General features: G+C 38.3%; 10 protein-coding genes, 5 long non-coding RNA genes and 1 other non-coding gene across 22 annotated transcripts; 9 read left to right on the top strand and 7 right to left on the bottom strand.

The window, feature by feature from the left end:
- Positions 1-20,814: 20,814 nt before the first annotated feature.
- Positions 20,815-22,484, bottom strand: LOC143873600 ((-)-kolavenyl diphosphate synthase TPS14, chloroplastic-like). Its single transcript, XM_077376824.1, has 3 exons — positions 22,379-22,484; positions 22,099-22,293; positions 20,815-21,397 (listed from the first exon to the last, which is right to left on the bottom strand). The coding sequence occupies exons 2-3, from the start codon at positions 22,270-22,272 to the stop codon at positions 21,164-21,166; spliced, it is 408 nt and encodes a 135-aa protein (XP_077232939.1). The 5' UTR covers positions 22,273-22,293; positions 22,379-22,484; the 3' UTR covers positions 20,815-21,163.
- A 26,299-nt stretch (positions 22,485-48,783) lies between these two features.
- Positions 48,784-54,070, top strand: LOC143873616 (uncharacterized). Its single transcript, XR_013248324.1, has 3 exons — positions 48,784-48,934; positions 53,394-53,653; positions 53,773-54,070. It is a non-coding gene; the product is annotated as an uncharacterized LOC143873616 (long non-coding RNA).
- Positions 53,199-82,321, bottom strand: LOC143873584 (ent-copalyl diphosphate synthase 1-like). Its single transcript, XM_077376823.1, has 15 exons — positions 82,215-82,321; positions 70,755-70,847; positions 69,411-69,493; positions 69,009-69,312; positions 67,965-68,148; positions 66,737-66,951; positions 66,516-66,636; positions 66,030-66,142; positions 65,722-65,948; positions 65,504-65,619; positions 59,560-59,658; positions 59,255-59,479; positions 54,688-54,808; positions 54,399-54,593; positions 53,199-53,628 (listed from the first exon to the last, which is right to left on the bottom strand). Exons 1-15 carry the CDS (start codon positions 82,306-82,308, stop codon positions 53,395-53,397), a joined length of 2,424 nt encoding a protein of 807 aa, XP_077232938.1. The 5' UTR covers positions 82,309-82,321; the 3' UTR covers positions 53,199-53,394.
- A 22,037-nt stretch (positions 82,322-104,358) lies between these two features.
- LOC143885148 (uncharacterized) lies at positions 104,359-108,669 on the top strand. The gene is made up of 4 exons (XR_013253157.1): positions 104,359-104,523; positions 104,846-104,888; positions 105,534-105,590; positions 107,465-108,669. It is a non-coding gene; the product is annotated as an uncharacterized LOC143885148 (long non-coding RNA).
- A 905-nt stretch (positions 108,670-109,574) lies between these two features.
- On the top strand, positions 109,575-114,385 carry LOC143885143 (uncharacterized). Its single transcript, XR_013253156.1, has 3 exons — positions 109,575-109,973; positions 110,647-110,740; positions 113,705-114,385. It is a non-coding gene; the product is annotated as an uncharacterized LOC143885143 (long non-coding RNA).
- Positions 114,386-121,724: 7,339 nt separating this feature from the next.
- Positions 121,725-127,692, top strand: LOC143873573 (uncharacterized). The gene is made up of 3 exons (XR_013248283.1): positions 121,725-127,205; positions 127,305-127,375; positions 127,472-127,692. It is a non-coding gene; the product is annotated as an uncharacterized LOC143873573 (long non-coding RNA).
- A 5,508-nt stretch (positions 127,693-133,200) lies between these two features.
- Positions 133,201-140,963, top strand: LOC143885137 (uncharacterized). Its single transcript, XM_077389151.1, has 4 exons — positions 133,201-133,333; positions 136,199-136,374; positions 140,303-140,500; positions 140,766-140,963. Exons 1-4 carry the CDS (start codon positions 133,258-133,260, stop codon positions 140,826-140,828), a joined length of 513 nt encoding a protein of 170 aa, XP_077245266.1. The 5' UTR covers positions 133,201-133,257; the 3' UTR covers positions 140,829-140,963.
- A 1,715-nt stretch (positions 140,964-142,678) lies between these two features.
- Positions 142,679-150,231, bottom strand: LOC143885128 (uncharacterized). Its single transcript, XM_077389139.1, has 3 exons — positions 150,018-150,231; positions 145,344-145,635; positions 142,679-143,121 (listed from the first exon to the last, which is right to left on the bottom strand). Exons 2-3 carry the CDS (start codon positions 145,624-145,626, stop codon positions 142,868-142,870), a joined length of 537 nt encoding a protein of 178 aa, XP_077245254.1. The 5' UTR covers positions 145,627-145,635; positions 150,018-150,231; the 3' UTR covers positions 142,679-142,867.
- Positions 150,232-154,595: 4,364 nt separating this feature from the next.
- On the top strand, positions 154,596-155,183 carry LOC143885121 (histone H4). The gene has a single exon (XM_077389127.1). It carries the CDS (start codon positions 154,686-154,688, stop codon positions 154,995-154,997), a length of 312 nt encoding a protein of 103 aa, XP_077245242.1. The 5' UTR covers positions 154,596-154,685; the 3' UTR covers positions 154,998-155,183.
- An 11,940-nt stretch (positions 155,184-167,123) lies between these two features.
- Positions 167,124-177,139, top strand: LOC143873547 (uncharacterized). Of its 2 annotated transcripts, XM_077376822.1 has the most exons (5): positions 167,124-167,287; positions 167,379-167,586; positions 171,015-171,320; positions 171,414-173,986; positions 174,103-177,139. In XM_077376822.1, the coding sequence occupies exons 3-5, from the start codon at positions 171,297-171,299 to the stop codon at positions 175,460-175,462; spliced, it is 3,957 nt and encodes a 1,318-aa protein (XP_077232937.1). In that variant the 5' UTR covers positions 167,124-167,287; positions 167,379-167,586; positions 171,015-171,296; the 3' UTR covers positions 175,463-177,139. The 2 variants fall into 2 exon arrangements, with proteins under 2 accessions (XP_077232937.1, XP_077232936.1); XM_077376821.1 differs by lacking the exon at positions 167,379-167,586.
- Positions 177,140-179,968: 2,829 nt separating this feature from the next.
- On the bottom strand, positions 179,969-180,068 carry LOC143845788 (small nucleolar RNA snoR69Y). The gene has a single exon (XR_013234528.1). It is a non-coding gene; the product is annotated as a small nucleolar RNA snoR69Y (small nucleolar RNA).
- An 8,134-nt stretch (positions 180,069-188,202) lies between these two features.
- On the bottom strand, positions 188,203-196,721 carry LOC143873531 (mediator of RNA polymerase II transcription subunit 10b-like). The gene is made up of 7 exons (XM_077376820.1): positions 195,992-196,721; positions 195,509-195,682; positions 195,272-195,352; positions 195,038-195,140; positions 190,314-190,403; positions 188,619-188,697; positions 188,203-188,460 (listed from the first exon to the last, which is right to left on the bottom strand). Exons 2-6 carry the CDS (start codon positions 195,673-195,675, stop codon positions 188,626-188,628), a joined length of 513 nt encoding a protein of 170 aa, XP_077232935.1. The 5' UTR covers positions 195,676-195,682; positions 195,992-196,721; the 3' UTR covers positions 188,203-188,460; positions 188,619-188,625.
- Positions 196,722-209,585: 12,864 nt separating this feature from the next.
- On the bottom strand, positions 209,586-213,061 carry LOC143873515 (ubiquitin-ribosomal protein eL40 fusion protein). The gene is made up of 5 exons (XM_077376818.1): positions 212,878-213,061; positions 212,139-212,225; positions 211,896-211,998; positions 210,066-210,132; positions 209,586-209,951 (listed from the first exon to the last, which is right to left on the bottom strand). The coding sequence occupies exons 1-5, from the start codon at positions 212,978-212,980 to the stop codon at positions 209,925-209,927; spliced, it is 387 nt and encodes a 128-aa protein (XP_077232933.1). The 5' UTR covers positions 212,981-213,061; the 3' UTR covers positions 209,586-209,924.
- Positions 213,062-215,581: 2,520 nt separating this feature from the next.
- Positions 215,582-283,475, top strand: SAC3A (SAC3/GANP/Nin1/mts3/eIF-3 p25 family). 5 transcript variants are annotated; one of them, XM_077376814.1, is made up of 15 exons: positions 215,582-215,897; positions 216,081-216,161; positions 227,766-228,677; positions 238,819-238,926; positions 250,451-250,954; positions 251,601-251,702; positions 256,041-256,138; positions 257,072-257,252; positions 257,575-258,006; positions 258,533-258,673; positions 259,101-259,160; positions 260,864-260,994; positions 281,622-281,758; positions 281,840-282,072; positions 283,004-283,475. In XM_077376814.1, exons 2-15 carry the CDS (start codon positions 216,111-216,113, stop codon positions 283,100-283,102), a joined length of 3,189 nt encoding a protein of 1,062 aa, XP_077232929.1. In that variant the 5' UTR covers positions 215,582-215,897; positions 216,081-216,110; the 3' UTR covers positions 283,103-283,475. The 5 variants fall into 5 exon arrangements, with proteins under 5 accessions (XP_077232929.1, XP_077232931.1, XP_077232928.1 ...); XM_077376816.1 differs by having other exon boundaries at positions 215,583-215,897; positions 216,121-216,161; positions 257,509-258,006; XM_077376813.1 differs by having other exon boundaries at positions 215,583-215,897; positions 257,509-258,006.
- LOC143885114 (uncharacterized) lies at positions 266,599-268,472 on the top strand. Of its 2 annotated transcripts, XR_013253146.1 has the most exons (4): positions 266,599-267,597; positions 267,671-267,803; positions 267,891-267,966; positions 268,039-268,472. It is a non-coding gene; the product is annotated as an uncharacterized LOC143885114 (long non-coding RNA). The 2 variants fall into 2 exon arrangements; XR_013253144.1 differs by having other exon boundaries at positions 266,599-267,803.
- Positions 283,476-284,855: 1,380 nt separating the features above from the next.
- On the bottom strand, positions 284,856-285,697 carry LOC143885107 (FKBP-type peptidyl-prolyl cis-trans isomerase). Its single transcript, XM_077389102.1, has one exon. It carries the CDS (start codon positions 285,566-285,568, stop codon positions 284,978-284,980), a length of 591 nt encoding a protein of 196 aa, XP_077245217.1. The 5' UTR covers positions 285,569-285,697; the 3' UTR covers positions 284,856-284,977.
- Positions 285,698-288,358: the final 2,661 nt, after the last annotated feature.

The following is a 288,358-nucleotide window of genomic DNA, read 5'->3' as shown; positions in this document are numbered from 1 at the left end:
AATAAATCTGATCTTCATGGCGAGAACTCAACCACTCAGCCCAATCGCCTTTATGATTGAAAGAAACATCATGACGCCATTCACTGAAGGTGTATAACGTATGATCAAAATGCACAGGAGCTGCAATTTTTAGCTTGTGGCATAACCACACGTGAAGTAATGCAGGACATCCTGAGAAGGACCCAACAAAAGATCGAACATAAGAGCCTGGACCTGAGCTGGCACGAAGACGAGCCATCTCATCCAATCCATTGAAGGTTTCTGCAAGCATAGTAGGAATTGGATTGGCGCCACGATCCATCTGATCAACGAGGTCCAAGAGAACAGCTGACGCACAGCGAGAAGGCTGGACAGTGAGGAACCTAGCAAAGGAGCAGAATCTCAGAGCGCGACCTCGGGCTTTTTGAATATCAACAGCACCAATATGCCCAACAGGAGGGTAAATGTCAATCAGTTGTTGCATGGACACTTCCTGGTCTTTGATGAAAGAGTTCATGGATTCATCTGGATTATTCATCAAGCGAAGGAACAAAGGACGATAATCCGACACGTAAGATGGCTTCACCAGAGGGCCATCTACAGGATATTCCAATAAGGCACACCATTCTTCAAAGGTGGGACACATTTCTTGGTTGCCAAAACGGAAGACATGATGATCGGGATCCCAACACTCTGATGCAGCATAGAGTAATCCCCAATCGAGCTTGATGGTGGCCACGTAACCGAAGAGATTTTTCTCTTGCTCACTTATGGCATAGATATGGGATTCTCTTAATGTACCACGGATCCAATCAAGAATTGTACGAGTAGACATGGTGTCTGTAAGCCAGGAGAAAGGATACAGGGATAATCAGGATTACATGAACATGAGATTAGGATGAGTTCCTACCAATATAAAGGAAGTATGGATACTCGATCGAATCAGATAATATAAGATTAAAAATCGTACGATCGAGATGAGATGAGATAGCATAAGATTGCTTTCAGTGGATGGATCATGAATGACTAATCCTATGAGATCTTTGGAAATGAATGGGATTTAAATCCTAACCCCAAAGGGAAAGTTTTTTAATCTTTGCACATTTTATCAGTGTTACCTGAAGGCATCAACCCTAATCCTAATCTAGCGGAGTGGAGAGAGGATCTCGACTCATGACTTTGTTTGTGTACCTAGGACCGATCGTAGCCATTAGAAGATGGTCTACGGCCTAATCTAGACACAAATAGGTAGGATATCCTAAACTAGGCTCACACACGTGATGCACATGTGTTCGTATACTACATGCATGTGTGGGTTAATCTAGGGGTAAGGCCAAGAGTTCCCTTAGCGCGAATCCCTGTTCGATATACTGTACCAGTGTCCGGCGTATCAGTACGTGAACAAGAGATCCGTTTACGTACCATAAAGGTACTAGGCTAAGGGTGGAATGCTTCTCTAGCACAGAGGCACCAGGTGATGAAATCCCAGTCAACCATGCTAGATAACACTCCGGGTTCCTAAAATAGGACGTGTGTGCATGTGAGATGCAGGGGTTTAGATGAGAGTGATGTAAGTGTGTGCAATAAGTTCGCGCAATCTATGATGCCTTCAGGTTTTGTTAGATTAAGTTTGAGTATATGTGATGAGAAAATAAAGCATACAAACTAATCTAACAAGCATAAAAGAGATAGAGTTTTCATGAGCCAGTTAAAATAGATTCAAATGAGTTATCCTTTGGAATTGTAATGAAGTTAGGTGGTCCCCAGCAGAGTCGCCAGACTGTGGGACACGATCCCGCGAGAGGGGTGGGGCGCGAGCCGCCATGCACTCTCTTGGTCTCTCGTACCCACGCGATTGGCGTGTGCTTCTTAGTGTTGATTTAGATTCGTCTTTTATGTGAACTTGGGATCACTAAGGCAATCCGAATTCCACATAAAAGAGACTGACAGAGTCGCCACCTAGATATGGGATCTAGGACCCGTAATTAACCAGAAATCTAGACTCGCTGCCTGGTTACAAGAATGGAAGGTATGGGGATTTATCCACCACATGCACCATTCCTGCCCGATAATCGGTCTTCGATTCCAAAAGCTAACTCTTTTAAATTTATTTTAAATGGCTCATTCAACTCTATGTTAATATGTTATCTACGGGACATGCATCCTATGATTTAATTTCAATGTGAATCCTAAATGTGTATTTTGATTTCTTGATTTGTCTGGATTCAATCTAAGTGCAAGTTCTCCTAAGATTCTAATCTCATAGAAGATCCTAAGTGATTTAATTAAGAATTTACAATAAAATTAAAATACAAAACACCACAATTTGTTGTGGTGCCGACTCGCGGTTGGTATGCCATCTGACATCCAAGCTGCCTACGTACCCAAGCCTCACTGGGATCAGAGTCGACGTAGTTCGGTGCACCTAAGCTAAACTACTTATGCCTAACTCAACTAGGACACCGACTTAAACAGATTTGACTGTTTCAACAGTTTTAAAAGTAGTTATTTAATTCAAGTTGAGGATTTTATTATCTTAGGATTTCATCTAAGATGCTGTATGATTCTTATCTAAATGCAAGTTGTTCCTTAGACTAATGCAGGTTTGCCTACATCCTAGTTTACTAGGCTTGTCTTAAGGAAAGATTGGGTGACTAGTGTAACTAGACCTATGGTACGGTTGCTATTCATAGCAAGCGTCCGTGATGAGGCTGGACTCCTAACTCTAGGACTCCCTAAAACCTAGGACACGGCACGACACCAGTGTTCCTAAATTGGGCTCTAATGGTTCTTTAGATTGGAAACCATAATCCAATGGTTCCGAAAGACACAAGATAAATCGATTTAAGTTCTCGAGGTTAATGAGTTTCAGATTTCGAAGATTTTCAGTTTCTAGACATTTAAGGATTACCAATGGTTCTAGGGTTCACCAATTTCGGCCTTGAATGGCATCCAAAGGAGGGAATCGTGCGCTCTTTCCTTGTGCAATTTAATACTTAGGTTATAGCATCTTATTGCCTGGCAGAATCTCAGGATTTCCGTGGACAATAACCTCGGAGCCAACAACATGCTATAACTTAAATATTCAAATTGTCAAAGATCAAGTTGCAATTGGGATACGATTATGGATGCACTGGCCATTTTTCCAGGAAAATCTAAAGATCCTAAAATTTCTGTTTTAATGGATTAAGGAGTGAACATGTGACAGAATTTTAAAGTTCTTTAGGAATTTTTATATGATTTCCAATTAATTTCGAATTTTCCATGGATTTTATCAATTTTAAGCATACGAGCGGTTTTACAAGTGAAATTGTTGCAAATAAATTCGAAATGATTTGAAATTTCTACAGCAGCAAGATGAAAATGTATGTAGCTTACAGGATGAGTTTTGCATATTTTTACATTAAATTCACATTTAATCTTGATTAATCCATTAAATGTCCAGATTGCACAATTAACACATAAACTAGTAGAAATACAACTCTAAATTCTATGAAATTTCAACAGAAATACTATATGAATCAAAATAGCATGCAGTGAGATTTTCATGAATTTTAGAAATTATTTACTACCAATTTCGGATTTTACAATTTCCAGACCAGATTATAAATTAACACTACATCCCATATTAATACAGATCCAAATAACACGAAAAGTTTACAGTAACAAGTAATATGGAAGATAAGACTACTGTAAAAATTTTATGAATTTTAATGATGATCTGATGTTAGTAAAAATTCTCCTAAAATCTGATAAGTTTCAAAGAAAATATTAAATAATATACCAAATAAACTCCAAAAATCTTTATAAATTCATGGTAAAATGAATCAGTAACATATTATTTTCCCACGAAATTTCATTAATTTTAGAATCTGTTTGGTATATAATTTAATTTTTCTTCGTCAAAAGATGTTTTTTGAAGAGTTTTCCATTTTTAAAACACAATTTGCGGAAAAAATCAGAAAAATTCGGAAAAATACAGAAATATTTTGAGAACAATGCACCTACCTGTGGTGAAGATCTCCGCCCAATCCAAAAAAATATAAAAAATCCTGCCGCCGCCGATCCGCTCCGCCGTCTTTCGCTTTCTCTGGAGTGTTTAGAGGGAGTGATTGAGGGAGTGAAGAGATAATGGAAGAAGAATATTAGGGAGATGGATGGAAGAATATATTGAGGAAAGGGATTGGAGGGAGTGATTAGAAGAGATAATGGAAGAGAAAGAGATAATGGAAGATAAATTTCCCTTTTTTTCTTTTTCTTTTATGGATGGGAAGGAAGATATATATAGGGAGAGAAAGAGAGAGAGAGAGATATGTTGGTGGAGAGCTCATCATGTTGTCCCTCTTAGTGGAGAATCCATCATTATTGTTCTTAGTGGAGGGCCCATCATGTTTCTTAGTGGAGAATCCATCATTATTGTTCTTAGTGGAGGGCCCATCATGTTTCTTAGTGGAGAATCCATCATTATTGTTCTTAGTGGAGAGCCCATCATGTTTCTTAGTGGAGAATCCATCATTATTGTTCTTAGTGGAGGGCCCATCATGTTGTCTTAGTGGAGAGCTACCATCATTGCTCTTCATAAGAGGCCTCACAAGAGGCCCCATTGAGGCCCCACAACGCGGGCCCCACAACGCGGGCCCCACAACGTGGGCCCCACAACGCGGGCCCCACAACGTGGGCCCCACAATGTGGGCCCCCGGTTGATTCAATTTTAAACAAATGTTCAATGCGGGCCCACCAAACGGGTACAAATTCTCCCTTGCTCAGATTCTCACGAATAACCCTTCTCCGCACTTTAGCGGAAAAAATCAGAACAATGCAGAAATGACCAGAAAGATTTGAGAAAGCGTAAGGGACGAACACCGGAATAGAAAACATTGAAAAATTGACAGCGAAACCCTAATTTCTTTTTTAATCAAAGCAGAGCAAAATGGGGTGTCTACACAACCCCAACGATAGATGAGATCGAACCGAACAAAGAAACAAAGCAAAACCCATACAAGAAGGAAAAATCAATCAAGGACTAGGGAGAAAGTCGGAAACTTCCAATTCGGCCCTACAGACCCCCTCCCACTTTTAGCAAATCTTCTTACATGATAAAATGCAATAGTGGATCCTGCCACATGATGAAATGCAATGGAGCATTGCTTTTTCTGTCCATTTGGGGCGAAAATATAACTTTGTTACTACTATTTTTTCTTATTTGGATTATTTCTATATTGTATTTTTGCCTATTCTCCCATCAGTCTTTGTACTTAGTGGTGGATGAACTACTTGATGAGCTCGAAGGTGCCCAATATTTTTCAAAATTAGATCTGCGTGCGTAGGAAAACTTACTACAATATAGGAATAATCCAAATACGGAAAAACAATAATAACAAACTTTTAAAAAAAAGATTCGTTAAGCGAATATATCGGAAAATAGACAACAGTAGCTCAGGTATTCCAGTCAAGAAGACGCCTTTTGCTTTGCATGAACATCATGTTAAATCAAGCAAGGATTGCTTGAAGCATTACACCCTAGGTATCTAATTTGGAATACCTAGTTTGTTGCCTCCAGCCCCTATATATAGAGATACACTAGGGACTGGTTGATGGACTCTAGCCCATGTAGGCCCACTACACCGGTCCATTATCTTATTGGGCTTATATTAGAACATATATATAGGGTTATGCTATATACCCAACAATCTCCTCCTATGTTCTACATATAGCACAATCCAATAGATAGATAATGTAATGTCCAAACAAAATATTGAATCATTCATATCACTATATCAAAAAAGATCCGTAATTTAACTGAAAACAAGAATACTTTTATTAATAACCAAGAGTTTTAGAAATAATCTAAAACTCAAACAAAAGCAGTTTCACATGTAAGTGAACTATTTATTCAACTGAAAAGAAAATAATAGTCCCCACTGCTCTATAAGGATTTACTCATCAAGTCATCATCATCAAAATCCAAGTCTAGCTAGGCAAGCTCCTCAATTTTCTCCAATTTCTATAAATTACCAAATATGAATTTCATGAAAATGGATCCAATCATTTGTGTAAAACACTAAAGTATCTAGTTCTACTAGAAGAACTTAGTACAATTTCATAAAGACTGAAAAACACAAATCAATAAGCATCATTGTCAAGTTTCAATACAAGAACAATACCTAAATAGTTTCTTTTACAAAGAACTATTCCATGTTTCCATTTGAAATGTTACAGTCATCTTATCCAAATTCGAGTTAAGCTGTACCATCAAGTTTGGAATGAAACAAGTTTTCCAAGAAAATGACATGTCATCAAATGTGGAATGACACAAAACAACTGTAAACATCATTGAAACATATCAAGTGCTTATCTTGAGCAAAAGAGGAAGATTCAAAAATTCAAAATAACATAGATGTAGGTTAATACCTGTCTATACAGTCTTTAATCCCATCTCCCCCACAGTTTTGAATATTCGATCTTTATCCAGTCCCTTTGTGAGAGCATCAGCCATATTATCCTTCGTTCGCACATCGACCAAAGTGATAATACCTTGTTCTATAAGATAATTCAGCGTGGCATGTTTCAGCCTGGCATGTCTCATCTTACCATTAAAGAGTGAGTTCTTTACAATCGTAATTGTAGCTTGATTATCACAGAACAACTTACAGAGTTAATCTTTAAAGGGGTCAGTGGAATGTCCATGATCAAATCTCTTACCCACTCTGCTTCATCTCCTGGAGAAGGTAGAGCATAAAGTTCAGATTCCATAGATGAAAGAGCAATGCAAGTCTATCTCTTTGACTTTCACGCAACAGTTGCTTCACCCTGTTTAAATATATGACCACTGGTAGATTTATTAGTCTCCTAATTCTGAGCCCCACGATACATCAGGATATCCTTCCAGGATAGGAGGATGGCCACTATAACATAGAACATAATGTAGAGTACCCTTAAGGTATCTCATCAGCCTCATAAGGGCATTCTAGTGCTCAAGGCTAGGATTACTAGTGAAACGACTCGACATGCCTACCGTTTACATACATGAGACCATCAATCAGTTTAGTGCTAAAGGCTATGTCTGGTCTAGTGCAACTCATCGCATACATGAGACCATCAATCAGTTTAGAATAATCCAACTAATTAACGTTGTCTCCTTCATTAGGTTTCAGCTTTTTGGTATAATCAAATGATGTCTCAGTTGATTTACACTCACTGTATCGCCATGTAGAAAGTAGTTTCTCAATGTAATGAGCTTGGCTAAGAGTGATCCATTGCCTATAAAAACTTACTTTCATACCAAGAATGGTGTCTACCACACCAAGATCTTTCATATCGAATTCTTTAGCCAACATTGATTTCACGTCACTCACTACAGAGAGATCGGAATCAAGAATTAACATGTCGTTTACATACAAGTAAATAATTGCAACCTTATTCGACACAGAACGAAAGTAAAGGCATATATTGGAGTAACTAGTCTGAAAACCAAAGCTCTTTACTGCCTTGTCGAATTTTTGATGCCACATTTTAGGTGCTTGTTTAAGACCATATAAAGATTTGTTTAACTTACAAACTTTGTTCTCCAAACCTTCCATGACAAACCCTTTAGGTTGGGTCATGAAGATTTCCTCTGTGGGGTCTCCATTAAGGAAAGCCATCTTTACATCCATTTGATGCACAACATACTGTTCAATAGATGCCAAATCAAGAAGAATTCTTATCGTAGTCAAATGACAGACCGGTGAGTAAACATCAAAGTAGTCTATCCCACTAACTTGAGTATATCCATTAGCTACTCAACGTGCTTTATACCGAGCTATGGATCCGTCAGGATTAAGTTTATTCTTTAAAATACACTTAAAGCCCACAGTGTTAGCCCCTTTTGGCAAATCGACTAGCTACCAAGTTTGATTTTGTAACAGAGAGCTCATTTCATCATCAATGGCTTCTGCCCACAACAAAGAGTCCCTATATCTCATCGCTTCCTTAGAGGTTGATGGATCATTCTATAAATGGTAGGTCACCAAAGTTCTCGGGTACTCTATCTCTTGTAAATATTCTTAAAGGTTCTTATTCAGAAATCAGTGTTGGACTGGTGTCAAAAATATTATGTTTAGACTCTACAAGCGATTCTGTAACCATCTATGTATCGCCTGATATGGTCAAACCATGATCTCTGAGAAATTTATTCTCAAAGAATACTGCATCTTTAGATTCTAGATGGATCCAAAAACCGATCAGCAGCACTGTTTTCTGCACCACCTAGATACACACAAGTGTTAGTTCTAGTCCCCACCTTAGGTCTCCTAGGGTCTTGTATCCGCGCATAAGCAATACAGCCCCAAGTCTTAAGAGTGTCATATCTACAAGGATGTTTATGCCATAATTCATAAGGAGTTGAGGTCAATTTAGTGTGTGGAACTCTATTCAAGATGTGATTGCAGTCAAAGCTGCCTCTCCCCAATAACAAGTAGGCATGCCAGCTGTCAATAACACAGAGTTTAACATTTCTGTTAACATTCTGTTCTTACGTTCAGCTATGCCATTACATTGAGGCGAGCAAGGAGTAGTAGTTTCAAGTATTATGCCCTGAGAGGTACAGAATTCCTTAAAATAGTGTATTCTCCTCCTCTATCACTCCTAAATCTCTTAATTTTCAAGTTCAATTTATTTTCAACACGATTCTTGAAAATTTTAAATTTATCAAAAGCGTCATCTTTCGACTTTAACAGATAATATGACAACATCTTGAAAAATCGTCTATAAAAGTAATTAAATACTTCCGACCACCTCTATTAGTGAAAATTTTAAAATCACAGAGGTCAGAATGAATTAATTCAAGAAGTTGTGTGCTTCTAGAATCCCAACGAAAAGGTTTTCTAGTGATCTTGGTTTGTACACATACTTCACATCGGTTTTAGCAATGTGTACCATTTTCTTATAGTTCACATGTCTCAATCTATTGTATAACAACTTAGGATCAATAAGAGTTAAATTAACCTGACTAACGGTTTCATTTGCTAAACTCAATTGATACATAACATCGATCAAGAATGCACAACCAAAATAAAAAGAGTTAACAGATAAAGTTACTCTACCACCCAAAAAATAAGTACACATGCCAGCATTGTCCTAAAAGACTAATGAAAATTAAATTCTTTTGAAGAGAAGGAACTACTTTAACATTTTTCAAAGTTAGTATTTTACCTGAAGAAAGAACCAAGTCTGCAGTACCAGTGTGAGTCACCTCCGCCTCTGCTCCACTAGCCACTGTAACAATCTCTTTTGCTTCAGCAACATCAGTAAGTAGAATCTTGGAGTTGCAAACATGGCACGTGGCCCATGTATCTAACCACCAGTCTGAAGAGGTGCTGGCCTTACCATTGCCCAACATGGCAACAAAACTATTAGGCTCAGCCTTGCTCACCAGCATATGAGCTTCTTTCTGTGGTGTGTTAGAGTTAGGCTTCTTAGGTAGCCTACAATCTACTACAAAGTGTTCCCATTTCCTACAGTTGTGACACTTGCCCTTCTTTTTCTTAAAGATGGTCTTTTTGGCTTCCAAATTGGGTTCACATTTAGGTGACTTGGATTTCCGAGAAAATTTCTTGGAATTTGTTACCTTGTTAGCAGCTGATTCTTGCTGTCTAACCATCTCCAAGTTATTCCTGGCTCGATTCTCATCTTTGATTCGAATAAATCGTTTGAGATAATCAGTTGCACTTGCACCTTTATTCGATATATTTCAGTTTTAAAAGAGTGTCAAGCATATGGTAACTTATATAAGATTGCACCCACAAGAAAAGGATTGCATACAACAATTTGGTCATTGGTCAATTTAGATCTCAAATTCTCAAGATCAATTACTTGAGGAGTGATTTCCTTATCTTCTTGAAACTTGAAATCCATGAATTTGTCTACAAGATGAGTCTTGGATAATTCCTCCTCCTTTTTGAATTGAGCATCTAAATTATTCTAAATTTCTTTAGCAGTGTTAAATTTGCTATAGGTTTCTACAAGACAGTCGAAAAGATAATTTAACAAGTACTCTTTGCAAAAATCCTCATTCCTAAGCCATTGAGATTCATCAACATCTTCAATCGTGTCAGCAAAGGTACTAAAAAAGGTGTAGAAATAATTCAAATATTTAAAACTGAATTGAGTCTTTCGCTTCCATGAATTAAATTTAGATCCTCAAACGATTGAAGTTTGATCATCTCAAACGGAATAGTATTCTTGTCCATTGTATAATTTAGATGAGAAAGCAAATATTGGAGAGAGGGCACCTGATCGGAGAGACTTCGACCAACGAGAATTTGTCCACTAAATTTCGCTCCACAAGAATTTGGCTACAATAATTTGCACCAAAAAAGATTCGGCACCAAGTATTTGGACTCCAAGAGTCGGCAAAACTACAAGAGTGCTGGCCACAAGGATCCTCAAGGATCCCACCAACAAGAGTACTCGGCCACAACTTTTACCCAAAAAAGAGTTCGTCCAAACAAGGTTTGGAACTCACTGTTGGTGGGATCTGTTGCTGATGGAGATTTAAAACAAAAAAGTAGTGCGTGTAATCGCTTTCCTTAAGACAATATTCGCCCCCACCAGTAGTGTGCAACAGGGATCCGCGAATTGCCTCCAAGATAAATGAAGCCTTGTAGGAATGTCCTACAAATGTCTGACGATGCTTTGCACAAGCGGAATCAAACCTAAAACGCCCTTTAAGAATTACAAGCCTTGGAGAAATTCACTAAAACTGTTTCTGCAGTAAAACAGTTTTTAGTGTCCAGTTTTGTATAAAACTCAATCTTCTAAAACAAGAGATTTAAACAAGAAAATAGGGGAATATCATGAGAGAAAAGTCCAGCAATAACTTACTTTAAAAAGACAGATTTTTTGCTCTTTTTATTGAGTCACGGATGTCTTTTCATTAAGGGAAACATCCCATCAACATCTCTTGGATTGGTTTGAATAATAACCATTCGATCGCACCTCTTTGCGATTTAAAAGTTTTGGATCATCCACAAGGTGAACCTTGTGTTTGAAAATCATCCATGACTGTTGGGAATCAAAAGACATGAAGAAAGGTTGAAAACATAAGTGAAAAGCCATGTCTATTTTCTCCCAACGGATAGATTTTCGAACAGCCGTCCGCCGGCATGCTTCTGTTCCTTTTATTTTTTACGATCCAATGAACCACGGTCGACCGGTCCTACTGCGGTCGAACGGCCATATCTTTCTGGAAATCACATACATTTCCATATTCCAATCCGCGGTAGCCCAGAAACCCCCGGTCGACCAACCTGGTCTGAAAATCTGTTTTAATTCTCTTTTTATTTTGATAAAACACTTTCAAATTTTTTACTTAACCCAAAACATTTTGAAAATTACAACACTCACAACCTCCAAAAGATTGTATCAAAGTAGCTTTTATCCAACAAGGCAATTCAGATGGTTCTTGATCCAACAGAGCAAGAGGGTCGTTCGAGCCCAAATATAAGGCAAGGTCTCGGCCTCCACTACCATTGAAATTAGGTGTGCTTTGTTTTTAATACCAAGAACAAACAAGTCAAATGGGTTTCAGTCAACACGGAGAGTAGATGGAACGTGTCCTCCTTTTTATGGGTTAATAGAATCCCTTTTATATAAACAATGAATAAAAGCCTTATTAGAATTTTGTGGGTGAACAAACCCACAACCAAAACGAATCTTGAGGGACGTTGGTGGAATTCTGTAGGGGAGAGATATGAACCAATCTGACGAGAGCGAGAGTCAGACCTCTCTTGGGATTACGTGGTGGGGAGGGGAAAAAATCCATGGTAAAAAATTATTGCTTTGAGAGAGAGAGAGAGACTTCCACTAGAACAAAATTCCGTCTCTTTCTTATACGATCCAAGAGAAACAACGATCTTGGATTCTCCAACAGGAGAGTTGAAATCGTCCCCTTCCTTCGAATCCAACGAGTAGAAAAAAAAAATTAGGTTAATGCTTCAAGATTGTTAGATCAAGCAAGGATTGCTTGAAGCATTACACCCTAGGTATCTAGTTTAGAATACCTAATTTGCTACCTCAAGCCCCTATATATTTATTGACTGGTTAATAGACTATATGCCATGTGCCCACTACACCGGTCCATTATCTTATTGGACTTATATTAGAATATATATATAGGGTTATAGTATATACCCAACACATCAGGTATCAGAGAGCAGATATTTCGAGCTAAAAACTCCGATGATTTTTAATTAACTAGCTATTTCTAGAGAATTCGAGTTCCTTTTTTTCTTTATACTAAGAAAAACTTACCATTGAAAGCCATTGGAAGGCCGGTAGAAGCTAGTTTCGGTGCGATGGGAGCAGTCGGAGAAGATGGACGGACGAAATTCAATGGAAAAGTCATTTTCCATTGATCTACTAGGTGAAATGGCACGCTGATGCATCCATTTGCCAAATCTATCTTAACTACCTCTCCTCTCATTTGATGCCTAGTGATCCAACGGTCAGATGTCATCAAATCTGATTTACTCCAATATTCCATGCATAGCTAAATAAGATAATTTAGAGTTGAGTTTACATTTTAATATTTAGGTTGCCTTTAATACGAAGGTGCTAATTTTAGAAGTTTTCTTTTGATTGTATGAAATTCTATAAAATGGGTGAATGAGACATGTAATGGGACTTCTGATTTTGATTATGAAATTAACGAATTGAAGAGAAACATCCGTTCTTGGAGTTTTCTTCCTTTTTTTTAATCTATTTTGCTATCGTAGGATTATAATTTCTAATTCTTGTGATTTATTTTCGTACTTCCGTTGTACGCTACTACATCACATGCCACGAGTCTATGGAAGAAAAAAAAAATTGGAAAGAGCATTTGGATAACTCCTTTTTTCTTGTTTTCTAAGAAAATTTCATTCGTTCTAGAATTTTTCTTTTCATGGAATTTTTTTCCGTTACGAATTTTTTTTCTAATATGTTTCCCTTTCTCCAAATATCTCTTACAAGTCTTTTTTTCATTATTGCGGGGATCAGGATTAGAGTGACAACCATATCATAAGACTCGAATGATGTTACCCACAAGATAAATGCACCGAAATATCCTTTACAATTGTGTCCTTTTGGTATGGTAATAATTTATTAATGAAAAAGACTCACAACCAAGGGGTTGAGAGCAATTTATTAATGAAAAATAATATTATTTACAAATAAGGATTTGCTAGGGACATCGCATAAGGCATTTCACATAAGCTCTTATTCATTTAATTCATCTGAGTTGGCTGCTCTCTCTCGTGCCTTCTGCGATGGTCTATAGCAAATTCCGCATGTGAGTAGTAGGAGTGACTCTCTCTCTCTCTCTCTCTCTCTCTCTCTCTCTCTCTCTCTCTCTCGTGTATTTAATTATGGGAAATGTTATCAGCACTACTGTATTTTGATGAGGGCACTCTTCACTTTATTAAAAGTACGGTATGGCCTGCACCATAGGATGATACAAACCGTCCATTAGATGGGCCACAGCCTAAATAGGTTGTGCCCCAAAAATCATTTCCATAGGTTGATTCTAACCCTCCGATCTATTGACGGTTAGGATCAACCCTCTAACATTCAGATCGGAGGGTTAGGATCAACCTATGGAAATGATTTTTTGGGGCACAACCTATTTAGGCAGTGGCCCATCTAATGGACGGTTTGGATCATCCTATGGTGCTGGCCATACTGTACTTCTAATAAAGTGAGGAGTGCCCTCATTAAAATACAGTAGTACTGATAACATTTCCCTTAATCCTATATATCTATACTTATATATAAAGCTGAATGTGGTACGCTGTGGTTGTGCCACGTGGCACCCCCTCTGCATATGGTATTAATAATTTCTCATGAACTGATTATGTTATTCCAAGAGAATGATTACTTCTTGTCTTTGCTTTAAGGAACTCTAATGTTAAAAATAATCTACTTAATTACTGTTGTTGTTTTACAATTTTTTACTTACTTACTTTTATTCTGTTTTGATAATTCTGTCTTTTCTTCCTTTTATTTTTTAATTACAAATTTGTTATTACAATTAGGTCTTATATTTTGACACAAAGTAGAAGGAGAATAAGATTTCAGAGTGACACCCCAAAGCCTTCCATATAAGATTTGGAACAAATTTATATACACATCTATAATTATATTGTGTATTTAACATCACCTTTATACTTGATTAAAAAATCGCAACTATTCTCCTTTAATATGCTCATATAAACTATGTTTTCCTTTGTTTGGAATTAAGCTGCTATATGTCCTTATATTTTTTTCTCACTTACTTTAAACCAGATTCAATTTATTTTTTCATCTCTAAAGAGGCATTAATATAGGCGAATTTTATAATCATAAATTGTATAATCCAGGATTTTCTGCTTCTTGGGCTTCTTTGGTAATTCCTTCCTGCTTATCTAAGTTTTTAGTATTTTTTAGTTTCAATATCCATTTTTTAAGGATACGAATAGTTTTAATCCTACTGCGATTTCTCCACTACCCTATAATTTTAACCATGCTATAATTTTGGAGTTATCAATTATAGTATAATAGAGATAATTCTAAAAACATAGTAAGGAGGAAAAAAAAGAATAAACAGAATTAAACAGCAAAAACAAAAAAAAACAAATAATTAAAAAGTGAATCCTATAACCATAGTGCTGCCACGTGTCACCCCCTCTATAACCGGATTTTTTTAGAATTTTTTTTGTAACCGTAGTGCTGCCACGTGGCACCCCCTCTATAACCGGTTTTTTTAAGAAATAATTTTTTTTTGTAGGAATTTGCTAGCCACCGGTGCCGAGGCTACAACTCGCCGGTGCTTACTTCGAGGTGCAAAGATTGGCCCAAGTACTATTTGTGCTGTGCAAAGGTGGCTAGCAATAAATCTAGCAAAAAAGATCGGCCGAATACTAAGTTTAAAATGAAAAATTACGGACAAATGGACGCAAAGTTTAAAAATTACGGAAAAAATACCAAAACAATGTAGTAAAATATGACAATTACGAAAAAAACTACAAATAAAATCTACACGCATTCCAATCACCATTCATCTTTTTTTTTTATTTCTTTCCTATTATTTTCTTATAAACCGCATGCATACATCTCTATCAAGGATTTTTTTTGGATTAGCATTAATCGTCCGTGTTGATTTTGCGTATGCTAACGAAAAAACATTCACTCTTGCAGGGATTCAAAAGAATGACTAGACTGCGAAGTTCAAACAAAGTCAGAATTGGATTCATGTCATCAAAATGATTACTTCTTTTTTGGGTTTAAGAAACTATGGTGTTAATAATTTCTCATGAACTGATTATGTTATTCCAAGAGAATGATTACTTATTTTCTTTGCTTTAAGGAACTCTAATGTTAAAAATAATCTACTTAATTACTGTTGTTGTTTTACAATTTTTTACTTATTTACTTTTATTCTGTTTTGATAATTCTGTCTTTTCTTCCTTTTATTTTTTAATTACAAATTTGTTATTACAATTAGGTCTTATATTTTGACAAAAAGTAGAAGGAGAATAAGCTTTCAGAGTGACACCCCAAAGCCTTCCATATAAGATTTGGAACAGATTTATATACACATCTATAATTATATTGTGTATTTAACATCACCTTTATACTTGATTAAAAGATGGCAACTATTCTCCTTTAATACGCTCATATAAACTATGTTTTCCTTTGTTTGGAATTAAGCTGCTACAATTATGTCCTTATATTTTTTCTCACTTACTTTAAACCAGATTCAATTTATTTTTTCATCTCTAAAGAGGCGTTAATATGGGCGAATTTTATAATCATAAATTGTATAATCCAGGATTTTCTGCTTCTTGGGCTTCTTTGGTAATTCCTTCCTGCTTATCTAAGTTTTTAGTATTTTTTAGTTTCAATATCCATTTTTTAAAGATACGAATAGTTTTAATCCTACTGCGATTTCTCCACTACCCTATAATTTTAACCATGCTATAATCTTGGAGTTATCTATTATAGTATAATAGAGATAATTCTAAAAACATAGTAAGGAGGAAAAAAAGAATAAACAGAATTAAACAGCAAAAATATAAAAAAACAAATAATTAAAAAGTGAATCCTATAACCGTAGTGCTGCCATGTGTCACCCCCTCTATAACCGGATTTTTTTAGAATTTTTTTTTGTAACCGTAGTGCTGCCACGTGGCACCCCTTCTATAACCGGATTTTTTAAGCAATATTTTTTTTTTGTAGGAATTTGCTAGCCACCAGTGCCGAGGCTACAACTCGCTGGTGCTTACTTCGAGGTGCAAAGATTGGCCCAAGTACTATTTGTGCTGTGCAAAGGTGGCTAGCAATAAATCTAGCAAAAAAGATCGGCCGAATACTAAGTTTAAAATGAAAAATTACGGACAAATGGACGCAAAGTTTAAAAATTACGGAAAAAATACCAAAACAATGTAGTAAAATATGGCAATTACGAAAAAAACTACAAATAAAATCTACACGCATTCCAATTTCCAATCACCATTCGTCTGTTTTTTTTTTTATTTCTATCCTATTATTTTCTTATAAACCGCATGCATACATCTCTATCAAGGATTTTTTTTGGATTAGCATTAATCAAGTTTTCGTCCGTGTTGATTTTGCGCGAGAATTTTCCCCACGGCGAGTTATTTGGCATTTCAGTTAGATCAAACCCCTCAACTCACAAACTTTCGAAAGGTAATTTCCCCTATAACAATTTCCGTTACGATTTTTTGATATGCTTTTGTATCCGTAGCAAGGGTTTCATAATTTTGCAGTTCCTTGAAGAACTAGATTTTTTTAAAAATGTTTGTTTACTCTTCCTCTTTCCAAAAAGGTAAATTGAACCACCCCAGTTCAAGTTTTATTTAAAGGGACCTTCAATTTATAATGAAATCCCATTAAATAAGGCATAACCATGTCATTTCCTAATAAATTGTTGAAATGAAAAACTGATTGTCTTTCATGGGGCGATTGATCTTTTAGATGTTTCTCTATCATTTTCATTTATTTTCCCTCCCAAACATGGCATCGTAGCTCTCTTTTACCACTACTTTGCATTTTTGCAAACCATGTGCTTGAAGAAATGTCTCTATGAGATTTCCTTCTATTCCAATGAAATGACCCTTTTACTTTTCAATGCTTCTTATCCGCATCATTTCATCTCAATTCAGCTGGAGAAGAAGTGTATTCATGAATTTGAAGCCTTTACTGGATTTTGGTCAATTTCATGTTTTTTTTTTTTTCCATTCCTTTTAAAATGTTTTCCCCCATCTTTTTTTTTTTAAAAGCAAAGTGATTGAATGCTTATTTCCTCAATCTTAGATATTGCCTTCATTCTATATTATAGGTGGATCATATACATATTTAAATATTTATTTGATTGATTGAATATACCTTCTATGATTGTTAGAGCAGCTTGGTTGGATTCTGGATGCATTTGTTTAAATATTCTACCCAAAGAGCATTTGGTCTATTTTTTATGGTTGCATGTATGATGAAAAAATATTTTAGATAATCCAAACATTCACTAACTTATTTTAGAAAAAAACTATTTTTCATAAGGAAGATATATTTGAAAATATAGAGATCAGAAATCAATATTACACAGTTGAGTAGAAGATAACGCCCAAATTAGGAAGAAATCAACAATTAAAAAAATATTATCCTTTATGCGTTGCTTGTTTTAGTGGGATTGTAGGAGTTTCAAATGCATGAGATCTCCCAGAGATCTCCCCAAAGCATGTTTGGTTGTCATTTACACATTTGACCACTAGACAACTTCTAGACATCATGATTGGTTTTTATCCTAGGTGGCACCTACGTGGCTGAGATGTTCCCCCCATAATCTTCTCCCCTTTTTTGACCAAAATGGAGAAATTTGTTGGGGGAATTAGGAGAAATTCTTGTCTTATTCTTTTTCTCTCTTTCTCTCTCTTACTTTTCTCGCTCTTCCACCTATATTTTGATAATGACACCCTACATCTTCCGCTAATTTCCTCGCGCAACCAAACACTACTCGCAAATCTCCCTCCTAATATTCTCCCCATCTTCCATTCTCTTCCATTCTTGTCTAATTCTCTTTGACTTATTTTTCTCCTATTCTCCCAGCCATCTACAAGCAACCAAACAGAGCGATAGCATTTTTTCGTAGAGGCAGGAAGTCAAGAAAAACTATCAACAAAAGAGAACAATCATAGTCAAGGAGGAAGGAAGTCAAAGATCTTTAAGCCAGAAATCTTGAAAAAAGGACACAGTAATTGTGTCCTTTAGCATTTTTCCGTAATGAAAAACGATATGAAGACATGTTATCCTATAGCACTTTTTCGTAGAGGCGGGAAGTCAAAGATCTTTAAGCCAGAGATCTTGAAAAAAGGACACAATAATTGTGTCCTTCAGCATTTTTCCGTAACGAAAAACGATATGAAAACATGTTTTGGTTTATGATTGCCTAGTCATTGACCCTAATATTGTCACGTCCTGATTAGTCACTACATAATTCCACCTAAATATCCTTTACAATAAGAGAAAACGGTTTCTACACACAAGTGTAGATAAGTTATCTACACACTAACGGAAAATGACAGGAAGACATGTTTGTTTTAGGATTGTCCCAAACATACTTGTACCAAATTATAAAAAATTTTGTTGCTTTTTTGAAAAAAAAAACTAAGGACTTTCTTGTCATAAAAATGGTTATTTATGCGTGTCACACGCCTTAGGCGTGCTGTCAAGTACAGATTTTTTCCATTAGGTTTGGACCCAATTAAATCCTGGATAGGTTTATTGTAACAAGACATCTTGCTTGCATTTTTTGTCGGGGGATCGGTAATTCAAAATTATTCAAGAACAACTATACCAAGAACTCCCTTGCTTTAATGTCACTCCTCCGCTGACAGTAGTCATTCAACCTTGTTTGTCTTCTCTTTTTAGCTTTACACCTAGCTCAGGTGTTGCTATCCTTCTCCACTTTTCCGCCATCATTACCTCATCAATCTCAATTATAGAAAAAGGTATGTTTCTCATCCAAACAACATAAATAAAAATTTTAGGAAAATAAAAGATATCATTCAAGCAGCATAAAACTATATCATTATAAAAGTAGGAGGCCATCCAATAAAAAGGTAAAACCATTTTAGGGAAAACTTCAGCTATTTTAAGCTTTTAATGAACTTAAAATTTTCAGCGAAAGCAAAAGCAACGCTTCTAAACACCCCCCCTTAGAATTTCATACAAGGAAGTAGTCAAGTTAATGCAAAGAATATCTTGTATTGCTGCATCCTCCTCAAATGTAGGACTGCTGATTCTTCCATAAGGTTGCATTTGATTACCATTCTCAGGCAAGTGATCTTAAAACAGCTCGAAACAATAAGAAGTCTGTCTCGAGGAAATATTTGATGGGATCTTCATTTACAATTTGTAACAGTTGGAGAGAGAGAGTATGAATGTATGTGTGATGCCACATTTTTTGGTGCAAAGAGTCTTATTCAAAAAAATAAAGGCGAAAAGGATTCATAGGAAACCTTACTATTTGAAAGATTATCTTTTATAATTACCGTACTTTTTTTTAGCAAATAAAACTCTCATGTTTGGAAAGTTTTGAAAGTCTATAAGAAAACCTACTTTTACAAGGAGTCTAAAGCCGGTATCTTTCTATATGTGTGTGTGCCAGTGAAGTCCTTATTTTTTAAAAAGTACAGTGGAGCCCACTTCATAGGATGATAATTCTTATTTAAAAAAATGGTGTATGGGACTTTTTTATGAATGAATTGCAATTCTCAAAATTTAGTTTTGACGCAACTTTACTTCTCCCCTTCTTCCATTACAGCTTTGCAAAACCGTAAATTGGTTAATTGGTTGAAGGTATTATGGGTTTGGGTTTGGTAATCTTCTTTCTTCCTATCCACTAGAGAGAGAGAGAGAGAGAGAGCAAACTTTGGAAAAGACTTCTAAAACATATTCCCCCTCGATTAAAAAGGAATGAAAAATGGTGAAAATATCCCTATTTAAAGATTAAGTTTTCAAACAAGCTAACATTTGTTGCATCCGATCTACGGTATTTGCAAGCTTAAAAATTTACTCTCATGGTATTTTATTCATTTCCTTAAAATCCAGATTAGGCCCAGACATATATACGGATCTCTTTCTATAAAAATCAATGGTTTAGCTTTTGATCAATGTGTAAATAAGGCTTAATGGAATCCATGATAATTTGATCAATGTGTACTCAACAACATTTGGCGAGATTTATAGTTGCCTTTTGGATAAACATATCTAATTACAAGTGGGGCTCTTTTGTGCTAGTGCCTTGTATTTTACTAGTGATTGATCATCAGATATGGACTGTGCACTTTCTAATAGAAAGGAGCGGGGCCCTTTTATGCTAGTGACTTGTAAATTATGTTTTACGCTATATAAGTAGAAGAGAGAGACGAACAGCAAGTAGTAGAGAATTGAGAAAACGATTCACACTGTGACGTGAGTGTAATAGTTTTGAATAAATTATTCAAGAAGAAAATATTCTCTCTCTCTCTCTTCCTTTGTGTGGCTTGGTTTTGTGGGTGTTGCTTCTTGCTTTAATTCTTTTGAGTGAGCAAGGGAATCAAAGCTTGGTTCTTTGATCTCTTGATTTTCTACAAGATAATGACGTAAGAGGAGGAATGATCTGCTATGGTCTCCCACCCAAAATTTCGATGCAAGAAGCTTGCGGAAACTATATTATCTTGATCTAATGATTAGATATGCTAACATTGGACATCTGAAATATCTGGTCATCTGCACGGCCAATGTTGTGAGCAACTAAAGGGATTATTCCTTTATTTGGGTTCTTTTGGATTTACCATTGTTGTTCACATTCAGATGCGCAAATCTAACAGCTCTTACAATGATTCTCATGTTCTTCTGGGTTCTTGTCTGCCATATTCAGATATGAGGAAAGCAATATCTCTGGATTTCCAAAAGAAATCCAACATTCCCCTCAAAAGATATGATACCCCTCATGAACTCGAATATGACTGAAGTGCTTTATCAGTTTGTTCTACTAAATTGGTGGAAACGCCTTTACATGCTTATGAGGGCTACAGTAATTATATATTACAACCATTTAAGCTCTGTAACATTTTCTTTAACTTATTAACGTCTTCTATGCATTTTGTGATATTGAAACTACAAAATAAGATTAAGCTACTCTTTCAAAGAGTACCTCTGCGATATGAAGATCAAAGGCTGCAGGGGAACAGTAGGCAGAGTAGTAGAAGCTCTTGGCAACGGCGAGGAATGTCTGCTTAGTTTCACAATCAAATCCTTCGGAGTCCTGCAGTACACATTGCATGATCTCTTGCATTTCAGGCTCTATTGGGTGGGCTCCTGCGCTTGCCCAGTTGTTTCCATTGTCCATATCCTTTGTTTGGGCCTGATCATGTGCAGTAAAAGTCTTGGTAAAAAATTTCCTTCTATTTATGTATTTTTCTAGCTAAGTTTGAGAAACAGATTTCGAATCTAACAATATATAACAATGCATTTCTCTTGCATTTCTGACTGTATTTGAGGTTATCAGTACGTGCATTAAAGAGCAATGATAATATCACACCTGGTCTGGGTAAGACATGGCGAACGATATTTTGAATGTTTTATCAACAACAAAAAAAAGTGAAGAAAATGAGCTGGGAATGTTCCCCACAGGTCATAAGAGATCTAAAGCAAGCCATGCTGATCAATTGAAAGTATGAGCAATCCATAGAAACACTCCAACACGGCAACACTCCACCTCTGTCATATATTCCATATATCACACTAGATAGATATCATATTTATGGATATATAACCTTATATGCTCTTATTTCCATATAATCTTATGTGGCCTGCTAAGGCGTAGTGGGCCCTACATTTACTTGATCCAAATCCATCATTTGAGAGGCCTATCAAGTGAATGTCTAAATATCAATCAATGAACGGACAGGATCAATCATGGGTGGGACCCATTACGCACTTGTGGCTCACCAGTGGTTGCAACCCCTACCGAATCTTCCTTTATAAGGGGAGGGTCATTTCTCTTTTCCAAAGACTTAATAAGCCACAAAAGAGTAATTAATTCTAAAAGTTCCTTTTACTAACCTTGAGCTTTTGAATGCCACGAAGCTTGTGACATAGGCTGTTGGATAAGGAAGCGAGCCGGGAGTAGACCGGATGGGACAAGAAATCTTCTGAACCGGACCGGCCGGCGCACAGGGTTATCGTGCGCACCAGGAGCTCTGCACCCACGTCCTTGCCTGGGGTCCCCTCGTACATTATATTCAGCCAAGAAGCCCACTGCAGAGAGAGAGAAAGAGATAAAAAATCCCTAGTTGGTTGTTTGTGAGTACGGAAAGAGAATGAAAATAATGACATTACTTACGGTTTGCCGTAAGTGGTAACGGACGTCTCTACCATGCGCCACGAGGGATTCCCAAGAGAGGTGGCCTAGTGTCTCCAGGAGGGCCCACACCAGTCCCTTTCCTGTCTTCTTCCTACCCGACCTGTAATAAACAACTTTTAATTACTTAATAGGGAAAAATACACTTAGACCCCCTGTGGCCTGTGGTTTCTGACACATTCAACTTAACCCCTAATGTTTAAAAAGTTACAAATGAACGCTTTGGATCATCCAAACAATGTGGGCCCATCCCGAATCCAAACACTACCAAAGACACAGTGGGCCCACATTGTTTGGATGATCCAAAGCGTTCATTTGATGGGCCCTGACATAGATAGGGTTCAACCCAGAAAAAACTTGGGTAGTCTCAAGCCGGGATGAGTAAATGGTTACTCAGGTCGAGATCAGGTTCGGACTGAGAGCTTGGGCAACCCGACCCGAGTTCAACCCGAAATTTTTAATAATTTTTAAGCTTAAAATCTCGGGTTGGATCGGGTTGAACTCGGGTTGGGTCGGGTTCGGGTTCGGGATGAGTAAATGGTTGCTCGGGTCGGGTTCAGGTTGGCCTCAACCCGAACCCCGAACCCGACCCGCCCGAGTTACACTCCTAAGTACAACCGAGAACAGGACCTGCAATTAGAATAGACTACAATGGTGAGGTCACACATCATACAGCTAAATGAGCTTTTTTTATTAGAAAACTCTCAGATCATACTATAATCTTAACCATTCATTCAAATCTCGTATGTCTGTCGTCGGATTGAGACATATTGAACCATACTCATTTAAGTCATGATCGTGGTGATCCTAGGGCCTTGATCCATCAAGTCCTTTTTGGGGTTCAACCAAGAAAAGATACAGCATGAGTTTTGCAAGTCCTCATACAAATAAGATGAGTTGGTAATCATAATGCGAATTTATGATTTATATTATAAAGTGGATATTTGAGTTCTTTGAAAATATATGATTATAGTGTATCATGTTTATAGTATGCTATATAGAGAAAATATTTGTTCAATACGAAGTACATCTACTTTGAGAAGATAGCAATATAGCATGCATAATTGGGAAATTATTTGAGTTTTTTGGATTTGAATAAATCCAAGATTGCATGTGGTATTCAGATTTAAGTAAATCCAAATATAGAAGATGAGATCTGGATTCAAAATCCAAAATGAAAGAAGTGATTCGGATTCAAGTAAATCCAAGAGCAAAAATGTGAATCTGATTTTTTTTTTTTTTTTTACAACTGAACGAGAAACAGTTTCTTGTTTTTTCAAGAAACAATTAAATATTGTGCTATCGTTCATAAGATTGTGGCAGTGACACAATCACTAAAAGATAAAGTTATGGTATGAATAATAAGTTATATTATCCATGATATCAAAATATTTGATATGGATAATAAAATTTCTTGAGAAACATTTTATTTTCTGAAGAAGCCATGATGTATATGTGTAAACTTGAAATATACCATATTTGAAAAATACTAAGAGAAGGGAAGCGCGCATACCCTCTTACTAAACCTCTAATTGAGAGAGGATTATTTTTAATACCCTCTTACTAAACCTCTAATTGAGAGAGGATTATTTTTAATACCCTCATACTAAACCTCTAATTGAGAGAGGATTATTTTTAAGACCTCGAGAGATATGGAGGTGAGATGATATTGGTTGTAGCCTACTCTTCTTGAAATTTCAAGTTAGAGTTCAAAGGAAATTTAGCCAATGAATCATCCTGTGGATCCCATCCGAAAGGTTGCCCCCCTTCCGCAGCCCACGAGTGTGTGTTATTGATAGCGCCTTTGTCTATTGGTTTTGAATATGATTGTTTTTCTCATAAAGTTGATATGAAAATCTTAACTTTACGAAAGAAGCCACGACTAGAGTCGCCACTAAGGTTAAAGCCTAGGACCCATGATTAACTCTGTATGTTTGGTCTACGATTCCGAGTTAGATAAGTTTAGACCCGGCAAACGGGTAACCCGGGCAGGTACGGGTACAAACTCGTGCGGGTACGGGTAGCCTTTCATGAACCCGGAACCCACCCGGGCGGGTACGGGTATACCCGCGGGTAACCAGGCAAATTTAAAGAAGAAATTATATATATATTTATGAAAAGAAATTATATGATGAATGGGTGTATGAACACATAAATGTGGTACGATGGATGTACAAGCCTTGATATTTAATCCAACAGCAGCTTCTTAACAAGTCAGCTGCTGTTGGATCAAATATCAAGGATGGGATGATGAGTACATGTTTATACACCCATTCATCATACAAATTTTCATCTACTTTAACAAATGTTTGTTTTGGTAAAACCAAAGATACCAGTTACATGGTCTGATTGCTTTGACTTGTTTTGTTGGCCCACCCATATAGTCTATTTTTTAGTGTTTAGTGTTTAGGCCTTAAGAATAAAAAGTTAAAAACCGAATGGCGGGTAACCCGTGGGCACCAACGCCTGACCCAGACCCACCCGCGGGTCATGGGTACGGGTTGGGTGCCGGTATTTTTTTTCGCGGGTATTGAAATTGGTACCCGTACCCCTGCGGGCCGGGTGTACCCACAGGTACGGGTCCCATTTTGCCGGGTCTAGGTAAGTTACCTGGTTACAAGAAGAGAAGGTATCAGGCACCCTTCTTGCCCAACAAATGTCGGTCTTCACCTTTTAAAAGCTTTAATTGTTTAAGTTCTAACTAAATGGCGAGAATGTGAATGTTTATTTGAATTAACCTAAGAATTTCTAATTATTTGGCCGTTCATAGTTTATACTCATGCGGGCCAGGAGTCGTGGTCCTAAATGCCTAGCTAGAATGCTTAAGTGCCTATGTGTGTGATTTGATGTTTTATGGAATTGATGATGATTTGGTTCGAGTTGAATTCGATTAATTGATTTAAGGTGAAGTGACCTATGCTATATGAACCTAGATCTAATACAATGAATCTAAGTTGCATTTTCAGTATTTTTGTGAAATTTGGGCTCTAAGAATTCTACTGAGGAACCCTAGAGTGTAACTTCTAATTTTGGAACCTAGAACTTTATATTTTGAATGTTAGAATTTTCCAATTTAAGTGATCATGAGTTCTTAGGTTCTTTTAGATTTTTGAATTCTTTTAGAGTTCCAAACTTGAACACAAATAACTAAACATACAAACAATTATTCTAATCATGAAAGAAACCGAAACGAATGACCTAGCATGCGAATTCTAAGCATAACAAGCAAGCAACATATTATTTCTAGCATGCAAAGACAAGAAACTACACTAAACATGTGAGATCATGCAAAAATGACTAAGTGCGTGTTTGGCGTACCGTTTAAAACACCGTTTGGCGTTTGAAACACTGTTTTGGGGCCAAACGGCCGTTTGGTAGTGTTTGGGTGCGCAGCCACCGTTTGAAACACCGTTTTGAACCCTCAAAACAATGTTTTGCAAACGGAGGGGGAGGTCCTTTTGCAAAACGCCGTTTTGAACGGAGTTTTTGGGCTGTGGGTTTTTACGTGTTTGCCCTCACCAAAACCCATTTTTACGTATATGAGTGCGATTTTATGCGTCAAATACAAAAAAAGTGGAGGTGTTAATATCATTCTTGATGACACAAATTTGTTAAATTGTTAATATTTAATTCAAAACAAGGGGCTGCTGATATCATTATATGATCTCTTAATTTTGATTTTTTAAAGACAAAAGAATTAAAAGAAATCCTAGTTTCTTACTTTCTTCATCTACTTTGCAAAGTTGCAAACCCTCTCACTCCTCACTGCCTCAGCGCCTCCACTCGTCCGTCAAATCCAGCAAATCCGGCCGTTAAGAAGGAGGAGGAGAAGAACCCCAAAGGTAAAGCAATTTTTTTTTTGGCAATGATGTTTAATTTTAATCGTGTTTGAATAAGATCCTAATGACCTTTTAATATTGGGCCTAATGAGAGAGTATTTGAGTTACATTGAGGGCAACCAAACAATGCCCTTTTTGGTCATTTTACCACTAAAACTCCGATTTAGGGCATTTGCAACCAAACACACAATACCTCCGTTTGCCATTTAAAACGCCGTTTTGATTTGGCCAACCAAACATGAAACCGTCGTTTGGCAAACTGCCATTTTGCAAAACGGTGTTTTAAACGCTATTTCAAACAGTACGCCAAACACACCCTAAACATGCAATAAGAAACCATAGAAGAAGGGGTTTTGGGAAAGGGATTGGTGGGGATCAAGCCACTGAACTTGGTTTTGCCAAGTTGCCTACGTACCCTGTGGTGGGGATCAAGCCACACGTAGTTCCGTTGGGAGATTTGGGGTTTCGTATTGAAGGGTTGAGATTGAGAGTTAAGATTTGAAATTTGCATTGGAAGCTCGAATTTTGGGAATGAGATGTTTGAATTGGGAGTCCGCTTCAAAGAATGGAGTCGTCAAGAAACTGAATTTGGGAATCCAAAGGATGGGTTCATGAGATTCGGCCAATAGATGCAACTTGGTTAAAGATAAGGATGCAACTTAGTTTTGGTATAAGTGCATGACTCAAGGGAGTCATGACTCAAGAGAGTTATTGAATATAACTCGGTTGGGGTTTAGGTACATGACTTGGGTGAGTCATGGGTTGTAACTAGGGTGAGTCATGGGGGTGTAGGGTTTGGGTTGGGTCAGGCTAGGTCAAGTTGAGATGGGTTGGGTTCGGGAATCGGGATATGGTATCCCGAGTCTGGATTCGGGAATTGGGATATGGTATCCCGAATTCGTTCACAAATCGGGATATGGTATCCCGAGTCTGGATTCGGGAATCGGGATATGGTGTCCCGAATTCGTTCACAAATCGGGATATGGTATCCCGAGTCTGGATTCGGGAATTGGGATATGGTATCCTAGGTTCGGGTTCAAGAATTGAGGTTCGGGGATCGGGGTCGGGGTCGGGGTTGGGGCTGGGATTGGATTTCAGGTTGGCTCAGGGTTTGGGTTTGAGGACGGGTTCGAGGTTAGATTCGAGTACGGCTTTGGGTTAAACTCAGGGTTTGGGTTTGAGGATGGGTTCGGGTCCAAGTGCAGGTTCTTAGTTCAGGTTCAGAGTCGGGCCAAGGTGGCCCAGTGGTGCAAGGTGGGGTTCGGATGGGAGTTAGGATCATTAGTATGGGAGTATGGGCTGTAACTGATGGGATGATGGGTATGGGTGCAATGATATGCTATGCTGTTATGGTGTATGACAATATATGCATAGGGGATGGGTTAGGGTCTGCTGCGAATGGAATTAATTTTTATATGATAGAATATGGGTTATGGCCTAATGCTATGGATGGATAAGGGTATTTGGATGCAAGGTTAGGATGCATGGGTCCGATGGGCGTGGGTTATGAGCATGGATGCATGAGCTGCGAGAATGGGACCGCCTGATATGGATTGGCCGTTGGACACATATGAGATTATGGGGTGTGTGGCTAGGATGAGAGTTGATATGGTCATGGAAGTGGGGTAATAGCTATGGTCGGTTGGGATTAATTTTGGTGATGTGGGTGAGGCGGCATAGCAAAATAGCTAAGGGAAGTAGGATATTGGATTCGGCTAGGAGGGTTGTGTTGGGTGAGCCGAGCAGGGTTCAGACTGACTCGGGTTTTCTTGGGTTCAATCTGGGTTGACATGGGTTAGCTTGAATTGGACACGGGTTGACTCGGGTTGGGTTGGGTTCGATCCGGGTTGGACCGGGTTCGGGTTAGGTCCGAGTTAGGCCGGTTAGATCGAGTTAGATCGGGTTGGTCCGGGTTGACTTGGGTTAACTCGTGTTGACTCGTGTTGGGCCTTGGGCCAGGTTGGCTCGGGTTGACTCGGGTTGGGTCGGGACTTAACCGGGTTGGGTACGGGTTAGACCGGATTGGTTCGAGTTGGGTCCGGATTAGACTAGTTTGACTTGGTTAGGTGATTCATTTATGTGACTTTGTTACGGTGACTCGTTTGGGTCGAATTTAGGAAGGGACACTGTTGGATCGGTTTTGGGTGAATGGCCGAGTGATGGAATATAATGGGTTAGGGTATGGGGATAAGCGTGGGGAATGTGAATTGACGGCCATGGAGATCTATACAAGAGTGGTCTGATGAGATGAAGGGTGGTAATGAAGATGTGATTAAATATAGGAGATGTGCTGTTAGAGTTGGGAATGGGATTAATGGATGAGATGGATTGATATGGGCTGGGTTAGTATGGGTCAAAAGCTATTGGATAATGGCCTAAGATGGGCCATGGGCCATGGGCTGCTGGCTTTTTGGATGGTCTAACGGAACAAAAGCATTGGTTATTAAATTATGTGAGGTGGAAGATGTACTGACGGGGTATCGAGATGTAGCTCTGGTGAATGAGGTTGGTCATCATGGGTTTGGGATATTGAATTTGAGAAAATTAAGTTTCAGCTAGCTTGGGTTGGGGTCACGGGTTTCGGGTTCGCGGTAGGGGTGCGGCTTAGGGGTGGGCTTGACCGTTTGGGTTGGGTTTTCTAATGGGCTTGGGTTTATGAGTTTTAGGCCATAGGTTCGTAGGCCTGGGAATACGGGTTATGACGCACGGTCATTGGGTACTCCAAGGCTTGAGGGATCTTAATGGAGGAGGGGATGGGGATTGCGGGAGGCTGCAAATGAGAGGAGGAAGATGGGAATGAGGGCTGCAATGCTTAGCGTAGGAAAATGGAGCGACGACGACGATGATGGCAGAGTTGGGGCGGGACTACAGCAATGGTGGTGAGGTGGTGATGAAGAGGGCTTTTGCAGAGGAAAATGATAGTAGGGCGGGCTGCTACGCGGAGGGAGAAAACATGTCTACTCTTCTGCCAATGGTGATGGACGCCAAGTCGTAGCGATGTTGATGCAGATGGCTAGGGTGGAAGTTGTGATTAGACCTGGCAAAAGCGACCCGTGCCTGCGGGTCTACCCGACCCACCCCCAAATTTGCGGGCACGGGTCTGAGTTTTAGTGACCCGTCAAAACTAACCCGCGGGTGACCCAACCTGCAAAAACACGGGTCGTGTCGGGTCTACCCGCGGGCACCCACGAAAAAGAACGTGGAGAGATATTATTTGCACCACCCCATATCTTGATAATGAGGCAAACTCATATCTTTTCCATTTTAATAGGCAGCTGGGAGCTTTTTGGCAAACCCCATATCTTGATATATCCGCCGCTTTTGATATACATATGGTGTTACGGTGTATATGGTGTGTGGTATCAATAAATAGAGCGGTTAGGATCTGTTTATCGTGTGGCCCAGAATATGGACGGGTTGGATCATCGTATATAGAATGCCGTACAATATATTTTTTTGGAAAAACCACACACCACATAAAAACTCGTAACTAACTCAGAATTTATTTTCCTCACCTACCCGACCCACCCTCTCAATAAATACAAATAAAAACTGCTTCTTCCTCCTCTGAAACCAGGAAACTGCACCCCTCGCGCATCTTAGAAAATGGCAGGCACAAGTCAGCTAAAATCTGCCGCTCTAATGGAGCAGATGAAGCTCCATCTCACCTCCGATGCCGGAAAGAAGGTCGCAGAGAAGATCGGCCACATTTTTCAGTTCAACATCGCTCCCAATGTCTGCCCTTTTTATCTTTCTTTTGTTTTCGATACTGAAAAAGGCACGCACTATTGGTTGATCACTTGATCCTAACCCTCTATAGATCGGAGGGTTGGGATCAACCTATTGAAATGATTTTTGGGGCACAACCTATTTAGGTTGTGGGCCATCTAATGGACGGTTTGGATCATCCCACAGTTCCGGCCATACCCTACTTTTAAGTTTTAACATTTTCCTAAATTAAAAAAATTGTTTGAATTTAACCAGTAAACCACTGTTTGAATTTGCGGGTGACCCGCGGGTTGACCCGGCCCACCCGCGGGCCGCGCGGGTCACGTAAATTCTGACCTGCAAAAATGTGGGTCATTTCCTGACCCGACCCGTGTGACCCGCACCCGCATCACCCGCGGGTTGACCCGGCCCGGCCCACCCGTTTGCTAGGTCTAGTTGTGATGTTATAAGTGGAGAGGAATGTCATCCAATGGTTTGTCTCCTCTATGGGATGATCTCAACCGTTGATGAGAAATCTCAAATATAGAAAATCAAATACTTACCACTATACCCAAATGCCTTTTTGTGAAAAATTATGCACCATTATTAAATTTAATATGATTTCTTTTGAAAATACCCCAACAGTTTTTACACAAGTTTTGAGAATGTTTCGAGATTTTTATAAACGTTTTAAGACTTTTAGTTGGGAAAAAGTGTGAAAACATGTTCTCAATGCATCTTAATTATAGCAATAAAGTCCAAGTTGAGCTGTCATGCTGTTGTAAAGTAATAAGGACGGGTCAGGGGTTGACGTTTTCTGGCCTGACTTAGGGTCAGGGCGGGTTAGGGCCGAGATAATGGGATCCAGGATTGGGCTAGGGTTTTGAAAAACCCGACCCTGTTGCAGCCCTAGTTGGTCATACCAGAGCCTATGTAAAGAAAAAAAAGGGTACTTATTATTATTATTATTTTATTTTATTTTGTGATGGAGAGATACCACATATTGCTATCATAATAACGACAAGAGTTGTAATTTTCATACCTTTTGTCATTAAATTCTTCCAGAAAGGCTCTCCTCTGCTCCGGAGTATTTGCTTCGCTGCCAAAATAAGACGAGACCGCCTCCATAAGGACCGCTGTCCGGGCCCAAGCTAGCCGTTCTGTTGCCTTTTCGGGCTCGAATATACTCGCAGTGGCCAAAAAGTAGGCCTGGAGTACTGCCCTTTTGCTCAAACCAAACTCTCCTAAATTGCATTCTTCGTACCATCTGCCTTGTCGAATTTTGATACCACATTTTAGGTGCTTGTTTAAGACCATATAAAGATTTGTTTAACTTACAAACTTTGTTCTCCAAACCTTCCATGACAAACCCTTTAGGTTGGGTCATGAAGATTTCCTCTGTGGGGTCTCCATTAAGGAAAGCCATCTTTACATCCATTTGATGCACAACATACTGCTCAATAGATGACAAATCAAGAAGAATTCTTATCGTAGTCAAATGACTGACCGGTGAGTAAACATCAAAGTATTCTATCCCACTAACTTGAGTATATCCATTAGGTACTCAACGTGCTTTATAACGAGCTATGGATCCATCAGAATTAAGTTTATTCTTTAAAATACACTTACAGCCCACAGTGTTAGCCCCTTTTGGCAAATCGACTAGCTACCAAGTTTGATTTTGTAACAAAGAGCTCATTTCATCATCAATGGCTTCTGCCCACAACAAAGAGTCCCTATATCTCATCGCTTCCTTAGAGGTTGATGGATCATTCTATAAATGGCAGGTCACAAAGTCCTCACCAAACTTCTCGGGTACTCTATCTCTTGTAGATATTCTTAAAGGTTCTTATTCAAAAATCAGTGTTGGACGGGTGTCAAAAATATTCTGTTCATACTCTACAGGCGATTTTGTAACCATCTATGTATCGCCTGATATGGTCAAACCATGATCTCTGAGAAATTTATTCTCAAAGAATACTGCATCTTTAGATTCTAGATGGATCCAAAAACCGATCAGCAGCACTGTTTTATGCACCACCTAGATACACACAAGTGTTGGTTCTAGGCCCCACCTTAGGTCTCCTAGGGTCTTGTATCCGCACATAAGCAATACAGCCCCAAGTCTTAAGAGTGTCATATCTACAAGGATGTTTATGCCATAATTCATAAGGAGTTGAGGTCAATTTAGTGTGTGGAACTCTATTCAAGATGTGATTGGCAGTCAAAGCTGCTTCTCCCCAATAACAAGTAGGGATGCCAGCTGTCAATAACACAGAGTTTAACATTTCTCTTAACGTCCTGTTCTTACGTTCAGCTATGCCATTAGATTGAGACGAGTAAGGAGTAGTAGTTTCAAGTATTATGCCCTGAGAGGTACATAATTCCTTAAAATAGTGTATTCTCCTCCTCTATCACTCCTAAATCTCTTAATTTTTAAGTTCAATTGATTTTCAACATAATTCTTGAAAATTTTAAATTTATCAAAAGCTTCATCTTTCGACTTTAACAGATAATATGACAACATCTTGAAAAATCGTCTATAAAAGTAATTAAATACTTACAACCACCTCTATTAGTGAAAATTTTAAAATCGCAGAGGTCAGAATGAATTAATTCAAGAAGTTGTGTGCTTCTAGAATCCGAACGAAAAGGTTTTCTAGTGATCTTGGTTTGTACACATACTTCACATCGGTCAAATTTAATCGACATATCTATAGGTATATTATGAGTTTTAGCAAGGTGTACCATTTTCCTTTAGTTCACATATCTCAATCTATTGTATAACAACTTAGGATCAATAAGAGTTGAATTAACCTAACTAACGGTTTCATTTGCTAAACTCAATTTATACATAACATCGATCAAGAATGCACAACCAAAATAAAAAGAGTTAACAGATAAAGTTACTCTACCACCCAAAAAATAAGTGTGCATGCCAGCATTGTCTAAAAGACTAATGAAAATTAAATTCTTTTGAAGAGAAGGAACTACTTTAACATTTTTCAAAGTTAGTATTTTACCTGAAGAAAGAACCAAGTCCGCAGTACCAGTGTGAGTCACCTCCGCCTCTGCTCCACTAGCCACTGTAACAATCTCTTTTGCTTCAGCAACATCAGTAAGTAGAATCTTGGAGTTGCAAACATGGCACGTGGCCCATGTATCTAACCACCAGTCTGAAGAGGTACTGGCAAGACTTGGCAACAAAACTATAAGGCTTAGCCTTGCTCACCAACATATGAGTTTCTTTCTGTGGTGTGTTAGATTTAGGCTTCTTAGGTAGCCTACAATCTACTACAAACTAACCCTATTTCCTACAGTTGTGGCACTTGCCCTTCTTTTTCTTAAAGATGGTCTTTTTGGCCTCCAAATTGGGTTCACATTTAGGTGACTTGGATTTCCGAGGAAATTTCTTAGGATTTGTTACCTTGTTAGCAGCAGACTGTTGCTGTCTAACCATCTCCAAGTTATTCCTGGCTCGATTCTCAGCTTTGATTCGAATAAATCGTTTGAGATAATCAGTTCCACTTGAACCTTTATTCGATATATTTCAGTTTTAAAAGAGTGTCAAGCAGATGGTAACTTATATATGATTGCACCCACAAGAAAAGGATCGCATACAACAATTTGGTCATTGGTCAATTTAGATCTCAAATTCTCAAGATCAATTACTTGAGGAGTGATTTCCTTATCTTCTTGAAACTTGAAATCCATGAATTTGCCTGCAAGATGAGTCTTGGATAATTCCTCCTCCTTTTTGAATTGAGCATCTAAATTATTCTAAATTTCTTTAGCAGTGTTAAATTTGCTATAGGTTTCTACAAGACAGTCGAAAAGATAATTTAACAAGTAGTCTTTGCAGAAATCCTCATTCCCAAGCCATTGAGATTCATCAACATCTTCAATCGTGTCAGCAAAGGTACTAAAAAAGGTGTAGAAATAATTCAAATATTTAAAACCGAATTGAGTCTTTCGCTTCCATGAATTAAATTTAGATCCCCCAAACGAGTGAAGTTTGATCATCTCAAACGGAATAGTATTCTTGTCCATTGTATAATTTAGATGAGAAAGCAAATATTAGAGAGAGTGCACATGATCGGAGACTCTAGGGACTGGTTGATGGACTCTAGCCCATGTAGGCCCACTACACCGGTCCATTATCTTATTGGGCTTATATTAGAACATATATATATATATATATATATATATATATATAGGGTTATACTATATACCCAACAATCTCCTCCTATGTTCTACATATAGCACAATCCAATAGATAGATAATGTAATGTCCAAACAAAATATTGAATCATTCATATCACTATATCAAAAAAGATCCGTAATTCAACTGAAAACAAGAATACTTTTATTAATAACCAAGAGTTTTAGAAATAATCTAAAACTCAAACAAAAGCAGTTTCACATGTAAGTGAACTATTTATTCAACTGAAAAGAAAATAATAGTCCCCACTGCTCTATAAGGATTTACTCATCAAGTAAGTCATCATCATCAAAATCCAAATCGAGCTAGGCAAGCTCCTCAATTTTCTCCAATTTCTATAAATTACCAAATATGAATTTCATGAAAATGGATCCAATCATTTATGTAAAATACTAAAGTATCTAGTTCTACTAGAAGAACTTAGTACAATTTCATAATGACTGAAAAACACAAATCAATAAGCATCATTGTCAAGTTTCAATACAAGAACAATACCTAAATAGTTTCTTTTACAAAGAACTATTCCATGTTTCCATTTGGAATGTTACAGTCATCTTATCCAAATTCGAGTTAAGCTGTACTATCAAGTTTGGAATGAAACAACTTTTCCAAAAAAATGACATGTCATCAAATGTGAAATGACACAAAACAACTGTAAACATCATTGAAACATATCAAGTGCTTATCTTGAGCAAAAGAGGAAGATTCAAAAATTCAAAATAACATAGATGTAGGTTAATACCTGTCTATACAGTCTTTAACCCCATCTCCCCCACAGTTTTGAATATTCGATCTTTATTTAGTCCCTTTGTGAGAGCATCAGCCATATTATCCTTCGTTTGCACATCGACCAAAGTGATAATACCTTGTTCTATAAGATAATTCAGCGTGGCATGTTTCAACCTGGCATGTCTCATCTTACCATTAAAGAGTGATTTCTTTACAATCGTAATTGTAGCTTGATTATCATAGAACAACTTACAGAGTTAATCTTTAAACAGGTCAGTGGAATGTCCATGATTAGATCTCTTACCCACTCTGCTTCATCTCCTGTAGAAGGTAGAGCATAAAGTTCAGATTCCATAGATGACAGAGCAATGCAAGTCTGTCTCTTTGACTTTCACGCAACAGTTGCTTCACCCTGTTTAAATATATGACCACTGGTAGATTTACTGTCTCCTAATTCTGAGCCCCATAATACATCAGAATATCCTTCCAGGATAGAAGGATGGCCACTATAACATAGAACATAATGTAGAGTACCCTTAAGGTATCTCATCAGCCTCATAAGGGCATTCTAGTGCTCAAGGATAGGATTACTAGTGAAATGACTCGACATGCCTACCGTAAAGGCTATGTCTGGTCTAGTGCAACTCATCGCATACATGAGACCCCCAATCAGTTTAGAATAATCCAACTACTTAACGTTGTCTCCTTCATTAGGTTTCAGCTTTTTGGTATAATCAAATGGTGTCTCGGTTGTTTTACACTCACTGTATCGCCATGTAGAAAGTAGTTTCTCAATGTAATGAGCTTGGCTAAGAGTGATCCCTTGCCTATAAAAACTTACTTTCATACCAAGAATGGTGTCTACCACACCAAGATCTTTCATATCGAATTCTTTAGCCAACATTGATTTAACGTCACTCACTACAGAGAGATCAGAATCAAGAATTAACATGTCGTTTACATACAAGTAAATAATTGCAACCTTATTCGACACAGAACGAAAGTAAAGGCATTTATTTGAGTAACTAGTCTGAAAACCAAAGCTCTTTACTGCCTTGTCGAATTTTTGATGCCACATTTTAGGTGCTTGTTTAAGAGCATATAAAGATTTGTTTAACTTATAAACTTTGTTCTCCAAACCTTCCATGACAAGAAGATTTCCTCTCTGGGGTCTCCATTAAGGAAAGCCATCTTTACATCCATTTGATGCACAACATACTGCTCAATATATGCCAAATCAAGAAGAATTCTTATCGTAGTCAAATGACAGACCGGTGAGTAAACATCAAAGTAGTCTATCCCACTAACTTACAGCCCACAGTGTTAGCCCCTTTTGGCAAATCGACTAGCTACCAAGTTTGATTTTATAACAGAGAGCTCATTTCGTCATCAATAGCTTATGCCCACAACAAAGAGTCCTTATATCTCATCGCTTCCTTAGAGGTTGATGGATCATTCTATAAATGGTAGGTCACAAAGTCCTCACCAAAGTTCTCGGGTACTCTATCTCTTATAGATATTCTTAAAGGTTCTTATTTAGAAATTAGTGTTGGAAGGGTGTTAAAAATATTCTGTTCAGACTCTACAGGCGATTCTGTAACCATCTATGTATCGCCTGATATGGTCAAACCATGTCTGCATCACCTAGATACACACAAGTGTTGGTTCTAGGCTCCACCTTAGGTCTCCTAGGGTCTTGTATCCGCACATAAGCAATACAGCCCCAAGTCTTAAGAGTGTCATATCTACAATGGTGTTTATGCCATAATTCATAAGGAGTTGAGGTCAATTTAGTGTGTGGAACTCTATTCAAGATGTGATTGGCAGTCAAAGCTGCTTCTCCCCAATAACAAGTAGGCATGCCAGCTGTCAATAACACAGAGTTTAACATTTCTGTTAACGTCCTGTTCTTACGTTCAGCTATGCCATTAGATTGAGGCGAGTAAGGAGTAGTAGTTTCAAGTATTATGCCCTGAGAGGTACAAAATTCCTTGAAATATTGTATTCTCCTCCTCTATCACTCCTAAATCTCTTAATTTTCAAGTTCAATTGATTTTCAACACGATTCTTGAAAATTTTAAATTTATCAAAAGCTTCATCTTTCGACTTTAACAGATAATATGACAACATCTTAAAAAATTGTCTATAAAAGTAATTAAATACTTCCGACCACCTCTATTAGTGAAAATTTTAAAATCACAGAGATCAGAATGAATTAATTAAAGAAGTTGTGTGCTTCTAGAATCCGAACGAAAAGATTTTTTAGTGATCTTGGTTTGTACAAATACTTCACATCGGTCAAATTTAATCGACATATCTAAAAGTATATTATGAGTTTTAGCAAGGTGTACCATTTTCCTATAGTTCACATGTCTCAATCTATTGTATAACAACTTAGGATCAATAAGAGTTGAATTAACCTGACTAACGGTTTTATTTGCTAAACTCAATTTATACATAACATCGATCAAGAATGCACAACCAAAATAAAAAGAGTTAACAGATAAAGTTACTCTACCACCCAAAAAATAAGTGCACATGCCAGCATTGTCTAAAAGACTAATGAAAATTAAATTCTTTTGAAGAGAAGGAACTACTTTAACATTTTTCAAAGTTAGTATTTTACCTGAAGAAAGAACCAAGTCCGCAGTACCAGTGTGAGTCACCTCCGCCTCTGCTCCACTAGCCATTGTAACAATCTCTTTTGCTTCGCAACATCAGTAAGTAGAATCTTGGAGTTACAAACATGGCACGTGGCCCATGTATCTAACCACCAGTCTGAAGAGGTATTGGCCTTACCATTGCCCAACATGGCAACAAAACTATTAGGCTCAGCCTTGCTCACCAGCATATGAGCTTCTTTCTGTGGTGTGTTAGATTTAGGCTTCTTAGGTAGCCTACAATCTACTACAAAGTGACCCTATTTCCTACAGTTGTGGCACTTGCCTTTCTTTTTCTCTCCAAATTGGGTTCACTTTTAGGTGACTTGGATTTCTGAGGAAATTTCTTGGGATTTGTTACCTTGTTAGCAGCAGATTGTTGTTGTCTAACCATCTCCAAGTTATTCCTGGCTCGATTCTCATCTTTGATTCGAATAAATCGTTTGAGATAATCAGTTCCACTTGCACCTTTATTCGATATATTTCAGTTTTAAAAGAGTGTCAAGCAGATGGTAACTTATATATGATTGCACCCACAAGAAAAGGATCGCATACAACAATTTGGTCATTGGTCAATTTAGATCTCAAATTCTCAAGATCAATTACTTGAGGAGTGATTTCCTTATCTTCTTGAAACTTGAAATCCATGAATTTGTTTACAAGATGAGTCTTGGATAATTCCTCCTCCTTTTTGAATTGAGCATCTAAATTATTCTAAATTTCTTTAGCAATGTTAAATTTGCTATAGGTTTCTACAATACAGTCGAAAAGATAATTTAACAAGTAGTCTTTGTAGAAATCCTCATTCCTAAGCCATTGAGATTCATCAACATCTTCAATCGTGTCAGCAAAGGTACTAAAAAAGGTGTAGAAATAATTCAAATATTTAAAACCGAATTGAGTCTTTCGCTTCCATGAATTAAATTTAGATCCCCCAAACGATTGAAGTTTGATCATCTCAAACAGAATAGTATTCTTGTCCATTGTATAATTTAGATGAGAAAGCAAATATTAGAGAGAGTGCACCTGATCGGAGAGACTTCGACCAACAAGAATTTGTCCACTAAATTTCGCTCCACAAGAATTTGGCTACAATAATTTGCACCAAAAAAGATTCGGCACCAAGTATTTGGACTCCAAGAGTCGGCAAAACTACAAGAGTGTTGGCCACAAGGATCCTCAAGGATCCCACCAACAAGAGTACTCGGCCACAACTTTTACCCAAAAAAGAGTTTGTCCAAACAAGGTTTGGAACTCACTGTTGGTGGGATCTGTTGCTGATGGAGATTTAAAATAAAAAAGTAGTGATGCTTCAAGGCGCGTAATCGCTTTCCTTAAGACAATATTCGCCCCCACCAGTAGTGTGCAACAGGGATCCGTGAATTGCCTCCAAGATAAATGAAGCCTTGTAGGAATGTCCTACAAATGTCTGACGATGCTTTGCACAAGCGGAATCAAACCTAAAACGCCCTTCAAGAATTACAAGCCTTGGAGAAATTCACTAAAACTGTTTCTGCAGTAAAACAGTTTTTAGTGTACAGTTTTGTATAGAACTCAATCTTCTAAAATAAGAGATTTAAACAACAAAATAAGGGAATATCATGAGAGAAAAATCTAGCAATAACTTACTCTAAAAAGACAGATTTTCTGCTCTTTTTATAGAGTCACGGATGTCTTTTCATTAAGGGTTGAATAATAACCATTCGATCGCACCTCTTTGTGATTTAAAAGTTTTGGATCATCCACAAGGTGACCCTTGTGTTTGAAAATCATCCATGACTTTTGGGAATCAAAAGACATGAAGAAAGGTTGCAAATATAAGTGAAAAGCCATGTTTATTTTCTCCCGACGGATAGATTTTCGAACAGCCGCCCGCCGGCATGCTTCTGTTCCTTTTATTTTTTACGATCCAATGAACAACGGTCGACCGGTCCTACCACGGTCGAATGGCCATATCTTTCTAGAAATCACATACATTTCCAGATTCCAATCCGCGGTAGCCCAGAAACCCCCGGTCGACCAACCTTGTCTGAAAATCTGTTTTAATTCTCTTTTTATTTTGATAAAACACTTTCAAATTTTTTACTTAACCCAAAACATTTTAAAAATTCCAACACTCACAACCTCCAAAAGATTGTATCAAAGTAGCTTTTATCAGACAAGGCAATTCAGATGGTTCTTGATCCAACAGAGCAAGAGGGTCGTTCAAGCCCAATACAAGGCAAGGTCTCGGCCTCCACTACCGTTGAAATTAGGTGTGCTTTGTTTTTAATACCAAGAACAAACAAGTCAAATGGGTTTCAGTCAACACGCAGAGTAGATGGAACGTGTCCTCCTTTTTATGGGTTAATAGAACCCCTTTTATATAAACAATGAATAAAAGCCTTATCAGAATTTTGTGGGTGAACAAACCCACAACCAAAATGAATCTTGAGGGACGTTGGTGGAATTCTGTGGGGGAGAGATATGAACCAATCTGACGAGAGAGACAGAGTCAGACCTCTCTTGGGATTACGTGGTGGGGAGGGGAAAAAACCCACGGTAGAAAACCATTGCTTCAGAGAGAGAGAGAGAGAGAGAGAGACTTCCACTAGAACAAAATTTCGTCACTTTCTTATACGTTCCAAGAGAAACAACGATCTTGGATTGTCCAACAGGAAAGTTGAAATCGTCCCCTTCCTTTGAATCCAACGAGTAGAAAAAAAAATTAGGTTAATGCTTCAAGATTGTTAGATCAAGCAAGGATTGCTTGAAGCATTACACCCTAGGTATCTAGTTTAGAATACCTAGTTTGCTACGTCCAGCCCCTATATATTTATTAACTGGTTAATAGACTATAGGCCATGTGCCTACTACACCGGTCCATTATCTTATTAGACTTATATTAGAATATATATAGGGTTGTACTATATACCCAACACATCAGGTATCAGAGAGCAGATATTTCGAGCTAAAAACTCTGATGATTTTTAATTAGCTAGCTATTTCTAGAGAATTCGAGTTCCTTTTTTTCTTTATACTAAGAAAACCTTACCATTGAAAGCCATTGGAAGGGCGGTATAAGCTAGTTTCGGTCCGATGGGAGCGGTCGGAGAAGATGGAAGGACGAAATTCAATGGAAAAGTCATTTTTGTGATAGAAAAGGAGAATGGTGAGGAGAAAGGAGAATGGTGAGGAGAAAGGAGAGTTTATGGTAGTATTTAAAGCAGTGGGTTAAGGTAGAAAGAGACAGAAATTGCTGCAAAAGAGAAACGACAATATTGAAATAGTGGCGGCTTGTTAAATTTTATTTCTCTCCAATTTCTCATCTCGTTTCATGTACTTTTTAATATCCATACTTAAATGGGAAATGACAGCACAACCATGTTCTAATAATTGCAAAGACCCACCATGTCTTTTCTCTTTTAGTTGGCTTGTGTGAGCTTTGTTAATCTCTGACTGACGTCATTTCCCAATTATAGTATTAACCACCCACACCCACCCCCCCGACACACACACACAAATCCTTATCAGAACTTTATAGTATTAACCCCCACCCCCGCGCCCCCTCTCTCACTCTCTCTCTCTCTCACACACACACACAAAAAGCCTTATCAGAATTTTGTGGGTGAACAAACCCACAACCAAAACGAATCTTGAGTGACGTTGGTGGAATTCTGTAGGGGAGAGATATGAACCAATCTGATGAGAGAGAGACTCAGACCTCTCTTGGGATTACGTGGTGAGGAGGGGAAAAAACCCACAGTAAAAAAATATTGCTTTGAGAGAGAGAGAGATTTCCACTAGAATGAAATTCCATCTCTTTCTCGTACGGTCCAAGAGAAACAACGATCTTGGATTCTCCAACAGGAAAGTTGAAATCGTCCCCTTCCATCGAATCCAACGAGTAGAAAAAAAGATTTAGGTTAATGCTTCAAGATTGTTAGATCAAGCAAGGATTGCTTGAAGCATTACGCCCTAGGTATCTAGTTTAGAATACCTAGTTTGCTACCTCCACCCCTATATATGTATTGACTGGTTAATAGACTATAGGCCGTGTGCCCACTACACCGCTCCATTATCTTATTGGACTTATATTAGAATATATATAGGGTTATACTATATACCCAACACATCAGGTATCAGAGAGCAGATATTTCGAGCTAAAAACTCCGATGATTTTTAATTAACTAGCTATTTCTAGAGAATTCGAGTTCCTTTTTTTCTTTATACTAAGAAAAACTTACCATTGAAAGCCATTGGAAGGCCGGTATAAGCTAGTTTCGGTGCGATGGGAGCGGTCGGAGAAGATGGACGGAGGAAATTCAATCTAAAAGTCATTTTTGTGATAGAAAAGGAGAAAGGAGAATGGTAAGGAGAAAGGAGAGTTTATGGTAGTATTTAAAGCAGTGGGTTAAGGGAGAAAGAGACAGAAATTGCTGCAAAAGAGAAACGACAATATTGAAATAGTGGCGGCTTGTTAAATTTTATTTCTCTCCAATTTCTCATCTCGTTTCATTTACTTTTTAATATCCATACTTAAATGAGAAATGATAGCACAACCATGTTCTAATAATTGCAAAGACCCAGCATGTCTTTTCTTTTTTAGTTGGCTTGTGTGAGCTTTGTTAATCTCTGACTGACGTCATTTCCCAATTATAGTATTAACCACCCACACCCACCCCCCCCCCCCCCCCCCCCCGACACACACACACAAATCCTTATCAGAACTTTATAGTATTAACCCCCACCCCCGCGCCCCCTCTCTCACTCTCTCTCTCTCTCTCACACACACACAAAAAGCCTCATCAGAATTTTGTGGGTGAACAAACCCACAACCAAAACGAATCTTGAGGGACGTTGGTGGAATTCTGTGGGGGAGAGATATGAACCAATCTGATGAGAGAGAGACTCAGACCTCTCTTGGGATTACGTGGTGGGGAGGGGAAAAAACCCACGGTAAAAAAAATATTGCTTTGAGAGAGAGAGAGATTTCCACTAGAACGAAACTCCATCTCTTTCTCGTACGATCCAAGAGAAACAACGATCTTGGATTCTCCAACAAAAAAGTTGAAATCGTCCCCTTCCTTTGTATCCAACGAGTAGAAAAAAAGATTTAGGTTAATGCTTCAAGATTGTTAGATCAAGCAAGGATTGCTTGCCCTAGGTATCTAGTTTAGAATACCTAGTTTGTTGCCTCAGCCACTTTATATTTATTGACTGGTTAATAGACTATAGGCCATGTGCCCACTACACCGGTCCATTATCTTATTGGGCTTATATTAGAATATATATAGAGTTATACTATATACCCAACACATCAGGTATCAGAGAGTAGATACTTCGAGCTAAAAACTCCGATGATTTTTAATTAACTAGCTACTTCTAGAGAATTCGAGTTCCTTTTTTTCTTTATACTAAGAAAAACTTACCATTGAAAGCCATTGGAAGGCCGGTATAAGCTAGTTTCGGTGCGATGAGAGCGGCCGGAGAAGATGGACGGATGAAATTCAATGGAAAAGTCATTTTGTGGTAGAAAAGGAGAATGGTAAGGAGAGAGGAGAGTTTAAGGTAATATTTAAAGCAGTGGGTGAAGGGAGAAAGAGACAGAAACGGCTTCAGAAGAGAAACGGCAATATAGAAATAGTGGCGGCTTGTTAAATTTAATTTCTCTCCAATTTCTCATCTCGTTTCATTTACTTTTTAATATCCAAACTCAAATGGGAAATGATATCAGCACAACCATGTTCTAATAATTGCAAAGACACAGCTAGTCTTTTCTTTTTTAATTGGCTTGTGTGAGCTTTGGTAATCTCTGACTGACGTCATTTCCCAATCACAGTATTAACACCCCCCCCCCCCCCCGGCACTCACTCTCTCTCTCACACACAGAAAAAGCCTTATCAGAATTTTGTCGGTGAAGAAACCCACAACCAAAATGAATCTTGAGGGACGTTGGTGGAATTCTGTGGGGGAGAGATATGAACCAATCTGACGAGAGAGAGAGAGAGTCTGACCTCTCTTGGGATTATGTGGTGGGGAGGGCGAAAAACCCACGGTAAAAAAAATATTGCTTTGAGAGAGAGAGACTTCCACTAGAACGAAATTCCGTCTCTTTCTTGTACGATCCAAGAGAAACAATGATCTTGGATTCTCCAACAGGAAAGTTGAAATCGTCCCCTTCCTTCAAATCCAACGAGTAGAAAAAAAATAATTTAGGTTAATGCTTCAAGATTGTTAGATCAAGCAAGGATTGCTTGAAGTATTACACCCTAGGTATCTAGTTTAGAATACATAGTTTGTTGCCTCCAGCCCCTATATATTTATTGACTGGTTAATAGACTATAGGCAATGCAGGCCCACTACACCGGTCCATTATCTTATTGGGCTTATATTAGAACATATATATATGGTTATACTTTATACCCAACACATCAGGTATCAGACAGTAGATATTTTGAGCTAAAAACTCCGATGATTTTTAATTAACTAGCTATTTCTAGAGAATTCGAGTTCGTTTTTTTCCTTATACTAAGAAAAACTTACCATTGAAAGCCATTGGAAGGCCGGTACAAGCTAGTTTCGGTGCGATGGGAGCGGCCGGAGAAGATGGACAGACGAGATTCAATGGAAAAGTCATTGTTGTGGTAGAAAAGGAGAATGGTAAGGAGAAAGGAGAGTTGAAGGTAGTATTTAAAGCAGTGGGTTAAGGGAGAAAAAGACAGAAACGGCTTCAGAAGAGAAACGGCAATATAGAAATAGTGGCGGCTTGTTAAATTTTATTTCTCTCCAATTTCTCATCTCATTTTATTTACTTTTTAATATCCATACTTAAATGGGAAATGATATCAGCGCAACCATGTTCTAATAATTGCAAAGACCCAGCTTGTCTTCTTTTTTTAAATTGGCTTGTGTGAGCTTCGTTAATCTCTGACTGGTGTCATTTCCCAATTATAGTATTAACCAACCCCCCCCCCCCCCCCCCCCCCCCTCTCTCTCTCTCCCCACCCCTCTCTCTCTCTCTCTCTCTCTCACACACACACACACACAAAAAGAATCACTTTCCCCAATCGTCATGTATCGTGACTATTGATCTACTAGGTGAAATGGCACGCTGATGCATCCATTTGCCAAATCTATCTTAACTACCTCTCCTCTCATTTGATGCCTAGTGATCCAACGGTCAGATGTCATCAAATCTGATTTACTCCAATATTCCATGCATAGCTAAATAAGGTAATTTAGAGTTGACTTTACATTTTAATATTTAGGTTGCCTTTAATACGAAGGTGCTAATTTTAGAAGTTTTCTTTTGATTGTATGAAATTCTATAAAATGGGTGAATGAGACATGTAATGGGACTTCTGATTTTGATTATGAAATTAACGAATTGAAGAGAAACATCCGTTCTTGGAGTTTTCTTCCTTTTTTTTAATCTATTTTGCTATCGTAGGATTATAATTTCTAATTCTTGTGATTTATTTTCGTACTTCCGTTGTACGCTACTACATCACATGCCAAGAGTCTATGGAAGAAAAAAAAAATTGGAAAGAGCATTTGGATAACTCCTTTTTTCTTGTTTTCTAAGAAAATTTCATTCGTTCTAGAATTTTTCTTTTCATGGAATTTTTTTCCGTTACGATTTTTTTTCAAATATGTTTCCCTTTCTCCAAATATCTCTTACAAGTCTTTTTTTCATTATTGCGGGGATCAGGATTAGAGTGACAACCATATCATAAGACTCGAATGATGTTACCCACAAGATAAATGCACCGAAATATCCTTTACAATTGTGTCCTTTTGGTATGGTAATAATTTATTAATGAAAAAGACTCACAACCAAGGGGTTGAGAGCAATTTATTAATGAAAAATAATATTATTTACAAATAAGGATTTGCTAGGGACATCGCATAAGGCATTTCACATAAGCTCTTATTCATTTAATTCATCTGAGTTGGCTGCTCTCTCTCGTGCCTTCTGCGATGGTCTATAGCAAATTCCGCATGTGAGTAGTAGGAGTGACTCTCTCTCTCTCTCTCTCTCTCTCTCTCTCTCTCGTGTATTTAATTATGGGAAATGTTATCAGCACTACTGTATTTTGATGAGGGCACTCTTCACTTTATTAAAAGTACGGTATGGCCTGCACCATAGGATGATACAAACCGTCCATTATATGGGCCACAGCCTAAATAGGTTGTGCCCCAAAAATCATTTCCATAGGTTGATTCTAACCCTCCGATCTATTGACGGTTAGGATCAACCCTCTAACATTCAGATCGGAGGGTTAGGATCAACCTATGGAAATGATTTTTTGGGGCACAACCTATTTATGCAGTGGCCCATCTAATGGACGGTTTGGATCATCCTATGGTGCTGGCCATACTGTACTTCTAATAAAGTGAGGAGTGCCCTCATTAAAATACAGTAGTGCTGATAACATTTCCCTTAATCCTATATATCTATACTTATATATAAAGCTGAATGTGGTACGCTGTGGTTGTGCCACGTGGCACCCCCTCTGCATATGGTATTAATAATTTCTCATGAACTGATTATGTTATTCCAAGAGAATGATTACTTCTTGTCTTTGCTTTAAGGAACTCTAATGTTAAAAATAATCTACTTAATTACTATTGTTGTTTTACAATTTTTTACTTACTTACTTTTATTCTGTTTTGATAATTCTGTCTTTTCTTCCTTTTATTTTTTAATTACAAATTTGTTATTACAATTAGGTCTTATATTTTGACACAAAGTAGAAGGAGAATAAGATTTCAGAGTGACACCCCAAAGCCTTCCATATAAGATTTGGAACAAATTTATATACACATCTATAATTATATTGTGTATTTAACATCACCTTTATACTTGATTAAAAAATCGCAACTATTCTCCTTTAATATGCTCATATAAACTATGTTTTCCTTTGTTTGGAATTAAGCTGCTACAATTATGTCCTTATATTTTTTTCTCACTTACTTTAAACCAGATTCAATTTATTTTTTCATCTCTAAAGAGGCATTAATATAGGCGAATTTTATAATCATAAATTGTATAATCCAGGATTTTCTGCTTCTTGGGCTTCTTTGGTAATTCCTTCCTGCTTATCTAAGTTTTTAGTATTTTTTAGTTTCAATATCCATTTTTTAAGGATACGAATAGTTTTAATCCTACTGCGATTTCTCCACTACCCTATAATTTTAACCATGGTATAATTTTGGAGTTATCAATTATAGTATAATAGAGATAATTCTAAAAACATAGTAAGGAGGAAAAAAAAGAATAAACAGAATTAAACAGCAAAAACAAAAAAAAACAAATAATTAAAAAGTGAATCCTATAACCATAGTGCTGCCACGTGTCACCCCCTCTATAACCGGATTTTTTTAGAATTTTTTTTGTAACCGTAGTGCTGCCACATGGCACCCCCTCTATAACCGGATTTTTTAAGAAATAATTTTTTTTTGTAGGAATTTGCTAGCCACCGGTGCCGAGGCTACAACTCGCCGGTGCTTACTTCGAGGTGCAAAGATTGGCCCAAGTACTATTTGTGCTGTGCAAAGGTGGCTAGCAATAAATCTAGCAAAAAAGATCGGCCGAATACTAAGTTTAAAATGAAAAATTACGGACAAATGGACGCAAAGTTTAAAAATTACGGAAAAAATACCAAAACAATGTAGTAAAATATGACAATTACGAAAAAAACTACAAATAAAATCTACACGCATTCCAATCACCATTCATCTTTTTTTTTTTTATTTCTTTCCTATTATTTTCTTATAAACCGCATGCATACATCTCTATCAAGGATTTTTTTGGATTAGCATTAATCGTCCGTGTTGATTTTGCGTATGCTAACGAAAAAACATTCACTCTTGCAGGGATTCAAAAGAATGACTAGACTGCGAAGTTCAAACAAAGTCAGAATTGGATTCATGTCATCAAAATGATTACTTCTTTTTTGGGTTTAAGAAACTATGGTGTTAATAATTTCTCATGAACTGATTATGTTATTCCAAGAGAATGATTACTTATTTTCTTTGCTTTAAGGAACTCTAATGTTAAAAATAATCTACTTAATTACTGTTGTTGTTTTACAATTTTTTACTTATTTACTTTTATTCTGTTTTGATAATTCTGTCTTTTCTTCCTTTTATTTTTTAATTACAAATTTGTTATTACAATTAGGTCTTATATTTTGACACAAAGTAGAAGGAGAATAAGCTTTCAGCTTTCAGAGTGACACCCCAAAGCCTTCCATATAAGATTTGGAACAGATTTATATACACATCTATAATTATATTGTGTATTTAACATCACCTTTATACTTGATTAAAAGATGGCAACTATTCTCCTTTAATACGCTCATATAAACTATGTTTTCCTTTGTTTGGAATTAAGCTGCTACAATTATGTCCTTATATTTTTTCTCACTTACTTTAAACCAGATTCAATTTATTTTTTCATCTCTAAAGAGGCGTTAATATGGGCGAATTTTATAATCATAAATTGTATAATCCAGGATTTTCTGCTTCTTGGGCTTCTTTGGTAATTCCTTCCTGCTTATCTAAGTTTTTAGTATTTTTTAGTTTCAATATCCATTTTTTAAAGATACGAATAGTTTTAATCCTACTGCGATTTCTCCACTACCCTATAATTTTAACCATGCTATAATCTTGGAGTTATCTATTATAGTATAATAGAGATAATTCTAAAAACATAGTAAGGAGGAAAAAAAGAATAAACAGAATTAAACAGCAAAAATATAAAAAAACAAATAATTAAAAAGTGAATCCTATAACCGTAGTGCTGCCATGTGTCACCCCCTCTATAACCGGATTTTTTTAGAATTTTTTTTTGTAACCGTAGTGCTGCCACGTGGCACCCCTTCTATAACCGGATTTTTTAAGCAATATTTTTTTTTTGTAGGAATTTGCTAGCCACCAGTGCCGAGGCTACAACTCGCCGGTGCTTACTTCGAGGTGCAAAGATTGGCCCAAGTACTATTTGTGCTGTGCAAAGGTGGCTAGCAATAAATCTAGCAAAAAAGATCGGCCGAATACTTAGTTTAAAATGAAAAATTAAGGACAAATGGAAGCAAAGTTTAAAAATTACGGAAAAAATACCAAAACAATGTAGTAAAATATGGCAATTACGAAAAAAACTACAAATAAAATCTACACGCATTCCAATTTCCAATCACCATTCGTCTGTTTTTTTTTTTATTTCTATCCTATTATTTTCTTATAAACCGCATGCATACATCTCTATCAAGGATTTTTTTTGGATTAGCATTAATCAAGTTTTCGTCCGTGTTGATTTTGCGCGAGAATTTTCCCCACGGCGAGTTATTTGGCATTTCAGTTAGATCAAACCCCTCAACTCACAAACTTTCGAAAGGTAATTTCCCCTATAACAATTTCCGTTACGATTTTTTGATATGCTTTTGTATCCGTAGCAAGGGTTTCATAATTGTGCAGTTCCTTGAAGAACTAGATTTTTTTTAAAATGTTTGTTTACTCTTCCTCTTTCCAAAAAGGTAAATTGAACCACCCCAGTTCAAGTTTTATTTAAAGGGACCTTCAATTTATAATGAAATCCCATTAAATAAGGCATAACCATGTCATTTCCTTATAAATTGTTGAAATGAAAAACTGATTGTCTTTCATGGGGCGATTGATCTTTTAGATGTTTCTCTATCATTTTCATTTATTTTCCCTCCCAAACATGGCATCGTAGCTCTCTTTTACCACTACTTTGCATTTTTGCAAACCATGTGCTTGAAGAAATGTCTCTATGAGATTTCCTTCTATTCCAATGAAATGACCCTTTTACTTTTCAATGCTTCTTATCCGCATCATTTCATCTCAATTCAGGTGGAGAAGAAGTGTATTCATGAATTTGAAGCCTTTACTGGATTTTGGTCAATTTCATGTTTTTTTTTTTTCCATTCCTTTTAAAATGTTTTCCCTCATCTTTTTTTTTTTTAAAGCAAAGTGATTGAATGCTTATTTCCTCAATCTTAGATATTGCCTTCATTCTATATTATAGGTGGATCATATACATATTTAAATATTTATTTGATTGATTGAATATACCTTCTATGATTGTTAGAGCAGCTTGGTTGGATTCTGGATGCATTTGTTTAAATATTCTACCCAAAGAGCATTTGGTCTATTTTTTATGGTTGCATGTATGATGAAAAAATATTTTAGATAATCCAAACATCCACTAACTTATTTTAGAAAAAAACTATTTTTCATAAGGAAGATATATTTGAAAATATAGAGATCAGAAATCAATATTACACAGTTGAGTAGAAGATAACGCCCAAATTAGGAAGAAATCAACAATTAAAAAATATTATCCTTTATGCGTTGCTTGTTTTAGTGGGATTGTAGGAGTTTCAAATGCATGAGATCTCCCAGAGATCTCCCCAAAGCATGTTTGGTTGTCATTTACACATTTGACCACTAGACAACTTTCAGACATCATGATTGGTTTTTATCCTAGGTGGCACCTACGTGGCTGAGATGTTCCCCCCATAATCTTCTCCCCTTTTTTGACCAAAATGGAGAAATTTGTTGGGGGAATTAGGAGAAATTCTTGTCTTATTCTTTTTCTCTCTTTCTCTCTCTTACTTTTCTCGCTCTTCCACCTATATTTTGATAATGACACCCTACATCTTCCGCTAATTTCCTCGCGCAACCAAACACTACTCGCAAATCTCCCTCCTAATATTCTCCCCATCTTCCATTCTCTTCCATTCTTGTCTAATTCTCTTTGACTTATTTTTCTCCTATTCTCCCAGCCATCTATAAGCAACCAAACAGAGCGATAGCATTTTTTCGTAGAGGCAGGAAGTCAAGAAAAACTATCAACAAAAGAGAACAATCATAGTCAAGGAGGAAGGAAGTCAAAGATCTTTAAGCCAGAAATCTTGAAAAAAGGACACAGTAATTGTGTCCTTTAGCATTTTTCCGTAATGAAAAACGATATGAAGACATGTTATCCTATAGCACTTTTTCGTAGAGGCGAGAAGTCAAAGATCTTTAAGCCAGAGATCTTGAAAAAAGGACACAATAATTGTGTCCTTCAGCATTTTTCCGTAACGAAAAACGATATGAAAACATGTTTTGGTTTATGATTGCCTAGTCATTGACCCTAATATTGTCACGTCCTGATTAGTCACTACATAATTCCACCTAAATATCCTTTACAATAAGAGAAAACGGTTTCTACACACAAGTGTAGATAAGTTATCTACACACTAACGGAAAATGATAGGAAGACATGTTTGTTTTAGGATTGTCCCAAACATACTTGTACCAAATTATAAAAAATTTTGTTGCTTTTTTGAAAAAAAAAACTAAGGACTTTCTTGTCATAAAAATGGTTATTTATGCGTGTCACACGCCTTAGGCGCGCTGTCAAGTACAAATTTTTTCCATTAGGTTTGGACCCAATTAAATCCTGGATAGGTTTATTGTAACAAGACATCTTGCTTGCATTTTTTGTCGGGGGATCGGTAATTCAAAATTATTCAAGAACAACTATACCAAGAACTCCCTTGCTTTAATGTCACTCCTCCGCTGACAGTAGTCATTCAACCTTGTTTGTCTTCTCTTTTTAGCTTTACACCTAGCTCAGGTGTTGCTATCCTTCTCCACTTTTCCGCCATCATTACCTCATCAATCTCAATTATAGAAAAAGGTATGTTTCTCATCCAAACAACATAAATAAAAATTTTAGGAAAATAAAAGATATCATTCAAGCAGCATAAAACTATATCATTATAAAAGTAGGAGGCCATCCAATAAAAAGGTAAAACCATTTTAGGGAAAACTTCAGCTATTTTAAGCTTTTAATGAACTTAAAATTTTCAGCGAAAGCAAAAGCAACGCTTCTAAACACCCCCCTTAGAATTTCATACAAGGAAGTAGTCAAGTTAATGCAAAGAATATCTTGTATTGCTGCATCCTCCTCAAATGTAGGACTGCTGATTCTTCCATAAGGTTGCATTTGATTACCATTCTCAGGCAAGTGATCTTAAAACAGCTCGAAACAATAAGAAGTCTGTCTCGAGGAAATATTTGATGGGATCTTCATTTACAATTTGTAACAGTTGGAGAGAGATAGTATGAATGTATGTGTGATGCCACATCTTTTGGTGCAAAGAGTCTTATTCAAAAAAATAAAGGCGAAAAGGATTCATAGGAAACCTTACTATTTGAAAGATTATCTTTTATAATTGCTGTAGTTTTTTTTAGCAAATAAAACTCTCATGTTTAGAAAGTCTTGAAAGTCTATTAGAAAACCTACTTTTACAAGGAGTCTAAAGCCGGTATCTTTCTATATGTTGGTGGATTAGTTTTAGAATATTGCTAGGATGATAATTCTTATTTAAAAAAATGGTGTATGGGACTTTTTTATGAATGAATTGCAATTCTCAAAATTTAGTTTTGACGCAACTTTACTTCTCCCCTTCTTCCATTACAGCTTTTGCAAAACCGTAAATTGGTTAATTGGTTGAAGGTATTATGGGTTTGGGTTTGGTAATCTTCTTTCTTCCTATCCACTAGAGAGAGAGAGAGAGAGAGAGAGAGAGAGCAAACTTTGGAAAAGACTTCTAAAACATATTCCCCCTCAATTAAAAAGGAATGAAAAATGGTGAAAATATCCCTATTTAAAGATTAAGTTTTCAAACAAGCTAACATTTGTTGCATCCGATCTACGGTATTTGCAAGCTTAAAAATTTACTCTCATGGTATTTTATTCATTTCCTTAAAATCCAGATTAGGCCCAGACATATATACGGATCTCTTTCTATAAAAATCAATGGTTTAGCTTTTGATCAATGTGTAAATAAGGCTTAATGGAATCCATGATAATTTGATCAATGTGTACTCAACAACATTTGGCGAGATTTATAGTTGCCTTTTGGATAAACATATCTAATTACAAGTGGGGCCCTTTTGTGCTAGTGCCTTGTATTTTACTAGTGATTGATCATCAGATATGGACTGTGCACTTTCTAATAGAAAGGAGCGGGGCCCTTTTATGCTAGTGACTTGTAAATTATGTTTTACGCTATATAAGTAGAAGAGAGAGACGAACAGCAAGTAGTAGAGAATTGAGAAAACGATTCACACTGTGACGTGAGTGTAATAGTTTTGAATAAATTATTCAAGAAGAAAATATTCTCTCTCTCTCTCTCTTCCTTTGTGTGGCTTGTTTTTGTGGGTGTTGCTTCTTGCTTTAATTCTTTTGAGTGAGCAAGGGAATCAAAGCTTGGTTCTTTGATCTCTTGATTTTCTACAAGATAATGACGTAAGAGGAGGAATGATCTGCTATGGTCTCCCACCCAAAATTTCGATGCAAGAAGCTTGCGGAAACTATATTATCTTGATCTAATGATTAGATATGCTAACATTGGACATCTGAAATAACTGGTCATCTGCACGGCCAATGTTGTGAGCAACTAAAGGGATTATTCCTTTATTTGGGTTCTTTTGGATTTACCATTGTTGTTCACATTCAGATGCGCAAATCTAACAGCTCTTACAATGATTCTCATGTTCTTCTGGGTTCTTGTCTGCCATATTCAGATATGAGGAAAGCAATATCTCTCGATTTCCAAAAGAAATCCAACATTCCCCTCAAAAGATATGATACCCCTCATGAACTCGAATATGACTGAAGTGCTTTATCAGTTTGTTCTACTAAATTGGTGGAAACGCCTTTACATGCTTATGAGGGCTACAGTAATTATATATTACAACCATTTAAGCTCTGTAACATTTTCTTTAACTTATTAACGTCTTCTATGCATTTTGTGATATTGAAACTACAAAATAAGATTAAGCTACTCTTTCAAAGAGTACCTCTGCGATATGAAGATCAAAGGCTGCAGGGGAACAGTAGGCAGAGTAGTAGAAGCTCTTGGCAACAGCGAGGAATGTCTGCTTAGTTTCACAATCAAATCCTTCGGAGTCCTGCAGTACACATTGCATGATCTCTTGCATTTCAGGCTCTATTGGGTGGGCTCCTGCGCTTGCCCAGTTGTTTCCATTGTCCATATCCTCTGTTTGGGCCTGATCATGTGCAGTAAAAGTCTTGGTAAAAAATTTCCTTCTATTTATGTATTTTTCTAGCTAAGTTTGAGAAACAGATTTCGAATCTAACAATATATAACAATGCATTTCTCTTGCATTTCTGACTGTATTTGAGGTTATCAGTACGTGCATTAAAGAGCAAAGATATGGCGAACGATGTTTTATCAACAACAAAAAAAAGTGAAGAAAATGAGCTGGGAATGTTCCCCACAGGTCATAAGAGATCTAAAGCAAGCCATGCTGATCAATTGAAAGTGTGAGCAATCCATAGAAACACTCCAACACGGCAACACTCCACCTCTGTCATATATTCCATATATCACACTAGATAGATATCATATTTATGGATATATAACCTTATATGCTCTTATTTCCATATAATCTTATGTGAATAGTTCTAAATCTGCCGGATATTGGCTTCTAAAGAGCCCTTAATGTTTTGTCTGGTTTTATGAGGGATGCTTTAGGACACAATTTCATTGCAATGCAATGTGGCCTGCTAAGGCGTAGTGGGCCCTACATTTGCTTGATCCAAATCCATCATTTGAGAGGCCTATCAAGTGAATGTCTAAATATCAATCAATGAACGGACAGGATCAATCATGGGTGGGACCCATTATGCGCTTGTGGCTCACCAGTGGTTGCAACCCCTACCGAATCTTCCTATATAAGGGGAGGGACATTTCTCTTTTCGAAAGACTTAATAAGCCACAAAAGAGTAATTAATTCTAAAAGTTCCTTTTACTAACCTTGAGCTTTTGAATGCGACGAAGCTTGTGACATAGGCTGTTGGATAAGGAAGCGAGCCGGGAGTAGACCGGATGGGACAAGAATTCTTCTGAACCGGACCGGCCGGCGCACACGGTTATCGTGCGCACCAGGAGCTCTGCACCCACGTCCTTGCCTGGGGTCCCCTCGTACATTATATTCAGCCAAGAAGCCCACTGCAGAGAGAGAGAGAGAGAGAGAGAAAATCTAAAATCTCTAGTTGGTTGTTTGTGAGTACGGAAAGGGAATGAAAATAATGGGATTACTTACGGTTTGTCGTAAGTGGTAACGGACGTCTCTACCATGCGCCACGAGGGATTCCCAAGAGAGGTGGGCTAGTGTCTCCAGGAGGGCCCACACCAGTCCCTTTCCTGTCTTCTTCTTACCCGACCTGTAATAAACTACTTTTAATTACTTAATAGGCCCCCTGTGGTTTCTGACACATTCAACTTAACCCCTAATGTTTAAAAAGTTACAAATGAACGCTTTGGACCACTGTGTTTTTGGTAGTGTTTGGATTCGGGATGGGCCCACATTGTTTGGATGATCCAAAGCGTTCATTTGATGGGCCCTGACACAGATAGGGTTCAACCCGGAAAAAACTTGGGTTGTCTCAAGCCGGGTTCGGGTTCGGTTGTCTCAAGCCAGGTTGAGTTCGGGTCGGGTTCAGGTTCGGGCTAAGAGCTTGGGCAACCCGACCCGAGTTCAACCCGAAATTTTTAATAATTTTTAAGCTTAAAATCTCGGGTTGGGTCGGGTTGAACTCGGGTTGGGTCGGGTTCGGATTTGGGATGAGTAAATGGTTGCTCGGGTCGGGTTCGGGTTGGCCTCAATCCGAACCCGACCCGTCCGAGTTGCACTCCTAAGTGCAACCGAGAACAGGACCTGCAATGAAGAACAAGTGAGATCTTTGTTAAAATTGAGTTGAATGCTAATTTCACTTAACAATTAGAATAGACTACAATGGTGAGGTCACACATCATATAGCTTAATGAGCTTTTTTTTATTAGAAAACTCTCAGATCATGATATAATCTTAACCATTCATTCAAATCTCGTATGTCTGTCGTCGGATTGAGACATATTGAACCATACTCATTTAAGTCATGATCGTGGGACTCATCAGATTGTAACTATTGATAACAATAAATACTAAGATTGAGAGATGATCCCGATCGTCCATTTTGAATTGATCAATAAAAAACAACACATAAGAGAACTAAATCTATATCGTTAAATTCTGTTGAAAACAATTTAATATGGTGATCCTAGGGCCTTGATCCATCAAGTCCTTTTTGGGGTTCAACCAAGAAAAGATAAAGCATGAGTTTTGCAAGTCCTCATACAAATAAGATGTCTGATTCACATGAGAATTATACCATGTGACTTGCCTTGTGACGTGGAAAAGAAACTCATTGGATTATTCAAAATTGAGTTTTTAACCCACGAATGTTTAAATTATTCAAAATTTATGAGAAATTATTTATCATGGGTTTTACTAAATATTTCTTTTCATTAATAAATACTTCTGATATCTATATCTATATTTGAGTTCTTTGAAAATATATGATTATAGTGTATCATGTTTATAGTATGCTATATAGAGAAAATATTTGTTCAATATGAAGTACATCTACTTTGAGAAGATAGCAATATAGCATGCATAATTGGGAAATTATTTGAGTTTTTTGGATTTGAATAAATCCAAGATTGCATGTGGTATTCAGATTTAAATAAATCCAAAAATAGAAGATGAGATCTGGATTCAAAATCCAAAATGAATGAAGTGATTCGGATTCAAGTAAATCCAAGAGCAAAAATGTGAATCTGGTTTTTTTTACAACTGAATGAGAAACAGTTTCTTGTTTTTTCAAGAAACAATGAAATATTGTGCTATCATTCATAAGATTGTGGCGGTGACACAATCACTAAAAGGTAAAGTTATGGTATGAATAATAAGTTATATTATCCATGAGATCGAAATATTTGATATGGATAATAAAATTTCTTGAGAAATATTTTATTTTCTGAAGAAGCCATGATGTATATGAGTAAACTTGAAATATACCATATTTGGAAAATACTAAGAGAAGGGAAGCGCGCATACCCTCTTACTAAACCTCTAATTGAGAGAGGATTATTTTTAATACCCTCTTACTAAACCTCTAATTGAGAGAGGATTATTTTTAATACCCTCTTACCAAACCTCTAATTGAGAGAGGATTATTTTTAAGACCTCGAGAGATATGGAGGTGAGATGATATTGGTTGTAGCCTACTCTTTTTGAAATTTCAAGTTAGAGTTCAAAGGAAATTTAGCCAATGAATCATCCTGTGGATCCCATCTGAAAGGTCGCCCCCCTTCCACAGCCCACGAGTGTGTGTTATTGATAGCGCTTTTATCTATTGGTTTTGAATATGATTGTTTTTCTCATAAAGTTGAGATGAAAATCCTAACTTTACGAAAGAAGCCATGACTAGAGTCGCCACCTAGGTTAAAGCCTAGGACCCATGATTAACTCTATATGTTTGGTCTACGATTCCGAGTTAGGTAAGTTTAGACCCGGCAAACGGGTAACCCGGGCAGGTACGGGTACAACCCGTGCGGGTACGGGTACCGGCGGGTACGGGTAAGAAATACCGGCGCGGGTACGGGTAGCCTTTCATCAACCCGGAACCCACCCGGGCGGGTACGGGTATACCCGCGGGTAACCCGGCAAATTTAAAGAAGAAATTATATTTATATTTATGAAAAGAAATTATATGATGAATGGGTGTATGAACACATAAATGTGGTACGATGGATGTACAAGCCTTGATATTTAATCCAACAGCAGCTTCTTAACAAGTCAGCTGCTGTTGGATCAAATATCAAGGATGGGATGATGAGTACATGTTTATACCCCCATTCATCATACAAATTTTCATCTACTTTAACAAATGTTTGTTTTGGTACAACCAAAGATACCAGTTACATGGTCTGATTGCTTTGACTTGTTTTGTTGGCCCACCCATATAGTCTATTTTTTAGTGTTTAGTGTTTAGGCCTTAAGAATAAAAAGTTAAAAACCGAATGGCGGGTAACCCGCGGGCACCAACGCCCGACCCAGACCCACCCGTGGGTCACGGGTACAGGTTGGGTGCGGGTATTTTTTTCGCGAGTATTGAAATTGGTACCCGTACCCCTGCGGGCCGGGTGTACCTGCGGGTATGGGTCCCATTTTGCCGGGTCTAGGTAAGCTACCTGGTTACAAGAAGAGAAGGTATTAGGCACCCTTCTTGCCCAACAAATGTCGGTCTTCACCTTTTAAAAGCTTTAATTGTTTAAGTTCTAACTAAAGGTGGTGAATGTGAATGTTTATTTGAATTAACCTAAGAATTTCTAATTATTTGGCCGTTCACAGTTTATACTCATGCAGGCCAGGAGTCGTGGTCCTAAATGCCTAGCTAGAATGCTTAAGTGCCTATGTGTGTGATTTGATATTTTATGGAATTGATGATGATTTGGTTCGAGTTGAATTCGATTAATTGATTTAAGGTGAAGTGACCTGTGCTATATGAACCTAGATCTAATGCAATGAATCTAAGTTGCATTTTCAGTATTTTTGTGAAATTTGGGCTCTAAGAATTCTACTGAGGAACCCTAGAGTGTAACTTCTAAGTTTGGAACCTAGAACTTTATATTTTGAATGTTAGAATTTTCCAATTTAAGTGATCATGAGTTATTAGGTTCTTTTAGATTTTTGAATTCTTTTAGAGTTCCAAACTTGAACACAAATAACTAAACATACAAACAATTATTCTAATCATGAAAGAAACCGAAACGAATGACCTATAGTATGCGAATTCTAAGATAACAAGCAATCAACATATTATTTCTAGCATGCAAAGACAAGAAACTACACTAAACATGTGAGATCATGCAAAAATGACTAAACATGCAATAAGAAACCATAGAAAAAGGGGTTTTGGGAAAGGGATTGGAATGGTGACAGGAGAATGGGAAGTATGAAGAAGGGTGCGGGGGAACGAGAATGATGGAAAAAGGTGCAACTGAACTTGGTTTTGCCAAGTTGCCTACGTACCCTGTGGTGGGGATCAAGCCACACGTAGTTCCGTTGGGAGATTTGGGGTTTCGTATTGAAGGGTTGAGATTGAGAGTTAAGATTTGAAATTTGCATTGGAAGCTCGAATTTTGGGAATGAGATGTTTGAATTGGGAGTCCGCTTCAAAGAATGGAGTCGTCAAGAAACTGAATTTGGGAATCCAAAGGATGGGTTCCTTAGATTCGGCCAATGGATGCAACTTGGTTAAAGATAAGGGTGCAACTTAGTTTTGGTATAAGTGCATGACTCAAGAGAGTTATGGAATATAACTCGGTTGGGGTTTAGGTACATGACTTGGGTGAGTCATGGGTTGTAACTAGGGTGAGTCATGGGGGTGTAGGGTTTGGGTTGGGTCAGGCAAGGTCAAGTTGAGATGGGTTGGGTTCGGGAATCGGGATATGGTATCCCGAGTCTGGATTCGGGAATTGGGATATGGTATCCCAATTCCCAGTTGAGCTGTCATGCTGTTGTAGAGTAATAAGGACGGGTCAAGGGTTGACGTTTTCTGGCCTGACTCAGGGTCAGGGAGGGTCAGGGCCGAGATAATGGGATCCACGATTGGGCTAGGGTTTTGAAAAACTCGACCCAACCCAACCCTGTTGCAGCCCTAGTTGGTCATACCAGACCCTATGTAAAGAAAAAAAAAAGGGTACTTATTATTATTATTATTATTGTGATGGAGAGATACCACATATTGCTATCATAATAACGACAAGAGTTGTAATTTTCATACCTTTTGTCATTAAATTCTTCCAGAAAGGCTCTCCTCTGCTCCTGAGTATTTGCTTCGCTGCCAAAATAAGACGAGACCGCCTCCATAAGGACCGCTGTCCGGGCCCAAGCTAGCCGTTCTGTTGCCTTTTCGGGCTCGAATATACTCGCAGTGGCCAAAAAGTAGGCCTGGAGTACTGCCCTTTTGCTCAAACCAAACTCTCCTAAATTGCATTCTTCGTACCATCTGCAGGGTTTCACTCATAGTTAAATAACGAGAAGGGCCGTGAATATCATTACAGAGAGGATGTTTGTTTCTGCACTTACTTTTCAATCTCGAGCCATTCTAACTGGTGCAATGCTTGGCAGTTGTTGAACTCTGATTTAGCAAGTTCCAGATAAGAGTTGTTGTTCACGTAAGGCATTCTGCAACCAGAGATTTCCTTAATGCAACACTCTATCATAAGGCCCTATTCGTAGTGTTTTGTTTTTTTTTTTTTTTTTTGAATCTAGTTTGAGACCAAAACTGGTTATTGAACATAAAATTGTTGGATCGTGTGGCTGTCAGCCCTCAATCGGAAATTCAGAGATATGTGACGGTGATGATCATCATGTGATAATATCCAAACATGTATTGCGCGCACACACATGCATGTATTGATTTATAAACGAATAATGATATGGAGACCGAGAGGTGTCCACTGACCGAGAGTCGAACCAAATGATAAATTCGCCCCTTTTCTTTACATGGGACAGCCAAACGCCAACATACGTGGCAATCAGGCCCATTGAATCTCTTTCCATGCGAAGTACAACAGCCCCTCCGTAGTCATAGATGCAATGCTGCTGGTTGTCCCAAGTAAAAAAAATAGGGGCGTGTTTATCACTTCCCTATATTTATTCTCTTGTATTAAGACCTGATTTCAAACCATGTGTCTTCATCAATCTCATGGCACATGCATTGTGAACATTGGAAGATGATGAGACTGTCACATTAGTTATTGTTGAACCAGCTCGGTGTGGGTGACTCATCAGGTGGTTTACAACATCCCCCGAGTAAGACGGTAGTTGTCTTAAGTAAGTGTGTGTTATTGGTGGTGATGGGGCCATTGTGGGAATGAGAAATCTTTCTAGATTTGGAGATGAAAGTGTTCCTAAGGTGTTAATATGGGTCCTTATCTTTTTTTATTTTTTTTAAATTGACATATTTCATTAATATTAAGATAGCAATTGGGACCAGTAGTCCCATCCTGCATTACAAAATATTAAGGTGGACTGGACTGACATGCCGGCACCAGTCCAAAAGAGATAAACAAAACAACATCCAGATGTCTATACATTGGTCAACCACCATCCAGGTTTTCCGAACATTCACTTCTTTTACCAAAGAAACCAAAACTAAAAATCCCCAAGAAGTCCCATCCCTACAAACTATTACCCCAAAAAATCTTGATACACTTCCTTGCCATCTTTACATTTTCTCCATCCAGCCAGAAACTGATTTATAGCTCCCAAGAAACCGTCTATCAAAACCCTTTTAAACAAAACATCCGAACTAACTCTGGCACAAAAACTATCACGTACACTCGCTCAACTCCACCAATAAAATCCCAATGTCTAATTCCAATTCCAGATTTTCAGAGAAAATATTTGAAGAGAACTGCGGGTAGGGGACCTCTTCAACCGGATTCATCCGGACTGCTATCAGTTCGGATATCTTTCGAATGCAAAGGGTTTGCTTCGCCTCCCATTCTAAACATCTCAAGTTGTTCACGAAATCCAAACAACCTTGGAAAAAATGAAGTTTGTAAACCGGTATACATGTCCTTTATATTGTAAGTACCTGTTAAAGGAAAATATTCTTCGGCAATCATCCTATAATACTCCTGAAATTGCTTCCATTGCCGTTTAATAATTCCTTTTACTTGTTCTGGACGGTGGGAGCTTCCACCGAGGCTTTTGCCCTATTGTATTTCGAGCTACGAACCCATCGTCTATTATGAAACCACTCGGAACAATCCAGAAACTCTCTCCGTAGTCTCTTGTAAGTTCGAGAGTCCGAAGAAGAAGAAGAAGCAATCATTTTCCTGAAACTAGATAAAAAATTGTACTTACCCTTTCAGAGGAGAACCAACAGACTAGTTAAAATAGATACACATATAATCGACTTAGGTTCTTAGAAACTTGGCATGATAGTGATAGGCCTAAAGACCAAAAAACCACCCCCATAACGCACGTGAAATGAGGGCAATAATCTAAGGATACACTCCGTTATGGCGCCATAATTTCCTGACCAAAAGATCTCCCTTTTTGAATGCCAGGGGTAATAAGATAAAGCTGAACCCTGACATATTGCAAACCTTCCTTCCATGTCCCGAGGCGCCATAAATGAGCTACCGCCCTTCTCAAGGGAAAGTCTTTCCACCATCATGTCGTTTCCAATATACCATAAACTTTTAAACAATCAGAGTAATCAGACAAGACATCCCTCCACAAAAACTTTTTCGCCTTTCGAAGTATAGAGTTAGTAGAAAGATCCCCATCTGATAGATATTTTCAATTTTCTGCCTCTCTTCTGCAGAAAGCCCTAAAACCACGCCATCTAGCTCGACCAAACAGAAGCTAGCTAGAGGGGATCACAGTTGTTCACCCAGATACAGTACATGCCTTAGGTGTCATATCTCGATACCATGGAAGGCCAAAAACACCTTTTGGAAATCTAAGGTTTTTCCTTGCCAGCCTCAATTGGTCAGAAGAAGAAGGGAAAGTAGGCCCAATTTTGAAAGGAGCACCCTGCACTTTTTTCTCCCATACTCCTGATGGTTTGAATTTTGAAAACAAGGGTGGATCAATGGTTTTTCTGTTCTGAACTGTCTGGATGGGTTCCGGTTGATTCTCCTCCTGGGCCGCCATCAGGCCGGCCGAGATTTCCAGCCCAAGATTCAGAGGCTTAGCCAAAGGAACGAAGGGTCCTTGGACTGATTGCAATGCACAAGAATCCCAATGATCAATTGTGAGGCCCCTTTGACTCCTGAATCAGGATACCCACTGTATAACAGTGACTGAAAATCCATAAATTGACGAAGGGATAAATCAGATTCCATCTAGGTGCGACTTGCTAGGATTTTGACCGATACAAAACTCATACAATGATTATGGTAACCTTCCATTTAAACCTCCAGGACCGGTCCAAAGAGATTTCCCAAGCCTTCAACTGTTGAGGTAGCCCACACTTGTAAAGGGATGCCATATATATTGACCCACAACACCTTAGACCCCAGGACAAAATCTTGATTCCAGATGGAGAGGGAAAGAAAGACATTTTCACAAGCCCCATCTTTCTTGGCCAGGACTCCGGAGGCCATTTCCACCAAGTGAAACATAAATAGGACTTCATCCTTTGAGAGGAGGGAAGGGTAGGGATGTCCTAATAGTTTTTTGCCTAGAGCCATAGATCCTGGATGGATCCAGACGGGTCTTTTCTTTTTCCTACCAAGCACGCACTTAGGATATTAAGTCTTGTTTTCACCTCTGGACCCGAGATCTACAGGGACGGTTTCCCTCCTTCAACAAAAGGGGCAATCTGTCTTGAATCCAACCAACTATCTCCCTTCTGAGTTACAATATCCGGATCGGCTGGGGCTATGATATTTCGCTTTTTATCCTGATCACACCAACGACATCGACTCCGCCATTTAAAGTTTAAGCAATTGCAGGAGGAGAAGTACCAGTCCCTCGATTGCCACATCAAATTCCCTTTGACTCTGTTTCTTTTTTCATTCTTCCTCGATGTTTTACCTCTTTTCTTCCCGTGGCACCATCGACATTTACTTCTCCATTTAAAATTATCGTAACTGTAGGATGAGCAAAAGCAAAACCAGTCCCCCAGCCAGTGACTCCATTATCCATCCCTTTGAATCATCCCAGAGAAAGTGCCATATGTGGAAAAAGAAAAAAAAGTTCTTGAATCAATTAACGCTGCATTGTTGAATGCTTTTTTTTGTAGCGAGGACTTGGAAAGTTCCATTTTGACATGAAAATCACATGTAAGGCTTTTTGGTCCTTATCTAATTTTGACTAAACCTAAATGATAGGTCATGCTGGAGATAGAAAAGTCTCTTCTTAACGGAGATGGAAAAGTCTTTTCAAGGAAGTTGCTGGAAAATAAGCAACTATCGCCGTAAGGGAGTATAAATATCTCCCGATAAATCAAGAAAAGCCATTCAGAAGGAAAGAATTGACAAGTCCCCACTCTCCTATGAGAACACTAGTATGTCCTCTAGATTAACGTGCCTTAATCTCTCTCATAGTTTTCCCTTTTAGCATCTATTTGCTTGATCCAAGTATGTGGATCCCCAGTTTTTACAGGTAGCCAGGTTACTAAGGTATTTTTGCAAGATCTCAAAGCCCAAAACAAAAGGGCCTAGGAGATGTAGATTCCCAAACCCATATGGAGAAGGCTAAATTGTTAAATTTTGATTTTCAAAATCATTGTTTTGGGTCGAAATTGGTGTTTGGAAAAAGTTTCTATAACTTGTTTTGTAATAGAAAAACTTTTCTTTTGGAAAAAGTTGCTTTTTAGAAGAGAGTGTAGTTTTGTGAAGAAAAAGATAGTCCTGTATTGCTTTGGAGAAAAGTTGGAGAGTAGCTTATATAGCTTTTCTCACTTCTTTTCTTTGTTTAAGTGCAGGATGGGTCTTAGCCATGGGTGGAACCGCGGGACAATGCAACGCACCGTTCGCACACGCGCGGCCTGGGCAATGGGCTATAGGGCGCATAGTGGGGCTTTTTTCGGCGCACTTCGCACGCCACATCGTAGTGAGGAGCGATTGGAGCCTTTCATGTTTTCATATTTGATCCAAGCCATCGGATCAAGTTCGAATTGGATCGGCCAAGTGGGTAGGCCGAATGGTTCGGTCGGGTTGGGCCTGAGTTCGGGCCCAACGGTTGGCCCAACGGTTGGCCCAACGGGCCTAGTGCTCCAACGGATAGTGTTTGAACGGGTGTGATCCGAGCCGTTGGATCGTAGTGCAACGGCTAGTGGATGATGACCGTTGGGTTGTGTCCCTTCTACACAATGGTCAAGAGCCCAAAAGCTGAGATCTGCACCATGGATGGGCGATCTAGCGGTTACGGAGTTGGAGGGGTTTTTACACAAGCCAACGGTCACTCCAGGATTGATCTGAACCATGGAGTCGCGATTAGATGCGATCTAAGGGTCAGAATTATCGTAGCGATGAGCGATTGAAGCCTTTCATTTTTTCAGATTTGATCCGAGCCGTTGGATCAAGATCAACTTGGATCGGTCAAGTGGGTAGGCTGAATGGTTAGGTCGGGTTGGGCCTGAGTTCAGGCCCAACGGTTGGCCCAGCGGGCCTAATGCTCCAACGGATAGTATTTGAGCGGGTGTGATCCGAACCGTCGGATCATAGTGCAACGGCTAGTGGATGATGACCGTTGGGTTGTGTCCCTTCTATACAACGGTCAAGAGCCCAAAAGGTGAGATCTGCACCATGGATGGGCGATCTAGCGGTTACGGAGTTGGAGGGGTTTTTACACAAGCCAAAGGTCACTCCAGGAATGATCTGAACCATGGAGTCGCGATTAGACACGATCTAAGGGTCAGAAGTCAAACCCACTGAAAGGATGCACAGAAAGGGTGCTTTTCAACGTAAAAAGACACCAGAAACTCTATTTAAAGAGCAGAAAACGCCCAAAACAAAAAGAATTCGTAATTCTTCTTGGGCATACCCAAAACTACTGATTCCAGTAGAGTTTCTCACTCAATAAACTCTCTCAAATCCCCTACAAAGTTACTGTTTTACTGTTTTACTGTTTTAGAAATCCTCTTCAAGTATTCTGTTTTTTCTGCAGAAACAAAACACTTGGGTCTCAAATACTTGCAAAATTCAAAGGTGATTCAGGCTTGATGATGTTCTTCATTGAACGGAATCAAGAAATTGGTTTGGAACCGGGCTTTATTGTATCTTGGAGGCGAGTTCCTGGTCCCCTGTGCACACTACTGGTGGGGGCGAATATCATCTTAAGGAAAGTGTTTACGCGCCTTGAAGCATCTTCCTATCTTCTTCTCAACCACTACACCAATTTCCTCCAACATAAATTACCCTTCAAGTTCCAGCCTAGGTAAAACTTGTATGTGTAGAGAAATTCGGGGTACTTTGGTCTTTTTCCCAATAGGCTAGATAAAGGCTCTCTCTATCCATAATGGCCAAGAATCCAAGATGATGAAGTGGGTAGAGAAGTAACATACCTGTAGAGCGTTTTTCCAATCCATACGTCGTCTTCCCCTCCGTATTGTTCCAAGTAGAACCTTGTCTCTACACGAGGAAGGCTTGCATACCATGGAAAGTCCAGTGTATATCCCACCTAGCATTTTTTTTATTATTATTTCAATGAAAACATTTTGCATTTAATATCTCAGTAATGGATGAACTGGATTCTCTTGAATGAGAATTATCTTTTACTTACTTCACCAGGCAAGTCTTTGGTTATTATCCACTTGTCTAGAAGCTGGTTGGAATCTTGCTTTTGTCTCAAAAATTTGTAGGAGAAACTCCTGGCATCTTCTAGAATCTTCTCTCCCGGAAACATGACTTGAGAAGCTCTGTTCAAGTTGTATATCCCTGTGATGGCCTGGTTTGCTTGCCCCACAAAGCAAAAGAACTCTTCCCCACTCTTGAAATGTCTAAATGCTTCTGCAATAACATAATTCACATGTAAGTGTAACCATATAGCCGGAAAGTTTGGGAGATTCTGCATATTTATTTTATATTTACCAGTGGAAATATCGTATCCATGTAATCTTAGAAGCCTGAAGCCCATGGCCGTGTCGTCACCATCATGTACTTTGGAATTTCTAGCCCAACAGATTCCATCTTCAGTCCAGTATCTGAAAATTTTTCAAATTTTTCTGTCATTATAATTCCCTTGTAGATGGAAAGAAAGGATATTTATAAGACTTTTCAGAGTTTTAAAGATAAATTTTCAAACCCTGTGAGACAACAAATTACTCCAAAAGCGTAAGCAATTAGGGTTAGTATTATTTAATCATTTATACTTTAAAACTCCCCCTTGCACGTGGCCCCTCTTCTTTTTGGGTTGGCAGTACACATGGATTTTTAATATCAAAGATTTGTTGGGTTTGGAACCCAAGACCTGCCGTGAGGCAATAATAACTCTGGTACCATGTGAAACAACCAATTACTCCAAAAGCTTAAGCTGTTAGAGTTGGTGTTCTTTAATCATTTATACTTTAACAATACCTATGTACATAATCCAGGCATCCTTTGATTTCTGGTTTGAAATATCGAGAAATCCCGAGCCGTTCCAAGCGATCAACGACCCAAATATGCTCGAACATGTCCACTGGATAGACATTTGGCACTAAAGAGTGGTACTAAGACAGTCAATAATGGATAATCAAAGGTGAAAGGAAAAAAAAAAAAAGATGCTGGTATTTTGTGAAGCTGTTGATTTTTTTTACCTCCCCCATTGAATCTTTCAACTGCTCTCTGCAGATAATCTAGGCATTTTTTGTCCTTTGTCTGCATCAGTGCAAATGCAGTCGAGGAAGGAGAAAATAAGAAGGACCCATCTTCGTTCTTTAGCTTGAGAAGCTTTTCCCAGTCCAAATTAGGCATTCCTTCCAAACTATGTAGCAGTGTTGTTGGAACTTTGTGCATCATTTCCTTTGGAATCCTACCCACATGCCCACAATCAAAATAAATAGATAGACGGGATAAAAGAAGGCCTTTTTGTTTTCAAAACCCTTGTTTTAAGTACTCCTTTGGAATCCTACCCACATGCCCACAATCAAAATAAATAGATAGACTGGATAAAAGAAGGCCTTTTGGTTTTCAAAACCCTTGTTTTAAGTACTCTGTGTTGGGATAAAATCCTAACCGTTAATGACCTTTGCGAAACCAACAACTTAGATCATTAAAGTTCTAAAGAGGTTTATTTTTGGTAAACAACCTAAAGCTTCTAGAAAGAGAGATAAGGATGATCTAATCTCTTTTAGCTTATCATAAAGAGTTTTAAACCAAAAAGGAAAGGGATTTTGGCAAAAAAAGAGGCGTGATGGAGAGTTTATTTCATTGCCAAAATCATCTATAAATAAGGCCTCTATGGTTGCTGCTTGCACACGGCTTTAATAAAGTTTCTTCTCCAACTTTTGCAATCCAGAAGGAGTCTTAGAGAAGGCCGGTTCCTATCGTGGTTTTCTGTGGAGCAAGGAGAAACTGTAAAGAGGAGTTCGACTCATACCTTGTTCCTGAAATCGGCCACAAGATCCCAAGGCAATGGCATCTGGTAAGTCTTCCTAACTATTAAGTTTCAAAAACTAAAGGAAACAATGTTACACTCTAAGGTTCATTCGCTAAAGATCTGAGCGTCTCGAATATTCCGCAAAAGGCCGAGACTTATCCTCTGGGCATCTTCTTAATTTGATAATTATCAATTTAGACAGTTCAATAACTGTGCAACAGCTGAAAAATTACAATGATTATCTTGTCTGATCAATGTGCTCTTTTATTGCATAATGCCTGTAGCGTTTGTCGATCATTAAAAAAGGTTCAATCGACTGCTGATCTTGAACAATATTTCGAATGTGACCGAGATAGTTTATAGACCGAGTCACGATGTATAGATTACACACAAGATTATTTCAATATAAAATTAAACTATTAAAAGAGATGCCTCATAAAGCATACCTCTGGAGTTTTAGATTTCTCTTGTCATATATGTCTTGCAAGACAGCAGAATCCAAAGGAACTTCCAAACCTAGAGATTGAGATAATTCAATCAGGGATGGGAATGCAACTTCGAAGCCAATAGGCATGTGCTCTGCAATTTCATCCTTGAGTTTCCCTATGTTTTCTCTAAGAAAAGACATTCCTGTTTACAAAGCAATGTATGGATTAGAGTAATGAAAGATTTTGAATTTGAGGAAAATATTGAAGAAGAACCCAATACAATGTTGGGTTCACTTACATTATATTTATAGACCTTGTACGAGTCGTTTACATGAAATATATGAAAAATATGTGCTCAAATTCCTAAAACTACTTATATTTAAAATTCAAACTATATAAATGAAACCTAAGTTGTCTAACCTACCACTCTTAACAATTCAACGGTTAGACCAACTGACAGGATATATTCTAGCATGTCCCCTCAAATGTATGGGCGCCCAGTGCACGAGGCTCCCACCATTGTGGGGTCTAGGAAGGGCTAAATGTACGCAGCCTTACTCCTGCTTTGCAGAGAGGCTATTTCCGTGACTAGAACATGTGACCACCAAGTCACAATTGAGCAATGTTACCGTTGCGCCAGGGCTTTCCCTCAATGTCCCCTCAAATGTATGTAGATTAAAAATCAATATACATTTGATTACGATAAAATGTCTTAAAAAATAATTAGAATATGCATCTTAATACCATAAAAGATTTTGATAATTTAAAAAAAATTAAGAGCCCACTACAATCTTGGGTGCCCTTGCATTATATTTATAGAGACATTCTACAAGTGGTTTACATGAAATACATAAAAATATGTCGATAAATACCTAATTAAAACTACTTGTACTTAAAATACAAAAGACATAACTAAAAAAAACTGTTAAAGTTGTCTAACCAACCACTTTAACAATCCAACGGTCAGATCTTTCCAGATCTGATCTAATATATTCTAGCAATTAACAGCTATATACATATTAATTAATGTACGTAATAGCACTAGACATGGATTTTTAGTACCTTTTTCGCTTATTTCGTGGTAAATTTTCCACGATTTCAATGCAATTACACATGCCAATGTGTTAATTATCCGATCGTGGGCGGAGAATATATACGGATCGCCCCACGAACCATCGATCAGCTGATTCTTGACGATCCATTCAAGTGCCGAAGGGAATTGGGGGGCACCACTCCCATGAATGTCCTCAACTAGAGCAACCCAAGCTGTGTCATAGGCAGATACACTTATTTCTCCATCGCCCATATCACGTAACATTGCTTTGACAAGATCAATCTGTTGTCTAATCTTGCTCGATTCCAAAGCCTTCACAAATATCACAACAGAACATCGAACCCATTTTCTATATATAGAAGAAATTAAGTTCAACTAATTATAACAAAATGCAAACTTAGTTGAGTAACCTTTAAAAGTGCCTCTTCTTTTTCTTCTTTGGTGAGGGCCTCCGGCCACTCGATGATTGATAAACCCCCATTTTGGAATTTTTCTGCACATTAAACCGGAAGTATTACAAGCCGCTAGTTATAATTATCTGGGACCCTTATTTTGTGAATGTGTGTGAGTAGATGTGTCTAAATACATACATAGTATATAATAGGAATGCTAAACTGAAGGGCACAGGTGCACCCTGGCCCATTGGACCCCTCACTCATTAACCGAAGTAGTAAATGTGCAAACTTTCCAATGGGGACATATTGGGCTCGTTTTTGCAAGGGTTCCCTTCAGTTTAATATCCAGATATACATAAGAGGATTGCTACACTGAAGGGCTCCATTGCAAACATCCAGCCGCAAAGGCATCCTATTGAATCCAATTCTTCTAAGTGCCCTTATAATAGTGACACTGGAAAAATGAAATAAAAAAGGGGAAATGTTATCAGCACTCATGTATTTTGATGATCGCACTCGTCACTTTATTAAAAAGTATGGTATTGCCCGCACCTTAGGATGATCCAAACCGTCCATTAGATGGGCCACAGAGTTGTGCCCAAAAATCATTTCCATCGGGTGATCCTAATCCTCTAATCTATAGAGGGTTAGGATCAACCCTCTAATATTCAGTCTCTCTATAGATCAGAGGGTTAGGATCAACCTATGGAAATGATTTTTGATTGTTTATGAGTGTTCGACAAGAAATGTAATAGCTTTTGATAGCTAATTAAAAACTAAAAAATGTGAAAAACAAGGGGATTCGTCAAATTATTAAAACATGGTCGTGCAAATAGCATCTATATTGCATCTCATCTTTTTTTAGGACAGAAGAGCCGCCCTATCATCTCCATGTTTATCCCTAGGGACCATCACAGAGGAATTTTGCGGCTGGCTGTTGCAAGTGAGAGCAGCCACATAGGTTCACTTTTCAGAATATATTTTGTCTTATTCTTTTAATTAATCTGAGGTGGCTGCTCTCACATGCAACAGCTGTCCGCGAAATGCCTTTCTTCTACGATGGTCCCTAGCAATTCCCTTATCTCTATCTCTAAGTGCAGACATGCTATTGTTAATGAAAATTAACAAAGATTATTAGAAATCTTCTGATTTTATCAGATCCTAACCATTTGATATGCGGCACCACGACGACAGATTATGCACACATGTATAGATCAGAGGGTTAGGATTGTTAGAGTATAAAAGATTAAATAACACCATCTCCAGTATGCATGTGCGTGTGTGAATGGTTTGGATCATCCTATTGGGTTTTTGTGTGTGCGTGTGTGAATGGAAGTATGCATGTGCTACTTTTGTTACCTTGCATGACACGAGGTTTTGGCAAAGGAATGCATCTTGGAGAAGGAAGGCGGGTGTCCGCCCATTTCCATCCAGCTCTATAGTATCCCACAACTGAAAAGACATGAGTATGAAAAGTAATGCCCCAAAAAGTAAAAAAATGAAATTAAAAGTAACATTTTCCATTTCATAGCATTGTTTGTTTGCCATTTACTATTCACATGCCAGAAAATCTTTTCTATAGGATGATCTTAACCCACCGATCCGTTGAGGTTTCTATATTGTGCTGTCCATTTTAAACCTGAACAAATCGGAGGGTTAGGATCATCATATGGAGAAGATTCCCTATGTGTATCCTATCTACGTCAAGGCCCAACTAATGGATTGTTTGGAACTTTGGATCACCTAAATAATGTGGGCCCCCCTGTACTTTTGGTCTGCATGTGCATGCGAGGGTCGTGCACCATATAATTTCTCCTCATTTGAAAGGGATTTGCTAGGGACAGGGCATTTTGCGGCATGAGAGTGCAGCCACCTCATGAATAATGACAAAATCTGTTGAAAAGTGAGCCTGTGTAGCTGCCCTCTCATGTAACAGACTTTCCGATGGACCCTAGCAAATCCCCATGGGTCCGTTTGGTTGTGAAAAATGTGGAAGACAGCTCGGCATTTCCGGGAATATGAAATGCGAGATGTTGTTTGATTGTCAAATTTGAGCTTAAATTCAATTTGACTCCAAGACATGTAGGGGACATCATTATTACACTTTTTCCTAGGTGGCGCTGATGTGACTGGAGCTGTCCCCTCTACTAAAATTCCAATGTAAAACCTCATTTTTGGAGTTTTTTTGGGAGAAGAAGAGTGGAATTTGTTTTTCTTATATAATCATTGCCTTTTTCCTTTCCTTTCTCTCTCTTCCACCACGCATTTTGATAATGACACTCAAATATTTCCACCACCCATTCTAGCAACCAAACGCCTTACCGCTTTTTGGATTTTGACTACTACTCTTCTCCCCTAGATAAGCCTGCACAACTTCCATGCTTGTCACATCCCCTTTTGACTACTTCCAATAAAATCCCAGCAACTAAACAATCCCCATTTAGAGAAAATAGTATAAAATAAAGGGGCTGCATCTACCAAAAAATGGGGTTTAAAGTAAAGGAAATGTGCACTCTCATGAGAAAAAAAGAAAACCCTCTCATCATAACAGTTTCCTTTTTCTAAACCACGCAAGGAGAATATTTGGTGACACTAGTTCGCTCTTTCTCACGAAAACTTAGCTTTTGTATGATTTCCTTCGTTAACAACGAGGATTTCTGAGCCTGCAGTACCAAACCAAGGGAAAGAAGAAGAAAAAATCTATATTTGAATGCCAAAGACTCCTCTCATCTTGCTGGAAAATCAGTTCAAGGACCATCTAGCCAAAATTAGCAATCCTAGAGCATAAAGAATTAAATTAAGGGCGATGGTAAATTCGCACTCCTATAGGATAATTCTCACCCTTTTAAAAGAGGATATGTGGCAGACTGTAACGCTTTTTTAATGTCAATTCGTGTTAAAGGTGTGCGAATTTTCCTGAGGGGTGCGAATTTATCTTTGCCGTGAATTAATCAATAAACGAAACAACAACACGGGACAACGATAGATGAGATCGAACCGAACAAAGAAACAAAGCAAAAACCATACAAGAAGGAAAAATCAATCAAGGACTAGGGAGAAAGTTGGAAACTTCCAATTCGGCCCTAGAGACCCACTCCCACTTTTAGCAAATCTTCTTACATGATAAAATGCAATAGTGGATCCTGCCACATGATGAAATGCACTGGAGCATTGCTTTTTCTGTCCATTTGGGGTGAAAATATAACTTTGTTACTACTATTTTTTCTTATTTGGATTATTTCTATATTGTTTTTTTGCTTATTCTCCCATCGGTCTTTGTACTTAGTGGTGGATGAACTACTTGATGAGCTCGAAGGTGCCCAATATTTTTCAAAATTAGATCTGCATGCGTAGGAAAACTTACTACAATATAGGAATAATCCAAATACGGAAAAACAATAATAACAAACTTTAAAAAAAAAAGATTCGTTAAGCGAATATATCGGAAAATAGACAAGAGTAGCTCAGGTATTCCAGCCAAGAAGACGCCTTTTGCTTTGCATGAACATCATGTTAATTCAAGCAAGGATTGCTTGAAGCATTACACCCTAGGTATCTAATTTGGAATACCTAGTTTGTTGCCTCCAGCCCCTATATATAGAGATACACTAGGGACTGGTTGATGGACTCTAGCCCATGTAGGCCCACTACACCGGTCCATTATCTTATTGGGCTTATATTAGAACATATATATAGGGTTATACTATATACCCAACAATCTCCTCCTATGTTCTACATATAGTACAATCCAATAGATAGATAATGTAATGTCCAAACAAAATATTGAATCATTCATATCACTATATCAAAAAAGATCCGTAATTCAACTGAAAACAAGAATACTTTTATTAATAACCAAGAGTTTTAGAAATAATCTAAAACTCAAACAAAAGCAGTTTCACATGTAAGTGAACTATTTATTCAACTAAAAAGAAAATAATAGTCCCCACTGCTCTATAAGGATTTACTCATCAAGTAAGTCATCATCATCAAAATCCAAATCGAGCTAGGAAAGCTCCTTAAATTTCTATAAATTACCAAATATGAATTTCATGAAAATGGATCCAATCATTTGTGTAAAATACTAAAGTATCTAGTTCTACTAGAAGAACTTAGTACAATTTCATAATGACTGAAATTCGAGTTAAGTTGTACCATCAAGTTTGGAATGAAACAACTTTTTCCAAAAAAAGGACATATCATCAAATGTGGAATGACACAAAACAACTTAAACATCATTGAAACATATCAAGTGCTTATCTTGAGCAAAAGAGGAAGATTCAAAAATTCAAAATAACATAGATATAGGTTAATACCTGTCTATACAGTCTTTAACCCCATCTCCCCCACAGTTTTGAATATTCGATCTTTATTCAGTCCCATTGTGAGAGCATCAGCCATATTATCCTTCGTTCGCACATCGACCAAAGTGATAATACCTTGTTCTATAAGATAATTCAGCGTGGCATGTTTCAGCCTGGCATGTCTCATCTTACCATTAAAGAGTGAGTTATTTACAATCGTAATTGTAGCTTGATTATCACAGAACAACTTACAGAGTTAATCTATAAACGGGTCAGTGGAATGTCCATGATCAGATCTCTTACCCACTCTGCTTCATCTCCTGCAGAAGTTAGAGCATAAAGTTCAGATTCCATAGATGACAGAGCAATGCAAGTCTGTCTCTTTGACTTTCACGCAACAGTTGCTTCATCCTCTTTAAATATATGACCACTGGTAGATTTACTGTCTCCTAATTCTGAGCCTCACGATACATTAGAATATCCTTCCAGGATAGGAGGATGGCCACTATAACATAGAACATAATGTAGAGTACCCTTAAGGTATCTCATCAGCCTCATAAGGGCATTCTAGTGCTCAAGGCTAGGATTACTAGTAAAACAACTCGACATGCCTACCGTGAAGGCTATGTCTGGTCTAGTGCAACTCATCGCATACATGAGACCACCAATCAGTTTAGAATAATCCAACTAATTAACATTGTCTCCTTCATTAGGTTTCAGCTTTTTGGTATAATCAAATGGTGTCTCAGTTGATTTACACTCACTGTATCGCCATGTAGAAAGTAGGTTCTTCATGTAATGAGCTTGGCTAAGAGTGATCTCTTGCCTATAAAAACTTACTTTCATACCAAGAATGGTGTCTACCACACCAAGATCTTTCATATCGAATTCTTTAGCCAACATTGATTTCACGTCACTCACTACAGAGAGATCGGAATCAAGAATTAACATGTCGTTTACATACAAGTAAATAATTGCAACCTTATTTGACACAGAACGAAAGTAAAGGCATTTATTGGAGTAACTAGTCTGAAAACCAAAGCTCTTTACTGCCTTGTCGAATTTTGATACCACATTTTAGGTGCTTGTTTAAGACCATATAAAGATTTGTTTAACTTACAAACTTTGTTCTCCAAACCTTCCATGACAAACCCTTTAGGTTGGGTCATGAAGATTTCCTCTGTGGGGTCTCCATTAAGGAAAGCCATCTTTACATCCATTTGATGCACAACATACTGCTCAATAGATGACAAATCAAGAAGAATTCTTATCATAGTCAAATGACTGACCGGTGAGTAAACATCAAAGTAGTCTATCCCACTAACTTGAGTATATCCATTAGGTACTCAACGTGCTTTATACCGAGCTATGGATCCATCAGAATTAAGTTTATTCTTTAAAATACACTTACAGCCCACAGTGTTAGCCCCTTTTGGCAAATCGACTAGCTACCAAGTTTGATTTTGTAACAGAGAGCTCATTTCATCATCAATGGCTTCTGCCCACAACAAAGAGTCCCTATATCTCATCGCTTCCTTAGAGGTTGATGGATCATTCTATAAATGGCAGGTCACAAAGTCCTCACCAAACTTCTCGGGTACTCTATCTCTTGTAGATATTCTTAAAGGTTCTTATTCAAAAATCAGTGTTGGACGGGTGTCAAAAATATTCTGTTCATACTCTACAGGCGATTCTGTAACCATCTATGTATCGCCTGATATGGTCAAACCATGATCTCTGAGAAATTTATTCTCAAAGAATACTGCATCTTTAGATTCTAGATGGATCCAAAAACCGATCAGCAGCACTGTTTTCTGCACCACCTAGATACACACAAGTGTTGGTTCTAGGCCCCACCTTAGGTCTCCTAGGGTCTTGTATCCGCACATAAGCAATACAGCCCCAAGTCTTAAGAGTGTCATATCTACAAGGATGTTTATGCCATAATTCATAAGGAGTTGATGTCAATTTAGTGTGTGGAACTCTATTCAAGATGTGATTGGCAGTCAAAGCTGCTTCTCCCCAATAACAAGTAGGGATGCCAGCTGTCAATAACACAGAGTTTAACATTTCTGTTAACGTCATGTTCTTACGTTCAGCTATGCCATTAGATTGAGACGAGTAAGGAGTAGTAGTTTCAAGTATTATGCCCTGAGAGGTACATAATTCCTTAAAATAGTGTATTCTCCTCCTCTATCACTCCTAAATCTCTTAATTTTTAAGTTCAATTGATTTTCAACATAATTCTTGAAAATTTTAAATTTATCAAAAGCTTCATCTTTCGACTTTAACAGATAATATGACAACATCTTGAAAAATCGTCTATAAATGTAATTAAATACTTACAACCACCTCTATTAGTGAAAATTTTAAAATCGCAGAGGTCAGAATGAATTAATTCAAGAAGTTGTGTGCTTCTAGAATCCGAACGAAAAGGTTTTCTAGTGATCTTGGTTTGTACACATACTTCACATCAGTCAAATTTAATCGACATATCTAAAGGTATATTATGAGTTTTAGCAAGGTGTACCATTTTCCTTTAGTTCACATATCTCAATCTATTGTATAACAACTTAGGATCAATAAGAGTTGAATTAACCTAACTAACGGTTTCATTTGCTAAACTCAATTTATACATAACATCGATCAAGAATGCACAACCAAAATAAAAAGAGTTAACAGATAAAGTTACTCTACCACCCAAAAAATAAGTGTGCATGCCAGCATTGTCTAAAAGACTAATGAAAATTAAATTCTTTTGAAGAGAAGGAACTACTTTAACATTTTTCAAAGTTAGTATTTTACCTGAAGAAAGAACCAAGTCCGCAGTACCAGTGTGAGTCACCTCCGCCTCTGCTCCACTAGCCACTGTAACAATCTCTTTTGCTTCAGCAACATCAGTAAGTAGAATCTTGGAGTTGCAAACATGGCACGTGGCCCATGTATCTAACCACCAGTCTGAAGAGGTACTGGCAAGACTTGGCAACAAAACTATTAGGCTCAGCCTTGCTCACCAACATATGAGTTTCTTTCTGTGGTGTGTTAGATTTAGGCTTCTTAGGTAGCCTACAATCTACTACAAACTAACCCCATTTCCTACAGTTGTGGCACTTGCCCTTCTTTTTCTTAAAGATGGTCTTTTTGGCCTCCAAATTGGGTTCACATTTAGGTGACTTGGATTTCCGAGGAAATTTCTTAGGATTTGTTACCTTGTTAGCAGCAGACTGTTGCTGTCTAACCATCTCCAAGTTATTCCTGGCTCGATTCTCATCTTTGATTCGAATAAATCGTTTGAGATAATCAGTTCCACTTGCACCTTTATTCGATATATTTCAGTTTTAAAAGAGTGTCAAGCAGATGGTAACTTATATATGATTGCACCCACAAGAAAAGGATCGCATACAACAATTTGGTCATTGGTCGATTTAGATCTCAAATTCTCAAGATCAATTACTTGAGGAGTGATTTCCTTATCTTCTTGAAACTTGAAATCCATGAATTTGTCTGCAAGATGAGTCTTGGATAATTCCTCCTCCTTTTTGAATTGAGCATCTAAATTATTCTAAATTTCTTTAGCAGTGTTAAATTTGCTATAGGTTTCTACAAGACAGTCGAAAAGATAATTTAACAAGTAGTCTTTGCAGAAATCCTCATTCCCAAGCCATTGAGATTCATCAACATCTTCAATCGTGTCAGCAAAGGTACTAAAAAAGGTGTAGAAATAATTCAAATATTTAAAACCGAATTGAGTCTTTCGCTTCCATGAATTAAATTTAGATCTCCCAAACGAGTGAAGTTTGATCATCTCAAACGGAATAGTATTCTTGTCCATTGTATAATTTAGATGAGAAAGCAAATATTAGAGAGAGTGCACATGATCGGAGAGACTTCGACCAACGAGAATTTGTCTACTAAATTTCGCTCCACAAGAATTTGGCTACAATAATTTGTACCAAAAAAGATTCGGCACCAAGTATTTGGACTCCAAGAGTCGGCAAAACTACAAGAGTGTTGGCCACAAGGATCCTCAAGGATCCCACCAACAAGAGTACTCGGCCAGAACTTTTACCCAAAAAAGAGTTCGTCCAAACAAGGTTTGGGACTCACTGTTGGTGGGATCTGTTGCTGATGGAGATTTAAAATAAAAAAGTAGTGATGCTTCAAGGCGCGTAATCGCTTTCCTTAAGACAATATTCGCCACCACCAGTAGTGTGCAACAGGGATCCGCGAATTGCCTCCAAGATAAATGAAGCCTTGTAGGAATGTCCTACAAATGTCTGACGATGCTTTGCACAAGCGGAATCAAACCTAAAACGTCATTTAAGAATTACAAGCCTTGGAGAAATTCACTAAAACTGTTTCTGCAGTAAAACAGTTTTTAGTGTGCAGTTTTGTATAAAACTCAATCTTCTAAAACAAGAGATTTAAACAAGAAAATAGGGGAATATCATGAGAGAAAAGTCCAGCAATAACTTACTCTAAAAAGACAGATTTTCTGCTCTTTTTATAGTCACGGATGTCTTTTCATTAAGGGAAACATCCCTTCAACATCTCTTGGATTGGTTTGAATAATAACCATTCCATCGCACCTCTTTGCGATTTAAAAGTTTTGGATCATCCACAAGGTGACCCTTGTGTTTGAAAATCATCCATGACTGTTGGGAATGAAAAGACATGAAGAAAGGTTGAAAACATAAGTGAAAAGCCATGTCTATTTTCTCCCAACGGATAGATTTTCGAACAGCCGCCCGCCGGCATACTTCTGTTCCTTTTATTTTTTACGATCCAATAAACCATGGTCGACCGGTCCTACCACGGTCGAACGGCCATATCTTTCTGGAAATCACATACATTTTCATATTCCAATCCGCGGTAGCCCAGAAACCCCCGGTCGACCAACCTTGTCTGAAAATCTGTTTTAATTCTCTTTTTATTTTGATAAAACACTTTCAAATTTTTTACTTAACCCAAAACATTTTGAAAATTCCAACACTCACAGCCTCCAAAAGATTGTATCAAAGTAGCTTTTATCCAACAAGGCAATTCGGATGGTTCTTGATCCAACAGAGCAAGAGGGTCGTTCGAGCCCCAATACAAGGCAAGGTCTCGGCCTCCACTACCGTTGAAATTAGGTGTGCTGTGTTTTTAATACCAAGACCAAACAAGTCAAATGGGTTTCAGTCAACACGTAGAGTAGATGGAACGTGTCCTCCTTTTTATGGGTTAATAGAATCCCTTTTATATAAACAATGAATAAAAGCCTTATCAGAATTTTGTGGGTGAACAAACCCACAACCAAAACGAATCTTGAGGGACGTTGGTGGAATTCTGTAGGGGAGAGATATGAACCAATCTGACAAGAGAGAGAGTCAGACCTCTCTTGGGATTACGTGGTGGGGAGAGGAAAAAACTCACGGTAAAAAATTATTGCTTTGAGAGAGAGAGAGACTTCCACTAGAACAAAATTCCGTCTCTTTCTTATACGATCCAAGAGAAACAATGATCTTGGATTCTCCAACAGGAAAGTTGAAATCGTCCCCTTCCTTCGAATCCAACGAGCAGAAAAAAAAAATTAGGTTAATGCTTCAAGATTGTTAGATCAAGCAAGGATTGCTTGAAGCATTACACCCTAGGTATCTAGTTTAGAATACCTAGTTTGCTGCCTCCAGCTCCTATATATTTATTGACTGGTTAATAGACTATAGGCCATATGCCCACTTCACCGGTCCATTATCTTATTGGGCTTATATTACAATACATATAGGGTTATACTATATACCCAACACATCAGGCATCAGAGAGTAGATATTTCGAGCTAAAAACTCCAATGATTTTTAATTAACTAGCTACTTCTACAGAATTCGAGTTCCTTTTTTTCTTTATACTAAGAAAAACTTACCGTTGAAAGCCATTGGAAGGCCGGTATAAGCTAGTTTCGGTGCGATGGGAGCGGCCGGAGAAGATGGACGGACGAAATTCAATGAAAAAGTCATTTTTGTGGAAGAAAAGGAGAATGGTAAGGAGAAAGAAGAATGGTAAGAAGAGAGGAGAGTTTAAGATAATATTTAAAGCAGTGGGTGAAGGGAGAAAGAGACAGAAACGGCTTCAGAAGAGAAACGGCAATATAGAAATAGTGGCAGCTAGGGCTGGACATGGTTCCGGGTAAAACCGAAGAACCGAACCGAACCGGGTGCTTCGGTTCGGTTCGGTTCGGTTCTGAGTGGACCCGGTTCGGTTCTGGTTCCCAAATCTGGGAACCGGTGGCGATCGGTTCGGTTCTGGGTTTGGGGACATGGAACCGAGAACCGAACCGAACCGGAAAATACCATACGAAAATCGAAATAGTGAAATCGTATTATCGTAATACGTATTTACTTATGTTATATAAAATCAGTGAAATGCTTAAAAAAGAGGGGGTGTTGATAACATTATTTACTTGTGTTGTTAATGTTTGACATTATTGAGGCCATCAAAAAAGGGGTGCTGATATCATTCTTTTAAGCTCTTAAGTCTTAATTCTTTACAAAAGAAAGAAGAAAAACCCTAGATCTACTTTGGCTGCAAACCCTTTCCCTCTCTGCGCCTCCACTCTTCGCCACTTTGTCCGGCCAATCCGGCCTCGATTTCCCTCTCTGCGCCTCCACTTTCTCTTCCACAAAGGATCCAAAGCATCCTTACAAAGGTAATCTCTCTCACTCTCTCTGTCTCTAAATATATCTCTCCCCTTCTATGTATTTTTTTCGGATTTGTGGGTTGTTTACGTTGAAAAAACTAAGGCACAAAGTCTGTTGAAGACACCCTTTGATGGGCATCAATTTTCAGAGCTTTCACCAACATCCCTCATTCCCTCTGATGGGGATATTTGGGCATAGCGACACAATGGTACCATGATCCGGGCCATTCAGTCCGTGGACCCCACTATTTTGGTTAGCCATGGCCCAAAAATTAGTAAATTACTATGGGTAAATGACCACAGCCATCAATCTCTTGTCTCCAAATGGATATGGTCAAGATTGCACGATCTGAGCAATTTGTTTGGCTATGGCGAATGCATCTTGTGTTACAAAATTTGGAGAATAATTGAATCTTAGCATTTAATCCAGCTAAATTTTCATGGCATACATTTTTGATATATTGTGAGAATTTTTTTTTGAAAGGTAATATATTTGTGAGAAATTATTTAGTCTCCTTAGGATTTTTTTTTTGAATATTTTTTTTGTCAAGACCTATCCTTGTGGGAATTGAACTCACTAATTCACTATCAATAATACTAAGCTAATGCACTAGACCAGCTCATCCTGTGATTCACTTGTGTTATTATTTTAAATGAAATACTCCCCCATACAATTCTATAACAGTTGTGGACTTGTGGGTGTAAAATTGTAAATCATGTAATGGTGATTTTTTGCTCACACAAAATCCCCCTTAAGCTCACATAAAACCAATCATTTTTTTCACTTGTTGTAAACCCAGAACCGAACCGAACCGAACCGGTTAAATTCGGTTCTGGTTCGGTTCGGTTCCAGGTTCGGTTCGGTTCTGGTTCTATTTTTTGAGAACCGACTGAGAGTGGTTCGGTTCTGGGTTTCCCTCAGAACCGAACCGAACCGAACCATGTCCACCCCTAGTGGCAGCTTGTTAAATTTGATTTCTCTCCAATTTCTCATCTCGTTTCATTTACTTTTTAATATCCATACTTCAATGGGAAATGATATCAGCACAACCATGTTCTAATAATTGCAAAGACCCAGCTAGTCTTTTCTTTTTTAATTTGCTTGTGTGAGCTTTGATAATCTCTGACTGACGTCATTTCCCAATTACAGTATTAACCACCCCCGCCCCTCCCACCCCCGCCCCTCACACACACAAAAAGCCTTATAAGAATTTTGTGGGTGAACAAACCCACAACCAAAATGAATCTTGAGGGACGTTGGTGGAATTCTGTGGGGAGAGATATGAACCAATCTGACGAGAGAGAGAGAGTCAGACCTCTCTTGGGATTATGTGGTGGGGAGGGGAAAAAACCCACGGTAAAAAAAATATTGCTTTGAGAGAGAGAGACTTCCACTAGAACGAAATTCCGTCTCTTTCTTGTACGATCCAAGAGAAACAACGATCTTGGATTCTCCAACAGGAAAGTTGAAATCGTCCCCTTCCTTCCAATCCAACGAGTAGAAAAAAAAATTAGGTTAATGCTTCAAGATTGTTAGATCAAGCAAGGATTGCTTGAAGTATTACACCCTAGGTATCTAGTTTAGAATACATAGTTTGTTGACTCCAGCCCCTATATATTTATTGACTGGTTAATGGACTATAGGCAATGTAAGCCCACTACACCGGTCCATTATCTTATTGGGCTTATATTAGAACATATATATATGGTTATACTATATACCCAACACATCAGGTATAAGAGAGTAGATATTTCGAGCTAAAAACTCCGATGATTTTTAATTAACTAGCTATTTCTAGAGAATTTGAGTTCCTTTTTTTCTTTATACTAAGAAAAACTTACCATTGAAAGCCATTGGAAGGCCGGTACAAGCCAGTTTCGGGGCGATGGGAGCGGCTGGAGAAGATGGACAGACGAGATTCAATGGAAAAGTCATTGTTGTGGTAGAAAAGGAGAATGGTAAGGAGAAAGGAGAGTTGAAGGTAGTATTTAAAGTAGTGGGTGAAGGGAGAAAAAGAGAGAAACGGCTTCAGAAGAGAAACGGCAATATAGAAATATTGGCGGCTTGTTAAATTTGATTTCTCTCCAATTTCTCATCTCATTTTATTTACTTTTTAATATCCATACTTAAATGGGAAATGATATCAGCACAACCATGTTCTAATAATTGCAAAGACCCAGCTTGTCTTTTCTTTTTAAATTGGCTTGTGTGAGCTTCGTCAATCTCTGACTGATGTCATTTCCCAATTATAGTACCAACACCCCCCCCCCCCTCTCTCTCTCTCTCTCTCTCTCTCTCACACACACACACACACAAAAAGAATCACTTTCCCCAATCGTCATGTATCGTGACTATTGATCTACTAGGTGAAATGGCACGCTGATGCATCCATTTGCCAAATCTATCTCAACTACCTCTCCCTTCATTTGATGCCTAGTGATCCAACGGTCAGATGTCATCAAATCTGATTTACTCTAATATTCCATGCATAGCTAAATAAGGTAATTTAGAGTTGAGTTTACATTTTAATATTTAGGTTGCCTATGAAGGTGCTAATTTTAGAAGTTTTCTTTTGATTGTATGAGATTCCATAAAATGGGTGGATGAGACATGTAATGGGACTTCTGATTTTGATTATGAAATTAACGAATTGAAGAAAAACATCCGTTCTTGGAGTTTTCTTCTTTTTTTTTAATCTATTTTGCTATTGTAGGACTATAATTTCTAATTCTTGTGATTTATTTTCGTACTTCTGTTGTACGCTACTGCATCACACGCCACGAGTCTATGGAAGAAAAAAAAAATTGGAGAGGGTATTTGGATGACTCATTTTTTCTTGTTTTCTAAGAAAATTTCATTCGTTCTAGAATTTTTCTTTTCATGGAATTTTTTTCCGTTACGATTTTTTTTCTAATATATTTCCCTATCTCCAAATATCTCTTACAAGTGTTTTTTCATTATTGCGGGGATCAGGATTAGAGTGCCAACCATATCATAAGACTCGAATTATGTTACCTAGGGCTGCAACTCGAGCCGGGTTTTACCCAACCCGCATCGACCCGACCCGAAAATAGCCTGGGTTGGGTTCAGGTTTCATGGGTTTCGGGTCGAGCCGGGTTGTGCATTCAAAAGCCCGCATGAATCTCGGGTCGAGCCGGGTTTGAAGGGGCCCGACCCGACCCGACCCAAGTTACATAAGTTATAGTATGTACATTTTTTTCTATTGTTAGTTAAAAATTAAAAGTGAAAACCCACGCACCCACTGTTATTGTATGTGAGTGTAATTTCTACTTCTATGAGTTGAGTTGATTCAAGTGTTTGATTCAGCATTGTTTGATTGTAATTACAACATTGTTTGATTACAGCATTGTTTGATTCAAGTGTAATTACATCATTGTTTGATTCAAGTGTAATGTGAGTGTAATTTCGGCTTCTATGAGTTGAGTTGCCTTGCCAAACAAGAATTTTCCTTAAAAAATTGTGTAAACATGAAAAAACCCGACCCGACCCGAGATTTATCATGGGTAGGGCCGGGTTTGGGAATCGTGGGTTTTCCGAAAAAAAACCCGACCCGACCCGACCCGAGATATTTCTCGGGTAGGGTAGAGTTGGGTTCTCCAAAACCCGACCCGCCCGTCCTGAGTTGCAGCCCTAATGTTACCCACTACATAAATGCACCGAAATATTCTTTACAATAGTGTCCTTTTGGTCTGGGAACAATTTATTAATGAAAAAGGACTCACAACCATGTTGTTGGGAGCAATTTATTAATGAAAAAGACTTTTCTGAGAGAAACGGCAACATAGAAATATTGGCGGTTTGTTAATTTTGATTTCTCTCCAATTTCTCTTCTCATTTAATTTACTTTTTAATATCGATACTTAAATGGGAAATGATATCAGCACAACCATGTTCTAATAATTGCAAAGACCCAGCTTGTCTCTTCTTTATAAATTGGCTTGTGTGAGCTTTGTTAATCTCTGACTGATGTCATTTCCCATTTATAGTATTAACCCACCTCTCTCTCTCTCTCTCTCTCTCACACACACACAAAAGAATCACTTTCCCCAATCGTCATGTACCGTGACTATTGATCTGCTAGGTGAAATGGCACGCTGATGCGGCCATTTGCCAAATCTATCTCAACTACCTCTCCTCTCATTCGATGCCTAGTGATCCGACGGTCAGATGTCATCAAATCTGATTTACTCTAATATTCCATGCATAGCTAAATAAGGTAATTTAGAGTTGAATTTACATTTTAATATTTAGGTTGCCTTTAATACGAAGGTGCTAATTTTAGAAGTTTTCTTTTGATTGTATGAGATTCCATAAAATGGGTGAATGAGACATGTAATGGGACTTCTGATTTTGATTATGAAATTAACGAATTGAAGAGAAACATCCGTTCTTGGAGTTTTCTTCTTTTTTTTTAATCTATTTTGCTATCGTAGGACTATAATTTCTGATTCTTGTGATTTATTTTCGTACTTCCGTTTTACGCTACTACATCACATGCCACGAGTCTATGGAAGAAAAAAAAATTGGAAAGAGCATTTGGATAACTCATTTTTTCTTGTTTTCTAAGAAAATTTCATTCGTTCTAGAATTTTTCTTTTCATGGAATTTTTTTCCATTACGATTTTTTTTCTAATACGTTTCCCTATTGTATTATTGCGGTGGCAGTGGAGGCACACATGAAAGAGAGACCTGGTGTGGTGGAAGCCATTGAGTGGAGGAGGAAGAGGATGGCCATTACTAAATTTTGCATAACTTTAGCATAAGAGTACGGAAAGTACTACTAAATTTAACATTAAAACACTGTATTTTAGTACAAAGAGAGGATTCTAGAGATATCTTGTCGTGTGTGCCGTTCTACAGATCAGCAACAGCAAGTAGGATTCTAGAGATATCTTGTCGTGTGTGCCGTTCTACAGCATCAGCAACAGCAAGTACAGTAGAAGATATTTAACACCATGAATAAGACAAAAGGAGTGGTCGGTAAGATCCGGCAACACCGAGGCACACTTTAATACTAATAATTAATAAAGGCGAACGATATATTCGCCGGTGGAAATGATATTTTCACCCCTTTTTTGTCCTTGTGCTAGCTCTGTTTGGTTGCCTGGTTTTTTTTGTGGGAGAAAAAAAATATCCTGCGAGATAGGTGGGAAAAAATACCCTGTGTTCTAAAAAAACAAAATACACTTTTTTTCATTATTGCGGGGATCAGGATTAGAGTGACAACCATATCATAAGACTCGAATTATGTTACCCACTACATAAATGCACCGAAATATCCTTTACAATTGTGTCCTTTTGGTATGGTAATAATTTATTAATGAAAAAGGACTCACAACCAAGGGGTTGAGAGCAATTTATTAATGAAAAATAATATTATTTTCAAATAAGGATTTGCTAGGGACATCGCATAAGGCATTTCACATAAGCTCTTATTCTTTTAATTCATCTGAGTTGGCTGCTCTCTCTCGTGCCTTCTGCGATGGTCTATAGCAAATTCCGCATGTGAGTAGTAGGAGTGACTCTCTCTCTCTCTCTCTCTCTCTCTCTCTCTCTCTCTCTCTTGTGTATTTAACTATGGGAAATGTTATCAGCACTACTGTATTTTGATGAGGGCACTCTTCACTTTATTAAAAGTACGGTATGGCCTGCACCATAGGATGATCCAAACCGTCCATTAGATGGGCCACAGCCTAAATAGGTTGTGCCCCAAAAATCATTTCCATAGGTTGATCCTAACCCTCCGATCTATTGACGGTTAGGATCAACCCTCTAACATTCAGATCGGAGGGTTAGGATCAACCTATGGAAATGATTTTTTAGGGCACAACCTATTTAGGCTGTGGCCCATCTAATGGACGGTTTGGATCATCCTATGGTGCTGGCCATAGTGTACTTCTAATAAAGTGAGGAGTGCCCTCATTAAAATACAGTAGTGCTGATAACATTTCCCTTAATCCTATATATCTATACTTATATATAAAGCTGAATGTGGTACGCTGTAGTTGTGCCACGTGGATTGGATGTCACCGTATGATTATTATGAATTGCTTTTATTTATTGCTAGCCACATTCGCCCAAATCGTACTTCTTAAGCAAAGGATGGGCTACAAGCCGAAAAGTAGCCTAGGAGAAAGAGGCTAGCGAATCCCTATACAAAAAAATATCTTAAAATAAAATACGTCAAAAATCCGAGTGCCCCGCGGGCCGGGTGCGGGTCCGAGTTTTAAAGCATTTTTTTCTCGCCCTGTGCATCGCACGGGTCTGCAACTAGGTTGTGACCGTTCAAAACTATGAAATAAAACCCAGATGGATGTGGGTGAAAAGATATAGGTTGTGAATTATAGAGGGTTGTGACCATTCATAGGGGTTTGGTTTGGGAGAGAGAGAGAGAGGTGTGTGTTGTATGATTTTTAGGAATTTGTAACAGCCATAATTCCAAACGCCACTTCTCCATTTTTTTTCTTGCTCCCAAAAAATCACATCTTTTAACCCCAAATCAGTGAATGCCGTTTGCAAAGGGGGTGCCACGTGGCACACCCTCAGCAAAAACAAAAAAAAAAAAACAAATAATTAAAAAGTGACTCCAAATAACAAACATAAAATTAAAATTAAAAAAGTAGGATTCAAACTTTAAAAGAGGATGAGCACGATGAGAAGTAAGGCATGTTTGGCAGATGCTTTCACAACAACCCAATCAGAAAAAATTTCCATCCAGATCAAACATCGCCTTAGGAAAATATTAGATACGAAGGCCCTGTTTGGATTTCGAGAAAACATTTATGCTGGAAATTAATTTTTCATTGAAAATTTTAATTTCCATGATTTAGGTACATATGATATGATTATGCATTAAATTTGGAGGGATATTATAGTAAAATTTCCCCAAGAAAAAGTTTTCCATCAAAATAGTTTTTCTTGCAACGATGATATTTTCACCCCTTCCGAACGCATTCGCCTCCCCCGCCCCCCCCCCCCCCCATTTAACATGATTTGGCATCAGAAACCGTTGAAGTTGCCAACTGTTCACATTATAAAGGTTCCATCCAGGTCAAACATCGCCTTAGGAAAATATTAGATACGAAGGCCCTGTTTGGATTTTGAGAAAACATTTATGCTGGAAATTAATTTTTCATTAAAAAATTTAATTTCCATGATTTAGGTGCAAATGATATGATTATACATTAAATTTAGAGGGATATTATAATAAAATTTCCCGAAGAAAAAGTTTTCCATCAAAAATGTTTTTCTTGCAGCGATGATATTTTCACTCCCTTCAGGGCCTTCGTAGGGGATACAAAATAATAATATGATCTTTTGAAGTTTCCATAATATGCAACCCCTCTATAGATCGAAGGGTTAGGATCATCCTATGGAAATGATTTTTGTGGATCATCCTATGGAGATGTTTCTAAGGGCACAATCTATTTAAGTTGTAGCTCAAGAAATGGATGGCTTGGATCCTCGATGGAGGGCTGAAGATTGGTTGATGTTTGGATGTAGGGACAAGTTTTTCCCGGAATATTTTCCATGAGAAAAAAAAAAGAATTGTGGTTTTTGGTAAAAAATATTTACCAAGTTTTATGCGGTCCACGTTTTCAGTGATATAGGCGAGGAACCACTCAATTCTCAACATCTACAAAACCCAAATCAAAATTTCACAAAAACCCACCTCAGAAAACTGATATGCCTTCACAAATTTCACAAAACTAAACAGAACCCAACATAAGAAACAACACAAAACCCAGCAAATAGATAAATTCCCAATCTAGGTTTTTTAGAATTTGTCTTACCGATCCTTCAACCTTCTCTTCTTTGTTTTCTTCCACTTATAAGAGAGAGAGAGAGAGAGAGAGAGAGAGAGAGAGAGCTTCTTCTTCAAGTGTAATGCAAGAGAAGGTAAAACAGATTTTACAATACTGTTTTTTTACAATACTGCTTTAGATTTTTTTACAATACCGCTTTAGAGGCGCCCACTCGATTTGCGGGTTTTTTCCCAGTCCGTCTTCCTTCCACGCGTACACCGATTGCTATAATATAATATAATACTATCTCTTTTCAAGTATAATATAATATAATATAATAGCCTCTCATTCATTTTCTCTCTTCCTATCTATCAGATATCTACTACTATAAGCTGGGAGGAAAATAGGTGAATTTTTTCCATTTTTTTGAAAATTCTATGAGAATTACACATCACTTTTTTTGACTTTTTTTACAAATGCACCCATTCAACTCACATATTTTCAATCCTACCCCCTCATTTATGCTTTTAACAAAGGCACCCATTAAAGCCATATAATTTCAATCTTACCCCCCTCCTTTATGGTTTTTTAATGTAAAATTAAAACCCCATAAGAGGTCTCTCTGGAACTCACAGATGTCTCTTTCTCTCCTCTTCTGATTTTGTAGTTTGATTCTGCACTTTCCAGTTCTTCTAAGGTTTTCACGGTTAGTTTTTTCATCATCTTCCCTGTATGTGTGAGGTAAAACCCTTATGATCTATTATCTGTGTTCTTCTATTTTGGGTTTTCTCCCCTATTGTATGCTATTTTCCTGGTTTTCCCCTTTTATCTTATATGAATTTCTTAGGGTTTGCAATGTAATTTTCTAAATCTATTTAAGAACCAGTTTGGATAATCTGTGATTCTCTTTTTTTCTTTTTATATATATTTTTTTACTTTGGTTTGGGGTTTGGGTTTCTTTTTCTTTTTTTCATTTTTCAGCAGTGCGGTTTGCCCAGTCCAACCAAACCCTCATCCCATATGTATTCAAATCCAAGCCGTGCTCTTTTTCTTTTTTTGCCAAGTTGGTCTTCTATGGGCAACCCAAATGCATTTCCCTTGCCTTTCTTTTTCTTTTTTTTCTTTTTTTTTTATTCGATTTTAGTTGGTCTCTCTTTAGATTTACATTCCCGTTTTTCTTCTTATTCTTTTGGCGATTGATTACGAGAATCAGTGACTTGGGCTGGATTTGTAGAGATTTCTGCAACATGAAAGGTGATTTTACAATTTCTAATCTTAACTCTTGCGAAATCTATCTCAAGGATTGGTTTCGGGCTCTCTTCGTTCATCGGCTGGGGAGTTCTGAAGTTTCATTTATTTCCGTACTTCAACTACATTATTTCCATTCTTCAGCTGGATTATGTTTTATGTTTTTAACGACTAATTATGAGTCATTACATCCTGGCTGTAGGGGTTGTCAAGCCCAGGATGAGGAGTAAGATATGGCACAAAAAAGGCATGCTTATTCTTTCTTGAATACATGTACCGTATAATTGTGTTTTTTGGGCTTTTCAGACTTATAGTTACTGCTTTTTAATTTTTTTTATTGACTTGGTTCTTGGCTTTACATATTTTGTCCTATATGGCTGTGGATATTTGGGTTTCAACTCTAAAACTATTAAAGGGCTTTACGTGGATGTTTCCTTTTCTCTATAATCTGTAGAGGAATTTGTCCGACTCTTCTTACTTTGGTTTACAATTTCCAATTAGCTTCTCACTGCCATGTAATGCTCAATACGCATAGTTGTTTAAGCGAAATGAATACCACAATGTCAGATGAAATTAGCCAGCTGGATTTCGCGGAATATAATTTCAATCTTACCCCCCTCCTTTATGGTTTTTTAATAAAAAATCTATAGGGTGATCTTGACCATCCGATTTAAGAGGAATTATGGAAACATCTATAGATTGGAGGACTAGGATCAGCCTATGGAAATGATTTTTGGGGCACAACCTATTTATGTTGTGTTCCATCACATGGACGGTTTGGATCAACCTATGACGTGGTCCGTACAGTTCTTTGTCGGCCCGTGCATCGCATGGGGTTTTTACTAGTATCTAATACAATAAGCTGGGATGAAAAGATGAGAATTTTTTCGATTTTTTTGAAAATCACGTGAGAATTACACGTCACATTTTTTTACTTTTTTGAACAAATGCACCCATTCAACTCATATAATTTCAATCATACCCCCCTTTATGCTTTTAACAAAGGCACCCATTAAATCATATAATTTCAATCCTACCCCCTCATTTATGCTTTTAACAAAGGCACCCATTAAAGCCATATAATTTCGATCTTACCCCCCTCCTTTATGGTTTTTTAATTAAAAAACTATAGGCTGATCTTGACCATCCAATTTAAGATAAGAGAAATTATGGAAACATCTATAGATTGGAGGGCTAGGATCGGCCTATGGAAATGATTTTTGGGGCACAACCTATTTATGTTGTGTTCCATCACATGGACGATTTGGATCAACCTATGACGTGGTCCGTACAGTTCTTTGTCGGCCCGTGCATCGCACGGGTTTTTTACTAGTACTATATAGGAGAAGAGAAAAGAAGAGAATTTTTTGAATTTTTAGAAAATTCTATGAGAATTACACATCACTTTTTTGACTTTTTTTAACAAATGCACCCATTCAACTCACATATTTTCAATCCTACCCCCTCCTTTATGCTTTTTAACAAATGCACCCATTAAAGCCACATAATTTCAATCTTACCCCCCTCCTTTATGGGTTTTTAATGAAAAATCTATAGGGTGATCTTAACCATCCGATTTAAGAGGAATTATGGAAACCTCTATAGATTGGATGGCTAGGATCAGCCTATGGAAATGATTTTTGGGGCACAACCTATTTATGTTGTGTTCTATCACATGGACGGTTTGGATCAACCTATGACGTGGTCCGTACAGTTCTTTGTACGGAATCCTCTAAGCCGGGGGGGTTTGTGCCACGTGTCAGCCCCTCTTTCCACCGTCAAAATTCGTTTTACTATATTTTTCAAGCTATAAATTCTCACCAAATCCCACCGATTTAGAAAACTGGCTTTTAGTATTCTATTAAATTTTCACATAAGGCAATACCCGAGTTAAATTCCATTAAATTTGCCATTTCGTATTCTACCCTGCCACTCCCTAATTTCCTATTCCCACCTTCTCCCAAGTAGAAAACTGCCTTTTAGTATTCTTTTAAATTTTACATAAGTAAATAAACCTTTCGGTTTCCCATATCTTTAAAACTGCATCTTTTCCCTCTTAAAAATAAGCATCCGTTTATTCTCTTTCTTAAATGCCATGAATCCCTTCATTTCCCATTACATCCTGATACCCATTTTCTTGCACTGATTTTTCAACATTCGAGATGACGCTGCATCCTCTCGCGCTCCTAGATTTCTTCCTGCCCCCCATCTCTCTTGCACAACCCACCAAGCCCACTGCTTGTGACGATTTCCGTCTTTTCGTGTTCTAAAACCCTGCTCTTACATGGATTTTTTTGCTGCTATAAGCGGCTGCTTCTGGAACGCTAACGACGCTGATTGGGGGAAGGCTTGGGGTGCGGTTCATCCCTTAAAGCTATGCAAATCTACGGTGATTATATTATAAGTGCACGTCTCCAAGTGATCAGTTTTTTCATCTATATGCATTTTTTGTTTGATTTTCCTCTGCATTGTGCATATGTAATTCTTCTTTCCTACTGATAACTCATATTTATGGAATATTTTCTACTTTTGAGTTTAAGCTTTTGAACAGTTGGAATTCTGTGTTGCAATGTATTTTTGTTTGCTCATGTCCTTATATATCGTTTAGATGTTTATATTCCTGAGATAGAGTTGAATTATGATGCTGGTTGATTGTGAATGTACATTTATGACTAACTCATGCCATTTATTAACTTCTGATACATCTCTACTGCATATTGTTCAGGAGTTGTTTGGAAATGCAGTTGGGACATCATTGGAAACTTTGATGATTTTGAGAGAATCATTAGGTACCACACAACCTCATTTCCTCACTTATGATTTTAGAATTTGGATCTTCTCCTTTCCTAGAGTTGTCAAAGGTTTCCTCATACATTGAAACCTTTCACACGAAACTGAATTTCTGTATAATCTTCGTGGAAAAAAACTAGATATATCTTCAAGTGATGTGAAGCTATTTGTTCATAATGATGGGTTGCAGATATAGCAAGGGTGATTGTGTATGGAGATGGAAGAGAAGCCCCTGTTGCTGCTGCACGCCCCATTTTAGGTGATTGTGTCTGGCCGATATATTAGCATAGGAATTTCTTATTCATTGTTTTTTTTATTGGCCATAAAATGTATCTTTTATAATTTTTGTAACAGATTTCACAACGCAAGTATCTATTATTTTGTTGTGAATGTGATTAATTGCCTATATGTTCAATTTTTTTAATTAGGAATGAAAATTTTACATGGTTCTTTGATCACGTCTGTCCATCTGTAGAGCCACTGGGTGTTTTATGGGCTATCAATGATGGTCATATTGAAAACATTAGGCCAGAAAGGAATTCAAGACAGAACACAAAGAATTTCTCCTTCACATCTAGACTATATCATCGCCATGACTCAGAAAAATCACATTTCAGATAACTTGGAAAATAAATGGAGATTGTAAGCAAGTATAAATTGACTAAAAACATGTGGATAACCTAGGTAATTTGTTTAAGCTGCGCCACGTCTCACCCCCACTGCATTCCAAAATTTAATAATGCATTAAGGGATGTGGCACACCGTTTCACACGTATTCCTCTATCACACGTAACATTAGTAACGAAATTTAAAAACGTGTTAAGGGGATGTGGCAGCCGGAATTTCAAACGCTTTTTATATTGGAATTGACAAAACGCCAAAAATCAAGAATGTAAAAACGTGTTAAGGGGATGTGGCACCCGAATGTAAAACGCTTTTTATATTGGAAATGACAAAAAGCCTAAAATCAAGGAATGAAAAAATCCCCTAAAATCAAGGATTGATTAAAATAATATCTCTCCACAGATTAAATCTCCTAAAATACGCTTCTTATTTTGGAACTGAAAATACGCCTGAAATCAAGGAATATTGGGGTTATCAATATTTTAGCACATATCCATCCCCATCCTGATTTTATCATGATCATATCTGCTTTTATCAAGAGCGTAATTTTGTTCTTCACCCCGTGCGATGCAACGAGTATATAAGTGAAGCGGAATCCTGTAGACCGTGGTGCTGCCACGTGTCAGCCCCTCTCTATCCAGTATATTACAAAGGTTTTAAAATCGCAATTAACGCACAATTAGGGGTCTTGGGCAACGCATCTCATTCTCTCCTAAATCGAACGCAATTAAGTCTCATATAATTTCTCTCCCTCTTTATTTTTAACGTTCTAAAGAGAAAGTGGAGAGAGAGATTTAATTATATTTAATTTTAATAATAGAAAGCAATTAAATCTCTCCCTCTTTATATTAGCAAAAAATCGGATATTATTTCTCACCGAATCCGATATTTTCGGGACTTTATTCGAAAACTGCCCCACAAACAATTTGTTTCCTCTTATGAAGCTTTATTTTCCACGCCTTTCCAATCCCAAACGTTACACATGGTAGGCTTACCTTTTTACACATGCTATATATGCTATTTAGGCTTGAAATATAAACACAAAAGCGCAAGATTTATTCTCCTCTATGAATCTACTAATTTGTTTTTCTTACAATGGCAGGAAAAAGTTGACATGGAGCCTGACTGTATCCCTAAGGATCCCATTGACAAAACCATAATAAAAAGGTTTGTCTGGTGAGCCATAGCATTTGTATTCTTTCATTGTCTCTTGTTTTCTAATCTTCACTGTCTCTTGCATATGGGCTTTCTCACTGATTTTGTTGTGGTCATTACTATATTTTAATGGTCACTGTCTCTTGCATTACCTTTCAAAATGTAGTTTACTATATTTTAATGGTCACTGATTTGGTCTTTTGATTTGTAGAATGCGGAGACTAATATGTTTACTTTCAAAAAAATAGAATTACATAGAGCATTTGTATTCTTTAGATGGTTGGATATCCTTTGGCAAGTGGACCCCAAAATGGGAGTTATGCTTTGCTTTGCAGGCTACCGATCCAACGGTTAATAACATCTAAACAATTTGATGCATGTGTCTTTGAGCTGTGGATCCATGAGTTTAGGTTTTGACATGGTTAAGGTAGTAAATATTCCACTTCACAAATAGGATGAGATCTGGGCGGGTTCAATCGGGAACAGGGAGAAACATGTGTGCCACGGATTCCAGTAAACGGCAAACCGACTCCCGTCCCATGGAATACTTGAGTCCAATAATCAAGTAACTTTCCATACGTCTCTCTACACGATATCTAACTTATTTTATCGCTGCTAGTATAATATAATATGATGTAGTATAATTACAATGTCAGAGATATTAAAATATAATATTACTATTTCTCTTTTGACAGATCTTAGTTTATTAATAAAAACAAGATAACATAATAGCCTGCCACTCTCTTTCTTGCCACTTCAGTGAATCCTTCATCGTCATAAAGTTTTTGTAGTTTTTTTGGTAATTGTCATGGTTTTTTGTACTTTTTTTGGTAATTCTCATGGTTTTAGTTTTCATTGGAGTTTTTTGGGTAATTGTCATAAGATAGTACATCCAGTTGGTTTTTTTTTCCGTAATTTTTCATTTAAAACTTACCAAATCGTAATACAAATTGTAATGATTACTTTTTTTGCTATTTTAAGTTTTCGTTAGCCACCTTGCACCATGCCAATCTTTGCACAAAGGATGTGCCACAAGCCGAAAAGTGGCATCCGGGAAGGTGGCTAGCAAATTCCTATAATAATAAAAAAAAAAAAGGAAATGTTATCAGCACTACTGTTTTTTTTACGAGGGCACTCTTACTTTATTAAAAGTATGGTATGGCCCGCACCATAGGATGATCCAAACCGTCCATTAGATGCGCCATAACCTAAATAGGTTATGCCCCAAAATTATTTCCACAGGTGGATTATAGTGTTAGTGGAAACGTGCCAGATATTCTTGAAGCCTAAATGTGTACTTTTAGGGAGGAAAAATGGAAAATGATTATATACACCCACCTTTTGCAGCATTTTTGCAATTATTGATTGGATTTTTCTGAAATGTCATTTTCAGGAAAAGACAATTAAAAGGGGTGCAATTATAATTTTTTAGGTGTGTTTGTTGGTTAGGTGGGTTCCACTGTAGAGATTGCATATATCAATTGGATCTAAAAAATAATAAATAGGGTTTTGCTAGCGTCCATCACGGAAGGCATTTCGCGGATGGTATGCTGCATGTGAGAGCAACCACATCAGATGAATAAATGAATGAAGACAAAATCTATTCAAAAGTGAGCCTGTGTGGTTGAAAGACCAAACAGAGGAAAAGTCCTATACTGGGGCATTTGTATCTAAGAAAAAGAAATTTTTCCAAGGAAAAAACATTCCATGAAATACAAAGTATATGGTCTAGGGCGTTTGCAATATTCCTTAAAAATAAAAATAAAAAATAGATTTTGTTTTACAAAGTCTCATAATTTTCTCTCTATCCAAACAGCCTGTCATAAATGATAGAAATTTGTGAAGAAAAGTCTTCTGAATAAATGATGTGTCCCATTATCTTTTTGTCAATTATAAGTTATAACACTACGTTCAATCCTAGAGGAAATAAAAGAACAGGTGGACCCCACTACTTTAATGGTCTAGATCATGTTGATTCATCCAATGACACCATATTTTTTAATACCTTATTTTCGGGTGAACAATTATACATGGTACACCCCTTTCCATAGGCCAAAACAAAAAACAAAAAAAATTCAGCAAACTGTGCACCTTTGTACACTCCTTGCCTATTTACTATATCAACACACTTTTAAAGGTACCGCATTAACTTCAGACCCGTTTTTTATAATAAATCAGGTCTCGATGATATGTATCTATTTACCTCATTTGAAATATATTCTGGTATAAATTTTTATATGTAGAAATTTAGATATGTAGAAGGTATGGGAAGCATGCCATTTTTGGTTGCTGTGAACATAGATGAAAAAACTGATTATTAGGAGTATTATTATAAGCCTCCAAAAAATTTATTCCTGACTTGAATGTGTAGGAAGATTATTATAAGCGTCCAAAAAATTTATCTCCGACATGTCTGTTTATGTCATGTCAGAGCTGAATTACATACCAATTCAGTATGTTTGTTTTCATTTAATGAGCAAACATGGAATATAATAAACAAAAAAATAAAAAAAATTCCACGGAATAGTAATATCATCGATTTAAAATATCGTCTCTCTAAAAAGTATATAGATTATATGCATTGATGAATTTTTATGGTTTCTTTAGAGTCGATTTAGTTCTCATTTGGAGTTGAGTAGCCGGTCATATGATGTGATTTTTTTTTATTTGTTCACCTAGAACCATATATTTTTACTTAAACATCTAGGTTTCCTCACCGTCATCCTATGTTTACACCATAGCCCTCCATTCTATTATGTAGAGAAACTAATTATTATGGAATTGAGTTTTCAGGTAAAACATATTTACATGGTGGCCGATTAAATGGACTGTTTTTATCATCCTATGATTACACCATAAAAAAAACTCACAATACAATCATAGTTTTTTAAGACGATCTGTTGTTGTTTGACTCTGTTTTTTAAGTCCGAATGGTTGATTAGAATTGCATCTAAATAGTTTTGTGTCTTATGGAGCTATTTGATGTCCTCATCCTATACATTCTATCTGTTGTAATCATACTTTGGAATTGGTGTATTCCTGTAAACTAGGGTATATGGGAATGAAAAGTTGCTAAAAGTGGTGAAATTTTTTATCCAGTTACTTATTCGAAGATAAGTTTTTGCAGCCCTATTGTTTAAGATATAAAAGAAACTTGACTTGCCTTAAATACTTTATTGAGTCCAAGCACTTGAATTTGATATTAACTTCACTTTTGTTGATGGTATTCTATCACATTTTAGGTTTTCTTAATAGAATCTTACTTGAGTAATTAAGGATCAAGGGCCTACAAGCACTTCCTAGGAATTTAACATGTCTATTAAGTACTTTTCCTTGGCTTATAACATAGCTTACGTTTTCTGTTGGGATTCACTGGTAGAATATGTTATTATTAAAAAAATTAAAAATATATTAACATGTTCGACTAGAAATTTATAAATTTTTGTTGCAGATAGCATTGATACAAAAGTGCATAAAATCTCTTTCAAAAGATTATTGAATGAGATTTTACATAACCGAAGTTTACCAACTCCAGTATACATGTTTGATTGATCTTCAGATACGGGCTATTATCGAGCATTTATTGAAAGTAGAAACACAGTTGAAAAGGGTTCAGCAATGAATTTTTACGTGAAACTTTTTAAGAATATGATCGATGCCGAGGAAGATGTAGCAAAGAGTGGAATTATACTCATGAAAGAATGCTATGATCTTGAGATAGAAGACTACAATTATGAAAAACTTCAATTACTACAATTCCATTTTGAATTTCTCAATAATATGTATGAAGACTTACTGAATGATTACAAAGAACTTAAAACGCAGCTCAGCAGGAGGAAAAATCATCTGCCAATTCTATTAACGAATAGATTATATATATATATATATATATATATATATATATATATATATATATATATATATACATTTTTTACTGTTGTAATAGACTAGAGTACTTATGTTTGTTATTAATATCAATTATGACTAGATAAATCATTGTATGGATATATAAGACAAGAATTAAAATTCATATGTTTGCCACTTGCTCTTTTTAAAGAGAAGGTATTGCTAATTTCAATTGCCAATTTCAGCTTTATATATAAGTATAGATTTCCTTTAATGCTCTTTAGATACTATCTATACTTATATATAAAGCTGAATGTGGTACGCTGTGGTTGTGCCACGTGTCAGCCCCTCTTTCCACCGAATTTCAAAAGTTTATTATACTTCCGTTTCTATCTTTGCACGTGGTTGTCCAAATCTGGATGTGGTATGCTGAGGGTGTGCCACGTGGCACCCAAACCGCATTCAACCATTGTTTTTCGTAATTTTCTCAAAAGTCTCTTCACTTTACAAAGCGTAAGTTTCAAGTGGAAAGACACGTTATCCAGTGGACAACAACATTACCAATCGTCGTTTCAGGTGCCTTTTCCGCCTCGGACGTTGAATGCTAATCGTCGTTTCAAGTGCGTTTTCCAACTGCAACCCTCTCTCTCTCTCTCTCTCTCTCTCTCTCTCTCTCCTTCCCTTTCTCTGCTTCACAGACGCACAAAAAACCAACCCTACTACCCGTCCAACCCTCACGAGTTATGACAGCAAATCACTCACCACGCGAAATCTACCGGAATGATGGATGTTGAAATCGAAGAAAATAACTGAGATTTTGAGATACGCGATCTTACGTCTCTTCTCCATTAGATGATGGATGTTTCCCTCTTCCATTTCAACATATCTCACTCTGGGGTCTCTTTTCTTATACATTTTTAGTTGATACCTCACTTTTTTTTTCAGTTCTTCTATTCAGTTAATATTTCCTATTTTCTCAGCTTTATACTTATATATAAAGCTGAATGTGGTACGCTGTGGTTCTGCCATGTGTCAGCCCCTCTTTCCACCGAATTTCAAAAGTTTTATATATTTCCGTTTCTATCTTTGCACGTGGTTGTTCAAACGTCCAAAACCCCCCAAAAGTTGTGACTCTTCATTATCAAACATTTTGTGCCACGTGTCAACCCCTCTTTCCAAACGAATTTCAAAAGTATTTTCTACTTCCGTTTCTATCTTTCCACGTGGTTTTCCTAACGTCCAAAACCAGAAACGTTGTCACTCTTCATTATCCAACGTTTCTCATATAACCTCTTTCTAAAACCCCCTCTTAGATATCTTCTCTTTCTAGCAAAAAATTTTATTCTAATAGGCAAGCGACAGAACTCTTTCTGAAACTCTCCAGGGCATCTTTGCAAGGTAATTATATATATATATATATATATATATATATATATATATATATATATATATATTATTATTTTTTTGTATTTGTTATTTTTTGAGAATTTTTTTTTCACATTGTTCTGTTAATTTTAAAATAGGGACTTTGATAGTCCCTTTTTAAAAAAAAAAAATCATGGAATATGACTTTGATAGTCCCTTTTTTTAAAAAAAATCATGGAATATTTGGAATACGAAGCTACTAGAATGAAACATTTGGTGATGAGATTTGACAACCCATTTCTTTAATTTATTTAAATCCTATAATTGGAAGGAGGAATCTGCCAGATTTGATTTTTTTTCGAATACAAAAAAAATCAGTTCTAGATAGCCATGAAATGAAGGGGCTAAAAATCTTAAATTTGGAAGGAGGATTCCGCCATATTTGCTTATTTTTCTTGGTTGCTAAAAAATCATGGATTCTGTGGAAACATTGAATGGTAAAATGCAGTTCTACATATATATCACTGAAAACGTGGAATTAGAAAATTATGCCCCTCTCTTTTCACTGTTACCCCCCCCCCCCCCCCCCCACACACACACACACAAGAAATATAAAGGAAAAAAATCCCAAAAATGCAAATGACCATAAACGGTTTTTTATAAGTAGGGGATACAAAATAATAATCTGATCTTTTGAAGTTTCCATAATATTCAACCCCTCTATAGATCGAAGGGTTAGGATCATCCTATGGAAATGATTTTTGTGGATCATCCTATGGAGATGTTTCTAAGGGCACAATCTATTTAAGTTGTAGCTCAACAAATGGATGGCTTGGATCATCGATGGAGGGCTGAAGATTGGTCGATGTTTGGATGTAGGGACAAGTTTTTCCTGGAATATTTTCCATGAGAAAAAAAAAAGAATTGACGTTTTTGGTAAAAAATATTTACCAAATTTTATGCAGTCCACGTTTTCATTGATATAGGTGAGGAACCACTAAATTCTCAACATCTACAAAACCCAAATCAAAATTTCACAAAAACCCACCTTAGACAACTGATATGCCTTCACAAATTCCACAAAACTAAACAGAACCCAACATAAGAAACAACACAAAACCCAGCAAATAGATAAATTCCCAATCTGGGTTTTTTAGAATTTGTCTTACCGATCCTTCAATCTTCTCTTCTTTGTTTTCTTCCACTTATAATAGAGAGAGAGAGAGAGAGCTTCTTCTTCAAGTGTAATGCAAGAGAAAGTAAAACAGATTTTACAATACTGTTTTTTTACAATACTCCTTTAGATTTTTTTACAATACCGCTTTAGAGGCGTTTCAGCCCACTCGATTTGCGGGTTTTTTCGCAGTCCGTCTTCCTTCCACGCGTACACCGATTGCTATAATATAATATAATACTCATCTCTTTTCAAGTATAATATAATATAATATAATATAATAGCCTCTCATTCATTTTCTCTCTTCCTATCTATCATATATATAATATAATATGATATAGTATAATTACAATGTCAGAGATATTAAAATATAATATTACTATTTCTCTTTGACAGATCTTAGTTTATTAATAAAAACAAGATAACATAATAGCCTGCCACTCTCTTTCTTGCCAATTCAATGAAACCTTCATCGTCATAAGTTTTTGTAGTTTTTTTGGTAATTGTCATAGTTTAGTTTTCATTGTAGTTTTTTTGGTAATTGTCATAAGATAGTACATCCAGTTGGTATTTTTTTTTTAATTTTCCTACTTTGCTCCCATTTTTCTGTAATTTTTCATTTAAAACTTAACAAATCGTAATACAAATTGTAATGATTACTTTTTTATGATACCACATGTAAGTGTTCATCATAAAAGGAACACGGGCAACAGATCTTTGGCGGTCCAACTTTGAGAAAATCACAATTAACCATATGGATTGAAATTGAAACAGTAAAGGGAACATACCGAAAGCCGAATATCGTTTTGCTATCACTGGAAGGATTCCATTCCGGTATTTCTCCTCACTCCACAACAGACGGTGATGGGGACCGACTTCCTCTCTCTTTTTGCCGTGGATTGCCAAGAGAAGGATGTAGAAATTGTTCTGTGTAAGTAGGGACCGGATGAGAGAATAAATAGACATTTATAGGAAGAAACACAACTCCTCATCACGCTGGTTCCCTCCCCCAAAGTCTCTTACATTTACACCTCTTCTTTTATGGCTTTTCACTTAATGCCTTTTCACAAAACCAACTAACAAAATGATCTAGGCCGTTGATCTTGCACATGCCACATCCACCGTTAGGATAATTTCCTAACATTCTCCCACTTGGCCAGCAAGATCTTTGAGCCAAACATAAGGATCATATCTTTAAGTTAGTTAGATAATAAACACAACATTCCGTTCAGCAAAAACTACTAACAATAAACCATGTAACCATTGGGTCACCAACTCTGCCCAATAGCCTACCTCACGATTATATCATTAGTAATACTTACCAACATGAATGTAAACGCATACGTGCATAAGATGTAAATATGGTCCAAAACAGTCTACAGACATTATGCCTCTTACTCACAATCCATTTACGTAATGTGCACAAAATGGAGCGGTAGAAAATAATATATATCAGAATCATAAAACAAAATGTGATCACAACAGTGTATCTCAATACCTAATGCAGACTCCCACTGTCATAGGCTATCAAAAGTGTCAACCAACCTTATGCGCGCTACATGCTCTCTGAAGAGCTTTGGTGACAAGCCCTCAGTCAAAGGATCCGCCAACATAAGTGCGGTGCTTATGTAATCTTCAGATACACACTAATTTTGAACTTCCTCACGACAATATGTCAATACATTGACCCCATTACTTGATTTTTCGTTCTTGGAATTGTAAAACCACAGCGGAATTATCACAATACATTAAAGCTGAATGTGGTGTGCCACGTGGCACCCCCTCTGCGTACCACATTCAGCTTTTTACGTTTTGACGTTATGAATGCAGTGGGACCCACGAGACTTGAATTAACATTTTCACACGAATGCAGTGGGACCCACGAAACTTGAATTAACGTTTTCATACGTTTTCCTCTAACACACGTAACTTTAATTAACGAAATTGGAAAACATGTTAAGGGGATGTGGCACCCGGATTTTAAAACGCTCCTTATCTTAGAATTGACAAAACGCCTACAATAAAGGAATGTAACAACGTGATAAGGGGATGTGGCACCCGGAATGTAAAACGCATCCAATATTGGAATTGGCAAAAAGCCTAAAATCAAGGAATGGAGAAATCCCCTAAAATCAAGGGTTGATTAAAACTAATCTGGATTTTATCAAGATCATATTGAATTTGATCAAAAACATGATTTTTCTAAAGCTCTCTAAAAGCCTTTTTTAGAAATTAAGAAAGTTCTAAAGCTTTTTTTTTTGGGCTGCCCCGTGCATCGCACGGGACTGCAACTAGTATATAAGTAAAGCGGAATCCTCTAAGCCGTGGTGGTGCCACGTGTCAGCCCATGTCCATCCCGTATATTACAAAGGTCTCTATAATCGCAATTAATGCGCAATTAGGGGATTTATAACATGGCGAGAGAAACGCTTCAAAGGTCTTGCGCAAAGCTTCTCATTCTCGCCTACTTAATATAGGGCGAGAGAAACGGATTCTTTCTCCTTTTGTCTCTGATTTACAACATGGCGTTTTAAGCATCCCGTTTTAATCCTGTTTTACAGCTTAGGAATTCCAAAAGTTGCTTCTTTTACAAATACTCTTTCCAAATACGCCTCCATAAATAAATATCGATTATTTTCACAGATTGTTGTAACTTTCCCCCTTTATTCTTTGTTTCCCACCGACTTTCCGTATTCCACCACTTAGTTAAACGGAAAAGAAAAAGAAAACCTCTCTCTCCATTATTAATCAATCTCTCTCTCCCCCTTTCCCAAACTGCTCTCTTATTCAAACCCTCCTTTTGCTCCGACTGATCTCAGAATGAGGCGCTGGCCAGCATCAATCTCTGACTAATCTGGCTGGAAGTGGATCACAAGGTCGCTTGGCCGACGATAGTATCGAGCCACGAACTGATTGGTAAAGGGTATTATTATTAAATTTTTTTTTTTGGGGGTTTTTTTCTGTAGATGGAGTGCTATGAGTTTTTTATTTTAGGGTTTTTAGTTGGTGTTTTTTCTGTAGGTAGCTATGGAGCAGTTCGATTCGTGGGCACTCTCTTGTAGACGAAGATGGAACGATGGGTTTCTCTAATGACCGAATATTGAGTGGAATGAAGGAATTCTGTAGCATCCCCAAATCTCACTCAAATTTCCTATACAGAAGATATTTGGGGTGCTTTTTAAGTAATTTAAAATCCCCATATTTGACTTGGTTGTATCAGGATTGGAAAGAACACCAAGGCAAATCAATGAACTGAAGCCAAGTTTTGTTCATCAATGAAAGAATAGAAGCCCTAATATCTACTTCGGAATTTCCTCTAATGCAGGATGAGATCGGGGAAGGATCACAGTGACATGAGTGTAAGATGTAAGCAACAACCTCTTGCTCTCTTTTTTGCCCACGGATTTTGCATCAGGTAATAAAGCTATATATTTTCTTTTCATTACATTTTTTGTATCAGGCTTTGTCACTTTCTCTTTCACACCAAAAATATATTTATTTTTATTGTATTTTGCTCTGCATTTATCAGTAATTCTCAACTCTAACGAGCTTTAAAAAACATCTATCCTCCGTTACTTCATTCCTTTTAGTTCATTGGTAGAGATGGTAATTCAATGTCTAAGAAACTGTTTTCATGTTTCTACAGAGATCTCCATTGGTAGAAATGGACAAAATAGTTTTTTGAGTGTCTCAATACGAGATAAGAAGTTTGTGTATTTTCTGGTGATTTGTGGTTCCAAAATTTTTACATGGGTTGGTAAGACTAGGACACTACCTCCCAAGCTTTTACTGCAACTTAAGATGCTTTCCATGGTAATATTTCATAGACTCATACCATGATAGCCTGGTCTTGGCTTTGCTGCTACGGCTCTGCTTTTAGTAGAGTAATTTGCAGGTAAGTCAAATCACTTCATGCATCTATTCACTTATGGTTCAGTATTTTTGTCAAACTTCATCAGATTTTGGAAGAGATGACTCATCATGGCCATTTCTGGTTGCTCAAATTTGCAATGTATAATGTTCACAGCGATGACAAAAAGCTTCAAGTTGACATTAATATTTGGGAAAAGAATTAAAAGAAGAGCATGCAATCTTAGTGTATATCTTGGTGCATCTAAATTCATTGGGGAGATGGAGAAGGGACTGGAGAGATGATGCAATCAAAGGAGAGAGGATTCTATGGTTGGTAATGCTTTCTTTTTGTATGCATAAGTGACTGTTTGTTATAGTTGCATGGATTTCTTAGTGAGGCCTTTCCCAACTTTCAAGTGCTCTGCCTATTCTGTATCAAATGAGAGAGGATTCTATAGTTGCATGTATTTCCTATTAAGACTCATTCTTTCACTTAAGTTTCAAGTGATTCTTGCTATTGAACTGATTTTTAAGCAAATGATTCAAATCATCTATACATACATGAAATTTGGCCATGTGGTAACTTCATGAATTTCCTTTTCTTTATAGGTTTTCTTTTTAATTATTTGAGACGGGTTTCAATTTTTTGTAGGTATACTCTTTCGTTGAAGAGAGCAAAAGGGGGGACAAAATTAGTGAGTGTTTTCCCGGAGGGTGTTTTCCATATCTGTGATTTTTCACTATGGGTCAAATATTTTCTTTCTTATGATGTGAATGGTTTAGTGTGGCATCTGAGTCATGTTTGCAGGGGTTTTCTCTTAAATTTGGATATTTAGGTCCCATTTTTCTTTCCCTGCATGATTTTTCCATCAAATGAATGCCACAACCATAAATCTCTAAATTTAATTTGTTTCAGCAGATATAGCTGCCGAAATTGTGTAGTCTTTAATGTTAAGGTTTTCATGACTTTTTGGTATTCCCAAAAATGTATAACCCCTTATGGCCGCTTTGCTAACACTCTTTCAGACATGGGTGTGGCCCCTTATGTCCTTTACTGCAATTGTATTTATCTGGGTCCTCTCCTAAATGGGCTAACAGCTAACAACTGTCTCTTCTTTGTTTTATTTATTCCTCTCAAACATGGTATAGCTTACAGTGTTAGCATTTTATGCTACTTTATGCTACTTTATTTATCAGGGTAATCTCTCTTCTTCCTTTTATTCACTAGATACACCTGCATATGTAAACTATTTGAGATTGGTACATATCATTGTTTCAAAAATTGAGGAATTAAATTACCTAAAAGAATGGAATGGTAATTTTTTCATTTGTCATCACAGGTCGTCGTAATTGAACAACTTAGAAGAGCTGTGTGTGTGACAATCTACATGTTGGAGGTGTGATCCCGCTCACTTCTACACAAAAAGTTGCATCTCATTAGTGTTAGGATGGACTGTGGGAGTACATACACATTCCTCAATCATACTACCTTGCTGGGGTTCTTTTTTTAACAATGGATGGGTATTTTCCCTTTTTATTACAATGGATGGGTATTTTTCCTTTTTATCACAATGGATGGGTGTTTTGATAATTGTTTCATATTTATATTTGTAGATGAAAGTGTTGATTTGCTATGTAATGGCATTTTTATTTCAAAGCTTTTGACGAACACGAGTTTTAATCTTCATAAAACTATAGAGTGTCTTCTTTGCTTTGGCAATACTACCTTGCTGGGGTTCTTTTTTTAACAATGGATGGGTGTTTTGATAATTGTTTCATATTTATATTTGTAGATGAAAGTGTTGATTTGCTATGTAATGGCATTTTTATTTCAAAGCTTTTGACGAACACGAGTTTTAATCTTCATAAAACTATAGTGTGTTCTTTGCTTTGGCAATTGATTCTTGATTGTAATTTTTAGGTTCTTTAATAATATTCCACCCCATCCTCCATATGGTAGATTGTGAAGCATGTTTGTTTCATGCATGCATACTGCATAGTACTTTTTGTTTGACCCTTTGCGGTCAGTCTTAGCAGCCATGGAGTTGTAACGCTAAGAAATGGGTGAAGAGAGTTTTCAATGGTCGAGATGAAATTTATTTCTCCCTATGAATTTACTTTCTGAATATGGGTTTCCCTGAAATTCTTCTTTACTTGCATCATTCAAAATTTTTAACTTAGTTTCTTTTTGTGAATCATTTACATGCATTTTTTTTTCTACAATTTTTGGACACATTTTTTAACTTAAACATTTACTTTTTTTCCCCATGCATCGGGTCTGCAACTAGTATATATGTAAAGCGGGATCCTCTAATCTGTGGTGGTGCCACGTGGCAGCCCCTCCTTTATTCCGCAATTTTAAAAAGTCTCAATTCCAAAAGACTCACAGAATTTTCTCTTCCCTAAATAATCGCCATAAATAAAGCACAAAATGAGTATCAATTCCTATCTCTCCTTTCATATTCTCCAAACTAAAACGATTCTTTTTTCTAACCCCTACGAATCCTCTAATTTCACATTTAATCACTCATAATTTTAGAAATAATGTGCTTCCTTGCCATTTATAGCCCAATAAATATTTCTTTATAGCAACCTAGAGCAACCGTTTCATAATCAATTCTCCAAACGTTTCCTTTTTTTTTTAATTTAGCCCATTCAATTCCATTTCACAGGGACCGATTAATTATCATTCTAAAATTAGAGGTATTATTCTTAATATATGCAAGAAATTAGCATTAATATAAGCAACTACGCCATTATTATTTTTATGATTTTCTGTTATTCATTTTAATTTTAATGCTCTTCTGTTTACATGCTATTCAAAACTCTAGGCCCACTCAAAACGAAACCACCATTTCATTAAAATCGGAAATTACTCATATTTAAATCCTTCCATTTCCATCTTGCCCTCTTACTTCCTCACTACGTAAATCATTACAAATAATTGTAATCAGACCGATTCATTCCTCTCTCTCTCTCTCTCTCTCTCTCTCTCTCTCTCTCTCTCTCTCTCTCTCTCTCACCAACACAATCGTATTAGTCTCCATCTCTATCTATGACAACCGTCTCTTTCTTATTTTATTTTTTTGTGCATTGTTCGTTTATCTATAAGATGGATGGATTGGGTTGATTTTGTAACAAATTCTTCCAATTTCCTAGCCATTTCTTTCTAATTGTCCTTTTTTTTCATTTTTATCTTTTTCTTTCTTGAAGCATTTGATTGCTTCTTTTTTATTTATTAACTTTCATTTGATTTATTGTGTACAACAAGTTTGTAGGTGGGGATCCTTTGAACTTGGATTGAACTACTCTAAGAAACATTGTAAGACTTTTATTTAAGTTTTATTTTTTCTCATATAATTGTTACTGTTTATATATTTTGTATAGATTAATTTTTTTGTTTAGCATCACTTATCATCAAAATTAAAGTTTGTTCTTTTACACGGAGGGAACAAAACTTTAAGACCAAGCAACATTTGGCAAATGATCGATCTGTTAATAAGTGCAATTTGGAATTTCATTCTTCCCTTGATTACATTCACACCACTAGCAGTTTGAGGATTCAACATCTCATGGAAACATGATGAAAAAGTAAACATACAGCAAGAAGGTTGTCAAAGGTTGGCAGTTTGGGTATGATTATACTTCTTCTTTTTTTACTGTAGAAAGTGTTGAAATATCATTACTAAATGGGATTTCATAGTATATTGATTTAAGCCACATGCTATACATTTGACTCACCCTGATTTGTTTTAGTATCTGCATTTGCTTCCATTAGTTTATAGATTTGCATTTGCATGATCTTTACATCAAAAAAATTTCAATTTCTCTCAATTTTTTTTTCGATCTTTAATAACTTCCACCCGTGCATCGCACGGATTGTCTTACTGAAGTTATTATTTATTCAACAATTTAACTTTGCATTTCCTTTCATCATATCTACCACGAACCTAATTTTGAGGCTTGATTCATTATACAAAAGACTTTGCTGTCCAGTTTTAATAAATTTTCATCCGCTACCCGTTGTTGATTAGTTGACTCAGATCAGATATTCTGTTTCATATTATCGTTTCCTACATATCCTATTTACTAATATTGATATAATCTTCTCTCTTCATGATTTTGAAGCAAGGAGATACATTGATTAGAAGGTTGAATTACTGGTATGCCATGCTAATATTGGGTTGTTTGCAGGTGTAGCCAGATCAGAAGGCCAAATATGGAGGTTTGGATTTCATCCAGACATGTTTTTTGGATTGTAGGTTTTGGGTTTCTAACCTCCTGAAACAAAACACCTTTGTTTTCTATTTTAGTTAATGCCATAATGTTAGTGTGGTTCATTCTAAATGCTAAATTCTTTGTTTTTCTGCTAAATCAATGTATTTCCTTTTATTTTTTTTGGCAATATCATTCAATTTGTCATACAATATATTGTTTGGATAGGGTGGGAAAAAAATAGTTGCACAAATGGAGGCTGGATTTGCCGATATGCTAAAAGTAACATCTCATATTCATGTGTGTCCACGAGCAATGGACTAAGGGTGGTCTTTCTGGTAGAAATCTAAGCAGAGGGCAAGAGGCCTGTGATGCTTAATCATAAAGATGATACAGGTCATTCTTCATTTTAAAAGTGTTTTTTTTTTTCTTTATATGTCTATCTAGGAGCTATGGACTTACAATTATCTTTTTGGTAGAAAACTAAGGTGAGGACACCATAGAGGGAGACGGCCTAAAAAGATGCCGAGACTATATTTTTACTTGAAAAAATTGCATCTTTCTCTTCCATGTTTGCTAAGCATCCATCTGTAAAAAAATAAAAGAAACGATGTCTTCTTTCTAATAATTTTCTTTATATTTGATGAAAATAACGTAAAAATGCAATATTTATTTGCAATTTCAATAAGATGTTGAAAGATATATGGATGCAAATTTGATTTATTTTAAGAGTTTTGATTTTTTTAGTGCGCACAATTCTATTATCTTCTTTGTTGTCCCGTCACCCGTGCGAGCTCCACGTGTCATTTTAAGGTTTTCTCCTCTTCTTTCTTTGCTTTTGTTTTTTTTTTTTATATATATTTTTTTTGTGTTCGCTTCATTTGATTCATTGTTTTTCAAAGGAATATATTTAGGATTTATCCACATGGATCTCTTTAAGAATGCATCTTTAATTTTAAAACAGTTTTAAAGTATATTTTTTCCTTGCCCCGTGCATCGCACGGGTCTGCAACTAGTCCTATATATCCTATCTATCCTATCTATTCTATCTATTCTATATATATAAAGCTGGATGTGGTACGCTGAGAGTGTGCCACGTGGCACCCCTCTGCAAACCGCATTAAGCCCTTTTTTTTTAACGCAAAAAAAAACTAAGCCGTTGTGGCTTCTCCGAAACATTTTCAGAAAAGGTTTTCTCTTCCCGTTACATTCATCCCTAATTTATTTCTACAAATATAGCGCATTGGTTTCCTCTTCACGTTTTAAATAATTTTTCTATTAAATTTCCCATATCCCATATGACCGAATTCCATTTTGTGCTGGATTTTTTCGAATTCCAAACGGATGAAAAACGAAACGAATTGGAAACTATTTAGTATATTTCTAGATTTATCGCCTCCAAATCCCCATCCCCAAAAAAGGAACGACGATTTGGAAGAGGAAACAAACCATTTTCGTTTCGTTCTGGGTGTTTTTTCCTGATGGAGCGATTTTCATCCTCGGGCTCACAATCAGAACGGAGACATGCAGATGGACACGCGCTTCTTCTTCTTCTCTCTCCTACGGTATGTATTTTTTTTCCTAATTAGGGATCATGCCCGTCAACTATTTCTGTGAAACCCATAATACACAAATTTTTGTTTATATGAAATATTTCAGTGTGTCATTAATGGATCATGCCCACCAAATGTTCCATGGAATGCCTGACAGATGAAATTACATATCAATCTTGAAGAGGATGGGTCTTTCTGGATTGCCTTACTGCACTTGGTAGTATGAATCTTGAGGATGATTTTTGTGCATCTATAGAATGCAGAGCACTTGATAGCAATATATTCTTTCTGAGATATAACACTGCTATTCTGATCTATGGATTCAGTTTCTTTTCTTAACGTGTTATCCTTAGAGAGGGCTACTACATGCAATGGGTATTTGTGGAACATTTTAAAAATCAGCATTACATGGGCCTTATTTGGGTAGCAGTACCTGATCTACTTTTCACTTTTCCCGTTTTCATTTCAATGATCTGTTATCCATAGAGATGCAAGTGTATTTCAGTAAGAAAGATTGTGCTTTGTTACATTTTTTCCTTTTTGAATTGGTGCTTGATTATATGGGTGATATGTTTGATAAGGGGGATTCAAAACTTAGATGAAACCCAGGTTTTGTCTTCGTATTTTCTTTTAAAAATTTTAAATGTTGTAGGGTTTTTTTTTAATTATTTATGTTTTAATGCAGGGCTTATGATCGAGCTGTGATAAAGTTCAGGGGAATCTATAACGCCATCATTTCTAATTGAGGGATTATGATGAAGATCGGATGCAGGTGTACAGTTTAGTGCATGTTTCTTTTTTAGCATGATTCCGATTTAAAACAGTGAAAATTCTTTTTATTTTAATTTCCGATTTAGGAGTTCTTCTGCCCACTGTTTATTTATGATTTTTATTGGCGGTAACTTTTATTAACTTTCAGTTGTGGAATTGTATGCAAAATTCTCTGTCATACAAATATAGTTGTAGAATTGTATGCAAAATTCTCTGTCATACAAATATTGATAGTTCAATGCAAGACAGGAAATTTGGATCAGATGTCAATTATTTGTTGCAAATATGGGAGGTCACTGTTCAGTCCATCACCTTGCAATATGGGCCATTACATCAATAAGTCGTTTCATTGGTTTTATTATGCATGGGTGCTAACCATTTCCCAATAGCCCAAACTTGAGACAGATATGCCAAGATTACTGTGTGCATGACCAGTATGACTTGAATTATGCCAAAGATGAGATTTAGATATCTGTGTTCATGGTACCTCGCTTCTGCCATTTGTGAAAATTCCTTACTGCCTTTTGTTTCTTGTATATCAAAAATGGAGTTTCGTACTGCGGTAGTGCGACAATAAGGGTCACTATTGTCTAATCTTCTATTATAATATTTATAATAATTTATTTTATGTAAATATGTACCTTGCATATTCTTTATCTTGTCATTTCTTGGTCTGCTTTAAGATATTTCACCGTGCATCTATAACACTACGACCCTGTTCAGTTTGGAGTATTACAATAGATTGTGACCTCCTAATCCAATTATTTTGACAATCCGTTGCCACAATCTCAAACAAACAGGGCATGTCTTCTTAGTTGAGCAGTTGATAGAACAAAACTAATGGTAGGAAACAGTCATGCATGGATGGAAGAAAGACATGTTGAAATCTATATTATAGACTATGAACTGAAAATTTACAATCCAAAAAATATAGGATAAATAAAAGGAAAACTTCGAAACCGCATCACATGGGAAAGAGTTTTTTTATTTCGCGTGGATTTGACAGAGAGAATATCTCTTTCTTTCTTTTTGTAAATCAAAGAATGCCGAAAATCCCAGCTATTTCCTATGATTGATTTTAATTCAGTTGGGTTTTGAACTAAATGATTCACTTTCTTTTTATTTTTATGTTTTATGCATATGCAACCTCTGTTATTTGTTTGTAATGTATTTCTTTTCAAGTTGAGTTAGAAGGCCTCTCACTCTTCAAGTCCAAGATTTTGTTTCCATTGATATTCCATTTCTGATCTCTGTTATTTTGTTTTACGAAGCAGTCGGGATGTTGTAGACCTGATGTTTTATGTTCTAAACATTTTGTATGAATTTGTATTCAGTGATCTGTAACTTCAGTTTTTCAATTTGAATGTTATTACCTGTGATATTACTGTGATGCTATGCTTCTACACTTAATGTCTCTGTGTGTCCTCTCTTCTCACTTCTATATGCCTTGGTTTTGTTTCTCATTTTCTCCGTGTTATTTTCCTCTTTTTATGAGAAACATTTCTTCTTTTTGTGTGTATTCTTTTTCCTCTTTTGATATTTCTTTGGGATCTGATGAGAATGTTTTCTTCTTCGTGTTTATCTTTTGTTTGTTATATATGGTAAAAATTTTACATTGTTTTTCAACTTTAATTATGTTCTAAATGATTAATGATGCTAATTAGTTGCAAGAGATTGATTCGCCTATTAGAATTTCTGATTCTTCTAAGAGGTAATGGTTTTTTTGTTTGTTGGAAGTAAATGCATCTTATCTTTCTTTTTTTCTTTTTTTCTTTTGTTATTTATTTTTTTCATGGAAGAAATGTAATCCAAAAACGTATTGCACTCTTTATTTTCCATTTCTTTCACTTTTCACAAATCAACCATCCCTTTTCAAAAATATTATTGCTCATTGTCAATAGGGTTTAACTAATTCCTAATCTTCTTGAGATATGCATCTTCTTCTTTCTCTTTTTTTCTTTTTCTAAAAAACATATTATAAAACACTTTTTTCCTCGCCCCGTGCATCGCACGGGTCTGCAACTAGTACATATATAAAGCTGGATGTGGTACACTGAAGGTGTGCCACGTGGCACCCCCTTTGCAAACCGCATTCAACCATTCTTTTTTGACGTAACAGACGTAATTCCAAACGCCACTTCTCCATTTTTTTTCTCGCTCCCAAAAAACACATCCTTTAACCCCTAAAACAAACTAATAGGAAACGTTACCTGCAACGTCTCTCTCTCTCTCTCTCTCTCTCTCTCTCTCTCTCATTGATTTTGGAACGCCTCTTTCTATTCCACTTGAAATAATTAACAAACGTACACTTTCTATTCCAAACACCTCTTTCCAAATACTGGCCCTTTAAATAATATCGATTTGGTGCTTCTAACGCCGACGACCTTCGGTCGATCCAAAGAAGGTAAAATAAAAATATTTTTCCTGCATTTTTATTGTTTATTTTTTCTGAAAGTTTTTTATTAGCATTTCCAAAAACACTTTGTATGAGTTTGATTGGATTGTGTTTTTTCTACAGAAGAGAGAAGGAAGCAGAACACACTAACCCCTCACTCTTTCTTTGTGCAACCCAGCAAACCCTAAAAGGCAAGCCATCTCTATCTGCTACACAGATAATCCTAAAAACGAAACCATCTCTCTAGGCCAACAAAACCCCTAACTCTCTCTCTCCGTAATTCTGTTTTTGGTTTTTTCATTTTTTTGGCTTCTGTGACGCACAATGGCGATGAGTACACTATTGAAAGTCCTGTTCCCTCCGTTTCTTTTATTCATGTACGTATAAAAATCTCAGTAATTGATTGGGGGTTTAGGATTATTTGTTGCTGCTTTATGGTTCTTCACGAAAGGATTTCATTGGAGTTTGCTTTTCATTGTTTGGTTTGTGAAACTACGGATGAAAACAGGGTAAGGTTGAAACACATGATTTTTTTTCATTTGTATTTGTTGCTTTGTTCATTATTGATTTTTTGCAGGCTGTGATTCACCTACTGATCAAGCAAAGCAAAGGAAGAAAAGGAAGCTTTGGATCACATCACCATGCCTTTAGATCTCTGTGTGTATGGATTTGCTTTTATTAAATATTTTTGTCTATAATATTTTATGGGATTTGCTAGGGACCATCACAAAAGGCATTTCACCGGTGGCTGTTGCATGAGAGAACAGCTACATAGGCTCACTTCTCTACTGATTTTGTCTCATTCATTTATCTCATCTGAGGTTGCTTGCATGAGAGAACAGCTACTTAGGCTCACTTCTCTACAGATTTTGTCTCATTCATTTATCTCATCTGAGGTTGCTGCTCTCTTATGCAAGCGCCCGTATGCGAAATTCAATCTGCAATGGTCCCTAGCAAGTTCTGTTTGATAACATGAGGCAAGAGTATACGCCGGAAGCCAAGATAGTCGATTGCCCTAAATGGCTTCAATTAGTTCACATGTTGCAGGTGTCCTCCCAATGGACACCATGAGATTGCAGAAAATGGTGTGCCATAATCATTTGAAGGCTGATTAGTTGATCGAAATGAGACTTTAATTTTATTTTTTCCTCTATTTCTCTAATACTTTCTGTGGTAGCTCTCAAATTAAGGTCCTTTGGAACTACCTAGGAGCTTAAAACATAAGTTATAAAGCATTCTTTTATGGGCCGCCCCGTGCGGTCTGCAACTAGTATATATGATCCTATAACCGTAGTGCTGCCACATTGCACCCCCTCTATAACAGCCATCCTATATATTCCGGAATTTTTAGGAATTTTTTTTTTTTAGGAATTTGCTAGCCACCATCGCCGAGGTGCTTACTTCGAGGTGCAAAGATTAGCAGAAGTACGATTTGTGCAAAGGTGGCTAGCAATAAATCTAGCAAAAAATAATAATAATGTGAAAAAAGATCGGCAGAATACTAGGTTTAAAATGAAAAATTACGGACAAAGGGAAGCAAAGTAGAAAAATGACGGAAAAATACCAAAACAATGTTGTAAAATATGACAATTACGGAAAAAACCTACAAATAAAATTCAACATTAATTACAATTACGGGAAAAACTACAAATAAAATTCCAACATTTATGACAATTAGGGAAAAAAACTACAAATAAAATTCAACATTCATGACAATTACGTGGCACCCTCTATAAATAGGTAAGAGGTGCACCTTTCAAATTCCCAACCCTTTTTCTCTGTAACCGACGTTTTAACCCACCCTTCCAAAAGCAACATAATTCTTTAAATTCCTTGGAACCCGTCCTTTCCTTCCAAATTCCCTATGAAAGGAGATAGTGGATTGGCTTGCAAAATCATGTTCTTACTGTTTTGGATGTTGCTTCCCATGATATAGAAGGTCCATATCTTCAGCTTTCCTCTTTAAGAAAGAGTATCACATCTACTTTCAATCAAGCTTTCCTCTAATAGTATTTTCTTTTCTTTCTGACATGTTTCAGGTGGCCTTTTTTTATCTCTTTACAGGTAAATGTTTCCTTTTCCTCTACACCACCACTATGCTCTTTACATTTAATCAAGACATCTTTGTTTTTTTGGTTATGTTTTTCTCTTCTTTTTTTAAAGATTTAACTGCTGATTTCCTTAGGTTTAATTTAGTTCATGACTTACAGATTTTGTGTTGATGCAACTATTCTTCAGTTACTAACGCCGTTTATATATATATATATATATATATATATATATATATATATATATATATATATATATATGAGGAAAATGATTGTACGCTCGAGCATACCAAGCATTCACATGTGGGCCCACTTTATTAGGATGATCCAAAGCATTCATTTGAAAGGCCCTTACATAGATGGGGTGTGTACCAAAATCAGCTCCATAGGATCATCCTAACCCATCCATTTGTGGATGTCAAAATGGACCGACACTGTGTGTCCACAAATCTGCCCATTTTTGCCCTCCACTTTTGGAGGGGTTAGGATGATTCAATGGAGTTGAATTTTGGTACACACCCTATCTATGATAGGGCCTTGCAAATCAATGCTTTGGATCACCACAAAAAATGTGGGACCCATCTGATTGGGCACTTGAGCGTACAATCCTTTTCCTCTATATATATATATATATATATATATATATATATATATATATATATAGACTTCCAACATCTTATACAATCATTATTTATTGATTTCTTCTTTTAATTTGCTGGGACTTTCTAATGATAGCTTAAGGCACATAAACTTGAAGAAATTCTTTCTGCATATTTTTACTTTTCATCATGTTTCTATTATGAATATAACTAATCATTTATTTTTACATGATTTTCTGATTATATTGTTGTTTCTAATGATAATTTAACTGAAATTTTGTTCATTGAGTCATCTTCATTTCTGATTTGGTAAACTACCAAATTTATTCGGTGTTTTATTTTTTAGTTACTTCTCTTTTTTTTATTTCTACAGTTTACATTTTTCACTTTTAGACAGGTTGATTTCTTCACTTTGAAAATATTTCATTCATTTCTTCTTCTCTTAAGAGTTTTGTATAGGGCTGCAACTCGAGCCGGGTTTTACCCGACCCGACCCGAAAATAGCCTGGGTTGGGTTCAGGTTTCATGGGTTTCGGGTCGAGCCGGGTTTGAAGGGGCCCGACCCGACCCGACCCGAGTTACATAAGTTATAGTATGTACATTTTTTCTATTGTTAGTTAAAAGTTAAAAGTGAAACCCACGCACCAACTGTTATTGTATGTGAGTGTAATTTCTGCTTCTATGAGTTGAGTTTATTCATGTGTTTGATTAGCATTGCTTGATTGTAATTACAAGATTGTTTGATTACAGCAATGTTTGATTCAAGTGTAATTTGAGTGTAATTACATCATTGTTTGATTCAAGTGTAATGTGAGTGTAATTTCTGCTTCTATGAGTTGAGTTGCCTTGCCAAACAAGAATTTTCCTTTAAAAAATTGCGTCAACGTGAAAAAACCCGACCCGAGATATTTCTCAGGTAGGGTTGGGTTCTCCAAAACCCGACCCGCCCGACCCGAGTTGCAGCCCTAGTTTTGTAGTAGTCACTATTTCTCAGAAATCTTTACTCATTTAGGTTTTAAATGACATCCTGTGCATCACACATTTGGTCCGACTCAGTTATGGAATCTTTGTATTCCCCCAGATTTGAGTTGGGTTTTATGTTAAGGTAAAAAAAATTAATAAGTGGTATTTTCTTTTTATCTTCAGCGGTGGTCCTTTATTCAACAGTGGTCCTTTATTCACTGTCCCGTGCAATGCACGGGCCTGCAACTAGTTATTTATAACAGCACTATGATTTAGTCAAAGTATATTAAATAGGGCTGGCAACGGGGCGGGGCGGGGCCGGATGTTGGGGTCCCCTACTCCTTCCCCTCTGCGGGGAATTTTCCCCCTCCCCTTCCCCTCCCCACTGTGGGGATGGTGGGGAATCCCCCTCCCCTCCTCACGGGGAATATTTAATCCCCATCCCCTCCCCTTCCCCGCCCCGCATCCTTCGAGGACAATCACTTTACTTTGTTAAATGTTAAGTTTAAAACTAAAGATTTGCTAGGGACAATCACTTCAGGTATGTTGCGGCTTGGCTATTGCATGTGAGAGTAGCCACACAACCCACACATAGGCTAAGATTTTGTCTTATTCATTTTATTAACCTGGGGACAAAGGTGGTTGCTCTCAGATTCATTTAATTGATCAATAGTCCCTAGCAGATCCCTAATTCCCAATCCCACTTGCCAAAAAGTATTGTACATGCCACACCATAGGAAGATCCAAACCGTCCATTTGATGGGCACACCATACTACCATAGGCATAGGATGATCCAAACCTTCCACTTGATGGGCACATTGTAGGATGATCCAAACTGTCCATTTGATGGGCCGCAACGTAAATAGGTTGTGGCCCAAAAATTATTTCCATAGGATAATCCCAACCCTCTAATCTATAGAGGAATTGCATATTATGATACCTTCTATAGATCGGAGGGTTGCAATCATCCTATGGAAATGATTTTTGGGCCACAATCTATTTATGTTGTGGCCCATCAAATGGACGGTTTGGATGATCTATGGTGTGGCCTGTAAAGTACTTTTAAATTGTAGCCTATCAAATGGACGGTTTGGATCATCCAATGGCGTAGCCCATACATTACTTTTTGAAAAATAATGGACTATACGAGCACACACCATATAAAATCTCATCACTCATCAGAGAGATGTTGCCTTTATTTGGAGGAGGAAGATTTTCAAAGAATTTAATGTTGCCTTACAGTGATGGTTCGATGGAGAGATTTTAGGGATTTCTAAGGCTAATATACTAATATAATGAGGGACAATGCCCAATGGATTATGGGTAAAAGAAAACATAAAAAGCTATTTCAGGGACAAAACTGTACTAATGGAAATTATGAAAATTTTGGGAGAATCTTGTAGATATGTTTTGATCCAAGGGGTTTCTTGTAGTTTTCCAAAAAAAAAAAAAAACACTTACAAAATACAAGAAAAAAATGGCATTAATACGGGGCGGGGCGGGGCCAACTCCATCCCCTTCTCCTCCCCTTCCCCGCACCGGGGAATTTTTTAAATCCCCTTCCCCTTCCCCACTCAAATTGGGGAATCCCCTCCCCAAGCGGGGCGTGGTGGGGCGGATCCCTGCTTTCTGGGGTGAAATTGCCAGCCCTAATATTAAATGAACTTTTGTGACGTAACTACTGACGTTAATCCATATGGGGCATCTTTTCATCTGATTTTTGCAAGAGCACGAGAGGCAGTAGAAGATCCACCCATGTATATTTATTTGCATGGATAGATTAATATAATTTCAGGGAATTGCTAGTGTCCATCGTTGAAGGCATTTCGCGGATGGGCTGTTGCATGTGACAGCAGCCACCTCGTGCTGCTAAAAAGTGAGCCTTTGTGGCTGCCCTCAAATGCAACAGCCCATTCGCGAAATGCCTATTGGGATGGATGCTAGCAAATCCCATAATTTCATTAGAACTATTATGTTTGTGATCATGACATATTCTAGATGTGTGTTTTGAATGCTATGATCCAATTCTACATGCAATGAATGTTGCTGCTATCTGCAACCCATTTAGTCAAAGGAATCCTTGGCTAACTGGGAAGTTGAGGGAGGGATTAGGAAAAATTACCTACGCGTAAGGGTGTCAATTTTGGCTTGGGGTCGGAAGCTCGCTCGAGCTCGGCTCGAATCCTTAACGAGCCGAGCCGAGCCCGAGTTAGGCCAGCTCGGCTTGGCTCGTTAAGGCTCGTTAAGAATTTAATATATTTAAATATATATTATATATTAATATATACATTAAAAGGGTTGTCCATGGAGTGAAGGGGGGGGGGCAAAATATGTCACTTCATTTTTGGAACCCCATTTGTTACTAGGACCACCCCCAATAGTGTAAAAAAAGTAGTCAAATTACACTAGTAGGGCTGTCCAGGGAAGATGAGGGGTGTGAACATAATATAACCCGAGCTCGGTAAGGCTCGCGAGCCTGGCCGAGCTGAGCCTGAGCCTGGTTAGAGCCCGAGCCCAAGCCGAGCCTGGTTCGAGCCCGAGCCCGAGCCGAGCCAAGCCTGGCCAAGCTCGGCTCGGCTCGGCTCGTTTACACCCCTACCTACGTGTTTAGTTATGGAGATCCGATATTGGTTCTTGCACGCCTTAATTTTTTATATTTTTTATTATTCCCAAGGGATATGCTCTTTGCTATAACTAGTATGAGACCCCATTTGTTACTAGGACCACCCTCCATAGTGTAAAAAAAGTAGTCAAATTACACTAGTAGGGCTGTCCAGGGAAGATGAGGGGTGTGAACATAATATAACCCGAGCTCGGTAAGGCTCGCGAGCCTGGCCGAGCTGAGCCTGAGCCTGGTTAGAGCCCAAGCCCAAGCCGAGCCTGGTTCGAGCCCGAGCTCGAGCCGAGCCAAGCCTGGCCAAGCTCGGCTCGTTTACACCCCTACCTACGTGTTTAGTTATGGAGATCCGATGTTGGTTCTTGCACGCCTTAATTTTTTATATTTTTTATTATTCCCAAGGGATATGCTCTTTGCTATAACTAGTATGAGACAACAAAGGAGTGGTTTGAAAATAAGGTAAATGGCATCTGAACTTGAGTTCAGATAGGTTATCTGAGCTAGAGTCTCTAAAAAGGATGGGTGCCTATGTTGTTTGGGTTATGTTAGATATTAGTTGTATAGGTCCTACCGTAGATAGGGTCTCCCTAAGAAATCATCTCCATAGGATCATGGTAAGCGTTGATTTGTGGAGGTTTAAAATGGACGGCTAGAAAATGGGTCCATTTTGTGCCTGTACAAATTGAATGGTTAGGATGATTGTATGGAGATGGTTTCTTAGGAACACCCTATATATGTCAGGTGCTGTGGAATTAATGGGTTGGATGAGTCAAACAACATGGTAGATGGTGTATTTATAGTGGCTCGCTGGAACCTGAAAAACCAGTTCAAATTTTCCGTAATGGGTTGACCAGGGAGATACGGGGGGGTATACGAATTAGTGTGTATCAAATTAGTTAGGGGGAATCTTAGGAAGCTTAGGTGGTTAGGATTTCTTTGATCTTAACCCTTGAATCAAAAAGTGATTTGAAGGGTTAAGATCAAAGGGGGAGAAGATATTTTTGCAAAGATTTTTCCCCCCTATTTTCTACTTAGCACCCCCCCCCCCCCGCCCCTCCAATAGAACAAAAGATGGGTCGTAAATGCACTACATAGGGCTGTCTAGGTAAGGAGGGGGGGTGTGAATTCATCTTTTCCCTCTTTATATAAAAAGAAAACCCCTATTCTCGTATGAGGGAGGGGAGGTAGCAGAGAAAGAAAAAAAAAGAAGAGGGGATTTTCCATTTTTTCCAGCAGAGAAATAGAGAGAGAAAGGGAAAGGGAGCCACCACCACTCTTTTCTTCTTCTTCTTCGTTTCCCTCAAAACCCACCACCTTCTCCAATCCGGCAAGACCATCTTCCCCTGCCATTTCTCATCTCCGGTAAGCCATCGGAACCCAAGCTCCACCACCATCTCTCCATAATCCCTTCTCAGCCGTACCACCTCCATACCACCATCTTCTTCTTCTTTCTTTTATTTCATTTATCTTTTTCTTCTAAAACCCAAGACCCAAACCCACCACCATCTCCTTCAACCTCCAAAACCCACCATCACTTAAACCCATCTCATCTCTTCACCCCAAACCCCTTTCTTCCAGCCACCACCTCCATTGATTCCGGCAATCTTGCCGGAATCCGATCAAAAACCATCTTCTCCACCATTTCCACCCATTTCATTAACCCAACATCCGAAACCCCATCTTCCACCTCCTTTTTTTTTTTTTTCCTTCCCCTTTAACCCCATACCTATAGATTCCGGCAATCTTTGCCGTAATCCAACCGATCCTCATCACAGCCACCATTTCTACCCCAAACCCATTTCATTTTCTACCTCCACCATTCTCAATGCCTCCTCTCAGGGGCGATGCCAGAAATTTTGCACATGGGGGGCAAAAATTATAGTAATTTTTTTATCTATCTTAAAATTAAGATAGAAAAAATTTCTATCTGAAATTTTGCACAAGGAGGCAAAAATTATAGTAAATTTTGCACAAAAAAGGGAGATAAAAATGGTAAAATTAAAATTTTAAACTTATTTTCTATCTTAGGGATGATTGGAAAGGGGGGCATATTTTTTTAAAAAAGGGGTAAAGATAAAAAAATATTAAAACATGAAGGTATATATATTTTTTCCAAAAAATTAAGGGGGGCAATTGCCCCCCTTTCCTCTCATGTGGCATCGCCCCTGCCTCCTCTACAAAAAAAAAATTGATGTTGAAAGGGGGGGTCTCTAATCTTGTGAAGCATAAAGAGGTTTTTCTTTAAAAAGAAAAAAGAAAAAAAGAAAAAGAAAAAAGGAGATCGAGAAGGAATTTGCACAGAGAGATCAAGAGGGAGTGAAACCAAAGAGTAAGACAGAGAAGAAGGTCCCCCCCCCCCCCCCCCCCCCCTTTACTCTTCTTGTTAATTCCTATCATGGTTGTTCTTCAATCGTGGGTTTGAATTTTGTTCCTTGCTAGAGAATTTTTCTGCCAATGGTGTCTGAGAAGTGTTTTATTGATGGTGTTTGGATGAGTGTTGAATGGTTTTCAATGATCTTATCGGTTCTTAATTGATTTCTTTTCTTGGTAATTCGAGCATTCGAGTAGTAGCCCGATTTGTATGAATTTTTACACATTTCCGCAATTCACATCGATATCGGATAATGCTCTGTTTTGTCTGAGATTTTGCTATACCCTAAAAACTCTTTAAAATATTGCTCTTCCTAGCTTCATATTCACTACTTCAGTGGTCTTAGATATTTGTTTCGTCTAATTGACAGAATTTGGACCTAGGGGCTGATATATTCACTTTTTCTCTCTAAAATGTTCATGTATGAGCCCTGTCATTTTTCTTTGGAGTATTGTATCTCGTTTATCTTTTGGGAATTTTCGGGTCCACCTGCTGATTGCACAAAACCTAGAATCTGTACATTTTCTGTTTGTAATAGAACCCTTTCTCTCAGAATTTTGATCCAATATAGATGGGTGTGACCATGTTCAAAAACTTGCCATGATCTAGATTGCCGACACCGGCTCAATAGTCATGTTCCCTGTTTTGACAAGAGGCAGCCCATGGCTATGTTCCCAGTTTTTAGCATAATTCAGCCCATGGTTAGCTCCCTGTTTAGCATAAGTTCTGTCCACCAAATCTGTCCCCTTTTTGGTACAAAATATGCGCACAAATCTGCCCCTGTTTATGCACGTTTTGAAGCACAATCTAGCCCCTGTCTTATGCGCATTTTTAAGCCCTGTTCAGATTTTTAGCATTAATTCTGCTCTGTTGTGCCAATTGCACAAGCTTATCTTGTTTCTTATGAGTATTTGTACACGAGAAATCATAAGTGTTTCAGATTTCTTTTGATCTTGGTGTGATTTGAGTCATCTTTGTCAGTTAGGTATAAGAAGAGTGTTTTGCTTTTGTATTCTAATGCAGGGCAGAGAGGGGGTCCTTCATCCCTGGTTTTCGAAGAAGTAGTGTGTTTTAATTCTTGAACTATTGGTCGTATTACATTCAGCCTATAATATTAAGGAAATAAATTTGGCTTGCATCTTTTGGTTCAGTTCCTTTCAAGATTTAGGAATTTTTATTCTCGACTGGTCACCTTATGCAGTAGCCCTCATTTTGTTGTGAAACTTTTTTTTATTTTTATCATAAAAAATTTTGGTAGTACAGTTGCTTAAATTTGGCCTTGGGCTTAAATTTTGATTCATCATCTGTTTAGTATCATATAGGAATTAGTCCCAATTTATGCTTGAGTCATAGCAGGTCCTCCAATTATTATTGTTTGTGTTGATGATCAGTAGTTTGTAGCTTAAAATGCTCATGACAGAAGTCAGTCCATAGATGCTAGTAACTTCATATTGTGGTAAGATTTGCAAAAACTAGCTGAATTACTATCAATACAAAGACATGATGAAGCAACTGTCATCTTATGGGTTTTTATTATGGATATTGCAGGTTGTCAATCCCTTGATTAATATGCCTAAAGATAATATGTTGTGGAAGATTTATTTGGACATTAGTAGTCTTTTCATTGCAAGGGCGATGAAGGTGTTAGCCCAAGCCCATCTTCAGGGGACTTGCTTAGTCTAAGTAGCAGTCCCCTCCTTTGTATAGTAGACTTAGTCTTTTGAAAACCCTTAAACCTTAGGTTTCCTTCCTCTTTGTAGGGGCGATGATAGGGATACTTTGAGCCCTCCTTTGTATATAGGAGACTTGCCCAATCTTATCAGAACTCTTGTTTACATCATTTGTGTCTCGGAGACAAGCCTTGTCTCATATAAAGAGTTTCCCCTTTAGGAGGCTTACCTAGCCTCATGTTAGAATGGCCTCCTCTTTTAGAGCGAGTCTTTGACTTGGTAGTGTTATTAGAGAGTTTCTGACTCATTTGTACTCCCTCCCTAGTGTTATTAGTTAGGAGTTTTTCCATTAGAGACTAACTCAGTCATATAAAGCCTTCCCTGCTTGAGATCTTAGATTGTTTTCTCTGTTCTTGGGGCACTAACTTTCTTGTTGTGGTTTGTCTCTTTGAGGCGCTAGTTGCTTGTTCGGGGTTTCCTCTTTAGCTTTAGGGCTTTGCCCTAGTTTGTGGTTGTACTTGCGTGTTCCCTTTAAGAGTGAAAGCATTTAAAAGTCCGAAACATTGGAAAAGCTTTAAAATCCAAAAACATTAGAAATTTAAAACTCAAAAACATTTGAAAACTTTAAAAATATCAAAAATATTTGAAAAACATTAAAAATATCAAAAACATTTGAAAAATATTAAAAAACTTTAAATCATCTAAAGTGTTTAGTGTTTTAGAAGTAGTAATTAGGAGAGTTCGTTTCGAACTACGTTGGCTTGATCCTCTTCCACAAGGTACGTAGTGCAGCTTGAGATCTTTATCCCAAGTCCAGCCAAACTTTGTAAATAAATCATTTGAATTCTTTAAAAAAGGCACAAAAATCTTTTAAAAATCTTGTTTTCAACAAGATCTTCCTCTAGAGTTAGGAGTTTGTCCTAGATAAAGAGTTTTAGAGTTAGGAGTTTGTCTTTGTTGTGTTGTGTGTCTCATTTGTATTTGTGTTAGAGTTAGGAGTTTGTTACGCCTCCGTTCGGTCAGTTGGCGATTCACATCGCCGACTGATGACTAGGTCTAGGATGCGCTAGTGATCCCATTGTTTTCCTTATGACACACAGCCTAGTTACACATAGGTTATAGGAACCACCTGGATTAGCTTAGAGCTAACCTGCATTTAGTTAGGGCATATAGGGTGTCCTAAAATTCACAATCCACTGAGATCTAAATAATCGCTCATGAAGTTTTAATAACTAGTCTGGTCTTTTAGATCGAGTCTAGGATAGAGGTCTAGGTGTCTTAGGCATCCTAGCTTAGAATAGGCGCGAAGAACTACGTTGCTCTGATTCTCGTGGAGGCGGGGATACGTAGGCTTCTTTGGATGAACATCAGATCATCTAAAGACTCGGGCTTAAACATTAGAGTCTTAGGGTCTGTTGTTAGCACTTAGGGTTTTGTGTTTATATATCGATTTTCACATAAGATCATGATAGTTTGTGTTCATCTCCTTGCTTACTTACGTACTTAGCTATAGCATTTACCTGCTTATGTGTTTTACCTAGTTGCTTAGTTGTAGTTCTTACCTGCTTAGCTGTAGTTCTTACCTGCTTAGCTGTAATTCTCTATCGTTATTAGGTTATTGATTATTATCTTTTTACTATCATCTACTGACGTTTGCTCATTACACAGGTTTATCTTCTTAGTTGTAACACTCTACTGTATTATTGCATTTTCTGTCTGTCATTTACTGCTTTCTAGATGGGATGTGTTAGGATTTTATATTAGGCGCAATGTATTCGCCCCATTGTAGATAGGCGCTATGTGCACGCCATAGGTTTTTATTACTGCAATTGCTATATGTCATTTACTGCTTTCTAGATGAGATGTGCTAAGATTTTATATTAGGCGCTATGTATTCGCCCCATTGTAGATAGGCGCTATGTGCACGCCATAGGTTTTTATTAATGCAATTGCTATGTGTCATTTACTACTTTCTAGATGAGATGTGTTAGAATTTTATATTAGGCGCTATGCATTCGCCCCATTGTAGATAGGCGCTATGTGCACGCCATAGGTTTTTATTATTGCATTTGCTATCTGTCATTTACTGTTTTCTAGATGAGATGTGTTAGGATTTTATATTAGGCACTATGTATTCGCCCCATTGTAGATAGGCGCTATGTGCACGCCGTAGGTTTTTATTTCATTATTCTGTTATTTGCCTGGCATTTTGTTTATTCCTTATTTCATTTACTATTCATGATTAACTGTTAATTTTAGATTTCCTTTCTTGTATATCCTATACCTCTAGCTGTAGCTTGCATGTGTATGTCCATCAGAACTTAGACACCAGTTAGGCATGTCACTCATAATCTAGTTGTCATTAGGCGACACATCTTTTATCTTACTTTATGTGTGCTTATTCTTTCATCCCCGAGTCATGCATGATTAGGTAGACGTTCTCTTGGGGTTATTTGTTCCCATTTCACATGATTTTTACCCAAACTTCTTTGGAGTTAATGAAAAATGGCATAAGAGACCAAGTGTTCGCACTTGGGCGAATTGGGGGTGCTCTTCGGACCTTCTCCATTCGTCATCAGGCACGGACCTTATGTATCTCTGGTTATCTGTTGCAAGCAGAGCATTTGTTTTTTGTTCCATAGCGTATCCATGGATGGCGACTCTGAGTTATTTTTAGGTGCGTCTTGGTTTGGGGATTCATCCTTGGATAAGATGTACCTCTTTCTTTTTATATCGCCACTCGTGCTATGCTATGAGGGTGGCACCGTTTCGAGAGTTCCTTGGCAGAGCTCTCTTTCATGTGGAGATCTAGAGGCTGTAGGGACTCGTTTCCTCACCATCCTCAGAGCGGGGTCCACAGTGTTCTTATGACTTTTTCAGAGGGAAGATTTCGTGATACTCATTAGGTTGATTATTGTCGTGTGACCTTTGCAAACTAGATTTTAGAGTTTTATTAAAGGGTGAGTGGGTGTATCGGTCTACCCCTCTACCAAGTTAGGAAATTGATTTTAACAAGTCTTCATGTGAAGGAGGGGGAATTCACTTTATTCATAGTATAGATAGGAAATTTTACTTTATAATATAACATAGGAAAGTTGTTGAAGTTGCTAACCTATCATTGTTAATAAAACCAAAAGTGAAAAATTTTGCTACCATAAGAATATGAATGCAATTTGCTGGTAAAAAAAAAAGGAATTCGATGGTACATTGTGACATTTTCAGAAACACCCGAAATAGAAGTAGAAAATTTGAATCTGAAGGCATTATATGTAGACATGAAGTGAAAGTGATGGTTCATAATAATATGGTAGTCCTTCCTCACAAATACATCTTAGAAAGGTGGACGATGAATGTGAGGACCAAGGTTATGAATGATTTTATTGGCGTTCCCCTAAGAGATGATTGGAGAAATTCAAAAATGCTAAGATTCAATAATTTCATGTCCCGAGCACGTAGAATTGCAGAAGAAGCCACAACACCTCTTGACATCTACACGGAAGCATGCAATAGTATGCAGAGGTGTTTAGATAAATTGTGGGCCTAAAAAACTCGGTTGCAAAAGAGAACAATGTTAATGTACCATCTAGTGGCAGTGTAGAAGTCGATGATACCATATTCCATAGCCAAACAGAGACCGCTAATCTTCCAACCATCATATTGAATCCTCGAATCGCTCATACTAAAGGACGTACCCAGGCCTCTAACTCAAGGATCGTAGGCCATTTGGAGAAGCGGTCAAAGAAAAGTTGTAGCGTTTGTCGAGGACATGATCACAATGTACGCACATGTCCTCAAGTTCAAGGAACAAGGTAATTTAAATATGTGTACAATAGTTTTTGCTGTTATTTATGCTTAATTTTAGTTGGCAGTTCTTAATTATCTTATTTCATTCATTTCTTTTTTTTAAGGAATACACAGTCCTCCCAAAGTTACCAAAATGCTAATGTTGAACACACGTTCCAAGAGCCCTAATTTTAAGGTAGGTCTCCTTTATTATATCTCTATGGTTTATTTTGTTATATTTGGCTCTCATGTTGGATGCTAATATTTAACTCCCTTTCATGTCTATTTTCAGGCTTATTACAATGCTTGCTGCCATGGCAATCCATTTTGACGATTACAGACGCTTGCTACCATGGCAATCCATTTTTTGTTATAGTTAAAAAACCTTTTTTTTTTGGCAAACTGTCTTGGGTCCATGACAATCCATTTTTTGCTATAGAAACTTCACTGATAGCTACTTGTAATCCACTTTTTGGAACACACTAATGACATGTTGGGCATCTTTCTTGGGGACATGGTTTCTGATCTTTCCTTTCATTCACAGTTGTTTATGTATTTATTTATTTATAAAATGGTTGCACAACTGTTTAACTTGTGTTGAAGATCCCATTCTGCTAGAGTTATGTTCTTCAAGCAGGTAACGATGTTCTTCAGACTCCATACACAATATTACAATTGGTCATGCTGGTAAACTTCTTCAATTGCTCAAGAATTTATTGCAATTTGTTTGTAAACTTGCGATCTAAATAGCATACCGAAATATCAATGGGTGGTTTTCTTATAGGGTTTGTGGAGTAAAATTCTTGTCTGTTTTTCGCAGTGAATTGAAGATGATTTTGTTATTGGTCCCTAAATGCGTAGTGGCATATGGTGTTTCTTTTCTTAGCTAGTGGAGATGATACAGACATGAATAACTCAAGAGCTAAGGACATAAAGATGCAAAAAAACTGAACTAGGAAAAGCATCAAATAACCTCTAAGCCTTTCTTGTTCTGTTTTTTTACTGAATTGCGCATACAGTATACGTTGAAAATGCTTATATTTGTTTTGGTTTTTCTTGGACTGCATAGGTTTGTGCTTGATGTATCGTCAGAACCAGGGCGGATGAGGACGATGGGATTAAAATTGCATGCCATAGGCCCATTCTGCTTTATGCTATTACTAACCACTATCTCAGTTTTGGATTAACTTTGGGATAGACTGACATATTTGCTTGCAAGCCATCACATTGAATGGGAGGAGAAAGAAGATGCAGAATGGTATTGGGAGACAAGCTAAGATTGGGTTTTCCATCATTCTTTATTTGTTCTGGGAACTATGATTGGGTTTTCTCATCTGTGGAGGGCAAGAGAGAAGAATTCATGTGTTTGGTTTGTGGGTTTTTTTTTTTTTTTTTGTTGAAAATGATGTTTGGTTTGTGTCTCTTCAAGGAATTATTGATATTTGTTGCAGTGGTATTTTACAATTCAAATTCCCATTTAGCAGTCTAGTAGTTGAATTTTTTTGGTGACATCGTAGTAATTTTTCGGGCCATTGCAATTAGAGTCTCTCTTTAGGGCTTGCACCAAGCAGACGTGAGATGGCCATCTACTATGTGGGCATCATTGCAAGCTCTCACCAAGAAGTGCACCGTTATGCAAGGGCCTCTTTGGCCATTATCACCAAGGTGCTAAAATGGTATGGGCACATGGGCACATGACTTTAACTCTACATAAAGTCTTCACAATCAAAAGACTAAGACATGCAACACAATTTGTTTACAAAATCACTTGGAAATCAGATTTGTACCATAAATTGATGTTTATGCTCAAGTTTTGAATCCTCTAGTAGAATTTAAGGCAAAAGATGAATTCAATGTAGAGAATTGTATCAAATGGGCAAAATATTCAGATCTTCTAAACCACCATGTGATCCTTGCAATCTGAACAAGATTTCTTCTTGCAATACAAGAGTTCCATGGTTTAAAACTTTAGGAATAGAAAGTTCACCAAATATGTAGGTACTAGGGGTGCAACTTGGGCAAACCCGACGGGTTCAACCAGGAAAAAAGTCGGGTTGGGTTGAGTTCAGGTCGGGTTTGTGTTGGGTTTTCTCAACCCGGGTTGAGTTCGGGTCGGGTTTGGGTTGAGGGCTTTGGCAACCTGACCCGAGTGAACCCAGCATCTTTAATAATTTTTTTATTTTTTAAGGTTAAAATACCGGGTTGAACCCGGGTCGGTTCGGGTTGGCAAAAAGGGTCGGGTTGGAACTCAGATCGGGTTCGATTTGGCCTCAACCCGACCCGAGTTGCACCCCTAGTAGGCACCAATTGATTTTGAAGAAAGTATTCAATTGCAGCCAGTAAAGACGAAATTCTCAATGTAATTCTCCCTATCCAGAAGCCTTGTTTAAGATTTTGCCAAGATGATTTTTTCGGGTCATATATTTACATGTGGGATGTACCATGTGGGCTGCCTTGTTTTGATCCAACCATCCAATTAGACCAACCAAAGTACAAAAAATTTCACACTAACCCTATCCATTGGATTGATTGCCGTTTTTAAGGCCTCCTTCAGTTGAAGAACCAGAAATATGCCACAAGATTGGACGGCCAGGATCATTTAGTAGATACAATTTTCAACTTCAACCCATCTGAAGTGTTGCAGATCAACTAAACTGACCATTGGATTGCAAGAAAAACATTTTCCTGGAAAAAAATCAAGAGAACCTTTTTATGAGTACTCGTTTTTCCCTGGAAAATATTTTCCAATTTTCTCATTTTTTTCTGGTTCCAGAGAAGAAAAGAGAAAATGGATGTAGAGAGGAGAGAGGAGAGAGAAAAAGGCCTGTCAGACATCTTTCTTAGCCTTTACCTATTCACCTGCCTATTCACACATTCAAAGCCTCCGCAACAATTAGGCAAGGAGACCAAAATATCTGCAACAAGAACAAGTCTCTGACATTTTATCTGTTTTTCTTTCTTCATTAAAATCTTTTTACACTCCAAAAGTGAATAGGCGTCGGATGAGATTTTAAGGGTGGATGGTCTCCCGTAAAGCTCTCACTTTTAGATAGGGAAATGACATCAGCACAACCATGTTTTTTATAATTGCACTATCCCATCATGTCGTTTGTTCTTTAAAGAGCCGTCAATGGTTATTACAGTTCCCAAGAAGGCTCTCTTACAAAGAAATTAAAAAGGAAAAACAAGTTGATTTTTGTGCAATTATTAAAGAACGGCTGGGCTGATATCATTTCCCTTTAGATATTGGTCAACTGTAAGTTTGTAACAACCGTCACGCTCAAATATTTAGTGTTATTTTTAAAAATCCCTTATTAGAATATACAACCTACAACAATCCAGGGGTTTCGAACGGGAGCACCTAGCAGTGATTGCTAAAACGCAGGCTGTGTCAAAAAAACAAGAATGAGAGTGCAAGAAAGAGAGAAGAGGGTTGTAGGAATGCTCACTTTCACCATTGTAATAAGGGATTTGCTGGGCAATTTCGCAGAAAGCCCTTTTAGTGGCTCACCTTTGCAAGAGAGAACAGCCATACAGGCTCACTTTTGCATAAGATAGTCTTATTCATTTAATTCTTCTTAAAAAGGTTAGAATCATCCTATGAAGGGGCCTATTTACATTGTGGTTCAACAAATTAATGAACAGTTTAGATCATCCTGTGAAGTGGGCCCCACTGTACTATCTAAACAAATACCGGACTTCACGCGCACTCACTGTATAAAATCTCATTTTATTTATACTTTTGTACAAAGAGAAGAGTGCCATAATCAATGGATGACAGTGCATATATATGGCCACCCCATGATCTAGTATAGGGCTGCAACTCGAGCCGGGTAAAACCCGACCCGCATCGACCCGACCTGAAAATAGCATGGGTCGGGTTCAGGTTTCATGGGTTTCGGGTCGAGCCGGGTTCAGCATTCAAAAGCCCGCATGAATCTCGGGTCGAGCCGGGTTTGAAGGGGCCCGACCCGACCCGACCCGAGTTACATAAGTTATAGTATGTACATTTTCTTCTATTGTTAGTTAAAAGTTAAAGGGATAATTACATTTACACCCCCTCTAGTTTCTGACACATCCACTTCCACCCCTATAGTTTAAAACGTGACAAATACACCCTTGTAGTTTCAATTTGTTTAAGGTAGGCCCCCTCAGCTGAAGGTTCGTCCATAGGTTGAAGGGTTAGGATGATCCGATGGAGCTGATTTTTTGGGCACACCCTAACTATGTCAGGACCCATCAAATGAACGCTTTGGATCATCCAAACAATGTGGGCCCACATTATTTGGATGATTTTTTGGTAGTGTTTGGATTCGGGTAGGGGCCCACATTATTTGGATGATCCAAAGCATTCATTTGATGGGTCCTGACATAGATATGGTGTGCCCAAAAAATCAGCTCCATCGGATCATCCTAACCCTTCAATCTATGGACGAACCTTCAGCTGAGGGGGCAAACCTTAAACAAATTGAAACTACAGGGGTGTATTTGTCACGTTTTAAACTATAGGGGTGGAAGTGGATGTGTCAGAAACTAGAGGGGGTGTAAATGTAATTATCCCAAAGTTAAAAGTGAAAACCCACGCACCCACTGTTACTGTATGTGAGTGTAATTTCTGCTTCTATGAGTTGAGTTGATTCAAGTGTTTGATTCAGCATTGTTTGATTGTAATTACAACATTGTTTGATTACAACATTGTTTGATTCAAGTGTGATGTGAGTGTAATTACATCATTGTTTGATTCAAGTGTAATGTGAGTGTAATTGCTGCTTCTATGAGTTGAGTTGCCTTGCCAAACAAGAATTTTCCTTAAAAATTTACGTCAACGTGAAAAAACCCGACCCGACCCGAACCGACCCGAGATTTATCATGGGTAGGGCCGGGTTTGGGAATCGTGGGTTTTCCGAAAAAAAACCTGACCCGACTTGACCCGAGATATTTCTCGGGTAGGGTTGGGTTCTCCAAAACCCGACCCGCCCGACCCGAGTTGCAGCCCTAATCTAGTAGACCCTTCATTTGTCAGGCCCAATCTTGTAGATGGCAAATCGTGAAATCACTCAATCAAAGAACTTGCAGGTGATGTTGCTCTTTATTTGCAAGCTTTTTATATGGTCAAGTACCTTGCTAGCGGTACCACCCTTGATATTTGATCCAACAACATACCACTTTTTCAGAGTCTTGCGGTTGGATCAAGTATCAAGGGCAGTACTTTTGAAGTACTGCCAAGAAGGGAATTCACAGTCGGGCACCATATAATTTCTCCTTTGTTTACTAACCGTCCATTTGGATTCCATCTGTCAAAAAATTTGGATTGACCAATATGCATTATTTCCCTCCGATGGGGTTGCCCAAAATGGTGCTACAATTAGCTAGGGGTGTCAACATATCCACTTAGGATCAGATCTACCTATGTCTTAGTCATGATCCATTCAAATCTCTTTGGTTGGATCAGATTCGGAGTATGCTTCGGATCCTACCTCCTGTGTCTTGATCATGGTTCATTTCAAATCGAACCTTCCATAGGAGTGTCCTAGTAGGTCCTACTTACATTTTACATACTTAAAATTCGCAGAAGAGGGTGAGCGCGAGAATGAGCCACAGTTACAAGGGACTTGGTTCAACAGTTAGAGAAGGAAGAGGGAGAGATGAATGAAAAAACTAGTAAAAATAGGAATAGTTCCAAAAATGCATGCATATGGCTTATTTTTACTAAAATGCCCCTAAAATAACATTTAAAGTAATAAAAATTAGAGGGTATTTTAGGATAGTTCATCAGACTGTCTAGATCCGTTGACACCCCCAGGATAAAATGCTCTTGATCCTTGTCTTAACAAACAAGTCTTAATTCATCTTTCCTACAATTTCTCAACCGTTCCTTTTGTTTGTCCACCTATTGGACGGTTAGGATCATCTGATAATTCTTTAAGTGGGCCGAGCTGATCAAAGCTATCCGGGGCCCACAGTGTTCTAAGAACGTCGACTTCAAAAGGCCCAACCCAATTAATAGAAGAAAAACCGCCACCTTTTCTCTCTCTCTCTCTTGAAGAGAATTAGGGTTTTCTCGAGAAAAGCGTTATTATGAGGATTGGATCTGTGACGAATTCCGAAATTTTGGTTTTTCTTCTTTCTGTGATCTTTCTCTCTTCTCTTCCTGGTAAATTCCTCTTTTTCTCTCCGATTCTTTACCCTCAATTAGGGTTTTCTTGTTTTTTCTTTCCTCTCTATCTCTCTTGATTATGTTTGTGATTCAAAACGGAAGATATGAAATAAGATCTCAAATTCTGATAGAAATTGAATCTTGGTGAAATTGTTTGGAAAAATTAAAGAAAAAGAAGCTTTAAGAATATATCAAGACGGGGATTTTGCTGCATGATATTAATGGTGGATTGCATAATGTGACATAGTGGAAGAGAACTGCAATCAATTAATTAAGAGGATTAGGCTCTGTTACATGCCTAATTGCCCGTAACACAATTAAACAAAACAAAAGATAGAAAAGAGGGGAAGAGAGGTTGATTCGAGCCGACCAGACCTCCTAACGGTTCAATTCAAGAGGAACCATGACTCTCCTGAAAACATAGTTTTCTTCTTTGCTGTAAAATTCTCTACATTTTTCGTTAAGATACAACTCTTTAAATACAAACACAAAGGATTGCCACATCACCATCGTTTGAAATTTTGACCGAAATCCGAAATTCGGTGAGGACCGAAACCGAAATTCTCAAATTTTGGTAAATTTCGGTCGAAATTTCGAAATTTACGGAAATTCCTTTCGAAATTTGTTATGAAATATTATTTTTTATTCCATTAAAGAATTTCAATCGAAATAATCAAAATTTCATCCTAAAAAAAGGCATTTTGTGCGCTAGTACCAAATTTCGGTTTCCGATCAGTCCGAAATTTTAGCCGAAACCGAAATTTAAAACCATGCACATCACTACCCTATTAACCCACTTACATGACACATAAGAAATAACTAACACCCACAACCCTACAGCTACAATACATTCCCACAACTACATTACAACTACCCCATAAACACCATAATTATATGCACATATCACGCCTGTAGCTCAATTGATCGAAAAAAGAAGAAAAAGAAGAAAGAAATGCATTAAATTTGTTTAATCAAGAACTTAGTCAAGTGAGATTGGGCGAAGATCTGCTTATTTTCACAGGAGATTTCACTTGATGTTGATCTTGTGTGTAATTATCTTCTCATTGAAATGTTCAGAACCAGTGTGCAGATAGTAGGCTTCTATGATGATTTATACTGAAGAATTAAGAGAAGTCATGCTAGGTTTTTCAAAGCTTGTGAAGACGAGAGCGAAAGTGCATTATTATTATTTTAGCTGGATAAAGAGAAGTAGAATGAGCCAAAAAGTTTGAGATTACAACAATTGATAAGGATGCTTCTTGGGATACTTTACTGAAGTGGAAAGCTGATTTTCTTTAGGGAATCAAACCATTATCTGATCATCTCTACGGTCCCTTAGGGTGTGTTTGTTGCACAAAAGCCAGGCTAGTTTATGGATTTCGCTTTGCATTTGGGTGCCACGTCAGCAAAATCTCTTGTTTGGTTGCCAATTAAGCATCGAAATCCCTGAAAACTACCTGACAATTTTCATAGGTAATTATTGCTTGTCTGGTGACATGGCATTCATGTCCCCTCCTTATACCTTCTAAGTTAAATCTCTCAAAATAGGTGAAATTTGGCTTTGAGAATTTTGCTCTCTCTCTCTCTCTCTCTCTCTCTCTCTCTCTCTCTCTCTCTCTCTCTCTCATGTCCCCTCCTTATACCTTCCAAGTTAAATTTCTCAAAATAGGTGGAATTTGGCTTGGAGAATTTTGCGCTCTCTCTCTCTCTTTGAATCAAGGTTTAAGATTTTGGTTTTGATGTGTTTCGATTGTCACAAAAATGGAAACGAGCCAGTTTTAGATGGAAATTGTTAAAGTATAAAAGATTAAATACTGCCCTTCTCCAACAGCTTAAGGTTTTGGAGAAGTCAGTAAGTTTCTAACATGGTATCAGAGCCAAAGGTCTTGAGTTCAAACATCCCCGATGTCAAAAAAAAAAATCCACATGCAATGGTCGGCCAAAGGTGGGACCCAATGTGCCACGTGTTTGCCAAGTGGGCCAAACGTGAGGGGGAGTGTTAAAGTATAAAAGATTAAATACTGCCCTTCTCCAACATCTTAAGCTTTTGAAGAAGTCGGCAAGTTTCTAACAGAAATTTTTGTGAAAACCAAATTATGAAAACGTATGTAAAGATATTCAAATAATGGGCATTTAAGATGAAAGAACAAGCATAAATATACACTTAGAAACTATCACACCAGCAAGAAAATCAATCATGATGTTTTAAATTTCTGAGTGATTGATATCTCTCACAAGGAACGGGAGGAAGATGCAATGATTTATTCTAGGCAATCCCAGAAATGCATGTTACTTGTGCAGTTCTTTAAAACCAATCATAACTGCTACCCACGTCCATGAAATTGTGCACTACAAATTGGAACTAATGAATAGAGCTGCTATGCCAAAGAAAAATATCACATCCCTTTGGGGAGAAAATTTTATTTGCTTAGATGGAAATAAGGATATCAGATTCATACCATGATAATTGCTATTCAATTTTGCAATCTCTTGCCATGCCTGAATTATTAGAAAACACCAAGGATCAAAATACTTCTTTTCTCTATATGACATATTGTGTTCTAAACTTCTACTGCAAATAACAATTGATTTTGAGCATAGGACATACAATTGGAATTTCCATCAGTTTATTCCATTTAGAAAATCATACCATCCTCAACTTTTTGACTGATTGGAATTTATATTTGGTTAATTCAAGTTTAAATTGATTATTCATCATTTTTTTCCTTATTGAATCAATGCCCATGTTATGAGAGAATATCCCCTGAATTTCAGGGGCTTGCATTTTTTTGGAAAGCTATGGGAGATGTATATCATGGCATTTGCCAATTGTCAACAAGTAGTCTTTTCATCGCTTTGCAGGAATTCTTTCATCAAGAGATGTTACCCTTGATTCGATTCAAATTTTTGCAACCCATGAATGGCTGAATGCCAAACCAACAGTTTATTTTCACTGTCAAGGGGGGAACAAGACAATTTTGCCAGATGTGAAGAAGAAGCACTTCCTTTATACTTTCAAGGGTGAAGAATCTTGGCAGGTTTGTTCTATTTCGATTCCTAGGCAACTTAAAATTGATATTCTAGGTCTTAGTTTTCATCAGAACCGCTGTTCTTTTTATTTATATAGTTTTATTTCGAGGAAGAATGATTGAGTTTGGAATCTAGATGGTTTATTTATCAGTACTTCTAGTTGGTGTTGTGGCTGTTGCTGTTGGTTTCTACCATCTGTAAATGAGTACAATAGTCCTTTGCACTTCCTAATTGCAGCCGCTTATCTTTTGTTTGAATATTTGTTTTTGAGTAGTATCTTTTGTTTAATTATAGAGGTTCTTTTAACATAAAGATAAGCATACAAAAACTCAAAATGACAATCACCAGTGAATTTTTAAGAAAGGAATCTCCTTCCTTTTCCAAAAAATTGTGTCATTTCTTTTCAATGTGTCATATCGAGTTAATCTCTTTCCACCTACTACGGTCCAAACTCTCTTTCGACCTGCTTGACGGCTTTGCCCTCTCGTTGAAGTAATCTGCTATGCCTGATGAACCACATTGTTCTGATGGATCTGACCCTTATTACTGTAGGAAACCCTTCATAACTCACTGGCCTTGGATTACGTCCGCTTTTATCTCTTGAACTGGGTTTCTTGAAGCCTGCAGGCATGCCATTGCAGTTTTCAAATGATATTCGAAGGGCATGAAGTTCCTACAAGCTTTGATATCAGCCAACTGAAAATTGACATGAGCTCATCTTGCTAAAGCAAAGGAAGGAGAAAATCCCTGTCCTTTTTATTCGTCTGTTTGAGACCATTGAGCGAGTGCCATGATAGATGAGAACCATTCTTAACCAAAATGTTGGATTCAATTAACTCACTTAGGCTATCATAGGCTGTAGAGAAAACTTTTGGGTTCCTTTCTTTCCACAATAACCATAAGATGATTGGGAAAAGATCCTTCCAGAGATTTTTATTTTTTTTTCCTTTCTTGCTCAAAGGATGATTTCAAAACATGCATTCCATTCTTTGAGAAATCCATCATCTTTCTAACTGGTTAGCGGTTAAGATTTTAACATTAATTCCTTGCGGAAGGAAATTTACTCCCTAGTATAGTAGTTTGGATCCATATGATGGTTGGGCAAAGCATGACAGGGAGACCTGAATTTAGAATAAAAACATTTAACTAAACAAGATCCAAAAATTGTCAAAATTCTATTCTAATTCATCTTGATTGCCCAATTGATATGAACATTCCTTGGAGGATAGGTAATAATGATTCAAACTCCTCCAACACTCGAAGTATTTCACATATGAAGCACCCAAACCACTCTTGACCTCGTATTTCGTGATGGCCTGAAATTTGAACTCTAGTGTTGGTTGTCCTCTTGTAAAGATTGGGATAATGATATGCAAGAATGACCCATGACACCAAATGTCGTGGCAAACGAATGTACCTAATATGTGAACTATTTTATTTCCCAATCCTTCTCTCAAATTCATAAATTCTTGCCTCCAAGACTTTTAAAGAGACAAACCCCGACAAGTCCAACCACCAAGCATAGTTCCTTACGCATTTTGTGATATTTGGCAGAGATAATTTATTCCCAAGGGTCTTCAAGTTTTAAAATAATCAGCACCACCACTTAGTTAGAGCTGAATTTGGAGCTCAATGTTTTAATACCCAGCCCAATCATGCTTGGGTCTGCATACTTTGGATAATGATTGCACTCACTACAGTTGGGTATATCTCATTAATTGTAAAGGCGAAATGTTTTCAATCTTTAAGGACTTATCATAAGATGGTCTGTACCAAATTTGATACAAAATTAAAAAATATTCGTTCCAATAATGGGGAAAATGTATTTTTATTGGTCTTATGTCGTATCTAAGCGACCATGAGAGTGGGCATCAAATTAATTGTATTGATACTCCTTTATAGAATGGGGTTGAGAAGAGAAAAAACCGGCATCTTCTTGAAGTTCTGCACTTCTTTTCAGTATGAATGTTCTAAAAACTTTTTGCTCCGATGTGGTTCTTACAATCTCTTTCCTCATTAATTTTATGCCTTCAAGTGTTCCTAATCATGATTTGTTTCTTGTTCCTCCAGAAGTATTTGGGTGGGTTTGTTATGTTAATGTTATGATTCTATTTCCAGGCAATGTGTAGTGTCCATGAATGTTACCTTTTTCGTATCTGTCACTTTCTTTGCTTCCCATGATGCCTCTCTTTAGAGGGAGAGTGTTAGTGGAGAGATTAAAAATGGTGCTCTCGTTCCTGTGCTACCATTTGCCATTGACTTTAGTAGTATTCCTTACCTACGGGACAAAGATGAGACAACAAAAGAGTTAAAGGTCTATACGAGAAGGCAGAAACAACCAGTGGAGGGTCAATCACCCCAAGATAAACCTATCTTGGATACAGGCACTGCCTTAGTTCTCCTGTTTTTAGCCAGTTCTTGTTGTTGATACGCGAATCGTAACAACAGTCAAATCCTATCAGATCATAAATCGTAAGATTCATTTAGATTCCTTATTAAAATAAAAATAAATACAAAACATTATAAACAAATCGGGGACAATAATAAAATGACCAATTATCCATTTCCCATCCAAATCTATAAATTTAAATAGAAACTGCCATGATTAGTAATTCAATATCATAATACTAATTGTTTTGATTTTTCTTTATCTTTTCTCTTTCTCCCTTTGTTTTGATTTTAGCTGTTTGTTTGACCATCTCAGTATTGAGTTTCTCCCTTTTTCTTTTTTTTTTGAAATAGCGATTTGTATTGATTAGAATAAAATGACAAGAGAGCACCCGAGAAGGGGCAACCCAGAGAACAAAAACAAGAAAGAAGAAACAGAGAAGAAGAAGAAAGGATATCTCCCTTTTTTATATATGCATCACTAATCAAAAAATTATAGTAGGAATTGTTTTCTAACAAACTTTTCATATGCTAATCATCCATTTTCCATCCAAACCCATACATATTGGATAATAATCTTAAATATAATAAAAAAACACAAGTTCATGTCAATTCTCAAGATCCTAACCATCAAGTTGTCGTTGTCGCCCTCATTATCATGTCTCTCTCCCCAATGTAAGTAATTCCCTCTAAGGTGGGGAAAAAGATAGAGAAAGTATGTTGCGTGTTAATATTTAACTACATATTAATTTTGTAACAGTAAGTGCACATGTATTCACTGCGAACAATTATAAAGTAAGTGTGAAAGATAAAAAAGACTTCTAATCTCACGGTCCCTACCTGCTTCAAATCTCAACGAAAGAAGGTGACATGTAGTCGCCACCTACTTCTAATCTCAGTGTGGAAAAAATAAGAGAAAGGTGATGTTTGTCAACAATTCCTTATATCACTTTTGTGCTTTGCCGTGTGAAGAATTAAAAAACAAAAACTCGAGGGTGAACAGATTCGACAAACCCGACCTGTGACATTTGTTTCTCGGAATCCCTACCTTTTGAGCGATAGAAAGTGTGAATTTTTTTTTAAGTGATGCGGACTCGTGTGAGGCAATTTTTATTCTCCTTTTCCCCATTTCTTTTGCTTAAAAAGAGGGTGAATGTTTGCTACATGATATATCATGCAAGGAGAAATATATGGCAAGTATCTTGAGAATTTTACCTACAGGATCGTTTTCATGTCAGGCGAAACAATTTTATTTGTTACCTTGGTTTGGGTATTTATCTTCTTCTTTTTCCAAATAATATTCTAATAATTTTGAGGTACTTATGCTTCTTGTATCAAATGATTATCTTACTGCTTCAATCAGATTAATATCGACCATTCCACATGAAATTTTTTAATGAGCTCACACCAGACTAACACACATTCCCATCTCTTGTTCTTCAACTTGTGAACACTGTTAAAGTGATGAATTGGCTATTTTCCAACAGGCAGAATAATGGTTTGTGGCAGTTAACAGTGAAATTTCACGTCCTCTTTTATTTTTTGCAGCCTCTGACAGAGCTTCCAGATAGCAAATGCAAGCGGTGTGGGTTGTATGAGAAGGACAGTCTAAAATCAGACGATGTATTTGATGAGTGGGAGCTTTGTCCCTCCGATTTATGGTCCCGGATGGAAAATATTTCCGGTCCAAGGATAAGGAATTCAATGCTACATTTATGTGTCCTGAGTGTGTACCTCCCGAATCCCGTGAGTGTTTCTTCAGATATCAGTTTATTACAACACTTCATCTGTGTTCTTGTCTGAGTCCGTGTTTTGCCCTACAAAGTCAATCAAAACTCCTCTAGCTTTCCCAAGTAATGACCGTGTCAACTGACTATGATTTGTTTTGGCCGCGTTTTAAAACTCGTAGGCATGCACATCTGAATGTTCAACCCCCAGAAGCATATTGAATTTTTTCTATGCGTGTGGCCTAAATTGTAACTTTTTTTGTTCATGCTTGTTATGCCTGTAGGTTCTGTCAAAAGTTCGAGATCAAAAAATGGAGATACTCATAAGGGGACGAGCGTGGTCTTAGTGATAATGATCAGTGCTCTAGTTTCTATTGCATCTGTTACTGGCTTGGTGGCTTTGTACAGATACTGGCAAAGGAAGAAGAGGGAACAAGACCAGGCTCGGTTTCTAAAGCTTTTCGAAGAGGGTGACGACATAGAGGATGAACTGGGTCTTGGGCATGTGATATAGTCTTATATCTTGAGGTATGAATTGACAGCAAAAAAAATTCATCTCATATGTAAAATAGTTTTGTATAGATTTTATTCTGTTGGTTCTTATGGTGATGTGAGTTACATGTGCTTACTGCGTTCAAATTTCGGGAATGTACAAAAGCATTTGATGAGATGAATGGTGTGTTTGTGTTCTGTGCATCACATTAGTGTTATTGCTTAATGGGCTATCATTTTTTCCCAAGAATGGCAGCTTACATTGGTTACTATCTGTTTTAACCCTTTCTCTTGCAAAGTTATGCACCTGTTTTTTTTTTTTCTTGTATAGAGATTTTATATAGTTTGTGCACTGTGAATTCCAGTATTTATCAAAAAGTACATTGGATCCCACTTCATAGAATGATCCAAACCGTTCATTTGTTGGGCCACAACATAAATATTATGTACCCCATAAATCATCTCCACTGGATGATCCTAACCCTTCGATCGGTTGGTTAAGATCATCTTATGTATATTCGCTGTAACCATTCTCAGTGCTGATATCTCTCTATTCCAAGACATATCAGCACTCTCTGTCTTGAAGGTATCTTCTGTAACCATTCTCAGTCTCCATGTGGCTTCAAAAAATCAGGTAACAACTCATTCTCAGAGAAACCATTATTCGTTAAGTTTTAAAGGCAGAGAAACACGTTAAAGGGGGTGAATTTATCCTCGAGCAGGGGGGGAATATCAGTTCTCATTATTTATACGAGAAATTGGTACACAAATTTATATAATTTGCACTCCCTTGTTTTAGTAATGAAACTCCAAACTTCATCAAATGTAGATTCGCTGTTGATAGTTTTTGGGGAATTATAAGAGCCTCTAAGAAGTAATTAGAAAAGTGTAAAATGTAAAGGAATTCCATTACTAGAGTTGTTTCAGCAGGGGTATGGAATGGCTACCTGCTTGGGTTGAATGGCTACCTGCTTGGGTTGTGATGATATTTTCACACAAATCTACCCCCGCACCCCCCCCCCCCCTCCCCCGCGCACAGTACTTGCACACACCCCTTATTACGTGATTTGACATAAAGTTGCCCACTTTTCACGTCAAATCAGGTCAAGAGAACCCGGGGGGCGCGGGTTGAAAATATCATCTCCATATTCAAAGATTTTTAGCAGAGAATCCAGAGAGGACCAACCTTTTTTCCTATTGATTTGGAAGGGGGAAAAACGTTTGGATGCACCCAAATTCAAAGTAAAAAGCACACATTTTCCATTTCCCAGCTTTGTTTGGCTGTCATTTACTATTCCTCATTGCAGTCTTTGTCGGCTATAAATTTTCCAAATGCAACAGTTTTTCACTGTTTGACGTCTCAAATCAGGAGGAAAGGAAAAGTAAAGAAATGGGAATCTGTATTCCTTCTACTTCTGTATTACGTGCATCCAAACAGGCCCCCCTTGCAGAAGAGGAAAGTAGTATGAACAGTAAATGGCAACCAAATGTCCCTGGGAAAGAGAAAATGTGATGTCATTTTACATTTGTTTCCAGGAAAGCACACTATTTCAGTAGCAACCAAACGGACCTATAAGAAATGTCTCGTTAAGAAAAATTGGCAAGGCTAAACAGTGAAAAACTGTTGCATTTGGAACAGTTTTTTAATCAGCTTTTTCTAACCTGGCCAGGTTCTTTATTCACATATATATACATGGACAAAATGTCAGAGAAAGCTAGAAGAAAAACTAATCAAGGCATTAATACCATCTTAAACAGAAGATCAAGAAATATAACAAGCATCAGTATAGTTCTTGATTAGGTCCTAGTAGTAGTAATAGTAGTAATGAGGTGATACTAAAAGAAGAGGTGCAAGTGTGGTTGGGGTGGGGTGGAGTGGAGTGGCAATACGACTTCATTTCCACTTCTTGAAGAACTTGCCTCCTCCATGCTTTCCATGCTTGCCAAACTTTCCATGTTTGAACTTGCCGTGGTGCTTGAACTTGCCACCGTGCTTGAACTTGCCGCCATGGTTTCCGCCATGCCCACCGTAGTAGCCACCATGCCCAATATTATGAGCACCATGTGTGAGGTGTTGGGCTCCATAAGCAGCTGCAGCCGCGGTAGCTCCCCCGGCTAGCATTGCCCCCATGCCACCATGTCCATGCCCTGTAAATAGAATAAAAACATTGGGTTGTAAGTTTTATGTGTCATGAGCTATGTTGCATATGAGTGTCGGGTTCGGCAAATCTCAAAAAGAAAGATTCGTGGATTTGCCAAAATATTTTAATCAATTCTCAAATTTTAACTTACATAAGAGCATGGTTATAGCAAGTAATATATTGAACATTGGAATATGTTAAGTAAATATAATATTTTATTTCCATATAAAAACATTTCTCTTAGGATGAATAAAATTGAAAACATGAGGTAATTGTAAAGTTTTGATAGTAATGTGAAGAAAAAAAAGGGATATAAGAGATCCAGAAGTGTCGCAAAGAATTCTGAATTATTGGAATCCTACGCTTGTCGGACACGAGTGCTTTGCCCATTCAGAAGAATCCGTGTAGCATGGTCTGACAGGTTTTAAACCATGTTTAATGTTGACTATTGGTCACCAAGCAAATTCACAGTTGTTTACGATAAAAAGAGTGCCTTGAGCATTTTAAATACATCCTTAATTCCAGGCCAATGTGGTATCTATTATAATATAGCAAGATGGGGGTTTCACTATTCACGCTGACGTGGACAGTCCCCCGAGGGTTTGTACATCCTTTTATTGAAATAAAATTGTTACCACTCAAAAATAAAGTCTCTCAGCAATTAAATTAGAAAAGATATTCCTAAAATCTCTATCTCTCTCTCTCTCTCTCCACCACTCAGAGTAAATATCTTCACTATCCCTCCTAAAATCTCTCCCCCTATATTTACTTTGGTCTAATCTCTCCTCCTTCTCTCCCTAAAATCTCTCAATATAAGCGCAAAGGTTTCAGTCAAAACGAATTCTTTTCTCAAATTTTTTTACTATGAAAAATATGTGTGAAACTCAATAGTGATTAACGTGTTGTGTTGTTCTATATACAAAAGAAGTATTTTGGTGATATTTTGATATCCGCACTACCAGATTTTGAATATTGTAACATTTATTAAAAGATAATTAAAAAGGTATTAAATAAAGAAAGCAGTGCTATTATCAAAATATGACAGTGTGGATATCAGTTAGTCATATGCCTTGACTAGGGGTGAAGGTTGTGTATATTTTCCCATGGAATAATAGTTTACTCAAACCTTTGCGCAAGAAAAACATTTCTCATGAAAATATTTTTCTTAGGATTTTTTTATTTTCGATAATTTAAAGGAAAATAATATGATTATGGTTAATTTAGAGAGATATTACGGTGAATCAAAGGACATTTTCCGTAAAAATTGAATGGGGTTGGGTCAAGTTATATGTTTTTCGTGTAAAAATTCGAGAAAATTCCTGCAATCCAAACAGGGCCTTGGGAAGGTAGTCACATACTGATGTAAAAAAAACTTTGGATTGGCCGGACTGCTGTAGATTTGTTTCGGACAAAGAAGAAGAAGCATTTGTAAAAGAGAATTCGATAGCTGCTTGACATAACCACTGGAAAGAATCGTTTTATTTCTCAATTTGCCTCAAGTTTTATGTTTTATTATCTTAGGGGTTGTTATGTATTTTCTTTCCATGGAATAATAGTTTACTCAAACCTTTGCACGAGAAAAATATTTACTATGGAAATTTTTTCTTAGGATTTTTTTTTCAATAATTTAGAAGCAACTAATATGATTATGGTTAATTTAGATAGATATTATCGTGAATCAAAGGTCATTGTAGGTCATTACTTAGGCATCCACGTATAAAAAAAATTAGATAACTTTGAATTCGATGTGGTATCTTTTCATTCTAAAGTAACTTTTAATCCGTGCAGCGCACGGGTTTGTCACACTAGTAAAAAGTATAGGGAGACAAGTCTACACTCCTCGAAAAGCTAATGGTCTTTATAAAGAAAATCATGGAGAATTCTGATTGTTTTCCAAAGAAAAAAATCATGTGTTGTGTGGTCATTTCTTGGAAATCAAGTGCAGTTTCTAAAATATGAAACCAAAAAAGCATTTGTTTTCCTAAACAATTGGAAAATATGGAGAGCGAGCAGTGCAGATTCATATCTAAACAAAATATGAAATCATCAAATCATTTCTCCACTTTTCAGATTATTTCTTGGCTCCAATCACTCTATAACTGTAAACCAATAACTCAGCAGCAGGAAATACAAATGGCGAACGTGATGTAAAATAACAGTGTGAAGCTCACTACGACAACACAAATGGCTAATGTGACATTGGGTATTAAGAATACTTAGATGTCATACCTGCGGATGGACCAGGATAACCTGCTGGTGGGTATCCAGCTGGGGGATAACCAGCAGGCGGGTATCCAGCTGGGGGATATCCTGCAGGCGGGTACCCTTGTGGGGGATATCCTGCATGTGGGTAACCTTGTGGCGGATAACCTTGTGGAGGGTATGCCCCAGGTGGTGGCGGATACCCTGATTGATGCCCTGGAGGATATCCAGAAAGCCCGTGTGTCAAATTTGAAAGAAGTCCTTTATCACTAGTGTCTGATCCATCATGCTTGTCTTTCCCACCTCCCATTCTTCTTCACTGTAAGAAAAAATGACAGATAAATCAGTCCAAGTAAAGAAAAACTCATTTAGAGAAACCTGGATCTCATCAGATGGACTAAAATATATTACAATGTTACTAACAAGCAACATTTGAGTAATGAGGCCCCCCATCTCTTTAGAGCATAAATCTGGTGATGAATAATTTTAAGAACTACTGTAACTAATTTTGGAATAGTTGCAAAAGAAAGGCTTGTGAATGTATGAAATATTTAATAAGTAAGCATTGTCACACCTCTCTCTAAAGATTATCAGTTATCACATACATACATCTTTTAAGAGGGGGCAATGTGCTAGCAAGCAAGACAAAAATTTAGCTGATACTGCCAAAGTGTGGCTGGAGAGACTCTTAAGACAGTGAGCTAACCAAGCTCAATGCTGGTTTTTGGATGACTGCAGTTGGAGTTCCTGGACCAGAGTGAACTTGAGCAACATCTCGTATTGTTCACAGGGTTTTGCTGCTTTCTTTTGAAAATGGAAGGAATGGCCAGGCACTGAAGGGGCTCTTTGGTGGTCAAGAATTTTCGAATAGGTTGGTTGGCCTACATTTTCATCTAAGAGTCTCATTGTGTAACAAATGCCTCTAAATAGGACTGCTTAATGAATGCAGAGTGCAGAGAACATAGTAGTAGCATAGCCATTTTTGCCAATAGAATAATTACATCACATGAAAAATAAGCATTTGAAGTTAATATATCCAAAATATAACCATATCTTTTAGTACAGGCATACAAACTACAATTTTCTTGTCAATGAACTCAATCAAGTATTCACAATTCTGCCACTAAATTTCTGCACGGATCGATTAACTTAAAAATGGACTTTGGAGACTTAATTTATATCCGTGTTATTTCGGGGCTGAAAAAGTAGCCTAGCATTTAAATGAGGATTGCAAAAGAAGACTTTCGATACGTATACATGTTATTCAATTGAGTAAACAAAAATGACGTTTTCTTTTGACTATTGAGAATTTTGTGTGATTTTCTCTCCAGAATCATACAAACAGTTCTAGTAGGCATTTTAATCAGAACTTTTGCAATGTTGCTGCCGCTCTCTATGTGAGATTGATGACAGAATGTTCCTAATTCAGCATCTCAAACTTCAGCGAATTTGTTGAAGGCATCAACGGAATATTTTCCAATGCATTAAATGCTTTGAGCAGAGGCTCTTGCGAACCTTTAAGTGCTCCAATATATTATCTTCATATCTTGGAATTCTCTGATTATAAAATCTCCAGAACATCCCATCTCCCCTTGTAATGAAAATTTGCAGGAAAATTAAGAGCCACAAATTCAATAGTCTCACTTTCTTCATTAACCCCACAGAAAATTTTGATTTCCAAAGCTTTCAAATCTCTGGTGTTATCATCCTCTTCATTCCATGTCCTCAACAACTCTATCAAATAGTTGTCATAATCATTGAGAAATTTTGAGATCTCTTGTTGATACATTTGTTGAAGATGGAATCCTAAATCAAACTATAACTCGTATTTGAAATGATCATTGTAGTTTGGACAACGCTTACGATTCCCCCTCTCCATCATACTCCAACTCATCATCCTGTAGGTGAATACAAGTAGGATTTTGTGCAATTTTGCTTTTGTCTTCCATGGGGGTATCATAAATCCCTCAACATGATCTCCCCAAGGGTATGGATTTGATCTGAACACCAAATCCAAAATACTTCGAATGGCAAGCCATGCAAACCATCTTGCGTAGCAATAACTTGTACGTTGTTAATTGATAGCTTCCCTTGCTGTTTGTCTCTATCTCCAGGAAGCCGCAAAATCCATACACAATGAACTTCTAGGAAGGTATCTTGTTTAACCATATTGAAAGAAACCATAATATTCCCTCAAAAGGGCTATATAAATGGGGATCTAAAGTCTAAACACTCTAGCCCCTACTTAATCTCAGCCGCTCCAATATAATCTAACCTAGCCCTTAACAATCACCATAATAATCCTTTCCCAAAAACTAGATACAACACTACTCATGTGCTTAAAGATAGGGCCACATAGAACAAAATTAAACAAATCCTAAAAAATCAGCAAATGGCTAACTTACACAATTCCATGAAATAAACTGCAGTGGTTCCCCATGTCACTAGTCTAGCCACAGTCAATATCCAATACTTGGATGAAAAGTATGTGCAGTCACACAACTTTATAACAGTCCCGACTGCCCAGTCATCTTTCGACCCCCATTCTTTCCTTTCCCTTATCCTCCTCTCTACTTTCCTACGCCTTCTTTGTTGTTCCCTGCCATGTTTGCAGTCCAGGGACTGTCGGCCACTACAACAGACCATAGGCCATAGGCCTTAGACAACAGCCCCTTCTTCCTCTCTCATTGCTCTCTTTGACCCTCCTCCTCACCTTGGACTGTTGGATTATTCTCCTAGCACTTGTAGTATTTTCCATCACAACTAAAGATTCTCAATATAAGACTAATGATTTTTTGCAAGACCACCTAGAATGTTATATGCCTCTATACTGATGTGGTGTCAAGGTATATCATCAAGAACAGAATAGTATCATAGTTTTCTGAGATAGCTATCAACAAGCAACTTACCTCTGGTGCTAGGCAACCGAAGATTAGGCAATTACACAAGATAATGTATTTATAAAGCCTTCCTGTGGCTTAGGCAACCACCTCCTCTTAACTTTATTTTCTGATCGTATTGCCTAAATTTTTAATAGATGGATGATCCTTTTTCTTATCTTCTTGTTTTCCCTTTCTCCACTCGACTTAAACTTCCTCTTTTCCGTAATTATTCTTTTGCTCTGTCATTGACAGGTGAAGAATTGCGGGTTTTGAATAAGAAGTGCATTTTGGGAGCCATGCTAACCAACGACATTTTGTACCTTAATTCATATGCCAGCTCCCAGAGCTCACAATTATAGGCTTTGGTAGAAAATTATAAAACCCCAGCTGAAGATGAACTTGCAAATAAAAAACAAGCACCCCAACGAGCACATTACAAAAAACAAACTTCTCCACATTCACGTTATATGTAGAAAATCCCCATAACATGATCGAATTTGAGAAGATATTTTCACGGATCCACTCTTAGTTTAAGAATTTACACATCAAGAATCTTGATTAACAAGGAAACCATGAAACCAGAAAAAAGAATCCTAAATACAAACAGCTACACGCACATAAATTCGATGAAGAGAAATATACAGAATGGCACACCAAAAAATCATTAATTCATTAATTAAAAAAAGAAGCTGATTCCTAGCAAAGAAATTTTATCGACCCGCGAGCCGAAGTAGTATAGTAACACTACATGAATAAAAATCAGATTGAGAAGCATTAAACTCTCTAAAAGCCGTAAAACTCAAAGATCTCCCATCAAACAGATACAAATGAGGAAATCTGTATAGAAACTCCCAGCAATTCCTGAATTTTCTAATCCAAACACCACCAAAACCATGGATTTACAGTGACATAAAGAAAAGCAGAGAAAGGCATCGAAATCAACCCATGCCCAACATCAGGCATGGGTTTATGCTAAAACCATGTTCAAAACGACAGGACACAAATCTTTGGGAAGAGCTCTATTTCATAACTTTCTTTCAAAGTTGGGGCGAAGAATATCTTACCCCAAATTGAAGGAGATTGTTATGCCATAGATATGTTGCTAGATAGTGTTTAAATAAGGACTTTTTGGGAATTATGGCTTATGATCGGTGCTCTTACAATTATGTAACATTCCTTTCATTTAAAAAAAATTAGTGGGATGGGAACCTATTCTATGTTCCCCCTTCTCCTTCTCTCTCTCTCTCTCTCTCTCTCTCTCTCTCTCTCTCTCTCTCTCTCTCTCTCGAACAGGATATTAATTAATCTAAGAAAAGGTATAAACAAATCCACAAAGAAAAGGGGGGCAAAAAAAAACAAAACGACCGGACAACATCACAAATCAAGAAAAAGTGATAACCATAGAAAAAATGAAGAAAAAAAAAATCAGATTTAACAGATTTCTCCATAGAAACATTACCAAATCCGTATTAGTCTCCTTTACAATCAAGAAAATCAATAAAGAATATTAAAGAACTAAAAAGCAGAGACATTAAGCATACAAACCTCAATCCTAAGAAAGAAACTCTCTTATCAATCTATTTGTTGAATGCAGTATATCAATAACCACTAAAAAACCTAGATAGAAATTGTAAAATCACAGAATTCTTCGAATCCAAGAACCACAATAAAACATGAATTTTACAGTTAAATCAAGAAAAGCAGATCAGATTACTTGTAGATATCCGAATCAAACTATGTCGAGACAGATGCAAATCAACGAAATAAGAAACCCTAGAGAGAAAAAAAATACACAACGAATTAGGAGTAGAAATATTACCTCACAAACCCTAAGATTGAGAAGGAAAAAAAAAAGTTGAGATTTCCTTTAACCACGGCCTTCTATATCCGGAAAGAAAAAAACACTCAGAAAAATTCCTTTAACTACGGGCTTCTCTTCTCTATGTGGATATAAATAGAGGAGGAAAAGACGGGATTTTAGGGTACGAAAATAGATGAGAGGAGGATTTGAAAATAAGGCGGTTTGGATTTGCGTAATTAACTGAAAACGAGAAAACCGAGTCGGTTAACAGTACGCGGTATGGATTCAGACTCGTCTGACCAGAAGAAACAATGCCAAAATGCTTTTCTGTTGTGAGGAAATGATATTTGCACGTGTTTTTATTCTGTCTAAGGGATTTGCTAGGCAATTTCGCAGAAAGCCCTTTGGCGAAATTGCTTGGCAAATCCTATTTTTCAAGGAAAATGATAAGGAGACCTAAGACTTAAAAATCAGGGGGCCCCGTCTAGTGGCAGGACCCCTGCCAGAATATATTAAGAAGAAAAGGATAAATACAAAGGGGGGCCACAAGGGCAACAAAGGCAGCAAGCCAATACAAGAATTAAAGAGCCTAAAAGCCTAAGAAGGGCACACTCTAACATAGAGCTGCTTTTGGCTGTCTAGTGACTAGACCTGGCAAACGCGACCCGTGCCCGCAGGTCGACCCGACCTGCGCGCAAATTTGCGGGCACGGGTCTGAGTTTTAGTGACCCGTCAAAACTAATCCGTGGGTGGCCCAACCCGCAAAAACACGATTCGGGTCGGGTCAACCCGCGGGCACCCGTAGATCACTTGGCTTTTTTAATGGTGGTGATTTTGTTATGCTAATCTAGTTAGATGGCTTTTTTTTCTAATGCAAACGATAGTGATTTTGTCATGCTAATCTATTTTTTAAGGGTTTGATGCCTGAACACCATAGAATATAAATAGGTTGTGGCTAGCACCATAGGTTGATCCCAACCCTCCGATTTGAATGTTAGAGGGTTGATCACTTTGATCCTAACCCTCTATAGATCGGAGGGTTAGGATCAACCTATTGAAATGATTTTTGGGGCACAACCTATTTAGGTTGTGGGCCATCTAATGGACGGTTTGGATCATCCCACGGTGCCGGCCATACCCCCCTCATCAAAATCTAGTGATAACATTTTTCAAAATAGAGAATTTATATGATGGGTGGCTGTGAAAACACGTGAAGTCCAAAAAAACTAGGTACGATCCACTTTTTTTTATGATCCAAACCATTCATCTCTTTGGGCACAACGTAAATAGGTTGTGCCCAAAAAATCATTTCCATAGGATGATCCTAACCCTCCGATCTGAAGAAGATTCCATAAATGATTTTAGGAAATCTTCATATTCAGATCAGTTCAGATCGGAGGGCTAGGATCATCCTATGGAAATGATTTTTGGGTACAACCTATTTACATTGTGCCCAAACAGATAAACGGTTTGGATCATTAAAAAAAGTGGGCCGTACCTACTTTTTTAGGCTTCACGTGTTTTCACGGCCACCCATCATATAAATTCTCTTCAAAATAAACAACTGATTGAATTTGCGGGTGACCCGCGGGTTGACCCGGCCCACCCGCGGGCCGCGCGGGTCACCTAAATTCTGACCCGCAAAAGTGACCTGACCCGTGTGACCCACACCAGCGGGTTGACCTGGCCCGACCCACCCGCTTGCCAGGTCTACTAGTGGCCTATCTTGTTCGAAGATACAAACATTTCATTTAGCAGGGAAGTGATATATATTCACCCCCTTTTCTTCCCGTGGTCACCAAGTGTTAAACGAAAAGAGTAGGCATAGTTCATAAACACTCTAGAGGGTGTGACCCGGGAAAAAAAGGGGACTAGGCTCCAAGGTAGGTAGATTGTGCCCCGAAAATCTTATCCACGTGTCCACGGGATGATCCTAAGCCATACTAATTGATTTACCGTAAAAAACTCAAGATATTGAGAGCAGGAGAATCTCATATTGATGATCAAAAATCAAGAATATGCAAGGCATTGCAAAAGTGGGTAGTAAACAGAGCATAACTAAATTAACTATTCTCATAAACATGAATGGTTAACTTTCAGAAAAAAAAAAAAAAAGGTAATTGTGGAAGCCAAGGTTAATCTTCCAGTCGGACTATAAGAATTATAACGTAGATGGAATGTTTAAAGTCCATTGCTGTCTCTAAAATAATCAACTATGAATCCCAAGATTTGCCTTACTCACTCTCAAATTCCATGAAACTAATGTTCGCCGCACGTAAATATATAAATAGGAATAGCCAAAACCCAATGAGATAGACAAGTTCTGAATAACAACAAACATCACGAAAGTACTGGCATAACAAAAACTGGCCAGATAAAACTGGTACGAAATAAATTGGAATCACATGCCCGTAAGCTGTGATTGGCATGGTGAGACTAGACTGCTAGTCTACATAGTCAATGAAACTGCCCACAATACTGCGGCGAGCTAGATCCCCACTATACTCGTAGAAGATCTCACCGTCGAGGGAATTCCGAGAGATCATGCTCTCGAAGGCATTGCGTGAGAGACAGTAATTGCGGCTTCAACCGAGACCCTTCTTAGACTCGGTGAAAGTCTCCCCTAGCCTATGGCAGTCCATCCAGATTCAATCTTGTCCCATAAAGAGCCACAACTGTTGCATCATACTCGAACGAAACTATGCCCCAAATGCATATCCGTGACTCATCCAAGTCATATTGGCATATAGCATACAAACTGGTAGTTCCATACACGGAACATACGATACTGCGTATCATGAGCACTCTTTGAGTGTAAAGAAAGTCTATGTGCGAAGTAACACATGATAACTATTTCAAATATACTTGGCACATGCGCAACTTGCAGAACAGTCATCTAGTAGATGAAAACAATCAATATTAGAACGAGTCTACTCATAGTGATTTGCAGTGGCGGAGCCAGGAATTTAAACTTGGGGGGAGCCGGACTAATTTACACTTGGCTGCATTGGCATTGGGGGGCCATGACCACTAAACTACCTAAAGCATGCATGCACGTCCATGCAACATAAAGGAGTTTTGTAAGTCATGGGGGGTCCATGGCCCCCCTCATGCTATATGTGCCTCTGCCCCTGGTGATTTGGTCCGTAAGTTCATCATGAACAAGACCCCTCCAATCAATTTCCGAACTCCTCTCTAAAATCACCTAATATTTATAATATCTCATATTAGAATCCGTGCTCTCCATCACAGAAGCTGTCACCTCCTTACCATTGTCTCCAACATAGAAATCAATCTCTGAACCATCTGCGAAAGAGACCTTATGCAAGTACTTGTCATCCGTGCGATGTTTCCAGCCATTCATATAGTACTTACGAAGACTAGTCATCATGTCCCCAGCTAGAGAATATAATCTACTGCACTTGGTATCTCGTAGCTGGGCCTTGTTGAATAAGGATGTCCTTTGGCCTCATATGCCAAGAGTGAAACTGTCATTTCCGTAAAACTTGTCGATGTTGAACTAAGTAGAACTCAATTTTATTATCACATCAGATCACACTCGATGTGAAGCGAGAATAACTCGAGCAATCTTTTCACATCTGACAATCACTCTAACTGTGATCTAACAATGACACCCATGATCACTCCAACCGCCACTACAAGATAACTATGTTTTATCGGGGGCATATACCGGCGGATTTGAATGGCTGTCGATAAAAAAACTCAAATACCGGGGAATTTGAATGACTGCCTGTAAAACATTTATTTTTGTAATGCTCAAACCAACAATGATCACTCCAACCTTAGCTCTAATGCCACCTGTGAGGATCTAAGTAAGCCCTTACCACATCCGTTCACTTGTGCGATCGTTTGCTATGGTGTGGAACCCCCAACAGTCTCACCGAAGAGATTTTATACAGCGTGCGCATGTGAAATCCAATATTTTTTCAAAAAGTACTGTAGGCCCACTTCATAAGATAATCCAAAATGATTCATTTGTTGGCCCACAATCTGTAAAGTGTAACCCCAACCTCATTTCCGCTGGATGATCATAACCCTCCAATCTGTAGAGGGACTTGGACAATTATGGAAACCTCTATAGATTGGAGGGTTAGCATCATCCTATGGAGATAAATTTCAGGGTACAACCTATTTCTAACAAATGAACGGTTTGGATCACCCTATGAAGTGAGCTCCACAGTACTTTTCAAGTACCGGCGCACAACACATATTTGCGTACCAGAGTAGATTCCAGAAATCTTCCAAGGTGTAATAAATCAAGACTCCTTGGCCTTTGTACAGCGTGGGCCCACAAAAATGCAAAACAATGGAAGGTATTAAGTGCTAGGCCCCACAACGCCTCGCTTATCCGAAATTTGCTAAATATATGGCGGGGGCGGGGCATTCACCATACCTTTCCATTTCAAAAATCAAATCCGAAACAAACACAACCTCCACTAAAATTTCAACTTTCACTTGCCACGTCATCGATCCGTGGCGCATATAAATCTCTACCGTCCATCGATCCAAATAATCAACGGCCTACCCGCCAAGAGCTCGTACAGACGTACCCACTCCTCTATAAATTTACCCGCCACCCACTATTTCAAATCATCATTCTCCCTCCCTCTCTCTCTCTCTTCTTAGAAAAGAAAAGAAAAGAAGAATCATCTCTATTTTTCAACAATGTCTGGGCGAGGAAAGGGAGGAAAGGGTTTGGGCAAAGGAGGGGCGAAGCGTCACCGGAAAGTTCTCCGGGACAACATTCAGGGCATTACGAAGCCGGCGATCCGGCGATTGGCGAGAAGGGGTGGTGTAAAGAGGATTAGTGGTCTCATCTATGAGGAGACAAGGGGTGTTCTTAAGATCTTCTTGGAGAATGTTATTCGTGATGCTGTTACTTACACTGAGCATGCTCGCCGCAAAACAGTGACTGCCATGGATGTCGTCTATGCTCTTAAAAGGCAGGGTCGAACCCTTTATGGGTTTGGCGGTTAGGGTTCTTGTGTTAAAGTCTTGCTGTCAAGAAAAAAAACAAGTGGCGTCTTGGGTTTTAGGGTTAGGGTTAGGGTTTTTTTGCTTTGTGTAAATTTTGTGCTTCTTTTGGTTTGATGGGTCTGATGGAAGAGAAACAAAGCTGTATGGTTTCTTATGATTGAAACAAAACGAGTGATTTCTCTTTCAGATTTGTTCTTATATTTTTTTTACTCGATAAACCCACCTTGGCTTTTATTATTTAGAACAATCCCTACCCCCTTTTTACTTGGGACAGCCATCTATAGAGTATTTTTGACAACTCCTTTACACTAGAGAGGGCTGTCCCAAGTAGAAAAAGGGAGAATATATCGTTTCCCCTTACTTGGATATTATGGTACATGTGGGCACCACGGCGACACCTGTCCACATAACAGAAGAGTCCAAACATAAACATAGAAAAACAAGGAATAATTAGGGAAAGATATAAAGATTGTATCATTCTAATCTAACCTAATTGCTAAACTAATCAGGGTGCCTAATTTATCTAGATTACCCCCATATAACCAACTTGCCTAAACTCCACCAAGATCATCCAACGGTGACTCTCAACCCAAACCAACAGTGATACCTCACATATTCTAGCACCACTCCGATGGGTTCAGAGGATGAAAATCTTGCAGTTAAGTTAAGCTATACAAGAAAAAGGGAGAGGAAGAGCACAAAGGGGAAGAATTTGTGTCTTAGTTTAACAAAATGTGAATAATTTGGAGAAGAATTAGTTAAATCAATCAATATTGGTTTAATTCTAACAAACTCTAACCTAGATTGGGAGAAATGTTTAAATTGGTAAAAATTGATCTAGTGAAGAAATTTTGAAACGAACAGGCTTAAATTAGGTGATAATCACCAAAAAAGAAAATTTTGTTTATTTAAACACAAAATTATCCTTTTTTGTTGTTTTAAATAGAAATTTTGCCTATTTAACTTAAGATTTAACCTTTTTTTTTTAATTTAACATTTTTTTTTACCACTTATTAATTTGTCAAATTTTTTGTTGATATTTTGATTTCAGATTTATTTCAGCATTCTATTATTATAGAAAATTGTACGATTTCAGATTATAGCAGTAATATACTCGAAGAGAAATTAATGGTAAGTAGTGACTTATCGATTGAGTCGAGGATGAATCAGAAGTTATCACAAGTATCGCCCCCACATAAGGTTTTAAATTTCGACTGAAATCATAAATTTCAGGATTTGGTCAAGAATGAAACCAAAATTGGGTATACACGAAACGGTACAAATTTCAGTTGAAATTTTGTTATGTCATAAATTTCAGCTGAAATTTTAGGGACTTCACCCAAAAATTAGATTTTTTTTTCGTTAAATAATTCTTTCCCAAAATTTCAGCCAAAATTACTGTAATTCGGTTGAAATTTTCTACGAAATAAAATATTATATTATCTTATTTCATGGATTTCCTCCGAAATTTTGAAATTTCAGCCGAAAATTTAGGTTTTGGTGAGGATCGAAACTACCCCCAAAACCGAAATTTAATACCTTGCCCCCACATGATGAACCAATGTACAAATTTGAGCTTCGACTAATGTCTCAAGTACTCCACTCTTGGGGTGTGCACTTAAGCTATCCTGATGCATATAAAGATCTAAAGCAATTCACCTCAGATTTTGAGTTCTAGTTGAATTTCGATGTGAAAATAGCAAAAGTAGGTGCTGTCCAGCATCATTTTTGTCATTTTCATCAATTTTTAGTTGAAATTCATAAAAATTTCTTGCGCGAAGGTGTAGATCTCGTTGAGATCTTCGATTTGGCGTATAATGGCCCAAACTTGGACAAAAAACGAAGAAGTTATGCCAATTTTAAAATTTTAGCTGAAAATTTATGTTAAAATGGTGAATTCTTTAATGATTTTTGTGAAAATCTTTAGATCTGATGTGTTAAGCTTTGGAATTCAAAAATATGCATTAATATGTGTGTGATGTGAATATATAATGAAATCCATGATAGATCTAGGGTTTTGATGTGAAATGCTGTTGTAAAATATTGAAAACTTAAAAAATACATGCTGTCCAGATTTGTATTTGTGCTTTTTCACTAAATTTCGGTTAGAATTTGTAAAAGTGATATGCTGAAAGTTGTAGAGCTTTTCAATACCTTCAATTTGACATACCATAGCCCTAATTTGGACAAGGAATGAAAAAGTTATGACGTTTTTAAGATTTCAGCAAAAAATATCATATTTCCAACTTGTGGCTTGACTGGAGATGGCCGTTTTCCGGTCAGATCCAGCCGGAGTTGTCAACTAGGAAAGTTTTTCTCAATAAATTTCCTGAAACTTTGGTGTTGAACACTTTTCTTAAAAATGTGTTTTAGTTTCCTGTTTTGAAAATAAAATTGGAACTTTTCAAAACAAAACTGCATAAATGAAATCTGAAATCAGCACAAAGATGGCCGTTTTTCGACCACTTCCGGTAGAACCGGCCAAAGTGCATAACTAATTAAATGTTTCATGATGTGTACCTTACAACTGTTATGTGTATCACTTTTGCTAGTTTTGCCATTTGGATAGTGTAATTTTCAATACAAATTTTCAGCTTTCATGTATAATGCAAATGCGTGCTTTTGATGCTTGATTCATGTTTAACCTAGTTCGTCATGGATGAGATGAAATGCTTTGAATGTTTTGAGTTTAGTTTCTAATATTATACATGTTATAGGCTTTCACTCATGCTTAGGTTAATTATTTTGAGTCTTGCTATGTTTGGATGCCTTGAATTTCATGTTTTGTGTAATATTTTGTGATGTAAAAATGTTAAATGTATGCAAGTGAAAATCAAAACTGAAATGAAAGATATAGAAATGATTAACTAAAAGATGTCTGGAGGCAAGCTCAGTTACATTAGAAAGTTACTCATAGGAGGCATGCTTGGCCTCATTTATAGAACCCTCTCTAAGTTGTACCCCAACTTGGACCCCTATTAGTAGAAGACTAATTTAGTCTTTTAGTTGCCTTACCCTATTTATCATTGCAAGGGCAATGATAAGGTTACTTGGAGCCCTCATAGGAGACATACCTTGTCTCATTAGAAGTAGTTGTTTTCTCTTTACTTTGGAGATATGCTTTGTCTCATTAGCCTCAATTATTCTCTTGTTTTAGGAGACATACCTTGTCTCGTTTGCACTCCCCTTAAAGTCTATAGATTAGGTAGCTGTCTGATAGCTTTAGGAGTCTACCCGCTAGTTTAGGAGTCAGTCCTACCTTAGGAGTCTGTCCCACCTTATGAGTTTGTCCTACTGTCATCGAGTCATAGGATTCTGTCCTACCCTTATAGAGTCATAGGATTCTGTCATACCCTTGCAGAGTTTTGGAGTCTGTCCTAATTTTGCATAGTTCAGGAGTCTGTCCTGCCCCTTATAAAGTATATGAGTCTGTCCTTTTCTTTAGGAGTCTGTTCCTTAGATATGAGTATACCCTTTACTTCTAACGACTCTGTCCTTAGTGTTGACACTCCCCCATGCTGTGGATCGCGGGGTGTTGTCTTATGGGTTTCCTTAACTGAAAGGGTGAAAACATCTTAAAAATTCAAAAAAATAATGACAGACATGAAAAGCAACAAAAACATTAAAAGCCTTAAAACAACAAAAAATATTGAAAGACATGAAACATCGAAACATCTGAAAAGATATGAGTCATTAGGAGAGTAGTAGGGAAATTTATTTCCGAACTACGTTGGCTTGATCTCCTTTCACGGAGTATGTAGGCAGCCTAGGATCCTTATCCCAGGTCCAGTCAAACCTTTAAAAATAAATCATTTCAATCATTTAAAAAATACAAGATTCTTCAAACAAATCTTTTACACCTGTTTTCGAAAAGATCTTCTTCTAGAGTTAGGAGTCTGTCCTAGACGTTTTGAGTGCTTTAGAGTTAGGAGTTTGTTACGCCTCACGATACTCTTCGCTGACAGATGACTAGATTATGATGCGTTAGTGATCTCATTGTTTTCCTCAGGAAACACAGCCTAGTCGCACATAGGATATTGAAACTACCTGCATTAGTTTAGGGCAAAAAACTTATATTTAGTTAGGGCATATAGGGTGTCTTAAAATCCATAATCCACTTGAACTTAAGTAATCGTACAAGAAGCTTTAAAAACTAGTCGAGTCTAGTTGATCGAGTCTAAGATAGCAGTCCTAGAGGTGTTATGCATTGTAGTTTAGAATAGGTGCGAGAACTACGTGGCATTGATTCGTGTAGAGGCGGGGATACGTAGGCGGCTTTGGATGAACATCAAATCATCTGAAGATTCGGGCCCGAAAAATAATTAGAGTTAGAGTTTTAGGAGTTTGTGATATGGTAATTGTTTATATGTTTTTTTCCTCTTTAGATACATCTCTTGTGTGATTTTGGCTGTGTAGCTTGTTATGATGAGATGTATAGGTACATGCTAGTGTGCTTTCCTCTGACATTTTTGAGTGATTATTACTATTAGGTGATTACATGCTTAGCTGTAGCATTTGTATGATTGTTTTATCCAGTTCATTGCTTATTCACATGCTTAACTGTAGTATTTTACTGCTTTCCAGCTTATTATCTTTTGATTATATTGCTTAGTTGTTGCTTTTATATTGCATTCTTTCTTATTCCAGTTTATTATATCTGCTTAATTGTAGATGTGTAAGCGTATGTTTACCGCTTACTTAGATGTGATGAGTTAGGATTAGATGTGATGAGTTAGGACTTGGATGTTTATTTTCTTTTATTCATCTCCGGATCATGTATGCTTAGGTAGACGTACTCACGGGGATATCTATTCCTATTTCATATGATTTTCGCCCAAACCTCTTCAACGTTAATGAAAATGGCATAAGAGACCGAGTGCTTGTACTCGGGCGGATGGGGGTGCTTTTCGGACCTTCCTCATTCGTCACCAGGCACAAACCCAAATTATATCTTTGGACTTTATCTATTGCACATAGTAGACTTTTAGTTCCATGGCCTATCCATGGATGGCGACTCTGAGTTATTTTAGTTACGTCTTGGTTCCGGGCTAGTCCCCGAATTAACAGGTATCTCATATACATTGCCACTCATGCTGTGGGGGCACTCTTTCGAGAGTTCCTTGGTAGAGCTCTCCTTCACATGTAGAGATCTTAGAGGCTGCTGGGGGCTCCTCCCTCACCTTCCTCGATATCGCGGGTCCACAGTGTGTAATTTATCCTTAAACAACCCACAATACCTTGGAAGAACACACTCATTAACTTGGAAAGTTAAATACAACTCTGTCGTCCGACTATGTTTTTTTTTTTTTTTTTAAATCCAGTTCTTCTTAGTTGTCGTCGAATCAGTTGAAGCATGGTACCTTTAAATGATTCATCCATTACTAAAGAATAATAGTAACACTATTTTTGTAAAATACATAATATACCACGGGTTGTTTTGTGTTGTTATTTTACCGTTTTTAATGGTTGCCAGCTTGGTAGAAATATAATACCCATAAATGATTCTTCCAATAACTTGACACAATACATACACTAACTTGATATATTACACAGTTTCTCATCGTTTTTATCAAAGAAGAAGAAGGTGAAGAAGAAAATAGAAAATAGAAAATAAAAATAAAAAAGTAGCCTAAAAATCAAGAAAGGGGGACGATGAGAAAAAGTATAAAATATCATTGTGTTCTTCTATGATTTTAATGAATTAATTATTAGGTTTTATTTTTTTTTCTCTTGCTGTTGTTCTTTTCTTTTTTTTTATTGTTTATTATCTTTTTCTTTTTATTATTTTAATATTTTTTTAAATTTTCTTCTTCTTCCTCAATTTTTTTGTTTAGATTTATTAAAGAATAACAAGAAGGGGAAGAGGAAATATTAAAATGAACATAATCTGGAAAATAGTAGTGGAAATAATAAAAATAGAAAAATAAAAAAATAAAAAAATCTTAGTAGAATAAGAAAAAGGAAAAATTGTTAGAAAAATGCAAAGTTTTGGTTAAATTATCAAGGAATGGTACGTTCTATTTATTTGTGAAATAGGGGCTGTCAGTGCTTTTAGAAATCCCAAAGGACAAGAATACCCTCCCTTCTCTTTTTCCCTTCACCTTTTTAGCTCACTTCCCTATGCATTTCCACCTACCCTATCACCTTTTTAGCTCACTTCCCTAATGGTTCCGAGATATAAAATGCGGTTCCTTAGTGGTTCCGTGCCAAAAAATGTGGTTCCCTAGTGGTTCCGGGGCATAAAATGTGGTTCCCTAGTGGTTTCGGGGTATAAAATGTGAATCCTAGTGGTTCCGGGGTATAAAATGTGGTTCCCTAGTGGTTTTGGGGTATAAAATGTGGTTCCCTAGTGGTTCTGAGGTATAAAATGTGATTCCTTAGTGGTTCCGGGGTGTAAATGGGGTTCCCTAGTGGTTCCGAGGTGTAAATGGTGGTTCCATCGTGGTTCTAGGGTATAAAATGTGGTTCCCTAGTGGTTCCGAGGTATAAAATGTGATTCCTTAGTGGTTTCCTAGTATAAAATGTGGTTCCCAAGTGGTTCCGGGGTAGAAATTGTGCTTCCCTGGTGGTTCCGAGGTATAATATGTGGTTCCGTAGTGGTTCTGTGGTAGAAAATGTGGTTCCGTAGTGGTTCTGAGGTATAAAATGTGGTTCCCTAGTGGTTCCGTGGAATAAAATGTGGTTCCCTAGTGGTTCCGAGGTATAAAATGTGATTCCCTGGTGGTTCCGGGGTGTAAATGGGGCTCCCTAGTGGTTCCGAGGTATAAATGGTGCTTCCATAGTGGTTCCAGGGTATAAAATGTGGTTCCCTAGTGGTTCTGAGGTATAAAATGTGGTTCCCTAGTGGTTCTCTAGTATAAAATGTGGTTTCCAAGTGGTTCTGGGTTAGAAATTGTGATTCCCTAGTGGTTCCGAGGTATAAAATATGGTTCCCTAGTGGTTCTGTGGTAGCAAATGTTGTTCCGTAGTGGTTCCGGGGTATAAAATGTGGTTCTGTAGTGGTTTCGGGGTAGAAAATCTGGTTCCCTAGTGATTCTGAGGTATAAAATGTGGTTCTGTAGTGGTTCTGGGGTATAAAATCTGGTTCCGTAGTGGCTCCGGGGTATGAAATGTGGTTCTTTAGTGGTTCCGGGGTATAAAATGTGATTCCCTAGCTGTTCCGAGGTATAAAATGTGGTTCACTAGTGGTTGCTATGTATAAAATGTGGTTCCCTAGTGGTTACGGGGTATAAAATATGGTTCCCTAATGGTTCCGGGGTATAAAATGTTGTTCCCTAGTGGTTCCCTGTAGTTCCGAGGTATAAAATGTGGTTCCCTAGTGGTTATGAGGTATAAAATGCGGTTCCCTAGTGGTTTCAAGGTATAAAATGTGGCTCCGTAGTGGTTCCGGGGTAGAAAATGTGGTTCTCTAGTAGTTCCGGGGTATAAAATGTGGTTCCCTAGTGGTTCCGGGGTATAAAATGTGGCTCACTAGTGGTTCCGGAGTAGAAAATGTGGTTCCCTAGTGGTTCCGGGCTATAAAATGTGGTTCCCTAGTGGTTCCGAGGTATAACATGTGGTTCCCTATGGTTCCGGGGCATAAATGGTGGTTCCCTAGTGGTTCCGGAGTATAAAATGTGGTTCCCTAGTGGTTCCGAGGGATAAAATGTGATTCCCTAGTGGTTCAGGGGTATAAATGGTGGTTCCCTAGTGGTTCCGGGGTATAAAATGTGGTTCACTAGTGGTTACGAGTTATAAAATGTGGTTCCCTAGTGGTTCCATGGTAGAAAATGTGGTTCCCTAGTGGGGTGAAAATTGTGGTTCCCTAATGGTTTCGAGCTATAAAATGTGGTTCCGTAATGGTTCCGCGGTAGAAAATGTGGTTCCGTAGTGGTTTTGACTTATAAAATGTGGTTCCCTAGTGGTTCCGGGGTAGAAAATATGGTTCCCTAGTGGTTCCGAGGTATAAAATGTGGTTCCATAGTGGTTCCGAGGTATAAAATGTGGTTCCCTAGTGGTTCCAAAGTATAGAATGTTGTTCCCGAGTGGTTCCGGTGCATACAATGTGGTTTCGTAGTGGTTCTGAGGTATAAAATGTGGTTCCCTAGTGGTTCCGGGGTATAAAATTTTGTTACGTAGTGGTTCCGGGGTAGAAAAAGTGGTTCCCTAGTGGTTCCAGGGTCCAAATTGTGGTTCCGTAATGGTTCCTTGGTAGAAAATATGGTTATGTAGTGGTTTGAACTTATAAAATGTGGTTCCCTAGTGATTCCAAGATAAAAAATGTGGTTCCCTAGTGGTTCTGAGGGATGAAAATGTGGCTCCCTAGTGGTTCCGGGGATGAAAATGTGGTTCCCTAGTTGTTCCGAGGTATAAAATGTGATTCCCTGGTGGTTCGTGGTGTAAATGGGGTTCCCTAGTGGTTCCGAGGTATAAATGGTGCTTCCATAGTGGTTCCAAGCTATAAAATGTGGTTCCCTAGTGGTTCCAAGGTATAAAATGTGGTTCCGTAGTGGTTCCGGGGTAAAAAATGTGGTTCCCTAGTAGTTCCGGGGTATAAAATGTGGTTCCCTAGTGGTTCCGAGGTATAAAATGTGGTTCCCTAGTGGTTCTGGAGTAGAAAATGTGGTTCCCTAGTGGTTTTGGGGTATAAAATGTGGTTCCCCAGTGGTTCTGAGGTATAAAATGTGGTTCCGTAGTGGTTCTGGGGTATAAAATGTGGTTCCGTAGTGGTTCCGGGGTAGAAAATGTGATTCCCTAGTGTTTTCGGCGTATAAAATGTGGTTCCGGCCTATAAAATGTGGTTCCCTAGTGGTTCCGGGGTATAAATTGTGGTTCCGTAGTGGTTTCGGAGTATAGAATGTGCTTCCGTAGCGGTTCCGAGGTATAAAATGTGGTTCCTTAGTTGTTCCGAGGTATAAAATGTGGTTCCCTAGTGGTTTCGGGGTAGAAAATATGGTTCCCTAGTGGTCTTGGAGTAGAAAATGTGGTTCCCTAGTGGTTCCGGAGTAGAAAATGTGGTTCCTTAGTGGTTCGGAGGTATAAAATGTGTTTCCCTAGTGGTTCTGGGGTAGAAAATATGGTTCCCTAGTGGTTCTGAGGCATAAAATGTGGTTCGGTAGTGGTTCGAGGGTATAAAATGTGGTTCCCTAGTGGTTCCGAGGTATAAAATGTGGTTCCATAGTGGTTCCGAGGTATAAAATGTGGTTCTGTAATGGTTCTGAGGTATAAAATGTGGTTCGGTAGTGGTTCTGAGGTATAAAATGTGGTTCTCTAGTGGTTCCGGCGTATAAAATGTGGTTCTCTAGTTGTTCCGGGGTAGAAAATGTGGTTCCCTAATGTTTTCGAGGTATAAAATTTGGTTCCCTAGTGGTTCCGAGGTATAAAATTTGGTTCCCTAGTGGTTTCGGGGTAGAAAATGTGGTTCCCACGCAGGGCCCGTACGGGCCGGGTCGACCGGCGTGTCACCCGGATTTTTGCCGTATTTTTTAAGATATTTTTGAGAAATGATATCTGCACTACCGTATTTTGATGAGGACACTCCTCACTTTATTAAAAGTACGGTATGGCCCACACCATAGGATGATCCAAACCGTTCATTAGATGGGCCACAGCCTAAATAGGTTGTGCGTCAAAAAGCATTTCCGTAGGTTTATCCTAACCCTCTGATTAGAATGTTAGAGGGTTGGTCCTAACCCTCTATAGATCGGAGGGTTAGGATCAACCTATGGAAATAATTTTTGGGACACAACCAATTTAGGTTGTGGCCCATCTAATTGACGCTTTGGATCATGCTATGAAGGGCCATACCGTACTTTTAATTAAATGAGGAGTGGCCTCATCAAAACACAGTAGTGTGGATAAAATTTTCCTTTTTTTTATGGGAATTTGCTAGCCACCTTTGCCGAGGCAACTTCTCGGCTTGTGGCCCATCATTTGATGCAAAGATTGGCAGAAGTAATATGGGTGCAAAGGTGGCTAGCAAAAGCATAATTGCAAAAAATAGTAATCATTACTTGTAAAAAATAGTAATCATTACGGATTTGTGGTGAAGTGCTAAGTTTTAAATGAAAATTTATGAAAAAATGGAAGCAAAGTATTAAAATTACGAAAAAAAATACCAAAAGGATGCACTTACATATGACAATTACCGAACTATAAAGTTTGACTGTCTTCCGTCGGAAGTCCGAACGTTTTTTCGGAAGTCCGAACAAACCTTCGGACTTCCGAATGTAACCAATATTTTGGTTATGTCTACTGGCTTCCATTCGGAAGTCCGAAGTTTTGTTCGGACTTCCGACGGAAGCCAGTAGAATAGGGATAATTCCAAAGATTTTTATTTTCAAATTGAGTACAAATTCGAAAGATAATAGGGATATACATTGTGATCTTAGTGTCATGCAGGCAACTATAAATTGAAGCTTGATTTTGATGTTTTAGAATAAAAAAATGCAAAGAAAATAAATTACCAAACCCTGTTGTAAATGGCAACCTTCATGATTACCAAATCCTGTTCCAAGAGTCCGACTCGGAAGTCTGACTCTCTCTCTCTCTCTCCCTCATGATTACCAAACCCTGTTGTAAATGGCAACCTTCAAAACTCTTCCATGGAGTTTTCCACGTTAGAAAAGTCTTGAGGAAGAAGAAGGTGGTAGGTGAGAAGGTAATAAGTGCATACGGGTAGGGAGGGTATTCTTGTCATTTGGGATTTCTAAAAGCACTGACAGCCTCTATTTTACAAATAAAAAGAATGTACCCTTACTTAACAATTTAACCAAAATTTTGTATTTTTCTAACACTTTTTCCTAAGAAAAATGGATATTGTAATCTTTTTACACTTCAAACTTTGTGGCTTGACAACATTTTTATCATGGTAACTTGGTTGTTTTACCAAGAGAGATGCTAGCAAAGCATTAATTCATATGGATACAATAACGAAAGACAAAAATGAGAGCATATGATAGCGATAGGTACGCGTACGTGAAAGAATAAAAAAAAGGAAAGAGCCCAAGTCAGTACAAGATTTAATTTTGCTTTGAATTAAGGGAGATGATATTTTCACTCCCCCGCGTGGTTTACAGGCTATCGCGCGAATACGTAGGAAATAGTCCTACTTCCAAAGGGGGTGGGGACACCCTTCGTCACCAAAATAAAAAAATGATATTTTCACTCTCCTCGTTACGCGCACGCTATCAAATCAGTCAAATCACGTGGCGTGCAAGATTGGAGGAGACTCTCACCAGGGAAAGGTACGGTAAGACCCTCTCCATAGGATGATCCAAACCGTCCATCTTTTGCACCACAATGTAAATATGTTGTCCCTAGAAATCATTTCCATAAGATGATCCTGACCCTCTGATCTATGAAGGGATAATAGAAATCTCTATGTATCAGAAGGTTATGATCATCCTAGAGAAATGATTTCTTGGACACAACCTATTTACTGGTCCAAAAAAATGTACGGTTTGGATCATCTTATGGAGGGGGCCCTACAGTAATTTTGGAAAAATACTGGCCAATACGGCCACACACCGTATGAAATGTCGTGTGAACTCGCCTATCCTGGCTTGCGTACAGAAGGTTGATCTTCTGTAAAAGGGGAACATTTCCAGAACGGGACTCCGTTACATTGACAAAGGATTAGGTCAATTCCAGTGTTTTTAGCTTTTGGTGGGAATCCGAGTTCACTTCCTTGTCTTCTTGCGCATGTGTCGTAAACAGAAAGTTTCGTCTTTATTTTCCAAAACGGGTTTCCGTTTTCATAATAGCATCTTTCGTAGTGTAGAAAGCTACACGTTTCCCCATGCCCTTGCCGCCCACTTTTGATAAATGTATGCTGTCGTTTTCGTCTTTTGGTGAGTGGTGGGCCCACTTTAAAAGTTTATTAATCAGATTGGGCCCACTACCTTAACGTTTTCTCTGTTTGGAAGTCATTTACTCACCCCCTTTTCTTCCCTGTACCATCCCTTTTGTTTTGTTTGAAAAGAAGAACAGTCATAAATGCAGTAGAGGGGGAGAAATGGGGCGAATATATCACTGCCCTTTTATCTATTTTCTAATGCGACAAATTTCTTTGACGTGATGTATACGTGTAAATCGGTGGGTGATTCGAAGTAAAGCGCGTGTATACGTGTAGATCACTACGCGTGAAGGGATATTATTAGGTCTGTTCCCTAGAGTGGCGGCGAGTAGAAAGAGAGAAGTATTGAAGGGACTTGGGAATCTTGGGATAGGGTTTCATCTCAATCAAGAAGATTTCATGGAAGATCGGACTCTCTGATAATCGATTTTAGGGTTTCTCATTCTAAGATCAGGTATTTTGATCTCATTATCTTCTGTATGGTATAACAATTTTTTCTCTTTCAATGTTCATTTTTGTGGATTTTTTGACTTGATTCGGAGCAGATCTGTGGCTCTGGATCATGTGATGAAGGTTTTAATGGTGAAATGTTTATGGATCTGACATTTGAGAGTTTTTGAGGCTGAGATCTGTTAATTTATTGGATTTCTTCGTAAGAGGAGGTTGCAGTTTTGTGTAGATAGGGTTTTTGCAGATTGAAGAACTGTTAAGGAGGGATGAAGAGACCTCTAGGGTTTCTCAATCTCCGATCAGGTAGTTTCATCTAATACGAACGAATCTGTTACTCATTATCGTGTTTCTAACAATTTCCTTTTTAATCTTCTTTTGTGTGGATTTTTTACGCTGATTCGGAGCAGATTTTTGGCTCTGGATCAGGCGATGAAGGTTTTAACCGTGAAATGTTTAAGGATCTGACAATTTGAGAGTTTTTGAGACTGAGATCTGTTAATTTATTGGATTCCCCCGGATTTAGGTTACAGTAGGGTTTCTGCTGATTGAAGAACTGTTAAAAAAGGATTCAAGAGGCCTAGAGATCTGGATTTCGTTTTCTCAACTTTCCCGATGTTGCCTTTTTTCTAGGTTTCTTTCTTTTGAAGGAAAATAGGAGATGCCGGTATATAGATTTTGTAGTATCTGTGTTTTTGAAGCGTGTTGGAGAGATATTCTTGTGAGAAACCCCTATTATTATGCTGTTTCTTGATAAGATTGTGTGAAAAATACGGTCGGATCTCTATGAATGAGGGAAGGAGAGGTCAGAAGAGCTGAATTGCGTAGTTCAAACTTCTATTTCAAGGTCTTTGTGGTGTTTACTGAGTTTCTCTGTTTGTGTGTTGGGTCTCCATAGATGGCGGTCGATAAGATTGTCTGCCTCTAATATCCGATATGGTTAAGAGAAAAATTGTGGCTTGATGACCACGGATCAGTAGCATGAACATTAAAGATGGGGAAGGAGGCTAAATCTATAATTATTTATTTATTTATTTATTTGATTTTTGCACTCTGTAAAATGAAATGACTCAATTCATCTCCTATAGTCATAACCCATTTTACTGGAATTTCTGTCCCCACTTGGTTCCTCTACTTAAGAAATCCTATCTTTTCAATATAGATTCTGTACAACGCGATGGAAAAAAGGAAGAGTGAGAAAAAGGAAAATCGATGACCCATTTAAATTAGCAGGGATATATTGATTGGCTGGTTAGAGTGGTCAATGGGGGCCATCCAAGGTGAGGCTCGCCGGGTCAATAGTTCAGGTCCATGCTTGTTGGATTGTCCTTATGCCAAATTCGTGGGTGTTGCATCATACTATGATGCATATGATTTCTGGTGGATCACTCCTTATCTATAAAATTATTCTTTGGATCGATCTTGGAGAATTTTCTATCTTCTTTAATATCTTATTATCATTTGCTCCCCCAGTTGGCTCTTCTAAAATGGTTTGCCACTCGTCTCTTTAGCCTTGCAACTGTATGATAATTTATGTAATTTGATACTGCCAGCCGAGGTGATAGCTGTGCCAATTTCGCTTACATATACTTCTGAAGCAAACTTTCTCAGGGTAATAAGCTGATGCCAAATTTATAAAGTTTGAAACTACATTGAGTCAGAGGTGATGTTCAATAAACAGTCTTCTTCCCTGATGTTTCACTATCAGATGCATAAGATTTTATGTGCTGTTTTTTGAGATATGTTAGTGTTCAAGCTATGAGTATGAGGATGGATTGAGTGGTTACTCATGTTGGCAGATGTGAGAACTGGGTTGCACATTGGTAAGTAAATGAGGGCTTTGATTCTGCCGAGAAAATGATGCTTTGTGATTCTGCAGTGACTTAGATGGCAACTTTAAATCAATGCTATGTTTTTTGGAGACTGATTTCTGGATTTGCAGTAATTCACTCAGAGATCTCTCGAATTTGGATAGAAAAAAGAAGCAAGCTTGGATGGGAAAATTCCTTATGTTCAAATAGCTTCTCAGACTTTGGGTATATACCTCAGGTTGAACTAATCGAAAATTCTTTCTGTCTAAGGTTCCTCCGGTTTCATTTAGTTGATATTTTATATTTTCTAGTGGTACAAATTTTTATTCTAAAGTATTGTTACCCACTGATTCCATCTTTCAGTGATAACAGCTACAGGATAACTTCGTTGGAGTTTGGCATATAATTCTATCATGTTCGAGGAGAGCTGCAACTGTATAAACCTTAGAAACATTTGTCGGTTTGGAATAGCTGAAGTGAGCCATGAGCCACCGGATGACTTTGTTGGGAGTGTGGCATATAGTTCTATCCTAATCATAGCCACAAATATCTCTGATTTTTTCAAGATATCGCGATTGTCTCAACATTTTTGATAAAACGACCTGATCCCAAAATAAACCTGAGATTTTAATAAATATAGATATATTTTCATTTTTATTATTTACCATGAAAAATATTGCAATAATACCACGATATTTTTACGATATTTTTATTTTATATTTTCCAAAATTATATATTTTTATATTTTAAAATTTTTTTTTATCGTATTTCCTGATATAAATCCGAAAAATACAAAATTTAATATATCCTGTGAGTTTCCCTTGCCGAGAAATTCCTGTGAACAATATTTGTGACTTCAAGTGTGGGAACCTCCAGCCCAAGGTTTCCTGAAGTCAAGCTTCGACGGTTCAAGTAGAGGCAACCCGGGTCCAGCTGGCATATTGTGGGAGGGGATTCTCTGGGTGCTGTTACTTGGGCATTCTCTGAGTATCAGATATTTCCGAGGCGGAGGTTCGAGCTGTGCACCACCCAGTTCTAAAATGTTTCGATGAAGATTCCCTTGACAGAGCAGTGATTGTTGGAGACTCTATATTATTTGGTGGCTTGGAGGTTCTAAGGTTTTGCTCCATGGTGGTTTGCGCAGTACTTCAACGAGATTCTAGATTGGGTGGAAGGATCGTGGATATCGTTTGTCTATGTCAAGAGATCCGCTAATAGTGTCGCAGATAGATTAGCTCGGGAGGGTGCCGATAGGCCAGGGTTGGAGATGTTTGATTTTCTCCCCCCTGATTGTTACTTTGCTTTGTTTTGTTTGGCTTTTGTTTTTTCTTTCTGTTTGATCTTCTCTTGCATTTCTCGGGTTGACCTCCTCGGTCTCTCTTTGCCTTATTTATAATATTATCATGCCATTGAAAAAACAATGTGACTTAGATGCTAATCGGACTGTAATTTTATAAACCTTAGAAAGCTTTTATAGTTTTAGGATAGCTGAAATGTTAGATTGGACTTTATTTTTCTATACCCGGGAGCGAATATGATGAACATCTACTCATTTAGGGACATTTTTCATAGTTAGCTCCATACCATTGGTTGCTGGTGCAATACCTAGTGATGTTAGTGTTGATTGAATCGAATGTTTTTCCTTATGTTGTTAACCTTGCATATCTTTATGACCAGCAAATTGGAAACCCCGGTACCTGTTTTCGATTAACTTTACGCCATTATACGTGATACTTGTCAGTGATCTCCTGGAATCAGGGATTTTTTTTGCTAAGATCTTTAACCTATACCTGGCTTTCCATTTCTTTTCCCTCGAGGAAGATTACCCAATTCTTTTGGTCAAGATGGAATTTGTTACATTTTTATATATTTTCATTCTGAAGTATATTCTAATTTCCCGTTTCATACATGTATGTGCTGCAGGTCATATACGCGAGTTAAGAGTGTTGTATGGCTGATCTCTGCTCCTCTGTATTTTCTGTGTATGCATATGCAACTGTCATGCAGTGAAAGGGTTCAAGGATCACAACAAGCATAGCTCTGCCACAAAATGCATGATCTCAAAATTTCTTCGGCGGTAAAAAAAATAATTTCAGGGTGGGTTTTTCAAGCTTCTCTTCAGCTGCAGAGGCTTGCCAGAGTGCTCTTCTGAACACTTAAATCAGTAGGGCTTTATTCTTTCTTACCCTTAAAAAGCTTGGAGATATGCCAATATCCGAACATCAAGAGGTGTCTTTCTTTTTAACTAGCTTCTCCTAAATGCCATTAATTGAGGCAGTGTCCAAGATTTCAAATATTAATTGTTTTCTTTTCTATGGGCAGCGTGGAGTTATTCTTGGTCGGCTGTCTAGCGATTCTCTTGCAGGTGTACCCATCAAGAAAAGGAGATTACCATCAATTTGGTCCACATCACCTCCACCTCAACCATCTTCACAACCGGGGGAACCTGACCCACCACAGAAGGAACAATCTATCCCGGAGGCAGAGTCTTCGTCATCAAATGCAGATGGCCAGATGAAGGTCTCCATTAACATCAAGGATTGTACCTTGGAGGATGGAGGACGATGTTTAACTGATAGAAATATAAAATTGATGCCAAAAATTGAAGATTCTCTTGTATTAGATTTTCAGCATTCAAATGTTTTTGTCTCTCCTAGGTCTTGGGAGAAAATAGTCAGCGAAGAAAAGTTCATTCCAGAGGATAAGTTCATGTTTCGGAGAGTCCCTGAAAGTACCGAACTGCTATTAGCTCCGAAAGAAGCTTTAGGGCTGCCTATTGAGGAGGGTATAAATAGTGAAGGGAAGCTTGTGCCAAGTGATAACTACGCATTTCAGAGGGTTCCTGGAAACACCGAATTGGTGTTAGCATTAAAAGAACCTCTTGGGCTGCCTATGGAAGGCCAGAATAGTGGAGGGAGCTTTCAGGAGCAAAAGATTTTGGATAAGTATTCATTGGATCTTGATATTTTTCGTGGCAAGCAAAAGGATCTTGGTTCAGCTGAGGAACAAAATAATGCTCAGAACACAGGTTATGCAACTGAATCAAAAGTTGACCGCACTCATCTGCCTTCAAACAGATCACACTGGGATTTGAATACTACGATGGATACATGGGAGGGCCCTTTGGGAGAATCAATTGCGAACCACCCATCAAGTGGATCTGATGGGTTGGATCTGGGTGCCACACTTGATAAGAAGCCCTTGATATGCCCAACAGAGAGAGCTCTTAGAGAACCAGAAAGCACCCATTCATTTTCAGGGAAGAATACTGTTGTTGGATGTGTAGACAACATAAACCTCCCCAACCCCTGTAGACTTCCGGATGAATGTTATAAATCCAAGGCTCACCTTCATCCAGAGCTTAATCCCTCTCCTGGTTTCCCGTCACGGCTCAATTTGGGACCTGCTTGTCCATCTAATAGACTAAACCCGATGAGGGTATCATCTGATCTGGATTTGTCAGCAGAGCTGATGCCTTATTCTGGAAATTCAAAATTGGTTGACTGTAAAGCCATAAAACCTGAACCATATATGCAAGTTAGTAACATACATTTTAGAGCATTGGAAGAACACAATTTCAAATCAGTTGATAAGAAAATTGTAAAATCTGAATTATTTGAGTGTGATCAACGCCTCATGAGAGTGGATGCAATCAATCAGAAATTAATAGAGTTTAGAATTGTAAAATCTGAACCGGTTGAAGGGGGGAGTAAAGATGACCTTAAGACTGTGGAAGGAAAGTCAGGCCATTCGGATATTAATCCTTGTAGCATGGAAATGCCTATTAATGAGGGGGTAGCCCAGAAAACCAGTGAGATTGTGAATGCCTCAGACTCGGCTTCTGAATCTGTGGTTACTGACAATAAAGAAACTGTGACTACTGATGGTTTGTCAGGCATTTTGCAATTGCCCTGTTTAGAAGGTACGAATCCCCAATCATCCAAATCTACTTTGGGGGACACACTTATTGTAGATTCTCATTCAAATCGTGAAGTAGATGAAACTGATGAGGATGAGAAGATTAACATAAACGCAGGGGATGATAATTATGATTGTGATTACAAGTCAGATGGTGTTAATAACGTGGGCGATGCGGTGGTCAAGCCGCATAATGCCGATGATGATTATGAAGACGGTGAAGTTAGAGAACCTTTGGTTCATGGTGCTGTTGGGGGTATATGTGAGGAAGGAAAAGCAGAACAGGTAGATTGTGGAGATTCAATAGATAAGGAAACTGATGGTGCTGTTTGTCCCATGGATGATCAAGTCATGGAATCATCACATGTTGAGGATAGTGCTAATAAAACAGAGAATCCTGGCGAAACCGAGAGTGCTCATTGTATCGGAGAACAGGACAACGCTATTTGCAGTGAGAAGAATGATAGTATCGAAGAACAGGACACTATTTGCAGTGAGAAGAATGATAAGGTCATTAGTGTAGAGCCATGTTTACCAGAATCCTCTGCCATTGAAGTGCCAGCAACTGGATCAAGTAAGAAGAGAATCGTAAAGCTTGTTCGTAGGGTACAACGGGGTCACTTGGGAAGGGATGGCTTGAAGAGACTGGAAACAATGTCTGATCAAGCAGTTAGTGCAAACCAAGAGGCGACCATGGAATGTGCTAAGAATGACACGGAAACCAAAGTTGAGAATGCTAAAGGAATTAACCCAGCAGAAAAGAGCCATACACATTTTCCTCAAAAGGAGTCATTTGTAAATGGTGGTCAAGCAATTAAAAATGCCATTGGTAGGGCCAATCGAGGTCGGATAATTAATTTGGCTCGAGGCCCTAATGGATTATCTTCAGGAAGAACAAGGCCCATTCCGTGCAGGTCATTCTCATCGCGGTTTGAAAGAGAGAAATTTCCTGATAAATTACATCGCAGAGCGAGAAGGTGATACTTTTTTGTTCTCTGGCTAGCTGTTGTCATTACTTTTTTGTTCTCTGGCTAGCTATTGTCATTACCTTTTTCCAAATGCATTGTTATTTGATTTTTCTTGTCTTTTTCAGAGATGAAAGCTGCATGGACGGGTTCCGGAAATTTGGAAGAGATAAGAATCAAGATCAACCAGTTGAAATTTCTGGATCTGATTTTATGCATGTCAGAGGACGTGTTGAAAACCCTTTAGATACCCAGCATGGTAACTGGAATCCTGATCAAGATTTTAATTCTGAACACTATACTACTAGTAATACTGGTTTTCGATTCCCTAGAGCTAAGAATGCAGCTGCAGTTGCTGCCATGAAGTTTGAATGCAATGGCCGTGTTGTTGCACAAGATGGTTCTATTAAAAGTGCTGGGAGGCCAGGGAGGAAACTTGTAAATGATGAATTGCAAAGTTACCGACATCCATCATTTAAAAGACGGCGATCACCCGGAGGGAGAGAAGGGCCCATGTCGTCATTCGGTATGCAACTGTCACGCAGATCTCTGAGAGACCTCAGCCCTGATAGGTGCATTGGTGGCGGTGCCCTTGATATGGTTGCACTGAGGCACGAAGAAAAAATCATGAGGGGTTTGCCAGATGAGATGATGGAATTCCCACGGCGACAACCTCAATATGATCACGTAGAGGGTCCTTTCCCTTTTGTTCGGAGAGAGAGGAGCTTCTCACCTATGCAGAGGAGGGGTCCTTTACTTGTACCTCGCATCTGCTCCAAATCTCCTCCAAGATCCAGATCTCCTGATGGGTTTGATGGACACCCAGAACTAATGCATCGCAGATCTCCACCAATTTTCAGAGTGGAGCGGATGAGATCACCTAATCAACATCCTTGTTTTACTGAAGAAATGATGCGAAGAAGGCATGGTTCCCCTCCTCCTCACATTACCCAATTGAATAATGAAATGAGAGATATGAGACCTTCAGGGGAGCACGATCATCCCCGTTCTTTCATTTCCCATACGAGCCCATCGGGCAGGGTTTTGCAGAGAAACATTAGGAGGCTTGATATGATAGACCCTCGAGAAAGGACAGAAGGTGACGAGTATTTTGGACCTTTAAATCCAGCACAATTTGATGAGTTTGCTGGTGATGAATTTGTGGATGAGAGACACAAGGGTAGTAATAGACGTGGGGCAGTTCGTTCTATCAGGCCTTATGATGCTGATGCTGATGCTGATCTCAGAGGCTTCCGTTATCATGTGGAAGATGGTTCTAGGCCATATAGAATTTGTGCTGAAGCTGATGTAGAGTTTCATGAGAGGGGCAGTTCAAGGGAGTTTGATGGGCGTGTTATGAATCGAGTAGGGAACCCTAGGAGACCGAGAAGCATAGAGGAACAAGAAGATAATTACATGCATGGTGGGCAGGAATGGCAAGATGATGGTTTCAAGGATTTTGTCCGGATGAAACGAGGAAGGTTCTAATAGAACTCTATTTTTGGGGGTGTGGTGGGATGGGGTGGGGCATCACGAAAAATGAGTCCAATGGGGTTTAAACTATGGAGCAAGTTGCGACTTATATTCAGTTCTATATGACCCATTGGAGCAAGTTGCAGACCTATTTTCAGTTCTATATGAAGGTTACATGCTGAAAGCAACCTATGGGTTTAAACGGATCAATAGAGAATTCAGGTTGGCTGTTGGGGTAAATTTGTGTCTTGGCTTCTGTCAAGATGGAGTCATGGCTTTAGTTGGTTTACATAATGCAATTATGGCCCGGGATACAACTGGTTAGCATTTTCATGCACTCACACAGTTATTTGATGGAAGAGCTTTTTGAAGCTCTTCTTAAATTTCTTCACCTTCATCAGCTTTTATAATTTTGCTCAGAGAGTACGCAGCAAGGAGTCTTTCTAATTTCTGTCATCAAGCACCTTTCAATGGCGTCACCATTCTTTCTAAATTCTGTCATCAAGCACCTGGCCAAAATAGCTTAACCTTGACCTGTCACCAACAGTACTGTCTCTCTCCCCCTACTTCAAATTACTACAAGTGGCCCATCAAAAAAAATTGCCTGCCTTCTGCTGTCTGCCTTGACTATTTGAGGTAATGGACTGACCTCTACATCCTTGCTAGCTACTTGTGGATCTGTGGACTTTTATCTGCTGGTTGGATTGAGCGACAGATGCGTTGTGATCTAATTCTTGGTATGTCAGGGTTAAAGTCACATGTGATTGATTGGAATATCTTGTGGTTGAGCAGACCTTTTTTAAGATCGATTTCTTGGGGTTTTTTTGTTTTTTTTGTTTTTGCTTTTGATTATAAATGTGCTCATATGATGTGTAAATCACTGGTAAGAAAACAGACACCATCCGTTTGAATGTGAGGAAGGTTTCCACGCGAAGCTGGATAGATATTTGTGTTTCAGAACTTGGAACAGTTATAGGTGGCTTATTTCTCTCATTGATAGACATCTTTGGAGTGGTGGGGAAATGTGGATTCTCAAATCATTGAAGCTGTATTTAAGAAGTTGGAGAGTGGTATTTGGGGTGATTAAGCTGTGATTCTGAAGAGTTCGCTGTGGGCACTGAAGTTTAAAGATCAAAACGGCAAAAAAAGTCAGATTTGATTGGATTAGTGGTCTGAGGTGCTTTCTTTGAACTCTCCTCAAAACTATTTTGGATTACCAGGAATTTAGCATGATGAATTGCTTTATGAGCTGGTATGGACACTGCATGTTCTTGATGGGGGAGCATTTGGTAATCTTCTTGAGATTTCTTTAGAATTGAAGAGCTGCCGATTTGGATGTTCAACTTATGGCCCCTCTGTGGCTATCTTTCTTTGACTATATTGGTAATTGGGGCTTGGATCTGATGGAGCTATATGGTGTGTTTGGAAGTCAAGTCCTTCCTTGATGGCCCATTTCCAACTGGGTGGCATGTGTTGAACTATTTCTGCATCTGAACGGAAATCGTGTAAGCTAGTTTCTCTGATAGAAGTTCATCTGAAGCCTAACTTTTCAAGGTGGAAATTAGGAATCAGAGATATAAGGGCCACATGGGTGGTTTGACTTTATGCCTTATTGTCTGCTTTTAACTTCGAGATTGACGTATGAAATTGTAGCAGAGCAACTTCTGTTTTCTATGGGTTTGTTCTGGTTCAGGGCTCAGTCTCTTGTAGTTGGTAGATCTTCTCTAGACCACAACAGAGAGATGTGAACCAGCAACAGAATGCTTACTCCACCAAGCAACTAAAACCAAGGTTGATGTTGCTAAACCCAGAAGAGGCACCATTGCCATTATCAGTTCACTTATCTCTTCACTAGAAGAATGAGATTGGTACTAGGAAAGTGAGTTGAGTCAAAGCCTCCATTCTAATGGTGTTAGTCTTCAAATACAAAATGATATGCGAGAATTATTCACATTAGCTCCTCAAGGACGATCAACTAAGTGATGAACTCTTTGGAGATTTAGTGAGATGTTACATTTTCAGCGCATTAATAATTTAGGAGAAAGTGAAGGTAACTTACTAAAAATACATACTTATTGATAAAGTGGGGTGGTACAAAAGTTGTGATAAAGGCTCTTGATAGTTGAGTTTATTCAAAGTAAGGGTGTTAGGGACGTTTTCTATGGACTAATATTGTATAATTTTAAAGCCCTTGCTTAACCTATGAGAGAAAATTGCAACTGTAGTCTTTCTATGCAAAATAGATTATGCTTAAACATGGGAAATGATAAATGTGCCCCTTTTCTTCACTTGGGACACCCAGCATTGTGGAGTTTTTATTAGGGCTGCAACTCGAGCCGGGTTTTACCCGACCCGCATCGACCCGACCCGAAAATAGCCTGGGTTGGGTTCAGGTTTAATGGGTTTCGGGTCGAGCCGGGTTGAGCATTCAAAAGCCCGCATGAATCTCGGTTGAGCCGGTTTGAAGGGGCCCGACCCTACCCGAGTTACATAAGTTATAGTATGTACATTTTTTTCTATTGTTAGTTAAAAGTTAAAAGTTAAAACCCACGCACCCACTGTTATTGTATGTGAGTGTAATTTCTGCTTCTATGAGTTGAATTGATTCAAGTGTTTGATTCAGCATTGTTTGATTGTAATTACAACATTGTTTAGCATTGTTTGATTCAAGTGTAATGTGAGTGTAATTACATCATTTTTTGATTCAAGTGTAATTTCTGCTTCTATGAGTTGGAGTTGCCTTGCCAAAACCCGACCCGACTCGAGATTTATCATGGGTAGGGCCGGGTTTGGGAATCGTGGGTTTTCCGGAAAAAAAAACCCGACCCGTGATATTTCTCGGGTAGGGGGTTGGGTTCTCCAAAACCCGACCCCGACCCGAGTTGCAGCCCTAGTTTTTATTTTCCAAAATTTGGAGAAGTGCTTTCCAAAGTAAAATATTGAAAACCTTGCAAAAGGAGATGGTGGCTTCCATAATCATCAGACAGAGTCAAATAGGGGTGCAACTCGGGTCAAAATACGGGTTGAACCCGACCCAAGTTGCACCCCTAGACTCAAAGCCATTTCTCTTCTCCTGCATTGTGGAGTTGGGTGCTCGTGAAGACAGACTTTGTTCCATGGAAAATAAATTTTCCAGCATTTGGTGAACTAATTGTCAATGGCTTCGTATTTTCAAAATTAAGAAGTTTACTAGGTGAAGAAAATTATTGAAAGTAAAACTTTTTCATGAAAAAATATTCCTTGGACAAGTAGATTTGCAATTTTTTGCTCACTAGGGAAAGAAAATTATTGAAACATGAAAATTTTTTTTATGGAAAATAAATTCCAGAGTCCAATAGGTTTGCAATTTTCTTTACAAAGGAAAAAATTCTGATTTTGGAAAAATAATTCCACATCTGACCCGAATTCATCAATTCCTATCTATTATGTCTCGAGATATGAACAAGCTCTATATTAGTTAGCCACAGCATAAACAGGCTACCCCATAGATTATCTCCATTGGATGATCATAACCGTCCGATTTGTATAGGGACTTAAAATTATAGAAACCTCTATAGATCGTACGGTTATGATCATCCTAAAGCCTATTTACATTATAGATGCAAGGGCTCTATTTATGCAAGGTCCAGATAATGGCCCTTGAATAGATCCACGCCATTTTTAACGTTGAGAAACTGAATTCAGTTGCACTTAACCAAGGGCCCTTCTTTAGCCCTTTGCATAAAGAGGGTCCTTGCATCTATCATTCCTCAAGTAAGAAATAGAATAATGCTAGGAATGCACTAAATTTACAATTTTATACATACAATATTACACATTGGTGCTAATATTGCACATTGGTGATAATCTATTGATTTGGTAGACAACCTTTAATCTGATTCACGGCTTTTCATCCCATGGTGTTTTGGGATACCCCAATGTTCATTTTCTTGAGAAAAAATTGCACAGTTTTAGGCCTTTTTCAGAGGAAAGAGATTAACAAGGAAGTCTTGTTCTTGGTGACCTTGGCTCGACTTGATAGACTATTACAGGGGGGGCCAATGGGTCAAGGTCGATCTTGAATGGAGATTTCAATCCAAGATTGAGATCTCAATCAATGGGTTAAACCCATATTAAAGGATGCATTTTTTCATTATTCTTGATTTAGGATCAACCCTCTAACATTCAGATAGGAGGGTTAGGATCAACTGGCCCATCTAACGGACGGTTTGGATCGGAGTGCCCTCATCAAAATACAGTAATGCTGATAACAATCATAATACAGTAGTAGTGCTGATGACATTTCTCAAAAAGAAAATATACAGAAAAAAGAAGTTTGAAAAGAAAAGAAAAGGAAAAAAAGAGAAACAGTTTCCCTCATAAGATTGTACAAGTACTCATTCTTTGACAAATCTCAGAATTAGCAAAGGTAAAAATGGGAAACCCACAAAAATTTCAGCAATGAAATCCAATATAATGAAAAACCATGCTAGAAATATGATGAAAAAGGGTAATCTCAGTAACTTACAGAAGGAAAATATGTGGTTTTGATACTCAGATATGAGTTACAAAGTATTGTCCCTGACCTTCAACTGAAAGGTCTCATAGAGCTGGGATTATCAATATCATCATCGCATAACCAACATAATTTCATAGAAAAAACTGAGAAAACAAAGAATCAGAAAGGGGAGAAGAAAGCTGTTTTGCTATAAATTAAGAGAGAACAGAAGAAAAAAAATGTAAAATTAAAAAGGAAGAAAAGATATGGGTGCAGAGAACAGGAATGAAAGGGAAACACCAAAATACCCATTTACAGAATTAACAGGTTGATCTAGAAAGAAGAGGATTCCTCTGCTTTGGGGAGCAGATGAAAGGCCTCTCTTTCTTTCTTTCTGTCTCCAATGCGAAAAATGGGTTGGAAGTGAAGGGTTTTAATAGTGAAGCTAGGGTTAGGGTTAGGGTTAGGGTTAGGGCAAGTGTTGGGGAAATACCAAAATGCCCATGTACATCAGCTACGTAATTCTCATTTTTAATCGGCACGTTTGGACTCATTAGCCACATTCACTATGAAAATAACAAGAGGAAGATTCCCATAAAAAAATGGGAAATGTTATGAGCACTAGGGCACTCCTCACTTTATTAAAAGTATGGTATGGCCCATCCAAACCGTCCATTAGATGGGCCACAGCCTAAATAGGTTGTGCCCCAAAATCATTTCCATAGGAATATCCTAACCCTCCAATCTAAATGATAGAATCAACCTATAGAAATGATTTTCGGGGCACAACCTATTTACGCTATGGCCCATCTAATGGACGGTTTGGATCATCCTATCGTGCGGGTCATACCGTACTTTTAATAAAGTAAGGAGGAGTGCCCTCATTAAAATACTGATAACATTACAACAGGAAGATGTAAAAAACAGAAATTACCTTGCATGACTTGTTGTTGAAGAATTGCATGAGTTTTTGGGAAAGTTTTGGATGATTAAGAAGTTGTTTGGAGAAGAGATTCTGGGGGAATGGTTGAGATTCTAATGTTAATTCTGTTAGCGTGTGAGAGATCTCACCGTTGGATCATTAAGGGAAAACGTCACTATGTTAAAAAGCATACAGAATTGAAATTATGTGGCTTTAATGGGCACCTTTGTTAAAAAGCATAAAGGAAGGGGTAGGATTGAAAACATGTGGGTTGAATGAGTGCCTTTGTTAAAAAAAGTCAAAAAAAGTGATAGGTAACTCTCACAGAATTTTGGGACAAAGAATTGTACTTACCACATCATAGGTTGATCTAAACCGTCCATGTGATGGACCACAACATAAATAGGTTGTGCCTGTAAAATAATTTCCACAGGCTGATCCTAGCCCTCCAATCTATTGAGGTTTCCATAATTGTTGTTCCTCTTAAGGTGCCCAGAATTCGTCCATATTTTTACAAGTGTCCTGCATTCATAATATCAAACTTTCTGTAATTTGACCCGCACATAGTGAATAAGGAAAAATAGTTTTTTCGTCATCGTTAGGGGTGCAACTTGGGTCTCAACCCGACCCAACCCGAGGAACCCATATTTTCCAACCCAACCCGATTTGCAATTTCCTCAACCCGATTTCCAATTCGGGTTGGGTCGGGTTGACCCGATTTGATATGGTACCAATTGTTGACCACCTCAACTCAAGCCGGGTTGTTTTGGATTTTGAGAACCAATAGTGAGTCACCAATAATCAGTTTTTAACTCACAATCAGTTCTCAAAATCCAAACCAAACAGGGACTAACAATTAACAAAGGGAAATGTTATCCGCACTACTATATTTTGATGATCACACTCCTCACTTTATTAAAGTACATTATGACCCGCACCATAGGATTATCCAAACCGTCCATTGTGGAGTGTGGAGACTATTTCAATGTTGAAGAAGGAAAACACATATACTTAACTTCTTCATATGGAACCCAAATTCGGGTTTCGGGTCGGGTTAGGTTGCCCAACAGCCCGACCCGACCCGACCCAAGTGAAAAAAAAAAGAAGTCAGGTTGGATTTGGTATCTTTTGGGTCTGGTTCGGGTTTAGGTTGAGTTTTACTAACCTGGGTTGAGTTCGAGCTGAAGGCTTAGGCTACCTGACCCAAATGAAACCTGACAAATTTTATTTTTTTCATTTTTTTAGTTTTTAGTTTGTACATTTAAAGCTTAAAAACTCAAGGTTGGCTTGGAACTTGGAGCGGATCGGGTTCAAGTAGAAAAAAGTGGTTCGTCGGGTCGGGTCGGGTTCGGATTGAGTAAATGGTTCCTCTGGTTGGGTTCGGGTTGGCCTCAACCCGATCCAACCCCCGAGTTGCACCTCTATGATTAGGGCTGCACAAAAAACCGGCCAAACTGATAAACCGAACCGAACCGGGCCTTTCGGTTTGGTTCGTTTTTTCTCAGTATTGATTTGGTCACTGATTTGGTCACGGTTTAGAATTTTACCAAACCAATCCCATTGGTCCGGTTCACGGTTTTAAGTTTTAATCCGAAAATTAACCGAGTCGAACTGAGAAATGGAGAAAAAGATGAACTGATTTGGTTTGGCTTCTAATCTTAGGAGAAGAAGAAGGGAGAATGTCAAAGGGAAACAATTTTGGAAGAGATAATATTGTTGCTTATTTCTTAGTTTTTTAAATATTTTTCCAAATTTCCTACTTTATTTACACAGAAAAATAAAAGATACCTTGAACCTAGTCCATTTTTACTTAAGAGAAACCTTCAATCCTCTAAATTAACTATATTTACATCATTTTTCTCTAAATTGTGAACTCCGTTTCTTTGGCAACTTGATAGTTTTACCAAAATTACTTCCACCAAATCTAAGTAATATGAAAGGAACGGGTAAGATAATGAAGAGGGTTGATCTAGTAAGCAACACATAGTATAGATAGAGCAACCTAAAGATTGCAGCTAGTAGAAAACAACCCTAACCCTTGGATCAATAGTCTGTAAAATCAACAACAAAAAATGATCAATTAGATTACATCCAACGGGTAGAATAATGGACCAACTGAATGGGCTGGGCTATGGCCAATCGACATGGTGGCCCACCACCTCGTGTTCTAAGAATCGTGGACCCTTGGCATGATCAGAGCCGTTGATCTGGTGGGCCATCAAAAGATTGAAAATCCCTTTCCATATTAACGGAGTAAACCAAGGATCAACTGTTTGGTGTGGGACCAGATCAAAGGCCACCAGGGTCATTGATCCAGAGCCGTTGACCGTACCCAGATGGCAACCTGTCATTGGCTACAAGTGACAGATAAACAACACTCGGTATATGTACGCTCATTTACCAATACATACCCTACTTTTACCAACATTTTCTGATTTGTTCAAGGTAATATCCAAAAAGTGATAATTTCATAGTGAAATTACCCAACCCAACCCAAGGAAATGCCAAACAAACCCAACCCAAAATCAGGTTGAAACCGCCGGGTTCAGGTTGAGCCCGACCCAAGTTGCACTGCTCTTCATCACTACCTTCCAAATTACAATTTTACACATACAAATTTTCAGTAGTTTTTCTACCCAAACAGGTGAACATGAGAAGTCAAAAGAAACAACGGCATGTGTTACGGTCAAGAAATGGGAGCACAGCTTGATACGGGACAGGCTTAAGTGTTTCATAATATCTAGAGCTTTTGGCGTATTGGTCAGGTATCTAACATTTGGTATCAGACACCACATCACGTGTTCGAGTAATGAGTCATGGGAGGGGTGACTTTTGGAGAGGGCTATTTAGTAAAAAGCTATAGTGAATGCCCCCAAAGTGAAGTTACCACATAGTGGGCCACCACCTAAGAGGCGAACTGTAGAAAGGGCTACCTAAAAAAAAGGCCAGCACAACGAATGCGAAAGCGTGGTGGAACATTACGGTCCTAAGTGGGGGCTTGCCTAGGTAAGGGACTAGGTGGGACCCAGCCTGGTACATGAGAGGTTAAAAGGGCCTAGCCTAAAATGTTCCATCAACTCTGGAGCTTTTGGTTGGTTAGATACCTACCACAAGGAGAAGATGCCGTATTAGAAAGTGGCGATCATGTTGAGTTTGTTGACGGTCTGTGTCGTCTCATCTATCCCCTTTCTTTAGATCTTACCCTACTAAAAGAGTAAAATTGGTTAGATCTTACCCTACTAAAAGAGTAAAATTGGAACTTAAAAATATAACAGGTAATGAAAACCGACAGACATTGACTTTAGAGATGGTTTAAAGATTAAATGGCAAAAATCCCAAAATACAACGTGGTACCTTTCTTATTTCAAAAGAAGAAGCTGATTGAAGAGGGAGCTAAGCAGCTAAAGCACCCAGCTCCAAGAAAGAGAGATGGGATTTTATGTAAGTTGAAGGGCCACAGAAAGAGTTGCCAAATCCCCACGACATCTGATTTCATTTGGTTGGTTAGACCATCAATCTAAAACCTCTAGGAGACTCTCTTTCGTAAGGAGGTTTATCATATTTTTACATAAGCAAGTGCACCTGCAAAAGCTGGAAGAACTGTAACTGGAGTATGGAGAGTGAAAGAGGACTCTCCACCAGCAAGAACAGGAGATTCATCTCTCAAAATGAAAAAGAAGAATAAGAGGTTCAGTGATGAACAGATCAAGTCTCTGGGGTGTCTGTTCAAAGAGGAGACGAAGCTCGAGCCAGGGACAAAGCTGCAGGTAGCGAGAGATCTCAGGCTGCAGCCCTTCAGGTCGCGATATGGTTCCAGAACAGGAGAGCCAGGTGAAAATCGAGGCAGCTCGAGCGGGACTACAACGTGCTAAAAGACAGTAATGATGCTCTGGCATCTAGTTTTGATTCTCTCAAGAGAGACAAACAGTGCCTACAGAAACAGGTCTACAAACTCCTTTCCCTTCCATTCTCACTCATTTACCCCAATTGAGCTTTTTCGAGGGGGTTACTTCCTCTCAATAGACCATCTAAACTAGAGTTTACTAAGATTTTGCTGTGGTTTTACAGTTGCAGAGCCTGCGTGATCAGCTGGAAAAACCTGAGGAGAGCATGGATGGTGAATCAAATAATGGAGAGACCAAGTGTGGTGAATGTGAAGAGAAACCCAACTGGTCGGTGGAAGAGGGGGCAGATGTAGGATTGTTTGTGTGTTCAGACGGTGAGAACAACAAAAACAATGAGGTCTCTGGGCAGGAAGAACCAGACCTGAATAAGATAGCACAAGTTGGGGAAATCTCCTTAACATTCACAGACAGGTGCTGTGACTTTGATTCTGGTTATTTTTCCAACCAGTCTTGTAGCTATTTCCAGTGGTGGGAGTTTTGGGACTGAATGAAATCTTATTGAAAGGAAATTGTGGTATGATTTTGTTGTGTAGATAGGAAGCAGAAGGGAAGTGTGGCTATTTTGGCGTGCTGGAGCACGACCAATAACTTTGATTGCCCATGAATATAAGATCTTGAGGATGTCAGAAACTGTTTAGAATCCTCAACCCTTTCTTCTCTAAATGCCCTTGCAATCAGAAACAATAAATCTAGGAATTCATAGTGTACAGAAAGTATAACTACACTGCGGGCTTCAGATTTGTTCTCCCCATGGAAGAGTAGCACGCTAGATACATGTTGCCATCTAGTAAATTACACGGAAAAAGAGAGCTGGAATGAACACACAAAGAAACGAAGAAATTGAAAGAAGAGAGAAAGGAAAGAAAGAGGAAGCAACAAGAGAGAAATAGGAAAAGAGACCATGTACTAGTGTGTTTGTATGAATTGGAGTGCAGATGCGTGCCTGCCAGCATTGTCATGGACATGCCCAGAACCAAAATTAAAAAGAGGCCCATGCCATGTTTATGGTAATTGCACTCACCCAAAAAAAAAACTTTATGGTAATTGTACAATCTGTATTGTGTTAGGAGAAACAAAAAACCAACCTCTCACCTGACTGGTTTTCCTTGCAATTTTCCTTCGATTGTAGGCATTACAGAAATAGATGAATGAATAATTGCAGGGGACAAGACTAGAATGAGAAAGTGGAATTTTCAATAGTAAAAACCCAAAATCAGAAAACATTCACCACCAGAAATGAAAGAATTTTAAGTATAAATCCAGGAATAAAAATAGGCAACTTGCAAGATTTGAGAAAAAACTGTCAGAGATATCGCAAGATGCTAAGAAACTCAACAATTGGGGCGTGAAGAGTCGCTGGAATGGATATTACAATCAAAGGTAACTCTATCAATGAAGCTATCACCAGCTGCAAATGTAAATTTTAATTTTGTGTTTCTACTGCCTGTAAGTTGGTCTCTGTTTGGCTACAAACATGAATAGGGATCACCTTGAACTTACGTTGCCAAATAAGATCACCCGAATTATTATTTTTCTTTTGTACCAGAATCAAATAGAGAAACTTGGGCATCGAGAAAGTATAGCATAAAAGAGTTGCGGCGTTGTTTTCGGAGACGTAGGGCTAAGTAGCAAAGTAAGTCCAAGGAAGGCTGAGAAACAAATTTCTTGAAGAACTTTGGAGCTCTCGCCAACCTCGTGTGTAGTTGAAGATTTTGCATAATGACCTCAAGTCAAAGCCCACCATCATTGTTGATGTAAAACCAAAAATGGCTGTAAAATGGCTCAGTTAAATGGTTTGTATGAGTTTGGAGATGCAGAATAGCAGTGTGCGTTTCTTCGGCCAGGTGCAACCTAGTCAAAGTGAGTTCTGGTGTTCCCCCTACATTGTGTTTGAGTGCGTGTTTTGGGAAGGGGGAGGGTGGGTATGATATTTCTGTTTCTGCCACCTTTTCTATCCGTTCCGCCCCCATCATCTGCTTTTTATAATATTTAAATTGATTTCTTAAAGGACAAAAGTCAGAAAAACTAACTTTTTCCATTAGAGAGCAAGTGGAGAAAGAGGAAGAAAGAAAGAGATCATGGGGCTTCCATTCAACATCAAATTATCGTCGAGGAAGAGGAGGAGAAAGAAAGAGAGAAGACACGGTGCTTCCATTCAATGTCAAATTCATCGTCTCTATACATATACATTCTTTTTTTGCGACTCATCACTGGGCATGATTCTCATTCTCCAAGGGAAACACAAATAAAATTGTCTTGAAACAATTGTTTAAAACTCGGGCATAGAGTAAAACTCGGTCCAAGTAAAAAGTAGTCGAATTGAGTCAACTTGGGGGAGTTGACACTAGAATATGGGAGTTTTTAAACAGTGCCCCCCCCCCCCCCCCCCCCAAGTATAGAAAATCATCAAAGCTCTTCTCTCTTTTCAGGTATTCCTCCCCCCAAGTACAAGTGGAGTCCATCATCTCTTCGAACTATCCATCATGAATCCTTTAGAGTCCACGAGGTGATAACCAAATCTCTAGAACTTTGATGAGTCAAACATGCAAGATAATAAAAGTCACCCTCGATGACCACATAATGATCCCACCACCAATGGATATGCTCCACCCCTATGTTCCCCCACAAACCTTATAAAACACCAAAACTATCTTCCTAATTCTCCCAATGAAATCCATATGAGGTTTCTAAGCATAAAAGCGAACAACAGAATAACATCACTGCCCAGAAAAATAATAAAATATACTTGCATTCGCTCCTTAATTTCCCTTCCTCTCCAAGAATAAGCGTCTACAAGTGGATTTGAGCTCTAAGGCAAGGCTAGGACATTCTTTTTTTTTCTAATGGTAAGAATAGGACATTAAAAAAAATTTCTAACGGTAAGGCTAGGACATTACTTCTGTTCACTATTACGAAAGAATTTTCCCTTCCTATTTAAACTTTTTTTACTGAATAATGTAACTGCCCTCTTTCGTCCTGAGTTTCCTACTCTTCTATTTTTATTTTTCCGGAATTTTTATTATTTTGAATTTAACAAAAAGTACGGATTAGTTGGATGGTGTCAAGGGAAAGCATATAATTAGTACTATTCCATAGCAGCTCAACGTCAGCGACCATTTTATGATCCATGGTAATATTAACAATATCCATTTGAGGAGAGGTAAAAAAAGACAAGCACTTCAAGGACAAAAATAGCTTAGTTCACAATAAACAAAAATAAAGAGTGGCGTGACAATTAGAGGATGTATGCAATGTAGCACTACCTCAAAGGAAGCACAAGGCAATTGCATTTGAACAACTAGTGCGGGGGCAATGGAATTCTCAATATCTTCTTTTGAGGAAAGCCAACATTATGTATCATCCAAAATTGATGACAAAATTTAACTCCCTTTCTAGAAGACATACATGAAGACTGAGTCTAAACATAACCAATTAACACCTTCACGAGAACTTCCATAATCTTAAATTTATAATCGACATAAAATAAAATGGAATGACATCATTATAAAATTGCTACAAAAGATTATCCATGCGAAATTTCCTAAAATGTGGCATTACAGCACAAATAGGGCATAAACATTCAACAAAGTCAAAGCATCATGAACTAAGAGAACTGGAATTATCACTCACTAGGTCTTCAGTGCTCGTTCTTGACTTTCACATCTCCATTAGGTAAAATACTCTGTGCTTGTGCTAGACGTTTCAATTCCTGCATCACATGGCATGAAAAATGACGTCAAGGTGACCAATAATAAGCAAATGACCCGTATAAAGAACGGCTAGTCTATGAGTACATATCAAGGAATAACCAATACTCTTCCATTCATAGAAGCATCATGAACTAAGAGAACTGGAATTATCACTCACTAGGTCTTCAGTGCTCGTTCTTGACTTTCACATCTCCATTAGGTAAAATACTCTGTGCTTGTGCTAGACGTTTCAATTCCTGCATCACATGGCATGAAAAATGACGTCAAGGTGACCAATAATAAGCAAATGACCCGTATAAAGAACGGCTAGTATATGAGTACATATCAAGGAATAACCAATACTCTTCCATTCATAGAAGTATAGCATATGAACTAACCAATAACTTGTGTTAAGAACATCCACAGAATGTCAATACTTAATATCAAGGTTTTCCACACATCATGATCTGAATAGCCTACTGCCTACAGCTTTGGAACACTACTAGCATATTGCAATGGTGATTGAGAAATTACAGAAGCACAGCTACTAAGCTCAAAATTGGAGTATTATGACTTTGTTGAAGCCTTGAACAAAATACAAGTGCACTACTTAATCATTGAGACCAATTTCAGTGGCATTTGATTGTGCGGAGTGCTAATATGTATTCATATGTAATTGAGAACTTACAGAAGCACCGCTACTAAGTTCAAATTGGCATATTATGAATTTGTTGAAGCCTAGACGTTTATGGTACCTCGAGATGGAATCATGAATTAGCTATTCCTCATGAATTAATACACCCCCCCCCCCCCCCCCCCAACCCCCCCGCCCACCCCCAACAAAAAAAAAATCTACCTTGCACAAAAATTCACACAATCAAATACAAGTGCACTAATTTATCAATGTAAATCCATTTCAATGATATTTGATAATGTGGAATGCTAATATGTATTCCTAGTTACACAAATGTTGACGTAATCGGGACCTTCATAAAAATTGATTCACCTTACAAAGTTAAAAAAACTAAAATGAAAGATACATTTTGGAGAACAGTGAAGACTCTGGAGCATGGACCCTGTCTGCAGTGTCAACCCAATTCCTAAATAGCTCAAGTTACATGGCTATATATTTATCAGAGGTACCTTAATCATGTTATCTGTTTTTTCACCAGAAAGCCTCAGCAACTGACAACTTTTTTATAGCATGTTCACATAAAGATTCATTCAATGATTGACTGTATGCGTGAGGTTATCCTATCGGACTCAAACCAAAAGGTACGAGAGCACATCCTTTATTGCTAAGTATGTTATAAGCCTATGAGGGTTTAAAGTCAAACTCCAAGGATTGTATTTACAAAAAAAAAAAAAATTCCAAAACAAGGGTTTTTTTCTTTAAAAAAAGGACAGGGGTGCAGGGCAAGTAATCTGGGATTGAACATGCAATTTAAAGATTAAGGCATAAAGCCTTGACCAACTGAGCTACAGGCTCCGCCGTAGAACAACGGTTCCATCCATGTAGGAAAAAATAAAATACTCCTTTTCACATAAGATTATGAGAGAACAAACACAATTTGTACGCAGTGATCTTTGTATTATCCAAAAAGCTAAAAACAATTGCTTGCAATGGACATTGTTTAATGAAATCCACAGTCAACAGATCAACAACATTAAGCACAATAAAAATAAGGTATAACAACAAATAAAAAAATTCCAAAAAAAAAACAACAAATAAACTGTTTGGGGTTCCTCTCCACTATATCATATCATCAAAACAGGTATACAAGTGCAATAGATAGCACCAATATAAATGCAGCTTGATTAGCAGAATAATACAATATTAACATCACAATTGTGGTAGTTCCCTGCCACTTACAGCGGCAGAAGTCGCACGGATCTCCCTATACGCCTCCACTTCATCAGGAAATGCTTGTTCAAGTTCCTCCAACAGGTGCTTACGCAGACCCTACAACCATAACAAGGATATAAAGCCATTGTAATAAGCACAAAATTACCAGATACCATCAGTAGTGAAAAAGGAATCGTAATGAGTTGAAGCTCCATTCAGAGTCAGAATCCTCCATGTTACAAAGAGCAATCCCAGAATAAGCTGGATGTTTGCATGCAAAAAATGGACTGAAAGAGTTGTATACTGGTAGATAAAGATTGGCGTGTTTCATAGAAATTATAAACGAAAAGGAGTTACTGAGTTGCCTTTCCTGAGTGTTTGAGGTAGATACCTATTTCACACTAGAGGAAGGGAAAAAATACAATGTCCAATCAAACTCAAAGACAGTGCCAACCTCAAATACAGGGAAAGGAGTTCTGCATAAGCAAATCCCAGGTCTCCTTACAAACTAACTAAAGTGAGATAATCTCCAGCTCGTACCATATTGAAACCCAGAAATCTATGCGAGTCTAATGCCCAGTGCTTTCCAAGGCGGTCATGGGGTACATCAAAAACCCTTAAAATGCAATATCATAAAGGCGTATGCCCCAGGGGCAAAGGAGTTAAAAAAATGAGTATTTATCAAATACTGCACTTGCACGAACAAGCATTGCAACCACAACAGCGTTATCCTCAACTTCTGGATTTTTTACTCTTTCATCGGTACAATTCTAAAATAGGAATAAATATTTATATGGTTCACAGAATATTGTCTCTCAGTAGTTCAATGAAACAAGGAAGAAAAATCACACAAATACCTGTGGACGCTACAATAATCATCATCATTTGCTCCTTAGCTGCATCTGAGGTATCAATGGATCTAGGACGTCGGTTCATTATGCTAGGTCGTATCTTCGCTAGCATCGGAATGTTGTTATCCATCATCACCATTGCTTCATTGATATTCACAGCTTATCAGAGGAAACTCAAATAGTTTCCTTACATTTTTTGTGCTCTCATATTGCTTTCTCTCTTATATGATCTATGGAGATAGCTAAGTCTCAAAAATGAAGCTACGCCAGATTTAAAGGCCGGAGCTACAACTGCACCCGCAGTGGTCGATCAATCTGCCAATCAATCAGTTAAAATTAAGGATGAATTAGCCCCAGGATAAGGTTTTCAACCTTTTTACAACTGCCTTTGCCTTTGGTTTTCTTTTATGATTTAGCTTCTCTCACGTTTCTACAAAATGAACATTGCTACAACATCCTCTCAGCAACAACAATGAAGTATATATATTTTAATGGTTTGGATCATCATAAAACCATTTGATTCTAATTCTCAATTCCTACGATCCAAACGCACCCTTAGGGACTAATCATAGCCAGTGTGAATCATAAAGCGGGTGTAAGCTCCCTTCCAAAAAGCACTCAAGAACAAATTACAGAAGAAAAGACAGCTGGGTTTGTGCAAATATCTAAATATGTGCTATTACATTTCCCAAGAAAAAAACCTTAAAATTGGAGAATTAACAGATATATACCTCATTGTTGTTGCTGAGAGGATGTCACAACAATGTTCATTGTGCATAAATGTGAGAGAAGTTGACCCATAAAAGAAAACCAAAGGCAAAGGCGGTTGAAAAAAGGTTGAAAACTTAGTCTCATGGCTAATTCATCCTCAATTTCAACAGATTAACCGACCAATGGGTGCAGTTGAAGCTCCGGCCTCTATATTTGGCGTAGCTTCATTTTTTAGACTTAAACATCCCCACAGAACATATAAGAGAGAAAGCAATGGGAGAGCACAAAAAAAGTAAGGAAACCATTTGATTTTCCTTTGATAAGCCGTGGAAATCAGTGAAGCAACGGTGACGACGGCCAACAACATTCCGATGTTAGCGAAGTTAAGACCTAGTATAATGAACCGATGTCCTGGACCTAGTATAATAAACCGATGTCCTGGATACATCGGTACCCTATATGAAGCTAAGGAGCAAATGATGATGGTTATTGCAACCTCCATGGGTATTTTGTGCGAGTCTTCTTCCTTGTTTCATGGAACTACTGAGACAAGACTCTATGTGAACCATATAAACATGTATTTGTGAACCATAAAGTCTTGTCTCATAAATGTACCGATGAAAAGCATAAAAAGTCCAGAAGTTGAGGGTAACAATGTAGTGCCTGCAACCCTTGTTCGAGCAAGTGCAGCATTTGATAAGCACTCTTTTACAAACCAAATCGGAGCAATATAAAATCCACATTTAGTAATTTACATCGTTGTAAGCTCTTTGCTTTGTTTAATAGTGTCCATATCTTGTTTGCATTTAGAAATAAAGGGGTTTCACTATTCTTGTGTGGAAGGATCTATTTCATCTGCATTTCCATCCCCAAGATTTTTTGCATCGGAGAATCATGCCTAGAAGATTTATTGGCAGTTTCTGCATTTCTACCACGTTTTAAAGAGCACTTTCTCAACTAGCTACATAACCAATCCTTAGGCCCTATTTGGTTTCTCAAAGCAAGGAGATCATTAGCGTTTCAAAACGCTAATGAACCTCCAATGAATCGCCAAAGCATATTCGGTTGCTATATTTGCATTGAAACTCCATCTGATATCCAGACATCATGGGGATATAATCATTGCTTTTTTTCCTACGTGGTGCCCTACTTTTTGAAATGTTCTCTCCTCTGATCTTCCAACTAAATTTCACCAATAATGTGGTTTTCAGACAAAAGAAGAGTAGAAAAGGTCTCTCTCTCTCTCTCTCTCTCTCTCTCTCTCTCTCTCTCTCTCTCTCTCTCTCTCTCTCTCTCTCTATTTTGATAATGACACACCTACATTTTCCACACCTGTTCTACATTTTCCACACCTGTTCTAGATGTTTGACGTGCAACCAAACACTACTTACCGCTCTCCCCTATTCTCCTACACAAATCCTACACATCTTCTATGCTTGTCAACTCCCTTTTGACTTCTTATTCCATCACTCTCCCACCCACCCTTTGGCAACCAAACACAGCCTTAATGAATGGGATGGGGAAATAAACTACCATATGTGAGGCACCCAAATAAGTGGCTGCAAAAGGCTGTTTGTAGTCTGAAAATATACCCCGAGTGACTTCGAGTGACTTCAACAGGTGTGACCCATATGACGACGGCAACGATTATGAGGAATAATACCACCCTATATCTTCTTAATGAATTTACTTTTACCATTCAAAAAAAAACAAACAAACCACCCTACATCTCCAACCCATCACCGCAGCATGGGTCGAGTTGAGGCCAACCCAAGGAACAATTTACTCGACCCAACCCGAGTTCCAACCCGATGAGGTTCAATCCGACCCGAGGAACCCTTTTTCGAACCCGAACCCGACCCGAGTTCGACCCAACCCAACCCAACTTTTTAAGCTTTACAAAAATAAAAAAAATGTCGGCCAAAATCCTGGACCAAAGAATCTCCATGCATGCATTCTTTCTCTCCTCCCCTCAGCCACACATCTCTTTCGCCCCCATTTTTTTTCTTTCGGTGTTAGTCCTGGCCGAAATCTAAAATTTCGGATTTCGGCTGAAATTTAAAACCTTGATTATATGGCACTTCTTTATTGACTTTACTATTCTAGACATGCGCGATAGCGCATATCACTAGGTGCCTGATGTGATTAAACCATTATAGATGGTTTTGTTTCTATGTGGTAGTTTTTAAGTATGTATTTGTGCTTATTTTAGCATTTCCCAAAGTTTTATCTTAAAATTTTATCACTTGCATATGTTTTTTTAAAAGATTAAAAAAAATCATCATTTGCATATGTTTCCATACATTTATGTGATTTTACAAGATTTCCGCCGAAATTGAAACCAAAACCGAAATTTAAAACCTAGTTGGTAAATTAAATAGAATCTGTTCCTCATTTGTGTTCTCTAGTACACTTGTTTCTCATTTATGTTTTCACAAAAGTATCAAAGTTTGTAGGAGGCTTTGTGACTTTCATGACCCACACCTCTTATGTTTGTAAGTTTCTATGTTCAGTACATGGGCTTCACAGTTCTTTGAGTGATATCTTTTATATCCTTGTTTCATTTGGACTGTGGTGAATTACTGCGAACAGCTTGAAAAAAGATTATTTCAACACCATGCGATGTTCTCAAGGGGCTAAATGGTGCACAATGTTTGCAATTTATAGATTAGACTTGAGCATCAATGTTTGTAGGAGGTTTTGTGACTCTTATGACCCACACTTCGTAATGCTATAAGTTTCTATGTTCAATAGGGCTCATGGGCTTTACACTTCTTTGTATGATAAATTTTTTAAGATATTCAGTTGAGAAAAGAAGGCTATGATCAATAGGGTCTGTGGGCTTTACACATCTTTGTACTCTTTTTTCATATAAATAAAATTTAAGGTGCTAGCTCCGGTACCTAGATAAATAAATTCCGGGTAATTGTTTTTTTTAAATAAAATTCTTTGCCGCTAGAGCAAATTCCTGGCTCCGCCCTTATCATGGTTAACCATTTCTAGCATCCATGACTACAAATAACGCGTGTTATGGGTGGAATAGAATGAAATTTCCCGGTTTTCTTAAATGAAAAAAAAAAAAAAAAAAAAACCCAGAAAAAATACCAGATGCAAATTGGGACTACTGAAATGAAAACCGATCTTAATTTTCTAAAAGAAAGCAAGAAAGAAAGAGAAAGAAAAGCGCACCTTGAAAGAATCGGTCTTGCCTTTGGTGATCTGATTCCTAGAGATGCAGCTATTAATCACATTCCTCGTGAATTCGTCCGGATTTTTCCCGTCATCGATTAAACTAAACAACATCCAACACGCACGCACACACACGCGCACAAACAAAGAAGAAGAACAAGAAAACATTTAAATAAGAGGAAAATTATGTAAGAGAAAACAACAATTAAAAACAAAAACACAACAGAGACTCACTTTACAACCTCCATGGGAACCTGAATGTTGCAATTATCCGCCAATCTCTGCATCGTGTCGAGCTCTGAGACGACATCGTTACTGCAAGACCAAACCCTAGAATCAGAAAACCCTAGAATCCGAAGGAGGACAAACAAGAAAAAGAGGAACGTTTAGAGTTTGAAACCCTAGGGTTTTTTTTTTATTGTTGTTGAAACCCTAGGGTTAGGGTTAGGGTTAGGGTTATAGAAGGATTACATGCGTTGGAGGAGGGGGAGTTGGGAGGCGACGTTGAAGGAGGAGACGGTGAGGTGGAGCTGGTGAAGAAGGCCGAGGTTCTTCTGTATTGAATTTATGACCTCTTTCAGATTCTCTTGAGGATCGATTCCACCATTACCAGACGAGGAGTTCTGAGAAGACTCCATCCTGGTCCTGAACGTTATGGCAAGGATCATTATATGGTACAAGAACAGTGGCCTCTGTTTATAAATAAGAGAGTTGTAGGAAATATGTGTGGTATTTAAAGCGCTTTAAGAGCTTTTTTAGAACCCCACATGTTTATCAAAACATTGGAGCGTAGAAATCATCCAACATAAATCGTAAATCCTTACTGAAACCCAAACAAAAATCCGTTACTGGTATAGAAGTAGGCAAAGACGCAAAATTAAATGATAAATGAAGACCATATCACCCTGAAAGTAGAGAATAAACATAGAATTAAAGGCAACAGGGTTCACTTACGATGAAGATTGATGCTCGTGCCGATGTCTACAATAGTTGACCGGCCTTACACTAGTGCTGGCAACGGAGATCACAGATTTTTATGACGGACGATTCCCCGCAAACCTCTTCTTCTTTAGCAGATCCTAAATAGAAGCGGAGAGAAGTTGAGAAAAATGGGGATCAATGCAAGGTAGATTGATGTGGGAATTGAGACCATGAACTGGGTTTCTCTGATTCAGGGTAGAATCGAAATGGGTTTGGGGTTTGTAAGGATGTAAATTGAATTTGCAGAGATGATGATAGGCTGATGGGATCTCTTGATAATGGTGGATGTAGAAGATGGAAAAGGGGTCCGATGGCGAGGCTTGAGTAAATCCGGCCGGATTTAGTGGTGGATGGCCGGATTCCGGTGGGTTTCTTGGAGTTTATGGGTTTGGGCCTTGCTAGATGTGGGTTTTGATGGTTGTGATGGTGGTATGGAGGTGGTGTAGAGATGGGTTCTAATAGTGGCTTCGAAGAGAAATGAAGAGGGTGGGTTTGGTGTGGAGATAGTGGTAGAAGAAGAAGAAAGTGGTGGAGGAGGTGGTGATGGGGTAAAGGCGGAGGTCGAGCTCCCTCTTTGCTGCACCCTCTCTTTCCCTCTACCTCTCCCCCTCTCTGTTGTGAAATGAAGACCAGCTCCCCCTTGAACAGATGAGCAATCCCCCTTCTCAATGGTATATAGGGAAATGATATTGTTTCTCCCCCCCTCTGCTAGGTATTTATGACCATTCTTTTTAGACTAAAGGGGTGGTCTGGGGAGAAATAGGGCAGCATTTGGTTCTTGTTTTTGCTACACATTGGATTGGTATTGGCACACCCATGATTTGATAAATCACCCACCCTTTTATATGGGAAATGATATACTTCGCCCCTCCTATTCCATGCACAGCCCTTGTGGTGCATTTATAACTACTCTTTTTACTATGTAGGGGTAAGTGGTCCGGGTAATAACAAAGGGAGTGTATTTTCTTCATTTTGCTTTCCTTCCAAGCAATGGCATTGGCACGAACCTAGGCCCGCCGCCCTTGAGTCTTATGGCAAGAAGTCACTATCAAACTGCTCGCCCTACTGAAGTACCAAAGGTGCGCTGAAGTTGAGGATCCCAGAGGGAGATCCCGATTTACTGTCCACAACGAGAATGAAAAAGAAGAAAAGAAGAACTAGATGGCTCGGGCTTGAAATGGGATCTAATACTCCAGAGAGACGAACTAAACTCAGACGGGACAGAGAGTGAAGAACTGGTCATGACAGGACTCGAGGAAGAAGCCCCGGCTAATGGTACCAATTTAGCCTGTCTTTTCCTCATTCTTTCGCCCTTTTATCCGTAATTTTGCAGCGATGCTCTTGCAAATGGTAGCAAGTATTTAGATAGCATTTTGAGCAAAAACAGACAAGACGAGTTAGCGAAAATATCAAAATAGGGTTATAATCAAGCATTTGGATTTTAGGGGTGTAAATAAAGGAGTGTCAATACCAAAAACTCAAGGGTAATTTTTCAAATTTTTTTTGCGAAAACGAATGGAAATATAAGGGTAACTAAACAAAGAGACCAATAGGGTTTAGGTATCACTCGGGTTCCAAAAGATTTTGAAAATAATCTGTAAATGAATATTCTTTCGGGTTCCTTCGCATTCAAGGCTCGGTTTTTTTACAGAAGTTTCGAGACTCGGTTTCGGAGAATTTATTCGATTTTGGAGAAAAGGGTCCGGTCAAAATGGGGTGTCTACAGTAGGTAGTTAGAATGTTGTTATGGTTATGTAGTTAAGGTTTGTGGGGATTTGTTATTTGTGATGTGTCTTGTTAGTGGGTAAATGGGCTTGTTGTGTGGCACTCCATCTTGATTGTATTTATGTAGTAGTAATTCAATGAAATGGTAAGAAGATAATTTTACAGCAAAGGAACCTTTGTAGGAGAGTCATGATTCCTCTCGAATCGAGCTGTTAGGAAGTCCGGTTGCCTCAATCAAACCCATTCTCCCTCTTTACTATCTTTTCATTTTGTTTATTTGTGTTACGGCCCATTAGGTGTTGGTATTTTAATACAAAAGTGGCCCTTTTAGTATTTTACAAAGTTTTGTTTAAAAAAAAGAAGCCACTTTGGTTTTGGAGAATGAGTTTGTTCACTTCCTTTACAAAAGTGAATAGTCCCAATTAGAAAGTGGAGAAAAGCTTCATGTGTTTATATATCTTTTCACTTCTTTAGGTTTGTGAATGAGAAGAGGAGTAAGGGCGCCTACACGAATGAGCCACCAAGTGGGCCCGGTGGGCTTTTGGCTATACCACACACGCGCTACCCGGCTCGGCCGCCGGCATACCTGGGTAAGCAAGCCGTCGTTATTTTACGAATAACTGCGGCTGTTGAGATGCAACCGCGTTGGAATTAGTTTCTGCAGAGGCGCAAATTTACCTTAAAAGAGCGACATAGTCCGTGCCTCATTTCACCGCATCGGAAAAGGTTTCACTAACTTTTTTTTTTTTTTTTTTGTTCCTCAACAGAAAGAAATCTGGTAAGCCGTATTATTCCCTAAATTCACAACACTAGGCATGTAACACCCACATTGTTTGGGTGATCTAAACCATTCATTCTTTGGGTGTGTCCAGAGAATCTTCTCCATAGGATGATCCTAAACCTCCAATTTTTGGAGGTATTTAATGGACGGCACAATATAGAAACCACTATGGATCGGAGGGTTAGGGTCATCCTGTGGAGAAGATTTTATGGGCACTTGGGGCCCAACAAGTGAATGGTTTAAATCACCCCAACAATGTGGTTCCCATTGTAATTTTGGGCTGATGCGTATGCACGACCATCGACCCCAAAATTTCTCATTAACTAGAATATTAAATCTTTGGTAAAAAAGAATTTATATTTTCATGGAAAATGGAGAACGTAGAACGATTTGAGAGATTTTTTCTGGAAATTATATAGGGAGAGGGTAATTAAAACGTTTACGGTATTTTTGTCATTTCATAAATTCTAACACGTCAAAGTTGATGTCTGCTTGTCTTAGGGACCTTGTGGCAATTATTTTCTAAAAGTACGACTTTTTGAATAATATGCCATTCTTAACTATGTTTGAGCAATTATTTTGCCATGGAGGGACTAATCGGCAAAATTCCCTTTTTTATAAGGGAAAATGATTTTAGCACTCCTACAACGCCAATTAAAAAAGAAGAAGACATGCTTCTTTCGTGACATATACATGAGTGCTAAAATCATTTTCCTTTTTTAATTCATCTTTTTCCTTGTATCTTGCAGCAATTAAAAACAATAAGACATGCTTCTTTCGTGACAGATCAAAACATGAGAGGGCCAAAGACCATCTCCCGTTTATGTGTACTAGTAAAAATGCACGTGAGCCATTTAGATTGTCCTTTAGTATTTAAAGGGCTTGTTAGAGCTTTTTGGGAACGGTAATAACCTTTGACAACCATTTAAATAGTAAATACTAAAAGACAAGAAGCTTTCACGGAATATCAAAAGATTGCAGCGGTGATTTCATTTCTGTATAAATATATCTAGTTTGAGGAATGGTACGTCAATTGGTTGTGAGCACTTCAAAACAGTCAGAATTTTACTGGACAATGTATTTTTTTTAAAACAATATATTCACTGCTTCAGGTGTTCAGCGAAAAAGGAGTTGATTAAGGCAACCCACTGAATTTTATTGGACAATGTGTTTTTCAAAAAATAATATATTTCCAATTTCTTATTTCCACTGCAAAGAAATCTGATTTTTTTTCACTATCAGATGTTGAATTAGAAATGTGAGAAATCCAAATTACAATGCAAAAAGGGCTGTAAATTTGAGAAATCCAAATCAAAATCTTCTCGGCATCCAAACGGGCCCTAATAAGATTTCATTTTTTCAAGGAGAACTGAAGATTTATTACAAAATCTTTATATTGGTTTGAAATTGGTCTGAGAATCACCCATTTTCATTATTGCGAGTTTTTCCTACTCATGAAGCATCCTTCGTCAAAGCTTCTTATTTCTGCAATGTCATTGATGAAATAAACTCATCGAGAAAACTGCACTTAAAACGCCTTTGGGAGAAGCTTTCGCTTGACGTTAACATTCCTCTTTGATCTTAACAAAACAAACATAAGGCGGTGCTATTAAAGCCTACATCTAAAATATGTGCATTCAAAAAATAAGAGAGAGTAAAATCTAAGCTAAGTTTAGGTAATGAAATATTTTAAGAACAAAAATAGGTCATCATGTAGAAGAAATAGACAGAGTAATTAGTCAAAAAAAATAATTTTATACAACGATGACGTTATTGAATATTTTCTTATTTCTCACCTCTCTTTTGGCTCAGAACGGTTACGTTATTGAATATTTTATTATTTCTCACGTCTCTTTTGGTTGAGAACGTCGTCGAAATATCAAGTACGCTGTCGAATTTTCTAAGTTCAAACATGTGTTCCAAATGTATCGAGTACGCCACCGGAATATCGAGTACGCCGTCGAAATATCAAATACGCTGTCGGATGTTCTGGGTTCAAACATGTGTTTCGAACGTATTGAGTAAGCCGACGGAATATCGAGAACGACGCCAAAATATCAAGTACACTGTCGGATTTTTTAGGTTCAAATATGTGTTCCAAACATATCGAGTATGCCGCCGGATTCTGGAATACGTCGCCAGAATCTTAAGTACATAAAAATACTTTCACTTGTCAAGGATCTAACAGTCTCTGCTTATTGTAGACGACAACGATTAAAATGAACCCAACGATTTTTTGGGTTCAAACATATGTTGAAACGAACAAAAACAATGACAGCTAAGATCAAATGCATTAAATCTAACTTTAAGATAATGATTGACGTTACTGTCATCATGTCAGAAGGGTATTGGGGTCTTTTTCCCACCCATTTTTTGAAGAATCACCTTTGCTAAAAAGATTTTGGGTGTGTACGGCAACACTTGTCATCCTCCCCTATAGAATCGGGTAGAAATGGATCTATGATAATCGAAGTAAGCGAGTCCTAGTCGTGCCTCGGATTCTCATCCATTTTTGGAAAAAAATGGCTTGAATGTCATCCTTTATACATGTTAAACGTAGAGTTTGGAGAAATGGGTTTGGCGGGTCTAGTTTGCAGATTACAGAACTACCTTTTTTGGATTTTATTGAGTTGCATTCGAGCACCTACAAAATGGGCAGAAGCCATTTAAATTATGGTTGCGAACACGCCCTTTACTTATTGAAAATTATTTCTAGTAAGTTAATTCCTAGATGCTACTACGAAAGCATAAGGTATAATCAAAGAAAAGGATAAATATATCATTTAAGCACTCTATAAAATGATAAATTTTGTTCAAACACTTAGTTGTCATATCGAAACTTCCAACTAATTTTGATGTGAGACGCATTAATATTGAATTTCATAAGAGAATAAAACATAGCATTAAATCCATTGTCTCACGGATATGATCGGTTCGTACAAGCATATCAGCACGCATGCATAATGTTCAGCGGTTGGTGAATCTTAAAGAATTTTGGCCCTGTTTGGATTACAAGAAAGACATTGTCGACGAGATTTTTTTATTTTTTTTTAGAACTTTTTTCTTCCCACAATTTTTAGGAAAATGATATGATTATAGTTGATCTAGAGGAAATCATCATACATTGAAACTCTTTCTAATTAAAAATTAGGATCGGTTCGAGTTATCTTTTCTGTGCATACAAAGAAGTCATAAGTTTTATAAATATTTTTCCTTTCTAAAAGATTTCCAATAATCCAAAAGCCCCAACAATGAGCTTTCGTGAAAATTAACCTGTGGATTCGGTGTATAACCTGAAATCATCGTTGTCCAAGTGTTTACATTCCAATGAGGGATTTCATAAAACACTGACAGACATCCGATGAGGGATTTCATAAAACACTAACTCACATTACCTTGAAATGTGTTTGGAAAGGAGATGAAGGGTTGCAATATGGTTTTTTAGGTTTTGCTTGGTGACAACTGGCAGGGCATAACGAAGAAATTGATGAGAGACTCTAGAGATCTATTTAAATAAAAGACCCTGTTCGGGGAAACTGAAGAAAAGAACATCTAGAACCAAAATTTGTGATAGGAAAAAGCCAAAAAGAACCGAAAAATCGAAATCCTCTTTTAGAAGAGAAAAACGCATAATCAAAATCCTCCTACAAAAAAAGAATAAATAATCCCGGTTTGAAGAAATCCCCTAAAATTTGGTCATCATAAAACCAAAACAAAACTCAAGATCCCTAATTAAAATCCATCCATTTAAAGGGAAAAATGGAAAACAAAAAGAAGCAAGAAAACTCATCTTTAGTTCGTTTGCTGGAGGGAGAATAGCCCGGTTCGGAATCCATATATAGTTCTTACCAGTCTCCTTCATTAATGAATGAAAAATAAAAATAAAATATATTTATGTTCAAAGACAAAACGATACCCAGAGCAGGACATAGAAGAGAAGCAAAAACAATAGCATGTAATGAGACTTTGAGAGGAGAGGCGGTGAGAAGGAGGCGGTTAAGAGCATTGGAGTTTGCAGGAAGGGAATCCAGCGAATCCCAAACGGGCAGATAATAGGGTTTCATTTGGAGTCTTTGGACGGACATGTAAGAGTCATTGGCATTGGAATTGACAAAAATAGCCATCAGAAATTGGATACACAAGGAACTTTTCCTAAATTACAATAGGATATAGAAAGAATTTAAGCAAAAGTTGGGAACAAAAGCGATAACTTTTGGATGTTCTCCAGGGGCAAAGTAAGTGACCGGGATGACAAATATACCCCTGCAAAATTGAGCAGGGCGGAGACAAATGTACAGTATGGCCCATACCATAGGATGATCCAAACCGTCCATTAGATGGGCCACTGCCTACATAGGTTGTGCCCCAAAAATAATTTTCATAGGTTGATCCAAACCCTCTGATCTATAGAGGGTTATAGGTTGATCCAAACCATCAATGTGACAGAACCATGGATTTAAATTTCAATCTGAAATTTCGGTAATTTCAATCCAAATTTTTGATTAAATGCCATTATTCATTAAAAAAATGTTACAAAATTTTGGAATTCGGAATTTCGGTTCAGTCTGGAATTTCAAAAATTCGGTCCAGAATTTTGAACCAAATTACCAAATTTCGGACTGAAATTTCGATTTTCGCTGGGGTCCGAAACGGTTACCGAAACCAAAATTTTAAACCATGGATGGAACACAACATCAATCGGTTGTGCCTGTAAAATCATTTCCATAGGTTGATCGTAGCCCTCCAATCGATATAGGCTGATCCTAGCCCTCCAATCGATAGAGGTTTCCATAATTGTTGTTCCTCTTCAGGTGCGCGAATCCGTCAATATTTTGCAAGTGTCCTTCATGAGTAATAAAAAGTAGTTCTTTTGTCATTGTCATATGACTTTACCTCTTCTTGGTAGTTTTTTTGCCGTAATTGTCATAGACAGGTACCATGTGTCGGTACTTTTCGTATGTAGATTACGATTTTACTCTCAAATAATTTCTCATAGAGATAGATGTTAGATATCGGGCGAAATTTTGGAATTCAGAATTTTGGTTCGGTCTGAAATTTTGAAAATTCGGTTCGGAATTTCGAACCAAATTACCAAATTTTGGACCAAAATTTCAGATTTTGTCGAAATTTCGGTTTTCGGTGACGAGACTTTGAGAGGAGAGGCGGTGAGAAGGAGGCGGTTGAGAGCAGTGGATTTTTCAGGAAGGGAGCCAGCGAATGCCAAACGGGCAGATAATAGGGTTTCGTTTGGAGTCTTTGGATGGACATGTAAGGGTCATTGGCATTGGAATTGACAAAAATAGCCATCAGAAATTGGATACACAGGGAACTTTTCCTAAAATACAATGGGATATAGAAAGAATTTAAGCAAAAGTTTGGAACGAAAGCGATAACTTTTGGATGTTCTCCAGTGGCAAACTAAGTGACCGGGATGACAAATATACCCCTACAAAATTGAGCAAGGCGGAGACAAATGTACGATATGGCCCATACCATAGGATGATCCAAACCGTCCATTAGATGGGCCACTGCCTACATAGGTTGTGCCCCAAAAATAATTTTCATAGGTTGATCCGAACCCTCCGATCTATAGAGGGTTATAGGTTGATCCAAATCGTCCATGTGACAGAACCATGGTTTTAAATTTCGTCTGAAATTTCGGTAATTTCAGTAATTTCAGTCCAAAATTTTGATTAAATGCCATTATTTATTAAAAAAAAGTGTTACAAAATTTCGGCCGAAATTTCAGAATTCGGAATTTCGGTTCGGTCCGGAATTTTGAACCAAATTACCAAATTTTGGACCGAAATTTCGGTTTTCGGTGGGGTCCGAAACGGTTACCGAAACCAAAATTTTCAACCATGGATGGAACGCAACATCAATCGGTTGTGCCTGCAAAATCAGTTCCATAGGTTGATCGTAGCCTCCAATCGATATAGGCTCATCCAAGCCCTCCAATCGATAGAGGTTTCCTGAATTGTTGTTCCTCTTCAGGTGCCCAAATCCATCAATATTTTGCAAGTGTCCTTCATGAGTAATAAAAAGTAGTTCTTTCGTTATTGTCATATGACTTTACCTCTTCTTGGTAGTTTTTTGCCGTAATTGTCATAGACAGGTACCATGTGTCGGTACTTTTCGTATGTAGATTATAATTTTACCCTCAAATAATTTCTCATAGAGATAGAAGTTAGATATCGGCCGAAATTTTGGTTCGATCCAAAATTTCGAACCAAATTACCAAATTTCGGACCGAAATTTCAATTTTCGGTGGGGTCCGAAACGGCTACCGAAACCAAAATTTTAAACTATGGATGGAACACAACATCAATCGGTTGTGCACGTAAAATCATTTCCATAGATTGATCGTAGCCCTCCAATATATATAGGCTGATCCTAGCCCTCCAATCGATAGAGGTTTCCATAATTGTTGTTCCTCTTCAGTTGCGCGAATCTGTCAATATTTTGCAAGTGTCCTTCATGAGTAATAAAAAGTAGTTATTTAATCATTGTCATATGACTTTACCTCTTCTTGGTAGTTTTTTGCCGTAATTGTCATAGACAGGTACCATGTGTCGGTACTTTTCGTATGTAGATTACGATTTTACCTTCAAATAATTTCTCATAGTGATAGATGTTAGATATCGAAAATTCGGTCCAGAATTTCGAACCAAATTACCAAATTTCGGACCGAAATTTTGAAAATTCGGTCCGGAATTTTGAACCAAATTACCAAATTTCTGACCAAAATTTTGGTTTTTGGTGGGGTCCGAAACGGCTACCGAAACCAAAATTTTAAACTATGGATGAAACACAAGATCAATCGGTTGTGCCTGTAAAATCATTTCCATAGGTTGAACTTAGCCCTCCAATAGATATAGGTTGATCCTAACACTCCAATCGATAGAGGTTTCCATAATTGTTGTTCCTCTTCAGGTGCGCGAATCCGTCAATATTTTGCAAGTGTCCTTCATGAGTAATAAAAAGTAGTTCTTTTATCATTGTCATATGACTTTACCTCTTCTTGGTAGTTTTTTGCCGTAATTGTCATAGACAGGTACCATGTGTCGGTACTTTTCGTATGTAGATTATGATTTTACCCTCAAATAATTTCTCATAGTGATAGATGTTAGATATCGAAAATTCGGTCTAGAATTTCGAACCAAATTACCAAATTTCGAACCGAAATTTTGAAAATTCGGTCCGGAATTTTGAACCAAATTACCAAATTTCTGACCAAAATTTCAGTTTTTGGTGGGGTCCGAAACGGCTACCGAAACCAAAATTTTAAACTATTGATGAAACACAACATCAATCGGTTGTGCCTGTAAAATCATTTCCATAGGTTGATTGTAGCCCTCCAATAGATATAGGCTGATCCTAACACTCTAATCGATAGAGGTTTCCATAATTGTTATTCCTCTTCAGGTGCGCGAATCCGTCAATATTTTGCAAGTGTCCTTCATGAGTAATAAAAAGTATAGTTCTTTCGTCATTGTCATATGACTTTACCTTTTCTTGGTAGTTTTTTGCCGTAATTGTCATAGACAGGTACCATGTGTCGGTACTTTTCGTATGTAGATTATGATTTTACCCTCAAATAATTTCTCATAGAGATAGATGTTAGATATCGGCCGAAATTTCGGAATTCGGAATTGGTTCTGTCCGAAATTGTGAACCAAATTACCAAATTTCAATTTTAGGTGGGGTCCGAAACGGCTACCAAAAGCAAAATTTTAAACTATGGATGGAACACAACATCAATCGGTTGTGCCCGTAAAATCATTTCCATAGGTTGATTGTAGCCCTCCAATAGATATAGGCTGATCCTAGCCCTCCAATCAATAGAGGTTTCCATAATTGTTGTTCATCTTCAAGTGCTCGAATCCGTCAAGATTTTGCAAGTGTCCTTCATGTGTAATAAAAAGTTCTTTCGTCATTGTCATATGACTTTACCTCTTCTTGGTAGTTTTTTGCCGTAATTGTCATAGACAGGTACCATGTGTCGGTATTTTTCGTATGTAGATTACGATTTTACCCTCAAATAATTTCTCATAGTGATAGATGTTGGCTGTGGGACATGAACGGAAATAACGAGAAAGTGAGGATGACTTTAACCCCTATTCACGCTTTATATATAGTATAAGGATTTTGTAAAAGACAACCCGCCATCCCATTTCTCATTGAAAACCTACATTCACTTCCTTTAACATATGAATGTTAATTTCTCACTAAGTAGATTGTTACTGTACCACGCAAAGAAGGGGTGTCTCTCTATCTGTCCCCCATCACATAAAAAAACCAAGCTTCTTCCCTTTTTCCAACCATGTTTAATTTGGGGCCAATAATCGGTTAGGACTCTAAGCACCGGTTGTCACAAACTCTCAATCTGGAAAAAAAAAAAAATAGCATCAAAACCTTAAAAATTTCAAAACCAAGTCATGGGATTGGGTATTGAATCGACCCATTAAAGTCTTCTATCTTACCATTGATTATGAAAAGACAATTATTACAATTAGGGTTGCAACTTAGGTCGGGTTTTATCCGACCCGCATCAACCCGACCCCAAAAAAATGGGCCGGGTTTAGGAATCTTGAGTTTCTTAAAAAAAATAACCCGACCCGACCGACCCGAGATAGATTCTAGGGTAGGGTAGGGTTTTGGAAAGCCCAACCCAAGCGACCCGAGTTGCAACTCTAGTTCTTGTAATCCTAATAAGTGGAGTGATGCCTGATACAAAGATATAGGGTGATTAAATTTTGATGTTGTTTATTGGACACCGGGTGCTGTTGATGTTCTAATTTATAAACCATTTATTATTAATTTTGTTTTTTGAAAATTTTATAAACCACTTATTATTAATCTGCTTCTAATAATTGTATTTTCTGTGTTAGCTTGAGGCATGTAAATGTTTCACATAAAACATAAAATTCTATTGCTAATGTTGATCTAAGTAACTGACTGGATGACTAATGTGTTTTTTAGGGGCACATTTTCAACTTTGTTGTTTGGGTTACCAGGAAGAACATTTTCTTACTTTAATATTCACCTCTTTTTTGTTTGTAAAAAGACAGGACGTTCGTCTCAGGAAATAAGAATTTATTAAATGAATTGAGTGTAGCTAGGGCTAATGTTTGCTTTTACTAGTGACAGATCTAATATTCCAGTTTAGAGTCTGCTAATTCTAGAGAAAAAAGAAACGTAGCTAAGGTAACAATGTTGAAAAATGCGATCCGGCTCGGCCCTATCCGAGAAACCATCTCGCGTAGGGCTAGGTTTATGAATCGTGGGTTTTTCAAAAATAAACTCAACCTGACTCGAAATAGTTTCTCGTGTAGGGAAGGGTTCTTGAAAACCCGACATGCCCGACCCGAGCTACAATCCTAATTACAATGCCTTCCTGGCCATCGACCACTCTCTTCTTGGTTCCATGTTTTACTCTTATTATTATTAATACTTAGTTAGTTTGGCTCTATTTCATTCATAATCAATTTTATCAGGCAAACATGATTCTGTTTAACAAATAAAAATTTTAATTTTTTATATTAATTATGAAACGTGATTCTTATATCAGTTATCAAACATATCAATTATGAAACGTGATTCTTACATCAGTTATCAAGCATGACTGGCCTCACAGTTGTCTTATAAAAGTTGATGGGAAAGTTTTATAAGACAACTGTGACGCCAGACATGTTGTGCGGCTCAAAATGTTGGGCCACCAAGAAGCGGCATGTGCATAAGATGAGTGTAACGAAGATGCGAATGCTTAGATGGATGCACACAAGATTAGATAGAATTAAAAATGAAGACATCCGTAAAAAGGTGGCATGGCACCAATCGAGGAGAAGATGTGAGAGCACCGCTTAAGATGGTTTGGCCATATCCAACGTAGGCCTTTGGATGCTCCAGTGAGAAGCAGTGACTCGTGCCAAGCTAATGGAGTAAAAGGAGGAAAGGACAGACCGAAAACAACTTGGGTAGAAACAGTGAGGAAAGACATGATGACTAGGAACATAACAAAGAACATCTCCTTGGATAGGAGAGAATGAAAGAAAATGATCCATCTAGGCGAACCCAACTAGTGTCGGGATTAGACTTAGTCAATCTGAGCAGGGTAGACCATTTCACCTTGTTCATGAAAATTTTCTAAAGGATTCATTAGTCGACCCCGACTAGTTTGTGACAAAAGCTTATTTGAGTTGAGTAGATCAAACATTATTCTTATTTTTAGAATTAGTTTTCAAGAATCAATAACAAAATCAAGAAATAGAATCAGAATCTCGTTATGGTTCCCTCATTTATTAAGGTTTTTTTTTGTGGAAACAAACTTTCTCCAAAACCTACAGAAAAATTAAAGCCATGTTCAAAGCTATTATTTTTGTGTCTAAGAAAATTGGAGCTCCTATTTTTCGTGCCCTCATTCCCGATAGAAACGACGGCATCTTACTCTTTTTTCTTGAAGAGATGGAAACCCTCGCAAGTAGAGGTGCTACCTCAGCAGACAAGGAACTAACAAGTAGAGTAGTGAGTAAGTAGTCTTAGGAAGTGTTGGTTCCTTGCAACAAAACACTACATGACGCCTGACTTTACTAGCAAACTACTAAGAAAGTCCTCCGTATTATACAATCAAAGAAGTCCTTAAGACATGATTTGGGGCAACCCAAATTTATCCAGGAGTTGCACCCAAAATCCCACTACAATTTAGAAACGAAAAACTCAAACTCTCGGTGTCATGCTCGAACGATAGTATGTGACATGGGTCATTACTCTGTACAATAACAAATAATATAAGTGAAATCTGTTAAAAAAAAAATTAACACAGATGAGATATTGACAACGGGCTTTCGTTTATAAACTAGTATTTCAAATTCTATAAGAATTATTTAAGATTTTTGCCACTGCAATGATGCCGAGTAAGCCTGTTAGAAATGAGGGACATTTGGTTGGTGACAAACACTCTTAAGCAAAAGAGTTGAAGGAACGGTATAGCTCTGACCAGCAGAACAGATTAACATTCAGAAATAGAAAATCTACAGATCTAAACAGCAGAACAGATTAACATTCAGAAACAGAAAATCTATGAGTGAGATATATAGAAAATCCATAAGCAGCAATCACACAATCACATGATTTTTGTTTTCCAAAGAACACTACCAACAATCTTAGCAAAGTGAATGATATCACAATCTCATGATAGAAACAAAGAATCTAAAAGGTAAAACGGCAAGATAAGTTCTGAACTCAAAGTCCAGAAGATAAGAAAGAAATAGCAACCAGTGCTCAAGTTCTGTTCCCAACTTTAATTCCTCCTCTATAGTACGTTAGAAGGGCATAAAGCAAACAAGTTGTGTGTCCTCCTTGGGCCTACCGCGTCACCTCCTAACCCCCATTAAGTTAAATTTACTTGATCTTCTTCTTTGGCCTCAACTGAAATCCAAAATCCCAACAGAAAAATAAGCAACTGGAATCTTTCAGTAATGCATCATATTGAATTATAGAAACATAATTTGACATGTGAATGAGAGAACACTGAATTCACACCTGATTGCTGTGGCCACATTTCTTTTTCCTGCAGTTTACAGCCCGAGGATGCAGGCGCGCATAGCATCTGAAAAAACAGAAGACACCATCAGATGTATTTCAGAACTAGATATGCAACTCATACAATGGCAACTATACAAGAAAATATGCATATGATGAAATGAACAAACATTAAGCTGCAAAATTAAAATGTTTTATTTATTTTTGAATGATATTAAAATGTTTCAAATTGTTATCTTTGTACTCAATGCTTTGCAAGAATTCAATTAGCAAAATTATAGTGAAAGCAACAAAGGTACGCTGCATGCCTAGACTTGGGGCCTCTTTGGGTACCTCTAAAACTTATTTACATACACAAGTGCAAATGGTTCTTAAGTTAAATATGATTGTTTACAAACAATTTTTATAATACTTTTAATGGCTTCAAATGAGGAATTGGTGTCCCATTTGCAAAAATTAAACATACTAAAATTAAATATAACTTAATCAGAAATTCCGCAAATAATTCCTCAACTCTAATTGGCACATTGCAATGAGTCCTAGCATGGGCATTTGCCAAACTTTACAGTATAGAGCCCTTATGTCCCATACCAATGAGTTCACTAAAACGAATTGTCTAGTCAAGTATATTGCGTAGACACTATCGGATTACAGTGCACATAATTCAAACATAATTTGGAAAATTTAAAAGCCAAATTATATTGAATTACTATATTGAATCCCACAGGCATGTATTTTCACATGATGTCAATGAGTGCCGTGTTCTTAACTTAGGGTGTATCTGCTTCTGGGATGTTAGCTCTATATCTCTATCTTTCTTTCCTTTCCCTTATGCCCTTCCTCCGCCCTCGTGTCCACTCATCCGATGATGACTCCGACCATGCGCCTACTGCTTTAGCTGCAACTAATTCGCCGCATTTCATAGACAATCTATTCTTACGAAATCTCTGCATTAACAGTCTGCTGCCTAGCCTTCTTCACCTGCTGCATAGCCTCCTCTACCCGGATGGCTTTATCCATCCGCATCGCTACATTCTCCATGACTCCATCTTCTGTAAAGAAATTTCCGAGTGTGAGACACACCAAAACACGATCCACACGTTTCTTCAAACACATAAGGCCATCAATCTCCAAGAGTTGATCCCATGAGAAAAACCCTAGCGGAACATTCTTAGTACCGCATTCAAGGGCTTAATTCCATCGGCAAGCCCCATAGTCCTATCATCATTGTCTGATGTATTCTGCGGTGTTGTCTCGACATTAATTAGGTCAGTACACTTTCCTGACTCCCCGCTCACCGAGGAAATATAAGCCCAAATCAGCTAAGAGGAATTTTCAAGATTCCAACCACATGATGTACATTTAGAGTACAATATGAGAGAATTTGATTGGTGGAAATGAAATGCCCTTGCAAGGTCACATAAAATGCCGTAAATCCCAACAATTTCAAGGAGAATTATTTGTAGAATGCTATGTGTGGGTGGGTGAATGTTGATACTGTGGCTTGTGAGCTTTACTAAACTAAGTTCAAAAAGAATGACAACACAACACCCACCCCTTGATTCTAGTGACCCATTGGATATCAAAGTGATTTCTTTAAAAAGCTCTACGTCATATTAAAAATTAAAAATTTCTACTGGAAAAAATATAACATGATCCTCAATTCTACTGGCATTGCTACTTCATGAGGAAATAGTAAAGAAAACTTATACGCATCAAATTTTGTATAGAGGAGCTACAATTACAAGCAAAAATCATGGAAAGGATCCACTTACACCTTCCAATTTCCTAAGAAATCAAACGAAAAACAGAAAGAGAAATAATACATACTTCCGGCATATCATCTTGTCTTGGTTATACTTCCTGGCCAACGCCATCAGAGAGGGTTCAATAATCCCACCGCGAAGTCTTAGAACAAGATGCAGCGTCGATTCTGCAAGCAATTCCATGATTGCAACCAATCAAATGTCAAAAAAATTGTCAAGGATAGGAAAAAAAGAACCAACATCAGAAAATTAAGCATATATTGGTCTATAAGGCCAGAATTAAAAAAACAAGTGACAATCTACAAACCTTTCTGGATATTGTAGTCAGCAAGAGTTCGGCCATCCTCGAGCTGTTTACCCGCAAAGATTAGGCGCTGCTGGTCCGGAGGAATTCCTGAAAATCATCTGTTAGTCAGTTGCAGATTAGAAAGAAGAAGGAAATAAGGACCTGTTTGGATTGCAAGAATTTTCAGAAAAGTTTGGACAAGAAAATTAATTCTAAATGTTCCTACTTGTTTTCCATACTAAAAAATTAAAAATGATTTTTTATAACCAATCCTATTCAAATGGGCCTTCAATTTATGATAATATCCCTAAAATGAACCCTAATCATATCATTTCACTATAGAAAGAAAAAATTGTCCAAAGAAATTTTCAGTGAAAAAATGTTTTTCTTACAATCCAAACAGGGCCTAAAGGATCCAATGAAAATAGGGTTAGGGTTTTATCATGGAGATGGAATCACTCTAATATGGTGACATTGAAGAAGAAAATAAAGGATGGAATGAAAACTAGGGTTAGGGTTTTGTCGAGAAGGAAATGAAGTCACTACAATCTGGTAACATCGATGACAAGGAAGAAGTATAACAGCGAAGAGATGAAAGTTAGGGTTAGGGTTTTAGGAAATGGAGACAATCTGCATATGTGGCGAAGAGTCGAAAGTTAGGGTTAGGGTTTTAGGAAATGGAGGAAAATCTGCATACGCGGAGAAGATCGAAAGTTAGGGTTAGGGTTAGGGTTTTAGGAAATGGAGAGCATCTGCATACCTTCCTTGTCCTGAATCTTCGCTTTAACATTGTCGATAGTATCGCTGGATTCAACTTCTAGGGTTATGGTCTTTCCCGTTAGGGTTTTCACAAAGATCTGCATCTTTTTTCCACCCCTCTTCTTCTCTACTCCGTACCCTTTTTTTTTTCTTTCCTGTGCGGCTGTGCCTGCGTTTCTCTTGTTCAATTTATCTCAGATGGTTAGAGGTAGGGTTAGGGTTAGGGTTTGCTTTTGGTCAGGGGTTCGGCTGCTACAACCGTACACGTGGTATGTTATGATTGGTGATCGGGTCATATGATCTAGTGGGACACAATTTTGGTGGTCCACAGAACAAAATGATGACAATCAGACAATCCTGACCGCCTGTCATTGATCTAAGGTAATGTGGTTAAGATGGTTATATTTTTACTAACTTTTTTTCAAAAAAAATAAAAAAAAATTAAGGGAATTTGCTAAGGACCATCGCACAAAGGCATTTCACAATTTGTTGTGCATGCCACACTTTTTATACAGACGATGACTTATGAAAAACTTGCTAAGAAAAACATTTCCATCGGAAATAATTTTCAGTGTTTGGTGACCTTTGTTACAATTATTTTTTTTCCCAAAATAAATTTTTTTTTACCTATTTTTAAGGAAAATTACAAACACTAATGGCACGTTTGGTTGCTTGAACTGTTGGGAAGAAAAGAAATTCTTCTCAAACTTATTTTTGGCTCCTGGGATTATTTTGAGATGGGTTGAAAAGGCAAGAGTGGGATTAAAAAAATTCACCACGCAAGCAATCATTACAAGAGTGGGATTAAAAAAAATTCACCAGGTTAAAAAGCAACCGAACATGAGATGGGACGAAAATTTTACTAAAAATTCCTAGGACAAAATTTTTACTGAGTGACTTTTTACCTCCTTTTATGTCTTTCATCCAAGCTTCTTATGTAAGAAATGATCGAAAAAAAGCCTATGCTTTTTGCGCCCCGGAACTTAAAATAATTCTAGATTTCTCTCCCCTAAATCGTTAAACTCTCCCTCTTTTTGCTAATGGAAGGGATCTTTGATGTTTCGGATTTATATCACAAAATAGAAAAAAGAGGGATCCTTGCCGTTCATGATTTATCCCCCGAAATCTATGTTTTTCCCATATGTGTAAAATTCAGAATGATTTTCCGATTAATATTGGTTTATATTCACATCCTGTTTTTAGATTTTTGCTTTTGAATCCCTAATTACGTGTGGTGGGATGATTGCTCTAATTGAAATATGAAAGGAATGTACTGACATTTTTTATAATCAAAACAAATCAGAATACGATGCGGATTTTGATTTCGATTCCTAATTCTAGCAATCCAAACATAGCCTAGAAATCACTTCTAATCAAGGAATTATGATTAATCCAAACCTCGTGGAATCAAAGGCTAATATTATGAATAACCGACAAGATCAAATGAACTCAATTACCAACCAATTCAATACACGTGGCAGTGGGCCATGCCCATCCAATTTGAGGTGGACCCACCAAAATTGGGTTGTCTCAATTATTCTAAACTCTGGAGCCTGAGATGTGGCACAAGGGATATATTATAAGTCTGTAATATAATTAAAATTTTCAGGGGTATTCTGGTAAATGCAATTTCCCAAGGGCGCTGATATTCCCTCTCCCCCCCCCCCCCCCCCCCTTATTGCTGGCTAACGTTTTCCCATCATTTGACCGGTCTCTCACTCTCTCTCCACATACACAACAGGAACAGTTGGTGGGCCCAACAGAACAGTTGGTGGAATGGTGCGCCCATCTTTGAACAACGTAGGCCCCGCCCATACCACACCATAGGATAATCCAAACCGTCCATTTGATGGGCCATAAATGTAAATAGGTTGCGTCCCAAAATATCATTTCCATAGGCTGATCCTAGCCCTCCGATCTAAATAGAAACTACATCTTATGCAACCTTTATAGATTGTAGGGTTGTGATCATCCTATGGAAATGATTTTTGGGGCACAACCTATTTACATTATGGCTCATCAAATGAATGGTTGGGATCATTCTATGAAGTTGGTCGTAAAGTAACATTAAGGCCCGTCCACAACATAGGACGATCCAAGCCGTCCATGGTTTGGATAATCCTATGGAGTTGGTCGTACAGTAACATTAAGGCCCAATCGTAGGCCCTACTGATTTCTTTCAATTGAAGCGTACCGTCCACAACATAAGATGATCCAAGTCGTCCATGGTTTGGATCATCCTATGGTGTGGTTCGTACAGTAACATTAAGGCCCAATTTAGGCTCCACCCATATTTTTGAAAATGAAGTGTACCGTCCAGACCATAGGATGATCCGAGCCGTCCATATGATGGGCCACAATGTAAATAGGCACACCCCAAAAATCATTTCCGTTGGATGATCACAACCCTACAATCTATAGAAGTTGCATAAGATGTAGTTTCTATTTAGAACGGAGAGCTAGGATCAGCCTATGAAAATAATATTTTAAGGGACGCAACCTATTTATGTTTATGGCCCATCAAATCAAATGGACGGTTTGGATTGTCCTATGGTGTTGTATGGGCCGGGCCTACGTTGTTCAAAGATGGGCCCACCAACTGTTCCTGTGGTCAAATGATGGGAAAGTGACATATTCGTTAAATCCTAACGTTAAACGTTAGGGTGGGGGTTATCAGCGCCCTTTCCTGATTATCTTTCTCTATCACCGTCTCAACGCAAAACAGACCAGGGTCGAACACCTTTCTTCCCTTTCCCTTCAAAAGGAAAAAAAAAAAAATCTCTCTTTTTTCCTGATTTATTTATCTACGTTTTTTTTTTTTTTTTTTAAAATTCTTCTCACCAGTAGATTTCCTGCATGCTTTATACGCCTCTTCTCTTCTCCATCTGTCAATATCTTTTTTTTTTCTCTCTCTATTTTATTTCTTTTCTTGAAATTGGGTTTTTTTTTTCTCTGTTGTCTGATCTCTCAAATCGGAAGCAAAAAAAGTTGATCCGGAACTCTTTCGTGATTTTTTAAAAGGTAATAATCACTCCTCTATGTTTTTTGATTTTTCTCTATGAAATTGAAGATTTCTAGGTTTTTTTTTGTTTTTCTCTTTGGCTGATTTTTAAAAAATCTCTATCTCTCTTTAGTTTTTAATATGAATTCTATTTCTTTTTGACTTTCTTAGAAACTTATTATGTGTTTTTTGATTTTATTTAGTGAGGATTTTTTCTGAATGTTATTGAAACTATGAATCAAGGTGGTGATACTATTGCTGGGCTGGATTCCAATTCTGTTGAGGTAATTGCTTAGATTTTTTCCCTCTAAATTTTTGCTTATTGGTGTAGTTAAAATTAAAATTGGTTTGTGGTGGAAATTAGGGTTTTTTGATGCGTAGAAGGTTAGGTTTTGAATTGATCATATCATCTTTTGTTATATATGATTTCGTAAATTCACTATGGTTGGATGGTTGAGTTGATTTGTTTCTAAGGACCGTCTCTTTTTATTCATATTCAATACTAAATAAATTGCAGTTTTTGAGACATTGTATTTGATGGGGAGTTTGGTATAATTGGACCAGGCAATGCTAGTAGAACTGTTTGGTAGTAAATTTTGCTGACTAAATGTGTTGCTCAAATCCTTTTTTTTTTCTTATTTTTTGGTTATGTTGGAAAAATGTTGCATCTGATGTCCTATATTTTACTTGCGAATGAAATCGAATCACAAATATTTACTTTTTTTTGTCCTGCAATCCTTTTCCAACCCCACTTAGTGAAACTTTCTGACTCTTTACCTTTGCATTCCAATGCAAAGATCTCTCTGAGGTGTTCAATCCTCTCCTCAACTGTTTTGACATTTGGAATAGTTATACAAAGCGGACAAGATGTGCAAACACATGTACTGATTCTATTAGGGAAAATTCTTTCCAGTGTATGTTCCAAAAGGGTTTATTTGGATCCCTTTATGGAAGCCCATTCTTAAAGAGACATCATTTTAAAAGTAGTCTTCTTCCCTAGCATTTAAAAGGAACTTTCTTTAAGGTAAACTGTTGTCATGATGGGCCTAAAATCTCTCATGCTCTTTTGTTCTTCTCTGTTAGGCAGGAAGTCACAAAATAAAATTTTAAACCCTTTTATTAAGTGTCCCCCCCCCAAACGCGCACACACAGTCACACTCTCTCACACACACATAACTTGTAGAAGAACTCTACATTGATTTTCCATCAAGATTAAAGAGCTAATCAAAAGCTTATTTGGGATTATGAGACCAACCTCTAGCTATATCAAACACTACCTTTTGACCTTTCGTGTTTTAAACCCTGCTCTTACTTTTCAACCAAATGTGTGAAAGCCTACAAGATGTTGGTCTCTTCCACTTTGTTGTATTGAGTAGCCGTCCAAAATTGTAGATGCCATCTTATGTGGCTCATCAAATTGAACCTTGCCTGAGATGTTGATTTTGTTATTTGAAAATTTCCTTATTTAAGCTCCTAATAGCCCTGATTTATTTATCAATATTAGTCTTGTGAACAAAAAACACCTCTTTGAATGATGTCTAATGATCTTTTTGAAATGCTTCCGAAAAAAGCAAATCTGTTTTTATGGTTTGATCAAGAACACAAACTTTTGCATTTTAGACATGCTCATGTGCTTAAAGTTTTTGTAGCTCCAGTTTTTACATTTGTTGTTTCCTTCTTTTGATAGGTAAGATGTTGGGTCATGGATCACCACTAGTTGAGCAATAGTCTCAATCCCAGGCTGTCTTTCTTTAGCTTGTGATAAAGCATATAAATTTGATATGAGTTGTAGGTTGAAGAACATTTGGCTCTTCCATTATTTTTTGTGAAGTGAGATGAAATGACAAGAAAAAATTCACATAATGGTGAAATGGAGAACTTGGTTTTGACTGAAACCAAAGAAAAGCAGAACTTATAAAAACATGTGGGATACCATTGTTATAGATTTACAACTCAAAACTAACGATGAAATGTTCGTTATTGCTTTCTACAACTATCTTATCACATTATTATTATTGTTGCCCTCACTCATAAGAGGTGTATGAAGGACGATTGAAGGATGGACTGATACTTCATTATGTTACCAAATTTGATGCAAGACCAATGTAGCTCTAATACCAAATCTAATGCAGGATGGATCTATAGAAGGGTCGTTAGGGGTGAAAAGGATGGGTAAAAATTAGGGTTTTGGGTCGTAAAATTTATGAGTAATTGAGGTTTAGGGTGGGTTTGGAAGTGTACAAGCATGTACCGGGAAAGTGCAGACATGCCGGGCAGGTGCATGCAAGGGTTTTGGGCAAGATTGCAGAGCGTAGGGTTTAGGTTGAGATGGGATGGTAAAACAAGAAAAAATATGGATTTGAGGTTTTTGGCAAGGGAAAAGAATATTTTTGGTTTCCGAGAAGATTATTTTTGTAGAGGAATTCAAAAAAGAAGAAACACGAAAGAGATAGTGATGTAGTCTAAGAAGAGAAAAGAGAAAAGAAGAAGAAGAAAGAGGTAAAGAAGTTAAGAAGAAGTAGAAGAGCTAGAAGTTGGAGAAGAGAAGAATTGGGGGGTGAAATCTCGGCAATTCCTAAATCAACCAATTAATCATTAAAGTTAAACAAAAAGTCTGTAAATTGGCCTATAAATAGGCATCCAAGAATCCATAATGGACTAAAGCACTCTAAAAAGCAATAAAGGCTAAAATAACCTTAATAATGTAAAATAAACCCCAAAATATCCCTACGAACAATAAAATAACGCTAAGAACAATAAAAAGATCCCTATGTGGCTCCTGAGTGCGGCTCCGTCTAGAATAAACTCGAAAGGGACGTCTACGATCCCCATCAACTCCCCCTGTTGAAAAGTACTCTCCTCCGAAGAGTGAAGAGCGTGGTTCTGCTCCAAGATGTCATGGCCAAATGGCGAAGCTCCTCTCCTGTAAGCCAAGTAGCGTCAAAATCTGGCAAATGACGCCACTTGACAAGATAACGCTGAAATCTACCATGGCGTGATGAAACGACCTCATCGGCAAGTATAGCATCAATCTGGTCGGTAGGAAGCAGTGGAATAGGCTGAATCACTGGTATTGGGGCCGGAACAGAAGTGCTGGCAGTTCGACCTGTAGAAACATCTGTCGGCATAGTAGGATGCTCGAAAGTACCTCGATACGTGATAAGATCTTTGATATTGAATACATGACTAATATTCATATCAGGAGGAAAGTCTATTAAAAATACATTAGGGTCGTATTTATGAAGACTATGAAAATGTCCAATGGCTCGAACATGCAACTTTCTGAAAGAATGATGACGGTAATGCTTAGGACGTACACGAACCATAACATAGTCGCCTTCATTGAATTCAAGGTTCCTACAATGTACATCAACGGCTAGTTTATAGTCAACGCTATTCATAGCAATTCTACGATGCATATCATGTAGGGCACGGATGTGCTGGGCAAAAGAATCGGTTGACTTAGATGGACGGGCATCAGAGGGTAATGGTATAAGATCAATGGGCTAACGAGGGTTGACGCCATGAACACTCTTGAAGGGGCTTTTTCTAGTAGTCCGATTGACAAAACTATTGTACGCAAACTCGGCTGTCGCTAACAAAGAATCCCACATACCTGGATGGTCACCTACCAGACATCTCAACAAATCACCCAAGCTACGGTTTACGACCTCAGTCACCATCGATCTATGGATGAAATGCTGATGAAAACTTCAATTGGTTCCAAAGAGCTTCCCTAATGTCCGCCAAAAATAACTAGTGAATTTGACATCTCTGTTAGACACAATGTTAATAGGTAGCCCATGAAGTTTTACGACCTCCGTAAAGAACAGCTTAGCAACCTGCACAATGTTAGCTGTCTTGCTATACAACATAAAATAAGCCATCCGTGATAATCGATCTACCACTATTAGGATAGAGTCATGTCCTGTAGCTTTCCTAGGCAATCCAAGGACAAAGTCAATGCTGACATCTTGCCATGGAGAGAGGGGAATAGGCAATGTCGTGTATAATCCAGAGTTTTGCTTCTTAGCCTTTCCCAATTGGCATGTACGACACTGGGACACAACACGCGTTATGTCTTTCTTTAAAGATGGCCACTAAAATCGATCCCCGACTATAAGGATGGGCAGTAAAATCAATCCCCGACTAACACAATTGTTTTGTCTATGCCAAAGTGTCCTGCTAAGCCTCCAGCAATCCAGATTGCAATTCCCAAACTAAGAAATCTTGAACGGAAGTTATAGAATGTATAGCCTAGATCCTCGAAATAGATAACCGTCTCGTATTAAGAAATCAATGTGATATCGACGATTACCATCGTGGACATCTTGAAAGATGATGCCAAAATCGGAACACGTGTCATACTCTTCCTTCAGCCTATCAAATCCTATGACTTTAACACCCATAGTCTGTAAGACCATAACCACACGACTTAGGGCATTAGTGACTTTATTCTCGACACCAACCTCGTGATTGGGGAGGAATGTATTCTTGAGGAATTCTATCCACTTAGCGTGCCTTTGACTTAATTTCTTATGTGAATGAAGGTATTTCAACGCTTCGTGGTCAGAATACAGGACAAACTCCCAAGGTAATAAGTAGTATCTCCAATGAAACAACGCATGCATGACAACATGTAACTTTTTATCATATGTAGAATATCGCTATTTAGCCTTATTCAGTTTTTCACTGAAATAGGCTACAGGGTGTCCTTCTTGACTCAATACACCTTCTATCCCTACTCCTGATGCGTCACATGAAACCTCAAAGACTTTAGAAAAGTCAGGGTGATTTAGGACATGAGCCTCAATCATCTTCTGTTTGATATTCTGGAAAGCTCGGGTGGCAGCAGGGTCCAACGGAACTCATTTTTTTTTATATATTCTGTTATTTGAGCCATAAGGGTATTGAAGCCCTTAACGAACTTCGATAAAATGTGACTAATCCATGAAAACTTCGAACCTTTGAAAGTGTCTTAGGGATCGACCACGCATTGATTGCTCTTACCTTTTCAGGGTCTACATAAACACCCTGTTCCGAGACAATGAAACTCACCTGGGTTTGCATAAATGAGCATTTTTTGAGATTTGCATAAAATATTGCTGCTCGAAGAATCTAAAGAACTTGCCTAAGTTGATCCAGATGTACTCCTTTTGATTGACTAAAGATCAAGATATCTTCAAAGTAAACCACCACAAATTTGCCTAAAAACGGATGTACTATTTGGGCCATTACTCTCATGAATGTACTCGGAGCATTAGATAACCCGAAGGGCATGAGTGACCATTCGTACAACTTGTCTGGGGTTTTAACTTTTAAGGGCGGTTTTCCATTCGACGCTTGGACGAATCCGTATCTGGTGGCACCCACTTCGTAAGTTGATCTTACTGTACTGGCGAGACCCAGCTAAGAAATCTAACATATTGTCTAGACTGGGTATTGGAAGCATGTACTTGATTGTGATCTTATTTATGGCATGACTGTCAACACACAATCTGCATGACCCATCTTTCTTGGGTGTTAGCAGTGCGGGTATTGCACAAGGGTTAGGCTGCCTTGGGATTCAAAGAATTAGAGAGACTAATCAAGCTTTGTTAGAAAATTGGCTATGGAGGTTTGGGAAGGAAAGTTCTTAGCTTTGGGCCAATGTGATTGATAACAATTATAGTGCCAAGTTAGGAAAATGGGAATCAAGGGATAAATTCAGGAAGAAGGGGTCCACAATGTGGCGAGAAGTGATGGAACTCAAACCAAAATTCGAAAAAGGTATTAGGTTCAGGGTGACACAGGGAATCACATTAGATTCTGGTTGGATGCTTTGTGTGATGCTACTAAATCTTTGAGAGACCTATTTCCTTATTTACTTGTTGTTGCATTAGACAAAGATGTTCTAGTCATGAAGTGTTCAGATCGAGAGGAAAGTAAAATGATCTGGGCTCCTTCTTTCAGAAGTGACTTTCTTGATTGAGAACTCGATTCCGTGGATAGGCTGCTTGCTATGTTGGGGAAAATCTACATCAAACGCTCTCGTAGGGACAAAAGAATATGGATCTGGAACTCGGGAGGGGACTTCTCAGTTAAATCTTTTTATCATCATTTGGTGCATTGTTCTGCATCCTCTAAAGTATCCAAGGTTTGGAGCATCCAAGATCCTCCTAGGGTTCAAGTATTTGCATGGCCGGCTATTCTTCGAAGAATTCAAACTGTGGATTTCCTAAGGAAGCCGAATATATTGATTATCGATCATTGTCCTTTGTGTGTCGAGGAGGGGAAGCGGTTGACCATTTGTTATTGTAGTGCAGGGTTGCTAGAGAGGTATGGAATAGATTATTATCCAAGTTTGGTGTTGCATGGGTTCTCCCAACCAAGTTAGAGGATTTGTTTGATCATTGGGAATTGGTTCCATGGAAAGGTAAAGGGAACATTCTTTGGAAGGTTTCCTTTGTTATCACAATATGGGTCCTTTGGAAAGAAAGAAATGCAAGGGTGTTCGAAGAATTCTCTAGGAGACCGGTCTTTCTGTTTAATAAGGTCTTTCTGTTTAATAAGGTTGTTGCTCTCATTGTTTCTTGGGTGAGAATCATTCCCAGCTTTGCATTTGTGTCGTCATTCGATCTTTGGTACTGATGGAATGTGATATGCAATGAGGTTAGGGAAGCCTCAATCGTGGATCAGGTTTGGGAACCTCTTGTGCAAGGATCTTGGAAATGAAACTTTGATGGTTCAAGTTTGGGAAACCCGGGACCATCCGGTATTGGAGGCGTGCTAAGAGATCATCAAGGAAGAGTAATATGGGCTTACTCAGGACCTATTGGGGTCTCGGATGCAAACGAGGCTGAGGTGTGAGCAACTCACTATGGTATTAAGCTATTATCAAATGATGACCTTGCTTAAGTTGAAATCGAAGGCGACTTGAGGAATGTGATTAGCTGGATCAGTGGATCTCACTCAATTCCATGGAGATCACTCAATTCAATGGAGATTTGCAGCGTGGTTTGATGAAATTCAAGACATTATCGGTGATTCTCACATACAAGCCTATCATGTAAAAAGATTCGCTGATGGTGTCGCCGACAAGTTAGCCAAGGATGGAGTCTCAAGGGATTTGACTTCCTCCCTCCTCGATTCTTCTTTCTCTGTTATGCTCTATTTGTACCTTTACTTGGGCCTTTGGCCCCTTTAATATATTACACTTACCATTCAAAAAAAAAAATGAGTCAACTCGCCATTATGAAGTTTGATGGTGTGAGTAGGGTTCGTGAGCACATCATGAGTATGACAAACATTGCTAATAAGCTTGCTGATGTGAAAGTTGATGTGCCTGAGACTTATTTGGTCTCGTTGATTCCATAAGCTCTTCCTTTGCAGTTTGATGCCTTTAAGATGTGTTGAGTTGGGTTTAGATGAGATGACCTCAATATCGATTTTGGAGGAGTGTAGGATACGCCAAAAGTGAGTTGATAGTGCTTTATTCAACAGCTTGTATAAGCTAGACCCTTCCTATTATGCAATATCTCTTACACGTGTTGTTGGAATTGTTGGTTCTATTATATCTCCTGCGTGTGTTGTTGGTATTGTTTGTTATATTTAAAACATGCGTTGAATGTATTAAGGAAAGCACACGACCACAAAGAATATGTGTGTGCGTGCGTGCGTGCGTGCGTGTGCATTTTCCTATTTTGATTGTGGGTGATATTTACATTTCATCGCCCCTATTGTTGACGGCTCTCGTTAAAGTTATGTCTATCGTATGCGGGAGATGTATAGTGGAAGCGTGGCCATATAATCTGCATATTAGGAAATTGGATTCTAGAACTGTCAGTTGTCACTTCATTAGGGGTGCAACTTGGATCGGGCTCAACCAGAACCCAACGGTTGAACCCGATTTTGGCTCGGCTTGGGTTGGCATTTCCTCGGATTGGGTTAGCAACCCAATCCGATCCGATCCGACCCGAGCCCGTCCTCCGTCCTCTATTTTTATCTTGATTTTCTTTGGGTTATTGTATTTTTCTGTTTGGCCCAAGGTGAACCCGAAGCAACCCGACCTGATTTCGGGTTAGATGGATTGGGTTAGGGTTGCGAGATTTAGAGGCGGGTGGGGTTAGGGTTGACCATTCTCAACCCAAGGCTCGGGTTGGGTTAGGGTTGAGGGAATGCTATCTCGGGTTGGGTTAGGGTTGGCCTCAACCTGATCCAACACTGACTTGAGTTGCACCCCTACACTTCATTGGGTATCGAGATAGGTCAGTTATCGATTTTACTATACGTCCTACTCTAGCAGGGTTATAGAAACTTATCATGCTGCGTTTTTTGAAAGTGTGACATCTAGTGTAGAGCCTTAAAAGACCGTTTTTGAGCCTTAAATCCTTTCTTCGGCTATGTTGGAAGAATTTTGAGGTGGTGTCTTATGTTTTACTTGCCTATGGAATCATAATTATTTACTTTTTTTTGGTTGTACTCCTACAATCCTTTTCCAACCCTGCTTAGTGAAACTTCTGAATCTATACCTTTGCATTCCAATGCAAAGATCTTTATGAGGTATGAAATCCTCTCAACTGATTTTGACATTTGGAATAGTTACGCGAAGTGGACAAGATGTGCAAAGACATGTACTGACTCTTTTAGGGAAAATTCTTTCTATTGCGTGTTTCAGATGGGCTTATTTAGTTTGCAAATGTAGATGGATCCTTTATGAAGCCCATTCTTACAGCGGCATCATTTTAAAAGTGGCCTTCTTCCCTAGCATCCAAAAGGAACTTTCTCGAAAGTAAACTGTTGTCATGATGAGCCTAAATTCTCTCATGCACTTTTGTTCTTTGTTGGGCAGAAGTCACAAGATAATTTTTAAGCCTTATTAAGCATCCCACCCTCATAACTTGCAGAAGACCTCCACATTGGTTTTCCATCAAGATTAGATAACTAATCAAAAGCTTATTCGGGATTATGAGGCCAACCTCTAGCGATATCAAACACTACGTTTTGACCTTCGTGTTTTAAATGTGCTCTAACTTTTCAACCAAATGTGTAAAAGCCTAAAAGATGTGGACTATCTGATCTTGGTCTCTTCCACTTTGCAGTATGGAGTAGTTGCCCAAAATTGAACATACCACCATTTGCGGCTCATCAAAATTGAACCTTGCCTGAGATGTTGATTTTGATATTCGAAAAATCCCATATTTAAGCTTCTAGTTGCCCTAATTTATTTATCAATATTAGTCTTTTTTCAGCAACAGTATCAATATTAGTCTTGTAAACAAAAAACACAAAGTGATAGACCTCTTTGAATGCTGTCTATCTAATAATCTTTCTGATATGCTCCCGAAAAAACAAATCTGTTTTTTATGGTTTGATCAAGAACACAAACTTCTGCATTTTAGATGCGCTCATGTGCTTAAGGTTTTTGTAGCTCCAGATTTTACATTTGTTTCCTTCTTTTGATAGGTAAAATGTTGGGTCATGGATCACCTCTAGTTGAACTGTATTTTCAATCCCAGGCTCTCTTTTTTTATCTTGTGATAAAGTACACAGATTTGATATGAGTTGTAGGTTGAGAACATTTAGCTCTTCCATTATTTTGTGTGAAGTGAGATGAAATGACAAGAAAAAAATCACATAATGGTGAAGGAGAAATTGGGTTTGACCAAAACCAAAGAAAGGAGAACTGATAAAAACATGTGGGATACCACTGTTATAGATTTTACAGCTCATGACTAACGATGAAATGTTCATTGTTGCTACCTTGCAACTATCTTATCACATTATTGATTATTGTTATTGTTAACTACCAGTTTACTCCAATAGCTTAAGCTATTGGAGAAAGGTGTTATTTATCTTTTATACTTTAACACTCCCCCACACATGTGGCCCACTTGGCAAACACGTGGCTCATGTGGTCCCACTTTGGGCCGACCATTGCATGTGGATTTTCGCTATCCAGGAGGTTTGAACTCGAGACCTTTGGCTCTGATACCATGTTAACTACCGGTTTACTCCAAAAGCTTAAGCTGTTGGAGAAGGCGTTATTTATCTTTTATACTTCGGTTATTATTGCCCTCAATCAGAGGAGGTGTAACCTAAATCCGTAAATAGTGTCTCAGACGATAGTTGTACTTATGGCTATTTTAGAATAAGAAATCCCAGTATAGCACTGTGCAATAAGAGAGAAATTGAAGTTAAGCTTTATCTAAACCTATTCCAAGTATCTCGGCATTTACCATAACTAATCTGTCAGGGTTAATTTTTTTATCCAACTTTTACAAGGTTAAAGCAATGATTATGTTCTTCCTAGGTTGATATCTTTTTCCCTTTACGTTAACTTTCTTGCTAAGTGTGCTAAGTGTTTTTTCATTTGCACCAAGTAGCAATAGAAAAATCAAAGTCATGGTTTCACTTTGCTTTGATGTTTGCTTCTTGTGCAGTTATTATTATTATTATTATTTTTGAATAGCAAAATGCATTAACTAAAATGAAGCTACAAGGAGCCCGGGATGGTAAAAAACAAACAAATAAGAGAAAACAGCAAAAATAAAATCCATCCCTCTCTGATAAGGAATTGGTGGGCCACAATATGGGACAGAACGATCCGGAACCTAAACCTAGATGGGTGGCTCCGCCGAGAGGATGGCTTAAACTCAATTTCGATGGAAGCTCTATAGGCAATCTTGGCAGGGGAGGGATTGGAGGTCTAATTAGGGATTACAAAAACAGATTATTATGTCTTTTTCGGGGCCGACAGGAGATTGTGATGCAAATGAGGCGGAGATCAAAGCTTTGTTTTTTGGCTTACGATGGTCTTATGAGTCAAATTTGAGGTCTCTCATAGTGGAAGGGGACTCCACGAATGCGGTGGGATGGGCCTCCGGTACATCAGCAGGGCCATGGCGTCTCCAGAATGTAATAGCGGAAGTTCTGGACCTTGTGCGGGTGCTAAAACCGGGAATTGAGCACCGATGAAGAACGGCAAACGAAGAGGTGGATATGCTGGCCAAGGCAGGAGTCCTACTAGAGGAAGTCACAGTCTTCCCCTCTTTGTAATTTCTTGTATGGAATGTACTTGGACTTCGGTCCACTTTTGTATAAGGGTGGGGACAACTTGTCCCAACCATTATTTAATAAAATTTTGTCAAATTTCAAAAAAAAATAAAAATCCATCCCTCCCTGCCAGGGGAAGTATGTCAAAATTGTCAAGGGCTGCCTTGCCAACTCCTAAGCAGGGTAGATAATTGGCCTCAGGGGTAGCCGAATGCCATGTATGCTGAAAAACAACTGCATGGTCATCCACTCTGTCTAATACTTAAATCTATTTCATCCACAATCTGCCAGAGTTAACCCTCGCTACTCTTCACCATCTAATGACGTTGGGTAATCTCATTCGACAATAAAGGTATTAAGTAGATCCTGGTTAATCAAACAAATAACCTCAAAAAAGAGCATGAACTTCCGTCGTATTAGACTCTTTAACATCTATGGGGTCATATTAAGCAATTCTACTCTGCGCCCGTCACCTAAAAGGCCCAATCGCAGCTGAACCCTGATTACTTAAGCTGGAGCCATCAAAATTCAGCTTAAAAAAGCCACGAGGAACCCAACTAGGGGTTGGTTTGTCCTTCGTAAAGTGGTTGAGTCGAATCTCATTCCAAAGAGAGGATTCCAATTAATATTGAAACTTTGAAATAAATGCCTCCCAATGAGAGATAATGAGTAATATCTAATGCTGAATCTACAGATCTTTTCGAAATACCTTCAAAGAATCTTCTGATATTTTATAACTTTATGTTCGTCTTTGGCATTTTACCTGTAATTCAGCTAATGATGTTATGACACATTTGTTGATGTTTCCTACTGTTTCTTGACCTAAGACCATTTTTAATTATTTTCTTGACCAGACGTGTCATGTTGCCGAAGCAAGCCAAGGGCATGCATCTGTGTATGCATCTTTCAGTCTTGGCCATCATTCTATGCCCTCATCAAGGGGGTCTCAAGCTGGAACATGGAGTATGCAATTGACGGATACTGGCTCCACAGAAAATGGAATTCCTTCAAGTTCTGGCTATCATCACAATCAACAAAGGGAGTTGACAATTTCAAGAGGTGCTCAGGATGGGTTGAATTCTACATCACATGCGTCTACTACAGTTACTTTGGGAACAGTAAATGGACCTCAAGAATATAGCGACTATACATCCTACTCGAGTTCTTCTGACCCTTACGGAGTTTGGAACACGGGATATCAGGGTCAGGGTTACTACTATGGCTATCAACAGCAAACTAACCAGTCTTACTCTCAGCCAGTGGGAGCATATCAAAGTTCAGGTGCTCCTTATCAGTCTCTTACCTCATTTCAGAATACAGGCTCTTATGTCCCCTCTACAAGTTATTCAAGCACTTACTACAATGCTGGTGATTATCAGACAACGGGAGGATACCAGAGCAGCAGCTATAGTAACCAGACCAACTCTTGGAATGATGGAAATTATGGAAACTATCCCTCTCAGCATTATTCAAACTACACGTCCTCTGAATCAAATGGTGCTCCTAGTTCTACTACTGTAGGTGGAACTCCAATGAATTATCAGGAAGACTACTCTAAGCAGTGGGCCGAATATTTCAGACAAAATGCATCTGATGTTAGCTGTGCTCCTGGGACAGAGAACATATCTGCTACCACTTCTTCCACTGTGGAGTATCCAATTCCAGGTATCAGTGGTGGGTATGCAATTTCAAACAGCCAGCCACCACCACCTGGCACTACATCTTGGAAACCAGATTCCAGTTCATCTCTGTTGCCTTCTTTGCAGGTTTGAGATTTTCTTTTGTTGAATTTTTTGGATGAAAGACATGCACATGCTCAAGAATTTGTAAAATGACCCATCGCATTGATAAATGTTTTCAAATACCAAAATGAAATGCATATTACATACATGTCAATAAGTAGTGCCTTCTGAAGTTCTAGCATATTTGTAGCTCTTGTTATTATCATTCAACTCAACTCAACTCAACTCAACGCAACAAGGCCTTTGTCCCAAACTAGTTGGGGTCGACTACATGAATCCTTTAGAAAAATTTCATGAAGAAGGTGAAAGGAATCTACCCGGCTTTAATCCTGGTTCTAGTTGGGTTCTTCTATGTGGATCATTTTCTTCCATTCTATCCTATCCAAGGTCATGTTCTCTGTTATGTTCCTAGCTATCAAGTCTTTCCTCACTATTTCTACCCAAGTTGTTTTCGGTCTACCCCTACCTCTTTTTACTCCATCAATTTGGCACGAGTCGCCTCTTCTCACAGAAGCATCTAAAGGCCTACGTTGGATATGTCCAAACCATCTTAAGCGGTGCTCTATCATCTACTCCTCAATTGGTACCACTCTCATCTTTTTACGAATGTCTTCATTTTTAATTCTATCTAACCTTGTGTGGCCACACATCCATCTAAGCATTCGCATCTCCGCTACACTCATCTTATGCACATGCTGCTTCTTGGTGGCCCAACATTCTGAGTCGTACAGGATGGCTGGCCTCACAGCTGTCTTATGAAACTTTCCCTTCAACTTGGTAGGGATTTTACTGTCGCACAAAACTCCTGAGGCAACCTTCCACTTCAACCAACCTGCTCTTATTCTATGGTTAACATCTTCTTCAATCTCTCATTCCTTATGTAGAATTGAACCAAGGTAGCGAAAGATATCCCTCTTAGGTACCTCCAGTCCAGTCATATTTACTACATCCTCGTCCCGCCTCCTTACATTACTAAAGTTGCATTCCATATATTCTGTCTTAGTCCTACTAAGTCTAAAACCTTTGGATTCTAGTCATATTTACTGCATCCTTGTCCCGCCTCCTTATTATCCTTGATTTTTGTATTAACAGTTGTGTAGTTGTACACTTGTTTAAAGGTCTTAGCAGCTTCTGTAGCACCCTCCACATCACTACTTGCCTAGCAGATTATTGTTTTCCTTTCACAAAGTTTATTCTTTTGTGGGAGCATATAGTTGCTTTGCTCATTTATTTTCAGGTCCTCTTTAGAGTTTTTCTTGAAAAGGACAGTCTGTCCATCCTGGATTACGATACAATTGCATTTGCACTTCCCCAAAAAATTAAAAATGGAAAAAACAATAGCTTATATTTAACCACTTCCTCTTCTATGTAGATTCTGATTTAACTCCCTTAGTATGTGAAAATTTTGTTTTTTTACTGTCTTTGAATCCATAGCATGAAGCTATGAAGTCTCTATTAACTTTTTTTTTTCTCACATGATCTGCTTTTGATAATTCTATGTGGTACTTTTATTCATTCCTTTTGATTGTTTTACCTGATATCTCGTAATATGCGTCCATAGATCAAATATCTTCCCAGAAGTTTGTTCATGCGATAATTATAAAAAAAGATGGTTTATGGAAGTTAGTTTTGGGGCTTCGTTGCCATGGGGACTTTGGGGAGCCAAGAATTAGACGCTGTGGTGGAATGTGTTGACCTTGGTTTGGGCTGGCTAGATGGACATATTAGACATTGTGGTGGAGTGTGTTAACCTTGGTTGGGAAGCTCGAAGGACATTTGGCGCCTTCTTTGTTGTGTGGCATTATACAAAACCCCGGAAGGAAAATTTAATTTTTGGTTTTGCGCCAAAGGGTATTTCGGTAATTTTCTCTATCTAGTGGCATTGATATATAAGGCACATATTAGGGTTTTGAGAAGACAATGTTTTCTTTGTGTTTTTTGGCTAAGAAGAAGAGAACACTAGACCGATATAGTGAAAATTTTCTCCCGTGGACGTAGGCACTAGTACGCGGTACGATGGGGGTAGGCTTAGTTGGTTCGATATTTGGGGTTACGGGTTGCTTTGTAGCGCTAATTCTGGTCGCTTCGATACTATGTATATAATTCTAGTTGCTTGGAAAAATGAGCCCCAGTTGCTTTGACTTCTTGAGAGGTAATGGATCTTATGGATGTTTTATGACTTTATCTTCATCGGAAAGTAAGGAGATTCACCCGAAGATTGTTTTAATTTATAATATGAATTATCTAAAGACTAAAATCTCTTATTGCTTTAATGAAGTTCCGATGCAAAATATGATATAAGAGGGTTGGAAACTAGTGAAAGATCTCATATGGCGTATATTTTATGAGGAAAGAGTACAAAATCATAATCAACTTACAAGTTTTGTAAACTTAAAGAACAAGGGAATTGACAAATTTTAAGAACACAAGAAAATAGAGGAAGCATGATATCTGCATGTAAATTATTAGTCGAGCAGTTGGACGGAAAGGCCCGTGTTGTTGTTTCTCTCAAAGGGCAAAACCAACTCTTCTATTTAGGGTATGCTCCCTCTCTCTCAACGTATTTTGACATGCATCTCTCTCTCTCTCTCTCTCTCCCTCCAGTCGTCATTTTTAGCAATTTGGGTCGCAAGTGAAACATGTTCGGACCATTTCAAAAAAAGAAAAAAGAACCACGTTTGGGGCTGTATGACCCAGATTGCCATTTTTAGTGATTTGGCTGCCCATGAACTGTGTTTCGGGTCATGCGACCCAGACCACAGGTCGATATTTTTTATTTTTTTTTTATTTTTTTGGGGGAGGAGGGGGGGGGGGGGGGGGGGGACCTCAGTAACACTGTTCCCAATTTATCCTTGGCCTCATTTGCACTCTTAGGACCATGAGAGAAGTCATTTTCTCCATGGTTTTAAATTTCCATTGAATCACGAAACGACCGTAATGTATTATTAAGAAAAAAACGATCGTAATGTATCTATTTCCATCTCCCACCGAAACGATACCGAAATCGAAACAGATGTCGAAACCAAAATCATAAGTGCATTTGTCGTATACTATATTGTATGTGTTACTTAATTATGCTTATATGAATTGCATGTGAAATGTGGTATATGAATTATGTATAAATATTTATATGAATTACATTTGAAATGTGTTATTTTCTGAATTTCCAGACACGGGCGACATCACATGTCACTAGGTGCTCGATGTTATTGTTAAAGTATAAAAGATTAAATACTACCTTTCTCCAACAGCTTAAGCTATTGGAGAAGTTGGTAAGTTAACATGGTATCAAAGCAAATGCCTGGGTTCAAACCTCCTTGATAGCAAAATCCACATGCAATGGCTAAACCCAAAAGTGGGGCCACATGTGCCACGTGTAGACCAACCCTAGAAAGTGGGGCCACACGTGAGGGGAGTGTTAAAGTATAAAAGATTAAATACTACCTTTCTCCAACAGCTTAAGCTTTTGGAGAAGTTGGTAAGTTAACAGTTATTAAACCATTATAGTTGACTGTCTTTCTTATGTGATGTTTTCTAAGTGTATTTGTGCCCATTCTAGCATTTCCTAAAGTTTCATCTTAAAATTCTATCATTTACATATGTTTCCATGCGTTTTTGTGATTTTACAGGATTTCCACCAAAATTTCCAACCGAAACCGAAATGTGTCCGTTAACCATGTTAAACGAAATCAAAACCAAATCCGAAATTTACAGCCTGATTTCCCCTAATTCTGTCAAAAGTCTCATCAATGATGAAGTCTAGCAATCTCCACAAACCCTCACATTTTCTACTACCCCACAATATTACATAGTTGGTGTTGCCTTCCACTAGAAGTCTACCTTTTAAAGCGCTTTTGAAAATGTGAGGGCCCAAAAGTAGTGCACAAACCTCCGCCTCAGTGTTGACAAAGCCAATCAAACCCAGGAACAAGTGAATAACCTCGCCATTGGACTTGGCAATACCAAGCGATTCCTGACCACCCACCGAGTTGAAGTTTAATTTGATTATGTTGGGGGATGGTGGCATTCATTCTGCTTTGGTCTTATTCTTTTTGGATCCACCCCATATGACCTCCTTCCACTTTCTAAATTTTTTTTGAATAGAAGTCTCTGAAGTCCCCCTCTAGCCAAGGGCCCAAGGTCCAATTAGCTAGAAGCAATTGGATGTCCAACATCCAACGACAAATAGACGTCTTCTTTTCTTCAAAAGTCTGTCTTTCTTTCAAGGATAATTGTGAGCTGTTTGTAGCGTGTGTACAGGCTGTTGCTGCCTTTGTAAGGACTATAGTGTCCTTTTGTGGATTGTTGTGTAGTTTTCTTGTGGATAGTTTTTGATGAAAAATGAGAGATAGACAAGAATCTGATTCTGACTACCTCTGGAACTCCAGAGAACCAAACAGGGCCTGTTTTTCCTCTCTTCAAGTATGGTTGTGGACTGTTGTCGATTGTGTACACTCTTTCTGTGTAACTGCTTTGTGTGGACTTTTTTTGCAATCTCGGTGTCGATTGCTACCTTAGACTGTTGCTACGAGTGAGTTGTATTAAACCTTGGTGCAGCCTTAGTTGGATCCTATGCCTTCTTCATGGGGGCTTCTGTGCTTTCAATTCATTAGGATTGCTTTGCCTTTGTAAGGGCTATACTACCTTTGTGTGGATTGTTCTTCCTTCTTGGGGATTGTGTTGCTCTCCTTTCCAGTTACTTCACTGAGGGTTTCAGTGTTAGAGAGAAGTATGCCTTGACATATTTAGCTGGAAGAGGTCATTCTAGTAGAGGACACAACCATGAGTCAGGGAGAGACCATAACAGTCATAGAAGACATGCAGATCTCATACTGTGTACGACTTGATGTGATTGGACTCTTATGGAAGAGATGGGTTTTATGGCTAACCAGTACATTAAATGGATTGTCGCTTTTTATTGAAGTCAATTTGGTAGTATGTGTTCTAAGCTAGGCATATTATCTATGCTCCAACTTGAGGGTTGTCTAGAGTTGAGTTAGTCTAAGGTTATTTATATTTATGTTTTGCTGAAATTCAGTTAGTTTTATATTTATTTACATTTGAAGGATGGGGCACATCATTAATGGTCCTCAGTGGCATTTTATGTAATTAAGTGAAGTAAAATATTATAAAAGGAATCGATTCGTTCTCGGACCCTACTGTTGGTTCCATGGGAGAGAGCACATACCATTGGTGTTGGACAGAGGTGGGGCTAATGGACATAGTAGACCGGCAGTGGAAAATAGGTGTGAGAGATGCGATGGTCAGAGAAACAAAGAAGGAAGGAGGTACGCTAAAGCTGTAGAAGAGGGAGATTGACACTATCTAGGTGACGGGCGATGTTGCAAATGCAAGTTTCTTAATCTTAGGGGACAGGTGGCCTGTAGAGTGTAGAAGATGCAACAAGATTTGGGCAAGCTGAGATATGAACATTCCTTCTGAGCTATCCGGATCAGACGTCGTATTGGTGAAGGATAGGCATGATAAAACAGGGTTAAACAAGCTTCCACGGGCAGATCGTCATCGACCCTTAGTCTGGGCTATGCTAGAGCCTCAGATCTTCATCAGGACGATCTTGGCCGTGTTGGAGGTATTAAACTACAGTTGATTAGACATTTTTAAAATAGTATTTGGGGTGTCCTCGAAGATTGATGGTCCTCTAACTTTAAGGTGCTAACGGCTTGGCTCAAGAGAACCAACAGGATGAGGGTAAAGGCCCAAGTGCACCAAGTGAGGGAAAAGACAGATCCTCATCAAGATTGTCATTGACCTGCCTGTGGAGATCATCATCACGATGGACATCACGAGGATATGGAAGGAAAACCTAGATCCCCGTTCGCTGATTTTTTTTGTGTGGAATGAAAGATTTGTAATCTCTTTTAGAGAGATTTGGTGGGAAATCAGAGGAATACCTCCTCACTTGGTTGAGTGATGCCTTTTTGGAGATTGGAAGGCACTTGGGGAAGGTCGTATCCTTCGACCTATCTTGTAGCTCATGCCAGGGCTGTGAGGTGGGTAGGCTATGCACTCTTACATTCGGGGCCTTTCCATTGGAGTTTACCTTGCCAAACTTTGTGGATGATACTGTTTTCGGGATACATGCTGAAGAAGACTCGATTGAACGGGGGGCTTGGAGAAGGAAGCAAAAGCTTTCTTTCTCTCGGTTGAGATGTGTGACTGGCATGGGGATGGTGGGTATAGAAAAGTAAGAAGTTATTCGATCTCTTAATGACTAGGCTTGAATTTAATGTTAATTATGAAGGGGCCTCAAGGAGAAGAATGTTGGAGGATCGAGCTAAGAATAGTTGTAGCTCCAGGGGGGTTGGGTTAATATCCGAGAAAGTGATTCCCTGATGATCTTGGTTTGGAACATTAGAGGCTTGGGCACCTCGATAAAAAAAAGTTCTTGTGAAACATGTTCTTAGGGAAAAAAACTTATATTTTCTCTATTTTCTCTCGAGGAGACGAAAGTGGAAGGCTTATCTCTGGCGAACCTTAAAGGAATTGGTCGCTCCCCTAATTTTAATTTTGCTGCCGTTGATGCTTCTGGGTCAGATGGAGGCATTCTAGTGGCCTAGGGTTGGGTTGAAATTTTCTGTAGAAGAGGACGCTATTGGGGACTTCTCAGTTCTTTTTGATTAAAGGTGGAAGTTCAGTTGCAATGGGCTTTCTTTGCGATGTATGGTCCTATGTTGGGATCTCTGTAATTCCATATGGTCAGAGCTCTCCATGATTCGGGATCATTTGTAGATCCTGTGGTGCATTTGAGGAGACTTCAATATAATCTGTTTCTTAGGGGAAGGGTAGGTAGCGCTCTAGGGTTCCGTCTGAAATGGTTGGCTTCTTGGATTTCATCATTAGAAATGCCCTGATCAATTTGCCTCTTATTGGTGTGAATTTTATGTGGGAATGCAACCTTAGTAAAAGCCGATTAGACAAGTTCTTCGTGTGCCCGCAATGGATTATTGCCTTACCGGAGTCCTACGTATCGGTGTACCCATACCTACTTCAGATCATCATCCCATTCTCCTTCATACTAGGTAGGGATCGTGGGGCACCTCTCCTTTTTGCCATGGTTTTAAATTTCCATTGAAACTGACATGAAACGACCTAAATGTTTTCATTTCCATCCCTACAGAAACGATAATGAATTTGAAAAACATATTGAAACCAAAATCTTTAGTGCAGTAGTGGTATATTATATCAATGTGTTACATAATTATATTTATATGAGTTGCATGTGAAATCTGGTTTATGTATTATGTATAAATATTTGTACGGACTACATGTAAAATGTGGTATGTATGGAATTATCAAATATGTGCGAAAACATGTCACTAGGTGTTCGATGTTACTAAACCATTATAGATAGTTGCCTTGCTTATGTGATAGTTTCTAAGTGTGTATTTGTACTGATTCTAGCATTTCCTGAAGTTTCATCTTAAAATTCTATCATTTGCACATCTTTCCCTATGGTTCTGTAATTTTATTAGATTTCCACAGATTGTCCAACCGAAACCTAAATTTGAAACCTTGCTTTCCGCTTCGAGCTTGCTTGAATGGAAGTTCCATCCCTTAAAGAGAACCTGAAGTCTTGGTGGGTAGAAGCGGAGGTGTCAGGCTCGATTGACATGAGACTAGGGCAAAAACGGAGATATGCAAAAGCTAAGCTTAAATTGTGGGTCAAGTTGGTTTTCGGAGAGTGGGGGGTGTGCAATGGAGAATGCGAGACATTCTCAAAAAACTTGAGATCCTATATGGTTTAAGTGAAGCTAGTCTTATCGGCACGGATGAAGCACATGAAAAATGCCAACTATTGGAGGATAGTAACAGAAGATAGTCTGTCTTCGCAGCATGGATAAAGCACATGAAAAATGCCAATTATTGGAGGATTCTGACTGAATTATCTTCCGGGAGGAATTGAAGTGGAAACAGAGGTCCAAAGTGAAATGGTTGAAAGAAGGGGGTAAAAACACTTCCTACTTTCACAATATTGCCAGTGCGAGAAGACGTGCTAATAGAATTCACTCGCTCGTTATTGGTGAGGAGAGAGTCAATGAGAAAAATCCGATTTAAGAGAGGATTGTGTCTTATTTTGATGCCTTATTCTTCTATGAAGATTAGAGTTTTCCTTGGCCAGAGAATGTTATGTTTAATCAGTTGGATTTGGAGTACAATGAGGGTTGGAAGGGCCTTTTTCCAAAGAAGTGGGTAGATCATCTCTTCTCTCTGCAATGAGACAAAGCTGGACGGATGGTTTTTGCCTAGCTTTCTTCCAATGATCTTAGGAGTGGACCAAATGAGATTTCATGAAGATCTTCCATGAGTCTCATGAGAATCTGAGCTTGAGCAACAGTACGAGAGCCACGTTTATTACTTTGATTCCCAAAAAGGATGTCGCTATGAGCCTCGTCGATTCTCTCGTAATTAGCTTAGTGGGAAGCGTATATAAGAATTTAGCTCAAGTGCTGGCAGATAGGGTGGAGTGGATTGTTTGGATCACATCACGAGTAGGATGGAATTTGGCTTGAGATGACGTGGTTGGATAAGATCTTGCATTTTCGCAGTTTGGATCTCAATCCTAATGAACGAACCGCTTAGAGATTTCTTCAAGACCTCCAGGGCTTATGCCAGGGGACCCTCTCTCTCCATTCCTTTTTACAATCATGCCAGTTTTTGATGTAGGATGATGTGTAAAGCGAGCTCTTGCGGCCCGATTGAAGGTTTCTACATCAGGCATGATGGATTCCACTTTCGTATCTCCAATTTCCGGATGATGCTTTTCTCCTCATTACCCTGTGTTTCGAAAAATTAGAAACCTTAAGGGCCTGTTCAGTTGCGCCTTGGATTTGGAAAAGAAACAGAAAATGGGCCCTTTTTCCACGAAAAATAGCTTAAATGGTCGTTTTGTTGACTGGATACGGAAAGCGCGAGGAAAGCTCGAATCTGAGGTGGAATCCGAGAAATCTGACATGGCAAGCCCGTTTCTGCGTAAAAAAATCCGACTAAAATAGTCGGATTTATGTTATTTTCCTAGACCTCCATCGAAAACGTCAAAGCACACCTCTTTTGTTGCGTTTTTTTCGAAGCACTAAAAACTCCTCCTCGCTATCAACAGTTCAAAGCCTCCTTCAACAGTTCGAAGCCTACATACCTTGCTTCTCCTTCTCTACAGTTCGAAGCCTCCTTCTCCTCCACTTCTCCTCAACAGGTAAGACTCCATAGCTTCTTCTCCTTCAATCTTCCTAGTTTTCTGTTTTTTTTTTTTTTTTTTGGATTTCCTCTGCATATGCATCTATTTTTTTTTTTTGGAGCTCGTATATTCGGGCTTCTATTTATGTCTTCCTGGTTTTTTTTTTTTGTTTGTATATTGGGCTTCGATTTATCTCCAGAGAAGATGTATTCCTGGTTTTTTTGGTTTGTGAAATCTTTAGATCTATTTAATTGGGGGCTTTTAACCATGTTATTTTGGGGTATGCTTACTGTTTTTTCAGATTTGGGGGTTTCCTTTCTTCGTTTTTGGGTTAGATTTTTGGTATTTTGAACCACAGGGAGGGTGCCATCTCCATCTTCTTCACTTGTTTTTCCAATTTTTCGGGTTTGCCTTCTTCGAATTTGGGTTATCCTCTTCGTTGTTTTCTGCTTTTTAAACCCATTTTCAGACACAGATAGGGTGCGATCTCCCTCTTCTTCACTTGTTTTTTGTTTGTTTTGGGTTCTCATATATTTGGGCTTCAATTTTATGTCTTCTCAATTATAAATCTTGGGTTTAGCGACCTGATATTTACATTTTTAAATATCAGAAATTTGATTTTTTATTGGTCATAAGATTGGGATTTGTGAGCATTGATAAATCTGAGGTTGTGTGTGATGGTGATCCATGATAATGTATTTCAATGGCAAATTTTAGCTGGTTGGCTTTGATGGTGTTAATGATGGTTTGATTGGGTTGGCTTTGATGGTGTTAATGGTGGTTTGATTGGGTTGGCTTTGATGGTGTTAGTGGTGGTTTTTTTGGAGATTTTGGTGGTGTTAATGGGTTCAGTTGGTTTGGTTTTATTTAGATTACGTTGGTTTTATTGATTGTGTTGTTTGTGATTGTGTTTAAGATGCCTTGTTTTTTATTGGTTCGGTTTTATTTAGATTATGTTGGTGTTAATCACAGCTAGACACATATTTGGAGAGAGCCAGGTATCGGAGCAGCGAAAGGGTTGAGGAAGTGCAAACGGTAGAGGAGATGCGAAATGAAAGGGCAGAGGCGGTGCCACAGGCGGTATTACCATGGGTTTCCCTCTTTCTTGTTGGTTCCATTATATTGCTTTTAAAATCTGCTTCTTAAGTTTTTTTGAGTATTTATTTGTGTTAGTGGACTATTTGATAGGGCTTAGGGGGCGTAACTTGCTTTATATGTGGTAAAGAACATATTCTGTGCTGTTTCTTTTCTGTTTCCCTGGCAACTGAATGCGCACTCCTACTGCTTTCTTAGCAGTTTTTTTTCTTTTCCGTTTCCTTCTGCCACACCATTTCCTTTTCCTTTCCGTTTCCTGTGCGCAACTGAACAGACCCTAAGGCAGTTCTTAGATTCTATCAAAAGATCATAGAGTAACGTAAAAATTTCAGCAAGGCCGTAATTATGGGAGTTCAACTAGAGGATTTTGAGGTTGCGAAATTGCGATGCTTTTAGGGATGGCTGGCTGGCTGGGTCCATCCTTGATTCTTAAGATTACCACTGTGCATCGGCATGCCCTCCGAGAGTATGTGGGATCCAGACGTTTGAAGATTGGAAAAAAGATTAGCTCCTTAGAAGAAGCGTTCCCTGTCGCTTGGTGGCAGAATTACCCTTGTCAAGACTGTTTTGACTATTCTCCCTATTTATTCTATGTCCCTTTTACGATGCCCTATCTAGGTGATTATGAGAATCGATCAGCTTTAGCGGAACTTCATCGGGAATGATGGTGTTATCAAAAGGAAGTACTACTTGGTCAGATGGGAGGATTTGTGCAAACCTGAGGAGAGAGACCTCAATATCCGATAGTTAAAATCTAGGAAGCACGGGTACTCTCCCGAGCCCCACGCACCTGTGTCGGGTGCGTACCCCTTTTATTTTTTCAAAAAAGAAAAAAAAAAGTGGGTTGGGTGCATGTCGGGTGCGCACCCGAGCGCACCCAACACGTTTTAAACCATTTTTTTTTAAAAAAAAAACCAAAAAAGGGGGGTGGGTTATAAAAATATGGGGGGATGGTTTAAAAACAACAAAAAAGACCATTGGGTCTTTTCCCCCCCAAATCTCCCTCCTCTCTCTCGACCTCTCTCCCCAACTTATTCTCCAATTGTTTTTTAAAATTTTTATAAATATATAATAAAATATTAAAATATATTATATTCGGTGTACCCACAGTGTACCCGCACCCGGTTTTTTTGGAAAATCAGAGTTGGAAATCAGGAGCAAAATAGATTATTGTCGGATGGAGTGGTGTGGCAATAGCCCTTTATCCACCTACCTTCTTATGCTTTTTAATATGGTTGAGGACAAAGACATTAGTGTGATGGATTCTTTTACAAGCAAAGTGGGCAGGTGGTTTGGAACGTTAGATTTCGAAGGAATTTTTTTGATTGGGAGGTGGACTTAGCCACAACTTTCTTAGATAGGATCAATTTGAACTATATAAAGAGGGTTGGTGATGACAATAGAGTTTGGAGTTAGGCTTCAATTGGAAATTTTCCTTTCATTCCTTCTATTTCCATCTTGCTGGCCAAGTTCACCCTTCTTTCTTGGAGAACGCAGAACTCCTCGGCTCTCCCCTAGAGTCAAGGCTTTCTGTAGGATTGCTTCCCTAGATAAGATTCTTATCGTGGACTATCTCTGATATAGAAAAAAGATTTTCGTGAATCATTGTGCATAATGTCTCGAGGATGCCAAGTTGGTTGATCACTTACTGATTCACTATAGGTTTACTTGTGCGATTTGATGTTTCATTCATAGCTTGTTTGACTCTAGTTAGGTTCTGATGCATGATGAATAAGGGAGACTATATATGTAGAACTGATGCCAATTGATGCAGCGGAGATTAAATTTTAAGATCGCTTGAGCAAGGGAAGAATACCGAGTGTGGGAGAAATAAATATCATTCATAAAGTGTGTCTAAAAGAGGGGCCAAATGCCTTTATTTATAATCTACATCAAACCTCATGAGAAGCTTGAGGGGGAAGGATAAGAACTACTTATGATAGTTTAAACTCTCCCGCATCATCGTCGACTCCCTCGAGTGACACCCTTTTACGTTGGCCGCATTCTTGCCCGAGTCCGCGGCTCCGCGCTTTACCTCACGAAGTCAATCAAAACTCTTTTGACCCTCCCGAATGATGACCACATCAACCAAGTTCTCGGATGCATCAACTGAGTATTGGATCGCGCCACGCCAAGTCAACTAGGATTTGCTTTGGCCGCACTTTGACCCGCATCGGCGTTTTGAAACGATGCTTCTAATAGGAAAACATGGAAGCTCCAAAATGAACTTGCCACATGTCCAAGACATTTTCAAATCATCCTACACCTAGGACTCCTCACACAACCAGACCTTAAAACGCCTACACCTATTTAAGCTTTAAAGGTCCATGGACCCTACTTTCTATCGATTGAAGTTGACAAGTGTCCAAAGACTTTTAACTTGGTAAATCTAAGCCAATGGTCCTATTTTTACGGACTTTCTAAGCTTGGTTTTAAATTTCTACTTTAACCAACACGAAATGACCAAAATGTTTCCTTTTCCATCCTCACCGAAATGCTTACATAAGCCAAATATCAGTGGTATGCTATATTAATATGTGCTACGTAATTATATTTGTCTGATTTGCATTTGCAATATCATGTTTATATTATGTATAAATATTTATATGAATTACATGTGAAATGTGGTATGCATTTCAATTATTAGGCATGCACACCAATGCATGTTATTAGGTGTTCAATGTTGTTAAACAATTATGAATGGTTCTCTTGCTTATGCAATGATTTCTAAGTGTAGTTGTTTTTATTCTAGCATTCCCTGAAGTTTTTTTTTGGTTGGTAAGCTGGGATGAACCTCCGACCTCTAGGTCAACATACAATGCCTTGACCATTGAGCTAGAGGCTCAATCCCGCATTTCCTTAAATTTCATTGTAAAATTCTATTATTTTCATATTTTCCATACGTTTCCGTGACTTTATTGGATTTCCACTGAAATTTTCTATCTTTTTTCGTGGCAGCCGAAAACCGAAACCAAAATAGAAATTTAAAACCTCCTTTCCAAGTAATCCTACTACAACTCATCTAATTACTTTCCTACAACTAGGATTCCTATGAAAACATGGAAATTGCCTTGGGCCATCTGTACCTTAATTGACGTCACCTTATGCTACAAGTGTTTGATAGGACCTAGCCACTATTGATAATGGCACCCCCTCAATAATAATGTCCCAAAGTGATTTTGACACCCATGCTTGATAATAAAAATAAGACCCCAATTTGATAATGACACCCTTCATGGGATCTCCCATGTAGAATGCCCTCCGTCCTCATGCCATCTTACTAGTGGGGCTCTGAAGGTTGGTTATTTTGATGTTCGTTTCTATGCTCTCTAGGTTACTCTTTCCTTATCATCTTTTCCTAGCTGTGAAAAACTCAACTCCAACGAGTTAAAGAAATGGTATGAGTGTATGGCGCATAACGATTGGGATTGAGATGTTGCACTATCTCTACCATATACCAGGTGATGTAGGACCGGGAAGAGAAATAGAAGAAAGGGGAGAAGAAGAATAGGGGAAGAAGAAGAGAGAAGAAGAGACGAAATTCGGGAGAAGTAGAAGAAGAGAAGAAAAAGAATAGACGAAAGGAGAAGAAACCTGTAGAGGGGAGAAGCCAATCAATCTTTATTCAATAATCATCAAAAGTTCACAATAAAGCTGTAAAGAGGCCTATAAATAGGCAATTAACAACCTAAAAGATAGAAACCTACTAAAATAAGAATTCCTAAAAGACTAAACTTCATAATTCTAAATAACATGGAAAATGAAAGCCTAAAAACTAAATAACATGGAAAATAAATGCCTAGAAATCCTAATGGGCAAATATGCCACTTATTGGCCTACGATCTGCATCACCAGGTACTAATGGGGATCATAGACGTCCCTTGTGGGTTTATTCTAGGCGGGGCCGCACTCATGGGCCCCCCGTAGGGATCTTTTTATTAATTTTGGGGTTATTTTATGGTTCTTAGGGATATTTTGGGGATTATTTGGTATCATTAGGGTTATTTTAATGTTTATTGTTTTCTAGGGAGTTTAAGTTAAGGATTCTTAAATACCTATGTATAGGCCAATTTACACCTTTTTATTTACTTTTGATGATTATTTGAATTTATTAAAGATTTGAGTGCTTCTTTCTTCCCCAAGTTTTCTACTTCTCTTCTCTCTTCTCTCTTCTTCTCTTCTGGCGAGACAAATATTCACAACATAGGTACGCACCACCCTTTCTGTTAAACCCATCTCAGGCGTTGACCCCTTTGAGAACTCCACCTTCCAAAAACCGAGAACTCCATCTTCCAAAAGCCTACACTGTCTTGCTACCTTACACAGACAAACCCTTGAACACCCCTCTTTAACTATTTCCACCCTCCTTTGTAGCCACCTTCAACCATTATTCACCCTTATTCAGCCTAACCCTACCCTCTTCCTACAAACCCTTTTCAAGAGAGAAAAATAAAATAAAATCCCATCAGTACCCATCTTCCTCTATAACCATCTCCCACAAAACCCTAGCCCTAGTCTTAGCCAAGCAACCCCAATCCCAAACCGCATCACAACAGCCCTTAAAGCCCAAAAATCCATACGCAACATCATCCTTATCTCCTCTTATCCCCAGTTCATACAAAACCAGTCCTTGATCCCTCTTTCTTCCTCAAAACAGAACCCTTAACTTCAATCCTTCTTCATCCCACACGATTAACCACCCAAAACCATTCAAATCTTGAACCCCATCTAATCAGCCCTAAGAAAACCCAGAAATAATAAGGTTTCAGCCCTACTTCTCACCTTGAAACCCTAAAAAAAAAAAAAAAAAAAAGAAAAACCGAAGAAGAAATGAAAAAGAAAAGACAAAACCCAAACCTTAACGCAAAGAATCCCTACCTCATCCTAGCCTTGGTGCCTGCTTCGCCGCCCCCTCAACCCCATCTTCTCCATCTTCTCAGGCGTTTTGTCCAGCCACAGGTTTGGAGTAGGAAAAAACCAACGAAAGTTGTTGTTCTTCTTCTTCTCTCTCTCTCTCTCTCTCTCTCTCTCGTGAGAGAGGAGAAGACTTAAATTAACAAAAGGTAACCCCTCCCCCCATTCTCTCCTTGGGCACCCCTTTTTTACTACGCAATACTTATTTCCACCCCCCAATTTCTCACTTGGACACCACCATCTTTTCTTCACTTAAGCTTCACGTGACACTCGGTTACGTGAGTGACTTAAACAAAAAAAACTCATATCCCCCCTTTTCCCCTTAGACAACCCCCTTTAGGTAAATCATCTGTGAGCTTATAAAATAAGGTCATTTTCACACCCCGTTTTTTTCCCATGGACCACCCACATCTCTATTACTTATAAGTGGTCAGGTGACCACTTAAAGAGAAAAAAATAAAAAAGAAAAAAAAAGGAAGAAATTTTTTTTTCTCTCTCTCTACACTTCCTCTCTTCTTCTCATTTTCTCTCTCCTCCATTAAGCTACTTCCACTCAGAATTTGGTATCGCCGTCAACAGGAAAGTTGTTCGGACACGTGAGGTGCATATCCAGCCCACTTTCAGTCGTCAGCAGCGAGCGCAAGTGCTACTTCGACCAACTTTCATCATTCGTTAATTTTGCTCCGACCGTTGATTTGGGCTATTCGGGAGTTCGATTTGAGATATGCGACAAGCATTGTGTTCCTTTCGACATGACAGACAGATTACATAGTTGATTATTTCATTTTTCGACACCGATCCTAATGGCTCCACCATTTGTTCCATATTTTGATGGGTACTACGATGGATATTTGCAAGGCTACACTCCCTATAGCTATTATGAAGATGCATGTCTACGGTGGTCGATGTTGGTCGATGTTGTAGATGCATATTATGAGTACTACGGCTATGATCACCAAGCAACCATCTCTCGAGCTAGAGAAACTGCGAGACGACCAGCATAGTCGTTATGGATACACATGGTGATGGAGCCTCGTAACTTAGGCGAACCTTTATTCCGTCGATGGGAGGAGGTCCGATATGAGCCTGTGGCTCTTTATCGGTACGAGTAGAGGTTGTTGCGTTAAGAAGTGGCTCGTCGTGAACGAGAAGCCGCAACCTGTCGTGAACGAGAAGCTGAAATTGAGGCAGCGAACAAATTTCTAAAGCATTGCATACGTGAGTGTGATCTGCAGAGCCGCTTAGCTACTTCTTCTCCACTACCACCTGTTGATGATGTTAGTTCTCAAGAAGGGGAGAAGGATGTTGCTAACACTATTGAGGAGCCGCATGATAATCCAGACATAGTCGACCGAGCATCGTCATGAGTCAGAGGCGAGTGACATGACTGATGAGCCATTACCTGAGACGGATGATCGAAAGTATATTGTTGATGATTGCCCTATCTTTGAGCCGATTGAGCTCGACAACATATAGGAGCTTGTTATGCAACTTGATCAGGAGGTCTTAGCATTTACGGAGATTGATTCAGCTGAGCCGGTGAGATTACAGAGAAGAATATTATTGAGAAGTTTTGCCGAGGCTTCCTAGAGAACGCCCTTACAGAGTAGGGATTGATGCCACACATGACTTTCACGCCAGTCCAAGAGGAGTACATTGCCATTTTCCTAGCTTCTTTGATTGTCAAGAGAGGTTCGCGTCTTCATGATTCTACATGGGCAATTGCTTCCATATCGCTCCACCTGCATTTCAGACCACTCACATATGTCACGAGCATTAGACATTAGGAGTGTCTCTGATGGATCGCGGGTCCTACTCTTTCAGTGGATCGTCTACATACTTCATCCAGGCAGACTAGAACTCGAGGGCGAGTTCTTTTCAAGAGGGAGATTTTTCAGTTTTGATGAATAAAGATTGAATACAGATTTCTCATCCTCTAAAGATCTCTTCTTCCTCCTTCCTATTCTCCTCTATTCTCCTATTTTTCTCCTTCTATTCTCTTCTTCCCCTCTTCTTCTTCTCTTCTTCTCCTCTCTCTTTTATTTCTCTTTCTGGTCCTACATCAGATACATTCTAATAAAGGGTGACCTTTTCACCCTCCTAGATATTTGCAATTTTCCATTGTATGAAGTACTTCAAACAATGTTTTTTTTCTCTGATAGCCACTATGAATATTGAGTTGAATTTCAACGTCATCCTTAAGATGTGTGGCCGTTGGTAGAATAAATGGCGTCTCATTCATTTTTTCTACATCATGTGCTTTAGTGTTATATGAAGGTCCTGCAGACTCCGTTGAATGGCTCTTCTTCTCCAAGTGTATTTTGTAATGATGGTCGGCTTCCTTAACCCCCTATATAATGCATACGACCTACATACTAGTGGAAGCAACTTTGAATGATAATGGCCGCTCTTGTCCATTGCTCCAACTCTGTGTGCTCCATGGAAAGATTTGGCAATGATGATTCTGGCACATGTCTATATTATGTTGTATGTCTTACATTGAAGATGGCTCATCATTTGGCTTGAGGATCAAATTTAGTGTCTCCGCTGCAAGAGCTGTAGGCTTTTCATTCGCACGACTCAAGTGCTTCGACCGACATGGGTTTCAAGATAATTTGTCTCCCATTGTGCATAAATTGGTAAGTATTGGCTCGCCTGTTACGAGATACGTCTTGGTTATACATCCATGGATGTCCTGAGAGTATCTGTGTAAACATTCATGGCATGGGCACATCACACCATATAGTCATTATTTGTACTGAAGGAAATATTTATAAAGCCATGATATCAGAATGGTAGTGTTGTCGACCCACACAATTTTCTAAGGTCTCGAATGTGGCTCGGTCGTGATATGGAGAAAATCAACTGTGGATTTGGAGACGACATTATGATGAGCTTGTGAACCTTCTTGCCACTCTTGACTAATGTGTGGAAGATGTTGGTACAAAGCCAATCCACTCTTGACCGTATTAACCGCGCCGATCCAATATGCGCCTCATGGAAAATTTTGGTACAAAGCCTATCCACTTTTGACCAAAATGTTTGCATAATGATTACAAGATTAGTTAATGCATTTTATAAAGATAGTAAAACCATGGTTTTAAATTTTGGCCGAAATTAGGAATGGGATCTTTGTTTTTCTTTTTTTTCACAAAGTTGAACAAAATAATAGCAGGACTCACTCGAAGGGAGTCGACTCGCGGCTCCCTCCCTTGGGCGACGGAAGCTCTAGGGAGGGGAGCCGGTCCTCTCTCTCTCTGTCTCTCCCTTCTGGTCTCTCTTTATCTCTCTCTCTCTCTCTCTCTCTCTCTCTCTCAGAGAATGGAGTCGGGAGGAGGCCATTGGGAGGAAGGCCGTCAGGAGGAGGCGCCGAGAGGCCGTCGGTTGGCTGGATCTGGCCGGAGGTGGCTGGGTATTGCGTCTCTCTTTCCCGTTCTCTGATCTCTCTCTCTCTCTCTCTCTCTCTGATCTCACCCTCTCTCTCTCTCTGGTCTCTATCTCTGATCTCTCTCTCTCTCTCTGATACCTAGTCCTCTAATCTCTCTCTCTCTCTCCGATCACTCTCTCTTGATCGAAGATTCCCAGTCGTGATGCGTTGGTGATGTGGAAGGCGGCTCCTCCGTGGAGGCCGGATTTGGAGCCGTGGAGGCTGGATCTGGTGCCGTGGAAGGTTGTGGAGGCCGTGGAAGTTCTGGAAGGTCCGTGGGTTGTCGGATATGGAATTGTGGTGGTTGTGGGAGGCCATGGAGGCCGGGGGTTGCCTAATCTGTAGGCCGTGAAGGCAGTGGGAGGCTGTGGGCTACCGGATTTGGCAATGGGATCGGATTTGGTATTCGGAGGCCATGGGTTCGGATTCAAGGTCGTGGGAGATGGCCTGAGGCCGGATTCTGATTTTTGGGGTTAGTGGAAGTAGGTAATGGCGAGGATGGTGGAAGAAAGGCCTTATTTAATGGGGATCACCGGAGCTTGGTGGTGGTACGAAGCGGAGGCCGCCGAAGATTGAGGTTTTCGAGCGGGATTTTTGAAATTCGAATTCTAGAGTTGGAATGTGGTGGAGTCGTCTATGTGGCATGGCAGACACGTATCCTGACTTGGCGGGGCCCGCAAATATGGCACTTTTTGTTGGATTTGATTCAAGTTAGGCTTTTGGGTAATGTAATGGAGAATGGGGATGGTTAATATATAACATATATGAAGGCTTTTGGATTGAAATTGGGGAAAAATTTTTTAGGTATAAAGCTACACTTTTATGTCTCAGGGTATGCCCGGGTCAGTCCTCCCGATACTATGTAATGTTAAGTGGGACCTCTGGTCCCCTTTGTAATTATTATAGTATCAATAAAATTTGTCATCTTTCAAAAAAAATATATAACGGATATGTAAGCTAACTCTACTATATGTAGGGGGTACCGTTGTAGCCTGTTAGGGGACAACTTGTCCCTTATGTGGCTCTTTCTTGGAATAATAAATGTTAATTAAAAAAATAAAATCGGTTATTTCGGTTTCAGTACAATCCGAAACCAAATTCACATGAAGTCGTTTCTTTACAAGATTTCGCCGAAATGTCGCCAAAATTTCGGTTGAAATTTTATTTTTAACTTTTTTACAAAATTTCCGTAGAAAATTTTAAAATATACACTGAAAGTTATAATTTGCACCGAAATAGCCGAAATTCCAACCGTAATCGCCGAAATTGACACAGGAATTTTAGACATTTCGGTCGAAATTAAAAAAGTAAACGAAATCATAATCATATTTTTACATGATTTCGGTCAAAATTCGGCCCGAAACCGAAATGTTTCGGTTTCGGTGGTGGTCGAAACCGACACCGAAACCGAAATTTAAAACGTTGAGTAAAACTTGCACTCATGAAAGAGAATGTATGAGAAAATAGCAGTACCATGAAAGAGAGTGCTAATTACAAATCGTAAATGATGTAATGCAATGCTCTTCATTTCTTGTGATATATGATTTGTTTGAAGTATCTATGAAGAATGAGGTGGAAGTGGATTTGCCAGTGTTAAGCGAAGATACACTATGTGCTGTCGATGAGGAAGACTTGCGTGAAAACTGCTTGGAACGATAGGTAACAGATAGAAGGTTACAGCCACCTGTGTGATATCTTTTCTGTTGGTTACCTATGCCTATAGATCTCGCCACGTGGGTCAGCATAGAAGAATTGGCGAAGACCTATATCAAAGCTATAAACTATATGAAGATTGAACTAGAGGGAAAGTTCTTTTTAGGAGGGCAACAATATGATCTTGGTGGGCTCGCAGGCCCTGCCCAGAAGCATAATTTCCATGAAGATTTACATTAAGAAAAGTTGAAAAAACTCTCCACAGATCATATTGGTGATGTCTTGTTGAAGTCAACTGTGGGGCCCACTGGGGTCTGTTGGGGCTGAAATTTTAGGAACTTGGCCATTTTTTTTACTGTTGATAATTATGGTTAAGAGTAGTTGTGATGGAAATCTAAGATGGACTTGGTTTTGTGTAGAATTTGGACTATTTTAGAACTTCTATTTGTGATCTTATTCTCAGTGGGATTTGTGATGGTTTGTGGTTAAGTTTGGTTTCTACAAGAATTCCATTGACTGTCAATGTTTAATTTATTGTCTATGATTGGTATCTACATCCGAACTTTATGGCCATGTCCAGAAGTGATGAATTTTTTTTCATGATAAATTGGTGTCTCCAAGTGGTGAGAGAGGGGTAGGGCAGTGGGAGAAGGAGAGACATTTGAGAGAGCACGATTGAGATGAGGGTGGGAAGTAGCTAATTGATCCTATTTTGAGTAGAGTTTTTTGTTTCCTATTTTTAGGCACATCTCACCACTTGAAACACTGGTTTCATGATTTTTAGCCACTTCACCAGCCCCTACCCATCTCTCACCACTTGGAGACACTAGTTTATCATGAAAAAAATAATTCCTGGTAGCCAAATGTGCCTTATGTTTTTTTTATTCGTAAATATTGCCCTTCCCACTTGAAATCGCATGGACCTCCAATGAAATACATAGCATTCGGTGGAAGGCAAATGAAATATTGTAATCCTTCTCTCTCTGTCTCTCTCCATGTGTGTGTTTATTCTATTGTTTCCTTTTTTTGCATATTTATCATAGTTCTTTTAAGAAACCTATGATGCTTATGATTTATGATGTCGCTTGATCATTTCCCTTTTATCTTCATGTATGATATGATTTTCACAAGGTTTATTGCTCTTGTCCGATAGTTAATTTACAGACATAAGAGCATTACTTTAACATTTGTGGTCCTATTGAAGTTAAAATATCCAGTATCATGAGTTCTGTAATCCTTCTCTCTCTATTCTAATATTTCATTTTTTCACATATTTATCATAGTTCTTTTAAGAAACCTAAGATGCTTATGATTTCTGATGTCGCTTGATCATTTCTCTTTTATCTTCTTATATGTTATGATTTTCACAAGGTTTGTTGTTCTTCTCTGATAGTTAATATACAAGCATAAGTAATTATTTAACAACTATGGCGTTATTGAAGTTAAAACAACCCATATCATGAGTTCTGGGGAAGCATGTTTAACTGGTTGCTTCTTCCTGGGTTCTCCTGGCAGGGAAGTGTGTCAATAGTTGATGATCACAATGGTTGTTGGAACCATGTGGCTTCAGGATTCCAAAATAAGCATCCATCATACTTTCAAAAGCCTTCAGATTCAAATCCACCTCAGCGTGAAAGCTTTGAAGATCAACAGAAGAATATATGCCCGCAGGGATCCAATTTACAGTGTCCCAGTACTCATCAGGTTCCTCAAAACTATCAGTCGCAGGGATCCAATTTACTGTATCCCAGTAATTATCAGGTTCCTCAAAACTTCCAGCCGCCTTTGCATACGGTCCCACCTTTTCAAACAGGTCCAACGTTGGATACACGCCAGGTAAGCAAACTGCAAATCCCAACAAACCCTAGAATTGCTCCAGGATTGTCCTTGGGAATGCCGAAAACCGAGAAGGATAGCCCTGCAACTAATGCAGCATCAAAACCAGCCTATATCAGTGTTTCAGTGCCGAAGTCTAATGACAAGTTGTCGTCTCATGATGCTGCTGATGCAATGCTTAAGGTGACCCTATCTCTTGTCATTTTACATATGTAACCCTCTCTCTCTCTCTCTCTCTCTCTTACACACACACACAGATATATATATATATATATGTGAGTTCGAGCTCATATAGCTTATATGAGCTCGAGTGCCACAAACACATGGGTCCCACATTTCTTGGTGTGATCCAAATCATTCATTTGGAAGGCCTTTGCATAGATAGGGTGTGTACCCAAAACCAGGTTCATAGGATCATCCTAACCCATCCAAAAGTGGAGGGAAAAATGGACAGACACTGGTTTGTCGACAAATCAGCCCATTTTTGCCCTCCACTTTTGGAGGGGTTAGGATGATCCTATGGATCTGATTTTTGGTATGCACCGAATCTATGATGGGGCCATGCAAATGAATGGTTTGGATCACCACAAAAAGTGTGGGACCCATGTGTTTGGGCACTCGAGTGCATATAAGCTTGTATGTTGTATGTATATCATTTTCGGGTGGTTGAGGAGAACCTTCTCATCTCTTCTCCGCTTATTCTCTTCTCTTCTTCTCTACATCTCTTCTTTCCTCATGGAAGATAGGATACCTTTAACAGTTCTCTTCATTTTTGGAATTATTCACGTTTGGTTCTAGCAAGATTTATAGTTGGGTGCTGTTATTCCAGCCGGGGATGTTTCCCACTTCACTTCGTGCATATGTGGAGAGGGCTTTGGCTCGTTGCAAGGATGATTCACAGAAAGCAGCTTGTCAAAATATAATGAAGGAGGTAAAGAGATATATGCTTAAATTCTAAGGTTTTGTTATTTTTATTACATGTCATTTCAGTGCGTTACTTCAACTTTTGTTGCTTCATTTAAGTGTACTGCCTTTTTACTTCTCTCTTCTTTTTGGATCTATCTTAACTCCTTGTTTCCTGTTCAAACTTATCTTTTGCTTTGACAGTTTCTCATTCTCATTTACACTATAGTTGCAGAATGTTTCGAAGAAACTAAGTGTAAGTTGCATGATATAATAGTTAAAGAACTTATTAGGAGGAGGAAACTATTAGGAAATTTGAAAAATAAAATATATTCAATCCATTCAACTTATACTTTCTATTGGTTTTTACATACTTACCGATAGTTCTCTAGAAGGGCCAGCTGCTTGTTTTGGAAGCTAAATTCTTTTCTTTTCAATATTTAGTGGAAGCAGAAGCATGCTTCCTATTTAGGCGATTGTTTTTTTTCTTCTAAAGGAGTGTTTTTCGCCTTTTGGTGATGCCAAAGTAGTTTTTCTTTAAAACTGGGAATACTCCTACATACACTTTAATGGAGTTTTTAAAACTCAATGACTTCATTTTAAAGTAAAAATAAAACTTAAGTAAAATTTTCTTCAAGCACTTGCCCCGACTCCCAAGGAAAATTTCCCCGACTCCCAAGGGAAATTTTCTTAAAACCCTAAATGTTTAAAAAGTTTATAAAACTCGTGATCCGTATCAACTGTGAGGTCCTCCTCAAATTGTAATCCTAACCTAATTACCATTCCCTCCGTAAACGACCATAGCCCTCTCTTTCTATATGTATCGTGTCAAGGTTTTAAATTTCAATTTTGGGCTTGGCCGAAATCCCAAAATTCGGGAAAAAAAGGAATTACATTTTTATTTCGAAATTTCGGAAAAAATAGTATATTTGTGAAAAAATCCATTTTCCCGAAATATCCAAAATTTCGGCCGATATTTCCAATTGGAAATTTTCTGAAATTTCGGGTTCGGTCCCAACCGAAATCCGAAATTTAAAACCATGATCTTGTGCAACTCCAATGATACTTCCTACACATTTCATATTCATTTCCTATGATGCTTTGTAGTTGCTTCTTATTTTTCTTCATCTTCCTTTTATTGCTTCCAATTTCCTACTTCCGCCTTTTGCATTTGCTTCCAAATTTGGCAACTAATATTTTTCACTACACTTCTCATCATGGTTACGAAGTGAACATGAGGTGGGTAGAAGTTTGCAAACCCATCTTCCCTTTTTTGTTGATGGGTTGACGTCTTTTATAATGTTTTAAAAGACATGAGGCACCCCTTCCCAACAGTAGAAGTGACCGTTGGACAAAGACCGTTATCCCAAAAATTTAAACTTGTGTAACCCATCTTCCCTTTACTACTACTTCCCACTTCCCCTCCTTGCATTTGCTTCTGACTTTGGCAACTAATATTATCATCTATGAAGCACGGGTGCTTCAAAATGGCCCGCGTACCCGTATCGGGTGCGTATCCGACACGGGTGCGCTCGGGTGCGTGTCGGGTGCGCACCCGATTCAAAAACCCTTTTTTTTAAAATTTTGACGGTCGGGTGTGTGTCGGGTGCGCTTGGGGTGCGCACCCCGACGCACCCGACACATTTTTAAGTGTTTTAAAACAAAAAACAAAAAAAAAAGAGGAGGGCTGCCAATAACATTTTTTTTTGGGGGGGGTTTAAATTATAAAAGCCCTTTTTCCATTTTGGTGAATGGTGATGTTATGGTTATTTGATTGCTTTCCTATTTTTAAATTTTTTTTTTAATAAAAAATATTATTATATTCAACGCACCCGAACGCACCCGCACCCAAGTTTTTTGAAAAATCACGTACCCACGTACCCGTGTCGTGTCGCACCCGCACCCGTGCTTCATAGATTATCATTACATTTCTCACCATGGTTAGGAAGTGAACATGAGGTGGGGAGAAGTTTGCAAACTAATATTTTCACTACACCTTGTGTTCACTTCCTATGATGCTTTGTATCTGCTTTTTTTCCCCCCATCTTCCCTTTGTTGCTTCCTACTTCCCACTTCCGTTTCTTCCACTTAACTTTGGCAACTAATATTTTCACTGCACTTAATCAAGTTGAGCTGCTCCAACCAAATATCCTTTGCAATGGAAACGATGATAACAGAAACTACCACCTGGTGAGTTGGGAAGAAGTTTGCAAACCTTAGAGTTCTAGCTGCCTCAAATTTGTAAGGCTGAAAATTTTGAACCCTTCTCTTCTTGGTGAGTGGTTATGGAGATTCGGCGAAGAGTTCAACGCCCTTTGAAAACAAATAATCTATGAGGTTTGGGAGTCTTATGAGGTATGTAGTTTGATAGATTTGGGTGCTTGGACTTGGAGACCCATTTCTCGAGTCATGAGTCTTTTTCGTCAGGTCTCGGGTATTGGGTAGGTTTGGGCAATAGATTCCATTTCATGGAGGATTTGTGGTCCAATGTTGGTCCTTTAAAGCTGTCTTTCCGGTCCCTTTTTAGGATTTCCAGAGGCATAAGGGTTTCAATTCAAGCATATTTTAGAGAGGCAGTGTGGGCAAGTCTGTGTGGGCCCTTATTTTTACGCTTGTCTTAAAATGTCACCATAAAATGACGATGGAATAACATAATATTCAAGAGAATGCAGCCTCACTCAACTAATAGCTCAAGCATGGCGTCCTCTATTCCTGTAGTCCCCCAAATAGTTGGCCCCTCCCTCACTGTTGTTGAAATCTTATCTCCATTGTCACACAAAAGGCCTAAAATTTCCCATCTAATCATGTTCTGCAAGTCTCCAAGGGAACTTGGTGCCCTGGGATACCCATCTAATCTTGTTCTTCAAGTCGCCTTCCACCAACAGAGGGCCACCAGTCAATGAGTTGAGGACTTCAAACCTTGGAGAAGGGCTAAAACCTCTACTTCACTTGAGTCCGACACTCCTATCCCCTACTGGACCAAGAAAGCCAATTTGATTATCCTGATGTCCTCCTTTATAGACTAGGAAAACTCATTTCTCTCATGAAGAGAAAGAAGTTAGCTAAACATCAATTGTAAATTGGTAGTGCTTAAAAAATTATCAAGGAATACGTCTGAATTTTTCTCTAGGGTCAGCAATTATTAGTGATCCATCCTTCTCTTATAATCTAATTCATTTTATGCACTGTGATCCAGCAAAAAATTGATTATTCTTGTGTTTCGGGTGAGTGAATCATTGAATAAACATGGATGATGGAGAGTTTGCTGTGAGAAATATATGGAGCCTACAGAAAACTGCCATCTCGAGTTCAATGACTAAATAAAGTTATATGGGGCCTGCTAGCGAACAAGCAGACCTTGTATAGCATCTTGGTTTGGAAGCAAAATAAGACATAGTTGTGGGCCAGTACCTTCTTACCTGCTACCCAATCTGTGGAGTAAACCACCAAATCTTGTAGGAGAAAAGTTTACCCTCAAGAAAGATAACCTCACCATTGCTCTATTGGATGGATGTCTTCAATTGCGTACAGGTATTTGCTTATATTTTGATAGATGAATATGTAAATCCCTACATTTGCCATCTCAGAACTGATTTTCATTTAATTTGTCCACGTTGCCATTGTCTGCCTCCCCAAGCCTCTATTTTCATTTCTCCAAAAGAGCTGCAGTAAGAAACTAAGTTGCATATCTCAAGACATCTAAATGTTTTTTTTTTTCACTTAATCCCTTACTTTCTTCAATCACTCTATATGAAAACTAGATCATATTCTCCACCTTATTGTATGCTGGCGTTTTGAAAAAGAGAGATAATTGACTGAATAATTGGGTACTTCTCCAAAGATATTTGCCTGTCAAAATTATGCCATAATACCTTTTATACCACATGGAATGAAAGAGAGAAGTATACCAAGGTCAGTTTCTCTATTGTTACCACATAAACTTCTTGAAAGAAATAACAACGAAGGAAAACATGTCGAAAAGATTACACTAGGGCAGAGGAAGAAATATGTTTTCTTTCGGCAGAAAATTAATTTTATAAACTAAAATCAGATGAGTTTAATTGTAGTCTAATAAGATTGGTTTATGGTATTTAGAGCTGATTGATCTTGTTGATGCTCAAAGGTTACTTTTAACATGCATCTCTAAAGAACTGGAGTTAAGACAACTTTATTTCACATTTATAATCTTTTCATTCAGTTGCCTGTCCCAGCAAATATGTTTTTGCAGTCATCCAGATATTGTACTATTTCCGTGTTTGGTTTCATTTATGTTGTTTGGTCAAAACTTCTTAAAAAGTTATCTAAAACATTTTTAAGGTGTGATTATAGTACTAGTTATCTCATGAGTTTGTTTTGTTTATTTCAGATGATTACTAAAGCATCTGCCGATGGTACACTTTTCACACAAAACTGGGATATTGAGCCTCTTTTCCCATTACCAGCTGCCGATTCCATTGATAAGAAGTATGCCTTCATTCTCTTGTCTAATATTTTGGTTGGTGATGCTTGAATATGTTATCGTGATTTGCAGCTAAAAGTATCTGCCTTAACCTCCTCTCTGTATTTTGGGACTTTATCTGTAATTCTTCACATGCCATTCCAATATATATATATATATATATATATATATATATATATATATATAATTCTTCGCATTTTGCAAGTTGGTTTTCGTAGAATAGGTGATGATTGATAATTTCTAGTATGCTAGTTTATTCTTGTTCTAGGATAGTGTATTAGTTTTGTAATTGGTTTGATAATGTATTTGTTAGCTGGGGCCCAATCAAGTATTGAACTTCTGACTAACTACAGGATCTCCGAGGTCTCTAACAATCTTTGTTGACCTTAACACCCCAACTGCATGGCAGTTATCCATCTTACTTGTTCTTATGGGATAGTTGTATATTTTCGGATGCTTCCTAGAACTGAGGACATTACGAAGTATGCACAAATTGAGGATGTTAAAGTATAAAATATTAAATAACGCCATCTCCAATAGCTTAACCTTTTGGAGTAATTGGTTGTTTCACACTATACCAGAGCAATTGTCTGTGTTCAAAACTCCTTGATATTAAAAATCCACATGTAATGGAGAACCCAAAAAGAGGAGCCACTAAAAAGAGGGGCCACACTTGAGAGAGAGAGAGAGAGAGAGAGAGAGAGAGAGAGAGAGAGAGAGAGAGAGAGAGAGAGAGAGAGAGAGAGAGAGGTGTTAAATTATAAAGATTAAATAACACCATCTCCAATAGCTTTTAGAGAAGAAAATTGATTGCCCTGTCTTAACTGTTGTCCTGGAATGTACTCTATGTGCATGACAATTGAGATCTAATTTGCCTTTTCCTGAAAGACGTGTCAGTGCGATGGTATTTGATCCTTGAATGATGTGCTCTTGTGCAGCAATTTACAGAAGTCTATCATTGCTTCTTCATTGCCAAAGTACAAAAGGAGTCCGAGTAGGCGTACCAAAAGCCGGTGGGAACCTATTTCTGATGAGAAGTTGGTCGAGAAACTGGCCTCTGTCAATACTGATCCTGTAAAAGATGTTAGCTGGGACCCGCTTAAAGAAAGGGACCGAATGGTAATCTTTTCAGTTAGTTCTTGGTCTTCCAGTGCAGTATACCTTGGAAGATTTGAGTATTTTGTTAGTTGGAACTGTCAAAAGTCTCAATAGTTGTTTGACCCTTATATTAGTTACATACAAAACACTAATATGTCAGTTTGTTGTTCCTCATTATTTCCTTGGCATCTTTACTAATGTTTATTTCGAAGTAGAAAACAAGTAGAGTAGGATATATGGTTTTAGTGTGGCTATCTCTCAATTAGACTTATTACAGGTTTATAGTGGGAAGTCCGAGAGCAAGGACAATGGCGGTAATAACATGAAGTTTTTTTCATCACAGCAGCAAAGCTTTCCCAGTAAGAATGCCCAGAGGCCTGTTAAGAAGCCTAGGGTTGGGGATAGTTTGAATGCTACTGAAAATGGTGATTCTTCAAGTGATAGTGACAAGGAACAAGGTTTAACAGCATATTATTCTAGTGCAATTGCACTGGCAAATTCACCAGAGGAACGGAAAAAACGTGAAAATCGATTTAAGCGTTTTGAAAAAGGACACGGACATCGCACAGATAGTAAGCACTTCAGACCTAAAGGGGTTGGAGCCGGTAAGTTGTATAATAGAAGAACAAATGCTCTGCTCCTAAGTAAGAATTTTGACGATGGCTGCAGCCGGGCTGTTGAAGATATAGACTGGGATGCCCTTACTGTCAAGGGAACGTGCCAGGAAATTGAGAAGCGCTACTTGCGCCTTACTTCTGCACCGGACCCCGCAACTGTAATTAACTTCACCTTTATTTTATCTTCTCCAGATTGTATGCTTTTAGTGTGATACTATGTCACAAATATCTACGATATTTTCAAAATATCACGTTTTTCAAAAAAGAAATTATCATGTTTTTATGGTGACATTTTGATAAAACGACCAAATCCCGAAATAATCCTGAGATTTGAAAAATATGTCGATATTTTCATTTTTATCATAAAATACCGCGATAATATCACAATATTTTTATTTTATACTTCTTCTTAAATTTTAAATTTTAATATATTTTTAAAATAATTTTACTTTTATCATTTTTCCAATATAAACCTGGAAAAAATTAAAAAAATCAATCTATCCCGAGATTTTCCCTTGCCGAGAAATTACTGAGAACAAAATTTGTGACATAGGTTTGAGAATCTTGTGTCTACAGCCTTTATGATTACAACAAAAATGCTTGTTAATTAGTTCAGTGTGTTCTCCTATATGCATAATGTGCCTTCTCTGCTGTGTGGAGATGAAAATATTTATTTGCTTACAGGTGAGACCAGAAGAGGTGTTAGAGAAAGCTTTACTAATGGTCCAGAGTTCTCAAAAGAACTACCTCTACAAGTGTGATCAGTTGAAATCCATTCGTCAGGATCTGACTGTACAACGGATACACAACGAGCTAACTGTCAAGGTTATCCTAATTACTTATTTTGCTGGTTTCCCACCTCGACTCAAAAAAAAAAAAATTGATATTTAAGCTAATTTCTAGCCAGGATCTTAAAATTTCGTTAGCTTTTGACACTTGTTTTTGTTACGACATAAAATATCAGTGAATCATTGTTATTAGAGCAACGATAGAATGAAGGGCGCCCTTGCAAAAACCAACTTCAAGGGCGCCCTGATTGGTCAATTTCACCAAAAGTCAAAGTCGTTCCACCTTTTATGGAGCCATCCACTTTTTTTGGCGCCATTATAAGCGCACTTTTGCTGAAATTGACCAATCAGGGCGCCCTTGAAGTTGGTTTTTGCTGAAATTGACCAATCTGAGAATGGCCTCTGTGTCATTTTGGTAAATAGATCTTCTTGGAAATATCTAAATCATATATTTCTTGACTTAGGTATATGAAACTCATGCACGACTAGCACTTGAAGCTGGGGACTTGCCGGAGTATAATCAGGTTCGTAGCCTAGTTGGTATGGGATTTGATAGTTTGTGTTTCCAACTATGATTTAACCAACATTTTGAATTTATTGCTGACACCCGTGTCCACACGTGTCGACACTCTTTTCGACACTTGTAAATGTACTGCTAGAAGTGTCAGACTTGATGTAGGCGTGTTGACACATTTTTGTACCGTGTCAAGTGTGACATTCTGTTCTAAATCTGAATATCGTGTTTACCTCTGGTATCATTAACTCTTATATTATTAAGTCTTCTTTTAGCTCTTTAACTAATATTTGTTGTTATATCCCGTCTCCTAAACCTAATACCCTAAACAAATTCTTATTACCCCTATTATATTCATTGTCTCCTATTGGTTTTTCTATGTTCCCGTTTGGTTTAGCCGTGACCCCGTTTCTAAATTTTTGGGGTTTGCCATGTCCGACACTCTGTGTCTGTGTTGACACGCGACACTTGTGTATGTGTCCACAAACCATAGGCTTCCAATTTTTTTGTCTGCACTTGCCTTTTACTCTGTTCTGTGTTTATTCTCTCTTTCTATGCAGTTACAATATTTTTCTGCCGCAGTCATGTGATTCCTCATGATATAAATTGTATGTCCTTGATGATTTTAACTCTTTGAAACTCATTGAGTTCACTCTTTCCAGTGCATAGTGTAGAGCATGTTGTATCTGAATCACTATCTGCTGTATCTCTGTACAGGGAAGTGTTTAGTTGTCCAATTGATGTCATTGGGATATTCTTGTCCCATGTTGCTGGAGACATTCCATATCCCATTTGTGTTACTTAGTACTAGTTTCCTAAAATGGTTGGTATATTCATGTTGCCCCCTTTCGTTGAACTTTGCATGTCTTGGTTTACAATTGCCTTATGAAGTTTAGATGGTGTAACCCGATAAAAGATTTGGTGGCAGACAAAGAACAACATAGGTACTTAATGTCGACACCGATACTTTACTGACCCACTGTATTTCTAATCATAATTGAGTTAATGGGAGTTTGTGCATGGCTGTTGCTTCTAAGTTCTCAAAATTGATTTAAGTTGAGAATGAAGAGGAGAAGATAAGAGAGAAGAAAGAAGCCAAACCACACGAACTGTTTAGGATGTAATGAGTTTAAGTCAAAACTCATGACTTGTCTCATCACCTTTGTGTACTTTGTGAAGCTAATTATACACAAAACATAAGGGTATAAAAGTAATATAATCTAATGACTTGTTTTCACATGCATGTGGGTATACAAGCATATACAATACTATACACAAAACATAAGGGTATAAAAGTATTATAATCTAATGACTTATTTTCACATGCATGTGGGGTATACAAGCATATACATTACCGAATCCCACGACTTGTATACACCATACAACTATGCATATTAGGTACTTTCCACACAAGTGTTTTGACTATTATACTAGAGGATCAAATACCTGAACAGTGTTAACGTAACAACAAACATGTTTTGAAATGACTGCACAATTGCAAAACACCCTGGTTGTTGAGCAAGTCTCATCTAAGTTGACTGAAATGAATGCCAATCTTATGGACAGAATCCTTTTCTTGGACTAATACATCGTTTATTTATATCATAATCAAAACAAAAATTAGTGCTCAGTGTTGCAAGATGAACAAAATGCTTTCAGCCATTTGGTTTTTTTTTTTTATAAATATAAACTGCCATTATTTTCTATTTGCAGTGCCAATCGCAGTTGAAAAACCTCTATGCAGAGGGAATCAAGGGATGCCATATGGAGTTTTCTGCTTACAATTTGCTTTGTGTTATTCTTCATTCAAACAACAATAGAGATCTCGTATCATCAATGGCAAGGTATTTGGCATTGGACTCTTTGAATTCATTGATTGTGTATCATACTGTTATTCTCTCGTCTTTCTAAAAATTTTATTCAATTCTGCCTTATGATATTTGATGTCAAAATCTTGGTGTAAACCTAGGTTCTGTAGAATTGATTGGGGTTTGAGGTGAAAAGATGAGCATGCCTCCATAACTGGCTAGAATGTTAACTCTTAAATTTATTATTTCATAGCAAAACACTTAAAACCTTATAGCATGCAGGCATACACAAATGGACGTATATGCAGACACATCATAAATGGGGTTCACTATTACTATCCCAAGATAAAAAAAAAATGTCACTGGAGCCATTTCAAAAAAAAAAAAAAAAAAAAAAAAACAACACAAATGTCACTATAGTTGAATTTTAATCCCACCCTGATTTTTTAAGATAGTACAATTTCATGCCTACCATCAATAGAAGGGTTATTTTGCTGTCATTTCAGCTAGTTTATTCCTTCAAGCCTAGCTGTAATCTATGAAAGGCTTTGAATGCTCTCAACCTGATTAGGACTTGCTGGGGCCCTGATTCAGCTCACCAAAAACTTGATCTAATAATTTGACTTTTGCTTGATAAATGTAAAGTGCAAATTTGCTACAATAAGATACTGAACAAGCTAAGTACTCTAAATTATTACTAGTTGATCTGAACCATTATCTTGACAGACATAATTTTTTGGCTCTGAATTGATGTAAGACGGCGCAGAAAATTACGATAATGCATAGCATGGGCCCAGAATACACACATGTTTGTGTTATCGGTAATACCATGCTTTAAGATGAAACTTATGGAAATACTAGAATAAGCACAAATACATACTTGGAAACCATCACATAAGCAAGAAAGGCATCCAGAATGGCTTAATCACATCAAACACATCTATCTCAGGAGCATTCTTTTTGTGGTTGGGTGGTAGGTCAGTTGTTGAGGCGTTGTATCTCAACCTTGAGGTTGCAGGTTCGGTCCCAGCTCACCTACAAAAAAAATACATCGAACACCTAGTGACATGCGTTGTTGCACATGTATGGAACAATAGTTATATTTAACATAATATATATATACTAGTAACTGTTGAATAAATACACAATGTAACTGTTGAATAAATACACATGTAAGGGCATATTAGTTATATTTAACATAATATATATATACTAGTCGTGCGTGAGGGAGAAAACTAATTTTGCTCTCCTACACGCACGCCTATTATCTCTCTCTCTCTCTCTCTCTCTCTCGATCGACTTGTTTTCTCTCTCTCACCCTCTACCTCTTTTGTATCTCTCTCCCTTCCCACCAAAGTTAATATACCATGGTATCAAAGCCATGGGTGAAGAAAGGTAGGTTTTCCTTCTTCTTTCCCTAAGCCCGAACCCTTATTCTAAGTCGTGTTCGTTTCTTTTCTCCACCCACACCCTTCTGAGTTGTGTTCGTTTTTTTTCTCCACTCCCCACCCAATCTTCTTTTAAGTCGTGTTCGTTCCTTTTCTCCACTCCCCAAAACCCTAGCCTCACCTCCTCAGCACACAAAACCCTACCCGCAAGCCTACCACCGAGGCATCATCTCAACCAGCTGATCCTTCTCCACAGTCGGACGACCCTCATTAATTCTGATTCTCTTGTTTCTAATTCTCCCATTGCGACACGTACTAGATCTCGTGCTTCTGCTCACCCCATTTCATCGTTTGTTTCTTATGAGCATCTTTCACCAAAGTTTTGCTCGTTTGTTTCGAGTTTGTCGTCGGTTACTCTACCTAACTCGGTTGCAGATGCTCTTAGTCATCCTGAATGGCACGCAGCCATGGACGCTGAAATGGCTGCGCTTCACTCCAATCAAACGTGGCAGTTGGTTCCTCTTCCATTTGGAGCTAGGACAGTTGGATGTCATTGGGTATTTGCTATAAAGTATTTTCCAGATGGAACAATTGAACGCGTAAAGGCCCGCCTTGTTGCAAAGGCGTATACACAGACTTTTGGTGTCGATTATCAGGAGACATTTTCCCCCGTGGCAACGATCCCTTTTGTTCGTATCCTGATCTCTCTCGTAGCTAATCGCGGTTGGCCTCTCTATCAGCTCGATGTTAAAAATGCCTTCTTACATGGTGATTTATCGGAGGAGGTTTATATGGAGCAACCTCCTGGGTATGTTGCTCAGGGGGAGATGTGCTCCTCAATATGCCGTCTTCGTAAAGCCCTTTATGGTCTGAAGCAATCTCCTTGAGCGTGGGTTGGAAGGTTTAGCGCTGCTGTCTTACGTTTTTTGATGAAACAGTGCGCTGTTGATCATTCTGTCTTCAGTCACAAGTCCACTTCTGGGCATATCCTTCTGATAGTGTATGTTTATGATATTGTAATCACAGGAGATGATAGATCTGGTATTCAGAGATTGAAGTCCTTTCTTCAAAAAGAATTCTCTACTAAAGATTTAGGTCTCTTAAGGTATTTTCTCGGTATTGAGGTAGTATATTCTCGCTATGGTCTTTCCTTGTCACAGAGGAAATATGTGTTGGACATTTAGAAGAAACAGGTTCAATGGGATTGAAACCTGCAGCTACTCCTATGGACTAGAACGTTAAACTTCTTCCAGATCAAGGAGAGTTGGTGAATGATCCTGGTAGGTACAGAAGACTAGTTGGCAAACTGATATATTTAACTGTTACTCGCCCTGACATATCGTTTGCTGTTGGTAGGGTTAGTCGCTTTATGAGCTCTCCATGCACTTCCCATTGGGTTGCTGTTGTTCAGATTATCAGGTATTTGAAGGGTACTCCGGGGAAAGGTTTGTGTTTTAAAAAACATGGTCATGAGAAAGTAGAAGGATTCAGTGATGCAGACTGGGCAGGATCACCTGCAGATAGGAGGTCAACCACTGGATATTGCACATTTGTAGGAGGAAATTTGGTGTCATGGAGAAGCAAAAAGCAAGATGTTGTCTCCAAGTCAAGTGCAGAGGCGGAATATCGCGCTATGTCTTACACAAGTGGTGAATTGATTTGGATTTGCTCGTTCTTATCAGAGATTGGGTTCTCATCAATGTCTCCAGCACATTTATACTGTGATAATAAGTCCGCAATCCATATTGCTACAAATCCTGTGTTCCATGGACGCACTAAACATATTGAAGTAGATTGTCACTTCATTCGTAATCGGATTCAGAAAGGTGAAATTCGCACTGTTTTTACTCGATTTGCAGACCAGCTCGCAGATATGTTTACCAAACCGTTGGGATCAGCAAAACTGAAAGATTCTTATGACAAGCTTGGAATGTATGATATATACATTCCAGCTTGAGGGGGAGTGTTGAATAAATACACGTGTAAGGGCATATTAGTCATATATAACATAATATATATATTAGTCGCGCATGAGGGAGAGAACTAATTTTTCTCTCCCACACACGCCTATTCTCTCTCTCTCGACTCTCTCAACTGGTTCTCTCTCTCACCCTTTATCTCTTTTGCATCTCTCTCCCCTTCCCACCAAAGTTAATATACCATGTAACTTTACAGTAACAAAGTATAAGAAAGTGGCAAGACCATTCTCCTGTCCAAGGGCCACAACTCTATGTGAATACCACAGAGTTATGAGGTATTATTGGTCCCATGCCGATCTAACATCCCATGCATAAGATGCTGATACTTTGTTGTATGGTTCAATGATGTTTTTTTTTGAATGGTTGTATAGTTCAATGATGTTGCCGACCAAATATCATTCTGTACATTAATAAAATGAAATGAAATGAAAATCATAACATCTTTCCTTTTTTTGTCATTCTGACCATTTAGCTCGAATTGCAATTGAATTTCGGGGAAATAATGACGTGGAAGGAATTCATTTAGATTTCTTCTCGGTAAGGGATGAAAATGGAAACATTTCGGTCGTTTCGGGTAAACTTCAAGGAAATTTATAACCATGAATAGAGCATGTTAGAGCGACCTAAACTATGAATAGAAAGTGGCTTACATGTTGCTGCCCTACACTCACTATTCATGTTTCGTTACATAGGGCCTACCAAAACCTACTTAAACTTTCCCTGAAATTAAATAAAAATCTCTAAAAATTTCCATAAATCACAGCGATACAGATTGCCATTTTGTGATGATATGAGCTCCGTAGGGCCCACTATTGACATTAGCTTTGATTTTCTCTATACCAATCTTGAACCTTACACCTCAAAGCAGCAGAGTACTTATTGCCTCTACCACTAGAGCATGTAGGAGATTGGTCTATTGACATTAGCTTGATGCTTAAAAAACCTTCATGCCTTTTTTTGGATCTCGATCGACCTTCATTGTTCTCCCGAATCATCATTACTGATTAATGGGCTTGTTCATGAATTTTGCTTGCTTTGGTCCACCCTGTTCTTTCATATTTCTACTCTTGATTCATGAGAACCACATAAAAGCTGAGTTAATCTGTTGTGTACCTCTCTCTCCGTCTCTTTCTCTCTCAGTTTAATCCAGTGTTTAAAAACTCGTTGACTCGGCACAGAACTCGGCCGAGTCGACTCGGTTTCTTGAAGACCGCATTTTGGAGTCGCAGATTCGGCGAGTCTGGGCCGAGTCAAACATGAATATCACTTTTCTCTCGGATGGGATGGACTAGCATGCGAATCTTCGCAATCCATGACTCCGACCGATTCATCTTCCCAAAACATATTTTCGAATCTAAAACATGAAAAAGAAGACAAAAAAAAAAGATCTGTGCTTGATTTATTCAACAAAAAATATCCCATTTTTACCTATAAATCGATGTTCAATGCCTCCATTTTCATCCACTCCCAATCGCCCTTAGTTTCTTTGCAAAACCCTTTTCCCTAGTTCCAAAACCATTTCAGCGGAAGAAAACAAATTTCTTCTGGTTAGTAGGTTTCTTTGCCAAGAGGAAGAAGAAAGGTTTTTTTTCCCCTAGTTTCCTTATCTGCTAAGGTAAGTCAAACGAAGCCCTAGGCATAAAGCTTTTATGATATTTATTTAATATAAATTGGGATATGATACATCCGGCTCTTTTCTTACTTGGGACAATCCCATCTATGTAAAAGAACTGATATAAATAATCGAAGGTGGCTGTCTCAAGAAACAAAACTGGGTGTAGCATATTAAATGACACTTTCGGTCCTTTTTCTTACTTGGGACAGCCCACTTTAAGTAAAAGAAACGCAACAAGGTGGCTGTCCCAAGTAAAAAAACTGGGCGCATATAATACAACACTTCTATTGTTAAGAAAAAGAAAGTCTCTTTTCCAAATTGCTTTGAAATTGTAAATGCCATTTATATCACACTGCCAGCTGCCAGCTGCCAGCCACCAAAATTATAAACGGTGATGGATTTTGATGTTCAAAAGTCAAAAAAATTTGGGCGGTATGCATAGGCGGCAACTGAAATGTTTTGTGGGATTAATTTAAGGGATAACTACTAGAAACCCCTAGATAAAATCATATCTATGGGAATCCCCCTAGATAAAATCATAGCTTTTAAGTTTTTTCGAATTTTTTCATTTATTTTTATAAAAAAATACTACTCATCTGGCTTGGCCGCGTCAACCGCGTTCTTAACCGCGTCCGCGTCGAGTCGACAAGGATTTTCTTCGGCCGCATTCCGCGTCGAAACCGCGTTTTTAAACACTGGTTTAATCTATCATTCTCTCTCTTTTCTATCGTCGCACCCTATTGTTTGGGCCATTTCTAGTCCGAATTTACCTTTAACACGACCATTGTTCGAGGCGACCTGACGATTGCATCCAATCCAGTTTCAGTGGTCAACAGCGAGCTCCAGCGCTGATTTAGATAAATGTCATTCATCGGATTTGATTTGGACACTGATAAGACCATCCGAAAGTTCGATTTGAGTTCTACGAAAAGGGGTTATGTTCCTTTCAACATCAGAAATAAATTAGATTGGGAAGAGGTATATTGTTCAGATTGTCGCAGTCATTCAAACAAAAAATTAAAAAAATGTTCAGATTGTCACTAACAATGGGCTCAACTACGAGAAGGCTGAACAAAAGATTATGGCGACGTATAATATATTTTGGACCCCATGTGCAGCGCACTGTATTGATTTTGTGCTGAAAGGCATTGTAAAAAAGAAGGCGGTGAAGAAGGTAGTTGATGAGGCCGGATCAGTGACTAACTTCATATACAACCATGGGTATATATTGTTCATCATGAGGATCATGCGTGGAGACTTGGTCCGCCGTACGCCCTGTGCTTACTATGTTTGCCACTAACTACGTTGCTCTCTATAGGATGTTGGACAAGAAGGTTGGTTTAAAGCAATTATTCTCATCCAAAGAGCGGAATGAGTACATGGAGAGCAAGAGTGCAGCTGAAAAGAGGTCTCGGGAGATCGTCGGTAGACCAAGATTCTGGGATCAGTGCCAGATTGTGATTGGTTTATTGGAGCCCATTGTAAAGGTATTGAGGATGGTAGATGGGACAAAAAGCCTACCATAGGTTCTTTGTATCACACCATGAAATTGATGAATGAGGAAATAAAGTGGCTGCTCCTCGATCCTATGAAGACTACCATACCATCATCAATAATAGATGGACGAATATGCTCCTTTACCCACTTCATTCGGCTGGTATGATCATCAACAGTCTTATTATGTCTTATGTCGTGATTTGTGATATACTAATGGATTATTTTTTTAGCAGCATGTTATCTCAATCCAAAGTACCAGTACACCTAGCACCTTGGTATTCACCTCGATCTCCTTGAATACTTAGAGACTGTGGTCGCCAAGTTGGAACTTGATGCGACAATGCACAATCCATTGCTTTTGGAGAGGTGAAACATTGCATTGTTTCACTGCAAATTAGATGAGTATGTATTGTAATTTTAAACTAATAGCTATTAGTGTTAATTCTATTGTAGATCAAGAGGTTTAGGGATGCCCTTGGCTTGTTTGGACATCCTGCTGCCATGGCCGAGCGAGTTAAGACATTTCCAGGTAAAGGCTTAGTAGAACTATTAGTTGTCAATCGAGCGAGCAATTAATTAATCTGTTATTATTATTTTGCAGCTGAGTGGTGAGTGTTATATTAGGAAGATGCTCCAAACCTGTGAAAGATAGCCATAAAAGTGTCGTCTCAGATGGCGTCTTCTTGAAGTTGTGGGAAAAATTGGAGCACCTTCAAGGCTTCAACCTCATCCACTCGAAAAGGAGGAACGGGCCTGGACGTGAAAACCTGCACAAGCTCTTATATGTCTACCATAACACAAGATTGAGGGTGAAGCACACATCTATATAACAAAACTGGGTGAGGGAGGTTGGAGAACCGGTGATGGGTGCACGGGAGGTAGATCGAATCCTATAATCGCTCAACAGCTGGGAGTAAATTCTGATGCATTGCCACCGGAGACAGAGGGTCTCACTCAGCCCATTGCAATTCCGATATAGGTTAGTGGTGAATTGGTGATGATTGGTCCACAGACTCACTATCGGATGATGATACAGGTGGGGGAATGCTAGTGGCGGTGGGGGCAGTGTGGGAGGTGCTAGAACTTTGGTGGTGGGGGTAGTGTGGGAAGTGCTTGAACTTTTGCTGGTGGAGGGCGTAGTGTGGGAAGTATGGAAGGTGAGACTTATAGGCCACTTAGCCCATTCCCAACGGAGCAGGAGTTTGACCACGCTACACAAGACCAGTATCATGGCGCATAGCCCCAACCAAGACAAAGATAATTATTCCAACGACGACAGAATTATCAACCCACTTATGAAGAAGATGACTCCTTAGATGCTCATTCTCGTTATGGTGTAGTTTGACAAGCACATTCAATAGTTTGAGCATTGAGGGTGAAATTTCATGGAGTTATAGTTATGATCAGTTGATGCATCTTCTGAGAGTGGATGGGGTTCGACTGCTTCTTATGTGTATGGGTTGGCACGGGTTTGTTATGGGTTGGCACTTATACACATACACACTTACAGAGTGAGTCATATGGGTATGAGATGCCATATGACTCCTTACATGGCGGGCATCATCTTCATCCTGATCAGCACCGACAACACTTCTCCCTACTGTCATGTACCCATGTTTGGGATTGTTGATGCAGGTTGAGCCGTATGTCTATGATTATTATGTCCAGCAATACCAACATACATACATACATACTTCACATGTCGGCAAATGCATTGTGCTCATAATGACCAAGATAGGGATGATGGATTTGAACCGCCTTGTAACTCGATGTGGTATTGGCATCAAGTTGGAGTCCCAAGAGGGATGATTGCTGATTCTACCTTTACAGTATACATTGTTACATTGTATTTTTTTATATTTTAAGTTTATAATTCACTTTATTATTCCAAACATGAGTGATAGCGCATCTCACTAGATGTTCACGTTGCTAAACAATTATGGATGAACCTCTTGCTTATGCAATGGTTTCTAAGTGTGTATTTATGCTTATTTCAGCATGTCCTGAAATTTCATCTTAAAATTCTATCATCTGGATACGTTTCCATACGTTTTCATGATTCTACAGGATTTCCACCGAAATTTCTACCGAAACCAAAATATTTCCATTTCCGTGAGGACTGAAACCGAAACCAAAATTGAAAACCTTGGTTGAGACAGAGGGTTTCAGTACACAGGGCGACAATTGGAAGAATTGTCAATCTGATTTCTCCGAGCCTGCGAAGATACCAATGGATGACTTTATTGGTGATGATGACCTTATGGAGGCTGGTCATGGATTGGTGCTTCTCACAACTATCATGTCAGTCTAGGAGTACATTGTTATCTTCCAAATAAGTTTGCCTTTCAGGAGAGGTTTGCGTTCTACATGGACGATTTCCTCCCTATCGCTTCGCCCACATTTCATACTACTTTCACCTAATTTCTCAAAAAATAAAATAAAATTCAGAGGTGTCACGAGCATTATACAGCATGAGTGACTTCGACTGTTACTACTCCAACTGCTAGAATAAGTCATCTACATATTTGATCCAGATAGACTACCACGATGACGAGGCTAGTGGGGAGCTCAAGGGCGAGTTCTTTCTAGAAGAGGAGAATGATGGGGATCTTAGACGGCCGCTTAAGATGTACTTTATGCGGGGTCGCAATACCATGGGGGTCCATTAAGTGGCATATTTGCCCTTAGTTTTATTTTCAGTTTTAATTTTAATTTTATTTTTGTTAGAAGTATGTTTTTGTGTATGTAATGCCATAAGGGCATGGTGGTCATTGTACTTTTTCTCTCTTAATATAAATACTTGAGTGGGGGAGAGTCCTTAAACTCATTCTCTTCTCTCATCTATTTCTCTCTTCAACATGGTATCAGGGCTCTAGGGTTACTGTGCCCTAGGGACCTCCATTGAAGACCCATCTTCTCCTCCTTCCACTCCTCTCCTCCATCCCATGACCTAGCCTCTCCCTAGCCGTCCCTCCACTACGCACCTCTCTCTCTCTCTCTCTCGGCCTCCCGCTACCCAACCTCCCCCATTCTCTCTCTCTCTCTCTCTCTCTCTCTCTCTCTCTCTCTCTCTCTCTCCCATCTCCCGCACCTCCCGGCTCCCCTCCCTCAGCCTCCCCATCCCTAGGCCTCTCCTTCTCCCGGCCTCCTCTCCTCTTACCTTCCGCTCACCTTCGGCATTCAATCCTTCCTACCCTCTTCTATCTAACGCTCATAAAACCCTCTCCTTAGACCTCCTTCTCTTTCTCTCACTTCATTCATGGTCTAAATCTCTTTTGCCCTCTCCCATCTCATTCCCGCGGCTCCGATTCACTCTTGGATGCCCTAGGATCCTTTTCCCCTCTTTGGGCACCTTCTTTATTCTTGAACTATGACTCTTAATGGTCTTCATCTTTATCGGAGCCGTGGCATCATTTCGGTATCCATTATGTGATTCTCTCATTCTATTTCTCCGTTTTTTTACCGGTGTAGTTGTGAGCTTCTCTTCTTCCTATGGATTCTCCAATTACTTCTGATCCTCCTGTCTGCCCCTCACCTTCTGACAGTGTTACTGCCCACCCATAGACTCCGTCGAGCTATACTCCGACTGTCTACTCTCCTTCTGTTGAGCAGTCGTTTCCTCATATGACTTTTTTGCACCTCGACTGCTCCAATTATCTCAGTTGGCGTCGGACTGTTGAGACCTATCTCCTTGCTCGGGGTAGGCTTTCCTTGATTGAGCGTGGCCTTCCCCTCTCCACTGACCCGACCTATGACTAGTGGCGCCAAGATGATGCGATGGTTCGCACCTTATTATGGCAGAGCATGGCTCCCCATATAGCTCGACCGATGATGGACTTGGCGATGGCCAAGGATATTTGGGACCACGCTGCTCTTCTTTTCTCTGGGGTTGATAACCTCACTCGTATTTGTGCCACATATTCAGAGTGGATTCGATTTGAGTGTGGAGAGTTACCTCTCTCTGCCCACTACAACCAGTTTGTCTCCCTCTGCGAGCAAGTTGAAGGCCTTTATGCCCAGCACTTCTGATCTGACCGTGCTAGCTAGTTAGCGGGACCAGCTTAGAGTGGTCCATTTTCTTGAGTCCTTGGGCTCGGAGTTTTTACCTTTTCGACAGCAGCTGATCGGATCGGACTCCCTCCCCTCTCACAGCGATTTACTCTCGTGCCCAGCAGTGCCTTTTTACCGATTTGTCTACTACTCTTCCTGGTGATGGCTCGGCCCTTGCTACATATGATGATGGGGATACCTCCAGCCGTGGCTCTGGTTCCTTTGGTCGTGGTCATGGCCGTCGAGGTTGTGGCCGTATTTTTGGTGGAGGTCGTGGTACTGGTGGCCGTGGACGTGCATTTTGCACTCACTGTCAGCGGGAGGGCCACCGGGTTGAGACTTGCTTTGTTCTTCACCCTGAGCTCCGTCCATCCAGGGCCGCACATCTCTCTGCTACTGATCCCCCTAAGGGCACATCAGCTGCCTCTGCTGATGGCCCTTTCCACTTCACCAAAGCAGATTATGAGGAGCTCCAGCGCCTTTGCCTTAGCAACTGCCCACCCACTGTCGGTGTTGCCCAGTCAGGTAGTTCACCTGCTTCCCTCCTCACTAGCTCCAGCTCCTGGATCATTTATTTTGGAGCATCCAACTATGCGACTGGTAACTCTTCATCCCTTACCTCTTTCCAGTCATTCCTTTCTAATTCTCGCTCTGTGATTCTTGCTGATAGGACTAAAGCCTCCATCTCTAGTATTGGCACTCTTTCACCCCTTGAGGGTTTGACCTTATCCTTGGTCTTGTATGTTCTTACATCTCTGTTTAACTTGTTGTCTGTTAGTTAGCTTACTAAAGCCCTGCATTGCTCTGTCTCATTTTTCCCTTCTTACTGTCTGTTTTAGGATCTCTCGACTGAAGCGACGATTGGATCGGGTCGTGAGCTGGACGGACTCTATCATCTTCAATGCTCTTCATCTTCAATAGTGAGTGAAGGACTTGAACGTAATGACTGAGATGACGCACGAAATGTAGAAGGTCTAAGGAAATCATCATCGAGATCCTGCCATCGCATGTCCTCCATTCTGATAGAGGAGTCATCCATAACTGGGAGCTCTGGGTTGATGTCCCATTTTCTATTTGGTCCTTCTTTGTATGCAGTCGCATTATATCTAAATAATAAATTCCAAATTAAATAAATAATCTGACATAAGTAATGAAAAACAATTATTGCACGAAAAAACGAAATAAACTTAAACCTGGATAGGAGTCGAAGATTTGAGTGGATGTACACAAGGGTATCAGCACGATGTGAATTTAAGCGATTACGCTTTACATTGTGAATGAAGCTATACGTGCTCCATACTCTCTCTGCAGAAGATGTGCTGATAGGCTGTGAGAGAATTTTGATGGCCACTGACTGTAACTCATGTACATGACTTCCATGAAAGTTCCACCATTTGGTCACACACACATTGGGATCTTTCGCATCCTCCCTGGCAAATTTACTGGAAAACCTTCCAACCCTTCCTATGAAATCATATAACTGACGTCTAATCGTCCCACTCATCTCATCATCAGGGGAGAGATCCTTAATGGCTTCATATACAGTATCCATGATTTTAGGGTCTTTATCTGAAAATAAAATTGAATAATCGATCAGTCGGTAACATAAATGAAGATAAATACAATTACATTATGAAAATTCACAATATGAGAAACAATCACATACCTGGGGTGACCCGTTTACCACCTCCTGGTGCTGGAATATTGAGATATGCAGGGTCATAATATTTTGGAGTGAGTACATGAGCCAAGGCATGCATTCGAACATTCATCTTCCCCATCGTCCCACCACAATACCATGAATATGATTGTACATGTCAGGCACATCTTTCAAGTTATCTTTTATTTGTCCTAACATATTGTCCATGCCTTCGTACACTTCTGATATCAGACAGCCTTCCTGGTCAGTGAACTTAATCATTTTATAGATGGGCTTCATAATTAATAATGCCAATTTTATGTTCGTCCAAAATTCATCAGAGACTACACAAGTAGTTGTCATCTCGCCCCTCTCTATCATCACTTTGTCGGTGCAAGCATTCAACCAATCTTTCCAAGCATCTGTTAATACTGTCATCTGCAACGCCTCCCTTACATCAAGAAGTCTCTCAAGTGTAGTATAATGAGTTACAAATCTAGTTTTCGCAACTTTCAGCAACTCAAACTTCGAATTGCTTCTAAATATAGCAAGAGCCTGCGAATGATTGGTAATATATTTGGCGACATCCTTGCAGGAACGGTAAGTCTCTCCAATCCAACCTAGGTGGTTATGCTTGGTCAAGTCTTTGAATATCAGATTTAATGTGTGAACCACACAAGGAGACCAAAATATGTGGGGATAAACTTTATTAACCTCTGTCCCAGCAAGCTTGCAATTGGCTGCATTATCTGTCAGCACTTGCACAACATTAAAATGCCCTACTTCTTGAATGGCATCCAACAAAAACTTTGCAATGTTTTTCCCTGATTTCTCCACGGTAGAGAAGTCGTCCGCATAGAGAAACATTGAACCAAACATATTTGATGCCAGTACATTAATCAGGGCTTTGTTGATCACGTTTTTCCATCCATCAGAGACAATAGGAAGCCCATATTCAGGCCAATTTTCTCTCAGAACACCTAGATCTCTTGTTACATTCTCTTTCTCATGGTCCAATAAAGTTGTTCTTGCTTTCTCATAAGAAGGCAACTTGTATCCAGACACAAAATTGGCGGCAGTTATCATCTCTTGAAAATATGGAGATCGGAGGACGTTTAAGGGAATCCCATTGGCGGCAAAAAATCGCAGCACTTTATGATCAACATCGTCTCTATCCTTTGCTCTAAAAGACTTGCTAATTGGTGATTCGCCAACCTTACTTGAAGAAGTCGCACCAAAGCTGGAAGACTTGCCAAGCATGTCTAACCGTGATTTCTTCGGTAGCAGTCTCCTAGGTAAATTCTCTGCTCTTTGGACTTGGCTTCTGATGTGCTCTTGTAATTGTTTGTCTTTTGCAACTGCACTGCAATATGCTATTCCTTGACCTTGACCTTGACCTCTTGGTGCTTTCACAAGGTGTGTGTGCACCCTTGTATAAGTCCCAGTGTAAACCTTCTTACAGTGCTTACATTTTCACTTTTTGGTTCCCCCATGTCCTTTGCCAGCTTTCTTTCCTTTGACTACGTGTGACCATAAAACTGTCGTTGACCTTGCGTTCAGACCCAACACTATGTCCTCATCATAATCTTCTTCCACATATTCTTCATCATAGTTGTATTCTAGGTCCCCTTCAAAAACTATGTCATCATCACCTACACCTTGGCCTTGAAATTCTTGGTCGACAGTCTTGTCCATCTTTCCTCAATTGCTTAAATGCAATTTTGAATCAGTAAACACTTTTGGAATCAAAATTCACATCTCATGTAGTGTGTGTCAACTGTCAAGTATAGTGTTTTTTCAAAAAGGACAGTGGCGCTAACTTCTTAGGATGATCCAATATTCCAAACCATTCATTTGTTGGGCTACTATGAAACGGGCTCCACTGTACTTTTGGAAAATGCTGGAGTTGATATAAAAATTCTAGAAAATTAAATAATTCTCAAAAGCCAAAAAGCTACTGGAGTTGGATAATTGCACTAACTCATCTTAGCACTACCATGTTTTGATAATTGCCCTAACTCATCTTGTCTTTTATTATTTAACGACATTAAAAAAGAAACCGTTTAACAGCAGGGCTACCATGTCAGTTTTGATAATTGCACACCAAACCCTTTTCACAAAAACCGTTTAACAGGGGGGTTTCATTTTCATAGAAACCATTCTCACTTTCTGTGAGAATGGTTTCCGTGAGAAACCATCCACAGAAACCGTAAAGAGAGAGAGAGAGAGGGGATTCATTTTCTTTCTTTTCTTTAAAAAAAATAAATACCTGAGTTCTTCTTCTTTCTTCTTTCTTCTTCTTCTTCTTCTTCTTCTTCTTCTGATAGCGAGGGGTTTGAGAGAAGGGGGAGTGAGGAGTGAGAGGGGCGGTGGAAGAGGAGAAGAGATAAGAAGGGTTTTTAGGGTTTCATCCAAAACCCTCGTTTTATACGAATTTAAAGGTTTTTATGGGAAATTACAAGAAAGCCCCCACTCAAAATATAACCCATCACCTTTGATAGCTGGTTAGAACAGTAATTTCACGTCGAAATATGGGAATCGCGATTCCCATCACTTAAAGAACGGATTTTACGTAATGGGAATCGCGGTTTCACATATTGTGATTCCCGAATCTTAATTAGGTAAAACCGCGATTTTTTTTTTAAAATAAAACGCGTATTTATAAATTAGGAATCGCGATTCCCCAATTTGGATTCGCGTTTCCGATTCAATCGACTCGAGATTCCCAGATTCTGGGAATCGAATCACGATTCCGATTCTCGATTTCGGGAATCGCGATTCCCCACCTCCAGGAACAAATCCTGCTTCTTTGGAAATTACTAATAAATATGATTTCCCTCTTAAGTGATTGCGAACTAATAATGCGAGAGTATCTTTCCACGATGAATGGGTTTTAGGAATTCCTAGCCACTAGTGGCATCATTCATCAATCCTCTTGTGCCTACATCTCTCAACAAAATGGTGTAGCAGAGCGGAAGTTGAGTTATCTTCTTGACATGGCTCGCACATTACTTTCTCAGATGCATGTTCCTAAAGTGTATTCGAGCGATGCCATTCTCACCTTCTTCCTAGCTAACTTTCTTCCCTCTTCCGTACTAGGAAATCAATCTCCCTTCTCGGTTTTACAACCTCAGGAAGAACCCTTTCCTATTACCCCTTGGGTGTTTGGGTGTGTTTGCTTTTGTCCATAACCTGGGGTCAGATGTGAACAAATTAGACCCACGTGCAAAGAGTTGTGTTTTCCTGGGGTACTCATATCCAGATCGGCTACAAGTGTTATAGCCCTCGAGTCAGATTTTTGTCTTCGCCGATGTCACCTTCGAATCTGTCACGTATTTTACTAGTCCTGCTCCTCTCGCTACGGAATCACCGGTTCCGCTATCTCTTCCTGTCCTGCCTGACCAGATCCCCCCCCCCCCAATTGCAGGACCAGTCAGTGTCCCCTACTACTCCTTGCAGGAAGCTCTTGCTCTCCCTGGGTGGCATGCTGCTATGGATGATGAGATGACCGTCCTTCAGGGGAATCACACTTGGGATATTGTGACTCCTCCACCATGTGCCCATCCTATTGGTTGCAGGTGGATTTATGCCATCAAATACCTTCCTGATGGGACGATGGAGCGCCTTAAAGCAAAGTTGGTTGCAAAAGGCTACACTCAGACATATGGGATTGATATACCGAGACATTTTCTCCTGTTGCCAAAATTCCATCTATGCATGTCCTTGTCTCTTTGGCAGTTAACTGTGGGTGGCCCTTATACCAGCTTGACGTCAAAAATGCCTTCCTCCATGGTGATTTGGTTGAGGAGGTGTATATGGAGCAACCTCCTGAGAATGTTGCTCAGGGGGAGTTGACCACCTCAGTTTGCTGCCCTCGCAAGTCATTGTATGGCCTAAAACAATCCCCCCGAGCTTGGTTTGGGAAATTTAGTGATGCCCTTAGGACACATTGTATGATGCGATGTGCAGTTGATCACTCCGTGTTTAGTCACAAGTCAGATGCTGGCCATGTTCTTCTCATGGTCTATGTGGATGATATTATCATTAGAGGGAGTGACTCATGTGGCATACAAAGATCGAAAATTTTTCTCCGAAAAGAATTCTCTACAAAGTAACCTGGTCGCCTCCGATACTTTCTAGGAATTGAGTGTCCTACTCGGCTATTTCTCTCTCCCTATCACAGAGGAAATATGTGGTGGATCTCCTAGATGAGACTAGATCCTTGGGAATAAAACCAGCTTCTACTCCCATGGATTTAAATACAAAACTTCTTGACCCTTGTAGATATAGAAGACTTGTTCACTGTTACTCACCCTAATATTTCATATGCAATGGGGGTTGTTAGTCAGCTCATGAGTCACCCTCGTACTTCACAGTGGGCAGCCGTGATTCTGATTCTTCGTTACTTGAAGAGTTCTCCAGGAAAAGTGCTACTTTTCAAGAAACATAGCCATATGAAGATGCTGACTGGGTTGGGTCACCAGCTGATAGGAGATCTACTACTGGCTATTGCACTTTTGTTGAGGGTAACTTAGTGTCCTGGCGCAATAAGAAACAAAATGTTGTTTCCAAGTCTAGTGTTGAAGCAAAATACAAAGCTATAGCAAAATACAGAGCTATGTCACATACCTGTAGTGAGCTTATCTGGCTGCCTCTCTCCTTTCTGGGATATGATCCCCTTCACCTTATCCAGCTCAGTTGTATTGTGACAACAAAGCTGCTATCCACATTGCAAACAATCCGATGTTTCATGAACATTCCAAGCACATCGAGGTAGACTGTCATTCCATTCGTCACAGGATCCAGCATGGAGAATTATGCACTATCTTCACTTGATCAGCGGATCGGCTAGCTGGTACCTTCACCAAACCCTTGAGCAAGGCTAAGTTCAATGACATTTGTAGGAAGCTAGGAATGCATAATATCTACGTTCCAGCTTGAGGGGGAGTGTTAGAAGTGTGTTGTTGTGTATGTAATGCCATAAGGGCATAGTGGTCATTGTACTTTTTCTCTCTTAATATAAATACTTTAGTGAGGGGGAGAGTCCCTAAACTCATTCTCTTCTCTCATCTCTTTTTCTCTTCAACAATTTTATTTGGTAATTTTCATTTGCCCATACCATATGTACTAGGAAATGAGTCCCTAAACTCATTCTCTTCTCTCATCTCTTTTTATCTTCCATTTCTCTTCTCCGTCCTATGCCAATGTGAAATAGTCGAAATGTTTCCGTTATGCCTGCCCAGTTCTCATCAGTCAAATAACTAAGCAAAACATTGAATTGAAGCAAGTAAGCAGTAATAGTGAAATACTTGTATGTTTTGTTTTTTGAATTCTCCCATTCGAGTAATGCCTTTGTCCCAGCGTTCCCTTACCTGGTTTCACTAGTAGAGTTGGTTAGTCTATTCCTACTATTAGGGCAAAGTGGTTAATGAATTTTTCCTTTTCGTTCTGATGTGGTAAGCCAACATGTGGGAAGATATGAAACCCAACCCTTTCTGTTCCAAGTGGAAGTCGTCAATATCGCAATTCGCTATATAGAAAGGTATAAAAGGTATATCGCAAGGTAGACCAAATCAAACTATCATTCAAAACTATGGTGCAATAGCTGGTGGCATATAGTCCAAATATCAGTATGTGTTACATATTATATTTATAAGAATTGCACGTGAAAAGTCGTACATGTACTATGCATAAATATTTATATGAATTACATGTGAAAAATGGTATCTACTAAATTATCATACATGTGAAAGGTCGTACATTTTTTTTTTGTTTTTTTAGCCTGGAATTTTGCACTGAAGTCCCGGGACGGACCCGATGATTTTATTAGAAAAATCCAAAGACCAAGGCCCAAACAGGCTTACAAAACAATGAGGACATGTACGTCTAAAGCTTACTTAAAAACAAGAAACATGATGAACCCTTAAGACTGAGACTAGGGATCCCCACACTATCACATCTCATTGCTCCTTTTGCCTCTTTAGGAAGATCCCTCCAGGAGAAGAATTGTTGATTGGTCTGACTATGGCATGCTTCATTGGCCAAAGCATCTGCAACTTGATTGCCCTCTCGATATTCATGAGAAATAGTGGGGGTAAGCTCTTGCAGTAGGCAGGAAATTTCTGTCAAATAGTATTGAATGACCCAAGGAATTTGAGAAATAGTGAAAGGTCGTACATGTACTATGCATATATGCCACTAAGCTTTTGTTGTTAAACTATTATATATGGTTGTCTTGCCTATGTTATGGTTTCTAAGTATGTATTTGTGCTTATTCAAGACTATATCATTTGAATATGTTTCCATCCATTTCTATGACTTTACAGGAATTCCATTGAAATTTCAAACTAAAACCGAAACTTAAAACCATTGCATGAACACCAGCAACGCCACTCTTGGTGTTTTCGATCTCCCTCTTGCTCTCTTCTTTCCGATTTTCTCCTATTTATCTTTTTAGACCATATATGTTTCTTTTGCTTTTGTTGCGTCATAACTCACAATGACTTAAGAGAAGAAAAGGAACAGTGGAGAGAACTTGTTATTTAAATGAGCCCTTGTTCTCTTCTCCTATTTCATCAAGCCTTCCCTCTGGAACACATCAGCACTCCAATTTTCATGATTCTGATCCTATCTTGATTACGTTTTACTCCTGGGGAAGGGCCTGGGAGCAGGAGAAAGCTTTGGCATGGCAGGGTCAGGCTTCGACCAAGGGAATTCTATTTCTAGGAAGGGCTTTGCAGTTTATGCCACTCCGGTTCTGGGGCCACTCCGGTTCTGAGAGAAGAATAGTAGATCAGGAATAGAAGTAGAGATTTTATAAATGGAGAAGAAAGATGATTCAAGAAATACCTTTTGTCGGGATTAATAAAAACAATGTCATGTTGGATCCCGGAGTCTCTGATACAATATAAAAGTTGAGTTAATCTATGGTGCACCTTTGGTGGAGAGAGAGAGAGAGAGAGAGAGAGAGAGAGAGAGAGAGAGAGAGAGAGAGAGAGAGAGAGAGAGAGAGAGAGAAGAGGGAGCATGCTATTCACTTCATAGCGTTTATTATCCAGTAATCGGTACTACAGTGTGGCAGGCTGGGAGTACACTGTGGCCCAGTAAACCTTTATTTGGTTGGACAACCAGTACATGTTCCACAACTTACATAGCCTTTCCTGAACGGATAAGAAGAAAATTAAAAACCGAAGCCTTTACTGAACCCTCTTAAGTAGGATCATGTGCATTCTTTTCGTTGAGTGCTTTTGGAACGATTATGCTCTCTCTCTCTCTCTCTCTCTCTTGGTTGCCTTATGCTTAACTCTAATTCATACAGCTTTTGGTGGGAATGGAAATTAAAGATGAGAAGCTCAAAAATTCTATAGTGGCATTGTCAGAGCTGCAGTTACCAATAAACCTGTGTTTGTAAAATGTATCTGCCCCTCTACCTATTTACTTTTGTTTAAATGTTTGGCCAGAAAGGTTTTTCAAGATTTGGTCTCAGATCCTGCTGGATTCTACAAAAACATAAGCACATGCATAGGTTTTGTAACTTCAGATAACATCCCTCCTAACAAATTGGAGTGGCACTTTAAATCTCCCTCAAAGAACTATCATTATCTCATTAGAATTCAATATCATGTCAAAACTGGTTGGGATTGATCTTATTTGATACTCAATGGCAAGGCTTATGGATCTTACAAATTTGACTTGTTTATTTTCCCTTTGCTTTCTGAGATTGCTTATCATATTGCCTAGTCCCACTTCTTCAGCATAGCAAAGTATCCGTGTTTAAACCATCCAAATAGGAATCTATGATTTAACACACTTACTCTTAAACTTTAAGCAATTCATAGCCGTCATCAGCTTGAATTGTCACTATGAACTTATCTGATTAGAATCTATGTCACAAATATTGGCGAGAAATTCAATTTTACGAGAAAATCACGATATTTTGATTAAACAATAAAATTGGGGGGTTGATGTTAAAAAATATCTTAGACTTCTCATTCACTCTAAAAATCCCTCAAAACATCATAAAACCTTCCACCTAAATCTAATTCCAAATTAAAAAAGTGTGTCTATTTGATATTTTATATTTGTAAATTGTTAAAGTATAAAAGATAAATAACACCTTTCTCCAACAACTTAAGCTTTTGGAGAAGTTGGTAAGTTAACATGGTATCAGAGCCAAAGGTCTCGAGTTCAAACCTCATGGATAGCAAAATCCACATGCGATGATCGGCCCAAAGTGGGACCACACGTGCAGGGGAGTTTTAAAGTATAAAAGATAAATAACGCTTTTCTCCAACAGCTTAAGCTTTTGGAGAAGTTGGTAAGCTAACATAAATTAATTTATTTTTACTGTTTTCTTCCCGATATGAACCCGAAAAAAAATTAAAAAAAAGTTAAAATATCCTGAGATTTTCCCTTGCCGAGAAATTGCGGAGAACGATATTTGTAACAGAGATTAGAATCACATCAACTTCCTGATTGTTCATTTTCATTGACAGATTATCGGCTGAAGCAAAAAAGGATGAGGCCGTAAAGCACGCTCTTGCAGTCCGTGCAGCTGTTACATCAGGAAATTATATCTTGTTTTTCAGACTCTACAAGACAGCTCCCACCAGCTTGAGTACCTGCCTTATGGGTATGCATTTCTCTCTAGTTTAGGTTTACTGTAGAAGATTTTAGCAGAGATAATCACGCCCTGGAAATTTCAATACTGCAGATCTTTATGTGGAAAAAATGCGGTTTGAGGCTGTTAAATGCATCTCCCGTTCGTATCGTCCTACAGTCCCTGTTGCATTCATTGCTCGGGTTTTAGGCTTCACAAATTCTGTGTCAGCTGAAGGGAGTGACGAGAAGGACACCGATGGACTGGAAGAATGTGAAGAATGGTTAAGGGCACATGGTGCGAGCCTTGCCCCAGACAATAATGGAGAAATGCAGCTAGACTCAAAGGTATTTTCAGAATTACAACTTAATTTCTTTTAAACTGCTGAATTTGTAGACCAGATTTATCCCAGCGGTTAAATGACAACACATGACCCTGAACCTTTTTTTTTTCTTGGAAAAAACATGACCCTGAACTTTATCTCTTAAAACAATAAAAAAGAAAAAAGAAACCAGATAGCCCTGAACTTTTGTTCTTTTATGGAACATCTTCTCTGATGTCACTCCTTACTACAGTTCACATCATATGTAGTCACTGAAATTCGAGTTTGTCAACTTCTCAGTCCTATGATTTCATAGAATTGGATAGTTAGAGTAAAATATTGGTAAGCTATGCTATTAATCAGAATTTCAGCCAAAATTGAATGTAGTAAGTTGTGTTCGATGTATTATTATTAAGACCATAGAAAAACATGAAATTCCCTCTATAGTTTCAACTCTTGTAAATGATATGCTGATGAGGGTCATCTACTTGAACATTCATTTGACCATTATTTTGTTGATCATCTAGACAAGTGGTTTTTGTTTTCCCATTATGGCAAAATTCATGGTAACTAGTTAGTTGTTGAATTTTTTTATTTTCCTTTGGTAAATGATATCAGCACTACCATGTTTAGATATTTCCACAAAAGTATCTTGTCTTTTAGTATTTAAAGAGCTGTCAAAAGTTTATTACAACTCCCAAAAAGATCTCACAAGCCCATTCAAAAAGAGACGATAAGCTGTACCGTGCAACTATAAAAATATGGTTGTGCTGATATCATTTCCCTTTCCTTTTTTTTATGTTAACCAGAATGTACGATAAGAAAGCATTATTATTATTATTATTTTATTCTTTTAGGCTTGCATTAAGTTTTACAGATTGTAAGCCAATAACATGTTGAATTCCATCATAGAAGCACAATCGTTTATATTCTAACTGGAGCTTGTGAAAATGCAGGCGACCTCGTCCAGTTTGTACATGCCAGACCCGGAAGATGCCGTTTCCCATGGAGACACAAGTCTCGCTGTTAACGATTTTTTGACTCGGACATCGTAAAACATAAAACGATTTTTTTCCCCATGTATTCATTATTGTGTATTTGGATATATAATATAGGGAAAAAATTAACTTGGGGCTTTGCTAATCTTTATAGGATAATGGTTTTCCATTATTCAGCAAAGCTCAAAAATAGTTCTAAATCTGTGTAATATTAACAAGGATGGATTATATGAAATGGGGATGACAAGATGAATAGCAGGGAATCTTACCCCTGGTCAATGTCTGTAGCTTGAAATAATTTTGGGATTTTGATGTCCTTGCTTTTTTCTGAATGCTGGTAAACCATCATCATATGGTGGTCTGATTTTAGGAGTGAAATAGCAATTCTTATTGTGGAAACTAGGCTACATTCTTTTAACCATTCTCATGATTCTGATTCTGGAAGTTATTTTCTTGTCGGTGGGGGCACATTGAGGAATTATAAATTGAATTTTACAGGTAAAGGCTCACAATTCCATTCATCCAACCCATTCATTTGTTGATCTTTACCATTGATAGGCCATGCCACCCTGAAATCTTCTCCATTAAGTGATCCTGACCATTCTTCCTACAGTGAAATCTTTGCCATTCATTTGTTGATCTTTACCATTAACAGGCTATGTCATCCTGAAATCTTCACCATTAAGTGATCCTGACCATTCAATCCTACAGTGAAATGTGGATGGTTCAGTAAGTTTGAAAAAAGTAAAATAGAAAAGAAGCAATGGTAGAAAAGTCCACAAACCAGAGGGCTAGGAAGGATTGTCTAATGCGGATATTCCTATATTCCTCTAAATCTTTCACTCGTATTTCTGCTGCCAATGTAAATCAAAGGAAGGATTAAAAATGATATAGAAACCTTTACGAGTAGTTCCCATTGGCCCATCAAATAGTGGTGGGTCTACAAATACATCTAAATTTCATGGTGGCCCATCAAATAGTGGTGGGTCTACAAAACCTTTATTAGATCTTCCTAAACATTCTTCTTTTCACTCTTTTGCCTCCATTTGGTTGCCTCCCTTAGGTGAAAAGAGGACAGATTGTGGTTTCATTATTTACATGAATAACAAAATGAAATTTCATGTCGAATTATTTCATAAAAAATTCAGACTCGAATGAGAACTGAGGAATTTGCTAATGTGAAAACAAAAAGGAGCCGCGGATTTTAAAATCTAATAGTGTAAAAGAGGGTTCATGACCAAGCTGCTGTATGCTGTCCAGACAACGCTTCTTGGATTTTAAGTAAGAAATCTCTCTCCCATCCTAGAATTTCTAAAACATGGGACAATCTCTTGCTCTCGGAAAGAAGGGCGAGAAAACAGAAAACGACCGCTGGTGTCTTTCTTCTCTTGTCTCGCTTGTACAATTTTGAGGAAATCCAAGATTCCAAAATCCGCGTATCTAAACGGCCCTTTATAGAAACATTCTAAAGCCCAAGCTGGGCGTATTCAAATGCGTCTCACCTCAATCACATTACCTTCATAATTATATAGAAATTTTTGATTTTCTTTTTTCCCTTTATGCCCTGCTTGGAATGCAGGAATTTTATGGAAAGAATTTTTTTTTTTTTTTTCATAATTTCTTGCTTTCCCATTGTTTCATTAAACGGAAAAAAATAATAATAAATTGAGCCACAGCAGTTCATTTATGATAATATCATTCAAAATTAACCCTAATCATATCATTTCCCTCTAAATTATGGGAAGAAATTTTTTTCCCAAGAAAACATTTTCCATCAGAAATGCTTTTCTTGCAATGCAAACAGATATCATTTCCCTCTGAAGAGTAGAAATATTTTTCCTGCAATCCAAACAGTGTATCAATCATATCATCAACAAAGAAAATTTAGCACCACATAAAATAAAAAAATAAAGAAAAACAGCATTTTTTCCACTACTCCTTAACGGACCCAGATCCGGACCCGGGCCAGACACTGACCCTCTCTTTCTCATACTTAATAAAAACAGCAGAGAGTGCAGAAGCCGTGTAAATCTGAATAAGTAGAGTCGGTGGTGCATGGTAAGAAATAAGGCTCTTCCCGGAGCCAAGCTCCACAAGCAGAAGAGCCACCAAGCCGAGCCCGGCAAGCCGCCCATTAAGCCGCTCCGAATAGGGGGAGAATCCGAAATCCACCTTTAGACCGTCCGATACGGACTCCTTAAGTGGGACCGGGGGTAAGAAGACGTTGTTGTTGTTTCCACTGCCCTTTTTTGATGATCTCTTTGCTTTTCTTAGCTCTGCTTTTTTTCCGGTACCGGAACGGTATCGGAGCCTGACTTGGGATAGCCGGTTTTCGAACCGGTTATCGTCGGTGGGTGAGGGAGTTGAGTCTGTGGGGGTGGTGTTGTTCTCCTTGTCTGGCTCAGCGGCACGTGTGGAGAAGGGACTAGGCTCAATGGCACGTGTGGAGAAGGTTGGAGAGAGGAAGGGGGGTGGTGATGGTTTGAGGGATATGGGAAATGGGTTTGAGGTGATGATGGCCATCTCTCTCTCTCTCTCTCTCTCTCTCTCTGGTTTTGGATAAGAAGCTGTTTGATTTTTTCCTTTTTTTTTTCTCTACTGATGTTTGGACTTGGGACAGCTAGTTTCATACTTTCATTCTCATTTCTGAGATTTTTAGTGGCTGTCTCAATTCTAAAAGGGCAAAAGATATATTTGCCCCCCTTTTCTTCCTTGGGCCCACCCTCTTCTAGTGTAAAAAAGTTATGGTTAATTGTAAATACATTATACTTTCTAAAATGTGGGGAAATAAGAACAAATTGTGGGTACTTTCTAAAATGGGCCTGTTTGAATTGCAAGAAAAATATTTACGACAGAACAAAACAAAAAAAAAGAAAAAGTTATTCACATTTGACAGAGAAATGATATGATTATGGATAATTTAGAGGGATACCATGATAAATAGAAGGTCCCTCTATTTATGTGAAAAAAGGAGGAGGAAAATTTTCCCATTCCAAACTTTTCTACAAAATTCTTGCAATCCAAACCTGGCCTAAATGCAAGAAATTATATGATGTGTGGCCAATCCATAGGGTGATCCAAACCATACATTTGTCCTGCCACAACTTAAATATTTTGTGGCCCAAAAAATAATTTCCATAGGATGATCTTAACCCTCCGATCTATAGAAGTTTCCATAATGTGCAGTACCCCTGTAGATCGTCCTACTAAATGGGGAAATCCTTTAGTAGGACGCGGCCACATTATGTTTGTGTTTGTATTGCGAGAATCGGGAATCGGTATCAAATTCCAATCCAATTCCAATTCCCCCTGTAAACGGAATAGCAATTCCAATTCTAGAGTTTGTGTAAGCACTTGAATTCATCTAGAATCTAGCGTTTGGTACCTTCCAGACTGTTGGAATGGAATCAAATTTAAATAAATATTTCATAATATCTAAATGCATCAAAGGCCTCATTGCCCCCCCCCCCCCCTCCAAAATCATGTTTCACTCTAATCGCTTTGCTGCGCTTGAAAACTCTGAAACCGATCCATCCCCCACTACGGAGTGCAACCAGCACCAAAATCATCTCGCAGATCATGGATCTTGGCAAAGGGTTACTCGGAAAAAAAAAAAAAACAAGCCCTCTACCCTTGCTTTCCTTTCTCCTCCAATCTGTGACATTCCTCCTCTTTCTAAGCTTTTATTTGGGAGGAGCCTTTGAAGGCCGGTCCTTGGTTTTCCATCTGTTTGGTTTTTGTCTTGGGTTGGCTGTTCTTGCATGTTTTTTATGCTTTTGTTGCTGTTCTTAATCTTTGGTTTGTCATTTTTTTGTCCCCTCTTTGTGCTATTCATCTTGGGGCTTGCTCTTTTGTTTGTCCCCCTTTATGTGTGGGGTTGTTTTTTCTTTATTCCTTGATGTATCTCTCTTTTATTATTATTAATATATCTGGTAGAGGTCAGCCTAACCCCAGCTTACCAATCAAAATAATAATAATAATTTCTATAGAAGACATGCAATGGCATTTTGGTCGATTTCTAATTGTGTGTTCATTGCATACTGAATTTTAGGAAAATACAAAGGTCAGATTTATTTTAAGGAAAATGATATTTACGCCCTTTTCATCACCAGGGACACCCATTCGCCAGTGTACTTTGCAATCAGAGCCACTGGATTTTTTTGACATAAAGTACATCATCTCCCTTTTTGCCATTGATACACTGTCGTTGGGTGTCCCTGGTGATCAAAAGGGGCGTAAATATCACTTCCCTTATTTTAATGCGGATTCCGATTATTCGCAATTGTGAATAGCACCCAAATTGCCCGACATGAATGCATGTACTTTTGGGCACCGTCATATCATGTTGGACCCAAATTATCTTATTGAATCCAAATTCAGTTACTCGGACCCAATTTTCAATGGTTGAATCCAAATTCTGTTGGACCGAAAATTGCTTAGTCGGACCCAAATTTGCTTAGTCAGATCCAAAATGAGTTAGTCGGACCCAAAATGAATTAGTTGGCCCCAAAAATGATTAGTCATTCATTGCTTAGTCAGATCCAAATTTAGTCCATCGGAGGCAAAATTCAAAATCTGTTAGCCGGACCCAAATTTTGATTAGTCGGATCCAAATTCAGTCCATCGGAGGCAAAATTCAAAATCTGTTAGCCGGACCCAAATTTTGATTAGTCGGATCCAAATTCAGTCCATAGGAGGCAAAATTCAAAATCTATTAGCTGGACCCAAATTTTGCTTAGTCGGATCCAAATTCAGTTAGTTGGATCCAAAGTGAGTTAGTCGGTCCCAAAATTTGCTTAATCGGATCCAACATTGCTTAGTCAGATCCTAAATATGTTAGTCGGACAAAAAATTGCTTAGTCGGTCACAAAATTTGCTTAGTCAGTCCTAAATTTTACTAAGTCAGCCCCAAAATGAGTTAGTTGGACCCAACAATATAATGCTTAGTTGATTCCAAAAATTTCTTAGTCGACCCCAAAATAAGTTAGTCGGACCCACTCAGTCAAATCTCAAAAATGTTAGTCGGACCTAAATTTGCTTAGTCGGCGCCAAAATGTAGTTTGCTTAGTGAGCCTAAAAAGTAACCCCGGGGGCAAATTTTGTCGTAGAAGTTTTTTTTAGGGCGATGATATTGTCACCCCCCCTGCGTACGCATTCGCCCCCCTTATTAATGCTTTTTGACGTCAAATCAAGCCAAAAGGGGAGCGAATGCGTAATTTAGGGGGGGTGACAATATCATCGCCCTTTTTTTATTTTATAAATTAGCATTTCTAAGAGTTTTTCCAAGCAATATTTTCATGTAATTTTTTCAAA

This window comes from Tasmannia lanceolata, unplaced genomic scaffold (assembly GCF_043159265.1).
Source record: "Tasmannia lanceolata isolate RefF3 unplaced genomic scaffold, GAP_Taslan_0.1 ptg000002l, whole genome shotgun sequence".
NCBI lineage: Eukaryota > Viridiplantae > Streptophyta > Magnoliopsida > Canellales > Winteraceae > Tasmannia > Tasmannia lanceolata.
The sequence above is the reverse complement of the archived record's forward strand: the minus strand, read 5'-3'. Positions and strand labels throughout refer to the sequence as shown.

Bases quoted from the DNA above. Each gene is read 5' to 3' on its own strand.
- LOC143873584 (XM_077376823.1), bottom strand. From the start codon at position 82,308: ATGACTTTTCCATTGAATCTCGTCTGTCCATCTTCTCCAGCCGCTCCC. The intron at 70,848-82,214 runs GTAAGTTTTTCT...ATGTCTTTTCAG, and splicing joins CCTTCCAATGGCTTTCAATG to TTGTGGGATACTATAGAGCT. The intron at 66,143-66,515 runs GTATTGTTAAAG...AAAAATTTTCAG, and splicing joins TGCCTGGATTATGTACATAG to ATACTGGACTGAAGATGGAA.
- LOC143873531 (XM_077376820.1), bottom strand. From the start codon at position 195,675: ATGGAGTCTTCTCAGAACTCCTCGTCTGGTAATGGTGGAATCGATCCT. The intron at 190,404-195,037 runs GTGCGCTTTTCT...TTATGGTTGTAG, and splicing joins GCAAGACCGATTCTTTCAAG to GGTCTGCGTAAGCACCTGTT. The intron at 188,698-190,313 runs GTAAGTGGCAGG...CATGTGATGCAG, and splicing joins TCCGTGCGACTTCTGCCGCT to GAATTGAAACGTCTAGCACA.
- LOC143885121 (XM_077389127.1), top strand. From the start codon at position 154,686: ATGTCTGGGCGAGGAAAGGGAGGAAAGGGTTTGGGCAAAGGAGGGGCG.
- SAC3A (XM_077376813.1), top strand. From the start codon at position 216,111: ATGAATCAAGGTGGTGATACTATTGCTGGGCTGGATTCCAATTCTGTT. The intron at 216,162-227,765 runs GTAATTGCTTAG...TTTCTTGACCAG, and splicing joins TGGATTCCAATTCTGTTGAG to ACGTGTCATGTTGCCGAAGC. The intron at 258,007-258,532 runs GTAATTAACTTC...ATTTGCTTACAG, and splicing joins CTGCACCGGACCCCGCAACT to GTGAGACCAGAAGAGGTGTT.
- LOC143885128 (XM_077389139.1), bottom strand. From the start codon at position 145,626: ATGGGAGGTGGGAAAGACAAGCATGATGGATCAGACACTAGTGATAAA. The intron at 143,122-145,343 runs GTATGACATCTA...TTCTATTTACAG, and splicing joins TTATCCTGGTCCATCCGCAG to GGCATGGACATGGTGGCATG.
- LOC143873547 (XM_077376821.1), top strand. From the start codon at position 171,297: ATGCCAATATCCGAACATCAAGAG. The intron at 171,321-171,413 runs GTGTCTTTCTTT...TTCTATGGGCAG, and splicing joins CAATATCCGAACATCAAGAG to CGTGGAGTTATTCTTGGTCG. The intron at 173,987-174,102 runs GTGATACTTTTT...TGTCTTTTTCAG, and splicing joins TTACATCGCAGAGCGAGAAG to AGATGAAAGCTGCATGGACG.
- LOC143873600 (XM_077376824.1), bottom strand. From the start codon at position 22,272: ATGTACGAGGGGACCCCAGGCAAGGACGTGGGTGCAGAGCTCCTGGTG. The intron at 21,398-22,098 runs GTTAGTAAAAGG...GCACATGATCAG, and splicing joins GTGGCATTCAAAAGCTCAAG to GCCCAAACAAAGGATATGGA.
- LOC143873515 (XM_077376818.1), bottom strand. From the start codon at position 212,980: ATGCAGATCTTTGTGAAAACCCTAACGGGAAAGACCATAACCCTAGAA. The intron at 210,133-211,895 runs GTATGTATTATT...CTGTTTTTTCAG, and splicing joins GACAAGATGATATGCCGGAA to ATGCTATGCGCGCCTGCATC. The intron at 209,952-210,065 runs GTGTGAATTCAG...TTTGGATTTCAG, and splicing joins AATGTGGCCACAGCAATCAG to TTGAGGCCAAAGAAGAAGAT.
- LOC143885107 (XM_077389102.1), bottom strand. From the start codon at position 285,568: ATGGCCATCATCACCTCAAACCCATTTCCCATATCCCTCAAACCATCA.
- LOC143885137 (XM_077389151.1), top strand. From the start codon at position 133,258: ATGAGGATTGGATCTGTGACGAATTCCGAAATTTTGGTTTTTCTTCTT. The intron at 136,375-140,302 runs GTTTGTTCTATT...TATTTTTTGCAG, and splicing joins AGGGTGAAGAATCTTGGCAG to CCTCTGACAGAGCTTCCAGA. The intron at 140,501-140,765 runs GTGAGTGTTTCT...TTATGCCTGTAG, and splicing joins GTGTGTACCTCCCGAATCCC to GTTCTGTCAAAAGTTCGAGA.